Below are 284,471 nucleotides of genomic sequence, written 5' to 3'. Positions count from 1 at the left end.
GCAGTACAGAACTATTTGTTGCATTTCCTCTAGCCAAACATGTCCATATCCCACTGCTGGTGAAGAAACAATAAATATTTCATGTCTACTCATAGCTACAAAACAACAGCAAAAGGTGCTGGGTTCAAATCCCTGCCAGGCAAAAATCATTTGTATTGTCATTTCAGGTTCCAATATCACACTACTGGTGAACATATTTTATATCTGATTGTGCTTAGTTAACAATTTTGAAATGTACTGGGTTCTACTCCCCATCCACCACAACTACTTTACTTCATGGCATTTCACACTTGTGCTTTGCACTTTATTACATATCTTTTATGGTTACTTCTCAGAGGCAATATAAGCTTCGTGGGGTTTCTGGTGCAGTGCTAAATGTATCATCATTTATTTCCAGGTTCGGACATTTGGTCTTGTAAACTGATACTTGTGAAAAGTTCAATATTTTTCATCTCTTTATGCCTAGTTGAGTCTCCATCATACATGCAAGCTTTGTTTGGTTAATAGTGGATTCAAATTTGGATCACAAACAACAACTCGTCATGTAATTTAATGAGTGTGATAAGACTTCTGCATGTCATGTTTTGTAATGAAGTTTAATTTACAAGTGTTAGGGACTGCCTCATCTCTAGTAATGTTTTCTGATATTTGTTGTATAATGGTATAGGTTTATATCTGGACTGTCTGCCATAATGAGCAGTGTTCTCTAATAGTCTCTTGTGGTACCCACTGTGTATAGTCAACCGACTGTACTGCAGAGTGTTTAGAGGACCTGCATATGTTGGTTGCATTCAATCAGGTGCGGCCTACACATGGAATTCAGGGGTGGCCCACTTATTGTGCCATTGAGTGTACATGTATTTGGAAACAAACCTTGTAATATTAAAACATACCAGTATCAAAGTGAAGTTTCCGCCCCATAAAATATATTGTCATAATACTCATACCGTCCTATGGACCAAGAGAGTGGCAGTCACTAATGACTTGAAGCAAATGCTTGAATGGAAATGTGCCACTACATTTCCAAGCTGCAGGCCTATACTAGCTGTGGCAAAGTCCAGTGGAAACATTTTCTTAGTTATAGGTGTGAGAGCCATCAACAAAATCATTATTCTAATAAGTACTTGACCTGAGAATTTAGGCGAAAAATTGCAGAAGTTCCATGAGTTAAATTTCTTATCAGTTTAAATGTGAGAAGTTCATACTGGCAGTAAGCCTCACCAACACATTCAGGAATTATAGTGATTTCCAATTTGTATACTGCCATTCATTTTAAAAGTAAGTTCAGGTGCATTTATTACTGCCTTGTGTTCATTCTTAGGTCCTGAATAACTAAACACAGTCAAATTATACATTCATGATTTATTAGTAGCCACACATACATGGGAAGAGAGTGTAGATTTGTTGGGAAGGTCATTTCACAAATTTTCAGAAGCAAGGGTTACAGTAAATCTACAGATGACAAGATTTGTAAGCTTCTAGGCCACATAATTTCTTTTGCAGGAGCAACACCAGACCTAGACAAAATTAGTGCTCTAAGAGATTTTCCTTACCCCAGCACTGAAAACAGCTTAAGGCATTCTTTGGTTTGTGTTCATTTCTTTGGCAGTTTGTGCTAAATCAGTTTTCAAATAGTACACCTTCGATATTTCTACTGAAAAAAACAAAGTGCACCATGGGTGTCGACAAGTGGCTACAAAAGAGATTTTGGTGTGGTAAAAGATGCTTTAGTTAACTCTGATATTTTACATAATCCACATATGACTGAAGCCTTACTTAAAGGCTTAGGAGTTTGTCTATTTCAAATCAATGAAGAAAATGGCAAGCTAGATATTCATGTTATTTGCTTTGCTAGCCACACATTGTCAGAATGTGAGCATGCTACCAAGTTGATAACTCTAGCAGTAGTTTGGGCCTTTTAAAAGTTCAATTATTTTATTTATGGAAAACATCAAGGTCTTCTGTGATCATCAGGCATTAAGCTTTGTCATGTCATGCAAACTACTCCATCCATGCTTAGTGCATTGGTCACTGCTTTTAAGGGGGTACAGTTTTGAGGTCATACACCTCTCAGGAAAAGATAACATAGTGGCAGATGCTCAGGTTTACCAGGGTACACAGAAATTTTAGGTCAGACCACTGACGACCATGCATTACTAATGACAGACAGTAACTAATAACAGTTTTATTTGGATATGTGCAGGAACACTGCTGATTTGCAGAATGGTGACCAGCATTGAAGTAAAGTGAAAACACTGCTTACACAAAATCCTACAGACAAATGGAACAGCATTACAAAATACATAATGATTATTTATTCTACAGATGTGATACTCAATCTGACACATGGCGCATTTGTATTCCTGTCACATATGAAGAGGCTTTAATTTGGTACACTCATCAGGTGCGGGAACATCATGGTGCATATAAATGTTTAAGAAAGATCTGTTTGTACCGCTATTTTTCTGACTTGAGAAGAGGAATATGACAGCTACTTAAAACATGTCTCATATGACAAAAAGTAAAACCCACAAACAAATGCTGTCATAAAGCATTACATCCAGATGTAACAGCAAAACCCCTACGAACTGTTTCAGTTTATATTTCAGGACCTTTACTATCAGCTAGTGGTGGAGTTAAGAACAGTAACACTATATGATATTTTCACAAAGTACATTACACTATATGCTACTAAGTCTATTGCAGCAGGCCTGTCATTAAAAGAATAGTTAACAAGTATATCCTGACGGCTGGCAATTCTGCTATCTTGGTGTCAGACAATGCATCTAATTTCATTTGTAGAGTCAGGAAAACATTTCTACATGAAAATTAAATTAAAGAGATACTAATACTCCAATTTTATCCTGAATGTAATCCCACAGAACACATTTTGCTTGAATTTAATAGGTTCATACAAACATATGTGCACAGTCATCAGACTAAATGGGTAAAATATTTAGGACTTCTTGAAAAGATTGTAAACAGTTTGCCACTATACAACACACACAATTTCCTCGAGCTCAACTCGTAAGCAAGATGAAAGAGTGGAATGAATGGATATATCCACTTCCACATCTTCACAGAGAAGAGTAGTCCTGGGATGCAAAGGTATAACAAGTCTTGGTCGCAATCATTGAGCAGGTACACTGGAGAAATATCTACTGTGACAGAAGATTTCAGCGAATGCAGAGATATCATGTAGGCAAATGTATTCTTTTAAAAACTCATCCAAAATCTTTACTTCTTTGGAAAAGAAATAGTAAATGGCAATTTTTGTACACGAGACCTTATAAAGTAGTAAGGATTCTGTATGAAGGAAGTTACCTCCTGGCCTATACAAAACCCATTAAAATTAAAGGATTATATGCCCACCAGGACCTTAAAAATTCCTTGCATAAATGACTAGTCTTATTGATATTATGTGTGATGTTTGTACTAAAAATGGTTGATAATTGTATTATAAGGACTGGTTTAACCAATGATATAGAAACTTTAGTGCCAATTGCAAGCAATGGATCTATATGGACTGAACATATGCTGTGACATTAATACTCACAGTATTTGGACAGTCCTGAGAAGGAGAAAGATAATAGCATCTACATGAAATTGATCCTCAATTACCAATCATATATGTGGAATGAATTAATTGCTAGACTGCACTGCTGAGGCATACTGAATACTGTGTCACAAACTGTAAATTTCTTAATCTATGTATTCCAATAGCAAATTGGTTTTATGTGTAGTCCATATACAGGGTGTTACAGAAAGGTACGGGCAAACTTTCAGGAAACATTCCTCACACACAAAGAAAGAAAATATGTTATGTGGACATGTGTCCAGAAATGCTTACTTTCCATGTTAGAGCTCATTTTATTATGTCTCTTCAAATCACATTAATCATGGAATGGAAACACACAGCAACAGAACGCACCAGCGTGACTTCAAACACTTTGTTACAGGAAATGTTCAAAATGTCCTCTGTTAGCAAGGATACATGTATCCACCCTCCGTCGCATGGAATCCCTAATGTGCTGATGCAGCCCTGGAGAATGGCATATTGTACCACAGCTGTCCACAATACGAGCACAAAGAGTCTCTACATTTGGTACCAGGGTTGCGTAGACAATAGCTTTCAAATGCCCCCATAAATGAAAGTCAAGAGGGTTGAGGTCAGGAGAGCGTGGAGGCCATGGAATTGGTCCGCCTCTACCAATCCATCGGTCACCGAATCTGTTGTTGAGAAGCGTACGAACACTTCGACTGAAATGTGCAGAAGCTCCATTGTGTTGTACTTGTAAAGGCACATGTTCTAGCAGCACAGGTAGAGTATCCCATATGAAATCATGATAATGTGCTCCATTGAGCGTAGGTGGAAGAACATGGGCCCCAATCAAGACATCACCAACAATGCCTACCCAAATGTTCACAGAAAATCTGTGTTGATGACGTGATTGCACAATTGCATGCGGATTCTCGTCAGCCCACACATGTCGATTGTGAAAATTTACAATTTGATCACGTTGGCATGAAGCCCCATCCGTAAAGAGAACATTTGCACTGAAATGAGGATTGACACATTGTTGGATGAACCATTCGCAGAAGTGTACCCGTGGAGGCCAATCAGCTGCTGATAGTGCCTGCACACGCTGTACATGGTACGGAAACAACTGGTTCTCCCATAGCAATCTCCATACAGTGACGTGGTCAACGCTACCTTGTACAGCAGCAACTTCTCTGACGCTGACATTAGGGTTATTGTCAACTGCACGAAGAATTGCCTCATCCATTGCAGGTGTCCTCTTCGTTCTAGGTCTTCCCCAGTCGCGAGTTATAGGCTGGAATGTTTCGTGCTCCCTAAGACGCTGATCAATTGCTTCGAACGTCTTCCTGTCGGAACACCTTCATTCTGGAAATCTGTCTCGATACAAACATACCGCGCCACGGCTATTGCCCTGTGCTAATCCATACAACAAATGGGCATCTGCCAACTCCGCATTTGTAAACATTGCACTGACTGCAAAACAACGTTCGTGATGAACACTAACCTGCTGATGCTACGTACTGATGTGCTTGATGCTAGTACTGTAGAGCAATGAGTCACATGTCAACACAAGCACTGAAGTCAACATTACCTTCCTTCAATTGGGCCAACTGGCGGTGAATCGAGGAAGTACAGTACATACTGACGAAACTAAAATGAGCTCTAACATGGAAATTAAGTGTTTCCGGACACATGTCCACATAAGATCTTTTATTTATTTGTGTGTGAGGAATGTTTCCTGAAAATTTGGCCGTACCTTTTTGCAACACCCTGTATGTAACATTGTTCTCTCAACCAAATTTAGAAAAAGTTGTGTAGATAATAATACCAGGCAATAATATGTAACTTTAGTAAGTAAGACTGGAACAAAGGAAAGTCTGCAAAACCTGCCCCATGCACCCCCCCCCCCCACCTACTCCAGCCCTGCTACTGATAAAACATAGACAATTCAGGGCAGGGCCACATGTGAAACAACATATGTCATTTACCAGCTGACATTCCTGCACTGCACAGGCTTTTACATTGATATGATGACAACTAAACTGGCTGAGCGCATGAATGGGCACAGACAAACTGTCTGCCTAGGAGATGACTGATACTCAGTAGCAGAGCATGTCATCCAGCATAATTCTAGGGACCTAGGAACCCGCTACACCATACATGCCATTTGGCTTCTCCCACCAAACACCACTCCCTCGGGAACTGCGGAGATGGGAACTTGCACTCCAACAAATCCTTTCATCCCATCATCCCCCTGGACTGAACCTACGTTAACCAACCTCACTCCCATTTACTCTTCAGTCTTCTCCTCTTTCCCTTTCCTCTTTAGCCATGCACACACCTTTTCATCCTACATAGTTGTGTTTATCTTTATACTATATATATCTTTACTTCTGTATGCATCCTCTTTGGTTTGAAGCTGGCACAGTACTTACAGTAGAATATCTTTGGTTTCCCTGTGACACCCATGCCTCCATCTTTGCTACCCTCCCTGTTTACCTTTCCCCTGTTGCTTCATAACCTGGGTTGTGAGTAACTGAATCCACTTTCCCTTATTCGCCTTTTTTCCCCTCTCCCCTCCCTGATGAAGGAACAAAGTTCCGAAAACTAGGATATGTAAATTTTCTGTTCTGTTTTGTGTATCTATCAGCTGTACTGAGCTGAGGTAAGTACTGGCCAGCCCCTCTATCTCTTTGTTAGTATTTGTTACAAAACTTTTTTTGTAATCAGTTGATGTTGGATAGAAATTAATAAATAAATTTAAATATTTATTGATGTATGTATGGACGTAAACAGTAGTTATAAGCAGAATGAGGCAAAAGACACTGTAGCATTGGTATCAGTATAGCATGGGCATCTCATTATAAGAAACAGAACATACATTTTATGGTGATAAATGAGGTAGATATGTTGACCTAGCTGAAGTTTCACTACTTCTGATTCCAAAAACATAAAAAGATTAAAAATAACTTTTAAACTTACTTACCTTAGATGAACTCAGCAAGATGCTGTCTGCTGCAGGTGTAGTGCAAGGTGATGAAATTTTCCTCATGTGAGATGCGACACCTTATCACACACACCACAACCACTCACACTAAGAATTTCGATCTTTGACATGCTTGAGGCACACAATGACACTGTGGTGTAGCCAACAGTTCTGGGGAGTGGGCATCAAACCTGATAGTTGCTGCAACTAATGAGAATGCCATCATTACTGATTTGAACTGTATATTTGAAACAATATAAATCTGCTCAGCAGAAACACTCCCCTCACGCATGTTGTTGACATTAATTTAAAAAGTGATTTCTAATTCATGAACCTGTTCCTCACAAACTCTAGTAGTTCAAATCACCATGTCTTTGTCAATGAGAGATGTTTTGATGGTAAGAGATGCAAAAGTGCCCCCAGCTAAACACAGTTCCATCTCACATAACAGATTTGTACTTTATTACGAAAAGAACAGTTGCTACACACCATATCACAGAGATACTGAGTCACAGATAGGCACAACAAAAATGCTGTCAGAAAATTAACTTTCGGCCAACAAGGCCTTTGTCAGAGAGAGAACATACGCACACACATTCATGCAAACACAACTTGCACACACATGACTGCAATCTCTGGCTGCTGAGGCCACACTATAAGCAGCAGCACATGATGGGAGATGCAACCGGACAGTGGGGGGTAAGGAGGAGGGTGGGGCAGGGAGAGGGATGGATAGCAGGGTAGGGGTGGGGGATGGTAAAGTGGTGCTTGTGGGAGCATAGGGACAAGGAGGAGAGAGGGGTAGAGCAGCTAGATGCAGTCAGGAGGTTAGACAGATGGCGGGGGAGGGTTAATGGAACAGGAGAGAGGTAAAAAGACTGTGGGTGCATTGGTGGAATAGTGGACTGTGTTGTGCTGGAATAGGAACAGGGAAAGGGCTAGAGTGTAATGACAAAGACTAACGAAGGTTGAGGCCAGGAGGGCTATGGGAATGTAGGATCTATTGTAGGGAGAGATCCCACCAGTGAAATTTAGAAAAGCTGGTGTTGGTGGAACAATTTAGGTGTCACGGGCTGTGAAGCTGTCAGTGAAATTAAGAACATTGTGTTTGATCGTGTGCTCAGCAAAGTGGTGGTCCAGCTGTTTTTCGGTCACAGTTTCTAAGTGGGCATTCATGTGGACAGACAACTTGTTGGTTATCATGCGCATGTAGAATGCTTCACAGTGGTTGCAGTCACGAGGGGACTCAGTACCACCCAGGACTGGAGCAACTGAATCACATTCTCTGCCAGGGTTTCAACTACCTCTCGTCATGCCTTGAAATGAGGAATGTCCTACTCACTATCCTTCCCATCCCTCCCACAGTGGTATTCCTCCACCCACCAAACCTACACAATATTCTCATCCATCTGTACACAACTCCTGCTCCTAACCGCTTGCCTCATGGCTCATATCTCTGTAACAGACATAGATAAAAGACCTGTCCCACACATCCTCCCACCACCACCTACTCCAGTCTGGTCACAAGCATCACCTATCCCATCAAAGGCAGGGCTACCTGTGAAAACAGTCATGTGATCTACAAGCTAAGCTGTAACTGCTGTGCTGCATTCTACATGGGCATGACAACCGACAAGCGGTCTGCCCTCATGAATGGCAACTTACAAACTGTCACCAAAAAACAGCTGCACCACACCATTGCTGAGCATACTGCCCAACACATTGTTCTTCATTTCAGTGACTGCTTCACAGCCTGTGTCACCTGGATCCTTCCCACGAACACCAGCTTTTTTGAATTTTACAAGTGGAAACTCTCTCTACAATATATTCTATGTTCCCATAACCCTCCTGGCCTCAACTTTTGTTAGTCTTTGTCCTTACACTCTAGCCCCTTCCCTATTCCCATTCCAGCACTACACAGTCCTCTATTCCACCAGTGCACCCAAAGTTTTTTTACCTCTCTCCTTTTCTGCTAACCTTCCCTCACCATCCGGCTAATCTCCTGACTGCACCTAGCTGCCCTACCCTCTCTCCACATCGTCCCTAAGCTTCCAAAAGCAGCACTTTACCATCCCCCGCACCTACCCTACTATCCCTCCCCCTTCCCACCCCACCCCAGCCCAGCCTCTTCCTTACCCCCCACCTGGTTGCGTCTCCCATAATGTGCTACTACCCGCAGTGTGGCCATAGCAGCCAGAGACTGCAGGCATGTGCGTGAATGTGTTTCTGTAGGTTCTGTCTCTAAAAAGGCCTTGTTGGCTGAAAGCTCATTTTCTGACAACCTTTGTGTTGTGCCTAACTGCAACTCAGCATCTCTGCTAGACGGTGAATAGCAACTATCCTTTTCATAATATTGTGACATTCAGTTCTGAATTTTCCATTGTTAAATTTGTATTTTGGTACTTCTACTTATATAAGAATTCTGTTTGTGTCCTAACAAATAATTTCTTTCAGTTTAACCTATATGGATCCTACAATATATAGTACATGCTGGCCACTCTAGTCAAGCGATGTCATTATCCTCAAGGGAGTCATTAGCAACATGTGTATGATGGGCATGTGAATTGTCGTCCATGAAGATGAATTCCTCGCCAATATGCTGCTGATATGGTTGCACTATTGGTCAGAGAATGGCATTCATGTATCGTACAGCTGTTACAGTGCCTTCCAAGACCACCAGCTGTGTACATTGGCCCCACATAATGCCACCCCAAAACAGAAGGGAACCTCCACCTTGCTGCACTTTCTGGACAGTGTGTCTGAAGCCTGACTGGGTTGCCTCCAAACACGTCTGGTTGAAGGCATATGCGAAACTCATAAATGAAGAGAAAGTGATGCCAATCCTTAGCAGTCCATTCGGCCCATCTGTACTGCACTGCATGGTGTCATGGTTGCAAAGATGGACCTCACCGTGAATGTTGGGAGTGAAATTGCTCATCATGCAGCCTATTGCGCACAGTTTGAGTTGTAACACGATGTCCTGTGGCTGCACAAAAAGCATTATTTAACATGGTGGCGTTGCTGTCAAGGTCCCTCTGAGCCATAATCCATAGGTAGTAGTCATCCACTGCAGTAGTAGCCCTTTGGCAGCCTGAGCGAGGCATGTCATCGACAATTCCTGTCTCTCTTCTTCATGTCCGAACAACATTGCTTTGTTTCGCTCAGAGACGCCTGGACACTTCCCTTGTTGAGAGCCCTTCATGGCACAAAGTAATGATGTCAACACCATTGAACCATGGCATTGACTGCCCAGGCATGGTTGAACTACAGATAACACGAGCTGTGTACCTCCTCCTGGTGGAATGACTGGAACTGATCGGTCGTCGGACTCCCTCCATCTTGTAGGTGCCCCTCGTGCATGGTTGTTTACATCTCTGGACAATCAAAGGGACTGTGTCTGTGATACAACATCCACAGTCAACATCTATCTTCAGGAGTTCTGGGAACTGGGGTGATACAAAACTTTTTTTTATGTGTATATATGTAGCTGATTCAATCAATGAACACAAATGGTGAAACTCTAGGGGAATTATAAGTAGTTCACTGAGTGATCTGTGATGGACATGTGAACTGGCTTCAGTCTTTAGTAGAACAACAAGTGCCTTTTCTCAGTGCACATGCTCTAATAGGGCGTGAGCTCTCTCATCTTAAAGGAATGCTTAATTAGGCTGAACTTTAATCTGAGAAAATAAACTTTTGCTGACACACAGATAATCCCATTTGCCACCTAAATCATTTTTTGAACTGGTCCACTTCTATTAAAACTTCAGAGATTTTCAACAAGATGCTGCAGACCTACACACCTACATTTAAAACTTAAATGCAACAGTTAATTACAATGGTGTGCAAATACCACAAAGAGCAGTTGTATTCAGTTCATTTAACTGTTCCAATGGAAGTAGTAAGTATTGTAATGCTGCTACTCAGTCAAGTGCGTCAAATTGTATACTAATATAACTCTCCCCCTCAGTAATGAGGTAACAGCATTCAAGGGGACTGCAAGGGGCAGAATATTACTTTCTTTTTTTGCCATGTCGTTTTGTCAATTTTCCAGTACTCTCACAGGCCCGGTACCCAGTAAGAGTGAGATTTCCTTCCATTGATGTTGCAGTATGTAAAATGTGTCCTGTATATTTTGTTTGCTGGATGGTCCATAGAGCACTTAGGAAATCCAGGCAGATGAGAAAGTTGTTCTGACTATTGTGTATTATCTGCTTCAGTGCCTTTAGCATTCTAGAGATATCTGCAGCAAAGACTGCGAATTCATCTGGAAGGCTAAACCTAAAGACAGTGTCAAGGGAAACTACTGAGCAGCCAACAGTATGGCCCTGCTTAGACACAGCAGTGTATGCAAGTTAAATTTTTGAGCTCTATAAAAACTTGTTTAAAATTAAATCTAGTGTACAAAATTTCTTGCACTTGGTTGAATTTAAAAATAGCTTTAATATCATTGCTAACCAGAGAGGATACTTTGTTTGATCCCATGTTAAAATATTCAGGTGTGCCATACCAAACTCTGCAAGCTTCTCCTTTGCTCTACTAACGAATGGTCATGTTGCTCCTGTGCAATTCACATACTTGCACATTCATTCTGCTGATGGTCAGACAAGAATTTAATGTTGGCTGCAGTTGTTGAGCAGTGTTATCATCACTAGAAGATTAACAACCAGTTGGAAAATTGTCCACAAAAAGAGGGCATCAGGCAGTCTCCTGACTGTGGCCCTATACTGTTGATGGACTCCTATGAGGGACATCATTCACCTGAGTCTGAGAGTACACTACCAGTTCTGAACCTAATATACCACCCTGAAAGGAAGAAAAACACTATAACGGGGAAAAAATGAAACAGCTGTCAGACAATGTTGTATGTAGTGTGATATGCCTTTTCATATTAAAAAAATTATTCCGTCAGGTGCTGTCCATGTACTTACATTAAGAAGAACACTTTGATACCAATAGAGTTTGCAGGAATCAGCATTCTGAACATTAACCTGCCTTCTGTGCACTGAATTTTTGTTTTGCTCGTACATGCACCATGTTCTGGAGTGAATGCAGCATATCTGCAAAACAAAGCAGCAATATTGTGGTGTATTGCGACACTTGCTGCAGTGAGCGATTATTCCCTGGCACTTATGCACTGCCTAAGATATATGCTTTGGTCCACAGGACCCCCAGGGAATTGGAGGCTTGGCTGTCGACACCCCTAGGAAAAGTGTTGGTTATTGGTTGATAGCCAAGATATACAAGAGATGTTGTATAAGGCTAATGCTGTATAACTAGAAGAGTAGCCAACTGGAAAAATTCACCATACTCATAATGTAAAGTGAATACGCACATTGCAAAGAAGAATCATTCAGCAATAGTGGTCTCTTACATAATTCTCCAAGCTGGCAAAAGTATCAAAACCGAGGAAAGGGGTCTGATGCCAAGATATCTTCGCCCTTGTACTTCTGCAGACACTTCCAAGTGCATGAAGTTTGTAATCCATGGTGACTAAAATATACACACAAATGGATCATTACAGATGCATAATACACTGCAATGAAACTGAGCATAATGTGCTCAGCTGCATACTGCACCACTGGGTGGTAAACTTTGTTCTTGGTCACAGTTTCAGGGTGGCCATTCATTCTAATGGACTCTGGTTGGTAGTCATAAAGTCATAAAAGCTGTGCAGTGATTACAGCAGAGTTGCTTATGACACAGCGGCATTCACAGGTGGCTCTGCTTCTGATGGGGTAGTATAAGTGGATTGGACAGGTCTTTCACCTGACTCATCCACAGGGATATGATTTTTGTGGCAAGGGGGTTGGGAGTTGGAGTGGTCTAAGCACGGACTAGAATGTCGTGTAGCTTGGGTGGGCAATGGAACACCACTTTATGAGGGGTGGGAAGGGCCTTGGGTAGGATGTCCCTCATTTCAGAGCATGGAGATAGATGATCAAAGCCTTGTCAGAGGATATGTTTCAGTTACCTTAGTCCTTGGTTCGTACAACGTGTTTTCCGAACTTCTCCCGGAATAGAACTTTAGCGACTGCTAGCCGGGGACTGTATAACTGGCCCTTAGTAGTGTAGCAGTCTGGCCAAAAATGTTCTGTCAAAATTTCATTTTCTTGGATACATGGAGAAGACAAAATCTTCTTTGCCTGTTATTCCTGTTAGTCATTTATTTACACTCTGGTAGTCTGAATCTATGGAATTCGATAGTAATTATAACAATTCTGATCATTTGCAAACCCAATCAACCACATAAACCCTTTCGGCTTTATTCGCTCAGCTCGTATAGACCCGTCCCCTTGTGTCTGCAGGAAAGTTTATTTCTAGATCCGACGGCGATTCTCCTGGCAGACACATCATGTACACTATGCATGCATTCAAAAATCAACTTACGATTCATTCAGAAATCAACTTAGAATTTGATCAAAAATGTTCAAAAACCAACGGGGATGCATTCAAAATCATACGAGTAATCGATGCTAGGCGCTTTGTGAAACGAGGTCTTTTTCCTCAATAATATGAATTTGCCTTCAGGTATATATCTGGATGGGCAAAAGAGATTAGGCGCCATTTACTGGTGGGGTGTACTTGTTTTAGTGTTCTGGTGGTGTATCATGTTGTAGTGACGGGACAGACTTACCTGTAATTATTTTTTTCTTGTCGGCTGTGGCCGAGGTTCAAAGCCTGGTTCTCTTGTGTCATGTGCTATCTCCTAATACCTGCAAAGCTATCGGGAGTATAAAGAGTACATTTCGATAGTCGATTTTCATAAGTCTTATGTTCGAGGTGTGGGGCATATTGAATAGGTACATAATATTTAATTCACAGTATTAATTCTTAAATTTGTCTGTTTGGGGGTTCTCTTATTGGTGGAGATGTGTGTGTGGTGAGAATTTTTAGGGTGCTGCCAAAACTGAGTGGTAAAACAATTGATCGAACTCTGTACATGGTGAAGCAGGTAACATTATAAAACTGGCAAGAGGCACAAGCAGACGTGGTGCTACGGAGTCAGGTTTCAGGTTAACGCTGAGATAGCGGAGCGGCTGCACGGCGCATGTAGCACACTACAGCAACAGCTCCGGCGTGTTCTAAGTGAAAAATTTTCACGTCTCCTTGGGACATTTGAACTAACCATTTATAAAATGCAGTTCACGTAAATTAATAATATTAGAGTGGGATTAGTGACTGTTGAGAATAGTACTCTAACTCCTTTCTCGAACGAATCAGTTTATGTGGGTTTATTGGGTAAAATTACTATAGCTCATTTATAAAGACTTTTTTTACTTTCATGGTGGCAAAAGTGCATGAGCTGTGGTGGGCACGTATTGGTGAAACCATTTAAGGATTTGGAAAGGGAGCAGGTAGTCGGTTCTCAAGATGCATCAGATTAGATGGAAGGTGTTATGGTGGTACTATACTTTGGAGAAGGCTCGGAAATGCAGAACGTCACCAAGCTAAATGGCGGTGCACAGGAAGACACCCCATAACGGCATGCTTTGTTATTGCGATGCTTTTCCACTTCGCGTACCATCAGCTGGAGGTCGCTTGCTTCCAAACTCTCCTCGGAGTTATAGTCTGGACAGTGGGCATGTTAAGGGTTTAGGTGTGCATGTAAATTTACGGGTGGGTTTTCAAGTAGTTGAAGTTACCCGGGTATGAGACGGAAGCATGGATGAAATCACATTTGAAATAGGTATTAAATAAGAAGATGGTACCTTTCTCTATTAAATTGCTGTACATTGGTTGATAGCGAAGATAGTATGTTCTAATATGTGTAAGGTCTCTTTAACAGCGGCAGTCAGGCACACAGACGGCGCGCGGAGAGAGGGGAAGGAGGGGGGGGGGGGGATCAGGCGGTGACAGCCAGTGTGGGCTAGTGGGATGGTGTGGGTTGAGGAGGGGTGGGGAGGTAACAGCAGTGCCACATGTTTGATGTGACTCCTTGTTGACGGGTTCACCTGAATCTGACAGGCGGATCACACGTGTTTACAACTTTGCAGTACCACTGAGTGGCTGTACTTACCTTCTGAGTTAACCTGAAAAAGAATGGATGTCCGTGAGGGACGGTAAGGGGAATTTAGAGTGTCACTATTGTATGTAGGCCACGCGGCTGAGGTACAAGAATAATCATTGAGTTATCTAACATTTCTTTTGGTGTCAAAGCGACAAGTTATGTATCTTTGTTAGGAGCAAATTTCTCAGTACTGTGTGTTAATAATTATCACTCTGGGTGCTCAAACGGGAAAATTACTTATCGAAACATGGTGCCATTTCAGGGAGAAAGTCTTTGGAATGAAAAGGTAGAGACTTAATACATTCATTACTTCATACAATATCCTGATACTGATCCATAACTTCTCCATATGATACTTTTATTTACAATTAAATGTATTGGTATTGAAAATAGAGCTGTTGTCCAACCATTAGGCATATCATGTGAACATAATGAAAATACTGGTTAAAACTAGGGATTAACTAGCCTAGGCCAGCACTACAGAACAGGCTGGGCAGGTAAAGCTCTGATAACCTCTTTCAGAGAGGGAGGCTAGGGTTTACAATAGCACCATAGCATGGGGGCATAAAATACATAGAATGTTCATCTGCAAAGGAAAGTAACAGGGTGGTTGCTTAAGCCTTGTTCCCTTTTTTTTTTTTTATATATAAGTGGGAATCTCCTAAATAAGAAGCAGTACGTTGGTGTTTAGTCCCTGGATCTGACTTTAGGTGTTTAGATCTCATGGCGTATCTAGGGTGTGAAAGTCTTGTCTCAGTAGGCAGTGGGAGAGGCATTGTTCCCGAATAGGGTTTTAGTCTATCGAAATGGATGACCACCTTGTCGTCAGGCAGTTGCAATTCTGCATTGACAGGGGAAGAGAGCTGAATGATTGAATATGGTCTGTCATACAGACGGGTAAGTTTCTTCGCTCTTCCTTTCTTTATACTAGGGTTTTTTAGCAAAACCAAATCACCAGGTTTATAGGGGGGAGGATGGAATTTTTTACTTCTTCCACCTGTTTCCTGGTTGCTTTGTGGTTGTTCCCTCGCACCTTCTTCCAAATGGCCTTAAGGCAGCAGGCTAGCCCCTTAACAGCTGTGTGATTGATTCCCGGAGGTAATTTATCGATCTCAAAGGGAGATTCCTTAGGGCGGCCAAATACTATCTCATATGGGGTATGTGCAGTGGCTTCATGGAAACGGTTATTGTACGCACTTGGCACGTATGGAATGTATCTTTGCCAGTCACTGTGGGCTGAGTTGAGGTAATAGGAAAGCATTCGTTTTACAGTGTGATGGACACAATGGGGCCATTTGCCCGGGGGTGAAAAGGGGTGGTTCTCCATTTTCTAATTCTCAGCAATTTGCAAACTTGGACAAATAAGACAGACATAAAGTTGATTCCTTCATCTGTTATAATGGCTTCAGGGCTTCTGAAAGGAAGGACAAGATGATCCACAATAGCTCTGACATGTCAGTGATGGGTACCAAAATAAGGTATCGAGAAAAGTGATCAGTAATGGATAGAATATATTTACTTACTTGTGTACTTATGGGAAGTGGCCCGACTATATCCAAAGCCACAAGCTGAAAGGTTTTTGATGCCTCAGGAAGAGATTGTAAGGGAATTTTGATTCATGGGGATGGTGCTCTTTGGGCACATGGTAGGCAGTTTTTTTATGTAGTTAGCAACATCTCGCCATCTTTTGTCCCACCAATACTTCACGGCAATGCTGGCGTTTGTGGCTCTTTGTCCACTATGGCAAGCTTGAATGCTGTCATGGCACTGGGCAATAATGCTGGATTGCAGGACTCTAGGTATTACTATATGTTTACCAAGGGGGGGGGGGGGGGGGTTGTCCTTGTGGTATAGAATTCCATCTTCTGTAACAAAATCCAGATGGGAGCAATACTGGCAACATTTTGCACCATTCTCCTGTGAGTTTTTTAATTCGTCAATTAACACATCATCTGTTTGAGCTACTTTCACTTTTCTACTAAGGGTGTCAGCATTTTGGTGCAACTTTCCAGTTTTGTGTTGCACTTTGTAATCATACTCACTCAACTTCAGGGCCCAGCGGGTGAGATGGCTGCTAGGGTCTTTTAAACTTAATAGCCACTGAAGTGCTGCACAATCTGTTACTATTGTAAACTTTCTCCCATAAAGATAGAAGTTAAAATAGTTGACTCCAAACTTTCTCCATAGTACTGTAATTAATTTCCACCTGATTCAGCTGACGGGATGTGTAACCAACTGGTCTCTCCTCACCATCAATAATTTTACTCAGAATAGCCCGCACTGTAAAATCGGATGTGTCACAGGAGAGAATGGATGGTTTTTTTAAATTGGGATAGATCAACAAGGGGGAGCTAGTCAGAACATCTGTGATATGCTGCACAGCAGCTTCACACTCGGGGGTCCATTGATAGGGTAGATCTTTTTTCAACAGGTGGGTAAGGGGTTTGGCTACTGTGGCACAGTCCTTTACAAAATGCCTATAATAATTGCTGAGTCCCATAAAGCTTTGCAATTCTTTTACATTTTTAGGGGAAGGGAATGTTCTAACTGCTTCAATTAGGAGGGGATCTGGCTTTACTCCATTAGCACTAATAATATGCCCTAGATACTGTACTTGACTCTCAGCAAAGGAACATTTTTCTATTTTCAAGCTTAAATTGGCACTTCTTAGTCTAGACAAAACATTTCTTAGCCAGGTAACATGTTCATCTACGGTTCTGGAAAAGACAATGATATCATCTAGATAAACTAGGCACATTGTAGGTTTCAGTCCTCTTAAAAGTAAGTCAGCAAAGCGTTGGATGGTGGCTGGTATGTTGCACAGCCCGAATGGCACTCTCAAAAATTCATATACACCGGAGGGAACTACAAATGCTGTTTTTGGCCTGCCCTGTTGTGCAATCAGTATTTGATGACACCAAATCTTCATATCAAGAGTAGTGAAGTATTTGCAATTTCCTAGCCTGTCCAGTGTTTCGTCTATACGTGGGAGATGGTAAGTATCAGGAGTGGGTACCTTATTTACTGCTCTCATATTGACACAAAGACGGTAGGTCCTCTCTCCATTGATTGATTCCTTTGGGACGACTCCGATTGGGGACGACCAGGGGCTGGTGGAGGGTTGTATTATCCCTGCCTCTAGCTGCTGTTGGATAGTTTCCTCCACAACAGGCTGGACTTGATACGATAGTCTACATGGTTTCTGCACAATAGGCCTTGCATCTCTGGGGGGAATTTCATGGTAAACAAGGTCAGCAGCCAGCAAATAATGCCTTTCTTTGAATAAGCAGGAGTGTTCTTCAAAGATGGAGTACAATTTATTTTGGCCAGCCGCAGACAGATGAACTAACTTACCTTTAAATTTGTCTCTGAGCACGAGAGCAATATGACATATGCTGCGTCCCGGAAGCCATTGTTTTCGGTTAGGTTTTAACTTCTCTTGTACAGGGTGGTTTTCTTCAATCTCGAGGCTGCTAGCTATAATGGTGCCACTACAAATTTCTACCTCTTTCATTCCGAAATTGTCCAAACTGACAGGAACACAAAATTTCTTTCCCTGCACTTCCACTGTCGTTAAGCCATGTTTAACATGCACCTGTAATCTGTCGAGGACATCATTTTGACAGAGAGGGTCCACCAATACGGTTGTTCTTGGCAGTTCGTGAGATTTGACCCCAAGCCAGAGAATGCGTCCCATGCCACTGTTGATTCTAACAGAGGTAGTTGTATGTAATGCCCATGACCGCACGGAAGGAACTTGTGGAAGCGGCTGCATTTTACAAACACCTTGCGGCGGAATGGTGTGGAGGCCACCAAGACGGTGGGTTTCCTCAATGACATGGACAGTTTGTGTCCTGTAGTCTACTACACTCTGATAGTGGTGGAGGAAATCATTCCCCAGGATGAAATCAAAATCTCGCCTTCGTTTTCGGATTACATCCATGTCAAAAGGGTAGTGGCTGGCTCCGATTTTCAATTTAACTAGGCAATACCCAGCGGGTATGATTATTTCTACGCTCAGACCACTAATGTGGTAACGGAGTGGTTTTAACACTTGTCTATCCCCATGTCCTATGAACAGCACGCTGGTTTGGGCTCCAGTGTTGATAAGCACTCTTACATTTTTCCTTGAACTATGCCATTGAGTAGCACATTCGTCGCCACATTTACAACAGCGTGGCAGAATGGGCATAGTCCCAGGCAGCATGACTTGCCCCCCAACCATTTCTCAGCTGATTTTGAGGTCGTGGTGAATTGTTTGTGACTTGTTCCTTCTGCTGATTGTGCGAGGGACCTCGTTTCCCTCCCGGGTTCTGAGGGCAGTTTCTACTCATATGCCCTATGGTTCCACACCGAGAACAATAAGGAGCATGGCACTGAGTGGCAGCACAGCCTGTCTTTTGGTAGCATTGGTATGCCTGCTTGTATTTAAAAATTGGACGTGTTCATTTGTTTGGAAGCATTGAACTGGCAATAAAATGCCCTACCTCCTATCGCATCATTGTGAGTCATGTGGCATCATGCAGTGAGGTGGGTGATGCTATTTTTACCTCTTCTCCAACATACGGGTCGATTCCATGTATAAATACGTCAATTGAGCGGGCATCCGCCTGCTCAATTAACACCTCATTACATGCAGAATCTGAACCCAGCGTGGAAATGCAGCAAGCTACAGCGCGGATTCGGTCAGCAAATGTCTCTGCATCCTCCCCTTGCTTCTGGTGGAGGGTGGACAACTTGTCCCTGTAATAGCTGGTGTCACGCCTGTCCAGATACCTCTCTTTCAACCCAGCCTCTAACGTTGCAAAAGAGGTGGTGTCCGTAAGGGTGTGAACTGATTCGATTTATGTATGGGTGTCACCTGACAATTTAAGGTGGAGTACATTTAATAGGAAATCGTTTGGCCAAGTGGAAGTGTGGAGTACATTTAATAGGAAATCATTTGGGCATGCGCAAGTGTGGCCTACATCTCAGACAGTTAGTAGAAAGGAATTTATTTGTTCATTAGGCTTCCCGGAAAATGTCAGAATGAAATTCACTGCAGGAAAACTGTTAGCCGAAGTTACAATGGATGGCTGGGGTACTGTGCCACTTAAGGTGCTTGCAGCCGTCATTTGCGACACAGCAGGGTGTGTTTCTGATGCACTTAGATCAGTAGACTTGATTTGAGCCAATTTTTGGCATTCTTCCGTCAATTCTATCTTTCTCAATATTAACTTATCGACTTCTACTTGAAGGGCAGCTACTAGATCCGGTTTTTCCATAGGTGGGGAGTTCCCTTCACCAGTGGCGGTACTACGGGTTTGAGGCATGGTTACAATATTAAGACACCTAGTGCTCGGCAAAAACTTTACAATTAGAGCACAAAAAAAAGGGTCTACACTCGACGCGATGACAGCATAGCTGGCAGCAAGGAGGCAGAGGTGACGAAAAATTGATCGATGAAGCTGTAGTTGCGGCAGTAGCGGGTCGTCAACAGCTGCATCCCAGTGGACGATGGCAGCAGGAAACAGCACTGAAATGATGTTGGCAGTGTACACAGTTGTGTGACGTGCCTCAGCTAGTCGGCTAGAACGTGTGTTTCGTGCGTGTCTGGAACATGCCACCAGGCTGCATCAGAGTGGCGTGGAAGATGACTACCCGCGGCATGGTGTACCACCAGACTGCCTGGGAATGGCAGTGGCGGCAGCTGGCTGTGTGGTGTGGCGAGGCGTCTGGTCACGCAAGTGGCCTGATGTTCGCTGCAGCAGCTGTTAGGAGAGACTGCTAAAATGGTGGAAGGCTGTGTGGTGAACCATGAATGAGTGCTGTTGTTATTGTGCATTGCATCTGGTGCGTCAAGTGCGAAGTACTACCGGCAGCTTCATTGGGTATGGCATGATGAACTACAGTTATGTCGATAAGACGGGCCTAATGTTACCAGATGTTAATGTCTCAGGATTGGCGAAAAGAGGAAGCAGTAGGCACCTGTTGAGGTGATTAAGTTAAACATTTTATGATACACATGATGTTTTATTTCAGTAAAAAGTGGTTGAAGGCAGGCCTAGAGAAGCTGCCGAAACTGAATGGGCTGCTGCCCCAGAGAGCAGGAGAGGAGAGCATCTAATCAGGTCAGAAGCTGCCAGCAGAAGAGAACGGATGGTGTGTCCGCTCCTGGCGGCTGGCCGCAGCTCCACCCCCATGTGAGCACCTCCAAACCGCCCTATTGGACAGCCAGATTGTTGACGCATGGTTCGGTAGTGTTACCTCGTCAGCAACACATGAGTTTAGCTGCTGATGGTTCAACATGTGAGTTTCGATGTGGTTCTGTCTCGTATAATGCATCGTGACTTACGAGCTGAAACTAGCTGCCAGGCAGAAGGCACTGGCGAACATCAATTGAAATATAAAAAATGAAATTTTTATAATATTACATCCATTCAGTAAGGGCCCCCACTGTACAGGTTCTTGTCATGGAGTCACATCATTTCTCTCATTTAGTCCGTTTTCCTCACTCATCTGTTTTCAAGAGGGCTTACACCTCATGCAGGAGGAGGCCAGTCACATGGAGAACTCTCATTCTGTTCTGCAAACCACTCCTCCACCAAGTCTAACACGTGTAAATTGCTAGGAGTATCCTGGTTAACGGTATAAAGTACACAATGCAATCTCATACATCCAGTGTCTGAGGCAACTCACTCATCTCTCTAATTTTGTAAGATGCCAGAAACTGGCAGAGAACTTCAAGGACCTCTTTTCCAGGTATTGAGCTGCAATTCCAACCCAAGAGTTTTTGCACTGCAGAGTCTACCTTTGGTTTACAATGTCTGCTACTGCTTACTGCTTTCGACAAGTATGTTTTTCTTTTCATAGATAATGTCTATGGATACTGTTCAGTGCACTTTTGTGATCCGTGAATGGATGTGTGGTGCAGTTAAATACATTGGGAGTTGTACAATATGAATTTAACAATGGTTTACCCAGAGTAGCAAATTTTTTTAAATTGTCTAGTACAAAAGGATACTAGAACTTGGTGGCTAATAACACCTAATTTTAACATAGATATAGCACAGTTAACAATATGTGTAAGATATGGAGTGACGAACATTAAAGTATAAAATCAGTCATCATGATTAAAATTTAATTGAAAAATCAAATTAACTGCATACTTATAATTATTAGCTTCTGACAAAAACTTCCAATTTATAGTGAAAGTAACTGCTGAATTAGCTTGCCCAAAGTATTACAGAACAGTAATGTGTCTGTCATATATGACTTTGAAAGACATCAAATGTGCAATCTTACAGGAGTCACATTTGAACATTATCATGAAAATGTGGGAATTGGTGGCGACAGTAAAAAGAAATTAAAAGCTGTGTAGATAAGAGCAGATACGTAATTCAGCACTTTCTACATTTTTTTACTTAAAAATCTACCACTCACCATGTCCACAACCTGGTAGTTTCTGAGAAATTGAAGAATTTGTGATTTTGTTGCAGGGCAGATAAAGCCAATATGGGAAACTGTTTCATCAACACTGTGGCCAATACTCTCTTACTCAGTACTCAACCGCGTCTGTCTCAAATGGCCCTCCTGCATAGCCTGTGCTGAGGGGCACACCACAGATGCACTCAGATCAACTGAGGCTACTGCTGCAAAAATATTTTCTTACCTCCGATATAGATCTCACTTGGCAACACTGTATGAAATGTTTGACAACTTAGACCATTCACTTATTTCTGGGTGTGTCACTATACTATGCTGCTAAATTCACGTGGTAATCCATTATTATCTCAAGGAAACACTAAATTATTCTCGGCTGATACTGAAGTGGTAAATTCAGTTTTTCATTTCCAGAGTGTCAGTCTACACAAAGTTACAAAATTTAACTCTAACTTATGAAATGTTACCACTACAGCAAGGAGAGTGTTTTATAGGTTCCAGTGCCTCATTGGTTTAGTGGTACTGCTCCCTCACAACATGCCAAAATTGGGCCATCTCTCAGTCCAAAACTCTCGGACCCAAATTCAGTAACATGATAAGAAAACTCGATGACTATGAAGTTTTCATGGCGGGGTCCTTGCATAAGAATTTCTCAGTTCATTTGTCACATAAAATTCAGACAGAAGTCCAAGCTTTTGATGATATCCACCATCATATTTGTCAGGGACTAAAACTGACTATTGTGAACTGGCAAGGTTCCCTTTTTTATACCGGTAGTATGGCATCCAATTGGCTGGATTACGTCATGATGGCACGGACAGAGATGACGCACTCTACATCCATAGATTTTGCTTGCGCGATCTATCTAGTGTTGCCAGCAGTGAACTGTTAGAAGTATTCCTGTTTGTTTTTTCCTTGCCTAGTGCACACTTCCATGCATTGCTAGGTACATAGCCAGTGTGTTCTGTTGTTGTTTCCATCAGCTTCTCTGATCACTGAGTCCCAATAGTTCAAAGCCTGGGCAATTATTCTCATTTGTTCAAACAAAATCTTGTGCTTATTTAACAACTGATTTATCCAAATGTCTGTATTTAAGGTGACACCAATGCTCAATGCAACGATTGGCAACTGTCCCCGTAGACTAGCCCACATGACTCTTGTCACACTCGTGACGAATGTTATAAATTGCCAGCACTCCACTCTCGAACTACTCGGACTCTGTGATCAGCGAAGCTGTTGAAATCAGATTTTTTGAAAACTACAGCAGACACACTGGCTATGCACTAGACAAGGAAAAAACGGAGAGGAATACTTCTCACAGTTCATCACCTGATGCAACGGATGGCACTTGAAGCAATGCTAGATAGAGAGTGCAGGCAAAATCTATGGATGTAGTGTGCACCACCTCTGTCGGCACTATCATGATGTATCCAGCCAATCAGATGCCATTCTGGGGGTATAAAAGAGGGAACCTTGCCAGTTCATTACAGTCAGTTTTAGTTACTGATGAAGATGATGATGGATATCATCAAAAGCTTGAAATTTTATCTGAATTTGACATGGCAAGTGAACCAACGAATTTTTTATATAAGAAAGCTCAATGTTCATGCTGCTGTTGGTGTATAGACTGGATATCTCGGTTCTGATAATCTTAAACTTTCTACTAGACTGTGATTAACATAATTTATTAGTCATATAGGTAATTTATTACTGTCATCTAGGTAGGCAAATGGTGAAAGTTTCCACTAGTTTTACCATGTGTGTTATCACAAGTGGCCCTCTTGCTAAATCATTGTTGCATATCCTGTGGGAAATTGACTACAAATCATCGTTAAGGAGGGAGGTGTTTAATAAAATGCGGAGAAGGGTACTTGTCATTCTAGCATGGCTTTTTTGCATGTGTGCATGTAAAACAGGGGCAGGGGGATCAGCTACACAGAGCACTGAGAAACATTTTCATTTAGGTACTATGTACTGTAAAAATACACATGGCCTGACAAAAAAGTGATGCACACAGAAGTGGAGGAGGAAATGGAATTAAACTTCATGTTGGGATGATATGTGATGTCATTTCAGTGATTACAAAATCGAGTAAAAAAAAAAAAAAGAAACTTGACAGTATGAGTTGCACCTCGCCCTGGCCTGGTCATATTGAGTGAATTGGTCAGGAAGGGGGTCATAGAGCTGTCGTCTCCTCTCCTGTGGCAATCTGGCTCACAACTGTTTTAACTGATCCTCGATATCCTGCAGACTGGTACAGGGGCAGAGTTGACGTCCAAGCTGATCTCACATGTGTGCTATTGGGGCAGATCTGGGGATTTTGCTGGCCACAGAGGTACCTCAACATCATGCAGACAGTTCACAGACACACATGCTATGCATGGACCAGCATTGACCTGTTTCAAAATGGCCCCATGATAATGTTGCATAAGAGGTAACACAGGAGGACGCAGGTGGTCTGTGACATACTGCTGTGCCATCACAGTTTCCTCAATCACTATGACCTAAAGTCATACCCGATGGCCCCTCTCTCACCGTGACACCAGGAGTAACACAACTGCCTTTCCAAACCATTGGAAGAACGGGACTTCTACTGAGGTCAGCACCATACTCACCACAAATGGTCATTGTCAGTAGTGTAAACAGGCAAGGGCCTCCACTACTCATCACCAAATTTGAACATGAATTCTCTGCTGGACGTGAGGAAGAGGATGGTGGAGATGTGTTCATGGATAGTCCAGGTGATAAGAATAACAACATTTATTGATCAACTGCAGTACATTGGTTGTAGGCCCTTTGTGCAAGGTTTGCTTCTGCTCATAATATTCTCGGCGCTGACAAAGGTGGCTGGCTGAGGCTCAAATGTGCACCCACTGTGGTAACTGTAGCTGTGCTTGTGTAACTGGAATCTGCTGCCTCGACAGAGGTACTATAGTCTCACTGGGTCATACTATGGCCACTGGAACCACATGCAGCAGGCCTCTTATGTGATTGCAGCTGGGGGACATGGCAGTAGGACACATTAGTGCCCTGTCTCGGTGACCATCCCCGGCTGCGGCTGTCTTGCGGGCCACGCTCCCTGGCTCTGGCCCTGGTTACAGCATTTATGGAGGCAACATCCAGGACAATGGTGACAATACGTCACCACAACATACCACAGATGATGACTCGCATGACAGGCAGCTGCCTCCTGATGATGTCTTTTGATCATTACAATGGTGGTATCACTTTGGCACCTCCTAGGCGATGACCTACATTACGACAGGGACTGATATGATGACTGCGATGACAGTGAAGACTCTGAACTGGTGGAGGTGGTGAGTGACACAGGCCCCGCTTCACTTCAACATCTCACGACGGTCAATGACGACGAGCTGGCTGCCTGTCTTTAGCCCTTTGACTGCTGTGGACGTGTTAACTCATCATGTGTCGCCATTCCCCTGGCGAGCAGGATATGTTTAAGCACGGCCCTTAGGCTTTCCCTACAGTGCTAAGGATGTGTTGACACGAACCGTGCCACTGGCTTTTCCACCACTAGGGACAAGCTTAGGCATGCTGAGTCACAGCTAAATGAGCACGAAATATGTGTTAACACACAGGGCTGTTTTTCCGTCCTGCTCTTCCAGTAGCTGTTTGGTGGTCTGATTGTATAGTTCGAGATTGCGTATATGTTTGTTGCTGTGTTCCCCCTTTGTAGAATTCGACTTCACTTCCCGTGTTTTTGTCAGTTTTCTTTTATCTATGTCATGTCGCTGTGGATGCACAGATAAAGAGATCCTGGATATGCTCACCTAGGAGCGACAGCGAGTTGAATTATCTGAAGTTGCTAGCAATGATGAGTCTTCATCAGAATCTCAAAGCTGCAGTCCTTAGACCTTTACATCAGAGGGGAGAACAAGAATTACAGTCAGCAGTTTCTCTGAATCCGAGGAGTGAAAAAGTGATAGTGAATCGGTTCAGAACAGAGCATGCTTAAGTGACACATTTGACTAGAAAGAAAGCAATTTCCAGTCATTAAACCATTACTCTGATGACTCGAGTTAAGGACACAAATGTCAACTAGATACTGACCCAAGCATTCTTTCATTTTTTGTGATATTTATGTCTGAAGAACTGTTGCAATTTATTGCAGACGAAACAAATCGTTTTTACTTTTACACCAGAGAAAATACTACAGAATCTGTGAATTCTTGACTGTCAGAGTGGAAAGACACTGGATTTGAGGAAATGTATTTTTTGTTGCTATTTGCCTTGTAAATGGTGCAAATTATGTGCCGAGACCATTTTTGTCCACTTCTGAGAAGGGTACACTTCAGTGGTAACTCTACGAGTACTGGAGGCGACAGTCTATTTAAAATTAGGACGAGCGTTCACAAAGTTTGTAAGACGTTTCATAATTCATTTCGTCCACATCGCAGCTTTGTATAGATGAAAGTCTCTTGCTGCTCAAAGGATGATTATCTTTTAAGCAATTTATTACAACCAAGTGAAGTAGATTCGGAATAAAGACATTTCTACTGTGTGACTGTCACAGTGGGTATATTTTGGATTTGATTGTATGGACAGGCACAACAACAGAAATTGGGTCCCACAATTTAAGGAAAAGTGGGGACGTAGTGGCAACTTTTATTGGACTGTATTTAGGACATGGTTATATTCTATATGTTGATAACTGGTACTCAAGTCTGGACCTGTTCCTCTGGCTTCACAACCATGGAACAGCCGCAAGAGGCACTAATCGTAAGAATAGGTGCAACATGCCAAAACTGTAGAAGAAATTAAAATGAGAGGAAACTGAGTTTAAGTACACTGACAAGATCCTTGCTATCAAGTGGTGGGAGAAGAGAGAGGTGTGCATGTTGACCACAAGTCCCGTATCACAAATGGTTGAAACAAAGAAGACTGACAGAAATACTGGCGAAACAATAAAGAAACTGCAATGTATTGTAGATTACAATTCGAGTATGGGTGCAGCTGGCCGTTGTGCACGTTACTGAGCTTAGTGGGATCAGTGTGTAAGACTGTAAAATGGTACAAGAAATGCACTATGTGATCAAAAGTATCCGGACACCTGGCTGAAAATGACTCAGAAGTTCGTGGCACCCTCCATCGGTAATGCTGGAATTCAATATGGTCTTGGCCCAACCTTAGCCTTGATGACAGCTTTCACTCTCGCAGACATATGTTCAGTCAGGTGCTAGAAGGTTTCTTGGGGAATGGCAGCCCATTCTTCATGGAGTGCTGCAATGAGGAGAGGTACTGATGTCAGTCGGTGAGGCCTAGTACAAAGTCAGCGTTCCAAAACACCCCAGAGTTGTTCTATAGGCGTCAGGTCAGGACACTGTGCAGGCCAGTCCATTACAGGGATTTTATTGTCGTGTAACCACTCCGCCACAGGCTGTGCATTATGAACAGGTGCTTGATCATGTTCAAAGATGCAGTTGCCATCCCCGAATTGCCCTTCAACAGTGGGAAGCAAGAAGGTGCTTAAAACATCAATGTAGGCCTGTGCTGTGATAATACCATGCAAAACAACAAGGTGTGCAAGTGCCCTCCATGAAAAACATGACCACACCATAACACCACCACCTCCGAATTTTACTGTTGGCACTACACACGCTGGCAGATGATGTTCATTGGGCAATCGCCATACCCACACCCTGCCATCGGATCGCCACTTTGTGTACCGTGATTCATCACTCCACACAACGTTTTTCTACTGTTCAACTGTACAATGTTTTCACTCCTTACACCTAGCGAGGTGTCGTTTGGCATTTACCGGAGTGATGTGTGGCTTATGAGCAGTCGCCCGACCATGAACTCCAAATTTTCTCACCTCCCACCTAACTGTCATAGTACTTGCAGTGGAGCCCGATTCAGTTTGGAATTCCTGTGTGATGGTCTGGATAGTGCCTGCCTATCATACAATTGTGACCTCTACAACTGTCGGCGGTCTCTGTCAGTCAACAGACAAGGTCGGCCTGTACGCTTTTGTGCTGTACGTGACCCTTCACATTTCCACTTCACTATCACATCGGAAACAGAGGACCTAGGGATGTTTAGGTGTGTGGAAATCTTGCATACAGACATATGACACAAGTGACACCCTATCACCTGACCACGTTAGAAGACTGAGTTCCATGGAGTGCCCCATTCTGCTCTCTCACGATGTCTAATGACTACTGAGGTCACTGATATGGAGTACCTGGCAGTAGGTGGTAGCACAATGCACCTAATATGAAAAACGTATGTTTCTGGGGGTGTCTGGATACTTTTGATCACATAGTGTATTTTTTTACATTCTGGTTTTGTGCATTCTAAATGCTCATGCTCTCCACCAGTCGGTAACATGGCGAAAAATGGCACTCGCAGAGTTTCACCTTTCTCTCATAAAGAAATTTGTAGGAAAATATGCTACAGGGCAGAAAAGAGCTGGGAGGGGAAGGTGCTACTATCATGAGAATCTTTTTTGCATTTCACAAGGAGACATTATCTGCCTGTTATTGTGAGTGAACATTTGCAGAAAATTACGCTAATGTGAAGATGTGTGGTTTACACTAGATGAGAAGTGTGCTGGGAAACTAGATACCAATGCAAAACTTGCAACATTCTATTATATGTTGTACACTGCTTTGAGACTTATCATAAAAAGCAAAACCCACATATTAATCTACGTACGACACATTTAAATTATTAACACGTAATATAGACAGTTATATTCTTTTATCCTTAGTAGTATAAATATAGATCACATTCAGACTACTTACACAAAAACTGCTTTCCATAACTGATTTCAAACGCCTTTGATCAATGAGAAATAACATGCCAAAGTTAAAACTATGTTCTCAGTGAGATTTTTTTTTGCTACTTTGCCCCTGTTGTTAGCCAATATTGGAAATTAAACTCGCTGTTATGGGGAGGGTGGGGGGCTTAAAATTGGCTGTTCAAATCAAATTGGCTTTGAAGCATTAATAGAAAATGGTATTTGTAAACGAAGTCCCGAATATACTCTGCTCTCATCTTTTCATAAAAATCAACATCTTTTTAACTAATTTTTAGATTATTAGAAAATAGGAGGAGGATAATTTTTTTCCATATCTTTGTGCCATCAATTTACTGCACTCTGAATTTTATTTTCATCATGTGTTCACTCTACTAGATATGCGAATCCGAAGTTTACATTGTATCCTGGCCTGATTTTCATGTTCAACTTTTATTACAATTATATAGCTTGGAATGTTTTATAGAACATAGTTCTTTAGCAAAATCAGAATGAAAATACCACATTTTTGACATTTTTACAAAATCTTCAATTTTGCACTTAATTCATTATACTGGAAAGTGCTACACAAATGCAACTTTATATTTGAGAACCTTGTGTTGTTAGGTTCCTACATGCCAAGTTTCACGTTCATCATAGCATTAGTCCAGGAGATGCGAGAAGCCAAACTTCGAAAACTTTTCGGGCACTTATATTTTTGGCCGATGTTTACCTGCAATTTTCTGGCACAATATGGCTCATAAAATTCTTTTCGATTTTATTCTTAAGAGAATGCATAAAGTAGTACAAGATGGCCAAATTTGATTTCTTTACAAAAACTATTGCCCGAGATATTACAGCTCAAAGTCGCCAAAAATTCACGCTGGCTCTGCGTGAGTCGTAATCAGTCCAGAAGTATTCAGCATAGGGCGGGTTGGGAAGCATGGGCTGCTCCAGTCTCGGCGGTGGCTCCGATGGACAGGTACTTAGCACAGGTAGATGGATTACAACACCGCAGGCCTCAGCGTGCCAAGCAGTTAGTGCGCCTCCAGCAGTCAAAGGGTTAAATATGGCTTTCTGCTGCAAGTGCCTGCAGTTTTTCTTCCCTGGTAGGTCGGTGGAATATTCTGGTATTGCTCGGCTGGCGTAGCTGACACTATTACCACCCTAAAAGTTGATACCCTCTTGTGTGCCGAGCTGCTTCTTGTCATGCGTTCCACTGGCCAGTGACAAAGCGTTCTTCTTTGTGTTGCCCTGCCCTTGCCTTGTCAGTGCAGAGAGAGCGAGAGTGAGAGAGAGAGAGAGAGAGAGAGAGAGAGAGAGAGAGAGAGAGAGAGAGAGAGAGGTGGGGGGGGGGGGGGTACCTTCTGATTGGTTTGAATCCATAGACTCAAGGTTGGGAGGGGTGGAATGTGGGAGACTCTTCTCTTGAACAATACATATAACTCTGATCACCACAAGAGATACACAAACGGCTCATGTTGATGAACTAACGACTACAAATTGCTGTTGCTGCTAACTTCTGTAGTTTTTCACGTGTGCTAAGACATGTTCCATGGTAACATGAGCATGTTGACTGGCAATAACCTGATCCAGAGGGCGAGCAGGTCCTTGCCAGTGGTATTGTTAAGAAACGAAGGGTGTTCAGGGGGCAAAACCGAGGAAGGTAGGTCAGATACATAAATTAACGAGTCTACCATACTGACGGCAATGGTTCCCATTATTGTAGCTGGTAAGTGAAAAGTGGGTCCAGGTATCTCAAAAGTTTTATTGAGTATTAATTCTTAACCCTGTAGATCTAACCTTTGTGTGTCATCTAATTTGTCCTGCTTGTAGCGTGTACAAATAACGACTGTCGGCATCAGCACTGAATATAAACAGTGTTGTTTACCCACTGGAAGTATTACCCCACCTTCCGACAGTACTTCCTTAGGGCATTCCGTGACCTCCTTGGAACAAAACAATGCGAACTTGCAAGACTTCAGCACTGTATGCACTAGCATCGAAGGGCAGATGGTAACTGGCCTGGTGCGACAGCACAACATCTCTTGTGTAGATATTAATGCATGACTATGTCTGTCTGGTGCCACTAGTCAGATCTCTTAAACCTTTAGTTGGATGTACTTCCGCAAAGACTTGGTATGCGTATACTGCATAGCACTCTTATAATAACCTCCAGGTGACACCCTCTCAGCTGGCTTGTAACAATAGCCAAGCAGTCTCCATTTCTCTCAAACATGTCAACAATTGTTCCATTGCTAGTGGAACTGATGTAAGGTGTCCGTGCATGGCGTGCAACAGTGCTTCCTGCAACTCTGCAGTTGACCATCTGTCAAGCCATCAGCAAGACTGCGTAACAATGCTGCAGTCATCAACTGTGCACCAATATTGTCCAAGCGATCACCAATAACACGCAAGTTGTGTTTGGTGGTTCAGCAGATGACCTTACGAAGCTGCCACGCGTTGTTCAGCACATTGCTTTCCGAACTGGTAAGCTGGGTTGTGTCTAAATTCACTGCCTTCTGTGCTTTGCACCTCCTTCCGAATTTCCCATAATGCTTAAATGATGTTAGCCAAATGATCCGCATTGGCTGTGCCGAACATTATCTTTAGGATCCTACCACCAGCTTCCAACCATCCTCTTTTCCGTCTAAGCCGTGGGGGTCAACTTCGCAGTCTGTCATAGTTGCACCTGCAGCTTTGCAAACTCCGATTCTTAAAGACGATACTCCTCTTGTGTACCATTATACACTGACTGATTACTCATCATGCAATGCAATTTCACAAACATTTATACCAGTATCCGAATCTCATTTCCGAGTGCCCAAATATTGCAACTGACCCTTAATGTTCACTGGTTATCCAACAATCATGTCCATCTGCTGGGAGAATGACGACACCTCCTGACACAGAATATACTGCTTCGGCCACAAACTTTTAGTACCATAGGCCTAGCACGATAAGACTGCGTGCTTCAATCTTCCTATGTGAACCGTATGTGCTCCTGCATGATGCTTCCATTTTCTCCTTGTCCTTGGAAAGGAACATGCGTCCTGCGGGTAAAGAAAATCCTAATATCAGTCCCACATCCCTTCTCTAGGACTTAGCGGATGCTAATGATTTGCCATATTAGCCTGCTTCCTACGCTTTTCTTTTTCCTCCTCTCTGCCTGTTGTTTCTCCCACCCATTCTATGGGAGCTGGGGCCATACGCGCCAAGTTGTCCACATTCTGCTTAAATGGGCGAATTCGGCTTACACGGACTATAGAAGAACAGATGGGGAGCTGCAATTTAAAGTTAATGACATCTCTATTACTTGGAAAGGGCCATTATACCATGACACAAACTTCTTTGTTTTCCCTTCAGTACATAAGAATTCACTAACATAACCCAACCCACTGACCCACAGGGTACTTAGGTAACACTGTGCTCTTTTCTGTTTCTCTAAAGCCTTCGCATTCATTTTTTGCACTTGCCTCCAGATAAGTTTCACTCTCCTAGCGGTATCCTTCACTTATGAGATATCTCCTTGTGGCTGGGTTTTGCAACACTCAAAGAGCAACGGCATCTTGCACCCAGAAATTACTTCATTTGGGAATAAACCTGTATTCTGATGAAGTTTCGAGTTGTATGCAAGGACAACATAGGTTAATAGGATGTCCCAGTTGTTATGCTCAGAATTTATGTAAAAACTCAACATTTTCACAATTATGCTATGGACTCATTCTTTGTGACCATTAGCTTGAAGATGCAAAGCACTCGTCTGTAATTTTTTAATGTGCAACAGCCTGCATAGCTGTTGCATTAATTCTGACATAAAATTTGCGCCCTGATCCATGAGTATGGTTTCAGGTGTCCCAAACCAAAGTATCACTGGCTGACTAATACCTGAGCCACCATCGTGCCTTGCTGGTCTAGTAAAGTTATCATGGAAACATAATGAGAAAAATGGTCAATAATGGTTAATACATAATGATTCCCTGCTAGTGTTTGTGCTAGGGATCCTAGGATGTCCAATTCTACCACCTGTAAGGACTTATCAGCTTCCGGTAATGTCTGTAGCTTAATTTTCTTCTGGTTACATGGGACACAAATTTTCATAAACATTTCTGGAAGGTTACTGTCAACAGCCAGTAAGTGATGTATAAAATGGATATTTGAACCAACTGTTTTTATTTCACACCCAAACATCTACCAGTTTTGGTCTTGGACCATCTTCACAGATGAAGGGTTAAAATGGTTTAAGCCACCATACTACATCAGTCATTACTTAAAACATTTAGTGCATACCATGAATTTAAATATATGACATAGGACTTTAAAAGCAAATATATGAATACTAAATTTGTACAGCTCAGTACTCAGTACTGCTCTGTATACATTTAGTATTTGTATGTTTGCTTTTAAAGTTCTATGTCATGTATTTACATTCATGACATGCACTACACATTTTAAGCAATGACTAATGCAATATAATGGCTTACAACATTTTAACACTTACAGCACGGTGCCCGTATGCCACACGAGCGTGGCCGCCCTGCCCGTATACCGTACGGGCGAGCCATTATTTGGCTCCGTAAGAGTGTTTAGCGGGCCTCCGAATCAATTTCATCAGCTAATGTGGACGTATATCATTCTTATTCCTCAAGAGGCAAGCACTTATCGGCTATCTCATCCTGGGAGCGGCTGTGAGCACTGCAAAGACGAAGTTACCTGCAATTCATTTACAGGTGTTGATGATCGTGAAAATATTGCGAGTTGACGGGGGCAGAGATCTTAGATATTCTTTATGGAGATGCATGATCTGAAATTGACTATTCTGACAAAGAGGATTCGTACTCTCCAGACAAAAGTACAAGTGATGATTCAGGTATGTATATGCCTCAAATGTTTATAAAGTGAAGAGTTCATTGACGCATTTTGTATTGTGAGTAGTGTTTATTACTTCACTTGAATTTAGTACCCCTTAGTACCAATCCCAGCATTATTTTTTTTTTTCTATGCAGACAGTGGTACAGACCATCAGTCACCACCTGTGGTACCTGGTCGTGTGTGGCTCACTGAGCACAAAGAGCAAGATTGGTCGGAACTAGACAATTAGCCAGCACTGCCGTATTTCCAGGAAGTAGTCGGCGTAGCATCGCATTTTTCCGATGCCGCTGAAGTTTTCAATATTTTAGTTATTTCTTTGATGACGACATTATTCGGCTCATCAAAAGTGAAACGAATTGGTACACTGGTAACTTTATTATGGCAATGAAACGCAAAGGTAGCCTGAAAATAAACTCTATTTGGCATAAGTGGTCTGCAGTAAAATTGCAAGAGATTTACTGGTTTTTCAGTATTATTTTGCATATGTGCGTCGTCAAACTGCCGAAAATCAGTGATTATTGGTCAACAGACCCATTTCCGCAGACAGGATTTGCGAGTAAATTGTTGAGTCGCAATCGATTTTGCGTTACATTGTCGATGACACACTTGAATGACAATGCTACGTTCATTAGCAGAGGCGAAGAAAAGCACGACCCACTTCTCAAAGTGAGGCCTTTGTTTGATTTCTTTGTGAATAAAAGCAAAATTAGTTTTCGTCCAGGCGTGAATCTGACAATAGATGAGGCAATGTGTCCCTTTCGTGGTAAAACAAGCTTCACAGTATACATGAAAAACAAACGCAATAAATACGGAGTAAAATTGTATGCTCTCTGAGACTCATCAACTGGTTATATGCTAAACTGTGATGTATATACAGGTTCTGCAGGCAGTGTTGACAATAGTATCCAGGGCCTTGTAAAAAGGTAGTGTTCACAGTAATTTGGCAAAGGACATTGAATTTATATGGATAGGTACTACACCAGTCCATCTCTTTTGGACATGTTGCGGGAAAATAAAGCTCTTGGAGTGGGAACTGTAATGAGAAACAGGAAAGGTTTGCAACGAATATTCAAAAACACTAAACTAAAAAAAAAAAGGTTAGTTTTTCAAAGGAAACACCATCTCTTGGCAGTGAAGTGAAAGTCAAAACAAGATGTTTTTTGTCTTTCCACAAAGCATAAGTCTACCAGCACTAGTATTCAAGTGAGGGCCAAAGATGGAATAGCAGGAATTGTAAAGGCAGATGTTGTTATTGATTACAATTACAATAAAGCTGTGATTGACAGAGCAGATCAGTTCGCTAGCTATTATCCGTTTGCCCAAAAAACTTTGAAGTGGTGGAAAAAGCTGTTTTTGCACTTGTTTATCGTGTCAACTGTCAACAGTTTTATTTTATTTAAAGAGAAGACTAGAAAGAATGTATCCCTAGTAGACTTTATTCACACAGTGGGGAAGAAATTGGCTGAGAAGTGCGGAAATATTTTTCAGCAACAAGCCGCTTCATCCTCACAAATTGAGAGGACATTTTACAAGGCACTTTCCAGAGAAAGTCTCACCCACTGCAAACAAGGTGAATACTGCTAGGTATTGCAAAGTATGTTCAGACAGGGGGAAGAAAGAGACACGTAAGTGCACCAGGAAAGAAAGTAGATGGTGGTGCAAGGACTGTGGCATTGGCCTTTTCGTTCCACAGTGTTACCAGGATTTTCACACAAAGGCTAACTACATCTGAACTATTAAAATACTCTAGTTTACAGGTGCCTGCAGTTAGACAGTCCAGTGATATTTTGTTTTAAATTTAGATACAGTAATAATGGCATTACTCAAGAGAGAGATCATGTGAAACTTCTTTATCGACGACATGTTTGAGTTTTCTTTTTTTAATTATAACGCCCAGTTGCATTTTATACTGTAAAATAAACTCACATTCATGTAAAGCTCTTAAGTTTTCCTTTTAAATGATGCAAGAACCATATTCCTATCATTTTTCTGTTCTTTGCAATCTAATTTCAAACATCCATTAAATATGCCAGTTCACAGCCAAGTGCCGGGTGTAAAGAGGGCAGTGTTGAAAGTGTTAACCCTTCATCTGTGAAGATGGCCCAAGACTGAAACCAGCAGATGTTTGGGTGTAAAATATATACAGTTGATGATTCAAATATGCATTATATACAAAATTTTTCATGTAACAGTCCATGTCCTGCCTATGCACTATCCAACAATAATTCTGCACTACCCTTTTCTCCATTGCTCTTCAACCTGAATGTCCCACTAAAATCAAATCATGCGCTTGCTTCAACACTTCGTCACGCAAGGTCTGCGGTACCACTAACTGGGCCCCATTTTGCGCCGTTCGATACAATACTCTGTTGTTCTTATGGAACTGCTGCTGTTTACCAAACCATTGACAGTTTGTGTCAGCACTTTGTGCTGCCCTCCATTCACTTACATCAGTGCCTGTGCGTTCCATACTCGTTGGATCTTTACATCCTGAAAGCCACTTAAGCACTGCGTGATCAGTTACCACTTTAAATCGTCTACCCCACAGGTAACAACGAAAGTGCCCAATTCCAAAAATCACTGCAAGCATCTTCTTCTCCACAGCGGAATAATTTTCTTCAGCATTATTGAACTACTGTGAAGTGTACAATAGAATCCTCCTGTCCATCTACTTCCTGGCTCAAAATAACTCTTAGCAAAGAATCACTCAAATCACAAGAAAGAATAAATGGTTTTTCAAAATTTGGATAGACCAGAAAGGGACTAGATGTCAACAGATCTTTTATCTTCTGGAACGCTGCCTCACACACAGCTGTCCAGTGAAGCTTCACTCCTTTGTGTAGCAGTTGCGTGAGAGGTCTTTCAAATTTTGTAACATACCTATGGTAAAAATTCATGAGCCCAAAATAAGATTGCAAGTCCTTTGCCTTGATGGGAGTTGGAAAATTTTGAATGGCCTCAACTAGCTTTGGATTGATACAAATTCCATCCTGCTCTGTAATGTGACCCAAATACCGAACTTCTTGCAATACAAAATGACATTTCTCTAACTCAATGTTAACCATGCTGCGCACAGATGACACTTTGCGCAACCACTCCAAATTTGCTGGAATATTCTTTGAATACGTGATTATGTCATTCAGGTACACCATACAGTGATCTCGTTTTAATTCATGCAACACACTATCCAATAAACGGTGACAGGTTACCGGCATGTTTATAAGTCCAAAAGGCATACAACAAAATTGAAAATGCTTAGTTGGTATTGAGGATGCAGTTTTTGGTTGGTCCTCCACCATTACTTCCAACTGGTGGTAACAACTACGTAAATCAAGTGTTGTGAAGTGCTGACATTGACCCCAAGTTGTCCAATGTGTCTGTTATATTAGGAAGGGGATACACATCTGACACCATTTTCTGGTTGAGGAACCAGTAGTCAAAACAGAAATGATATGCTTTGCCATCATCTGGTGATGTTTTGCTTACAATTACAATGGGAGCAGACAAAAGGCCTAAAACTAAGTTATACAATGCCATCTCTTACTGATCTACAAATTCTTCCATAACTGGCTGTTAATACCTTGGAACTCAATATGGTCATTTGTAAATGGTTGCTTTACTTCCACTAGAAATTTGATGTTAAATAAGCCATGTCGCGGGTAATGGCTCAGACGGATTAAATGATTCCATGTACTCACTGAACAGTTTTTCCGCTAATGCTCTATCCTGTGCTTCAAAATGTGCTACCTTACTCTTTAGTGCCTACCGATTGAGACTCTCCCAGCATTGTGTAATTTTCTGTAAAATCATGGTCTAGTTCATCCTCATCTAACAGTTCTAAGTTCGCAACCAGGATACCCTGGAACAATGTTACTTCCTCGGGGCTAAAATTATCGATACTGACATGCACTATCCTCGTGTTGTCTATCTCCCAAACACAGGACATGCTACTTCGTATAAAACAACTAACTCCAACTAGTTCTCCTTTATTTGCCAAAGGTTCATCAATGTACAACGAGTTCACTGGCAGGTCAGTACCAACATCAATTCAGACTAGCTTTCCAGTACCTTTCGGTATAGGATCCCGTAAATTGACCTTAATGGATCTTGTATGCAGTTTAATTGTTTTCCCCTGCCCATGCGTTGGACTTTGCAACAATGAAGGTATTCTAGCTGCAGAGCCTAGCTGAAACAGTTTTCCATCCAGTTCTGCCGTTCGAGGTTGCAACCAGTAGATTGAGTCTGAGAATAATGTTGTACCTATTGCTAGCCAAAGGAAGAACTTCTGCATCCAGTGCCTTTCTGGATCATACAATGGCTGCTGGTTACCACGTTCTGTGGATCTCTGATACGATCGCAGTGGGGGAGGAGGGACTTTGCAGCAGCGGCCGTGGGACAGGTTACTGCCCTGTCTCAGCATCTCAGCAACTGTTCCTAGCTGAGGCTGTCTGGCATCAGTGAGCCATGGTCTCCGGCTCTGGCCCATCACAGCTTTTGTGGAGGCAACGTCCCAGGATGAAAGAGACAGCATGTTACCACAATGCACTTCAGATGATGGTTCCCACGACATGCAGCTGCCTGCTGATGGCATACAATGATCATTACAGCACCGACGTCACTCTGGCACCTCCTTGGTCATGACCTGCATTACGATGGTGACTTATGCTGGACAGTGATGGCAGTGGTGACTCCAAACTTGTGGCGGCACTGAGTGGCACAGGCTCGACGTCACTCCAATGCCTCATGACAGTTGATGATGAGCCGGCGGCCACACCTTAAATACGGATTTCTGCTGCTGTTGTCTGCAGCTTTTCTTCCCCAGGTTGGTGGAATATTCTGGTGTTGCTTGGCTGGTGTAACTGACCCGATTACTGCCCATACTGTCGTACGGTGAGCTGCTTCTTGTCACATCCATCACTGGCCATTGAGACAGCATTCTCCTTCATGTTGCTTAACTAGGCGCTCTGCCGACCCACTTGTGTCACTGTACGATACCTTTAATCTGCGCAACACAATGTAACACACATATAACTTCTGATTCTCAATATTCCTTCACATTTTAACCACCAGCTTTACTGTAGAACTCCTACCTTTAACTAACTTACTCACTCTAATTATTTGACCCTCTACAGCATAGCAGAATCACTCTTCTTCAACGAACACAATGTGCCACCATTCATCAGCAGTCCATTCTTTCTGTTCATAGCACCACTCCAAATGCAGATGCTTGTGTTGTGTTAATGACAAGCTACACACGGAATGGTAATTCCCTAGTCTGGCCACAGATAGTCTCTGACCAATGGGGCGGGATGACACAGAATGTTGCAGGGAGTCCATTACTTTTTCTCGGAGAGCAAGCACACATGCGAAGGGATTACAATGTGCTCGGTGCACAATGTGGTGATCCTCTCTTGGGATGGTCAGATGTGATCAACTTGAAGCTTGATGACAAGTATGCTTGTCTCACATTCAACACAGTCCAACATTGGGCCATGGCACATCCAAAGGCCCCACTGATCTGTATACTGCACAATTCAACCAGACAGTAAAATGGAGACCCAAAATGAGCTCTCTTCCAAACTGATAATGCTGACTCACACGAGTCTGCAGCATTTCCATGCACTTCACACTGATCACTCAATATCTGATGCAAGTCACCCCCCATTATACCCTACCAGATATGGTACCACCATCAAAGCACTCTGGTGGTCATTCCACCTGTGATTCTAATTATTTACATATCTGCTGTGTAGTTGTATGAAGTTCCATTGACAGTGTTCTCAATCTAAAGGGAAAAACTGTCATGTTGCATTTAATATATATCAGTGCTGTAAAAGATTTGGTTGAAACTGTAGATGGGCAGACCATTTTGCACTGTTAACTGCATACACATACCAACACCCTCTCCTCCAAACACCCAACATGTGTGTGCCCACACACAGCCAGACAGACAGACACAGAGAGAGAGAGAGAGAGAGAGAGAGAGAGAGAGAGAGAGAGAGAGAGAGAGAGATCATAAAAGCTGAGTTGGCAGCATAAATAAGCAACTAATAAGAAATGAGTAGAGCATAAAGAACCGAGAAGTCATCATTTTTACATTCAAATTCATCTCAATGATCCACTCAAACCCACTTTCCAAAAGCTGTAATAGAAACATCACCATCGAAGGTTAGTTAAAAGGGAGTGAAATAATGTATAGTGCACTCAACAGTTAAAGAAAATTAACATTTATTAATTGCAGACAGCACGTATTTCTCACTGGTAGAAAGAGCAATACAAAAATATTACCACAGTCTACCTCACATGACTTATTCTTTAGTTCCATTAATAACACTGTTACTATATATATCACTTTTTTTACAACTTTTCAACTTTTATCCAATCAGCTGCATTCCATTTGATTTTAAACTGGCAGACGTATGTCATAAAATAATGACTAATAATCAGCAATTCATAAACTAAAAGTAATACAAGAAGTCATGCCCATTTTGTGAATTTCTATAAGAAATATTGAAGATTAGATATAAACAATGGGTAGGAGAGATTAAAATTCCTCCGCCTCAATAACAGTGAAGAGTACTCTGGTCACGATGAAAGGTGTTTCACAAATGGTGACTGAATATGCAACAAAAATACAATAGTCAAATAAAATGATGAACAAAATTTGTGGCCTAACAAGGAGCAAGGACAAACATTTGCACATGCATTGTGTACCTTGCTCTCCCACTGCCCCCCCCCCCCCCTCCCTCCTGGTCCCTACAAACTGCAGGACAGTAGTAGCTGAAAAGCTGAGCTATAGTGTTAAATATCTTTTTTTATGCGCATACCCACTGTTTCACACCTCAGGGTAAGCAGCTGTCTTTACTCACTGCATTGCAAGACATGGAACTGAATTGAATGATAAAATATGTGTAAGTATAGGTAGGAACGTACAACAGTTCACAGCAGTCAGTGGTGAAACGTGAGAGGTGAATAGTTGGACTGGATGGAGGTGGTGGTGGTGGTGGTGGTGGCTGTGCCAGCAAATGGCTATTGGATAGAATTTGTGGGTTAGGAAGCTTTGAAACTAACATATTATCTTTTGTCTACAATTCACAACAGACTAGGAAATAATGTTGCCAATGTCCTTGCCGTATTCTCATTCTCACAAAAAACTCGACAGTAAATCATTAGTGAGAGTACTTACAATGGCACTGGAAACAACTGATGGTCTCACAACCTGATCCTTAGTCAGCTCTGCAGACAGATGGTGTCTATTGACCTGGATGTGAGACTATTGGCATACAAAAAGTTGGACAGCATATAAGACTGATAGCAGCCACTATCATCATCACACAATTGCCACCTGCCATTTAAGATATTTTGTCATTTATGTCTTATTGTGCCGTTCATTATCTTGCAATGAATATTCTGGCCTCTCTAGGTTTCTATCTCTCAAGAACATCTTACCTTACAAATACACACACACACACACACACACACACACACACACACACACACACACACACACACACACGTGCATATTACTCATATTACTGTTCACTGTAGTGTGAAGGAACTCTGTGATATAGACTTTTGCTCTCCACCTCATTACACTACTAAGCTGAGGGAAGAACACTTTCCTAAATTTTTATGCACGTACTCTGGTAAGCACTCCATTGCCCCCCCCCCCTCCCCTTAATTCATTTCTTCACATTTATCCATTCACTAGGACTTCAGAACCTGCACAATTTACAAATATTATGTAAAACTGTTTCTGTAATCTTGCAATTCTTCTTTCTGTCATTTTTAGTGAAACTACTTCACAGCAAGTACAGTTTCACACTCAATTAATTTGAAATTATTTACCTTCAATTTCAGTCACCATGAGCATCCAGCATTTTCATGAACATTTGTGACATTACAATGTGGTAACACATAGGCACTATGTTAAAATATTGAGTGTTGAGTGTGTTAATAAAATGAGCCGAGATGAAATTTGAAGAGAATGGCAGAATAAAAATAATTAACAGAATTAATTGTATTGCTGCAGCGTAAATGTTCAGATCAAATGCTTTAGTTTCACTCACTAATAGGAAGGAGGATATCCATAATGGAGAGACTAGTCTTTAAATATATCCTGGCCTAATAATAATAATAATAACAATAATAGTAACTGTGCCTGTATAGATAACTTCAAGGATTCAAATTTTTTAAATGTAATAGGCGCTACTAGGATACACAACTATGGATAATAGGTCACCCAAAGGTAATTCCCAGAGTTCAAAGACACAAGAGGATAAGAGAGAGGTGTCGCCTATACATGAAACGAGGTCCCAACAGCATTCCACAAATAAAGCGACTACAAACTTTACTGAGGATTAGGCAAAATTAAGCATCCAGTCTCTCAGACACTGCTCTGCATGTTCAAACATATTCACTCCGTAATAAGTTTTTATCTCCAGACCAGTGTTCATATTAATCTAAATTAGCCAACGACATGTCACAACCAGTCCTCCTCCTCCTGCTCTCACCTTCTTTTTTACTCAGTTTCCTTCCTTCCTTTCTATGTATGTGGCCAACATAAACTCAGAGCCCGGGAATTTCTCAACCTAAGTACTTATCACAGATTACATTAAATTATATTTTCCAAATTATCCATGCTATAATAATTTTAGTCTTTTCCCATCTGAAGACATTAACACACTTCTGTGAGTTTGACACCGACATGTGCCTTATTGTCCAGAATGTGTTTCTTTACCAGCTGGTTCTTGTCAACTGCAGTACAGGTGATACATCAGTTTCCCAGAAATGGGCAACTGTGAAAATTTAGCAACTTGTATGTGAACCTGTAATATAGATAATACTAGAGTTAATACATTGCCAACAATTATAATTGTGAACATCCAATAACAGAACAATATGCATCAAGCTAAATACCAGTAAAAAATTAAACATCATCCATTCTTACAGATATAATATTAAGAGCTCTAAAGTGACATTTAAATTAAATAGAATGTAACTGGACAATTACATAAAAGTACAGCAGAGAGCCCACTATGAGTGTTTTCGTATTATCTATGACGACTCTCAACCTGCAATGCATGCAAATCGGACTTTCAAAACACGCATTCTTGCTCAGTTACAAAACTGTTCATTTGTGAAATACTTACAGCAACTCTTAAAAAATATCACACAGGGTTATCATGAACTAACAGTAGCAATATTAAAGGCAGTGCAAGTATTAGCGAATGTAGCAGGAACATCTCCCGCACCACCTGTGCCTGTAGCCTTTCAACAGTTTCTGATACAGAAAAACAAAAGGTCACATCCTTGTCAGGAAATCCCACACTGTATCAACTAATACAAAAAGTAGAACCATTAATAAATAGAGCAGAACTCGAGTTACCTCGAATGTTTTCTTTATTGTGAGAACATTTGTCAATGAAGAAACATATTATTGCAGACAGGTTAGAATTCTCACAGCAAAGGAGAGGCCCCAATCAACTGTCTGAACTGGGCTGCTGACCAACTGCAGTTAAGAAGGAACTGCAATTTGAAATATTAACATGGGTACGACTTTGGGGAGATTGTACTGAGAAAATGAGATCCATCTCTAATGCAAGTTATGCAAATTGCTGAAGCCCACAAGACTGCCCATGAAGCACAGATTTGTTTCTGGGAGAAGAAGACACCATGACAGTTTACACTCTTGACACCACTTACGCAGGATGCCATGCCGCCTGGCAGGTCCCACGCTTACTCTGCAGCCCAGCTGTCCTCGTAAAGGACCACATTGGTGGTCACAGGCCATTTCACCAGCAATGCCACTGCTCAGCTGTAAATGTCATTTCATTCACCACACACACACACACACACACACACACACAACTGCCCCCATTGGTATGCGATATGTCACAGGTGTGGCAGAAAAGAACACCCGCAAGAGACGCATTGCAGCAATTCTGATGCAGATATGTAGCATACCAAGTGAGTGAGAAATCTATTGTGTCGACTTCTCAAAATGTGGCCCAGATAATTTACTCAGCTGCATTCATTGACAAGCATCCTTTCAGATTCCTTCTGGAAATCTGTGCTTCTGTGTCACTGCTAAACCAATCTAATTATGTTTAGGTTCACCAGCATTGCAGACAGTTGAGGCAAATATTTAGGCCTATGGATGTCATTGTGTGCCTTTTTCAGGTAAGTTTCTAGTTTTACTTACTTCTAACTGAGTCACTCATCCAGTAAATTTTCGTTAGTAGCTGACTTGATAGTGGACAGTGTCTCTGGGACAGCTTCAAATTTTTGGATTTACAGTTCATGAAACAGTGCACACCATGCCATCTGAAGGGCCCATATCACCTTTATGTTTCCCAGTGAATGCATGGGATAAATAATTCCCTGAGAATTCCAGGTGTGAGGATGACAATGGTGTCGACAAGCTACTGATAAATAAATGGTGACTGGGCAGCAGCATATCACAGTAATGACTTTTCTTTCCTTTCAGCTGAGCTATATACCAGCTATAATCTGCAGTTTAATCACAGTTTTTAAACACTGATAATCTATATGCAACAATATTTATGTAATTAACACACTTTGAAATATTAAGTATTTTAAAATTTGTAATTTATAAAACCCAATGAAATTTAATGCTAGGTTAAAAATGCAGGATTCCCTGAGACTTTATCAAATTTCGGAAATTCCCTGAGATTTCCCATATTTTTCAGGGTAAAATGTTAATTCCCTGAGAATTCCAGGTTTTCCAAAAGAATCGCCACCCAAATGATATTTATGCCCAAATTACTGATTTCTAAGCTTATATCCTTAAAGTGGCAGCAGTTCTGCACTTCTTCAAAGCCCTGCCAGTGTCTTCGGTTCTTAAAGACGACCTCAAATTAGAGCCAGATAGGTTCATTCATGGAGACATTGTAACCCCTAGTCTTTGTAGTCAATGGGCCACTCCCATGGTAACTGTACATAAACCCAACATCACCTAAAGACATCGTGACAATTTCAAAGTATCAGCAGATGCAAAAGCTGAAGTGGAAACTTATCCTCTACTGACCACAGATGAACACACTGTAAAATTTGGCCACTGCACTGTATTTAGTTGAATTGACCTCACTGAGATAGATGCAACATCACAAACTTACTTTGTACTAAACAAACCACATGGACTTAACCATTTATAATGGGGATCTTATGGAATATCTCAGCTCTTACTATATTTTACTATTTTATGGATCAACTACTATAGGACATTATCAATAGTGCTGCATAACTTGATGATATTTTGGTCATGGGTACAACTTCACAGGACCATCTTCACAACCTTGAGCTTTTGTTCTAGAGACAGATAAGAAGAGGACTTGAATACAACATATTTAGTGTTAATGGACTAAAACTAACAAAGAATCACGATGTGGCAAGATGCAGGCCCGCATAAATGTCGAAGACTTACAAGTGGTTCTCAGAAAGATAAACTCTTATGATCGATTGACTGAAAACCTATCAGAACTCTCTTACACACTGAACCAGCTACAGTGTCAAGGCATGCATCTGGACTGGTCATCTAGTTGTTGACATGCTTTCTAGACTTTAAAATACTACCTTAAGACAGCACTATGTTTAGAGATGTACACCCCTAGTTTGCTTCTGGTGGTAGCAACAGACACATCTCCCCGTGGTATCAGCAGAGTCCTATACTGTAAATACCCTGATGGAACTGTGTGCCCTAGCGCATATGCTTCTAAGATCTTACCCGCTCCTCAGCAACACTATTCTCAGAGAGTGGGAGCCCCCTTCCCATTATTTACGCAGTTTGGAATTTCAGCTATTCCTTTACAGACAGAGATTTCATCTCATTACATATCATCGTCCTTTGCTCACTACATTTGACCCCAAGCATTCCATACCAGACTGGACTGCCCACCATCTCCAGCACTGGACACTGTACCTGTCTAACTTTCATTATTCTACCCACTACTCAGAAGTGACGTTACATGCAAATGAGGACGCGCAGTCGCAGTTCCCAATGAGACCTCACTTTCAGTTGACATGAATTTGTGGTTTCCATCTAAATTCAGACTGGATTTCCACCTTTCCCACTTTGGCTTTGCAGCAACTGGCAGGGCCACTGATCAATGTCAGCAGGCTGACTTCACGGTTGCCTTCACCGTACCCTTTCGGATATGCTGTGTCCACTGCCGCAAGTTGCAGCTGACACTTCTTTCTTCCAGGCTGGCATATTGGTTTGGGCTTGTCATTTTGGGCACCACCTAATCTGGATGCGTAAGGCACACTCTGCCTGCCACAGATCAATTCAGTATATCTCAGCGTGCCACCACTGATTTCTGCGGCATCATTGAAACCGATTTTGCCTTCACCATCCCACGCAGCAGCCATTTGCTCCTCCACCCCAGCAGACTGTCTGGTCTCCTGGCAACTCTTTTATCCCTCATCAAGCATTGTCCTGCCTCAGCCTTCTGCAGCAATGTATGTGGACACCTACTTGTTGCCTTCCCTAGTAGTGGCCTCTCCAGATCACACACCACCTTCCTCTTCTCCCCTGCTGGTCGCTGCTTTGGGGGGAGGGGGGGGGGCACGGGGGGGGGGGGGGGAGAGATATGTAGTGGTACCAGCCAACATTACCATGGAAACTGAGTAGCTGGAGTAGCATTACCACTAATCAGAAGACACCAATCCTCAGGCATGTGCCCTGGCAGAAACATGGCAGACTCTGACATACAAGCTGGCCTAAGCTCAAATGGCTTTAAGCACTATGGGACTTAACATCTGAGGTCATCAGTCCCCTACACTTAGAACTACTTAAACCTAACTAACCTAAGGACATCACACACATCCACGCCCAAGGCAGGATTCGAACCTGCGACCGTAGCAGCAGTGCAGTTCTGGACTGAAGTGCCTAGAACCACTCGGCCACAGCAGCTGGCCGGCCTAAGCTGATGTCAAAGCAAATAATGGAGTACACTACACAACTATTATTATACTGCCTAGGGTGTTATTCTGATGGACTTTAATTGTAACAGACAGAATTTGATATGGCTTGGACTGAACTTTGCTTGGAAATGCAGACTTAAGATAGCATGCAGTGTCCTTAGTAGAATGTTGTATATGCATGGTGTCCTAGGAGGAATGGTAAATATTCAGGGATCTGACAGGAATGGTCATGTGAAGCAAGAATGTCTAATAAAAATGAGTTCTAGAATGCATACTATAAGAGCTATGAGCACTACTACATGCTGTGAAACAGTTCTCTTTTACTGCAAGTACATTGCTTCATATTTTGGGAGGTTGTAGTACAGACCAAAACAAGAAAAAATTGTGCAGTAAATATGGGCTCTAAAATGCATACCTTAAGAGCTAATTAGACCATGTTCAGTAGAAGAGATGAGTTTCAAGAAACAAAGATGACCAAGTGCTCATATCTCTTGAGGTATGGATTTTGGAGCCTATGTTTATTCAACTTTTTTGCTTCAGATGATCACTCCTATCAGATCCCCAAATACTGATCATTCTTCCAGGGACACCCTGTATATCTCTCTTACTGGTAATGAACTCCGTTGTTTGTACTGTAGATCACCTTTTACAAAAAAAAGCAGAAGGCAATACAGTGGGGTGTAAATACATGTATTCTGAATATTCAATGTATTGTATACAGAACAATATATAGTGTACTGGAGAAAACAATTAGCTCTGCTTGTGAGTTTAGTTCATACATCATAATTTATACTCACTACTCTTCAGCTGACTCCAGTCAACTGTCATACGGTCACAGAAATTTTACATTCGTATTTGGAAACGTCCAGCTTTAGTAATATATTTTACACCTTTAAAAGGCTTGTACTTTTCACCATACATATCCAATCGATTAACTTTGAGACCAGAAACAGCTAGCTGATTAATGGTGAACTGAACCTAGAAAAATAATAAAACACACAATTATGTTTTTACCAAACATGTTAATTTCGACACACACACACACACACACACACACACACACACATATATATATATATATATATATATATATATATATATATATATATATATATATATATATATATATATATATATATATATATATATATTCAGAAGTTATGAGTGATTTACACTGACAGCTTAAAATGTTTTTTTCATGCTCATGCAATCCAGTTTGTACTTCTGTATGTCAATGGGCAGTGCAATTAGCAAGGTCATATTTGTGAGTGTTAGAAACGTTAGTGCAGCTGCCTGCCTATAGTGTCAAGAAGGGAACTAATACAGGAATGACACATGCAACGTCACTCCATGCAGAGGCAAGATTGTGAAAATGGAGAGAAGAGAAATAATTAATAGCTGTAACATACTACAGAGGCCCGGGATGGATGAACTCCACAGCAGCTGGGCTGAACTGAGGTGGAGGTGGTTTTAAGATGACGACCAATGGTTGCTCAAAGAAAAATAATCATTAGTCACACATTTTGTTGAACAACGAACTACAACATTTGTAGCGCACTGCATGGTGGGAATGTTCCCTGTGCATGTGCTGTAGGCAGCGACTGAGAAGGCGCCGATATGACAGATGGCCCATGACCTGCTGTGACGCCAGTGGCTTGACAGCAACACTGGTGTGTTGGGTATTTGTTGGGCCATGTGCCATCTGGGCACAGCTCTGCAGTTCAGGGCAGGGCAACTGGATGGTGCGGGAACCCGCTGTTGTTCTTGTATAGGAAGTCAGCCCTCAGCAGTGGTGTCCAATCTTGCAAGCAGAGACATACACATCAGTATGCCCACCAAGGTGTAGGTGGTTGGGTGGCTGCACTACCCTGGCCTTGAGTGGCTGCCCCAGGGCAGAAGGCTGGCTGCAGCTGAAGTGAGCCTGGAGGTGACCTACCAGCAGCAAGGCACTAAGGCCACAACAGTGGACTTACCAGCCAGCAGTAAGCTCACCATTGGCAGACGTCAAGTTTCATGACGGCTGTTTGCAGAACCATGTTGCCCCGACAACCGGCGTATACCCTCCCTTGTAGGTGGTTGCCACCAGACTGAGATCCCTTTGACTAAAATTGAAAAGTATTTGTAACAGCTCCATGTGTAAATGTTTTTCTGAAGAAGCATTTTCAACCACATAAGTCATGACAAGCCTGTGGCTTGGATGTGTAGCAAGTGGCCTGCCAATGCTGCAGTCACCCTTACTTTGTACACCCCCTCGGAGGTGTAGCCAGGATTGGGAAGTGATATGAGCTTTTAATTAATACACAGTGCTCAGGTTCAAAAAACTAAACCATATCAGTTTATACATGATATGATGCTTTCCCGGCATATATGATGCTTCCAAGATTCTCGGGTGTACTGCCGGAGGCAATCATTGGAGTTCCACGACATTGCAGTGAACAACCATTCTGCCATCATGTGGTACTGATGGAATGAGGGGGTCTGCAGTGCACTACCAGTATATATACCTGTAGGTCCAGAATTCTGGCCTCACAAGTTTCACGTTGTGCTCAGTGGCAGGGGGAAGTGCGGCTGTGGCTGTGTGGTGGAGAGCCTTAGTCATCTGCTGGTCACTGTATGGATCGCATCTCATGTACGGATGTTATGATTTTCTTTGATTGAGCTAAGTACTGGTTTCCATGCCTTACTTAGTCAGAAACCCGTGTCCCATAACTATTTTATGGAAACTCTCTTAAATGAAAAATTATGTCAATTTATGTTTCTAATTGTATTTTCCTCGTGAATTTCAATATTCTTTTATAAAAACAGAAATGAAATTCATATAATTTGATAGCCCATAAAAACGCTCCATTTGAGTCACGACGCCTGCAACGCCAATGGCTAGCTCACTGCTCCTACTGCTGTAATGTTAATTCAAAGTGCCATCTTGTTTTGGAATTTACTTTTCAGGAAATGGGTTATGATTGGTGTTTAGTACCGTACTGTACAAATACATCTATAAAAATTCCTAAAAATTTGTTTTTGAGTGTTCCAAAGAACGAGAAGATGCGTAAAATGTGGTCGCAATGTACCAGCAAATTGCCACCATGTCGACGTATGAGTTCCTAGCTTCATTAAATAAAGTTTTGCACTGTGAAGTTAACATTAATTTACCTCCAAGATATGCTTTCCCACTGTTACAGGGAAGGATAGCATCATTCAATGGAATTAAGTTCTTAGAGAAAATTGTCATTTTACCCGTCTTTACCTAAATTATTTGGTAGCTCAATTGTTAGAGTGGTGGACCATCAAATTATAAAAGAGGATGTCCATAGATTGCTGGTTCAAATCTAACTTGAAAGAATATATTAACTTTTTTTCAAACCAACTGACAGTCCTCTCATATGAAAACAAAACCACAATTACAAAATTTCACCACACTGACCAGAAAAAGAATATTATTGTATTTTTCTCCTGGGTCCAAGGGGTGCTGAGTGAGATGCTAACTCAAACCCGAAAGAGCCAGTGGGATAAAAACTCACAGACAAAAATGGGAATGGGGCTGCAAAAGCCCAAGTCATGGACAGTAACTAAAATGTGACAGCGCCAAGCCATGTCGTATGCCTTATGTAGGTCAAAGAAGACCACGACAAGGTGTCAGCGGTTAGTAAAAGCTCATCTGATTGCTGTTTTCAATCTGAGTAAATAGTCAGTTGCAGACCATTCTTCCTGGAAACCACACTGATACGGGGACAAAAGGCCCTGAGATTTGAGTATCCAACAAAACTGGAAGCTAATCAGCCTCTAGAGCAGTTTACGAAGTATGTTGGTCAGGCTAATCGGTCAGTAGCTGTCAAGAGACATTAGATTCTCCCCAGGCTTAATGACAGGGACAACTATGCTGTCTCGCCCTTGCAAGGGGAAGGCACCTGTGAGCCAAATGTGGTTGAAGACCCTGAGCAGATGTTGCCTCTGTCTAACTTCCAAGTGCTGGATCATCTGGTTGTGGGTGGAATTCGGCCCAGCGGCCTGCAAGTATTCCATTCAATGAAGGGTTCATTATAGGTTTCAGCTTGTTGGGGGTTGAAATGGAGGGGGATTTCTTTAGCACATCATTTTTGCTGGGAAAAGGTAGCAGGATAGCAAGAAGACTCTGACGGTGTCGCAAAATGTGTTGCAAGGTGTTCTGCAAGGACTTACCACAGATCAGTACACAGAACACACTGTAGGATAAGGCCATGGACAGCTGATTTTCACTAAAGGCCCAAAAGGCTATGGAGCGTGGAGGTAGGAAACACAATGCTCCCTACATTCGTTTTTACTCTGGTTAGTAAGGTCGTTGGTCTCAGCATAGACAGACTTCAAAGTGGTAAGGTTGATCAGTGAAGGGTGTCGTTTATATCATTACAGCACCTGTCAGTGTTCTTCGACAGCACTACGACGTCCTTGGTCCATCACAGTACTGGTCGACAATGAGAGGGACCTGTGGACATGGGGGATAGCAGTGGGAGTGACATTGGCATGAAGGATAGTGTCACAGAAATCCTGCACGACCACATCAATGCAATCCAAGACAGAGGTGTTGAAGTGCACAGCCAATGTATATGAAAGCCAATTGGCTCTGTAGAATGCGCAACATGGGGACTGTCTGCCTGGTGGCAGCAGGGGAATGACAGGACCACCGGAAAGTGGTCACTATCACAAAGACCATCAAAGGATGACCAATGTAGGAAAGTCATGAGAGCAGGCAAAGAAATTGCCAGATCAACAGCAGAAAGGCTGCTGTGAGCGGCACTGAAGTGGGTAAGGGAACCATTATAGAAGAGACACAAATCAAAGTCTGTAATAAATTGACCAATTAGAAGACTCCTACCCATCAAAGTGGCACTCCCCCGCAGGGGGTGATGTGCACTGGAGTCCCCAAGAAGGGGATACAGGGGCGGGAACTTGAGTGTTAAAACTGGGAGTCAACCATAAGAAAATGTCCTACCTAGAGGGAGGTAGACACTGCAAATGGTGATTGTTAGGGTCGTTTGCATGCATACCGCTATTGCTTCCAGGGGTTCCAACAGAATGCTTGATAACAACAAAATGTTGGAGAGTGGACATCATGGAAGTGCATTTCTTGAAGAGCAAGACAGATTAAGAAGAAACACAGTGTTGTATTTCCAGTACGTGACAATAATATCCATTGTAATTCCACTGGATGAGCATGTGGTGGAGTCCAGGTTAGACATAAAGAAGCTGAGGGGAGGTCTGTTACTCAGTTACTGGTCGTCACCGACGAGGATGGCGTGACATCCATAAATAAATGTCAGATGGGTGGAGATGTCACCTACGAGGACACTGGGGGAGCCTCGTCCTGGCACTTATGTTTCTTCTTCTTCTTCTTCTTCTTCTTCTTCTTCTTCTTCTTCTTCTTTCGGAGGATGAGGGGGGCAGGGAACGGAAGGGGAGCAGGCTTCTGCAAGATCCTAGACTGAAAGAGAAGGAGTAACCTTGGGACACACAGACTGTGTGTCTTGTGGCCGAGTTGTGGTAGCAGGCTTCTGGCCTGAGAGACGCCAAGGGCGGAGCCCCATCACTGGTGGTTGCCACGGGGGAGGGGGAGGGGGAGGGGGAGGGTGTGGAAACTGTGGGGGAGGTGGAGGGCATAGTAACTGTAGTAGAGAGAGGAGGATGGGGAGGGGTGAGGTGGAGGCAGAAAAGGGAGGTAGGAGGTGGAAGGGGAAGGTGGAGGGGGGAAAGGAAGGTAGGAGGGGGAGAAGGGAGGTGGAAAGAAGACAGGCTGCAATAGCTCAGAGCCCTGTGCGCGCCAAGCACAAACTCAAGAAAGAACCGTGAGGCCTATGGGGGGGATATGCACATAGACAGTGGAGGAGGCGACGGGCAGAGGGGGACGAGGCGACGGGCAGAGGGGGAGGAGGAGGGAAAAGGCAACAGATAATAGAAGATTAGAATAAATAAATATCCTGGCAACACCAAGTTTCTCAGCTAGCTTTGTAGTAAAGTGTGGAAATTTTTACCTGGTTTGCCCATGAAGGTGGCAACCAGAGACAACATCAATTACACGCACATGGTGCTCAAGTTCAGAAACAGAAACTGTATTGCTTGGGAAGGGGGGAGGACATTGCCACTGCAAAGTGTGCTACAGTTGTGGTAGTTTGTTCTTCAATAAAATTTATGATGAATAATGATATTTCTTTGAGCAACCACAGCCTGACAATAGACCCCTCCCCACTTCAACTCAACGCTGTTACTGAAGAGAGACTGGGCCTCTAGGGGGCATGTAGCATCAACCCTCTCTGAAGCGGAAATCCGCAGCTGGATCCAGCATCTGTCACAGCTGCAGCTGTTGGCATTGAAAATTACAGTGGAGCAAATGGGTGGACTCTTTTGCACACCATGTCCTACTTTAGTGTACAGGGGACATGGGTCAAAGATAGGACTGTCATAAAAAAAGAGGCTATAATGCTAATACACATGACTTTCATTTATATTTAGCATTTTAGTTTAAAACAATGGATACATCTGTATAAAATCTATGTGGTCATCTTAAACAAGTTTCTTAGTCAGCAAAGTTAATTAAAATTTGAGGAACTGAATTTAAATGATTATTTATTGTCCTTGCAGCTGCATCATCCATTTCAATAGCCACTTCATTTATGAACACAGATAATTAATTTATTAATTTACAACTGTCAGTCAAGACTGATTGATCACTAAGGAATATTAGCAGCAGCAGTCGAAGTGAACAGCAAAAGCTTTATAATGGAGGGAAAAAAAATGCTTAAATGGGAATAAATGAGAAAGGCAGTATCTAAGAACTAAACAAACAAAATATATTCAAATCGTAAGAAAGGCCTAATACACACATGCATATCATTACTTTACACAAGCAGAAAGATTATATGAGATTCGAATCTGCTCATTATCTTTTACACACTCACAACATAAAACAAAGCAGCTGATGATGAACTGCATTCACAATAAGCTACATGAAAACTGGAACTACAGTTATGGGAAAACTACTGATTACTTACATTTATTGAGGGATTTGATTCTACGGCAGGAGCACCTGACTGCAAATTGATCTGAAATTTGAAAAGGTCATAGGCTTGTTATTTATGGCAATGTTAACAAAAAGGATTGCAGATAAATCAGGAATTTAACTATAAATATTCTGACAGTATATTACACACACTTCTGCTTCATCATCAAGTGGCTTCAAAGCATCTTCCAAATATTGTGCACATAAATATGTAACGATGACATGTCGGTATAACAAAACTGAATTATAAAGAAAGGTAATGCTGAACTTAAAAGCAAAGGTCAGTTTCACTAGCAAAGCACTTTAACGGAAAGCAGCACACTCTTGCATTCCTCATGACTATGAACTGAGTTATACAGAAAGTTGTAAGAGGGTCCTCCACCAATATAATATGGAATCCCAAGCACAGTGTAACCTGGCATTTTTCACTTGCATGGAATATATACAAAGCTGAAAGAAATGATTAGTGACAAAAAGAAATAAAAATTAGAGATTACCAGGTCTCAGACCCTGAACTGTTGGCTTGCTAATCTCACACTTACAATAACGTGACAAAAGTCATGTCAAACCTCCTTTTGCCTGGCAGAGTGCAAAAACTTGATATGGCAAGGATTCAACAAGTCATTTAAAGTCACCTACAAAAATAGTGAGCCGTGCTGCCTCTATAGCTGTCCATAATTGCAAAAGTGTTGCCAGTGCAGGATTTTGTGCATAAACTAACCCCTCCATTATGTCCCTTAAATGGGATTCACGTTGAGCACTTAAATTGTCCATAACGTTCTTCAAATCAATCGTGAATGATTGTGACCCAGTGACATGGTGCACCATCATCCACAAAAATCCATAGTTGTTTGGGAACATGAAGTCCATGAATGGCTGCAAATGGTCTCCAAGTAGCCAAACATAATCATTTCGAGCCAATGATTGGTTCGGTTAGACCAGATGACCCACTCCATTCCATGTGAACACAGCCTACACCATTTTGGAGCCACCATCAGTGCACGCACAGTGCCTCGTTGACAACTTGGATCCATGGTTTCATGGTGTCTGTGACACATTCGAACCCTGCTATCAGGTCTTACCAACTAAAATCGGGATGCATCTGACAAAGCCAACATTTTCCAGTCATCTAGGGGCCAACCGATATGGTCATGACCCCAGGAGAGGTGCTGCAGGGAATGTTGTGCTGTTACCAAAAGCACTTGCGTTAGTCGTCTGCTGCCATAGCCCACTAATGCCAAATTTCGTCATACTGTCCTCATGGGTATGTTTGTCGTGTGTTCCACATTCACTTCACGAAGTGTTGCCTGTTTGTTAGTACCGATAACTTTATGCAAATGCTGCTGTTCTCAGTCATTAACTGAAGGCTATCGGCCACTGTGTCGTACGTGGTGAGAGGAGATGCCTGAAGTTTGGTATTCTCGGCATACTCTTGACACTGTGGATCTTCGAATGTTGATTTCCCTAATGATTTATAAAATGAAATGTCACATGCCTCTAATTCAAACTGCCATTCTGTGTTCGAGGATGTTCATTCCCTTCGTGCAGCTACAATCACATCGGAAATCTTTTCACATGAAACTTGAGTAAAAATGATATCTCCACCAATGCACTGCCCTTTTATACCTTGTGTAGGTGATACCACTATCTGTAGATGCGCATATCACTATCCCATAAATTTTGTCACCTCAATGTATGCACAAGGCCACTCAGTGATGGCATGCCTGCTATTAATGCAAAGCTGTCACAGTACTATTTACTATTTACTTGTGAAAGATTAAAAGGTAGCACTATGCTCCACAGTTACTGATTATCACCATCTACATATTATTCTTAGTTATGTTTGCCTTTTGTATGGCATCAGTCTGATGTGAGAATATTATAATGAAACACTGATAGTAGTAGAATTATGTGGTGCGGCCCACAATGCTACACACAATGCAGCAATGTTGATTTGGAAGCATGATGTTCAAGCGATTGAGGACCTGTTCTACAAAATCTCACAAATTCCATACAGCATTCTGTCTGGGTAGGATGGAGTGTCGTGCACATCATTTAACATGAGTACTGAGTTTCTCAAAGAACTACTGCACTATTTTTGTCATGAGTACATGCACTGTCATCTCAGCAGATGGTACTGCAATTGGGGAAAAAACCAGTCTTACTCAACCGATCCACAAGACCTCAACTCTGGATACCAGCTGTGTACTGGTTACATACACAGTGAAGCCTCACTTTTACATTTTTCAAATAACTTTACAAAAATGGTGCGGGAAAATGTAAAATATGGGAAATCACATCTTAAGTGGCGGAAGTTACATATAGGATTATTATGTATAATTATGTACATAATAGGCATCAAAAATACTCACCTGGGACATTTTTTTATTATTGAAAAAAGATTGAGAGTTTTTTAATATGTTTAGCTGCTAATGTAACCAGAACTGGTAACTGTCTGGGAAATACAGTCATGTGACTTAATTTCCTACATATTATCTTTTTTGGAAAACATGTAACTGTCATCCATTATTTAAATAATAAAACACTGCACCAGTTACATATTTTTTTAACCTTAGCATAATGTGTTTTGAGAATTAATTCTCATTCTCAAGCATAAATACTTACGTAAGAATTTTTGTGGTGTTTCCGTATGTGGTGTATTGCATTTATTGCACTGTAGTTGTCTTTTTGAGGTTAAAAATTACTGTGTGTCCTCCATTAGCCAGAAAACCACATACACAATCTGTCACCCACATTGTTTGAAGGTAAAACATCACAAAAACTACTTACGTAAACATTTGCACTGGATGGTGAGATTAAATTCTTGATACGTGTCTTGCCAAACATTAAAAATACAAAATTTTGCTGTTTAAACCAAACACAATCGGGCAACGCAAAGAGAGCAAAGGTGTCACCTAGTACTACAAGTGACCAAATAACAAAACACGCGAAGTATGCACACATTTGCATTCAAGTTAATGTAAAGGTTTCACAAAGATCACAGCAATCGTGAAGCTGCGAGTGCGCAGTAGGGACAGTTTGGAAACGGTTGTGACAAGTCATGATACCTTTATCCGAAGGCACTAAGTTAGCCCCATCAGCCACCATCCCGAGTAGAGCTGGGCAGCAGCAGAAGATAAAACAGTAACTGTTAAGACTTTTACCAATTCAGATCTGCTGAACAGAGTGTGCTACTGTCAAGAAACTTAACCACATAACATCTGTAAACATTACTTGAAGGCCAGCATCATTTTACCTCACTTATGTCATATTCATTCTCCACAAACATTTTTTCATAAAGTGTAAATCAGGAACATTATAAATAGGTTAATGCAAAATTGGGTGTGAATTGCCATTTTGAACAAAGGAAGTTGAATGGGAGTGGTAAAGTCATAAATGGTGTGAAAATGTTAATTCTGGGTATGTAGAAGCAGGGTATACTGTACCACAGATAGACATACTTGGAAAATGTACATTCACTCACTGTCAACAGCCAGGGCAATATTCACGAGAAGTCACTACTGTTAAATTTACTCCAAACTTTTACACATCCATTTGCACGATGAAGTAGAAATCTTGACACCACAATTTTTAACTGTCCTACTCACACAGTTTTTTGAATTGGACAGTTGTTTTCACTACTGAGCTTATTTGAGGAGTGGGTGACACAGTGGGTGCCTTTCGTAATAAGTCACATACACAAGTGTCCAATGTAAGGTACCACATGTATGTTTCTTGGTTAACTGTGGCTGATCAGCTGTCCCAGCGCGTCTGTCAACTATCAACTTTTTCACATCATCTACTGTTTGACAGCAATCTCTCTTTCACTTAAGTTTAGCCATCTCTGAAAATGAGGCACCATCTTCTGCCCCCCCCCCCCCCCAACTGATTCGTTCTTTACATAAAATCAAGGAACACTTTTGTCCTCACATTATATTCAAATATACAACTCGTGTCAATACGTACACTGGGATTTCAGTACAATTTGACATGAATGTCACACAGTCAGATCGAAAATTTGACGAGTGTCTCAAAGTTATATTTTCTTGTAATATAGGAAACTGCAGGAAGACTTTTTCCTTCATAAGATTGAGTGTTCCTGTAATAGTAGTAATTCAAAGTACTGGCTAGATAGGCAAGGTGACCTCATGGACTGCACTGCCCTTTCCCATTTTCTTCACACTTACATGATTTCAAGTCGTACCCTTATATCAATACCCCACAGAAGTGCAAAGCACTTTTTTGTAAAATCATGAAAAAATCTACTTTGAAGATCTCCCATGTGCTGTTCAGTATAAAAACTCTCTCCTTGGACTTTAATACCTACTACAAATTTTTCTTTTGTTTCCTTTACTGTTTGCTCAATACACAGACTGAATAACATCGAATCTTCGTTGATTCATTATAGATCGTGGGATGACAGCTGGCATGAACTTCTTGATGCAATAATTTACCAACAGCCTTATGATTTGTAGAAGTTTATTTTATTTTATGAACTTCTATGTGCTGCTACCAGTTTCGGCATTACATTGATGCCATCTTCAGGCCCCACTCGTCACAGTCACGGATCCAGTTACATCGCTCCTTCCGTGTATAGCGATTTTACGACTATGACGAGTGGGGCCTGAAGATGGCATCAATGTAATGCAGAAACTGGTAGCAGCACACAGAAGTTCATAAAATAAAATAAACTTCTACAAATTATACGGCTGTTGGTAAATTATTGCATCAAGAAGAATAACATCGAGGATGTTTCCATTCGTATATCACCAAAATTAATTATCCAGTTACTTTTCCTTAAGACTCACTTCTAAACCTATTACAATTCTTATGCTTGAAAAGATGTGTCATACTGTAAAATGAAAGGAAGGTCGCTGAGTTTGCTGACAGATCACATCTATTCCATTTTATTTTATAACACGACACAGCATTTCACCCAGTCAGAATTTTGCTACACATTATTACCCTGATACCATTGCGTCAGAAACACTTTCCTTGTCTGGACAAACACGTTTTACCCTTCATTCATAGCTTTTAAACACCAAGTATCTGGATTTTATACATTATATACGAAAAGTTGTAGTACAAGTAAAACTAAAACCCAAGAAAATTTGGGTAACACCTACGATTCGAAAACATTGCTGTACAGCTAACATCTGCAACAAAGATAGACAGATTTTTCAACACCTTTCCTAGTTGCTAAGAAGAAAACGTGAAAATGAGAAAGTGCAAAACCTTATAAATCGATAAAAAAGAAGGAATTATATGATCATCATATAGTTTGAAGGCATGAGATGTTGACTAAATGGGAGTTTGGAACAATGGAGAGCAACAGAAGTGGATTCTTGGTAAGCTAATAAACTGCTGAATGAGAAGGGCAAAGAGAGAAGGCTAAAGATTGCACATATGTTCTGGGGCAGTTGGGCACTTGCAGTTTTATTACGTCAGAGAGATTGGAAGTGTATCCAAATGTACAAAACAGAAATCCAGCACAGCAAGAATGAAAACTGTCATGTGCTCTAGTTAACAATCTTACCTGGACAATGCCAATGGACGTGTTAAAAGGCCTCTGAGTAATTGGCCCATTCTCTTTCAGTAATCAACTAAACACACAAATTGTGTGCAAATTAGCTACTTTATGTCTTACACTTGTGTGTGTGTGTGTGTGTGTGTGTGTGTGTGTGTGTGTGTGTGTGTGTGTGTGTGTTTAAATACAACTAACAAATTATAATGTGTAAGTGAACTCACAGTGCCTCGGAGATTTGGCAGTCTCGATGTATCTATACGTCCAATATCCCACATCAGTACTTTACTGACAGGATCAAAGGAATATTTCCCTTGATTAGGAACAAGACTACAGTTTAGCACAGATTTTGGCATTGGAATTTCAATAACAACATTCTCGACCTGTAAAACAGAAGAACAGCTATGTACATTAAATTTTCCTCTAAATTTCTGTTTAGAAAACTAGGTTCTCTCTTTCTTATAGTAACAGTTCCCCCCGTCCCTCAGGCAATGTAAGGATGTGAGGATGATAAATAAAAGGTTTTGCCGAAAGAAATATCATTTGTTAAAGCAGTTATTAATGATTCTGTCACAGTTACAGTATTATATTAGGCAACCAGTTTCAAATCTTAAAAGTTAATTTTTAAGCGTGGCCTACTGAGGCTGCACTAACAGTGCCTGATCTTAATAATAAACATCAAAGTGGCAACACATGCTTTATAAATGTTTGCAGAATGAATGCCACAACCCATACGTGCCTCTTACCAATTCAGAATTTTGATTTGGTAAGAGAATTTTTAATAAAAACTTTAAGAAATTTAACAAAGTTGCTGGTTCCTTGTCAACAAAATGTTGAAAAAATAAAATTAAAATAAAATAAACAAATAAAATATTTGGATACATGTCTAGTCTCTTCTCTCAGTTATACAATGTTAAGCAGCATAGATTTACACAACATGACCTGCTACTTACACATCTCTAAATGCTAACTTCACACACAGTGTTTGGCCACTAATAATAAAAAAATTAATTACTTATAAACAAAACCTTACTCACAGTTCTACCAATTGTCTGTTTTGGTCCCACAGTGAGATCCAGTCTTCCTCCTCCAACATCTTTAAAGGAAATACTATGCCTTACATATATAGGGATCGCTACTATATTTTGAGATCCAATGTGGTAAGACATAAGACGGAAGTTCCCATCAGGAGGGATAAAAGACAACAGTCTTTCAGCCTGCAATAAAATAAAAAATATGGACTCAATTCATACACTGTAATCAGGATCACTATGTCGATTAGTCAATAGCTATTTGTGCAAATCAAGAAATGTGCTCCACATACCCCATTACAACACGCTCTTTCCTCCAAGAAAGATGTAACATTTCTAACCTTCTGCAAATGTCACTACAGTGAAAGTCTCCATAGCTCTCCCACATAAAATATCTCTCTCTTTATAAGACATGTTTGTCACACACATCTGGATGTTTTCGTAGAGCAATAAATAATACGTCTGTTAAATTTTGGGAGTGCTGCCACAAAAACTTTATTTTTCTAATATTTAAGCCGCGTATCTTCTGGCCATTGAGTTAAAATAAAGGTTCTGACTGATGTAAAACACCATATATATAATATCTGTAATATTTGTATTCTTTGTCTGGAGCAGAATAATGGCTACAGAGCAATTAAATATCAAAAAATGGCTACACACAGATACTAAATATGAACATTTTGAAAGATCAATATTTTCTTTCAATCTTTGTGCATTTTATTTCACTTTTTTGTGCAAGAATTCCCTAGTAACACCCAGAACAATATTTTCATACAATACATATAGCTCTTCATAACAAAACTACTGCAGAATTTTAGCATATCAACGTTATAAAGTACAACATTTTAAATAACTTCAAAAACATATTTCTTTTATATTTTTCACAAAAGATCATAAGCTAGAGGTATGCAAGAGATAATACTGAAATTTATGATAAGATGGACAAGTTGAAAACCATTTGAGTACATTATTTGACAAGGAGAAAATGATATGCAGTTATATATCCATCCCCATATCTGTGAACTGATTTTGAAGAAATGTCTTTCTTTGGGGAAAGAAAGAAAGAAAGAAAGAAAGAAAGAAAGAAAGCACACCCATGAACAAAGCTGCAGGAAGGACACTACCTAACAAGATTAACACACTAAGAAACACCAGCCAAAACAGAACCAAAACACAGTACTATCTTATACGACATACTAGGTCAAAATTTTTAAAAACAGAATCTCACAGTACACAAATAGAAAGAAGAAATATAATGCAAAATAGAATAAATTGAAGACATCAAACACAGAATTCTGTTTTGTGACCACCTAGGATGAACAAATGCTTCCAAATGGACAAAACACTGACTAATTTCTCATAATCTCTCCTCAGTAGCACCACTTTTAATCACCTAAAAGCTGAAACTGTAATTGAGTGTGGGATGGTGTTTCAGCAAAGATGTATATGGCACCTCAGTTTAGTTTGCACTCATGCACACATTTATCCTTCACTAGGATTATTAATAACGGTGACCAGCTTGTCCAGTACAAACGTTTATTAGCATGCTGGACTAGATCATCCCTACGATTACAGTGGCAAAGGTAATGATTATGCTGTGGCACAACAACACAGTTCACATTTACTCTAAAATGTCACAGTTCATACTTAGCACTACCCAGTAGCAGTTTATTACAGAAAATACTAAACTTTGTTAGTTCAATTGACCCAGTTCATAATGAGCTTCAGTGTGTCTAACCATCACTTGTATCAATAACAAAGACATTCCACACTCTTACTCATCACAACACAGTTCAATTAAAATGTTCCTTAATTTAGGTTACAGAAATCACTCTTAAGTCTTTAAACATTAAAGTTCTCAAGTTTTGTGGTTTTCAGTGTGCATATTTGCATATCCTAAATGTGCGCCGTACTGGCATGAGTTAACATTGTGAGTGTGCCCAACACAAGTCTTACTTGTGAACTTACAAATTGTGAACTGCCAATTTCTGGTGATGTCTGATTACTTATAGATGGACACTAGAATGAGAAGTTATTTTGTGTGTTACATTATGCTTTGAAAATAGGCTAGATTTTATTGTTTTGGAAGAACTAGCAAAACTAATGTGATTTTGGCTTACAGAAAATGATGGTGGTCAGAAATTTATAAAAATACACGCAAAGAATTCTCCTCATGTAATGTGTGTCCCCTTATTTACACACGATTGCCATATGGTAAAATACATGAAATAACTGATTCGCAAGTAAATTAATCAATGCTGTACAACATTTTTACAGAAAAATTAAGGCAACAAATGTATGCAGTCAAAATTCAGAATCTAACATTATTTATGACAAAATGTGTAATGGAAATTAGCATGGGTTATGAACTTTGAGTTTAATGATTTTAGAAGATAATTAGTTTTGGATAATTTAAAGTACTTTATAGAAAGTCGGACTGCTTAGCTCTGTGTTTATGTGGGACATTATATGTAACTAAGCTGATTAGCTCACAAAGTTTTTCATGTATCAAACTATAGTGCTAACTGTAACCTTTAATTAACATGCTATATAGCTAAACCAACATTACTTCTTGAATCATTGTAGTGGAAAGAATAAACAGAACTATAAATTTTAGTGGTATTAGTCTAAATAAGAACTTGAGATTTTTTAGAAAGTACACATGCCACTAGGTAAATGTATGGAAAAATATGACAAAAATTAACCAAAGAGTTTGGTTAATTATGAGAGTCATAACAGATGGGAGGAATCCAACAGCTATGTCACATCATCTTCAACATCTCTGACTTGAAGCCAGGGAGGGAGAGGGTGGGGACGGGGTTTAGCGGGAAAAGAAAGAAAGGGAATATTTAAGTTTTTTCATGAGGTCCTTAGTAGGACAAACAAATCAATTTAAAAACACATTAAAAACAAATTAAAGTAAATTAAAAGAATAATAATATCATCATCATTTTTATGGAAAGGTGGCAGCACAAATTATTATTGATTTCAGGGCCGTGAGTGCCAAAGGACAGATTAAGAACAATTTATGTGGGGGAAAGGGGGGGGGGGGTTAGAAACAATACAAATTTTAAAATATGTACTATAATGTGTAATTTGAGCTTCTCTCACACATCGAACATTTTGTTAACGCATCATTTTCATGGAGAGCATATTTATCATTACTTCCAAAAGTTAAATAAACTTTGTTTTTGTCTTTCCTCACATGAGTGCTGTTGACAAGGGATTTCAAACTGATTCAGAAGGCTTTTGACACTGTACCACACAAACGGCTTGTAGTAATATTGCGTGCTTATGGAATATCATCTCAGTTATGTGATTGGATTCATGATTTTCTGTCAGAGAGGTCACAGTTCGTAGTAACTGACGGAGAGTCATCAAGTAAAACAGAAGTGATTTCTGGTGTTCTCCAAGTTACTGTTATAGGCGCTTTGCTGTTCCTCATCTATATAAACTATTTAGGAGACAATCCGAGCAGCCATCTTTGGTTGTTTGCAGATGACGCTGTCATTTATCGACTAGGAAAGTCAGCAAAAGATCAAAACAAATTGCAAAACGATTTAGAAAAAATATCTGTATGGTGCAAAAATTGGCAATTGACCCTAAATAATTAAAAGTGTGAGGTCATTCACACTAGTGTGAAGAGGAATCCATTAAACTTCAGTTACATGAGAAATCAGTCAAATTTAAGACTGCACATTCAACTAAATACCTAGGAATTACAATTACAAACAACTTAAACTGGAAGGAACACACAGAAAATGTTGTGGGGAAGGCTAACCAAAGACTGTTTTATTGGCAAGACACTTAGAAAATGTAGCAGATCTACTTAAGAGACTGCCTACACTACGCCTATCCGTCCTCTTTTAGAATACTGCTTACCAGATAGGATTGACAGAGTACATAGAGAAATTTCACAGAAGGGCAGCACATTTTGTATTATCGCAAAATAGGGGAGCGAGTGTCACTGAAATGATACAGGATTTGGGATGGACATCATTAAAACAAAGGGGCTTTTTAATTGTGGCAGAACCTTCTCACGAAATTTGAATCACTAACTTTATCTTCCGAATGTGAAAATATTTTGTTGATGCTGACCTACATAGGAAGAAATGATCTTCATAATAAAATAAGGGAAATCAGAGCTAGCACGTAAACATATAGGTGTTAGTTTTTTCCGTGCACTGTACAAGATTGGAATAATAGAGAATTACTGTCAAGGTGGTTCGATTAACCCTCTACCAGGCACTTAGATGTGATTTGCAGAGTATCCATGTAGATGTATGTGTTTTGATGTTTGCCATGGTAGTTCATCACATTAATTCCCCTGCTGTTAATCACATGAAACCAATGACTCGGTTTAGCTCAAAAAATTTGTACTTTGCTATGATGCCCAAATGTTTGGTGGACCACCAAAACAATAATGTTGGACAATGCTGGACATACCCTCATATGGCAAGAGGTGGGAACAAGTAACACACCCGGTATGGTGGTATGGGGAGGCATAATTTGGCATGGGTGAACTGATCTCCGTATCTTTCAAATGCACACTCAAACCAAACACTGTTGGTGGAGCAGCTCTTGGAATGAGAGGACATTTGGTGAATGGACTAACCTGCATGTTCACCCAACTTAAATCCTATCAAGCATGTGTGGGATGGTTTGGGGAGATGTACTGCAGCACGGCCACAAGCATCGATGACCATCCAAGTAGTTGTCAACTGCACTGGCAGAGAATGGAATGCCCTCCTCCAAGAACCCCTTACAACCTTTTGGCCAGCATGGAAGCACATTGCAGAGTACGCATCACTGTTCATTGTGATCACACACCATATTAAGAACCGTGCCTCACCTTTTGTAATGTCCAGGGGACCATCACCAATTACGGTAACTTCAGTGTAATGGTTGTCATTGAATAAAAATGTCATACCTATTTGTCTCACAGAATATTTCTTTCAGTTACCTTCAATACTATACCGTAGCAGTTCTTTCGATGTGCAGTACAAATTTCATCGAGCTATGTTACTTGGCTGTGACTTGTCATTGAGCAATGCCACTTGGGAGTAACGTCAAATGAAAGTTACTTCCATGCTTAAGTTCTGCACATCAGTATATTTTAAGAGCTAATAACATTAACTTAGGTAAAAATGGTACAACAAAGGAATCATCTGTAGTATTAATATTATGCAATAAGTTAAGCTCATGTGCCCAGAAAAGGCATAAAAATCCTAAAACAGGATTAAATACCAACAACACAATGGTTACAGATGGTAGAGAAACAGCTAACATATTCAATAACAACAACATAAATGTGGTAGAGAACTTAAAACTGGAAAGTCACAGTCCACAAAGGAAGGTTACTAAGTTATCACAAAAATCGAGCAGAACCATGTTCTTGAAACCAGTCACAGAAGATGAACTCAGGGAAACTATAAAGAAACTGCAGTCCAGTAAATCAGCTGGTGATGGTGAAATATCCAATCATGTAATAAAGCAAGTAAGTGAGCAAATAATCTCACCATTGTTGGACATAGCAAACAGCTCTCTCAGAGATGGAATTTTTTCCAGAAAAACTGCAGATAAGCAGAGGGGTATCAGCGTAAAAGAAGGCGATAAGGACAACCCCAACAACTACAGGCCAATTTCACTGATATCAGGTTTCTCAGAAATCCTGGAAATGCTTATGTATAATTGATTAGTTGACTATCTGGACAAATACAACATTCTCATACCATCACAACACGGTTTCAGAAAGAGTAGATCTATGGAATGAGCAATTGTCAATCTGACAGAATACATTATACAGTCCTTAGATGAAAAACAAGTTGTATCTGCAATGTTTCTGGGTCCCTCCAAAGCATTCAACACTGTTGACTGTGAAATACTGATAAGAAAATTGGAAAACTATGGTATTCAAGGGCAAGCAGGGAAGTGGATAGAATAATACATATGCAACAAGAAGTAATATGTATCAATAGTGGATGCATATCAGTCAGAAACCAAAACCATCAAATATGGAGTGCCGCAGGGATCAGTAATGGGGCCATTGCTGTTTAATCTGTTTGTTAATCACATAGGTGTTGACGGGAAAGAGAAGAAAATATTGTACACAGGTGACATGACAATACTGAACAATGACCAAACTGTGACACAGCTTGAGAGAAGAGCATACATGTCTGCGAACACCACAGCTCAATGGATCCTGGAAAATGGGAATTGTTATAAACCTAAAAAAGACTATGTATGCAGTGTTCAGAATTAAAGAGAAGGCTGTGCACATGGGTTTAGAGGTGGATGAAACGAGACTAGGAGTAGTGGAACCCACTAGATTTTTAGGTATTACGGTGGATAACAAGCTGAAATGGAAACAACATATTAATTATGTCTGTAAGAAACTCAGCTCCATCATATTTATAAAAATGCAGCTAGCACAGCATGAAGACAAACAGCTTCTGAGCACAGTATGCCATGGACTTGTGCACAGTATACCATGGACTCTTCGAACCATACCTACAGTGTATGAGGTAGTGTGGGGAAACTCAAATATTCAAGAGATAAAAAGGGTGTTCACATTAAAAAAAGTCAGAATCATATTAAGAAGAAAAGCCTCTGAAACATGCAGAACTGCTTCAAAAGACTACACATCTTAACTTTTTCCTCCTTGTACATATATAAAAATATACTACATGTTACAAAAGATACTGCAGAGAGGACTACAAATGCAAGTGTACACAGCCACAGCACACACAGGAAGAATGACATATGAAGCATACACCTCTGACTGCCAATGCTTGAAAAAGGACCCCAGTACTGAGGTATCAAATTACTAAGAAGTGTGACAACATACATGACACTAAGTTTTCAAATAACCTAAAAGACTATCTGGTGGAAAATGAATTTTGGTGTTGATGAGTACTGCTCACATTAAATTTGTAAATATTGTTAATTATAATCAACGATGATAGAATAGTTAGAAAGTATTTGATAATGAAGGTTTTTGTATTTTTGACATGTCCTATTTTACATGCACATTCACTGCATACCATATAATCCTACAGGATCAAATAAAATTCAGTTCACTTTTATGATCACTGACTGACTCACACCCATCAACTAGACAGGTACAGAAGACATTCTATTTCACACAATAATATAACGTTCTTTGTTACATATTGTATGACATAGCTTTCCTATTTACCTATTACTACCAACATGGAAGATATGCAGCACATAGTGTATTTCAACAATAATGTGTGTTACATAATTCTTTGTTGAGATTGAAATTTTTGGCAGGCAGTCAGACACACACAATGAGAATTTGCACAAAATTAATGAACCAGTTCTTCTCAATCTTAACAGTACACAGCTAAAAATGTTAATGGTAGCTAGTCTTCCAATTCATACACAGTTCAGCTACAAGAAAGTTGGGGTCATAGAGATGTATTTCAGTACATAAAACAGCTAACCTGCCAATGACCCATGCCTGCAACTAAATTATGCATTAAAATTAATTCACTCTGATAATGTGGAAAATAGTGTACCAGCATTTATTAAGACTACAGACAGACTGTGTACACACAGGCCCTAAAGCGACCTCTAATTTCCTGGCCACCCAGGTGTACTAGCCCCATTCGCTTTAATGGTCGGCTCAGACTGTTTTAAGCTGCAGGGTGAAGGGTGATTTCCCTAATCCTAAAGGGTTGGTGGTCAAAACTGACTAGGCAGGCTTTAAGAGTGAATACGAGGTGGAATCCAAAATGTTTGGGACTGGTGCTGCCCTCTGGAAAGTAGGAGTATTAGATCTTTGCACCACTAGGTGGCGAGAGCTGCATATCTGATGAGCCAGAGTGTGGAGTGGCATTCAGTTTGGAGGATGTGTTGTGTGTCCACAGTGATTTCCGTAATACTCTGTGTTTTGTGTGTGCCGATTTTACGATGGATCTATGAACAGGACAGCGCGTGTGTATCAAATTCTGTACAAATCTCAGGAAAAGTGCGACGGAGACCCTAGAAATGATTCAACAAGTGTTTGGGGGACAGAACATGAGCTGTACATGTGTGTTTGAGGGGCATGCTCGGTTCAGGGCTGGCCGTACAGACATTGAAGATGATGCTCACACTGGAAGGCCTGTAAGCTGCACAATGCCAGACATTGCTGCCAAACTTCAACAATTGGGTTGAAGTGTGCACGGACCTTTGTCAGACCGCATCTGATGATCCAACCTTCTTGCCACGGGTTATCACCAGCAACGAGAGGTGGATTTATGGTTATGACCCAGAGACAAAGCAACAATCGTCCCAGTGGAAGAGATAGGGCTCTCCAAGACCCAAAAAAGCGAGACAGGGGAAGAGCAATGTGAAGAGCGTGACATCATACCAAGAGAACAGTGCAAAAAGAATTTGTCCCACCCAACCAAACAGTGAATTCCGCGTACCTACTGTGAAGTTCGCGACGGTTCCGTGAAAACATGCGGCAACGATGGCCTGAACTTTGGCGTCAAGGGAACCGGCTGCTGCATCACAACACGTCCTGTCACATGTCCTTGCTCACCAGGACATGGCAGTTGTACCCCACCCACCGTACTCACTAGATGTGGTACCTTGCGACTTCGTGCAGTTCCCAAAACTGAAACTCAAGTTGAAAGGCCATCAGTTCGACACTCTAGAGATGATTCAAGAAGCATCGCTGGCGGTGATAAATACCCTCAAAGAACAGGACTTCCAGAAAACATTTGACCAGTGGCAGAAGTGCTGGGACCAGTGTGTACTTGCAAATGGGAACTACTTCGAGTGTGATGGTGACCATTAGTCCTAAGGTAAGCAGAGTGTATGCGTGGACAAGGAAAAAAAATCCCAGATTTTTCCCGGATTTCCTGGTAAAAACTAAACTTTCTCCCAGGTGAAAATACACTTTTTCCGTGCTACATGACAGTATGCTATTCCTCGAAACTGTAAAACTTATCAATCCTTTGAATGATTATGGTTTTATACACCAGTGTAGAATTTCCTGCCACCTTAGGAAACGAAATTCAGGGGGAAAAAAAGTTTTGGAAAGATGTCTGACGTGCAGCAACATCTGCACTGTATATTTTCATGTTAGAAAGTATAAATTCGAATTCCAACAAACACCGCATGTTACTTTCCGAAGCATTGAAATTGAGATAGCGATGCACTTTTGTAAGCCAGTCATAGCTCATGTTACGTGATCTCGTCAGCCAATGACAGAGGATATTCAGGGCACAGGACATGTGATGTAGTCAGCCAGTAGGAATATCACCGTTAAGTAGTGCGAACACACAAATAGGAAATGTTAATGGTTTAAATTAATATACACAGTGTTGCTACAAGGGAAAAAAAGCTTTCACATATTAGTCTCGAAGATTAATAAGCTGCAAGAGAAGCTAAGCTTTCACATATAATGTTGATCTTTTTTGCACGTGTTACACTTTAAGATACAAATGTGCCAGTAAAATTTTTAACGACATAAATGTGTGATCTTCTGGGCTCCAAATTTTATTGCTCATCCTCAAAGAGTTTATTTTTAGATGAGAGTCAAATGCTCAGTGATTTAAGAAATTCATCGTACGTCCTTGTACGTAGATCATCTTGCGTAAAAGGAAATTTACTTTGAAAGTAATGCTTTTCAATCAATCATTCGCAATATTTTCCCGTGACCTGTTGGAAATAGGTTTTGTTTAAGCAGTTTCCAGAGAGCGACAGATAACAGGCGTCACTCGTGCAGCTACGATGACACAGGAAGCTTGAATGATCGTATGTGTAAGACATTAAAAGATCTTACATTATGTCTTTTACAAGACATTAGCGGATACTGTAAGAGCATCGGAATTTCGTGGACCAAACTAAAATGCATAATTCGGCTTAAAGAGCATTTTCGCATGTCCAGACTCAGATGTAAATTTTCTTGGAGTACCAGCACTGTATTATCTCATGTTTGGTTCTTTACTATGGTATAATTCCAAACGTGCTAGAAGATGAAAACGTGCACTTGAAATTCAGCGAACAGTTAGAACTAGCCAATAATGTGGAATTACACATTTCGTTTCAAATAAATTGAATGCCTCAGTGGAAAAGATTAATGAAAGTAAATTTCTTTAGTAAAACCGACAAAAATAACTTCATTGTTCTGCAAGGCAATTGATGCTTGACTGTCAGAAAGGCGGAAATAAAATAGTCTGAAACTAACAAAAAATTTTAGCCTTCCGTAATTATGTGAATGTATTTTAATTCACTTGATAGCTCCTGGTCACAGAAAAAATCCTTTTTGTTTTCATTTGACGTGAGAGCAATAGACAAAGAGGAAACAGCAAAATCACTAAAATGTAAACAAGGGTCACTTGGGGACTATCCACCTCTCCACTACAACTCAGACTGCTCTGTGCATCACCCCCGGATCTATGATATTTCCGAACCGGGGCAATACAAGATAGTGTCCCCCTCTCGAGTGTTTGAGGCAGGACGCCAAAAATTTAAAAAATCCACTTTTCAAGAAATGTTTCAAATGGCTCTGAGCACTACGGGACTTAACATCTGAGGTCATCAGTCCTCTAGAAATTAGAACTACTTAAACCTAACTAACCTAAGGACATCACACACATCCATGCCCGAGGCAGGATTTGAACCTCCGACCGTAGCAGTCACGCGGTTCCAGACTGTAGCGCCTAGAACTGCTCAGCCACAGCCACACTTTTCAAAAAAATATGTTCATTTTGTAGCGCACATCTTTCCGAAGAGTCTGATACATAAAACATACGTTTTTGAGGAAATGTGAGACATTTTAAATGGTCGTAAGTGTGTCAAAGTGCAGTGTCACACCTCTTCACACAGCATTTTTCTATTGATCGTCACTGTATTTCGCTCTGTGAAATTCAAACGTGTAATATTTTGTAATGGATGCCATCAAACTATATTCAAGACAGTGGAAATTAAAATGTCCTGCGGTGCCTCTCCTTCTCCCAGTCAGCCAGTTTGACATCCTGCCCCTCTTAAAAAAAAAACTCTGAATTAATATTGGATGGGATTACTTGCAACCGGAAGAAAAAGAACTCTTCAGAAAATTTGCACTCTTTATTGCTTATTAGCTAGTAACTTGCTGTTCTATGACATAAAATTAAATATAGGATACATAAAACCAGTAAAGACAAGAGACAAGCAAGACAGTACACATTTCTTCAATCCTTAAGTTCCAGCATTTCTTTCTCTCTACTCCTGCTAAAGCTTTACATGGCATTCTTTCCTTTCTGGGAAACAATCTATTACCTTATCAAAGTTTGTCAAACGTTTTGCTACATGAAGAAACAAAATGTCGTTGTCGAATACTGAAAAAACTGTTAATACAAATAGTAACCAAGATTGGTGTGGTTTTTTTATCTGATTACGTATATTTTGTCACTGTCTGCTAGATAAAATGAAATAGGCCTGCCTAATGTTGCAGCAATTGTTATACACTCCAAATAAACGACACAGTTTTGGAATTTTTAATTACACCACAGAATATAATTCAGGAAGTACCAATATCAAATGCCTATTAGGCCACCTACAAGCAAAAAGTTTTATGTTAGGAAATAGTTTCACATTTCATTTCTACGCTCCAGCTTCTCAAGCATGAGATCAAAAAGTAGTAGTACGAAATTTTTATACAAATGATGTCACCGTTTCTTCTCCTTTCTCTTCCTAACAAACAACCTTGTCATAACTAATTCTGTAACTATCTCTGCCAGTGTTAAAACTTATTCTCCGGTTAACTTCACTAACCCCACCACAATCAGCGGTTTAGTTATTCCACATTTATTCTCCAGTTAGTCGTTATTAAGTGTTCGTACAACGCGTCTTCCGCACTACTCCCAGAGTACAACTTTAGCGGCTGCTACCCGGGCACTGTACAACTGGCCCTTACTAGTGTAAAGGTCTGGCCAAAACTTTTGTGTCAAAATTTCATTTTCTTGGATACACCGAGAAGATAATACGTAATCTTTTTTACCTCTTATTCCTGTTACTCACTTATTTCCACTCAAATGGTTCAAATGGCTCTGAGCACTATGGGACTTAACTTCTGTGGTCATCAGTTCCCTAGAACTTAGAACTACTTAAACCTAACTAACCTAAGGACATCACACACATCCATGCCCGAAGCAGGATTCGAACCTGCGACCGTAGCAGTCCCGCAGTTCCGGACTGCGCGCCTAGAACCACTAGACCACCGCGGCCGGCCTGGTAGTCTCAACCTATGGATTTCGCTAGTAGTTGTAACAACGCAGATCATTCGCAATCCCAGGCAACCACATAAACAGCGACTGGCTTTCACCTGTTTGGCTTATTCCGCTCAGCTCGTGTAGCCCCTTTTGTCTGCAGGAAAGTTTATTTCTGGATGCAATGGGGATTCCCCTGGCAGAGACATCACATACACTATGCACGCATTCAAAAATCAACTTACGATTCATTCAGAAATCAACTTAGAATTTGTTCAAAATTCTACAGGGATGCATTTCAAAACCAATCAATAGATCAACGTGCGCAGGATGCTAGGCGCTTTGTGAAACAAGGTCTGTTTCGTCAAGAATATGAATTTGGTGCTGCTGCCCCCTGAAATTGCCACCCGGGGAAGATACCCCGGTTTGCCGGGCCTGTTACGCATGCGTGAATCTGCCAGCTTAGGGCGCATCAGTAAAATTTTTCCGGGTAGCATCTGGCTGCTATTACTTATACAGCTAACTGCCCCACTTCTGTAGCCAGAAGTGGGAGAAGGTACTACTCGTACGCGACTCAACTGCGCATGAGCTCACTCGCAACTGCTCAAACAAATTTAATGTAAGCAGTTTTGACGTCACGCTCATCGGACGCAATTTGTCGTCATGAGGCACTGCACAGTCTTCCTAAAGCCTTTGACACATTTTGCTGTTGGCAGACGCTTGTATGAGCACTGTATTTTGGGGTTCTATATGGCACATTTCCTTTGGAACATAAGTCTTATTTTAGTTTTCTTTCTCTTGTTCATGTTTTACTGCTGCAATATTATTTGGGCAGTAGTGAGATACAGTAATATCCTTTGTTAGAGTATAGGTTCTTACCAATCAAATTTACAAAAATTTAATTGAAAACTAAAACAATCAAAACTTCCTGGAATTCTAAAATATTCCCGGGTTTTTCCCAGTTTTCTCCTGGATGAAAAAATTCCTGGGTTTTTCCTGGATCTCCTGGTTGTCCCAAGTCATATACACCCTGGTAAGGTTTTTACCAGATGGCAGCAACAGTCCCAAAAATTTTGGATGGCACCTCGTACTTACACAGCTCGGTTGCTGTCACCAACATCCATTACAAAAAAAGGTTCTTGAAGTCCTGTCTAGAGGCAGCACCTTACAGAGGCACTGTTTCTGATTCCAATTGGCTGAAAGGCCTATATCATGCCTGCCAAAGTATGGCCTGTGAGTCATTCCCCTTCGATGAGTGCTCCCCCTTCAACACAACACGCACGGTGTTATCACGGCCTGTCCACAGCCTTTGGTTCATCTGTTTATCAGCTGTCGAGTGGGGCAGCATCTCTCTCACTGTTTACTCAAATTGTACACTGTCATACCTCCACTCGCCGTCCAACTTCAAAAAAGCATCGCTGTTTTGTTAGTCAGCTTCCTCTTAGAGGTTTTTTTTTCAGCTTTATTCCTCTTAATACTCCACTACTTTTCAGGTCATCATTTTGGTTATTCTGTAGCTATTATCCTGGTCATTACTGTGACTGTATTTCTACTATGGTTCTTATGAATGTCGAAAACAAAGAACATGGAAAACACATTTACAATGATGAGTGGGAGATTAAGTACTTTTTTGTAAATAATTACAACGAAAAACCCCAATGATTAATACGTAAAAAATGCTTTAGTCAAAACAAAGGTAACATAATCTTTCTCGGCATTTCTCTTTGCTCCACAAAGCCGACACATAGGTGTTACTCTTGTGACAAACAATGTGCTTCAGTTGACAAGTTAAAAAAAAAAAAAAAAAAAAGGAGTTGTCCGAACCATAAAGTCTTAGAGAAAAGATTTTAACTGCATTGTGTACAGTATGCTTCAAATTATCCAAAGCTCAGAAATGCTTCAGTAATGGCTTACTTGTGAAAGAATGTGCAACAGAAATGGCAAAAGCATTTCCTTTTATTGTGCCACATATTCATTGGCAAGTATTAGTTCCTTTCTGGCTGTCCATATTTTGACTACATGATATGTCACATCCTAAAGCCTCGAAATGGGCTACCTGTTCATTCAGTTTACTACTGAGGACTATCTTTGTTGTACAATGTAAAAATTACAAATGAAGTTTCTGCATATGGACTCAATCCCATAACCCTGGGATTACCATTCTGTACTCTTTTATGCTGCATCAACTGCTGTCTGGAAACTACACTAACATTAATGGGACACGTCTGGCCCACCTCACACAGAAAGTTTTAGTTTTTCTAAATGCTTGGCCATTGGCAGCTACTACTCCTGTCACTTTCATTTCTAGCCGAGCACTGCACATACCAGAATAAATTTGGATGAGATCTGTGACGACAAGTAAGTGCAGCTGCCTCCTTAGTGCAGTATGGAAGACAGAGAGAATATGAAGAGTGTTCACAGATGCATGCATGGAGTTCTACTTACAAGGAGAGGCATCCAGGGTGGGATCGACTTTATGGAACTAAATGTAGGGTGATATAGGTTAAGATCCCAGGTATCATACCCTGCAATCATTCACCCTGGTGAGTTCTTGTTTGCAAGTAATTGACGAAGAAAGTACCAGAATTTTGTGTGATGCTCAAAAATGTTAAGAAGTTCTGATAACACAGTTTGGTTGCTGGTTGTGTGGTGTAATGGACAGTATAGTAGCCTCACAGGCAGGAGGTTGTGGGTTTGAATCTTGCCAGGTGTAGTAAATCTTTTTTATTTTCAAATCTTTACTGAAATGACTTTGATCATAATTTTTATTCAGTTAATTGATGTAAATGTATTTTTTTTAATTTCCATTCCTTTATCACATTATTTTAATCACCATAAGAACTTTTCATTTATTTCATTTTTTTCTTTATACTATTTTTTTTCCAATTGGAAATTTGTGTGAATATGAATTCAATTATGCTTATCTATTATGATATTAAATTATCTGACAATTCTAACCTATCAGTTAAAAAATGAAAGACCAAATAATCTATTTATACTGACTGTGCAGTGGTGTGAAAAATGTAGTTTTCGTTAACAGCTGGGCAATTTTTTTTGCATGGTAATCATCACACAAACATTTAAAACATAACCTAAATACCTACTGCACTATAGACAAAATACAGCAGACGAAGATTTAAAAGAAAGATGGATTTATAATTACAATGAAATTCAAACAAAATGCAAAAAAAGATCTAACGAACGCATTAATGTGGAGGACAAAACAGTGTGGTAAAACAAAAGAAATTAAATTTAAACAAACACACAAAATTAATGAAAACCTCACAAACAAAGGTTTCAAGTGGAAAAAGATTGACAGGAAAAAAATTAGAGCAAATGAAGAAGTTGATATTATGATTAAAATGATGAGACAAAGGAATGAAATGAAAAAATGACATTTAAATCAGTTGATTAAATAAAATCATGATCAAAGTCATTTTGATAAAAATTTAAAAATAAAAAAGATTTACTGCCCCAGGCGAGATTCAAACACATAACCTCCTGCCTGTGAGGCTACTACCCTGTCCATTACACCTCACAACCATGGGTGGTCAGGCAGTGTGAGAGTGATTTTTTGGTGTGGAAGTGTTGACAGCTGCCAAAATGCAGATACTGTACGCAGTTAGTGGATTTAATATAGACAGAGGTGTGGATGGAACCGCGAGGTGGACGTCAATGTCCAGAAAGTTGGCACTTCTGGTTGAGGAAGACCAGAGGAAGCAGATAGAAGAGAAGTTGTTGAAGTTGGAAGGGAATGAGAATAGGGTGTCTTGGTCCTCAAGCTAGATCTTGAAGATATCGTCAATGAGCCCTCACCAGACAAGGGGTTTGGGGTTTCGGGAAGCTAGGAAAATTTCCTTTAGATAGCCCACAACAAGGTTAACTTGTAGTTTGCCAGGCAAGTGCCCATCGTTGTGCCATGGATTTGTTAATATATCTTCCCCTCAAAGTAGTTGTGTGTCATGAAGTAGTTGGTATATTCTCAATGGCATCCCGCACACCTAACTTCTACATGCCCCCCAAAATCCATAAATCCAACAATCCTTGATGCCCCATTGTGGCTGGTTATTGTGCTTCTAGCAACAGATTTCCCCTCTTGTTGGCCAACACCTCCAATTAATTGTGTGAAACCTAGTCTCTCACAAAAGATAATAACCACTTCCTTCACTGACTGTTCATCACCCCTACCTCTTTATCTCCTGGAACCCTACCCATCACAGTTAATGCCACCTCCCAATTCACCAACATTCCTCATGCCCATGCCTCGCTGTAATCAAACACTACCTCTCTTAACATCTTTCAGACTCAAAACCCATACTCCTTACCAATACTACTACTTCTCCTTTGAGAGGAAGATGTATGAACAAATCCACATAATGGCTATGAGTACACACACTGTGGGCTATCTAGAGGAAACCTTCCTACCCACCCAAAATCCCAAACCCCTTACCTGGTGAGTGTTCACAGTTGAAATCTTCATGATCTGAACTCAGAGCAAAGATGCCCTATCCTCAATCCTCCTCAGCCTCAATAATTTCTCACTTATCTGCTTCACCCAGTCCTCCTCAACCCAATGTGCAACCTTCATGAGCGTTGACCACCTCCTCTCTGATGGCTTCATCTACACTTATGTCTGTTATTAAACCCATTATCCACAAACAGCACCTGATTTTGACAGTTGTCTTGCCTTTCACACTAAAAGATCCCTCCCATACAGTCTGACCACATGTAGACCTGTAGTGACAAGCACTCCATTGCCAGTATGCTGGCATTCTTATAAAGGCCTTCACAAACAGGTGCCATCCCCCAAACTTTGTATGTAAACAGATTTTCCATGCCCTATCGTCACATACCCCTAACCCCTCCCCCACCATCCACAAGAATCAGTTACAAGGGAGCTGCCCCCTCTTCACCCAGTGTCACCCTGGACAGGAACAAATGAACTATATCCTTCACCAGGGCTTTGATTGTCTATCATCATTCCCTGAAATGAGGGACATCTTCCTCTAGAGCCTTCACACCCTCACTCAAGTGGTGTTCCATCGCCCACCCAACCTACACAGCATCCTAGTCCACCTCTATGCCATGCCAACTTCCAACCCCTTGCCACGGGAATTGTATCACTGTGGAAGACACAGTGCAAGGCCTTCTCAATCCATCCACCCCGCACTTCCTATCCCAGTCCAGCCCAGCCACAGGCTTATCTCCCATAACTTTCCTAGCATCAAGTTCTGTTAACACACTGTCCACATACTCTCCACCCAAAAGTTTCTTCTTCCCATGTCCTGTCACTATCTCTCAATTCATGTCTCTTCACTTTCATCGGGCGTTGTTCCCCAACAGCTCTGAGACCTATGCATCACGTACCTAGTCTGTGCACTTGCCACTCCTCCCTCTCGCATTCCTAGCCAGAAAACTGGCTGCCTTCCTCTGGGCCACTAGCTACCCACCTCAAGTCCCCCTTCCTGTGTCCCGGTTAATGCCAGATATTCACTGTATTTCAAACATTTCATAATTGTGCAATGAATATATGTAAAGATATACTATTAAATGGGGTGAAGTTGACCCCTGGGGTAAAGTTGACTGCAAAGTAAAAAAAAAAGTATGATGTTTAAAAACTGCACATTGGTGATGAAAATTCTTTTATTTTAGTTATTACATTCACTGTCAAAAGTTCTTAATTTGTGGTAATGGCTAACATGTACAGTATTCTGAACCTGTATCAGAATGCTAATCTTTTCAGGAGGACTGTTTTTTTTTTCTCTAATTTTTTTAATGAGTTTTTATCTGTGTGACTGGCATAAAACAACCCAAGCAACTAAGTCATGTGTCATGCACTGATCCTTCATGATGGTAACTAGAGCAATAGTAAATTTTATTATATTTACTTATTTATGGACACACAAATAAAACTTTATAAATTCTTGGTGGAACTGGGGTGAAGCTGAACGTATTCTCTCCAGCAGTTACTTTATGACAAACATCTGTCAATGTGGCAACACTGTGACCTAATGAACACAGCAACAAAGTGACAGTGGACGCAGCAACAATTGTCTATTAACAGTATAGTGGTGGAATGAGGAAGTCACAGTTGCAAGTGTGTATCTGTTAAGTTAGGAATTTTGTCACGTAGAGCGGTTTGTTATAATGTATAGTTGAGATTGTTAAGGGTAGTCAGTGTGAAAATGCAACGTAAGTACACTCGTGGGTGAATTTAAGAAATATAGCCTGGGTGTTTTAGAACTGTCTCATATAAATTTTAAATGGAAAAATAAGCATTAACAAGGCTACCTGAGTATCTAAAATTCCCAAAGGAACACTGACAAAAAGTATTCATGGCTGTTATGGTAAAACACTAGGTGATCAGCCAGTTTTTAGGGCTAAAGAAGAAGAATGTGTGTTTCTCTGGAATTTCACAAATCAAAATTGTGATCACATTTTTTAGTCCTTAAATTTTCTTGACATGTTCCACTGGAATTAGTATTAAAATTTAAATATTATACCAGAATCATTTTCTGTCATTCATAAAGCTCCAGAATAAATAAAGTTACCCCAGAGTCAGGAATAACTGACAATTACCACATAACAGATAATCAGTAACTTCACCCGCAAGGTGGAGTGAAATTGGCTGGCCTTTTTTCCATCTGTTACAGCAAAAGATAATAAACACCAAACATTTTATCAATACAGCTCAATACCCATGCTCTGAAAGAAAAACCAGTACATTAATTTTACTTGTTTCAGAAATATTTGAAGTCCAAAATTGGTCAACTTCACTCCATGTGACAGTAACGAAATTCTTTCATGCTAAACTTGTAGTAGATGAAAAGTTCTCTCCCATTCATGGAATGGCCCCATTGTGGTAGGTGTCAGTGTTTACTTTTGACTGTCCCTCATGCCTTGTTTTTAACATCACAGTGGCATCCAAAAATTTCACTGCTTTAATAAAGTTTATAACAAGTTTCCCAAGCCTAAAAAGAAGGTGTTCTCCATGTTTAGAAGATTGTACCTCCATTTATTGCTTAAGAACACAAAAATAATATTGCCTACCCACTTTCCAACCTCACAATCAACAACAGTAAAGCAAAGGTCTTTATTTGATCCCTAATAGCAATACTGAAGGGCTTACCTTTCTATCTATGACGACATGATGATATAATTCACAGCAGTGTTTGTATAAATATCCACACCACACACAGTCACCTTAATAATTGAAAATTCAGTACATAATGCTTTAAATTTCAGATTTAGTTTTTCTCAGTCACTGTATTTTCACCCTGTAACATATACACCATCTGATCAAAAGTATCTGGACACCTCTTTCTGATGTAGAATTCACCAATAAATATCAGGAAAGTCAGACCAACCAGTAAAAGAGGAGGTGGAAGTATTGTGTTGTCAGTAGAGAAGCAGCAACACCAGAATGAGTCAGTCATGAGAGCTCAGTGACTTCAAATGTGGACTATTCACTGGCTGTCACCTGAGTAACAAATCCATTTGGTACATTTCAACCCTTATAAAGCTGCCCAAGTTGACTTTTGGATCCCTGGGAGAAGTTAGATCACTAATTTCCCTTCAGACCCCAGTGATCAACATTGCTACCTATCTTTGGTTTCACCTCTTGAGGAAGAATGGGCCGCCATAACTTCACAGACACCCAGGCAACTTCTATCAAAGGTCAAGCTGTCATCAACAGGAAGGGTGGACAAACCTCATATTGATGTCCTCTAATAGATGTTCTGAAACTTTTGATCAGATAGTGTACAGTAGAGAAACTACTGATTTGTAACATTCAATACCTTCAGTCAATCTGCTCTAAAAGATTTTTTAACATCCTACTGGTGCAATGACAGGTATTTTAGCTATGCATGCTCACTTTGCTTGCACAACAGTCCTAATTCATTCGCATCTCAGTATTTTGCACACCTAATTTCTTCTAGCTGTCTCTCAGTTTCAATTCAGAATAGAAATAATCTCAACTTATCAACATACAATCATCCAGCTGTTACAAGGGTGGTTATAATTAAACTTTTGCTACCTGAGCCAGTGTATGTGGAAAAATATTTACTTTACGTGAACCCAACTTTATAGGAATGACGTTCAGACTGTGCGCTGCAGTATTTGTGTTGTTAGTAGTGTTAATGTCATGACTTGCCATTAGGCGTCAGTACTGGTACAGTGACACAGGGTTGACACACAAGCATCAGTGTGCATTACAGCTGCAGTCAGTCAACACGTGGGTCTGGACAAGGGGAGCAGGGCTTTACTCATAAAGCTGTTTCATCAAAGCAATAGCAATAGTGCTGCTGCTCTTCACAATCATTGATACAGTAAGGGAATAATGAGCAGTCTTCTCACTGCACCAGAGTTGAAAGAATATGATTCCAAAGTTTGAATTAACTGGCAATTTGGGAATTACTACTGGGAGAGTCCAATGGCCAACTGTGCCACAAATTGTTGAAGAAGTTACTGTTGAAATGGCTGAGGATGCTGGATGAAATGTGCAATCTTCAAGCAGTGTCACGACAGCTGAACATTCCATCGTCCACCCACCTGTACAAACGCCCAGGCTGTCGTGGATGTAGATGACCAACATCTATGTAGCTGGAATGCAAACTTGGCATGTAATTAACAAATGTTACCATCTCACATGGAAAATAAAATGTATTTCTTTCTACGATTCATTCATTATTTCTCTTCCTTATGTCCTTACAAGTGCTTCCACTGTTTCATTATTCTACAATCACTCATTTTTCATGGGGCCCTCTCAAGTAGTGAAAGTTAATTATAACTTCCCTGTATATTTACTGAGATGCTGTTAATATTCTGCTCTGGGAGCCTCTAGCCTGTGCTGAACTCTAAGTGGCTGTTTTACAATTCTGAATTGTTTGAGCATAATTTATTCTCAGCAATTTTAAGTAACCCGTTTAGACTTGTACCTTTACTGATATTGTAGTAGCTTCATAGTACAGTATTTCTTTTTGGTCCTTGGTCCACAACTTTACCAGTAATAATTCAAAACAGCACTGCCAACTTCTTCAAATTTAGTGCAATGTACATTACCTTTCATTTTACTTTATGCATACTATTTCACAAATGTGAGCCTGCACCTAATTTTCAGCTGTCATCCTAATGGCTTGGAAGCATTCATTCAAGTAAGTTACAAATACAAATAATGGTAGTTTTTCCCACAGATTTTGGATTGTCCTTTGGCAACCTACACAGACTCAGTACTGTTTATTATTATGCACCTAATGATAGTGTCCTTTTCTATCCATCATGACAGTTCATAGTTTTTATCAGTTCTCTTTCTTCCCATATAAATTTATTCAAACTTTAAATCTTACTTTCAATCTGTGTAAAAAAATCTGTCAAACTGAAGATTATACAAAATTTGTTATTCGTTTTACACTTTTAATGAAATCAGATTGTTCTAACAGCATTTATACAATCTGTTTTGACTGTAAGGTTATGTGGTTTCAGCATACTGACCTCAGCTAATTTATGTCTCTTGAGGGCAGAGTGCTCTGCTTCTAAATGCCACCGTCTGCTCTGACCAGTAGTTCATGTGATGATTTTATCAAAGCATCATGCGGCACTGATAACATGATAAATTAACTCTCTCAATATTTCAGATATCCTTATACATTTTACTCATAATTCTTTAATTTTTAATGTTTACTGAAGAGTCAAACTACCTTCTCTTCTGTTTCTGTACACAATTTACCTTATTTGATTACTAACGTCTTCATAGAGCTCTATTTTCTATTCTACCTTCCCATACAATGTGTGTGTGTGTGTGTGTGTGTGTGTGTGTGTGTGTGTGTGTAAAAGAAGGGGTAGGAAGAAGGAATGTTATATGATACAGGGAGGTGTGATGTGGAGGGAAAGGGGGTGAAAGTCTGATATGAGAATGAAGAAGAAGAGATTGGATTGATGAGGTTAAAGGGACCAAACTACAAGGTTATTGATCCCTTCATTGTAAGTGCCTAAAGATGGGAACAGTCTTCAGAGAGGAAGAACACAGAAGACAAATTCTGATAAACCTGAATGCAAGTAACAATCAATAAAATCAAGAGAGAGAAACAAGTAGAAAGTGAGAGCGGGGTGAGAAGGAGTAAGGTGGTGGGCAAGCTGTTCCGCCCAGAAAGCAGCTGGTGGCCCCTGGTACATGTTATGTGGTGGGAGATCCATCCTCTGTATGTGACCACTGTTTCCTCACCCTCTGTTACGACCAGAAAACAACCAATGTGGGTAAGTTGATAAAATCTCAGGAAAGAGAACAACCACAATGAGACATTAAAACACCAAATATAGAAGACTAAGAAGAATACAAGAGGTGGGAATGGCAGGAGCTAAGATGGACCACTGAGCAAGGGTGACCATGAGCCCCTTGGGTCAGAACAGGCAATGAGTCCAAAGTGGCCTACCTCACAGAAAGGAGAGGAAACTGTATTCGTGAGTAAAATATAAAAGCAGACCAGATGCTTTGGCATCATCTGGCAACAAGTTAGCATTATAAAAAGCCAACAGAATGGTGGGTTCCCTGTGAGAAGCATGAAGGTAAGATTCTCACATGGCTGTGGTACCATTTATTGCTCACAGTTAGTTTGGAGAAACAAGAGCATACCATTCTGTGTTCCAAGTCTCCAACAACTGACAGCATAGAGTCAACCAAAGATCCGGTTCCAGTACCAAATCTCCAAAGTTGGCATCTGGGTAGCCAATGGGACAGCACATTTGTTCCCTGGGATCCCAATGTGACTAGAGGTCCAGATGAAGATGGCTGACTATCCAGCTTTGTCCAGATCACAATGGAGATTCTGGACAGTCACAACCATTGGATGTCGAGGGTAGCGCTGGTTGATAGCCTGAAGACTACTCGGAGAGTCACTGCTGATTAAGAACATCTTGCTGGTTAAGAACATCTTGCTGGTGCCAGATGAACATGACTAAGGGCTTGACTGATAGCCACCAATTCAGCAGTCAGCACACAACACACTACATCTGTTTCGCAGGGAGTGTAGTTCACTGCCCATGCATATGTGTAGGCAAAACCAGTTCATCCGTTTACCATTGAGCCATCAGTGTATAGCACTTCCGAACTCGGAAAAGCACAAAGGATGGCCAGGAACAGGCAGCAAAAAACCATGATATTAACAGTCTTTCAGTCCAAGGACTAGGTTGACACAGATCTGAGGATGGGGTACACACCATTCAGAGATACTGTATGCGAACTAGTATTGTGACTCCAGCCCTGGGCCTATGCTGTGTGAGGTGGAAACTGCGACCAGGAAAAAGAATATGGCAGTTCAGATGCCTAGGGGGGCAGCAAATGTGTAACACATTTTTGGGCAGCAGTTGTTGGTAGTGCCTGATCTGTAGCGGACGAACACCAACCTCTGCAGGCTGTTCACAGGGCTAGTCCAAACGGCACCTGTCATACATCAGACCCCACAATGGTGTATCGGGTCCAGCATCCGCAACACCGAAGGCGATTGTGAGCCATATCCCACATTCCCATAATCAAGGCAGGACAGGATCAGAGCTTTGTAAAGCTGCAGATCTCGCACCCCAGCTCGTGTTACTGAGGCAGTGAAGAAGTATTAAGGTTTGGCCAGCACTTTTGCTTATGTTGGCAAAGATGTGGAGGCCACGTCAAACAGGCATCGAAGACCAGCCACAAAGAGTGATTGAACTCCACCATACTGAGTTATTAATTGTCGTGGTGAAGGTTTGGTTGTGGATCAACAGTGCAATGGCGACAGAAATGCATCACACGTGTCTTGGCGACTGAAAACCAAAAGCGATGGATGAGAGCCCAATGGGCACACTCAATGCAGGACCCTGTGGCACACCATCCCCTCGTACATTGGGGCTGGGGGAAGGGGTGGGGGGTTGGAGAGAGGACTGTGGGAAACGTCAACTTGAACCCAGGAAGTAAAGTGTGATAACAAGTTTCAGATAAAAACCAGGAGTGGGCCCCGGCGACCCTACTCGTGTACGGTTTGCTGATGCCATGTAGTGTCGTAAACCTTTTGTAAGTCAAAGGAGACATCAAGAAGGTGTTGTAAGCAGGCAAAAACAATCCAAATTGTCAGCTGTAAAACAGCCTTTGTGAAAAATGCCCTGGGATGGAGTCAAAAGGACCTGTGAGTCAAGGTACCAACACAGCTGTGGGCTCACCTTAAGTTCGAAGCAACTTGCACAGAACATTAGTGAGACTTGGGTGATTTCGAAGCCCACACAGGCTTGTCTGCCCTAGTTTCAGGTACAGAGGAAGAACAGAAAACTCTAGCACCACCAACCTGTGGCACCTTCAGCCACTGGCTGGTATCTGGTAGTAGATTAGCAGAATCCTGAGTGTGGAGTACCCTGAGGGACCTCTTCCGAGGACTGACATCCTCAGTGGGTGAGGAGTCGACGCTTCTAAAGTGCGTGAAGGAGTAGGAAGTAGAACAAGAGTCCCCAACCACCACGGGAGCAGATGTAGTCAAGAGGTCCCAAGGACCCAATGTAGGATGTACAAAGAGTGAGGGTATTGCTGCCAGAGAGGATGACGTCATAGGTGTAGCAGAGGTCATTGTCATGCATGCAGAATGCAAACTATCACGTTTCTTCTTAGCCTCTTGAACTTGTCATTGGTCTGTAAAACAAGATCGTGGTGGAAGATAATACCATGTATCATACTGAGAATGTTATTGGGGTGCGGGGGTGGGAGAGGGATGGATGATAATAACAGGAATGTCATCCAGCTTCTCACAGGTCAGCAGCACTTGTGACTAGGCTATGGAGGTCATTTTAATCAGAACTGAAAGATTGCTGGAGCCATGTGGCCACTAGTGGAAGAAACCTTAATTCGTTTCATATGCATGTCATCTGCCATGGTCACCAACTTTGAGTGCCACCCATTCTCATGAATGGCCTCCAATGATCTCATCATCAATGGAATGTTGAACTTAAATCTTCATCTTCTTAATGACCACAAAGATGTTGGAAACCAGAGAGAGACGGAGGGGGGGGGGGGGGGGGGGGAACGATACAAGATTAGCATATTCCCAATACCATCCCTCCAGGTCATTGGTGAATACAGACATGAAACAAACAATCACAAATAGTTGCATTCCTCTTTATACAATAAGCACTTATTTTTTATCTCCACTCTTCTCACAGTCCTGTAACGCCCCCCCCCCCCCCCCCCCGCCCCCTCCAGCCCCCAACCAACAACATAACTTGCCTGTATTATATTGCACCTACTGTTGCCATCTCCACACTTGTGCAAATGATCTGCTGCCTCCCTCCCTCCCACTTCCTTACTTCTCTTCCTTTCTCTGACAGCCCAACAACCTCTTATTAAGTTGATATTTGAAACATCACATAACGAAAGGAAGAAAACACAAACATCAGCAAAATAAATACAGCAATGTAAGTGCAATACGATATTTAAATGAATGCAATGTATGGGAGATATGTACCTCTTAAAATAAGAAACAGGCAGGAAAAGCAGTTCAAATAGTGGTAATTCATGCGGAAATTCATGCAAATGTAAGCTAGAAACAAATGAGGGTATGTAATTAGTAAATTAATTCCATTTCAGTACGTCATTAAAAATATTCTTTATAAGTTTTTGAAACGCTCATGTTAGAAAACATGCATTTTCCAAATTGCTGATGATGTTTTAACTAAATAAAATTGATGATACAGTGACAAAAAAGTTTGGGCGAGGCTGTATAAATGAACAATATTATAAATATATTACTGAAAGAACTTCAACACTCTAGTATGTATTTAAAAAAATGCTTAATGAAATCATGCAAATGTTATCAATGCCTAAGAAAAGGCATTTTCACAAATTCTATAGGGACTACAAGTAAGCAAGCAATAATTAGTTAATCATGGTGTTCATCAAACTGTATCATCTTACATGACAATATATCAATTTTAAAATATTAACACCTAGTTACCAACAAATTAAACAGATATATCCACATTTGCTTACAGAAAGTGAACTTTACCTCCCAGCGCTTGAAGCGAACACAAGGATGGAAGCTGACATCGTCAAACAGGCGAGGGTTCATAAATGACAGAGTCAGATCGGGCATCCCACTCAATTTTATGCAGCAGTCAATCTGGAACAAACAATAGGAGGGAAACAGCAAATTAGTTTACATAATTAACAACACAAAATGTTAATACTGAAAGAAAGAATTATAAAATGATCACAATGTGAATAACTGAATAATATTAGGACAAACACTATCTTTTATATTTGAGCCCTTACACATATTATTAGAACAGATGTGTTGCAATGCAATTGAACTTAAAAACTCACACGGATTTTGGATAAAATTTTGCACAAATTATGTTTACTTGAAAGAAAGATATCAGCATTTATTCCTGGGAATACATACAGATCAGAATTTTGCATCAATGGAGCATTTCATTAAATATGTCTCTCCCCCTCCCTTTAGGTGAACAACTGTTCATTCTGCAGTTACAGTGCTGCTATGTATGGTGCAGGTGGAGGGTGTTGTGAATATGTTTGGTATAGGGTTCTATGTTATCAAACTAATAACTAGGCAGAGAATTAGTAGGCAGTATGCTGCTTGGTATATTATTTTTGTATATAAGCTTATTTAAGCTTTATTGCCTTCATCAGTACATCTGCAAACAATCACATTTATTTATATTTTGCATACTATATAATTTATAAAGGTTTTTGACATTGGATGTTTTACTTGAAGGAGACGGACATATGTCAACTTCGAGTAAATTGTTACTGCTCTGAAGGAGAATCAGTAGTACCATCAGACAGAATGACACAGACATGACCTGACAGTTTACTATCTGTTTTTGCCTGTGGCTGAAACTTCCCATTTGCTTTTTTTTGGATAGAAAGGCTTTGTAGGAACTACCACAACAGTGGTAATGGTGGTGATGGACAGTTTACCAGAACCTGCTTTTGAAGGTATTGTGAGATCCGCAATGTTAGCAATCATGGATTTTCCTGATTTTGTCATGAGAGGGGTGGGGGGCCATGGGTTCTGAAATAACTGCAGCTTCACAAGTTCACTGAAAAATGAGTTAGTAGTACTGACACTAGCAAACTCCATTTGTGTACAGATATGCTGTCAGAATAGGCCTTTTAACAGCTGAAGCAGAATACTGGTGTATGTGGGAGGCTGCATAGCCTTGTAGATCTATCTTGCCTCACCATATGGGATGTGCTTTGTTGGTTTACGCTCCTGTGTCTTACTTTCTTCAAGGTAGACGCTGCAGTCTCTGTTACAGAGAGAGAGGTCGCCAGAGCAATTTACACACTCTGAAGACGATGGACAAATGACACACCTTCGTGGGCAGTCTTACCACATTTGCTGTAAATGGTTTCTTCTTTACACCTTAGAGTGGTGTGCCCAAAGCACTACCACTTAACTGTTTGGACACCAGTGGTTTCTGCCTCATACCCCCATATTATTCATTTTGTTTTTAAGTATCAGTGCCTTTAGCATGAAATCACTGATGCTACTAATGGCCTGAATCAGGACTTAAGTGCTGAAGGCACTGGTACTTCAAAACCAACGTGTGTGTGTGTGTATGTATATGTATATATATATATATATATATATATATATATATATATATATATATATATATATATAGTGGTTTGTGGCAGAAAACCACAGGGGCTCAAAGGGTTAAAACAGAGCACTGGCTTGGGAACAGAGGGACAGAGTTTGAAGTGAAGGAATCCTACCTTGATATGCTTTGGGGTGGTACTGAAGGCAAGGATAAGTGAGTCGGATTTCATGAGCTCCCCATCCACCCATTCCATTACATGTCACATCTCAAAGATACCTTCTTGAGCCCACTTATCTTTCAGTTCTCTTTTGGGAATATCTAAGAGCTCTCTACAGGACAACATCTTTGCTGTAGTTCAAGGTGCTGTGGAGCTCTGTTTCATTGGTTTTATTACCCAGGGCATTTAGCTTTCCACAATTTCATTGCTTGCAATGTCCTCCAAATCTTTTTGAATGCAAAAAGGTTAAACTTTCTCAAAGCTGCCCCCTTTTCTTTTACATATTATAAACACATTCTGAGTATCAGCCTACATTTTCTTACTATAAACACAAGAACTCTTAGAATTTACTGAGTACGGAGGACTGGATAAACAAGACCTCTTGTGAGATTGGGTATTGAGACCCACCAGCAGTACACCCATTCCACTGGGGGGTTGATAACTTACAGTTTGAGAGTTTCACCTCAGTTTCATGAGCAGCTATGGAAATAAAGGTCCATCCAGATAGAGTCCCACTTCCCTAGGTAAGCCTCAGGTGCAACAGATTCCCCAGGTTTTGACCATCCACACAACCTGATTGTTTAAATCAACATCTGCACCACTGTGCCATATGGTGGGTGGTCACTGTAGCATGCCCAGAGATTATAGTTGCAGCGGACTAGCGGTGCTTGCCAGTTCCCAGCTCAGGACACCCAGGCTCTTCAAGCCAGTATCCAACAAACGAATGTGAAGTTCCTTTAGGGGCTTGCCATTTAGCAGCACAACCTGGGAGGCACCTGTGGATTACTGAATACCACGGAGAATGCAGTGAGCAGTACCTGCTCAGCTGGAGTGGGATCGACTGTCATTATTACTCTTTTGATGGAGTACGTCTTCAATTAGTGTCCATGAGCTGGAAAGACTGCCATGGTCTGTGCTATGACTTTGTACAGGTGGAAACTGGCAATGGTGTGCTCACAGCAAGTCCGACAACTTTGTCACCAGAAACCTGGATGTAACCAGCAGAGGCTCCTTGTTTAAGGTGGCTGCTGCCATTGGCAGTGGAAGTCAGATGGCTGGATTGTGCAGTTCCAGCAGTGCAAAAGTACCCTGAGAGACCAGCAGTGGCACTGGCTTTCCACAAGGCACACAAGAATACCTCCAACACTATCCCAAAAAGTGCCCTGTCACCAACAGGATGCATACGCATATCAGTGAGTGGAGGCACATGTGTGTGGCAGACCCTTACAAACCTTACAGCGTGAAGATAGCTCTGCACAGTATGGCTACTCCCCAGTTGTCATCTGGCACCAAACTCACCACACTGTAGGTAATCTATCCATTGCTACAATCTGCTGCAGCCAACAATAACCTCAATCACTGACACCAACTGCAACTGACTCTGGAGGTAGTGATTTTTCTCAAATTTAGGTATTTAGTGTACACACACAACATGGTGGCACACAAAAACCCCAGTCAGAATTGTACAGGTCACCCTTCTGAAGCTCAACTGTCACACTAATGGCTAGCACAAGGTGTGGCAAAACCCTAGTTGTGTGATATCGCTAACTATTTCATTCTGTCTAGCAATGGGAGTGTTCTCTCTACATCAGAGCAGCTATCTATAATTCAATTTCTCAAAAGTGTACGTAACAATGAAACTCGTGGAATGCACCTGGAACTGATGAAAAAAAATTGAAAAAAATTTTTTGTTGAAAGATTTCTTTGTCTCAGTCACTCTTAAACTCTTCTGAGTGTTTGAAATCAGCAGAGTCACACTTTTCTAACCCTGGTTCATTATTTTGAAGTCTGGTGCACCCCAGTATGGATTCTGAATAGCTTGGTCGCACATGACAATTCCCGATTCTCTACTCCAAGTTTGGATGATCAACCACACAGTGTGAGACTGACTGTGACAATGCTTTTGCTTTGTGGATTTGTCTCACCATGAGAAAGTGTCACTATGTTCAGAGCAGTGGTTCATCAGCCACTCAGAACTAGACTGATGTGACAGGTGCCTGTTGGCAACTTAATATTCTTATGACAAATACCATTTAGCATCTTGAGATAGGATGCCCATGCTCATCTGGCCGAGTACTGTTTCATGCAACTCTCCATGCTAGCCTATCCTGAGGAAGTCACTTCATCTCTGCATGAATATTGCAACTTACATACATCTGAATTTGTTTTCTGCAGTCACTTTATTTCCCTCTGCAATTTTTACCTCCTGCACTTCCTTCATTGCCAAACTGATGATTACTTGATACTCGGGATATTGTATCAACCATTCCTCCTCCTAGTTATGCCATGCCATTTTTCTCTCTCCAATGCAATTCAGTACATTCTCATTAGTTATTTGATCTACCAATGTAATCTTCAAAATTCTTCTGTAGCACTACATTGTGGCAGTTTCCACTGTCCACATTTCACTCCCATACAAGTCTACACTTCAAAAAAACTCAGAAAAGACTTCCTATAAATTTATATTCACTGTTAACAAATTTCTAAATAAATTGGAGGGTTCAGAATGGAAAAACAACAATATGGAAAGGATAGATTGCTACTCCCCCCCATGAACCATGGACCTTGCCGTTGGTGGGGAGGCTTGCGTGCTTCAGCGATACAGATGGCCGTACCGTAGGTACAACCACAACGGAGGGGTATCTGTTGAGAGGCCAGACAAATGTGTGGTTCCTGAAGAGGGGCAGCAGCCTTTTCAGTAGTTGCAAGGGCAACAGTCTGGATGTCACAATAACCAATACGGCATTGCTGTGCTGGTACTGCGAACGGCTGAAAGCAAGGGGAAACTACGGCCGTAATTTTTCCCGAGGGCATGCAGCTTTACTGTATGATTAAATGATGATGGCGTCCTCTTGGGTAAAATATTCCGGAGGTAAAATAGTCCCCCATTCCGATCTCCGGGCGGGGACTACTCAAGAGGATGTCGTTATCAGGAGAAAGAAAACTGGCATCCTACGGATCGGAGCGTGGAATGTCAGATCCCTTAATCGGCCAGGTAGGTTAGAAAATTTAAAAAGGGAAATGGATAGGTTAAAGTTAGATATAGTGGGAATTAGTTAAGTTCGGTGGCAGGAGGAACAAGACTTCTGGTCAGGTGACTACAGGGTTATAAACACAAGTCAAATAGGGGTAATGCAGGAGTAGGTTTAATAATGAATAGGAAAATAGGAATGCGGGTAAGCTACTACAAACAGCATAGTGAACGCATTATTGTGGCCAAGATAGACACGAAGCCCACGCCTACTACAGTAGTACAAGTTTATATGCCAACTAGCTCTGCAGATGACGAAGAAATTGAAGAAATGTATGATGATATAAAAGAAATTATTCAGATAGTGAAGGGAGACGAAAATTTAATAGTCATGGGTGACTGGAATTCAAGTGTAGGAAAAGGGAGAGAAGGAGACATAGTAGGTGAATATGGATTGGGGCTAAGAAATGAAAGAGGAAGCCACCTGGTAGAATTTTGCACAGAGCACAACTTAATTATAGCTAACACTTGGTTTAAGAATCATGATAGAAGGTTGTATACATGGAAGAACCCTGGAGATACTAAAAGGTATCAGATAGATTATATAATGGTAAGACAGAGATTTAGGAACCAGGTTTTAAATTGTAAGACATTTCCAGGGGCAGATGTGGACTCTGACCACAATCTATTGGTAATGACCTGTAGATTAAAACTGAAGAAACTGCAAAAAGGTGGGAATTTAAGGAGATGGGACCTGGATAAACTGAAAGAACCAGAGGTTGTACAGAGTTTTAGGGAGAGCATAAGGGAACAATTGACAGGAATGGGGGAAAGAAGTACAGTAGAAGAAGAATGGGTAGCTTCGAGGGATGAAGTAGTGAAGGCAGCAGAGGATCAAGTAGGTAAAAAGACCAGGGCTCTTAGAAATCCTTGGGTAACAGAAGAAATATTGAATTTAATTGATGAAAGGAGAAAATATAAAAATGCAGTTAATGAAGCAGGCAAAAAGGAATACAAACGTCTCAAAAATGAGATCGACAGGATGTGCAAAATGGCTAAGCAGGGATGGTTAGAGGACAAATGTAAGGATGTAGAGGCTTGTCTCACTAGGGTTAAGATAGATACTGCCTACAGGAAAATTAAAGAGACCTTTGGAGATAAGAGAACCACTTGTATGAACATCAAGAGCTCAGATGGAAACCCAGTTCTAAGCAAGGAAGGGAAAGCAGAAAGGTGGAAGGAGTATATAGAGGGTCTATACAAGGGCGGTGTACTTGAGGAAAATATTATGGAAATGGAAGAGGATGTAGATGTAGATGAAATGGGAGATACGATACTGCATGAAGAGTTTGACAGAGCACTGAAAGACCTGAGTCGAAACAAAGCCCCCGGAGTAGACAACATTCCATTGGAACTACTGACGGCCTTGGGAGAGCCAGTCCTGACAAAACTCTACCATCTGGTGAGCAAGATGTATGAAACAGGCGAAATACCCTCAGACTTCAAGAAGAATATAATAATTCCAATCCCAAAGAAAGCAGGTGTTGACAGATGTGAAAATTACCGAACAATCAGTTTAATAAGCCACAGCTGCAAAATACTAACACGAATTCTTTACAGACGAATGGAAAAACTAGTAGAAGCCGACCTCGGGGAAGATCAGTTTGGATTCCGTAGAAATACTGGAACACGTGAGGCAATACTGACCTTACGACTTATCTTAGAAGAAAGATTAAGGAAAGGCAAACCTACGTTTCTAGCATTTGTAGACTTAGAGAAAGCTTTTGAAAATGTTGACTGGAATACTCTCTTTCAAATTCTAAAGGTGGCAGGGGTAAAATACAGGGAGCGAAAGGCTATTTACAATTTGTACAGAAACCAGATGGCAGTTATAAGAGTCGAGGGACATGAAAGGGAAGCAGTGTTTGGGAAGGGAGTAAGACAGGGTTGTAGCTTCTCCCCGATGTTATTCAATCTGTATATTGAGCAAGCAGTAAAGGAAACAAAAGAAAAATTCGGAGTAGGTATTAAAATCCATGGAGAAGAAATAAAAACCTTGAGGTTTGCTGATGACATTGTAATTCTGTCAGAGACAGCAAAGGACCTGGAAGAGCAGTTGAACGGAATGGACAGTGTCTTGAAAGGAGGATATAAGATGAACATCAACAAAAGCAAAACGAGGATAATGGAATGTAGTTGAAATCGTTATAGGTATAGAAAGCTGGCTTTCGGGTGATGCTGAGGAATTAGATTAGGAAATGAGACACTTAAAGTAGTAAAGGAGTTTTGCTATTTGGGGAGCAAAATAACTGATGATGGTCGAAGTAGAGAGGATATAAAATGCAGACTGGCAATGGCAAGGAAAGCGTTTCTGAAGAAGAGAAATTCGTTAAAATCGATTATAGATTTAAGCGTCAGGAAGTCATTTCTGAAAGTATTTGTATGGAGTGTAGCCATGTATGGAAGTGAAACATGGACGATAAATAGTTTGGACAAGAAGAGAATAGAAGCTTTTGAAATGTGGTGCTACAGAAGAATGCTGAAGATTAGATGGGTAGATCACATAACTAATGAGGAAGTATTGAATAGGATTGGGGAGAAGAGAAGTTTGTGGCACAACTTGACCAGAAGAAGGGATCGGTTGGTACGACATTTGTTGAGGCATCAAGGGATCACCAATTTAGTATTGGAGGGCAGCGTGGAGGGTAAAAATCGTAGGGGGAGACCAAGAGATGAATACACTAAGCAGATTCAGAAGGATGTAGGTTGCAGTAGGTACTGGGAGATGATGAAGCTTGCACAGGATAGAGTAGCATGAAGAGCTGCATCAAACCAGTCTCAGGACTGAAGACCACAACAACAACAACAACAACAACAACTGACATGTGGGAAGTAAGAAACCAGTCCAAGGACTGCAATAAGCATTTGTAGGGCTGTATAAGGTAGTGAAGGATAACAAAGTCCTCACTGAGGTACAGGGTAAATACAAGGAATTGAGCACGTCATAGGGCAAACTGAGAGCTCAACTGACACAAATCACTGACACTGTACCATAAATATTAATTTGTAGGAAATGAAGGTGGCTCAATGCAGGAGGGAAAATATTAAAAACAGTATTTGGGACAGCAGATAACAAAGGTATTTGGGAGCTGAATAACACAGTTAGGCAAGTGCAAACACTGGCATACACCACCAAAGCTATAGAAGATTGGCATACAGCACAATTGCCGAACTTTGAGCAAGATGTTCTGACCAGATCCAAGACGGTATGTGAGTTAAGCATGGGTTTACCCCAATACTCCCAGGATATGAAGGGAACAGGAATTTATGAGAAATACAAAAGCAACTGAGCTTACTATACAGTAAATGAGCAATAGCCAGTTTTTTATGAGCAATGGCACATAGACTCAATGATGCACGAATTGAAGATGGGTCACTGCAGAAGATAGTTTACCATAAGGCAAACAAACCATTAAGTTCAGTGTTACTGCCACCACAATTCTTAAAAGTGTTGCAACTAGTGGAGGAAGAATTTCCTGTAGAGCTACGGCATAAAGCAAAAGTGTCGGAGAAACACTTTGCAATGTTTTACCACATAGTAAATGTGAACAGAGCAAATGGACAGAGCACAGTTATATGTGTTAGTTCGACTACCAGTTGTAGGGATGACCACGCCGTATAGATATTACACAGTTCACCCTTATTCAGTAAGACGGACAGTTATGGGAAGAATGGTTCAAGTAAAGATGCGAGATATTTTAATTATGTTTGATCATGGATGAGCTCACTCTCTTATGTCTCTGTGTGACCTCAAGGAGCATTCGAGGAGAATATCATCATTTGTTAAGCCACAAAAACGCAGACTGATGCACTGACAGGCAACATGCAACTGTTTCAGGGGAAACAAAGACAATGGAATGATGGACAGAAATATTTGCATCACAGCCTCATTTTCAAAAGATAGGGACACATTGGATATACTTAGTCTTTGCACCAGGGTCATAATTATGAAATGCTATAGGGAGGGAAAACTTCAGGACACAGTATAGTTTGAGTTATGTGATAGTGGCATTTTGGTGAATGGCTCAACGTGTGAGATAGCTATGACAAACTTCTGCCTCTCAGCTAAACTCAAGGGTATGACTGTACTCCAATTTACTCTCTCTACTTTATATTGGCCAGAGAAAAGGCCTGCGGTACTGCCAACACAAAATCTAACTTATCTTACCAATACCCTGAATGCTGATCTCATACACTCCTTACACACACTGATAGTATCTCAGCAGGGCAAAATTTCCATGGAGCAAATGTTCCAACATATTCAACAATACTACAGGAGAACCAATGCTGAAATGTGGCAACTATAAACATTATGACCACTAGTTTTGCCTCATTACTGATAGTAATTTGCTTATTTTACTTTTTTATCAGATGTAGGAGTATTCATTATCCAGAATTAGCCACATATCAGAAACCTATCAAGTGGTTAACTAGCATAAACCAAGACATGAAATAATGGAATTGTAAATTAGTATAACTTTTGAGAGAAGGAAATAAGTATAATGGAACATAATCATGAAAGAGAGTTCAGCAAGCCAAAACTCTAGAATGATAATATAGAATTAGGAAACAATCCATGTAAGCCAGTTCCCAAGAACAACAAAGTTTTGCACCATGTACATTTACATAAGTAGATCTAAAAAATGTCATAGAGGGTAAGCAAAAGCAAAATTTGAGATGATTTTCTTTGAAACAGGGGAGGAATGTTACACTGCAGAATAATTTTACTGGGCAGGCTTAAAATTTTGTTAAGGTTCTGACAGGCGAGCTCGTAACAGATTAAGTTAGTGCGGGGCTGGTGTATCAATCACTATGTCAACATGGTGTACCACCAGTGCAACATACCACAGAATAGGGCAGACAGATATGCAAGCACCACTGTGCTACTCAACAGGGCACAGTGAGATAACACTATGTAACTTCACTGACCAAGTACGACTAAAAAAGTCAAACGTAGACAGAAAGAACCAAACTCAGCAATCCACAATCATCGTTGAAATTACCACAGCAAGGCAAGGAGCAATGACATGTCTCATGAACGGGGACAAATGTACTCCTACAACCAGAGCCACTATGTCATAGATGCAGGCTCAACCTGTGAAACAGAGATGCTTTTGGAGTTCAAGAACACATTTTGCTGTGTTGGCAGAACCAGAGAGAATGACAGTCTGATCAGTGAAACATGCTGATTGATATTCACCAGCCTGTTACTTGCTTGCTGACTTCAACACCAAGAAGCAGCCAACCTGATGCAAACCACAGGTGTGGTCTGCCCCTGCTGCCTAATGGCATATCATGGATGAATTAGAGGACTAATGAGCAGCCAACCCTGCCCACTGCTCAGTCATCACAGATTATCTGCAAGCTGCCATCTTCACATTGATCAGGTGACGTATATCCATGCTGCCCCTTCGTTGACTCTTGAGTATCTGCTGCAGTATTGGTCAATCCCTGGTGGATGACTTGGGGCCTAGTTTTGACGACAACTGGTGCCCTGGACCAAAGTAAGCAGTCTTAAACTGAATGCACAACAGGCTGTCTTTGAGACTGTTGAAGTGGTAGCTGCACTGGGTCACTGCAGTACATCTGGGTGGTCTGCACCTTCCTCATCCCACTACCATAACCAGTACAGCATGCTGCCATGGCACTGACCTGTGGAGGTGACATCATATCTCATTGATGAAGTATCAGCATTCCTTTGTAGTACATGCACCTGCAACCACCAGCCAAATACAGCACTGAAGACCACTATACCTTTGTAAACTGTGCTTGATCAACAGAAGCTATTACAGATAATGCTGAATCACTGACGTCTCTGGGCATACACAGGACCACTCACTCTCACTCTTTGCTCAACCTCTTGATAATGTGTACCCATCTCTGGGTCACTACAGTAGGAAAAAACTGTGTATTAATCATGGCTTTAGCTTCTGAAGTTGTTTAATCAATCCCCAAACAAATGGCATCTTATTGGCAATTTAAATTCTTAAATGGTGGTAACATACTTTGCTGAAGAGCAATCCTCACTTCCCCATTTCATCCACATAAAATTTATAGAAAATTATATTGCTGTAAGTTAATAATAGTATCAATATTGTAGTAATAAATTTAATATACATAAATGCACTATATCAGCATCTGGTGCAAAATCACTCAGAGATCCAACTGAAAATAGAAATTTGGTCTTTATATCATGCACAAGCAAGTAAAATAAATGATTTCATCTTTTCTTAAAGCAGATGAATGGCATACTTAGCTGCTTTATTGTTCCAATAGAGGATAAATATTTCAACAGGTGGAATTTCAAGTGAGAGAAAGCTGACTATGCGAGATCAGGTGAGTCAAAATTTACAATGAACATTTGATTAAATAATAAAAATTTTGTGACTTACATCAATACATTACTTATGGAATGAAAGAGACATTTTATTGTAAATCAGACTGTGATCACGAGACAGAGTTGTGTGGTTTACAATTATTCAAAATTAATAAAAAAATTACTTACATATCCCTGTATTTCTGCAAACACTGTAGAGCCAGCCTTGTCAATTATTGCATCCACTTCCTCCACCACATCAAAGTACGCTTCATTATTTGTGTACTTCACACCTGTTCTTCGCCATGGGATATTTGATAACTGACCGCTAGGCAACGTTGCACTCACACTGAAATTGAAGAAATGGATTATTAAGGTCTTTTCAACACAATCTAGCAGCAATAACTTAGAAATAGTAACAAACACTGCAGTGAATGAATGATGGGTCATGACAAAACCTATAAGGTAGAAGAATGACAGGCACAGACTAAAACGAGGAATGGAAATTAATTGCCTCCGAGTTTAAATATTGGTGTTCATTACTGACACTTTCAGTGTTCTGTCGTTCAGCTGTCAGAGTAAGGTTGCTCAGAATACAGCATCGATGTGTGAAGTCTCTATTTACTGAAACTTTTTAGTGCACTATATGGTGAGTGAATCAATTGCTTAATGAGATATCAAGAACATTTGTTACGAGTTAAAACTGGGGCAGTTAGCAGACTGCCAATAATCTGCCTATCAGAGTTTTGGAATTAACGTGCCAGTGGTGATAGCACAAATGGATTATCAGGAAAAGTCTGTTTCCATAAAACAGGCAAGAAGTATAGCTCACAAGGAAGAAGTGAGGCACTGAAAGAAAACAAGCAGGAAGGGAGAGCAAGATTGGCTGTATGGTCACAAAACAAGATACATTAATTTTTACAGGTGTAATCGAGTGAAGTATCGGTTCACTTGGCAGATGATTAAAGCTAGCAAATTCAACAACTCTTCCGATAAAATGATTTTAACAAATCTGGATTTACTTCATGGCACTGTTACATTCCAAAGTTTGGAATTCAGTAGGAGTACCAATATGCCTACTTCATTATTTACACAAGCTCAACCTCAATTTCTTCTGTACTCATACCATCACCACCAAGTTATTACAGTTAAATATTAACTGAAAGATGAGGAACAACAAGTGGTCACAGGGACAAACACAGCTTAAACAAACACAAACAAGTCAGATAGTATAGTAAATTAATGGAAATTCCATGATGAAAATTACAAATAAAAATTGAGGGTTAACAACAACTCAACTGCTTGTGATGAATGAGTGGTCCATAGGCCCTCCTAAAGCACAGAAAAATTGTATCAGTTTTTGGTTCTCTTTCAGCAACACCACAACATGAGTTGCTGAAGTCACAGAAGACTTACACAGTGAGACTGTGTGTGTGTGTGTGTGTGTGTGTGTGTGTGTGTGTGTGTGTGTGTCATAGCTAATATACACACAACACCATGGCTCACAACGGTAATTTTACACACACACACACACACACACACACACACACACACACACACACACACAGTTCAAGAGGTGAAGAGGTTGAAACAATGTAAGATGAAATAAGAGGAATTATGCAAAGAGGAGACAAAAATTTAACAGTGATGAGGAGGCTGGAATTTAATAATATGAAAAGGAAGAGGCATGGTAGGAGAAGATGGATTGAGAGATGGGAATGAAAGAGGGAGCAACCTGTTAAAATTTTTCACGAAACAAAATTTAATCATTGTAAAAATCTGGTTGACGAATCACGAAAGAAGGTTTAATATGTGGAAAAAACACTGGAAGGTTTCGTATGTATCATATAATGGTAACGCAGAGATTTTGAAATCAGTGTGTAAATTGCAAAACATTTCAAGGAGCAAATGTGAAATCAGAACATAATATATAGTTATGCACTGTGGATTAAAACCAAAGAAATTGCAGAAAAAAGAAAAAAAAATAAGTAGATGGGGCCTAGATGAGTTGAAATCACCAAACGTTGTTGATAGTTTCAAAAGTAGCATTAGGCAAAATTTCCTCAGATTTCACGAAAATCTAATAACACCAGTATCTAAACAGTCAGATACTGAAAGGTGTGAGTATTATGGACTCATAAGTTCTGGATGTAAAGTAACACCTGCTGTCTACAGAAGGATGAAATGACTGACTGTAGCTGAGCTACTGGTAAAATAACAGTATGCTCTGGGGAAATGCAAGAAGATAGTTTGAAGAAAAGCAAATCCATATTTATAGAATTTGTAGATTTAGAGGTTTTGAAAATATTAGATGGAACACACTATTCAGTATTCTGAAGTTGTTATGGATAAAAATACAGGGAGCAAAAATTTATTTAAAACTTGTACAGAAAACAAATTGCATTTGTAAGGATCAGTGGATGTGAAAGGGAAGGAGCAGTTGAGAAGGGGGCTATATAGGTTTGTAGCCTACTCCCAGTGTTATGGTGCTGAGCAAGAAGTAAAGAAACTAAACAGAAAATGGAAAAGGAATTAAAGTTCAGGGAAAAGACGTAAAAACTTCAAGGCTCAGTAATAACAGCATAATTCTGTAAGATGACAAAGTACTCTGAGTATCAGCTGAAGAGTGGATAGTGTCTCCAAAAGAGATTATAAAATGAACATTGACAAAAGTAAAATGAGGGTACTGAAGTGTAGTCAAATTAAACTGTGTGATGGGGAGGGAATTAGATTAGGAAATGTGAAAAAAAGAAAAAAAAAACCAGATAAGTACTCTATTTGGGCAGCAAAATAAATGACAGTGGAAGAAGTAAAGTGGGTATAAAATGCAGACTGGCAATAGCAAGGAAAGCGTTTCTGAACATGAGAAATGTGTTTAAATCGAATTTAAATTGAAGTGTCAAGATGTCTTTTCTGAAAGTATTTGTCTGGAATGCAGGCTTGTACTACAGTGAAATACGAACAGTGTACAGTAGTGACAGAAAGGAGAATAAAAGCTACTGAAGCATGGCACTGTATAAGAAATGTTGAGGATTAGATGGGCAATCGGTGAACTAATGAGGAGACAGACTGTTGTTTGTGCTGGCAGATACAGTACACAGCCATACATACAGAGGGTGCCCCAAGGCATGACCAGTCTTTTGTGTGGCACCAAGCAGTTACAATCAGGTACCACAGAGAGGCACTTCATTAATGGCAACTACATTCTGTGGTAGGGGGAATCTCTTCCTGTCACCTTTATGTTGGACACCAGGTTAATTGGTGAAAGCAACGTGACTGGCAATGATGAGAAACATAAATGGCAATGTTTAATCAGCGACAAGTGCCCAATGTTTAATCAGCGACAAGTGCAAACGCCAAAACTGGTGATGAGTAGAAAAGCCACACCTGATTATTGATAGAAAAAGTGATAAAATAACTAGTGATGGGAAATAAAATACAACAGAACTGGCAACAAGGAAAACAAGGTTGCTAGCACAACATAACTGGCAAGTGCTTGTCAAACCTATGGCAATTGTAAGGATCAGTGGATGTGAAAGGGAAGGAGCAGTTGAGAAGGGGGCTATATGGGTTTGTAGCCTACTCCCTACATACTTTTGTATGGAACTATGAAACACATTCTGGTTGCTAACCCTTTTTTTTTCAGGGTGATAACAGAGAATTTCAAATAATGTTAAGAATTCCATTTTTACAGAAATGGTTCAATCTGATGTTCTAAAGTCCATGATGCTGCTGCTGAACAGCTATCCACCACCCAGGAATTTATTGTGGCCCATCTGCCCAAACTAGCAGGAGAGAAGGAACATGACCATGAAAAATTTATGATGTCATTGCCACCATTTCCAGCTTTTGACTAGAAGATACAATTCTGACCCAAGTATGTCTCCAGGAAGGAGTACATTTCATTATGCATCAATTATCAGGTGATGTTGAGCACAAAGTTTTTCTTCTTGCAAATGCTGGCACAGAAATTTTCATATTAAACCAAAAGCGATGCCCTGAAGTAGATCTGATGATGCTCCCCACTCCCATATACACTCAAATGCTAGCGTGTTACTTTGAGGCTCAAGTGCAAATGGCAGCAGCTAGGCATAAAATTTTTCAGTGCTTTGAGAAAGCCAATCAAGGATACAGGGACTAAACCTAAACAGAGATCGCAAATTTCTGCGTGAGAATGAAACGTGCAAAAAGTCATATGTTGTTTCTCTCATTTGTGACATGCCCATCATGTGCTCAGCTTACAATAAGTTTTAATCTGGCCACATAAACCGACATTAGTATCAGCTGACTCACTTCAGTATGGAGACACTAATGTGCTTGCAACCCACATGGACAGGCTGTGAGTGCGACTATGTGCATAAGTCACTGGGCAAAAAAAGACACAAGCAGAGAAGATTGTAAATAGCTTCAATAGACGAAAATTACATTTCTGTGCATGCTGTTTCTTAATCACAAGTGAGAAGGTTGTTTCTTCCGAAACGCACACTGCCCTTAATGGAAAAAAGAAAGAAAGAAAGAAAAAGGTCATAAATTTGAAGTGTGCAACACGAAGATAATCAGGCAACACAATAAAACGCAAAAGTACACAAAAGTGACTCATAACAAAAATAAAATTGATGTTCAAGATGAACATGAGCAAATCGATAAAATTTCACAGGCAAAAAGTAAAGTGAATGTTATTTTTCCAGTAAATGATACAGTTCTATTTGTGATGCTCAAAGTTACTCAGTGTCATTGAAGTTTCAAATAGACACGGGCTCTTCCATTTCTTTAATCAGTTCACAGGCATACAAAAAATTGGGAGCATCAGAACTATTTGAATTTCAGAGTTTGCTACTTGAAGTCAAGTCAGGATAAGATTATCCGTCAGCTGGCAGCACTGTAGTCAGCTTTAACTGCGAAGTGCAAATGGCTGCAGGAGAAACAAGACTCTTCTGTAGAGCTGCGACACTGATACATTGTCACAGAGATGTTTATGAAATTGCATTACATGACTGGTTGATGTGCGCGAGTGAAGTGACCATGCCCAACTGACAGCAACTGGCAGGGATCTAACAACGCCTCAACTATAGCAGCAGCTACCAACAACTTCCAGTAAAAGGTGAATTCTTAATAGATTTTGCATACAATTTACAAAAGAGACCAAATTTATAGTACTAAGCCCAAACAAATCACAAAAATTACTAGAAACAATTTATTCAATAAATTAAACTTAACCATCCATGGAGGACTGAATCAGATTCACACTGAATAGTTGCAGAAACTATTGAAACAACGTCATTTTTTATTAATCAACCGTACCATTAAAACTACGAAGTGCACATCATGAAGTGGAATGCTGTGCCAAAATTCTGTAAAGCACACAATATTGCATTTGTAGTAAAGGAAAAAGTGAAACAGGAACTTTGTCGCATAGAGCAGAATGACATTACAAAATCAATTACTAGCAGCTAATAGGTGACACCAATTATTGTTTTACAAAAACCGAATGCCATGTTGAGGATTTGTTCTGATTTCAAGGCAATAATGTGCAAGCCATAATACATGCATCTCAAATTCCAAAATCGAAAGGACCGATGTATACATTAGCTGGCAGTGTATATTTGGAACAAAGATCTCAAGCAAATTATGTGCTGTTCTTGGCCAAATTAAAGGAGCCACTTCACAAACTGTTATGGAATGGAACAACCTGTACTTGGAACAATGAACGCCAATGTGCATTTGACAAACTAAGAAAAGTTTACTAGGTACCAGATTTCTTGCCACATTTGATCCCAATAAAATCTTAATTATTGCAACAGATTATTCCAAATATGAGATCATCACAGACTTGTCATATAAACAATATTATTTCGGGAGGGTGATCATATTCACATCCAAAACACTGACAGCTGCACACAGGAATTATAATCAAACTGAAAAGAAAGCTCTTGCTGTTATCTTAGCTGCAAAAAAGTTTCATGAGAACATTTACTGCCAAAGATTCATTCTGCATATGGACCACAAGCTAGTGATAGCTACATTTGGACCAAATAATACTGTCCCTTCCAGAACAGCTCAATGCCTGCAGCACTGGGCAATGCTTTTGTCAAACTATAATTATGAAATTGTTTTCTGGTCCACACGTCAATATTCAAACCAGACTTGCTATAACGACTGTCAATAGGGCAAGATAAAATAAAACTGATTGTTCTGCTGATATATGACTGCTTCAGATGTCAGAAGTAAGGACACAGCTGAAAATTTTCCACTGAATTCCAACTTGATTGCAAAACTTGTGCCAAAGACCTTCAGATAAAAAGTTAACCTATCAATCAGAAATTAAATCATTTTGGAACACGAGACATGTTCTCACTATCTATAAATGTGTCATTCTGGTACATTCAGAATAAGAAAAGACACAAATGATTCATGAAATGCTGAAACTGAACGTGCTTAAAATGATACATTAATGTCATTGAGACATTGTACATGTCAAATGCATTGCTCCTGAAAGCACTGATGGAGATGTAAATAACACTTATGCAAGAAATACTGATCACTCCCCCACGACAATATTTTCTGTGGCCACAGGCATAAGGACACTCGTCATGTTTACATATTGACTATGCTGGACCATTTTTAGGAAGCTATCTGCCGACTGTCATCAATGCATTTCTGAAATTTCTGTATGTGATAAAAACTTCTATGAACACTGTCAAGAGCTGTCAAAATCAAAATGTTGGTACAATGGCATTAAATTTTCGTAACGGAAGTTCAAATTTTTTGGTTCAGAAATGTCATGTCAGATTTCCAAAACCATACTAGTTCACACTGAAGCAAATGGAGTTGCTGAAAGATTTGTGAGGATATTCACATTTCATATGATAAAATTTACCTAGCAGTACAATGATAATGCACTCCACATGATACAGAATCTACAGCAGAAAAATTGCATGTGAGATCCCATCATACTATAACATCAATACTAAAGTTACTTGTGCATCCACAAATCAAGCACTGACAACAGTCGAGACAAAAATTTTTTGAAGTCAAGGATCAGGTAATTATTACCATCTACATAAATGGAGAGCAGTAATGGGTACCAGCGAAAGCAATGCAACAGCTTGAGAACTTATTGTACAGTGTCCAAACTAATAATGTTATAACACTGAAACCCAGTAACCAAATGAAGCCATGCTACATGAATGCACATATAGGCAAAACTCTTGGTCCCCCCCCCCCCCCCCCCCCATACTCACATGACTCAACTGACTCTTGGGACCTGCAGTTGCAGCCAGCAGCCACCTCTGTCTTTGTCACTAGTAGCAGAGCTCAGTTGTAGCACAATGACAGTGTCCTAGACCTAGCTGGATATAGTATCCCACCACACAGATGAGAGGATGGATGACAACTGATTAGCTTGATCGACTGCCCCCTCACCGAGATTTTGGGTACAGTTTTCCATAGGTACCAAAGGTAAAAGACAGAGGGAGCACCATACTCTTATGTCGACAAGCACTGAGTTATGCGAAGCTAATGAAGTAGACAGATGCTGTGTCCGCCAGTACATATGGTACACAAAAAATGCAGAGGGCACTGCAACGCAAGGCTGTGTCCAGTATGGCACCATGTAGTTACGTTTGAACACTATAAAGGGTGCAAATGACAGACTATATTATGTATCTGCCTGTTATTCAAATAGTCCTATTCATTTGCCTCAATTATGATCCGCCACCATAGACAGCAGTCAAAACACAGACTACATCTTACTTCCACATGCCATAAGACAAATAGTTCACAAATTAACATTCACCCACCAAAATTACAGATTTAAGCAGATGCACAGTTCCACTCAGTCAGTTTCTCCATTGTCTCTTGGTGGCACAGTTCCTGTGTGTGTTTATTGACAGCCTGGACTTATCTCCTGTCACTGTCAGCACAGAGTGTATACACGGACAAGGAAAAAAAATTCCTGGATTTCTCCCGGATTTCCTGGTTAAAAATACACTTTCTCCCGAGTGAAAACATACTTTTTCCCTGTTAACTGACAGTATTTGTTCTCTGGGAACCGTATAACTTATCAGTCCTTTGAATGGTTATGGTTTTATACATGGGCATAGAATTTCCTGGTGCTTTAGAAAATGAATCACAGGGAAAAAAACACTTTTGAAAAGATCTTTAAAGTGCAGCAACATGTGCGCTGCATATTTTCGTATTACGAAAGTATAAATTGGAATTCCACCAAACACCGCATGTTACTTTCTGAGGCATTGAAATCGAGATTGCGATGCACTTTTGTAAGACAGTCATAGCTTACATCACGTGATCTCGCCAGCCGGTGACAGTGGGTATTCAGAGCTTAGGACATGTGACGTAGTCAGCTAATAGCAACATCACTGTTAAGTAGCGCGAACACACAAACAGAAAAAGTTAATGGTTTAAATTAATATACATAGTGTTGCTACACGAAAAGCAAAGCTTTCACATATAATATTGGTCTATAAGATTAATATACTACAAGAGAAGCTAAGCTTTCACATATAATTTTTGTCTTCTATGCGCGTATTACAATTTAAGATATATCACACAAATGTGCGAGTAAAATTTTTAATACCGACATAAATGTCTGATCTTCTGGGCTCGAAATTCATGTAAATGGCTTGTCATCAAAGAGTTGATTTTTAAATGAGAATCAAACGGTCTGTGCTTTAAGAAAGTCGTCGTACATTCTCGTGCATAGTTCAACTTGTGTAAAAGGAAATTTACTTTGATAGTAACGCTTTTCACACCGCCATTAGCAATAAATATTTTTCCCGCGACATGTTAGAAACAGGTTCATTTCTGCATCTGCCAGAGAGCGCCAGATGACAGGCGTCACCGAGCTTGCGCAGCTACGATGCCGTAGGGAGCCCATATGTTCGTACATGTAAAACATTAAAAGATCTTACATTATGTCATAAAAGAAACAAGTCATCAGAGGACACTCCAAGAGCATCGGAATTACGTGACTCATACTAAAATGTGCACATTTAAAATGTACATTTGTACGTCCAGATTACCAGTGAAGTAGGCTACGACCTGATATTAAGCTTTTCAATGTGGTTTATGGTATGTACAGTTTCTTGGAGTACCAATACTGTGTTATCTCATGTTTGGTTGTTTATTATGGCATAATGCCATACGGGCTAGAAGTTGAAAACGTGCACTTGAAATGCAGCGAACAGTGTGTGTGGAATTAAAAACTTCGTTTCAAATATATTGTGTGCCTCAGCGGAAAAGATTAATAAAAGAAAATTTATTTTGCAAACCGACAAAAATAACTTCATTGTTCCGCAAGGCAATTAATGCTTGACTGTCAGAAAGGTGAAAATAAAATAAAATCTGAAAGTAATAACACATTTTAGCCTTCCGTAATTATGTGAATGTATTTTAATTCACTTGATAGCTCCCAGCCACAGAAATCTGTTTTGTTTTCATATGATGTGAGAGCTGTAAACGAACAGGAAACAGCAAAATCACTAAATGTTAAATACAGTTCAGGTTGAGATTACCCACTTCTCCACTGTAAGTCAAAAGTCAAGACCGCCTCCGCCCCCCCCCCCCCCCCCCCCCCCCACCATCAAGCGTTTGAAATAGGACGTCAAAAATTAAAAAAAATCAAATTTTCAAAAATGTGTTCATTTTGTAGCACACATCTTTCTGAAGAGTCTGATGCATAAAACATGTGTTTGAGGAAATGTAGGACATGTTATTTGGTCTTAAGTGTGCCAAAGTGCAGTGCCCCACCTCTTAACACAGCATTCTCCTATCGCACGTCACTGATTTCGCTCTGTGGAATTGAAACATGTATATTTTGTAATGGATGCCATCAAACTATATTCAGGACAGTGGAAATTAAGATGTCCTGTGGTGCCTCTCCTGCTTACAGTCCGCCGGTTTGACATCCTGTCCCTCTTTTTTTAAAAAAAACTCCTCAGAAAATTTGCACTCTTTATTCCCTATCAGCTAACAACTTGCTGCTTTGTGTGACATAAAACTAAATATAGGATACATAAAACCAGTAAAGACATGAGACAAGCAAGACAATACACATTTCTTCAATCCTTAGCTCCTAGAATTTTTTTTCCTCTATAGTCTTGCTACAGCTTTACATAGCCTTCTTTCCTTTCTGCGAAAGAATCTATTACCTCATCAAAGTTCGTCAAATGTTTTGCTACATGAAAAATCGAAATGTCATTGTCTAATACGGAAAAAGCTGTTAATACAAATTAGACCCAAGACTGGTGTGGTTTCTCTATCTGATTACGTCTATTTTGTCACTGTCTGCTAGATAAAACAAGACAGGAGTTTCTAATACTGCAACAATTGTAACACACATCAAATAAACGAGACTGTTTTGACACAAATGGTCATTTTTATAACGGCAGAATATAATTCACAAAGTACCAATATCAAATGACTATTAAGCCTGCTACAAGTAAAAAAGCTTTATGTTAGGAAATAGTTTCACACTTCATTCATACGTTCCAGTTTCTCAAGCACGAGATCGAATAGCAGTAGTACAAAATTTTTAAATAAACTTGAAAACATCATATTGTTCCATAATTTGTGTGATGTCCCCATTTCTTCCCCTTCCTCATTCTAACAAAAGTCTTGTTATCACTAATTCTGTAACTATTCCTGCCAGCGAAAAAGTTTATTCGCCAGTTAACTTCACTAACTCTGACAGAATCATCGGTTTAGTTATCCCGCGATTATTCTCCGGTTAGGCATTGTGACATGTTCGGTACAACGTGTTTTCTGCGCTACTTCCAGAATAGAACTTAAAGTAGCTGCTAGACAGGGACTGTACAACTGGCCCTTACTAGTATAGCGATCTGGCCAAAAATTTTCTGTCAAACTTTTCATTTTCTTGGATACACCGAGACGGTAATACGTAATCTTTCTTGCCTGTTATTTCTTTATTTCCACTCTGGTAGTCTGAATCTATGGATTTCACTAGTAATTATAACAAAGCTCATCATTCGCAAATCCAAGCAACCACACAATCAGACAGCGGTTGGCATTCATCCGTTCAGCCATACTCCGCTCAGCTCGTATAGCCCCTTTTACCTGTAGGAAAGTTTGTTTATACATGCGACGAGGATTCTCCTGACAGAGACATCATATACACTATGCGCGCATTCACAAATCAACTTCATTCAGAAATAAACTTAGAATGTGTTCAAAAACGTTCAAAAACCAACAGGGATGCGTTTCAAAGTCATATGAATAATCGACAGACTAATGTGCGTTCGATGCTAGGCGCTTTGTGAAAAGCGCCTAGTGACCCACACAGTCACTCTACCTCAAACGCCATGAAACAAAGGAGGAATAGTGAAAGTTCTATAACTGGGATTAAAAAACAAGTAAAATGACATACAAGCTAAACCAATGCCACAGGGAAATGTGACTGGCTGACGACTTAAAACATGGGTGACTCAGTCAGCCTGTCCCCATATTAAGAATATCTCCTTGAATTTTTTGGAAACGAGTTGGACACATTATAAAACCTTAAAACTCTTAACCATATTCATCTAAATGTCACTTAGTACTGAATGAAAATCTGCTGCTGCTGCTGCTGCTCTCTGGTCTGACAATAAAACACAGTCTAGTAAAATGTGGAGCACAGTGATCTGTACACCATAAGTGCCACACACTGGAGTGTCCCCTCATCAGAGCAAGAAGCCATGCATCAGAGGGCTGCAGCCAATGCGAAGACAAGTAAAGAGGATCTTATCCCATCTTCGTGGCCAAAAGGAGGTACATCACGGCTGCACCAAAGACTTTAATAAAAGCAACTTATCATCTCTCACTTCTAAACACTCATATTCTCAACAACAAATGACTGTACCTCAACAGTGAGATGAGTGCACATACTGAACTGAGTGCGGATTGCGATGCCTCCTTACATGCTACATCTGTCCTTTTGTTGCCCTCAACACCCATGTGCCCTGGTACCCAGAAGAGAGAGACCACCTTCCCTACCCATTGTAGTTCGAGGACGGTGTCCTGAATATTCTAGACTACTTAATCTGCTGTGTACAAGTGTTGTAGAGACTGAAGGGCACTCACGAGTGCTAAATTCATTGCGTGTTCAGATTATCTAAGCACATCTCATCTGTTTCAGCGCCTACTTCTTAAGTAATAGAACCCAGTACATTGTCCTCAATGGTGAGTGTTCATCGGAGGTAAGGGTATCATCTGGGGTGCCCCAGGGAACTGTGGTAGGTCCGCTGTTGTTTTCTATCTACATAAATGATCTTTTGGATAGGGTGGATAGCAATGTGCGGCTGTTTGCTGATGATGCTGTGGTGTATGGGAAGGTGTCGTCGTCGAGTGACTGTAGGAGGATACAAGATGACTTGGACAGGATTTGTGATTTGTGTAAAGAATGGCAGCTAACTCTAAATATAGATAAATATAAATTAATGCATATGAATAGGAAAAAGAATCCTGTAATGTTTGAATACTCCATTAGTAGTGTAGCGCTTGACACAGTCACGTCGATTAAATATTTGGGCGTAACATTGCAGAGCAATATGAAGTGGGACAAGCATGTAATGGCAGTTGTTGGGAAGGCGGATAGTCGTCTTCGGTTCATTGATAGAATTTTGGGAAGATGTGGTTCATCTGTAAAGGAGACTGCTTATAAAACACTAATACGACCTATTCTTGAGTACTGCTCGAGCGTTTGGGATCCCTATCAGGTCGGATTGAGGGAGGACATAGAAGCAATTCAGAGGCGGACTGCTAGATTTGTTACTGGTAGGTTTGATCATCACGCGAGTGTTACGGAAATGCTTCAGGAACTCGGATGGGAGTCTCTAGAGGAAAGGAGGCATTCTTTTCGTGAATCGCTACTGAGGAAATTTAGAGAACCAGCATTTGAGGCTGACTGCAATACAATTTTACTGCTGCCAACTTACATTTCGCGGAAAGACCACAAAGATAAGAGAGATTAGGGCTCGTACAGAGGCATATAGGCAGTCATTTTTCCCTCGTTCTGTTTGGGAGTGGAACAGGGAGAGAAGATGCTAGTTGTGGTACGAGGTACCCTCCGCCACGCACTGTATGGTGGATTGCGGAGTATATATGCAGATGTAGACGTACAAGATTGCATATAATTCTGCGGCAAAGACAGTAAATTCTCAAAGCAGTCAGATATTGAGGACATGGACAGGGAAAACAACAGAGCGATCAAGGGAATCTCCCGTTTTGATCCACCTGTAAAGATAGCTTAGAATTGTGGTGCTGAGATAAAATGTCATAAAATAATGTATTAAAAATATATGCAGGAGTGAAACCCCTTCTTTATTTCACTAAATCTAAAATTACTCTGGGCCTCTGCAGTAACCAGGGCGGCAAGCAGCTAAAACCCAGGATCTGGGGGTGTACTTGCTCCATACCAAGTGACTCCAGCACACACTGCACGCAGAGCCCAAATGGCCTTGTTGCTCATGGACTATTGGAGAAAAGGTATTCCAGATGCAGATGAGCTACAGTATGGTACGCAGGCAAAATCTGTGCTTTGAGGAACTCACGTGCCTAACATACCATGGGGAGATGCCGCCGGATGGAGATTGGCAGTTCGCCTGCCTCAGAAAGGACTGCAATAGCTTGGAGTCCTTTGTGCACCACGCATGAACTCACTAAAGAGCTGTGAGCCCCCTTGGGGGCAGTGGGGGGGAGGAGGGGTTATGTGGCTGGTCCTATAAGCACCCGTGGCCAGCCTAATCCTCTCATGGTAGATAGCACCAATGATCTTCACATAAAAAGGCCTTGCTGATCCATACACTGTGACCTACACTCTAGCTGTGAACACATGAAATCCCTATAAAACTGGAGGAGACGTGCCTTGTCTGCTCCCTAAGACCTGTGGTTAAGCACCTTATGGTATCCAGTGCCATCTGGGTTCTGGATTTCAGGTCTCTCAGGTGTGGTAATCACGACAATTTGGAGGTGAAAATGAGGCCCAGAAACCTCACTGAGTCTTTATAACGTAGACAGGTGTCCATCAGCTAATTAAAAAATATGGCAAGAATGGTTAAAATGACACACACACACACACACACACACACACACACACACTTATCTGCATAAAACTGCAAACCCCTCTTTGCAGTCCACTCCTCTAGTCTCTGGACTTGGAAACAGACAAGTCGCTGTTGCAACACTGGAGGAGGAATAGAAAACTGCAAGAAAGCCTTTTACAAGGCTCCTTACAAAAAATGTTATACTATTTATGGATATGGCAAAGAAGGTAACACTTAAAACACTGAGGAACATTATTCTCCTGCTCAAAACGATCCAACAGTGACTAACTTGGAACCTAAAAAAACTACTTAAGACAGCAAAGACTCTATGAAGATGGGGAGGTGGTCACGAAAGCCCCATTGGTGCAGTTCCTCTAGAACACTGTCTTCAAGTAATGTCATACTCCTTATTAATGACAAAAACTATATCAAGACAGTGATGTTTACATAGGAAAGGCTACTGAACAGCCATCTCTAGCAGAGTCAGGTTGTCGACAGTGGACTGAAATCTCTGGAAGCCACAATGAGAGTGGCTAAGGATTTCTATGGTCTCCAACAACCAGACCTGAGAATTGCTAACCATTCACTCCAGGATCTTTTTGATACAGCTCCATAAGCCAACACTCTGGTAACTACTGGGACATGTGCGGGCCTTTCCCAGTTTTAGGAGAGGTATCAAAACTGCCTTTCTCCATGAGTTGGAGATGTGGCCTGTGCCACTTCAAATTAAAACATTCTAAGAGGATTTCTTTTGACACTGTGAGCAAATGTCAGAGCATGCTGTCCTGGATTTGTGACTGGGTGCAGTATCAAGAGTCTCAGCCAGTGCTGATTCCAGCTCTCACATGGAGAAAGAGCAGTTATAAGATTCAGAATTGTTGAATCTGAAGTCCAACTTGCCCCTATCTACAGTTGCATGGTAGTAGCAAAAAGTCCGACCTCGGCTTGCAGTGACATTCGTCATTGCAAAATTTGCAAAATGTTCTACCCTCGTCTACGCGATGTCTCCAGGTGTTTGGAGACACCCTCTTTCAGTACTGCTGCTGCTGGTAAACAACTGTGTTTACCAAAGTCTTTCTGATTGCTTACATTACTTTTTTAACACAAATGGAATTGTGAACAGTGTCTAGGAACACTTGCCATGACCTTTTCTTGCTCTTCTTAATTACATGTTGAGCCTTGACTCTCGGGACTCGAAAGGCTGTGAGGTTGTCCACTGTTGGGCATTATTTAAACTATTGATGAGCCACATACTTGTCCCAGGTTGCTGAGCAGCACTCATTGGTCCACCAAAGTACAGGTTGCCTCCTAAGATGCACTGAGGACTTTGGGATGGATAAGTCAGCAGCATGATGCATCACTCATGTGCTGTGGTCCACCCAATCCTGGAAGCTGTCAAGTGTTCAAACACAGCCAGCTGGCTGAGCAATTAGTGATAGGAACAACGAAAAGGAAACAATAGATTCATTCAGCTGTTGGAAAACATTTGGCTGTAGTTTTACATATCAGTTGAATTATTCATTCATTCTTTTGACTGAAACCACTCTGTGGGAACAGACAGAGACATATGTCAGTCTGTTGTCTTATTCAAACCTGGTGAGTGAAAGCATTCATATAACGGCCGCAACCAATGGAGACATCTTTCAATCCAGTGTCTCACACTGAGTGAAACCACTTAAACCCAGTGAAAACCACTTAAAACCCAGTGAAAACCACTTAAACCCTACCAGTGACTGAGTGGGTGGGTGAAAACATTCATATAACAGACATGGCCATGGAGATTAGTTTCATTCACCTGTTTTTGATTTAATGTGCACCAATGAAGCTCAAAATCAGTTTACCTATAACTGTAGAGAAATGTGATAAAACAAAGAAAAAATGACTGCTTACATGAAATCCTCTAAGTAGAAGAAGTACGTTTGGGACTAAAATTGGCAGAACGTGGAGGAAAAGGAGGTAACTCAATTATTTTCTTCAAAGAAAGAAACTATGTGAAACAATACAATGTCATGACGTCTGTACAATGTGGTTACAAAATGTAGCATACTGCAGACTTGCAAGGCTAAATTATAGCCTTTGATTTTTATTAAGGGGCAAGTGAAGCTTTGGAGAAGGAAACAAAATTGTGAGTTTGGGTAGTTTTAGGTTTTTAAAAGAAGTTTTGTGGTGAAAACAGGTGGCTGGTATTTGATAACTTTTTTATTTACATTTCACACATGGAGGGTAAAAGAAAAAATTTTGGTTTATGGTGTAATGATGATAAACAGGAAAACTTTCTGAACGGGTCTCTCACGCTCCTAAGGAAATGAAAAGAGATGACTTTCACCATAGGATACCATCATCCAGAATTGGGGTATTTTTTTGAAAGATGATAAAACTGTGTGTCTGGCTTCCAATTACCATAGAGCAGAAGTAATATTTGTCTCCAGACAGCAGGACAATGGTATTAAAATAAACATTCAATATTCTTCTGTACTAGAGGACTACAGTTGTAATACACAATTTGTGAACCATGCTGACAGACTTAAGACCTGCTTACGGGCTGGGAAGAAGATCCAAAAAGTATTTTTAACTGCTTATGAACTACACTGTGAGTTGCATAGGAAGATTCCGCTTCTGGAGTTTAGAAGAAATGTTGCTCATGGACTAGTGGGACACATGAATGCAACGTGTATAGGTTCCAGAGCTGCAAGCCAACATTTGACAGAAAGCAATGTGTGCAACAAAGGGCAGAAATTAGTCCCAAATGATGTAAAAGCAGGAAAGAAAGGCGTTAATTTTGTCACTTTTGCAGTGAACTGGGGAGGATCTGATGTGTGTAGTGAAAGACTAGTTCAATCTGGACCAAACTCAAAATATCTATTTTGAAGAGTCTCTCTCTGCTGCAACGAAAATGAAAATTTTTTTCTGAACTCCATTTAGTAATTGTGTAATAATGTTGTCATAATGTGTCATAATGTTGACTGATTTGTAGCCCCACCCCATCTGAATGGCTGGAAGGATGTACACCACTGCTGCATTCTGACTCTACGAGACGGAGCTTATCATCTGCCACTTCCAGTTAGACATCTTCCCATCATAGCATGATGCTGTACCTCAACGGTGAGACTATACGATGCAGGGGATGGCGCACTGAACTACCTGAAGATCAAGGCATGCCTCCTTGGTTGCTATAACTGCCCTTTTGTTCCTAGCAATACCAATTGTGCCCTGGCAGCCAGCAGAATGATACTTCCTTTCCTAGCCATTGTAGCCAGAGGAGGGCATCCTGGATATCTTGAAGTACTTTATCAGCTGGATACAAGCATTGCAGAGACTGAAGGGCACACAGGGAGTCTGAACAGAGAACTAATCTGTATGGCACATCTCATCTACTCCTGCACCCTCAAGATTGCTGGTAGTGAATTCAGGAGGCAACCGAATCTTAAGGACACGATCTAGGGAAACAACAGAGCAACCAACAGGGTGCCCCTATTTATACACGTCTGTCAAGATAGCTACATACTTGTGGTGCTCATTTAAAATGTTGGAAAATACTGCATTAAAAACAGAAACAGGAATGCAGTCTCTCCTGTATTGCACTAAATCTAAAATCACCAACTCCACAGCAACCAGGATGGCAGTCAGTTACAACACTGGATTTGAGCCTATGCATGCCCCACACCAAGGGGCTCCAGCACACACTTTGCACGGATCCCAAATGGTCTCATTCCCTACGGGCGTATCATAAAGAGGTGTTCCACAGCTGGACAAGCAATGGCATGATATGCTGGGGAAGTGGGAATTGCGAGGAGCTGACATGCCTGACACACCATTACAAGCTGCCACCAGATGGTATGTGGTGGTTCACCAGCCTCATCACAAACAATGTGTATAGTGCTGGTCCTTTAAATGCTCATGGACAGCCTGATCCCCTCATGGTGTAGAGCATCAATGATTTTCATGTATGAAGGCCTCGCCGATTTGTACACTGTGCACCCATAGTCCAGCTGCGATTGAAAGAAATACCTATACAACTGAAGCAGACATGCCCTGTCCGCTCCCGAAGACCTGTGGCTAAGACACTTCAAAATGTTCAATGCTTTCTGAGCCTTGCCTTCAGATCCTTCAGGTGTGGTAACCAAGACAGCTTGGAGTAAAAAAATGAGGCCCAAAAACAGAAAAAAGGGAGAACAGTGTTCCACATTCGCAATTCAGCTAAATTAAAAATATGAGAATGATTAAAATTTACACACAAACACTTCTCTGCAGAAAACATAAAACCAGTATTTGCAGCCCACTCCTCCAGTCTCTTCAATGTAAGCTGCAACTGACGAGTGCTGTTGCAATACTGGAGGAAGAGCAGAAAACTGAAAATCATCCACAAATAAGGAGCGTTGAACAGGATTCCTTATTGCAATGACAAAGAGGAACACCGTTCTCCCACTCTAAACTATTTGACAGAGCATCACCAACTCAGTACCGAAAAAAAAAAAAATGCTTTGATTAAAAAGGACCACATAAAGATGGGGAGATGGCCACAGAAGTCCCACAGGTGGAGCTGCCCTAGAGCAAGGTGTCTCGAAGTAGTATCATACACCTTACTGATATAAAAAAAATATACCTACGCAATGCTGTTTACATAGGAAGGCTGCCTCTGGCACGGTAAAATTGTCAACAGTGGATCAAAATCTCCTGAATACACAGTGAGAGCGACATAGGAGACACCTTGTCTCAAACATCCAGACGAGACGATAGTTAACCATTCACTCCATGGTTTTTTCCAATACACCTTGTTAAAACTTCACTCTGGCAACTACTGGGACATGTTCGGTCCTTTCTCATTTTCAGAAGAGGGATCAAAATTGCATCCCTCTATGAACTGGGAAAGCTGCCTGTCTGCCATATTGGATTAAAACTTCATAAGAGGATTTTGTTGGACACTGGCGTCAAGTTAAGCAGCATGCTGTATTGTATTTGGTCAAGACCGGGCGCAGTATCATGAGACACAGACAGTGCCGAATCCTGATCCCACATGGAGACAGGGCAGTTATAGGACTCAGAATTGTTAGACCTCAAGTCTAACTCTCTCCTTTCCATGGTGGCACAGTAATGACAAAACGCTGGATCCTGGATAGCAGTGGCAGCAGTCAGTGCAAAATGCTCTGCTTTTGTCTGTGCAATGTCTCCAGGTGGTGTTTGGAGACACCCCTGACCCAAAAATGCTGCTACACATAACCAACTGCCTTTACCAAAAATCCTCCTGATGGCTTCCCATACTGTAGTAAAAACAAGTTTTTTTTTTTTGTTGCTCTCCTTGATGATGCATCAAGCCTTCAGCCTCGCTAATCAAAAGACTGAGGTTTTCTGCCATCGCGGGGCTCTTGAACTGATAGAGCTCCATGCCTGACCTGAATGACTGAAAGGCACTGTTAAGCCCACAAGGGCACAGGTGGCCTCCTAGGATGAGAGGACTTTGGGATGGACAGGTCATTGGCATGGTGGATTCTGGTGTGATGTGGTTCACCCACTCCTGGAACGGCAAACACAGCCCACTTACCAAACATTGCCCAGTTGGCTCTGCTGATCATCCATCATGGCTGGGTCCTTCCAGAGAGAGCTCTAGCCACTAGATGAATATGCAGTGGGAAGTGGTCACTGGAATGAAAGTCGTCACTGATTTCCCACTGAACAGAGTCTGCAAACCCCCCCCCCCAATATGTGATCGGCACTGAAGTCTCCTAGTTGGGGAAATGGTCGGGGGAGTTGTTCTGTTAATACGTGGCAGAGTCAATCGCACTCTGTGGAGGTAAATAGAGTGAGCAAACAGTAATCCCCTGACACACATGAACATACTGCAACCGCTTGCAGGTCAGTAGCTAGGGGAAGCAGAGGACTGGTGCGCGTTATTAACAAAACGACCCCTCCTTTTGCCCTTTCTCCAGTCAGGCCATCCCTGAGATACGGTGTATAGCCTCTCAGGAAGGGGGCATCAGACGCTTTAAAATGCATTTCCTGTAAACACAAGCACAAGCACATGCACATTCCTGTGATAGCAGTTTCAGTTTCTTTGCGTGTGACCTGAACCCAGTAACGTTTCATTGCAGTATGGAAGCCATTTTAACAGTGAGGTTTTAGTCTGTCTTTACCTTCTTGTTCTGCCGTGGTGGTGAGACGGCAACAACAGAGGGGTGGTGGTGGTGGTGGTGGTGGTGGTGGTGGTGGTGGTGGTGGTGAGTGCCACTTGAGGGACTCACTTGTTCCCTCAGGCAAAATCGACGTCCGTACTGGCGATGGTATCGACCTCGTCAGATCCATCTGATGGCTAAGAGGCCGCACAGTACGACAACTTTTGAGTGGAACCTTATGGTCATTTGACCTTTGTCCCCAACTTGGATTTTGGGATAGTGGCAAGGCTGATTTAACAGTCTTCTAATGTCTGCCATGACGGTTTGCTATCTACACTGAATATTATGTTTGGCAACTTTCAATGCTTCAGTGATATAAGGACTGCGCTGTGGGACCTGCAATGTATGGTGGCGGCTGCATTTACAGGTGCAGGTAGATGTGCCCTCCTCAACTGTCAGTCTGAGTGCTAACACTAACCTTTTATACAGGCTGCTTCAATGCTGAGGCAAAAGACGTGACAAAACTTTGCGGCTGAATGGCTTTAAATTCCTTCTTCGCATCAGAGTATGAGAGACATTGGGTGACTAATTCCCTGAATCTTCTTTTCTTCAGTGAAGACAGGACGGTCCCTACTCTAAACTGGATGGGCCTGGGAGCAATTAGCACACCTTGGTGGGCCGGTGCATTGAAAACCTTGTTCGTGTGCCGTGCTGCCAAATCTTCCATATGTAACCTGACCACCACAAACAACAGTGGCGTGACTGAAGCGTTGGCACTCCTCCTACAATATACTATAGCAACTTCAGCATACTGAATCTCAGAATAAATGAAGCTGATTTTTGGAGTTCACCATCAACGCTCTCCATAACATTTGGGACTTCAGTCACCCTTTTACTTCCCAACAGTTCTTTTGTATCCATATCAATACTGTCCCAGCATGTGACAATGCCTTTAACAGTACTTAACACAGTGTGCAGTTTGCTGTTGATGGGATATTCTCCAAGTAGCTTGGCATTCAACAGCTTCTGTACTTGTGAAGCCTTCATAGCCTCAGGCAGGAGAGCAGCATTCTGCAGCCTCTTGATAGACTTGAGCTGCCCTGCAAGTCCCTTGAGAGCTTTATGGATACGGAATGGTAACAATTTTCTAAAAGAACTGCCCACATGTTTCATCACAACAAAAACATTATCTACCACAGGATGTGGTGTGTTACTTTGAGTAGCGCCACTGATAGAGATGACCCAGGTGGACTAGATGTATGAGGCCTCTTAGGATTGTGGGTATTAATTCTGCCCAACAGCGACCCAAACCATTGGGAGTAAAAACATGCAGCTACGGAAGAAAGTCCACCCAGAGCTTGCCTGGGTAATCCTTATACAACTGATGTACAGCAAATTCCCCAAAGGTTGCCTCATCATGGCTGTTCTATAATCCTTGCGATCCGAGAGTCAAGCCAAGATCCACATTCCCTTTGACACTCAATGTTCCACTGCTGCACTGCATGGTGGTTGCTGAAGCAAGCCCAGAGCTCACGATGCTTACCAGTCCCCAACTCAGGAACCCTGGGTCGCCAAGCCCTTACCCAGCAAAAGAATGCTGAGCCCCTGAAGGCAACATAGAGGTAGGAAGCAGCTGTCACTTTAAGTATAATGATAAATCTATAGACTCTGTAGTAAACATCAAGTTTTTAGGGATTAACATTGTTTGTCTGCTAACATGAAGTGAACATACAAAGATACTGGCAAAAAGAATGTCATCAGTATATTATGCTCTTAGGGTGTTAGCATTAGTTTGTTACAGCCAATGTCTTGTGGTGACGTACTATGCCTACATACACTCTTTGCTAAGGGATTTTTTTCTGAAGATCATGGGCACACAACATGGACACAGTTACTAAACTGCAGAAAAACCATAACAATAATAAATGGAAATAATAGTCAGGCTCATTGTTAAGAGCTATTTATAAAAGTGGGCATCCTTACTGCACCAATAGAGTACATATACCAATTTGTGGTGCATCACACAGCTATCAGGAAAAATATTGATAAATACTGCACTAATAGCTCTATGCATAATCATGGAACAACAGCCAGTTTGGAGTTATGTTTACCCAGGCAAAGCAAACAAAAAACTCAAAACAGCGTTTTATACCAGGGAATAAACCTGTATAACAAATTGCAAAAGGAAGTGAAAAGATTACTAAAAAATATTTGTTTAGAAACACAGTGCCTCACACCTATCGAAGTCAGCAACTGGGCCACATGACAAGCATGAAAGTGCATCAATGTTGGAGTGCTGTGCGGTGTGCTGATAATGGATCTCATGCACTGAGGTGACAAAAGTCATGAGATACTTTCTAACATCATGTCGGACCTCCTTTGCCCAGTGTAGCGCAGCAATTTGATAAGGTATGGACTCAAGTTGTTGGAAGGCTCCTGCAAAAATACTGAGCCCTGCTGCCTCTATAGCCGTCCACAATTGTGAAACTGTTTCAGGTGCAGGATTTTGTGCACAAACTGACCTCTTGATTACGTCCCATAAATGTTCAATGGGATTCATATCAGGACATTTGGGTGGCCAAATCATTGGACTGAACTGTTTAGAATGTTCTTCAAACCAATCACGAACAATTGTGGGCCAGTGACATGATGCACTGTCATCCATAAAAATTTCATCATTGTTTGGGAACATGGAGTCCATGAATGGCTGTAAATTTTCTCCAAGCAGCTAAGTCTAAACATTTCCAGTCTATGATCAGTTCAGTTGGACCACTGGACCCAGTACATACCACATATACAGCCCACAACATTATGGAGCCACCACCAGCTTACACAGTGCCTTGGTGACCTCTTGCATCCATCGCTTCATGGGGTCTGGGCCACACTTGAACCCTACCGTCAGCTCTTACCATCTGAAATTGGGACTTATCTGACCAGGCCATGGATTTCCAGGTGTCCAGGGTCCAACCGATATGGTCGCGAGCCCAGGACAGATGCTGCAGGCAATGTCGTGCTGTTAGCAAAGGCACTCGCGTTAGTTGTCTGATGCAAAATTACACTGCCCTAAAGGACGCATTTAGTGCACATCCCACATTGGTTTCTGCAGTTACTTCACAGTATTACTTGTCTGTTAGCACTTAGAACTCAACACAAATGCTGCTTCTCTCGGTCATTAATTGAAGGGTGTGAGCCATTGCATTGTCCATAGTGAGAGGTAATGCCTGAAATTTGGTATTCTGGTACACTCTTGGCACTGTGGATCTCGGAATACTAAATTCCCTAATGATTTTCGAAATGGAATGTTCCGTGTGTGTAGCTCCAACTACTATTCCACGTTCGAAGTCTGTTAACTCACACTTACGTCGGAAACCTTTTCACTTGAACCACTTGAGTTGAAATGACAGCTCTGCCACTGCAGTGCTCTTTTATGCCTTGTGTATGCAATACTATCATCATCTGTATATGTGCATTATTGCTATACCATGACTTTTGTCACCTCAGTGAAGGTACAATTACTTAAGCTGTGTACACATTTCTTGTAGTGTATCTGTACTGTCTGTAACATAGTCATATTCTTTTCATATAGTTTGCTACATTATGTCTAGAGACAAGGAAACTGTAATTGATATGTGGTGCTGCATTATTAATACTCTAAGGTTCATGCAAACAAAATGAAAGACATCAATGTTGTTGGTGGGCAAAAGTATACTACAGAACAATTAGCAGGAATAACTTGCTACAGGAGTTGAATATAGAAGATGGGTCTGGCTTCCCTAACTTCCCTCCAATGCCATCTACTGATTAATTTCTGGCATATAGTTTGTGGAGAACTGGTAGCTCTCCTAAAGGATCCGAGAATAAATAAGTAAATGAAAATGATCATTAAATTTGAATATTATCAAATTTTTGTTAATTTGGTATGATTTCACACAAATCATCAAAAATTACTTCCTGAACAATGTAGTCTGTCTTGGGGTTGCTTACAAATGTGTCAATATCAAATGGAGCAGTAGTTCCACAAGCTGCAACATTGTCACGAATAAAACAGTGACCCATATATACAATAAGTTTCCTTTAATTTACATCTATGGTCACAAATTTTTTTTTGTTAACAGAAGAACTTGTGACCATAGATGTAAATTAAAGGAAACTTATTGCAGCAGTAGTTCTCTGCAGAGCCCATTGTTTTTTATTACTCTTCTTCAACTGCTTACTTCGTATATTCCACAAGCCTCATCCTTTCTTTGAAAAAACTTAATACAGCATGTGGAAACACAACACATAACAAGTCTATAAAACAGACAATGAACATGACATAATAGGTATACTAGCACCGTGCAGCAGTGACATGGTAGCTGGCCTCAAACATAGTTTCCTTTGATCTGTAACAACACTGCTACAGATAGCTGTTTCCACACTTTGAAACATATTTCCGAACAGTGTACAGATGCAGTATCCAGAAACATGTTTTGACATGTTTCAAGTGCAGTGTGTACACAGCTTTAGGAACAATGCCAACTGTTGCAGCTGCTGCATTTTTTTATCGGGAAGCTTCAAGTGGAGGCCAAACAGCAAAATAAGGGGGCTTGTGATCGGTGATCAAGTGAAACTTAGTACCTCAGAGATGTATGACAGAGGTTTGATAAGTTTGGTAAGAAAGCAAGGAAAAAATGTTTGTTTCATAAGCAACTCACCCCACTCCTCAACAGTCTCCTTTGAAGGACACACATTTGATCTAGTGATTCACCAGCTTTTTCATCCCACCAGAAGAATAGGTTCTATCAGACTCTGCAAAATACTTACTGCCTACAACTACAAAATTTCGAGTTGGGGAACAGGAAGGAGTCACTTGGGGTTACGTCTGGTGAACTGGGTGGGTGAGGAACCAATTCGAAGCCCAATGCATGCACACTTTTCACTGTTATCACTGATGTGTGTGCATTATCATAGTGAAAAAATACTGTTTTGCATGGTTTGTCTTCGGTGCCTGCCCACCCACGTTTATGTTCATTAATCCAAAAGTAAATGGTTTTCAAGGGTGGTGCAGATCCCATATGAACTTCATCCAATTCTGTTTCGATTTGTGAAGCAGTCCAACCCTTCAAATGAAAATATTTAGCAACAGTAAGAAACTCTGTTTTCTACATTTTCAATCGCAATTGACACACTGACCAACTCAGATGGCTGCGAACAGTTAATTGTATGTTGTACACTGTTGAAATGTTTTTATATGACCCTTGGAATAGAGCTTACCAACCATAAAGGTGCAAAAAAAATGTTCCATTCTTTAACCAAAATTTATCAGACTTACCAAACTACCCTTGCATAGGCAAACCCAATGGGCTGTTCTGTGCTGTCGGCATATTTTTGGGATGGAATGGGACCAATGCCACAATCTGGGGCATCAATAGCAAGCGTAAAACATTTGCCAAGCTGCCGCTGAACAAGGAGCTGACCTAAAGCATATTCATGTTGCATGAAAGCCTTCTGGAACACCTATGACCACACAAAATTTAACACCTTTTTTACTTAACTGATTGAGTGGATGAGTAATGTAAGCTATATTTGGAATAAACTTGGCATAATAATTTACTTTGAGGTTCTTACGACCTGGTAAGTTTGTGATCGTGAACCCACTTTTACTTAATATATAGGGTAACCACAATTAAAGCTCCAGTTTCAAAATGCTGCAGAAGGCAAACCACTGCTCAAAATGGCGTCAAATTTGAAGAGAATAATACTGACATGGGGGAAACGTCGTGGAAAAAAAAATTACCAATAGATGGTGCTGTAAACATCTTACTGTAAATAGGATCAGCTACAAATGACAGATGAATCACAACATGACGGCTATAATTTGAGTAACACATTACACCATCCATACTCTTCAATGTACGACTGCACAAGTTCGGCAGTCAACAATTGTGGCACTGTTAGTCAGATAAGCCCACACACCACAGCATGTCATACCAATTCAGGTTGGAAAAATAAGTTTCCAATTGCCCTGAGACAAAAAAACCACATGTAAAGCAAAATTACATCAGTTTCTAATCGACCTGGAGCCAAAACTGTATAAAAAGCAAAATCATGTATTTTTTAACCATCCTTGCACCAAAAACTGCATAAAAAGCAAAATGACGTAAGTTTCTAACTGCTGTGAGACTGGCGCAAGATATATTTAATATGCAATCCCCATCCTCTTCTGCCACAAGTTGAAATCGAGAAAGAACAGATCAGAGTGTCTCGTGGGTCACATTCAGAATGTTTTGCAGAATGCATGCCTTCAATTCAGCTACGTTCGTATCATCTTTCAGATAACCCCACAGCCAAAAGTCACACTGATTAAGACCAAGCGATCTGGACAGCCAGCCTGTAGGGAAATGACAGCTGATAATTTTAGTATTTCTGAAATGCCTCTGCAGCAGCTGCTTCACTGGCTGTGCAATGTGTGGAAGAGCACTATCATGCATAAAAAATTATTCTACCCACACAACCACACTGTTGGATGGTTGGAATGACATGGGTGTATGAAAGACTAATAATGTTTACCAGTTTTGGTACAGATAACAGAATCAATATGGCCATACGACAAATGATGCTGTCAACGTGCACCACAGTCACCTTTTGCAAAACGAAGTGGTACTGGTTGATGTGCGTGCAGATTTTCCGATGCCCATATTCTGCAATTCTGCATATTGACATGTCCTTGGAGATGGAAATGGGCTTTGTCTGTCCACAGAATGTTCCATGGCCATTCAGTGTCCACTTCTATGCAAGCAAGAAACTCCAGAGGTCAGCAGGAAGCAACTCCTGAACATGGGTGATTTTGTATGGATAGCAATGCAGGATATTTGGTGGAATTTTATGCACTGTGCTCACAGGAATGTCTGATGTTTGGACAATTCCCTGCATGCACAACATCTTTGCACACCACCACCTGACTCCTCTTGCAATGCCTCAGTTACATCTGCGACAGAAGTCATATCAACTGCTTTCCTCCCTCTGCCACACTGCACTTCAAAAGAACTGGTCTTTTTTAATTTTGTAATCATTTTCTCCAGATCCTTAGAGGACACTGGTCCAACGCCCTTTATCATAACTTCTACAGGGCTACTGGCACACAATCACACTTGTCGTAAAAGAGGTTTACCATCAGTGCTTGATCCTTCATGGAGACGGTAATGTTGGGTGTCTGACACAAACTGAGGACCAACCATGAGCTGCTCATCTGGTGGCTGCCCATCTTCGGAAAGGCACCATTCATTTGTCAAATTTTCATTAATTTCTTTTTTCCATGACATTTCCCCCTGCATCAGTAATATGCTGTTCTAATTTGATGTCATTCTGAGCAGTGGTTCATTTTCTACATCACTTTGAAACTGGAACTTATAATTATGGATGCCCTCTATGTCTCAACAGGACTGCATTTGTCAGGGTGAAAATGGAGACCATGGGCTTGGAGCTACTCAAACAACATCTGTAGGTTGTGCAGATGCTCCTACAGCGTGAAACCAGAACCTAAAAAGTCATCTAAATAACAACACAGATGGGAATACATTGGATGAGTTGCACAAGGTATCTCTAAAATATCGGAGGAGCACTTGCAACCCCAAATGGCAATCTCTTGTAACAGTATGTGCCAAATAGCATATTTATCACCAAAAATTCTGTCAATCTGATCACCTACAGGCAACTGACAGTAGACTCATCAAGATCTATATTTGAAACATAATTAACTACAGCCAATTTAGCCAACAAACCTCCAGCCTAGAAATGGGATACAAACTAACATTTGCTTCAGCATTAAATCTAGACTTCAAATCGCCACAAGTTTGAACTGAACCATTAGGTTTATTAACTACAGCCATGGGTGTAGCCCACTGGCTACATGATACTGGGGATATAATACCCACACTTTGCAACCTATCTCATTGTGCTTTAACTTGCTCACACATGGGGAAAGGCACTGGATGAGCTCTACAAAACTTAGGTACTGCTGCCAACTGTTCTAACGATATGTGGGCCTGGAACCCCATTGCACAAGCCAGCATAGGTTCAAACAGCTGCTTAAATTGTGCACATGGCAGTCCCGTGAATGTAATCACAGTCGAAACTAGATTTACCCGGTCCTGAATTTGAAAATCAAAACGTTCAAAAGTGTGTAAACCAAAAATGTTAGTTGTCATCCAAGAGATGACTACTAGCAAGGTTAGTTGCCAAACTATATATTTATACACTTATCTTTGATGACTATCTTATCGCACAACAGGATCGACTGCTGTCCATTGTACCTCATCACTTTGCATTGAGGAGACTGCAGCTGTGGGGGCCCAATGCCCTAGTTTGTGGCCTCATTAATAAGACACATGGCCATGCCTGTGTCCCACTGAAAATCCACCATCAGCCATCAACAGTCAGTTGCAACATGAGATGCTGCATCTTGCCTGCTACTGACAAGGGCACTGGTGTAATAGTTTTTAGCATGCTAACGGGCAATAATTTGATCCATGCCAGTCAAGAAAGATACTTGCGAGATGCCCAGTTCATGACAGATGACATCACAGAAAGGCAGTTACGCCGTTGATGCTATGGGCAGCAATCTGGACATGATTTGACAGCATAAACTCTTTGGGGGTCCTCTGACAATGACTGGGAGGAAAACATTGCATGAGCCTCTGCTCACTTTGAGACACACGGACAGGGAACAAAGTGCTTCAATTTGTGCATGTCTAGTGATGGTGGGGGTTAGATATGACTGACTACTGAATCTTGTGTCGCTGGAGTATTTGCCGATTGGATGCTTGGTAATTCAGATTACAATGTTGACTGGAAGGCATCAGTTGATCATTGACACCAGAGGAGTTGTGAAACATAGCTTGCACTGACGCAGTTACTTCATCAGCTTTGGCTATTTTAACGCATCACTCAGGGTGGTATCAGATGCCTGTAAAGACTTCGCACTAATTTCTTGATCAGAAGTGAGACATAACAACATCACAGATGCAGGCAGGAGTCCACATATGATACACTACAATGGTGACAGGAAAAAATCACACTTCTGTGCCAAACCTTATTAGTCAACAGCCTATGCTACATACAGGGTGTTTCCGTTAAGAGCATGCAAAAATTTAACAGGACATAAAGGATGCTCCATTGAACAATTTGAGGTGGGGAATCTGGGGTCAGAGAAGCCAGCTTAAAGAGATAATAGGAGCAAAATCACATTACTGTGTACTTTCTTAGTTACATTGGTTACAGTTAACAGCAAATACTATCACTGATACAATGAATGTACCATTTGTACTGTATCTTAAAAAATGTGCTGAAAGTGACTGCTATAAATTGCAATGCAAGCATGACATCTGTGAACAAGATGCTGACGAACCCTTACAAATATCCCTGACGTGTTTCAAATCACATCAAAGGGCAGCTACAATTCTGGCAATTAATTCCATCCCCATATACACTGGGATCTTATATGCAAGTGACTTTTGATGGCCTCATAGGAAATAATCAAGGGGATTCAGGTCACATGACCTCGCAGGCTATGAAATAGGACCTATCCTTCAAATCCAGTGACCCGGAAATACAGCACTGAGATGGTTGCGGACATCCACACAGAAGGGAGGCAGTGCACTGTCATGTTGTACTCACATCCTCTCACGAACAGCCAAGGGTACATTCTCCAACAACTCAAGTAGAACTCTTTCTGCACGAACCTCAAGTATAAGTGGCCATTCAGATGGCCAGGTAGGAGATGTGGCCCAATGAGATTGTTTCCTACAATGCTGGCCCAGATATCCACCGCAAAATGTACTTGATGCTTTGACTCTACTACAGTGTGAGGTTTTCCTGATTCCACACATGGCCATTCCTGCTCTTTGAAATACCATCACTGTCAAATGAGGCCTCGTCAATAAATAGCATGACTTGGAGGAAATATGTTTGATCAATCGGTTGTTGGAGCAACCAATGACACAATGCGACCCTTGGTGCAAAGCCAGGCACAAGTATTGCAGGGACTAGTTGTGGGTGATATGGGTGCAATTGTTATGTGGAGTACTTGCCACATGCTAGTATGCGGAGCACCCATTTCATGTGCAAGACGAGTACTTGTAGTGGGGCCCACTACAATTAATTCCAGCACCTCCTCTTCAAAATCAGGTGTCTGAGAGTCCTCATGTTGCCAGGTACCTAGTTTCTCCTTTCCAATGAACCAGACTCCCACATTCATCGATCGAGAGAAATAAACACTTGTCATGACGGATGATGCCCATCAGGAATTTGTTCTCTGTACAGCCTTTCAGCAGCGAGAGCATTGCAACGTACTTCCCCATACAAAAAGTGCACGTCTGTGAGTGCTGTAAAACTGTATCGGTACTGCTCCATTGTGTTGTACTGTATGTCTCTGAATAGCACTGAATAATGAATGGTTCAGTCATCGATTCATAGCATGTTCTGTCATGGGACAACATAAATATGACACAACAGAGCCACCTTATGGACAAGTAAAGTAAACAAAACCTGCATCATGACTTGCTAGTAATCAGGCTCGTCGTCCTTGTTTCCTTGCAGAAAATAAAGAATGTGCATGTCAATAAACAGCACAGTGTGTGTAAACTTGTACACATGTTAGTTGTAAATAAGATGGAAAACAGTAATGCTAAACAAAGCAGTAGATAAGTTTACTTGCATATCTCCTTCAGCTGGCTTCTCCGACCCCAGGTTCCCTACCTCCAATTGTTCAGAGGAGCATGCTCTACATCCTGCTACAATTCTGCATTCTCTTATGGAAGCACCCCGTAGATTTGCATTCTCTTATGGAAGTACCCTGATTTGCTTATGCTGCCTAACACAGTGATTAAACTTGAGCATAGCTCCAATGATTTATCACTTGCACTGGTGGTAACACAGAGACTGGTGGGACAAACAGGTGAGTCCTGATGTCAATGATGGTGGAGTATAGTAAGTGAATGGATAGTGAAAACAAGTATGTAATGTAGCAAAGTTGTCTAAAGCATACACAACAGTTCAGGGAGGAAACCAAATCACAAACATGAATCAGGCAAGGTAAACAGTCAACTATTCAATAATGCACAACTAAAGGCTTCAGAGACTAGCAAGAGACTAATTGGTGTGAGCCAAGCCGTGGTATCTAGGAGCACATTCACATCACGCGATGGTGCACCTGACATGCTTGCCAAGGCTACAGCAGCTCAGGCGTGTGCACTACGGGATAGACTATGTACAGCACACAGAGTCTCTAAAGGGCACTGAGAGAATCGGAACAGATGACACATCGAAAAACCTGTGTTACTGGTGGTACTGTGTGGCCTAATACAGGTCGAAGAGCTCTACTGTAACTACTGAGCAGTGTTCTGGAGGCCAATACTGAAAAACGTCGGTGCCAATGACAAAGGCACACCCGACACCACGGTCCATTCAAGAGCCATCAGTGTACACAAAGGTATTATTGCTAAGTTCCATGCAAAGGTCGAGAAACTTACAGTGATGGATTGAATCTGGAGTTGTTTCCTTAGGAAGCAAATGAAGTCCAATGTGAACACGTGCCACCACATGAAGCCAAGGCAGTGAACGGTTCACACCCATCACGAAAGAAATAGGTAGTGTGATGTTAAGACGCCAGAGCAATAGCCAAAAGTGAACTCCAGGAGGTAAATGAGAAGAGGGATGCGCCCCATACAGGCAGTCAAAAAATTCATCAAAGAAATAGGCATGCGATGGGTGGCCAGGCATGGCAGACAAATGGCATGCTTATCCACTGAGGTGAACATCACGTTGGTATGATGGCGGTAGCTTGGCAGCTTCTGCATGGACACACTCAACCGGGCTAGTGTAAAAGGCACTAGTGGCCAAACAGATTTTGCAATTGTGGATTGTATTTAGACAACGTAAGATGGACGGACATGCAGATGCATATACGAAACAATCATAGTCTAGTTTTGAACAGACAAGGGATCGGTACGAATGGACAAAGTTGGCCTGAACCCCTCCCCAGGAAATACCCATTAGGACATGTAGGATATTGAGGGACCAGGTACAGCAGGCAGCCAGGTAAGAAATGTGGAAGGACCAAGAAAGTTATCTATCAAGCATGAGTCCCAGGAATTTCAAAGTTACAGCAAATGGAACAGCAACAAGCCTAAGATGTAAAGAAGGCAGAGAAAACCCATTGTGCCCCAACAAAGTCATACTAATCTTTTTTTCTGTGGAAAAGTCAAAGCCATTGTCAATACCCCATGAGTAAAGACTATCAAGACACTGCTGAAGATGCTGCTCAAGGAGACAAGTCCATGGTGAACTGCAAAAGATCGCAAAATCGTCAACGAAAAGGGAGCCGAACTGCAACAGATTGCAGAACTGTCAACGAAAAGGGAGCTGGAGATGCCCAGTGAGAGACAGGCCATAATAGGGTTAATGGCTATAGCAAATAGGACAATGCTCAGGATGGAGCCCTGAGGCACCCCATTTTCCTGATTAAATGAGCCCAACAAGGCTGAACCCACAAATACCTTGAAAACTCTGCCTTTTAAAAATTCCTGAAGGGAACGGTGCAGACGGTCTCAGAAGACCCGCATGTAAAGAGTAGAGATGATACCAGTCTTCCATCAGGTTGTCGTATGCTTTCTCCAAATTAAAAAAAAACATGACCATAGTCTGGTATTTCCCCAGAAAACCATTCATGACATGGGTCGACAAAGTGACGAGATGCTCAACTGCAGAACAGTGTGCTCGAAATCCACATTGTGCAGTGGTTAGTATATTGTAAGACTTGAGCCACCATACGAGACAGGCATGACTCATATGTTCCATCACCTTGGAAACACAGCTGGTGAGAGAAATGGGGTGGTAGCTAGGAGGCTTAGCTATGGGTATGAAAGTAGCTATAGCCATCTGCCTTGATGTGATTATATGTATGAAGGAGAAAGGGCTTACCCGCAAGAGAAAGGCTGTGCAACATCAGAATGTGAACACCGTCTGGTTCTAGGGTCGAAGATGGGAATGAAGTGAGAGCATGATCTAGCTCACTTATAGTAAAATCACATTCACGATTCTGACAGAAGAAGGGTATCATCCAAGTCTCCTCCATTCGTTTCCAATGGAGGAAGGCAGGGTGATAGTGGGTGGAGCTCAAAATCTCTGCAAAAATAGAGACCTAAGATTTTAGAGATAGCAATGGGGTCCACAATGGCATCATACGTTACAGTCAGGCCGGAAACTGGACATTGGCCCAGAGGATCGTCAGAGGTTGATCCACACGATGGAAGAGGGAGTGGAACTGGTAAAAGAACTGGTAAATGAAATCCAGCAAGCTGTTTTTTCTATCACAAAGAATGTGACGACACTGCGCACACAACTGTTCATAATGGATGCAACTGTAGGATTACAGTTAAAATCGTGGAGAGTAAAACTCTGCATGCGAACTGTGTCAAGGCACACCTCAGTCCACTAAGGGACTGGGACATGGCACAGTAAAGGTGGAGGTGAAGTGCAAGGAGCGGAATGTTCTGCAGCAGTAAGAATAATGTTTGTAAGATATTCAACCTGGTCATCACAACGGGGAACAGTTGTTTGTTGAAGGTCACCAGGGAGTAGTAAAGCCTCCAGTTGACCTTAGAAAGCTGCCAATTAGTTTTACATGTAAGGAGGGGGGGGGGGGGGAGGAGGTAGGAGTCAGCAAACAGATAGCACATGAGATATGGTCACTCAAGTACGTGTCAAGAGAGAATGAATGGACCACTCGAGATGATGCAGCTGGGCAGTGCAAAATGAGAGGTCCTAATGGGAACAGGTGTTTGTGGAGTCTGAAAGGAACATTGATGCCCCAGTGTTACGGCAGATGATGATGAGTTGGTTGAGAAGGCCAGCCAAGAGGGCACCTCTCGGACATGTTCTGGAAGAGCCACAAAGGAGCATTAAAGTCACCGAGCAGCAAAAAGGGGTGAGGGAGTTGCCCAGTAAGTGGGAGGAAGTCTAACCTGGTGTCACCGAATGATGGAGGGATGTAGACAGTACAAAGAGAAAGATGAAGACAAGAAGGAAAATGCAGACTGCAACAGCTTGTTCAGTGAGATGGATCGACTATGATCATCATACTGGATGTGCAGCATGACTCCCCCACGAGATGGCATGCCATCCTAGGGGAGAGGGCAAAGCGGACTGGAAAGAAATGAGATAGGTCAAAGCAGTCGCAAGGGTGCAATTTTGTTTTCTGGAGGCAGGAAACAAATGGACACTGAAATTCCAAGAGCAGCTGTAATTCCTCCTTGTTGGATCTAACACTGCGAACGTTCTGTTGGAGGAGAGTCATCACGGGGAAAAGGGGAAAAAATGAAGGGTTGTCACCTTGACAGCTACCAAGACTCACTGCTACAGGACACAGAGGCTGCAGGATCCTGTTCCATCTACACAGGTGACAGCCTTCTCACTGGGTCGTCCTGAGGATTCCGGTGGATAAACAGTTGCCAGTGCGCACCAGCAAAACTGAGGTCGGCTGGGTGAGGATGCCATGCACCACCACCGTCAAAGAGTATTTCGAGTCAGTGAAGGACAATTTGCCTTTGATTTCTTGGAGCCTTTGTCGTTGACAGATGAAGACTCATGTTTGCCGGCTGGAGGGAAGTAAAAAGTCTTCGAGAGTATTCCTTCTGTCCTTCCCAGCCTGCCGGTTGTGTAGACGGTGATTTCACTGCCAGAGGCAAAGATTTGGTGGCTTGTTGCACAGTTGGAGGAGGAGACAGGAATGCGACCATGACACTGGGTGATTTTGCAACTGCAGTGTTGAATTTCAGGTTGCAGGTGTACATGGCCTTGTCCTTCATGGAGCGAGATGGAGTAAAAACGATACTGTAAGTGGCAGATGGTAAAACGCAGGGCTTCCGACTAGCCAACAACCTGTGAGTGACAGGGTAAGGTACTTTCCCTTCACCCGGATCTCCTGGATGGCCCACTCAGTGAGATACATGGGACATTGTCAGGATAAGGCTGCATGGTCATCATTGTGATTGATACAGTGGGGAGAAGGAGGTGGGCAATTGCCCTCCTGAGCCTCTCTACCACAAGTAACATATCTAGCCGTGTCTCGACAGGACATTCGAGTGTGGTTGTATTGTTGACACTGGTAGCAGTGTATCAGGTTTGGAATGTATTGTCGGACCATGACGACTTCATAGCCTGCTTTAATCTCTGATGGAAGCACTACTGTTACATCAACCTTTTTCATTATCTGATGGACTGCAGTGATACCCTGATCAGAGAGGTAAGTTTGGAGTTCTCCCTCGGTCAGACCACCGAGCAGTCTAGTGTAAATAACACCCCAAGATACAATTCAACATTTAGGCCTCGACACAAACAGAATAGCTGTGGAATCTTCACCCTCATTCCGTTTACATTTAGTAGATGTAGACTGACATGGTGATTGACTATATATATATATATATATATATATATATATATATATATAATGAGACTTACCAAACAAAAGTGCTGGCAGGTCGATAGACACACAAACAAACACACAAAATTCAAGCTTTCGCAACAAACAGTTGTTTCATCAGGAAAGAGGGAAGGAGAGGGAAAGACGAAAGGATGTAGGTTTTAAGGGAGAGGGTAAGGAGTCATTCCAATCCCGGGAGCGGAAAGACTTACCTTAGGGGGAAAAAAGGACAGGTATACACTCTCGCGCACACACACACACACACACACACACACACACACACACACATATCCATCCGCATATACACAGACACAAGCAGACATTTACAAATGTCTGCTTGTGTCTGTGTATATGCGGATGGATATGTGTGTGTGTGCGAGTGTCTGCTTGTGTCTGTGTATATGCGGATGGATATGTGTGTGTGTGTGTGCGCGCGAGTGTCTGCTTGTGTCTGTGTATATGCGGATGGATATGTGTGTGTGTGTGTGTGTGTGTGTGTGTGTGTGTGCGCGCGAGTGTATACCTGTCCTTTTTTCCCCCTAAGGTAAGTCTTTCCGCTCCCGGGATTGGAACGACTCCTTACCCTCTCCCTTAAAACCTACATCCTTTCGTCTTTCCCTCTCCTTCCCTCTTTCCTGACGAAGCAACCATTTGTTGCGAAAGCTTGAATTTTGTGTGTTTGTTTGTGTGTCATGTGGAATGAATGTGTGTTATATATATAAATTTCCCCATGATTGCCAGCGTCTGCGATTGCACGCTCCTTCCAACTGGCCCCTCTCTTATTGCCAGCGTCTCCGATTGCACACTCCTTCCAACTGGCCCCCCTCTTTGGTGATTATTCACATCTCAGGTTACACCTCCTAAAGTTCTCACGCAGGGACCAACTGGCAATTTGGGAAGGTAAAAGCTAAGGCCATCACACCTCCCTGGACCTGGCCTGTACAAGGGAGTTTGTGTGAATCCTACCGGTGCTGGGAATTACGTGTTACGCAGTCGCCTTTTACATGTCAGACCCATGGTCCAACCTTCAGGAGCACACAGGGAGGAAGAAGAAACAAACCTGCCATGCCAACCTGGATTTTAACCCATTCCAAGCTTAACAGCTGGCTATTTCCTCATTCTACATGAGGAGCACTGATAGGCTGGTAAAACTGTGGTGGACCTAGCTGCCATAAATGATCATTATTTCAGCCATGCAGAATCTTTCATTGCCTGCCACCAGCTACAAGAGGGGCATTCCACACCCCATTGACGATCCAAAATGAGTCGCCTAGTTGCTATTACTAGATGCTGCCTTCATTAACTGCACAACTACTGGATGCACCAAGGCCCGATGCCACCGTAAGTCAAACTGGTGGCCTTTCAGTAAGGGAAAGAGGTGCATGGTTCAGCAAAGCTGCAAAGATGCAACCTCCTTGCAGGCACACACTATCATTGCAAGCTTTCCCCTGCAGACTGCTGCCTCTGCCACCAATGCTGAGGCCCTCAGTTCCACTTTACATGCTCAAATGTTTCGCACAGTGAGTCACGCAGTTACACTACATGGCCAATTTCTGTTGATCCCGTCATTGCAGATTGCTGCCTGCCTGTCCAGGGAGCAGATACAGCATTACATTGCCAGAATGCTGACCACATAACCTCACCTCAGCTGTTGCCCACTCAACAGGATGAGACCATGCGGTTGCCATTACATGAAGCCACTTGCTGAGCTGAGAATCTTTCCACAACCAAGATCAGCTGGCACCTGGGGAGCGCTGACAGTCACCTGGCAACGCTACAACTGATGTATTTATCACTCAGAATAAATGTACTAATGTAACTGCTGTGTTATGAATTGCCATAGACAAACACCTGGCTCCATGAATGCGCTGCTCAGTGAAGCGACATTCAATGCCATCTCCATCAGTGACACTCGATGCCATCTCTGTCAGTAATGTGGTACCCGATTACACTAGCCATTCCGATAACCTGCTACAACTGTCATCAGTAATGCTACCCAGCTACAACTGCTGACAGAAGTGGCTTCTGACAATAACAGTCTGAAAGAGTAGACTGGATTTGAGACACCAACAGATGCAACGTGCAGCAGCACAACAGTGGGGCGAGCAGAAAAACTGCTTCCTGGTTATTTTCTGCAATGGCAAGTCAGTCTCCTAACAGATTTCCAATTCTGGTTTGCATGTGCAGGTCATGAGAGACCCATATAATGATTTGAGGGTGTGTAAAGTGAATTTTGAAAGGATCGTATGTTATTTTGTGCTTAGTATGGGCAATGTAACATTCTGAACAAGGAGTCTGGCCCAATTGTCATTTGGAAGTTTGTTTTGTATAAAGTATTAAAGACGAGCGGCCAAACTGGAGAAGAAATTGAATGTAACGAGAAGTATTAATATAGAATTAGATTTATGTGCCCCTCTCATCATCATATTTTACTCAGCTGTTGTGTTTTTGTATATTAGATAAAGGTTACATAATGACACGGTTAAAGACACAATGGGGCAATAGACAAACCAGTTAAACTGTGTGCAGTATCAATGAGGCTCAATTTGCATGACTAAGTACTGCAAGGTACAGGGAAACATAACACTGCAGAAAGGATTCCACCTGTAATTAACACTGAAGTGAGGGAATTATGTGCATTGTGTCAGCATAGTTTTAGGGATGGATATCCTGGAAAACATATGACAAACCTCTTTTGCAAAGATAAAGTATAGGGGATGTAAAAAAAAACCAGTGAGTGAAGAAACCACCGTATGAACGAGAACGAAGTGTTTTGCCGTATTATTTTATTAGTTTGGTCTCCGTATTTGTTACAGTCTGTCTGAGTGAAAAACTAGGAAAGTTCAGTGAGCTAATAGCAACTTGCAAAGGCTGCATTACTTCAGAGCACATGCTCCAGCACATGCAGGGATATCACAGTAAACTATACCACCAAGTAACTTGACCTTGTCTATGCAGCCTACATCTATTTAAGGTACAGAACCAAAAACCCACCTGAACTCCCAGTACACCAAATTCTGATGGAATGGGTCATCATTAAGACATATTAGAAATAGTAAACAACACAGACAGATTAGAACTTCGGCCTGTTCCGACTGGAGAACTGCTGCCTACAGGACAGTGCGAGGGGGGCAAACTACGATCATGGAAGTTTGTCGCCAATCCCTCAATCCCTCCAACTCTTATCCTAATGATGCTGCAGCCTTCCCGACACCTTGCTACAACTGGTGTCTGAAGTGCTGTGCCACTATATATTCCTTATGTATCTAATCACGTTACATCCTCACACAACTACTTCTCCATCCGCAGCACACCTTACTATGCCAATCTGTTTATGAGCCATCCAGAGGAAAACTTTCTAACATCCCAGAACCCCAAGCCCCTTGTGCAGGTTCACTGATTGCATCTTCATGATCTGCACCCAGGGCCAAGACACCTGGTACGCATTTCCAGACAGCCTAAACACATCTCTCATTCACTTCACCTGGTCCTCCTCCTCAGTCTAACATGCCACCTTTCTGGACCTCAACCTCCACCTCTCTGATGGCTCTGTCCACACTTCTGTCTGCACCGAACCCACTAACCATCAAAAGCACCTGCTTTTTGACAGCTGTCATCCCTTCCACAGCAAAAAATCACCTTCATATTGTGGATCATGTAAATCTGTGGGTGCATTGGTGGAGTAGAGGGCTGTGTAGTGCTGGAGTGGGAACAGGGAAGGGGATGGGTTGGTGAAGGTCAATGACTGACTAAGGTTAAGGCCAGGAGGGTTACTGGAATCTAGGGTACATTGTACAGAGTGTTCCCACCTGCACAATTCAGTGATCAGGAATGGAGAGAGTACAAGTCTAATGTCGAGGGTCACATAAGTTAGAAATTGAGGTGCCATTTTTCCGTCAGTGCTATACTGGCTTGCTTCCTTCCTTACCTCTACAGTTCTGCGACTATGACGAGTTCAAGAACAGCAGGACTGCAGTCACTTCCCACTCGTTGATTTGTTCCCTCTCACTGAAGCATGCAATACTGTGAGGCTAGTTGTGACTCAGTACAGAAGTTGAGTGTGTGATTTTGCTGTTGTCAGGTAGCATGGGTAAGACGTAAATCACTGACGACTCTCAGGATCAGACTGCCTATAACGAATCTGCATTTTGAGAGACTGTGGAAGGCGTAAGACGAAAATTATGTGATGCATTATATATAACTGCAAATGTGCTCCATAAGAGGAAGAGTGATAGTTGGAAAAAGTTTGATTTTTGCAGTCCATGCTTACAATGAAAAATGTGCAATGATCATCTAACGCAAACAAAAGATTTGTATTCTAGTTTATTCATCCTCCACCTTGAGAAAATGTGTGCTCCAACACACAAAAACAGGTCACAGAGAAATGTCAACATTATGGCCCTACAACTGAAAAATGCACTATTTGTGTATTTTTTTTTGTCACAGCAACTTGCATTTTAGGATTACTAGAGCATTGTGAAGCTTATGATTCATTTCTGTAACTACTGAGAAGACCGGTGTAAATTTATGTCAATAATTAACCAACACTTAACAAATATCCTTCATCCTTGTAACCTGTTTTCTTGTACTGTCTTTCATAGACTTGGTAACTCGTCAAAAGGATTTATAAACAGAATAATTTTCACTGATAACCCATCAATCACTACTGCTAACTCATCAATCACTGTATCAGTATATAGTAATCATCATAGTCAACAATTGTTCAAGCATCAATGGCACAAGTCCTCTTTCATACTTGTGAACTCGTGTATTTGCTCTTCTTTCTACCCCAGTAAAGTCCACTTGCACCTGACAACAGGCTCCAGTGAGGAGTTTTCACTTAAATGGGCAGCAGCAGAAACTGATGAGTTTAGGCTCTGAGCATACAGAGACTGCAAGCTGAAATAGTGCACTTTAATTGTGAACAATGAAAATACTAATGCCATGGACAACTGTTCTGCATAATACAAGTAGTCCACAGTCAGGATTAACCATACACATGTCATGCTTACCAGTCTGGTAGTTCACTCAAACATTAATAATGAACACACAACTATTCTTAATGGAAGTAAATACAATTAGAGGTCTGTTTCCCATTTTTTGAAGCACCTCAAGACAAGAACAGTGAAGAGATGGTGTGTACACCATATCGTGGGGCAAAAATAATGACGTGTGGCAATTGGACAAAGCAAAGAACAGAACCAGATGGTGTCCAGAAGATGTACAAATGTATAATCAACAATCCGTAATAACCAATGCCTATCCTCAAAACAACAATACAATTAAAGCAAGCCAACAAAATTGTGTTGTTAATTATTGTGAAGGTGCTTTCATTACTAATGTCATGAGCTCTCTCATAACATTAACTGATCACAGAAGTTGCTCCAAGAGTGATAATTTCATCCAACATCCAAGTAAATGAAGAATAAATAATGCTATATATAAAAAATGCATGTATCTTACTTTGACTTTCCTGTTACAGTGTTGGCTATTGTTCTCAAAATGTTTGGTGGTTTTATCAGCTCTTTCAAAATATTAGATTCAGTAGCTAATGGAAACCCATTATCCAACATTTCATCAAGCAACTGAAAAACAGAATAAATATGTTATTAAAAGCATAGAGAAAATCTATGACCAACCCAGTTTTTTCCTTCTCACTCACCTCATATACCACTACATAATGTTCCTTTATAATTGATTCTGTGCATTCACCGAAATAATCTTCAAAGGTGTCCACAACACGATGAAGGAACTCAATAACAAATAAAGGCGGCACTGGAAAGCAAGAAAGTAAAGTATTATGTACTTGATTTATGCCAGAATGCAAATCACTATCTGCTACGAAAGTCAAGATGTGTCTATGAAAACAAGACAAAAGCTGAAACGTGTATAACGTAAAAGAACCTAGGCTTTCATTATTCTGCGTTAAGTGGAGCATACACGGGGCCAAACACAAGACCTGTCCCTGTTATGAAAATTCATGCAACACACATGAATGAATAAATGTTTTAAAGTAAGTCATAGCTACAGTGTTTTGCTCAGGAAATAGGTTTGAAACTGACAAATACCATCAAATATGAAGTGTGCTCCATCACATGAGTTCTTGGTCCCAAAATAAGCAGCAAGAGAAAGGTTCATTGCCAAACTGTGTGTGTTTAAGGCAACATTAGGAATTATTGAAAAGAATAAAAAGATGTCAATTGTTCTATTGAAAACACAAATGTTCATAACAAAGAAACAGCAGTGATATGTGGATACACACACGAATGAAACATGCTATCTGTGATATGATAAGGGTTTATGGATGACTGAGTATCCAGACTAGAGTTGCACAGATCACAGGTAATTGTGTAACTTTGACACTTATTAACAGTGCTCTTGTTGAAATAATCTGTGATTAATATGGTTGAAATGTAATGAATGAATCAACAACAAAAAATCAACAACAATGCTTTCTGCATATTACAATGGTTATCTTACAGTCTTTCTCACTTTGAACCAGACAAAATGAAACATGGTAACAGTGGGTATTATTCTAAAATGTACTCCTAAAACCTACATTAAGGAAGGAAGGAATATTAAAGTTTAATGTCCCATTGACAATGGGGTCATCAGACATGGAGTACAAGCTTATGTTGTTCAAGAAAAAGGATGGATATTGGTTGTGCCCTTTTGCTGGAAATACCTCAACATTTACCTGGAGTGATTTAGGGAAATTATGGAAAACCTCAATCAGGATGATCAGACACGTGTTCGAACTGTTGCCCTCCTGAATGGGTGTCCAATGTGCTACCCGCTGCACCACCTCACTCAGGAAAACCTAGATTAATTAATAGACTAAAGGATAATATAAGAAAAATGTGCTTGGCTGATCACTTACATAAGCTGTGATCAATCATAAGGTTGGTTTGAACACAGTAGTGCTTTACTAGGCAGGTGCTTTTGGATGTGGTTTGCCTTTGCCTGTCTCTGTCCCCTGAACTGACATACCCAGCCAGTTATAGATGAACCTACACTCCTATGTGGACTCCGAACCACAGTCCAACTTAGCATTTCTCATTTCAACAAACATTTCAGAGGTGAAAGAAGTGATAAGTGACACACGAAAACCCTTTGACTGACTGGGGATTGAACCCAAGACCTTTGGTACGTAGTCTGACACATTACCAAAAAGCAACACTGGTAAGTCACAGCAAACTCCTCCCTTATAATGTTGCAAGCAGACTGAACATTGAACAAAATCCGTTCATTCACAGCAAATTAATCTCTGCATCTCTTAAAATAACAGAGAGGGGTGATTATAAACTAACCTCTGGGCTCTTATCTGAATATAAATAATCAGGTAAAATGTGTCACTTTGAGTAATATACAACAGTTCCTCTTGCTAGATGCAGTATCTAAATGTCAAAGGACAGTGCCCAATTTGTAAATGAATTAGAACCATTTCATATTGCTGGAGTGGCTGGATGAAGAGGAGGACCATCTCAGTCAAGCTATCAGCTTAGTCACCCCCTATGCAACGCCCACCACTTGTGGCACTTTACCTCAACAGTGAGATAGCAGCAACTAAATAGGATGTGATGCAGTGCAGGTCCCACTGGCTGTGAACAATTGAATTGATTTTCCTAAATTCTTATGCACTGTAGTACCTGTATTGAACATCAAGATGGTCTGAAGGGAGCTGGGGTTTCTTTTAAGTTGTGTTCCATTTCACAGTCTTTTACATTGACTTTGATGATCATATGACACCATACTATACTTTTATGTGTAGAAGAGTGGGAGTTTTCTTCCGTTTTCAAAAATCAACACACACAGACTATATGGTATTTCATTATACTGCTGTTCGCCATTTCACACACTTTATCAACAGATGCTCATTTCTCAAGTTGAACAAAACTAATACTTAATGGTGCACCCTGACTGATAAGAGTAATTTTAGATGAGTAAGAAGCATTCATAGAAATCCCAGCTGGATCTACATATGTTCTCAGCAAACCACTGTAAAGTGCCACAATGTGTGTGTGTGTGTGTGTGTGTGTGTGTGTGTGTGTGTGTTCAGATTTGAAACTGAATACTGCTGTGCCTGAAATTAAATATTCTTCTTGGACCACATCGAATTATAACATTTTAACTGTCACTGGTTCAATTGTGTCTGTGCTCGCAGCTGAGAATGTTTCAAGCAATTTCAACTTTCTACAAAGTAAGACACCACACTTCTTTTCTCAAATGCTTAAATTGTATCCCAAATGTACAATACTTCACCAGTTAGTAATAGGAAACATTGCTTGTCTCTTCAGTTTGATATCAGACATCCGACTACAAACAGTTTTGGCAGATAGCTATAAGTTTTGCGTTCTGCTGCAATGTCATTTAGCATTGTATGGCACATGCATTTTCTTGGTGGTGCAATGTGCTAAGGATGTTACACATATTGTTCGCAGGTATTGCAACTCGTGGTAATACTCCAATTGAAGTCCCACCTTGAACACGTGTAGTGTCCATCTATGTAAGTGTTACATATGTTTTATGTAACACTTACACACACACACACACACACACACACACACAGTTTTCTTTTCTTAATTAAAAAACTATTATTTTTTAACTATCGAGATCATCATTCATTGGCCACATAGACGTAGAGTTACACATTAGTCTGCTGAAGTGATATGTTACACCACATATTCCCCAGCTTTGGCTAAAAATGTCACAATGAATATATAACGTAAGTAAATAAATATGTGGTAGTACCTAGGTTTAAACTCTCAGCCATTTTAATTACCATGCAGTCTTTACACCTTTCATATTTTGTGTAGCACTGCATTAATTATCTTTCAACACAGAATTCAGAAAATTATTTGTTTCTTTTTTGAAGTTGACATTGGATTACTTGAGCATTGCTACATCTCAAGCAATCCTATGAAAGCAGGTTTAAGTATACTAACACAAGAAGGGTTTACGTGAGGGAACTATTGAATGTGGATTGAGAGAGGATAGAACTGTGCCCCTGGTGGGGCAGTAAGAAAGGAAAGGTGAGACTAGGAATTCCAGAGCCTGAGAAAGAAAGAAGACAGACCCCAAAGGCTAACCCCAAAGACAGACACCCTCCCCAACCTCGTTCAGCATCCTTCCCTGGCAGGCAGACCTATGCGCTGCAGACTGCTAACCCACCACAACCCACCATGTGTTGCTCACTACTCCGCCTAAGTCTTAGTCAGTCCATCATGCGCCTGGGCTGGCCTGGCAATCCCATCCAGCCCAGCCCATAGCTCCTGAGATGCAGTGTGGCCAATGCCACAAAAGTCACTCCGTGAGCTACGTCAGTAGCGCTCATCTCATCCAATTCTTGCAGGCTCATAAAATTTAATGTAATCTACCCAGTGTATATGATACACTAAAGCTGTAAGAGCTAGTTTGCTACAGCATAAGCAGTGACGTGTACTTTTATATTTCCCTACAAAAGATTTCATAATATATAATAAAAAAACTACATCCATTATGAACATAACTACCACGAAATATCTTATTTGGGTAACAGGATCAAGAAGCATGAAGCAGGAAGGTTTTGTTTCTTGTAAGCTTTCTGAGAGAATTGTTCATCCTGTACTTACATTAAATAAAAATATGCAATTTTATAATAAACAATTTTGGTGAGAAACGTACCAAATAATTGTATATAAGTAGACTGTCCTTCAAGTTTTGAGCATTTATTGTACTCTCTGAAATGGCAAGTACCGCATGACTCAAATCATTTTCTGCCAAGGCACTAAATTTACATTTATATCTATGTGGCTATTCTTCAATACACACTTAAGTGTTTGGTAGAGGGTTCACAGAACCAGTTTCACACTAAAAGGAGTGTTAAATAAGAAACACAACACTTATATCTGAAAGCAGGTTGGTTTTATTTAGGGGCCGGCACAGAACCACTCTACTGGTCGACACCATAGTCAACGTCTTGCTGCATCAGTAACAGCCCAATCATTAATGTACTGCTCCCTGTGGATTGCATCCTTCATTAGGCCACAGGTGGAAGTCGGAAAGTGCGAGATCCAAGTTGCTGCGTGGATGACAAGGAACAGTCCAATGGAAGTTCAGTGAGCTCCTCTCAGGTGCACAAACTTGTAAAGCCCTGCGTTCTCATGGAGAAGGGGAAGTTCGTTTGCACTTTAGTCGTGATGAACACACTCTTCAATTTCCTGAGTTTAGCACCTTGTTCATTGCAGCACCATGAGGGAGGACAGAAAACAGAACGGTCCCTTCAGAGTGCCAGAAGACTGTCACCATGACTTTAGCAGTTGAGGTTGTGGTTTTGAACTTCTTCTTCAGAGGAGAGTTGGTGTGGTGCCACTCCACGGACTGCCATTTTGTTTTCAGTTCAAAGAGAAAGATGAACCCATGTTTGATTCCCTGTGATGATGTCCTACAAAAACAAATTGACACAATCAGCCTCTTAAAGTGCAAGCAATTCTGCACAGATGGTCATTCATTGCTCTTTACGGCCTTCTGTCATGCGGTGAGGAACCCAGGAGGCACACACCTTTGAGTACCACAACTAGCGAATAAGTGTGTCAGCACTACCAACAGAGGCGTCTAGTTGTGCAGCGAGGTGTTTTATTGTGATCCACTTATCACCTGGAATGAGTGTGTCCACACATTCCAACACTGCAGGAGTCACAGCTGGGTGCAGTTGCCTGGGATGTGGGAGATCAGACAAATTTGCGCAACCTTTTTACGATGACGACAGACGCCTCGCCCAATGACTCACGGTGCCTTTGTTCATTGCTAGGTCTCCGTACACATTCTGCAAGTGCCTAAGAATCTCAGCAATGCTTAGGTTCTCTGCCACAAGAAACTCAGTGACAGTTCTCTGCTTGGACTGCACCTCTGTTTCAGACATCATTCTGAAGGCTATGTATTGTGGCACCACCTATTTGAACTTCATGAAACTTTAGGTACTGAAGTGGGAATATTCCATGATGTCCCACCACAAAGTCCACAGCTTTTCACCTGAAACTGGCTGAGGAAAAATGGTGTAGCATTACTTATTGAATGCTTCTCATATTTCTTGATAGGTCCATTCTTGAATATCACGTGTTAAAAATCAATACCTTAATAATTCTGTGCAACCCCTAACAAGTTACCCCTTCCTTTAACTTTCTCAATGTCTTCCATATATACAATTAGATAAGTATCCCCCACCACGCAGCAATACTCCAGGACATGATGAGGAAGTACAGTAGATTCATTAAATCATGTAAGCATTCTACCAATAAAATAGTCATCAGTTTGCCTTCCCCATCAGTTTCATTTTTTATGTTACTTCCAATCTGAAGTGTTTGTAATTGTGAAGCTTTCTGCAAATCTATAATTAAGGAATCAGCTTTACATCCCCTGTCAATAGCATAATTATTTTGTGTGAATGAAGAGCCAGTCGTGTTTCACATTTGCTGACTTCGTGTTGGTTGTGTGTCAACAGATCATTTTCTATGAGATATCTCGTAATGTTGGTACACAGCATACATTCCAAATACCTGATACAAATCTATGTCAATAATATGGGTTTATAATTCAGCAGATTACTTCTATTTCCTTTCTTAGTTATTGGTACAAACTGTGCAATTTTCCAGTCTTCAGATATGCATTATTTGTCAAGCAAGCAGTTGTATATGACTGCTAAAAATTGAGTTATTTCATCAGGATACTCTGACAAGAACCTAACTGGTATAAAGTCTGGACCAGAAGATTTGCTTTTCTTAAGTGACCCAAGTTGCTTCACTACACCAAAGTATCTACTTCCAAATTACTCGTGGTGACAGCTGGCCGCAATTCAAATTCCATAGTACTTGCAACAACATCTATTGCGAAGAAATTTTGGAAAACTGTGTTTAGTAACCCACTTTAGTTAAATTGTTGTTGGTAACAGTATCACTGACATCAAACAATGACGGTACTGAGTATGACTCACTTCTGGTATACTTTACATATGAACAGAACCTCTTTGGATTTTCAGCCAGATTTAGTTTTGTTGTGGAAACTACTGAAAGTATTTCACATTGAAGCCTGCACTAAGTTTTGAGCAGCTCAAAAATGTTGCCATTTTGGAGATTTTATGTCCTTTTTAAATCAGGCATGCTTTTCTCACTGTCTGCAACAGTGTCCTAATCCGTTTTATGTACCATTTGGGACTTCTTCAGTCCCTTATTAATTTGCTTGGTATTCAAAGTTTCATTGCTGTCGACACTACTTCTTTGAATGGCACGGTATTCAGTCTCGCTATAACCACCTTTTGGCCACTAATTTCTGCATTCTTCAAGACACTGTTTGCTAAGGATTGTTTGTAGCTAGAAGTGTTATTGCAACTGTTTACACTTCATGTGGACTCCTGTGCTAATTTCTCAAAGTAGACTAACAGCAGTAATGAATAAAATCTTATATGCCAGTCTATAAAGGTTGGGATATTTATACACAATAATTTCCAGCAGTAAAGCAACATATTTGGATCTTCACTGTCCTGTTTGTTTGCTGTTAGGTACTGTTTCTTTTTGTCTTCAAATACATACTGACATTCCTCAGTGTGTCACACTCAGAAGCCCTTCTTCAAACTTGATCTTCTTGGATGACAGTCTTATTCTCTTATGTAGTTTCATTTCATGTATCTGAAAAAAGAACCAGTAACTTCAACTACAATAAATCACTTTCAAATGACTCTTAGAATGAGTACAATACCACAAAGAGGGAGGATTAGCTATTCCCATCTCTTTACCTTAAAGCATTTAGCTAAATCAGGATAAGAGCTAGTTTGACTAACCAGCAATGCAGATGAATTAACCAGTTATGCCTTGAGCTTGATCTTCAATTGAGTTAATGGGAGATGGAAGGCAAACGGGCTGAAAGAATCAAATTTTAGATTTTTGCATACTTGAGGTGCCCACTATTTCCTGTGTAAAACAGTTTTTGTTTCATATAACTATGACAATTTTTTCGTGAGATATGATGGTTTTCCCGACACAATGTGCAATCTGGCATTTAAATGCCATCATCTTTTTTTGCACTGTGCAGAGATAATGCACAGGTTTCCTTTATTCCTTGTAAGTTATTTCATGCTTCTCCTGTTTACCCTGAATCTACTGTCGATACTCATCATTACGATCATGTTTGTTATTGTTTCTGAGTGCTATTTGTTGTACTTTGTGAAGTTGGTTGTGAGTGAAATGTCACAGTATGCCATTCCATATTCCGAATCCTTCGAACTGACAGTGCAATACCGATCAAAGGTCTGATTCCAGAATACTGATCTCAATTTGGCAAGCCTGGTAGGGAGTTCATTCACTGGGATCCCAACACAGCCCGGGATCCAGACAAACACTGATTAGCATCCACATTGTCCTAGGGAAAAAAAGGGAATCCTGGATAGTCAGGACCAATGGATGACAAGGGTAACTCTGGTCAAAAGCTTGTAAAGTATTCAAAGAATTGCTACAGATCAGGAAAGGCTCACCAGTGCAGGAATGCATATGTTAAAGAGCAGCAGAGATGGCTACCAACTCCACAGTGAAAGCACTGCAGTCGTCTGGTACGGAGTGGAGTTCATTAAATCTCATTAGAATGTAAGCAAAGCCAGCGTGACTGGCTGCCATTAGTATAGACTACTTCTGAACTCCGAAACACACTGAAAATTGAGCAGAACTGCACCATGGAGTTGTACAAGATTGGGCCTGGAGAAGAGGGGGATAGATGGGGAAGCTGGAGATCAGAAAAACAGGGAACAGATGCAGATGGCAAATGTAACCCCAGATCTGGGCCACCACTGCAGGAGGTGGATCTTCATATCTGGAAAGAGGAGACAGTAGTTCGGGGGATCGGATGATAGCTGTACATCTGAAGAGGCAGTTTACCTGATTTCAAAACTGGAAAGAAGGCACTTTCTCGACACTGGGAAAGAAATTCTCCTTCATTCCACAGACGTTTAAAAATGACAAGATATGACACTGGCTGGCCACCAATAAGTGTTGAAGCATTTCATTGTGCACCTGGTCCGGTCCAGGAGCTGTGTCAAGGCAGAGTGCAAGGCCGATGGCGAATTCCCACTCACTAAAAAGGGTATTAAATGGCTCCACGCAGTGGAGAACGGAGGATAAAGGGAGTCATTCCAGACTCTGTTTGAGAAGATGGAACAGGTTGGGTAGTGGACTGACGCTGAGGCCAAAAATACACCTGAGCTTTGCCCATACCTGCAAAGATGGAGTATGTCACCATAAGGCAGCGACATATCACTTCCAACAAATCTGCTTCTGTCATTTAAGAAGATAATGGGCCTGGGCATGAAGTCACTTCAAGGCCAAGAGGTGGTCGAGAGATGGATGCCATTTGTAGTGCTGAAAGACATGATGACAGGCTTTAATGGCTCTGAGCACTATGGGACTTAACCAGGCTTTAATAACCATAGCAATTTCTGAGGTCCACTAAGGGGCAGTCTTCTGTTGGGGAGAAGCCAAGAAAGAAGGAATTGCTGAAACAGCTGCTGAAAGGATGGTGTCAGTCAAAACTCATATGCACTCGTCAATGCCATTGTGTGGTGAAAAAGTTAGGATGACAGCTGAGGAAACAGCATCTCAATTGACATTCGAAAAGGCCCACCTGGGAGGGCATACAGGCAAGTGATGCTGGAGAAAAGACGAGAAGTTTTGAAAATGATTGCTATCATACAAATTGTTATGAGCCTCCCACTGCATGTACGGAAGGAATCCAGGGTGACTGACTGGCTGGCTGGCTGGCTGGCTGACTGACTGAGGGGTGTTATGGCACCAAACGGAGAGGTCCTAATCTAAATCTACATCAATACTCTGCAAATCACATTTAAGTGCCTGGCAGAGGGTTCATCAAACCACCTTCACAATCCTCTATTATTCCAACTTCGTATAGCGCGAGGAAAGAACGAACACTTATATCTTTCTGTACAAGCTCTGATTTCTCTTATTTTATCATGGTGATCATTTTTCCCTATCTAGGTCGACATCAACAAAATATTTTTGCATTTGGAGGAGAAAGTTGGTGATTGGAATTTTGAGAGAAGATTCCTCTGCAATGAAAAATGCCTTTGTTTTAGTGAAGTCCATCCCAAATCCTGTATCATTTTGGTGACACTCTCTCCCCTATTTTGAGATAATACAAAATGTACTGCCCTTCTTTGAACTTTTACGATGGACTCCATCAATCCTATCTGGTAAGGATCCCACACCGTACAGCAGTATTCTAAAAGTAGACGGACAAGTGTAGTGTAGACAGTCTCCTTAGTGATCTGTTACATTTTCTAAGTGTTCTGCCAATAAAACGTAGTATTTGTTTAGCCTTTCCCACAACATTTTCTATGTGTTCCTTCCAATTTAAGTTGTTTGTAATTGTAATACCTACGTATTTAGTTGAATTTACAGCCTTCAGATTTGACTGATTTATCATGTAACCAAAGTTTAATGGATTCCTTTTAGCACTTATGTGGATGATCTCACACTTTTCATTATTTAGGGTCAACTGCCAATTTTCACACCATACATATATCTTTTCTAAATTGTTTTGTGCTTTGTTTTGATCTTCTGATGACTTTACTAGTTGACAAATGACAGTGTCACCTACAAACAACCTAACATGGCTGCTCAGATTGTCTTGCAAATCGTTGATATAGGTAAGGAACAGCAAAGGGCCTATAACACTACCTTGGGGAATGCCTGATATAACTTCTGTTTTGCTCAATGACTTTCCGTCAGTTACTATGAACTGTGACCCCTCTGACAGGAGATCACAAGTCCAGTCACATAACTGAGACAATATTCCATAGGCATGCAATTTCACTACAAGCCACTTGTGTGGTACAGTGTCAAAAGTCTTCTGAAAATCCAGAAATACGGAATCAATTTGAAATACCTTGTCGGTAGCACTTAACACTTTGTGCGCGTAAAGAGCTAGCTGTGTTTCACCAGAACAATGTTTTTTAAATACATGTTGACTATGTGTCAATAGACCATTTTCTTCGAGGTAATTCACAATGTTCGAATGCAATATATGTTCCAAAATCCTGCTGCATATTGACATTAATGATATGAGCCAGTAATTTAGTGGATTACTCCTACTACCTTTCTTGAATATTGGTGTGACCTTTGCAAACTTCCAGTCTTCGGGTAAAGATCTTTTGTCGAGCGAAGAGTTGTATATGATTGTTAAGTATGGAGCTATTGCATCAGCATACTCTGAAAAGAACCCAAGTGTTACGCAGTCTGGACCAAAAGATGCTTTTATTAAGTGATTTAAGTTGTTTCACTACTCTGAGGATATCTACTTCTATGTTACTCATGTTGGCGGCTGTTCTTGATTCGACTTCTGGAATATTTACTTCATCTTCTTTTGTGAAAGGTTTTCTGAAGGCTGTGTTTAGTAACCCTGCTTTGGCAGCACTATCTTCGGTAGTATCTCTATTACTATCACACAAAGAAGGCACTGATTGTGTTGCCACTAGCATACTTCACATACAATCAGAATCTCTTTGGATTTTCTGCCAGTTTTGATACAAAATTTCGCTGTGGAAAATATTTTAAGCATCTCGCATTGAAGTGCGTGGGAGCTGAACCAGATTAAAAAATCATCAACATACAATGCCAGCCTAACCAGAGGCCCAAAGAGGTTATAAGCCCATTGATGGTGATGAAGAGTGTGACCCTGAACACAGAACCCCGTGGGATACCATCCTCCTGGATCCGAGGGGTGTTGACTGAAGTGCCAACTCTAAGCTGGAAGAGCCGGTGGGATAAAAATTCGCAGATAAAAATCAGAAGAGGGCCACAAAATCCCCAGTTATGGAGGATAACTAACATATGATGGCACAAAGCTGTGTCATATGCCTTATGTAGGTCAAAGAAGACCGCGATACGGTTTCGGCATTTAGAAAAACCCTGTCTGACTGTTGTTTCCAATTTGAGTACATGATCAGTTGTAGACTGCTCTTCCCAGAAGCCACACTGATACGGAGACAAAAGGTCCCAAGATTCGAGTACCCAACATAACTGAAAGCTAACAATCCTCTCTAGCAGTTTAAAAAGTAAGTTGGTCCAGCTAATCGGTCAGTAACTGTTGAGAGACATTGGGTTCTTCCCAGGCTTAAGTACAGGGATAACTATGCTGTCTCGCCATTGCAAGACGAAGACATCCAAGAGACAAATGCAGTTGAATGTCCTGAGTAGATGATGTCTCTAGGTAATGTCCAAGCAGTGATCATCTGGTTTTGGATGGAATCCAGGCCTTGGGGTGGGTCATATGAAGAGGTCAGAGCCTGCAAGAATTCCCCTTCAATGAAACGTTCATTATAGGCTTCAGCTTGGCGGGGGTTGAAACAGAAGGGGCTCCTTCACCTCATCGTTTCTGCTGGAGAAGAGCAGCAGAATAGGAAGAGGATGCTGATGCTGTCGCAAAGTGTTTCACATGGTGTCCTGCAAGGACTGAGGGATCAGTCCACAGAGCACCCTTTAGGATAAGACCCTGAACACTTGAGTGTTGCTGGCAGCCTAGAAGCCTACGGAGCTTAGAACAAATCTGGGATGAAGAGGCATACACCCCAGGGAGGAAACATAGCACTCCCAGCATTCATTTTTACTCTGCTTACTAAGGTAGTGTGCCTTAGCACAGAGATGCTTAAAAGTGATAAGATTAGTCTGTGAAGAGTGTCATTTAAATCATTGCAGCCCGTCGTCGGCCCTGGATAACGATTGCTATGTCATTGATCCAGCACAGTACCCATCGACAATGCTCTCTTACAAAAGCAAGCACACATCGACATACGTCGTCAGCTTCGTGGTTGCACCGCAATTTTCCCATGATCCATTTTCATAAGTTTCTACATAAAGTAGTATTATGTTTTTACACATGTCCCACAGACACTCACTCATTCAGTCCCGTGTATACACACAACAAAAATAATTAGCAGATAAAGTGATTTTATATACTGAGAATTCTGGCAAGACTTTAGATGATAGTAAAAGACAAACTGCTATTGTTCCTAACTGAGTTTTGAAACATAAGTGTCGGGTTTTTTTTACTTTTAAGTAATTTTCTCAATCTCTGGAACTATATGAGATAAAATTCTGAAATTTTGATAGGATTCTTTTATTAATGACAAAGGATGGTATACCAAGTTTGAACAAAATCGGTTGGTAATTTCTTTGGTTTATTTAGATTCGTAGGGGGTAAGAGTTTACATTCCTACTAGATGTTACTGGAGACCTTTCTCATGGCTAGAGGCATCAGCTGCACTGTGACTCATAGCAATGACCGAATTCTACAGCCACCGTGATACACAGCTGCATGCTATATTGCAATAAATATTATTCAGTAATAACTTGCTATGTTACAATATGTCAAATAATTCTTATTAAACTTTTTTAGACTTCGAAAACTTTAGCTTGGCTTGATGAGCTACTCCAAAAAATAATCGTGTATGACATCATGGAATGAAGGTAGTCATAGCATTCTAGTTTTTATTTATTTATTTTTATTTTTATGTCATCTGTGTCTGACAAGATTCGCATTGCAAATAAAGATTTGTTGAGGCACATCAGCAGTTCTGAGCTATGCACCTTCCTGTTGAATTTATTATCGAGTTGTAATACCAAGAATTTAACACTGTCTTCCATCTGCTCCTCCTCATCTTTTGGGCATATGCAGGTATGAAACCTCTTTAAAAGTTGCTAAGTGCGTATAGTGTGTTCTTTCAAAGTACAGTGCCAAACAATTGGCTAGGAACCATTTATTAATGTCCATGATAATTTCATTAACTGATCTTTCTGAGATTATACTTGATTTGCTATTTATTGCAGTGTTTGCATAATCTGCAAACAAAATGAACTTGGCACCTGCTAATGTCACTGATGAAAGGTCATTGAAGAAGAAATGTTAGGACCCAAAATTGGAACCTTTTGGGACACCACACATAATTAGTTACCAGTTTGATAATGTCTGATAGCTTAATACATCTATCTTTGCCATGGACACCACCTGTTTCATGTCAGAGATAAAGCATTTGAACAGTTTTGCAGCATTTTCTTTTATAATTCTAATTTACTTATAAAGATATTGTGATTTACACAGTCAAATTCCTATTCGTGATCACAATATAAACCACTAGCCAGTAATATATTGTCGAAGGAATGAACTAAATTTTTGCTGTGTGTGTAGGTAGCCTTCTCAATATCAAAATACTTTAGATAGCTGAACTATGGCTTTGAAAATGTTTTATTTGTTGGAAGATGGTTATGAAGCTGGTTGTACACCACATTTTCTAGAATTTTTGAGAATGCTGTCAAAAGTGAAATTGGATGAAAGTTTGATATTTCTTTATCTCCTTTCTTAAACAAAAGCTTAACTTAAACATATTTCAATCGGTCAGGTCCCCCTCTTGTTAGCTGTCATTTAGTACACTTTTTATAGCTATCCCAGCTACTACTGAAATACCTAATTTCTAGTAACTCAAGAGTCAACTTTTCCTGAGTACTTAACTACCAATATTTCTTTTTAAATTTATCTTGAAAGTCACTCCAAAAAGACAATTCTTTTGAATGGACTGCTACCCAATTGGTATCATCCCCTTCTAAATAATTGAGGACAAAGTCAATTTTCTTTGTGCCATCCAAACATCTAGGCAGTCATCTGGAAAACAACCCCAGGAAATAAGTAGGATAAACATTTGAAACAGTATCCCATTGCAGACTTAAGGAAAGTACGAGCATAGGGAATAGGTTCCCAGATATGTGAGTGGCTCGAAGACTTTTTCAGTGATAGAACCCAGTATGTCGCCCTTAATTGGCAAGTGTTCATCAGAGACAAGGGTACTGTCCAGAGTGCCACAGGGAAGTGTGATAGGACCACTAATATTTTCTATATACATAAATGATCTGGCCGACAGGGTGGGCAGCAGTCTGTGGTAGTTTGCTGATGATGCTGTGGTGTATGGGAAGGTGACCAAGTAGAGTGACTGTAGAAAGATACAAGATGACTTACATAAAATTTCTAGATCATATGATAAATGACAGCTGGTCCTAAATGTAGGAAAATGTAAGTTAATGCACATGAGTTGGAAAAACAAACCTGTAATGTTCAGATACAGCATTAGTACTGTCCTACTTGACACAGTCACATTGCTTAAATATCTGGGCATAATGTTGCACAGCAAAATGAAATTTAACGGACATGTGAGGATTGTAGTAGGGAAGGAGAATAGTCAACTTTAGTTCACTAGAAGAATTTTAGGGATGTGTGGTTCATCTGTAAAGGAGACCACAGAACACACACTAGTGTGACCCATTTTTGAGTTCTGCTCGAGTGTTTGGGACCCACACTAGGTCAGATAAAAGGAAGATATCGAAGCAATTCAGAGACAGGCTGCTAGATTTGTTACAGGTGGGTTTGGATAACACACAAGTATTAGAGAGATGCTTCAGGAACTGAATTAAAGGCGACTCTTTTTTTTCCTCGATGAATGATACTGAGAAAATTTATAGATCCTGCACTTGAAGCTGACTGCAGAACAATCCTACTGCCACCAACACACATTTTGCATAAGGATCACGATGATAACATATGAGAAATTAGGGCTCATACAGAGACACAAAGGCAGTCATTTTTCCATCACTTTATCTGCGTGTGGAATAGAAAAAGAAACAACTAATATTGGTCCACGTTACCTCCACCACACACCATACGATGTCTTGCGGAGTATGTACGTACATGTAGATGTACACATAGAACATCATCTTTATGTTTAAATTTTGGTAACTGCTTAGAAAACTTTGGTCCATTCTCATCCTTTATTTTAGTTAATTCCTTCAAGTCCCCACCATGCCTACCCATACAGCTACCAGACATGCACCCTTGCCCAGAGGGTTGCAATACTTCATTCAAATTTGATGTCATTCTGAGCAGTGAGTCTTTTTTTTTTTTACATCATTTTGAAAGTCAAACTTTAATTATAATCAGCCTGTATACAGCATACAACCTAGACTAGAAAGAGCAGTTTCTCTTCGGAAGCTGGCGCCATTATTCCAGAGAGAAATATCTGCTATCAGAGTGGGCATGGAGGAGAATTTACACAGGCACCACAAGAATCGTAGCATCTACATTTAATCTGATAGCCAAAAAACTCTGAAATCTCTATCAGCGCCTGCAACAGGATCAAAAGTCACTGTGGAATGCCATGAAGCCCTTGTGAGACTAGGGAAAAGCAACATGGTCAACCTACTGAGGGTCACGGACGAATTAGTGGCAATGGACAAGCTGAAAAACTGATCAGGATAGGCTTGATGACTCCATTTACTGGACCACAAACTGTCCACACAATCACCAAGGTAATGTAAAATCAAAAGCGCATAGCTGGATCACAAGATTCAGTACACACAATATTGGCCTATGCCACAAAACAGAAACATGGCAAGCTAATGATGCTGAAGCCATGTTTCAAGAGAAAGTATGTAATCCTAGACTTTAAGAGGAGACAGACATGCCCAGACACATGAGTATCCATGTGCATGCTCATGCGTGTTTTGAAATTAAATATTCGTGGAACGCTTTGGCACACCACATTTTGACTTCATCACCACTGTGGTTGTCTCAGTGCTGGAATAAGATTCTTTCAAATGATTTCAACTTTCTACAAAGTATGATGACATACTTAATATTTTAACAATAGAAGTACCAGATTTTGATGTACACATGGTAGTACATCATGGATCTTTTTAACCCTCAGTAGGAAACCATCATTGTATTAGTATTTGGGTGGTGTTTTGAGTGTCGCCATGTTGATGATACATTTAGCAAGACTCTAATGTGTAACCAATGGATAATCTGGTTTCTAAAATGAATAGTACACTCTCAAACTTAAATTTTCAGAAAAAAAACTTTTTTTATTTTAAATTTTACAGAAGAATTTCCACAGTCTTTCATCAATCATTGTTAAAACAAGTAAGTAAAACAATGTTACAATGGTTTTCTTTATAAAAAGATTGAAACAGTCAAAACATACTGTTTATGTGAATACTAATGCTATTTTTACTCTTACAGATAAATAAGGTAAGTACTGAGTGTTTGTGAAAGATTCTAAAATGCAGCAGGTGACTAAAATGCTCTGTATGTTTTCTTGACTATTGCAATCAAGGAACTAAGACATAAGAAGAAACAACTTCAGTCTATAATTATAAATATTTGGAAATATTTAGGAACAAAGAGTTGACAGAATTGTCTAAGTTGGGATGGGCTCACATTTCAGATGTTCAACAAGAGTTTTCGCTTGGCGCCTTTTACACACATACTAGTTGCACTTTAAGCATATGTTTCATGTTTTATTTCCCTTTTTGTTGTTTGCAGGAAACCTATGTTTGACAATGCCTTCTGTTTCCGTATTGGCCAGTGCCAGTAGTGAGTGCATGCGAGGGGAGATTGGCTCCTCTCTGCAGTTCGTAGGGATCAACAAGTTCATCTGCTACTCTGAGGATAAAGTCTCAGCATGAAATCTTTTTAAAGGTAAAAAACTTAAAAACTGTGTGGGCATTGATCATGGCAAGGTCAAGAATATTGTAAAAGACATGCACATGCCATAGGTGGGTGCCAGCTCTGACACTGTAGCATCTATCCATTTGGTCAATTATATCGATTCCGCCCTTAGTTTCATTATAAAACTTCTCAGTTTCTGGTAGTTTCTTCTCAGAATTCTAATTCACCTGACATACAGCTCGCATGTTACTCAGAGTAAGTACTTTCTTCTCTGTTTCTCTTGGTATACTGTGAGAAGTCTGTCACCTGACTTTTACAAGTGTGTTTCTTACAATATGTTGTCTCCACTTCGTGCCGCGTGATCTCCAAAGTGTGCCAACTAAACTTGTTCCTTTTTGTTTCAGCACATCTGCCAGTTTCACAGAGGTGAAGAAGTTGTCAATGGGATGTTACGACCACAGTTGAGCAATGGCTGTTCCGGCTTCATAATAGCATGCTGACCAAAACTCTTGCTTGGATTAAGAGTTTCACGTCTGCCACATTTAGGGAATCCATTCAGGACGTAGCACTTGACAGCATCACACAAAAGCCAGTATTTTATCCCATACTTGTCAGGTTTACTCAATTGTACTGTAGAAATGGACATCTGTAACTGCAAGAATACAGTTGCTCGTCAACAGTCATGTTCTCACCTGGCTTGTAGCACACAATGCAATTGTCAGTAAATGTATTCCATATTTCTCAAGAAAGGCAACATATATCAGTTTCCCTACACTGTCTTCCTGACATAGAATCAAACCTAAGATCACTGTACATTTCTGCAAATCTGTTCCTTGAGATGGTGCTTTGAAAGAAAGGAGGTCCCCACTTATTACTCTATAAGTCTTTGTATGAAATACCCTGAGCGCCATATTCTCCACGGTCGTAGAGTAATCCAATGGAAGCATCCAGTTCTTGCAGGCTTAGGGACCACTCACTATTACCATCTCTGCTGTGAGCCTTTTCTTCGGTGTAATTTATCATCAGTTTCAAGATCAGGTCACTGACACACAGCCATGCTGAAGAGGTTGGCGACTCATTTACAACATGTCGTTTGGTGTGTCCCATTGGCCCAGGTATCTCCCGCGACACATTCTGGGCACTGCGCTTACCTGCTGTGTGTCCACTTGGTGCCACTGGAACTCTCCACATCCTTGCCAGGGAGTGAATGTTGCACTGCACTTCCTCTTCCTCATCCATGATGAGCTGTTGCACCACATCTGACACCCAATGTAATGTGACCATGTCCACCACTCCGTCAACTGTCTGACTACCATGCCATTGACGTCTTGCAAGTTGTCCACAACACCTGGATCTACACCACCTTGACGATCATCACTGTCAGCTGCAAATTAAATTGTATGTCAAAATTCTTTCTAACTGGTGAGAGAGAGTGCGTTTGAGTTTTGAACAAAGTGACTTACCGACTCCATCAGGTAGCTGACTGAAAACTCCTCTGCCCTGTCATCCTTGTCCTTTTCGAAGGCCCCATCTTGTATTGCACACACACATTAGGCTCGTGGTCAGGAGGAACGTCCAAGCCCTATTGTAGGATCCGTAAATCCAACATCCAAAGAGTAGAAGAGAGACAGCTATACAGTGGACTGGATGCTCACTGACTTAAAACTTGTGTCACTAAGTTTCATCAGTACCTCTCTGGCAGAAAATTTTATTTCGTGATTGAACATAAACCTCTACAATCTTTGTTTATCACTTCTCAGTCAGTCCAGACTTGCACAGTCATGCGACAGACCTTCACTGGCAGAGTTGTTGCATGGTTGGTGGCACTGCACCTTGCTTCAGTTGCTGCACCCACCATGACAGGCAGTGCCCACACCGTCCCGACAGGCAAGGTATCAAACTAACAGTTCAGTCTTTTCCAGGTTGTATCGCAGGCAGAGGTGTCGAGAGCAAGGCACCATTGTACAACATACTGGAAGCTCTATGTTTCTCCTTCAGGGACTGCTGAGACACCACCAGAATCATATGTGTACATATGAAGTGCTGTCAGATTCTGTGCCTGCCTCGATGCACCCGGCTCCCGGGGATCCCACGCCATCGGCGCTGGTCATGGAGCCAATGGAAGCTGACACCCTCTCATGGTCATTGCCATCTTGACATGCACCATCGTCTGGCAATGAGCCCCTCTTCCTGCCAAGTGTCCCACGTGCTGTCTCCAGTCAATCAGCAGTCAAGATGCCTCTGTCTTCGTTTGCTGCTGCGTCTCTGGAAGTGGCTGCACGCCATCTGCCCTGTTCTTCAGATGATGTTCCCAGACAGGCTCTGAGTGTATGACGGGGCACGGGCAGGAGCTTGGCATCAGCCTCAGTTTTGGCTCCCGTCTCCTCATTGCCATCAGCATAAAGCATCATCGTTCACTTGTCTAACTGCATGACGACAGTGAGGAGATTGGTGTGTGTGTGTGTGTGGGGGGGGGGGGGGGAGGTGGGAAGGGGGGATGTCATATCAGATAGTGATACCATGTGCATCTAGGTTGGTAATGGAATGTAAAGTTTCCGTTTGAAGCCGACAGCTGTTGGGTGTAAACAATTGCATACACCTGCTAAGCCACACCTCCAGCAGCTCTGTACCATGAGCACCTTCTGCCACCGCGATATACGACAGCCAGGGGCAGCTGCTTGCCCCACTTGCACTTGGAGCCTCATTAAAGCAACACCATAGTTTGTACTTACAGCAAGTCTTCTGCTAGTTACTATTGTATGAGCTGGACTCTACTTCTTGCAGTTTATTTGTAATGAGTCTTCGTTTGCTTGGAGAAATATTAGTTAAGTTAATCTTCTGTTTGTTGTGTTAACTTGTTTGCTAATCATTTCTGCTTCCATCCAGCTTTCCTACAATAAAAGTTGCTGCACCAGTCTATAGCCCGCCACTCCTTACTATTGTGTATAAAATCGTACACAACATACTGGGCACGGTTTTTTGTTCAAGGAATATTCAGTATATTATGGTTGAAAGTGAGGCTAACTCTGCCGCAAATTTAGAATAGAATCTGATAGGGATTCCATTAGGTCCTAGAGCTATGTTAAGTTTCAGCTGTTTCTCAATGGCACTGACACTAATATCTTTCACTCATTTTTGTAGCAGTATGGGAATTAAATTGGGGAGTTATGCCAGAGTTTCCCTTTGTAAAGAAATATTTGAAAACAAGGTGAAGCATTTTCAATTTTGCTTTGCTACCTCAATTTCAGTTCCAGTCTTGTCCACGAGTGTACACTAACTTCGATGCCAGTATTAGCTATTACACATGACTAGAATTTCTTCTGGGTTTGCGAAAGGTATTTCAATAGTATTCTGTTATGGTAATCACTTAAGGCTTAATGCAATTTCCTGTTGACAGTCGAACACATTTCATTTAGGAACTCACTATCTATAACCCTACATTTTCTTTTACATATATTATGTAGTACTCTGTTTCTCTGCAAGTTTCTTCACAGTGACTGTATGCTATGAAGGATCCTTCTGTCAAACTTTTCTACAGCTTTGATATCTATGCAGTGTATGGTCAACTATTCTTTTAAATTTAGGCCATAGTTCCTCTCAATGCTCCTGTCCTCAACGACAATCCTTATTGAGATATGACACTGGTTTCTTCATGTAGTTTACTGAACATATAAATCTATTTGTTGTAGTTATCCTTTGTAGTTATTGTCGCTACAACTGTCTTATGGTCACTGATACTAGTTTCAATGCAGACATCCTCAGGTATATTTCTTGTCACTGCACCTAGTATTTTCAGCACGACTTGGATTCCAAACTCTCTCTTCTAGGTAGTTTATGGAGAAGGAATTTAGTAATGTTTTGCAGGCTGCCTTCTCACACTAACCGTGCACAAAACTGTAATCATCCCAACAGATTATTGGATGACTGAAGCCTCCTCCAATGACAACAGTACAATAGGGTACTTCAGTAGTAGTGAACGAAGATTTTCTTTGAAGTTTTGTGTTACATCAGGAGTGGGTCTGGTGATTGATAGAAGGATCCCGTTATAATTTTATGCTCACCTCTGATACCTAGTGTCTCCCAAAAAATCTTGGTGGAATAAAGTTTCTTGTCTACTGTGAAAAATACACCACCTTCATTTTCCATTAGCCTATTCCTTCAATAGATGACCAAATTTTCCCCACAAATTTCACTACTGTCAACTTTGGATTATAACCACCTTTCTGTATCTAATACTACGAGTTTCTCCGCTTTTTAGGAGCACTTCAAACTCTGGTACTTTGCTGCAAATGATTCAGCAGTTAACAACAAGGATTTTGATAAACATCTGTGATGTGGGAGGAGTTCTTTGTATCTTGCACCGATACCTCCAGGTCCCCTGCAGCTATCGTTATTTCGACTGAATGGAGAGTCGTCTAATCTATAAAAATCTTTGTGTTCGCCCCACATCAGCTACTTGGGTAGAAGCTTCTGATGCATAAGGACTATGAGACCCATTAACAGCAACCCTACCGTTCTCAGCCTTATGGTGCAAGTCTCAGAAGTTGCAGTTTAGCTTGTCACAGAACCTTCCTAGTCTCTTGTTCAAGCTTTCCATTACAATCAGAACAAGGAGAGCCATTATCTGTTTGGAGAGAATTCTGCAGATTGTGAGCTTTGTTGAAACACTTTAAGTGAGGCTGGTATATTCTACCTTCTCTGCCAGCCACTAGAATAACTCAAGCATGACCTCCGAGCCATGACAAAAGGCACAGTTTGGCCCAACATGCACCACCATCTGCAGTCATTCGCATGCAGTTTCCACACCAGTTCCTAGAATAGTATCTATAACATGTCAAATGACGCCGCCAGGCACACACGTTGAGTGTACGAGGTGTTCCTTCCTCAACCCCTGTTACTGTTTCCCAAAGGGGTACCATCATTATTTGTCACAGGTATGAACTGTTGATGATTAATTGACCCCAGCCCATTTGCGTTTGCCTTTCCTTAACAGAGAACGGAGCATGTTCCCCAACAGGTGAAATGAGTCTCACTGGCTCAGTTCCAGTGGATGGTGCTGTTTTTTGTTGGCGGTGGGGGCAGGGTGGGTGGCAAAGAATTCTCACTAGCCCCAGTTCCCACTGTATAGCACACCTAGACCTACTATTGACATGCCACCAGAGCCGAGTGGACTTCCAATAGAAGATACAAACTACCATACCTGGTAAAGTCGATTGACTTTACTATATATGACACCTTAATAGTGTAAGAACTGTTAGCATTGTACTCGATAGTGGCATAAAATCCCAAATTGGGTAGCACAGAAGAAAAATAAAGTACTATACAGTCAAATGGACGTTTATTCTAAAAAAAGTAATTCTACATGACCAAATTAAAGGTCAAATCTCTGCGGTCATGGGACAAGGCAGTACATGAAATTAACGTCAGAAATCCAGAATGAGATTTTCACTCTGCAGCAGAGTGTGTGCTGATATGAAACTTCCTGGCAGATTAAAACTGTGTGCCGGACCGAGACTCGAACTCGGGACCTTTGCCTTTCGTGGGCAAGTGCTCTACCAACTGAGCTACCCAAGCATGACTCATGACCCGTCCTCACAACTTTAATTCCGCCAGTACCTCGTCTCCTACCTTCCAAACTTCACAGAAGCTCTTCTGCGAACCTTGCAGAACTAGCACTCCTTGAAGAAAGGATATTGCGGAGACATGGAAATTTTAATAGATAAAATCAAATAAACATGGATTTATGCAGACCACAAACTACCAAGTAGATGTTAGAAAGATCAACAAAATAACACATGATTTAGCTAAAAAAAATTCCAGGAGCTCCCCAACAGAACTAAAGTAGTGCGCCGCAAGAAAATTCATCAGTTTGGACTTGAAAGAGTGAGGAAAACTCCTAAGATTCTTTAATTATTGTGGTAGCTTACAGAAAACGTGTGCAGGCAGAATAATGCAACAACTCCCTGCACAAGAGCCAAGGAGTTATGTTCCAAATGCCAACTGGATTTCTGCCTAATATTATCCGAGTGAAAGCTGCTATATCTTGGGAACAAGCTCATATTGTAAACAACAAAAGACCTAAATGACAACATATATTGACAGGCCACTGCCAGACTTCCCACACTCCTGAACAGGGATCAATAAGAGGTTCACAAACTTACACCACATACTGCTCAAACTCCCCTTTTTCAGAGCCAAGTGTATCCTTTGTGAATGGAAAGAGTTATCCCAGTAGATAATGCTGTGTGTCATAAGCAATAGAAAAATAAACAAAGTAGACTAATTTTCGACTTGGACCCTCACGTACTGCAGATACTGTTCCAATGTATACTAATAATAAAACTGTAAAACTGTCATTTCTGCCAGTTTGGAATCGCTAATATTCAAAGCTAATAGATGAACTTTCATGAGGTTTTCACAGGTCACTTGAGAATAGCTTAGGCCAACACATAGCTTTTATTTCATCAACATTTTATAACAGATAAAAAGATATAACTTAAACTCAGCTTAGCAGTTCAGATATATACCTCTGTGATGGTGCAAACACACCAAAGAACCAATATCAATTAAGTGTGCTTCTTTTTACCTCAGTGACAGAAGTATTTTAATAAGTTACATCAGTCACAAAAATAAGTGCCACAATCTTATCTTTACAAATGCAAACTAACTTCAATTTACATGGCTAAGACATGTGATTTCACTTTGTGTATAAAAAAAACTTAGTAAATCTTTCTCTTATTTCAATATGTTTCATTTATATTTGACTTTTCTGATATGAAAAACGAATCTGACAATGTGATCCTATATGGATTCCATTTTTATCGGCTGAGGTACAGAACCCAAGAAAGCAACAACATACAAAGGCCATTCTTTAACTTTTCTTGTGAAGCACAGGCATATAGGTAGTGGTAAATACAGCAGCATTCAGTTTTTAAGCAAGATCCTGAACATGGGCTTTCCATGACAGATTACAATCTATCTGAACACCCATGAGTTTTGAATTCTTCAAACTCAGTAATTATATGTTCATTCTGTGTAATCAAAATACCGGTTTTAGTTGATTTGTGTGGTACAAACTGTAAAAACTGAGTCTTACTGTGATTTAGCATCAATTTATTTTCTACATCCGAAGAATTTATGTCTAGAACTGCACTATTTGATACACCCTCTATGTTGTGCTTCACACACTAGGAAGTATTTTTATTTAAATCACCTGCTGTAGTCAGAAAATATTTTTTAAATACTGTACACATATCTGAGCTATCAGTAACAAAAACATTTTTACTGTGTCAATTTTATATCATCAACTTTGTGCTGTTGGCCAGACTCTTCCTTCATGACTGACCATACAATTTTAATTTTATCCTGAGAATTAGCAATTCCATATGCTTTTAGCCCTCCCAATGACATTTTTAAGAAGCATACATTACTGCTTGTAACAGGATACTGCAGCTTGTTTGTGCCAAGACTGCCAGTCTTGTTTGCGAGATGAAAGAAGAGGTCACCGTTTGCAGCGTAGTTGACTGAGGACCTCTGGTACAGAGCCGAGTAGAGGGTCTGATTCAGAAGCTCAGACAGTTCTGCGACTGTGCAGCCTGCAGATTCCTTGACTTGCGCCATAGGGTGGTCTGGTTTCGGGTTCCACTTAACAGGTCAGGAGTCCACCACGTGCAGGAGGCAGCTTCACAGGTAGCAGGGGTCATATGTCATGGACTGGGCAGTTTTTTAGGTTAGAGGGTGTCAGGGGAACACAAAAAGGGCTCCTGTCTCAAAGTTGCGGGTCAAACACAAAAAGAATGTATATCCAGGAACCATCACTATCACAGTTGTAAACTGTCGTAGCTGTTTTGGGAAAGTACCAGAGCTCCAAGCGTTAATAGAAAGCACTGATGATGAAATTGTTTTAGGTACTGAAAGCTGGCTGTCTCTTCTTGTACCAGGAATTTGCGATCGTCAGCCCATTCCTCTTGCAGAATTCCAGCAACAATTTTCCTTCTCTATTTCGGTTCCCCCAGCCCTCTGGTCCCATTATCTCCTCGAATCCTTTCCTGTCTGTGCCAACATGTGCATTGAGGTCCCCTATTATAATCTGATTACCTCCATTTAGACAAGACGAGACAGATTGCGAAATGTGTATGTGAGGGAAAGACTAAAGGAGGAACCAGTACAGGACAGGATAGAAAAATCAAGACTGCAGTGGTATGGACACATGAAGAGAATGGATAAGGGAAGAATTCCAAAGAGGATGTTTGATCTGCAACTGGAGGGGAAGAGGCCCAGAGGAAGACCAAGAGATAGATGGGTGAAGGGAGTGAAGGAATGTGTGACGAGAAGAGGAGAGAACTGGACGAAGGTGGAAGAGGGGGAATGGTGGAAAGACAGAACACGATGGAGAGGCTTGTGTTCCCGACAGACCCAGCCAGTGGCTGGAAACTGCCCAAGATGATGATGATGATGATGATGATGATGATGATGATGACTGAAAGCTGGCTAAAGCCAGAGATAAGTTCACCTGAAATTTTTGTGATGAACCTAACCGTGTTCAGAAAGAATAGGCTAAACACAGTTGGTAGTGGTGTGTTTCTTGCTGTCAGAAGTAGTTTATCTTGAACTGAAGTTAAAGTAGATAGCTCCTGCGAGTCAATATGGGCAGAGGTCATTCTTGTTAACCGGAATAAAATAATAATTGGATTTTTTTACCGACCTCCCAACTCCAATGGTACTATGACGGTACTATTGCTGAAAGATTCAAAGAAAACTTGAGTCTAATTTCAATCACGTATTCATACAATTATAGTTGGTGGTGACCTTAATTTATCCTCAATATGTTGGCAAAAATACACATTTAAATCTGGAGGTATGCATAAAACATCATCTGAATTTGTGCTAAACACAATCTCTGAAAATTATTTCAAGCAGTTAGTTCATGAGCCCACACGAATAGAAAACGGCTGCAAAAACACACTTGAACTCTTAGCAAAAAATAATGCTGAGCTAATAACGAGCATCGAAACAGATACAGGGATTAGTGAACACTAGGTTGTCGCAGTGAGATTGAATATTGTAACCCTCAAATTCTCCAAAACGAAAAATATACCTATTCAAAAAAGCAGATAAAAATTCACTTGATGTCTTCCTGACAGACAATCTCCACTCCTTTCAAATTAACAATCTAAGTGTAGACCAGATGTGGCTTGAATTCAAAGAAATAGTATCAACAGCAACTGAGAGAGTTATATCAAATAAATTAACAAACAGCAGAGTTGACTCTCCTTGGTACACAAAACAGGTCAGAACACTGTTGCAGAAACAACGAAAAAAGCATGCCAAATTCAAATGAACACAAAATCTCCAAGATTGGCGATCTTTTACAGAAGGTCAAAATTTAGCCAGACTTCAGTGCAAAATGCTTACAATAGTTTCCACAGTGAGACTTTGTCTTGAAAACCGGCAGAAAATCCAAAAAGATTCTGGTTGTATGTAAAGTATGCTAGCAGCAAGACACAATCAATGCCTTCTCTGCACAACAGCAGTGGAAATACTATTGATGACAGTGGTGCTAAAGCAGAGATACTAAAGTGCTACTAAAGCAGAGGTAATAAAGTGCTACTAAGGCAGAGGTAATAAAGTGCTACTAAAGCACAGTTACTAAACGTAGCCTTCCAAAGTTCCTTTACCAAAGAAAACAAAGTAAATATTCCAGATTTTGAATGACAAACAGCTGCCAACATGAGTAACTTAGAAGCAGATATCCTCGGAATACTGTAGCAACTCAAATCACTTAATAAAAGCAAGTCTTTCAGTCCACACTGTATACCAATTAGGTTCCTTTCAGAGCACGCTGATGCAATAGCTCCATACTTAACAATCATACATAACTGCTTTCTTGACGAAAGATCCGCACCCAAAGACTGGAAAGTTGAACAGCTCACACCAATATTCAAGAAAGGCAATACGAGTAATCCACTGAATTACAGGCCCATATTATTTATGTTGATATGCAGCAGGATTTTGGAACATATATTGTGTTCTAACACTATGAATTACTTCGAACAGAACGGTCTATTGATGCAGAGTCAATACAGATTCAGAACACACCGTTATTGTGAAACACAACTAGCTCTTTGCTCACACAAAGTAAGAATGGTACAGACAAGGGATTTCAAATTGATTCCATATTTACAGATTTCGAGAGGGCTTTTGACAGCGTACCACAAAAGTGGGTTGTAGTCAAATTACATGCTTATGGAACATCATCTCAGTTATGTGACTGGAGTTGTGATTTCCTGTCAGAGAGGTTGCAGTTTGTAGCAACTGACAGAAAGTCATTGAGTAAAACACAAGTGATTTCTGGCATTCCCCAAGGTAGTGTTATAGGCCCTTTTACTGTTTTGCATCTATATAAACAATTTAGGAGACAATTTGAGCAGTCATCTTACATTGTTTACAGATGATGCTGTCTTTTGTCATCCAGTAAAATCATAAGAAGATCAAAACAAATTGCTAAATGATTTAGAAAATGGGAAAATTGACAATTAACCCTAAATAATGAGAAGTGTGAGGTCATCCACCTGAGTGCTAAAAGGACTTCATTGAAGTTTAATTACACGATAAATCAATCAAATCTAACAGCTATAAATTCAACGAAATACCTAGGAATTACAGTTATGAACCACTTGAATTGGAAGGAACACACAAAAAATGTTGTTGGGAAGGCAAACCAAAGACTGCATTTTCTTGGCAGAACACTTACAAAATGCAACAGATCTACTAAAGAGATTGCCTACATGATGCTTTTCCGTCCTCTTTTGGAGTACTGCTGTGTGGAATGGGATCCTTATCAGATATGATTAAGAGAGTACATTGAGAAAGTTCAAAGAAGAGAAGCATAATTTTTACTATCGCAAAATAGGGGAGAGAGTGTCACTGACATGACAGAGGATTTGGGGTGGACATAATTGAAACAAAGGCATTTTTCATTCACTATGAAATTCAGTCACCAACTTTCTCCTCCGAACACGAAAATATTTTGTTGACGCCAACCTACACAGAGAGAAATGATCAGCATAATAAAATAAGGGAAATCAGAGCTTGCAGGGAAAGATATAGGTGTTCATTTTTTCTGCGCGCTGTTTGGGACTGGAATAGAGAATTATTGTGAAGGTGGTTCAATGCACCCACTGCCAGGTGGTTGGTTGGTTTAAAAGAGGGGGGAGGGGGGGAGGGACCAAACTGCTAGGTCATCGTCCCTCATTCTGATTAAAATAACTCCACAAAGGTGGGAGTAAAATAATCGAGACCTACAAAACACAACTGGAAGAAAGGAGAAAACCACAAGGATGACGGAAGGGCAACAAACACTAAAATGGACAAAATCGGACAAGAAACCCACAGAGAGACACAATAAACATGTAGAAGAGATCAAAACAACAGAGCAGATTACCATGGCTGGCTGACCATGAGAATAAAAAGGACAAGCCAGCCACTGTGTAACACATTACAACCTCCACCCTAAAAGCACTAGGGTGGAGGATACAGAGGGACAAAGGCCATGTGTTAAAAGTTAGATCAAATGACGAAACCCTTCCTCACAAAGAAAACGTAAAACTAAAGCTGCTGCTGAGACATTGTCACCCAACACCAAAGGTAGGATGCTGGGAGAGAGAAAAGTCTGCCGCACAGCGGCTAAAAGTGGACAGTCCAGCAAGAGGTGGACGACTGTCATTTGTGACCAACAGCGACACCTAGGTGGGTCCTCGCGACAAAGGAGGTAACTATGCGTTAGCCACGTATGGCCAATGTGGAGCTGGCAGAGGACAACTGATTCCCTACGAGAGGATCACATGGACGACTTCCACACATTCATAGTCTCCTTAATGACACAGTTTGTTGAGCATACTGTTATGCCATTCCATCTCCTAAAGTTGAAAAACCCTGCAACCTAAGAAAGCAGGTGAGTTTTGGAGATGCCCATCTCCAGAAGCGGTTTCCGCAGAGCCTATTTGGCCAGTCTGTTGGCAAGTGGGATTCCGACGTGTCCTGGGGTCCACACAAACACCACTGAATGACAGGATCGTTCCAGGGCATAGATGGACTCCTGAATGAATGCTACCAATGGGTGGCGAGAATAGCACTGGTCGATAGTTTGTAGGCTGCTTAAGGAGTCAGTACACAGGAGAAATGACTTGCCAGGGCATGAGTGGATGTGCTCAAGAGCACGAGATATGGCCACCAGCTCTGCAGTGAAAACACTGCAGCTGCCTGGCAAGGAGTCTGTTCAATATGTCCTCCATGAACATACGCAAAGGCTATGTGACCATCAGCCATTGAGCCATCAATGTAAACCACTTCATGGCCCCTGTACATGTCAAGAATCGAGAGGAAGTGATAGCGGAGAGCAGCAGGGTTAACAGAGTCCGTAGGGCCATACGACAGGTAAAGTAGAATCTGCTGCATAGGTGTACACCATGGAGGTGTACGTGAATGGCCCTTGAGGAGAGGTGGTAATGGGGGAAGAACTCCACTGCAGACAGAAGGGACCGGAAGCGAACCGCAATCGTAAGCCCCGACCTGGGCTGCCAATGCTAGGATGGCCAGGAGAACTACGAACGTGTGCAACATAAATGGCGAGCAATTGTACATGCTAACCTTCAATGTAGGGACTCTGGATTCCACCAGGACACTGGTCAACGGACTCGTTCTAAAAGCTCCTGTGGCTAGGCGAACGCCACTGTGGTGCACTGGGTCACGTAAATGCAATGCTGAGGGTGCCGCCGAACTGTAAACCACACTCCTATAGTCAAGGCAGGATTGAACAAGGGCTCTGAGGTGCTGCCAGCACTTCTGCTTAATTTGACGAAGGTGAGGTAGCCAAGCCAAACCGGTGTCGAAAACCAGTCTTAAGAATCGATATGTCTCCACTACAGTGAATGGATCGTCATTACAGTAAAGTTCTGGTTCTGGATGAATGGTGCAATGGCAACAGAAATGCATGATACACGACTTCACGAAAACTGGAAGCTGTAGGCTAGAGCTCATGACTGCACCTTGTGAATGGCTTCCTGTAGGCAACGCTCAGCAACACCAGTACTGGAGCAGCAGTACGAAACGCAGAAGTCATCCACATACAGAGAAGGTGAGACCGACGGCACTACAGCTGCTGCCAGACCATTAACAGCCACTAAAAATCGAGACCCTCAATACGGAGACCTGTGGAACGCCATTCTCCTGAATACGGAGAGGGGGGAAGGGGTGGGGGTGGGGGTGGTGGTGGTGGTGGTGGTGGTGGTGCACCGAGTTGCACACAGAAAGTACAAAGCGTCAGGAAGTTTTGGATAAAAATCAAGTTTGGGCCCCAGAGACCCCACTCATACAATGCGCAAGGGTATGATGTCGCCAGGTCACGTCATATGCTTTACATAAGTCAAAAAAGATGGCAACCAGATGTTGGCGTCTGGAAAAGGCTGTTCAGATGGCAGACTCGAGGGACACAAGATTATCAGTGGTAGCGCGACCCTGGCGGAAGCCACCCTGACATGGAGCCTGTAGGCCATGTGACTCCAGGACCCAACCCAACCGCCGACACACCATACGTTCCAGCAGCTTGCAAAGAAAGTTGGTGAGGCTGATGGGACCGTAGCTATCCACATCAAATGGGTTTTGAGCAGGATCGAGCACCGGAATGATGATGCTCTCCTGCCACTGCGATGGCCCAGGAGCTGTGTCGGGGCAATGTGCAAGGATGCTGAGCAGTTCCCACTCTGTAAATGGGGCATTATAGGGTTCACTGTGGCGTGTAGTGAACAAGAGGACTTCCCTTTCTATCCACCCTTTGAGGGTACGAAATGCTGGGGGGTAGTTTTCCAATGCAGAGGCTCAAGCCTAGAGCTCAGCAAAGTGCTCGGCAATTGAGTTTGCGTCGTTAGATAACACTACATTGATGTTAATTTCAGAGACATCTGTTGGGGTCTGGTATCCAAAAAGGCATCTGATCTTCATCCAGACTTGGGAAGATAACGTATGGCACCCAATGGTCGACACGTACCTCTCCCAACACTCCTGTTTCCATCATCATTTTATAAGCTGGCGCACGCGGGGACGGAGCCGCTTAAAGGCTATTAGGTGCTCTAGGGAAGGGTGCCACTTATGTAGCTGTAGAGCTCGCTGGCGCTCTGTAATCGTTCTCGCTCTCAACGACTTCCAGCAACCACCAACGGACTGTCTTCTGTCAGGGACACCTTAAAGAGAGGGGGATCCGTTTTCCGCCGAAGACACGATTGTTGTATTGACCTGTTCAATGACATCATTGATGGCACCATTTGGGGAGATTCAGCAGTGACAGCAGAGGTGAAGTCTTCCCAGTCTGCCTTTTTTAAAGCCCATCTGGGTAGGCATCTGTGGGCACGACGCGGGAGAGTGACAGGAAGATGGGGAAGTGGTCACTACCACACAGGTTGTAATGTGCTCTCCAGTAAATAGATGGGAGATGGCCAGGGCTGCAAACCGAGCCGAGAGATCAATGGGCGAATATGTGCCATGTGCCACACTAAAATGTGTGGAGGCACCTGTATTTATGAGACACAGGAAAAGTTGTGACAGTAAGTTTTCAACCTCCGTACCTCAGACAGTATGAATGTCGCCACCCCACAAGGGGTTATACACATTACAATCTCTAAAAAGTAGGAAAGGTTTAGGGAGTTGATCAATGAGTGCAGCCAATACGTTCAGGGGTACTGCACCATCTAGAGGAAGATATACATTGCAGACTGTTATTTCCTGCATTGTCCTTATCCTGACAGCTACAGCTTCAAGAGGGATTCAAAGGGCCACAGGTTCACTACATACGGAGTTCAGGACATAGATGCAAACTCTACCTGACACACTATTATAGTCGCTACAGTTCCTGTAATATCCCTTACAGCCACGGAGGGCAGGGGTCTGCATTGCCGGGAACCAGGTTTCCTGGAAGGCAATGCAGAAAGCAGGTGTAAAGCTTAACAGTTGCCGTAGCTCAGCCAGGTGGTGGAAAAAACCGCCGCCATTCCACTGGAGGATTACGTGATCGTGAGACTGTGAAGGCATGAAACACTCAATGACGCAGTCTATGACTCAGGGTCACCTGCTGCCACCAGATGAGTACCTTGCCACCAGATGAGTACCTGTGCGAACGACATCCATTGTGTCTGAGGGCCCAGTGATATCTAGGTCCTCAGCAGACGCCAGACTCTCCACCTCACCCTCAGACACGGAGCTTGTAGGTAGTGGTGGTGTCTGTGCCACCGCAGTGCCTCGATTCTTGGGGGTCTTTTTCTTTTTAGGTTTCTGTCGTTGCTCCTTTGGTTTGTCCAGTTGGGATGGCTTCACTGATTCAGTCTCAGGGGCTAAGGAGGACTGTGAAGCTCTATGACCAGCTACCTGTGGTTGCTTCAGCCACTGTCGAGTTTCAGCTTTGCTACTGGTAGGGACCTGGGAAGGAAGTGACCCAAGGGATCCCTTCCTGGGGAGAGAAGACAAAGAATACTTACGCTTCTCCGGCTTAGAAGTGGGGACTGAAGTCCCTGGTGGTGGTGGTGGTGGTGGTGGTGGTGGTGGTGGTGGGGGCAGATGTTGCTCCTGAAGTAGTTTGTGCAGGAGCGACAGGAAGGGAAGTGCCAAACAGAAGATGGTAAAACTACTGTCATATCAGATGCATAGGTTGACATCATATGCACGGGATGTAGCCTCTCATATTTTCCCTAAGCCACAGTGTAGGTCAGTAGGTACAGGGTCTTGTATTCCATAATTTTTCTTTCTTTCTGGAGAATCCCACAGTCTGCCGAGTAATGCGAATGGTGCTCTCCGCAGTTAACACAGATGGGAGGCGGGGCACAGAGAGCATTGGGATGTGAAGGACGTCGACAATCCTGACAAGTGACGCTGCAAGTCCAGCGGGAAGACATGGCTGAACTTCCAGCATATAAGCACTGCATTGGGGAGGGATATATGGCTTTACGTCACAACAGTAGACAGTCACCTTGACCTTCTCGAGTTATGTGTCACCCTCGAAGGCCAAGATGAAGGCACCGGTGGCAACCTGATTATCACTCGGACCCTGGCGGACGACAAAATGGACACCTCGCCGCTCTAAACTGGCGTGCAGGTCATCGTCAGACTGCAAAAGAAGGTCCCTGTGAAATATGATACCTAGGACCATATTTAAATTCTTATGGGGTGTGACAAACAGAAATCTCCCCCAGCTTGTCACAGGCGAGCAGTGCCCGTGACTGGGCAGAGGATGCTGTTTTGATAAAAGACCAACCCTGACCGCATTTTGGACAAGCCCTTCACTTCCCCAAATTTTTCCTCTAAAAGCTCCACAAAGAACTGAGGTTTCATTGACAAGAAAGATTCCCCACCAACTCTCATACATACGAGGGTACCGGGGTGAATAAGCTTCACTGCCATCCTTAGCCTGGCATTCCGCCCATGGTGTGGCCAGGGGAGTAACTATTTGGGGTCGTATTTCTTAGCACTGAAGATAGACCTTGACCGCTTAGAGACTGCTGGTGTTTGACCACCAGCAAGGGATGACGTACTACGCTTCATGGCTTGTCATCCGACCTGATGCCACCCACTCCGACCAGGGGCCCTACCCACGGGCGCCACCCAGCCGCAGCAAAGACCACCTGGTAGGATGGCCACTGCCAGGAGTCCAGATGCCCCAGGGTGACGGGCATCTACTTCTTGGCATACGTGGGGAGTTAACGCCACAGGCATCAGCAGAGCGATCCCTGTGTGGTTAGGGGGCTACAAACAGCAGGGTACATGGCAGCCCCACCATAACGGACTGGCTACTGTGCTGGATATCAGGCGCAAATGAGCTAAGAAGTCCACTATCATCGACAGTGCAGAAAGCAATACCACACAGAGGATAGAGGAAAGTGCACCCAGGAGGGGAAGGGCACATCCACTCGACGAAGGATGTAAGAGGTCTCAGCGCATGATAGACACTATGCACCATGTAAGGCGCCCTTCCCCAACTGGCTCGCTCTTTGGAAAATTTTGAAAAATGGAGGTCACACTCTACACGGGACAAACACATAAAGGCCAAAACATGAGACTCCTTTTAGTTGCCTCTTACGACAGGCAGAAATACCTCGGGCCTGTTCTAAACCCCAGACCTGCAGGGGGGACTTCTAGACTGTTAAGTGTGATTGCAGAGTACCGTATTTACTCGAATCTAAGCCGCACCTGAAAAATGAGACTCGAAATCAAGAAAAAAAATTTCCCGAATCTAAGCCGCACCTGAAATTTGAGACTCGAAATTCAAGGGGAGAGAAAAGTTTTAGGCTGCACCTCCAAATCAAAACAAAGTTGGTCCATTGTAATATGAGACACAATTTAGGTCAAATGAATGACGATACAGCTACAGTTGGTTCGAGTCGTAAGCTTAGCAGTTAAGTTTACTAGGTAGCCATTGCTATGCGTCAAATGCTCCGTCCGTATTTATACGGGTACCTTCCCTTTTTCACGTGCTTTGTCTGGTTTGAATTGATTCCTTATTTTGCTTTGATCTGGTAAGTGCCGTTCTCTGTGTTATAGGTGTTTACGTCACTCTAAGCTGAAAATGCATTACTGTACTGTGTCATGAATTGTTTGTCGCATTCTGATAATGAGTGTTTACGGCCTGTCCCCGCTCGCAGCATGGCTTGCTTTCGTGCGCGCTACCGCCGCTTACAATAAAAAGAAAAAGAGAGGAATTGTCTCATTAGCAAAACAATGGCAAGAGACTGCTATTTATTGGTACTTACACTGCTGCTTTCTTTGATAATGATCAACAAGAACCAAATAATAGACTGCTTTTGATAGAAGATGTTCTGAATGAGAGTTTAGCGAAAAATTTTCTCCGTTTGAAAATCTTTGAAGACGCCTCTTTAGTACATTACATTCTGCACAGAAATTAGAGTCATCTTAGATTTAAATATCTAGTCAATTGCCGTGCTTCATTTCTGACAGTATCACTATTCGGCATAAGAATAATATGAATATAAACATGACATGATATGTATATTCTTCCGCGTTTGCTGTTGTCTCACCCTAGTTTCGTAGTTTATTAGGCAGACAAAATTTAAATGAGATAGCAGCAAATGCGAAAGAATACATGGCAATATGTTTATATTCGTATTATTCATATGACGAAGAGAATACTGCATGTGATTCGCAATTTATAAAAGTTCCTATTAGCAACCATCTCTTCTCACAGGTAGTAAAAAATTCAGAACGGAGAGTTGGCCATATTGACAAACATCCCAAACAGTCTTGCCAGTCGGATTTTCGTAGTACATTGAAATGCTGCTACATTCGAAGATGAACAATACGGAATTTGTATTTACTTTGTTGGATAATGTATAAAATGCAGTGGTTGAAACTCGGGGCAGAGAAGAAAGCTCGTCTTCCACCCTTTTTTTTTTTTTTTTTTTTGACGCGGAGGTTTTGGCATCAGTATTTATCTTTGTGCCTGCAAAGCATGCCTGTGCAGCGCTACATATATTCAACGGCAGAAGTTAGTTGTGACGGCACCTAACAACATTTTTCAGAACTTCCGCTTACTTTGCACTCGATTCTAAGCCGCAGGCGGTTTTTTGGATTACAAAAACCGGAAAAAAAGTGCGGTTTAGATTCGAGTAAATACGGTATCCATGTGGATGTCATTTTGATATAATACCTAACTGGTTCTGCTTGATACCCTTATTCATTTAGTCAGCCACCCACAGGTTGCCTGTTAGCGCTAGTACCCCGTTTTAAATATTCTAACGGTACCTTTCAAAGAACACGACAAATGTTTTGAGTAAATCATATTTATTGTGTACATTATTGGCACTATAAACATCCTGCCACACTCTTTCTTTAATGAGTTTTAAAACAGGTCCATGTTGCCACTGGATTAAGATCTGGGGCTATTTTAAAGTTTACTGTGATAGAAGCTCACAGGTCATCATGAACCTGATACAATTGGGCCCAGCAGGTACCCCAGAATCACCATCCACTGTTTAGCCTTAACATTTTGCCACTAGCAAACAGCTAATCCTGAGGTTGAGGTTCTTTTTGATAGAGGTTGGTACCATTCTTGCAATCTAGGCTGTCAGGTCTAGATATTTATTCTCTTGTATAAACAACATTCCATTGTAATGTGCAACATTGCTTGGAAGAAAATTGCTATTATCTTCTTCAGAGTGACCATCCCAACATTTGCCTTGAGCAGTTAAGGAAAATAACACAAAACAGTTGTGGTGCGAGTGAGGCCTAAATTTATGCCCTACTCACTTTCACAACAGTAGTAGCAGCAGTAGCAAATGCAGCAACAATACACATGTTGATAGTGGTGATTATGACAACAGTACTACTACTACTACTACTACTACTACTAATAAAAATAATAATAATAAAATAAATTAACAACTTTCAATTAAGACAAGCTGAAACAAGTCTACTATGGAAGAAATTTTTATGTGATAAAGCTATAGAATTCTTTAAATGAAAGGTAGTTGCATTTTACCTTCAGTCATACAAACGGCTACAAAAAACATAGAACAACGATTGATGCTGATGAGGTAATGATGTGGTGTTGCTATTACGGGTGGCATATCTTCTGGAGAGCTGATTTTACGTTGCTGATCAAAAAAATAATCACACACAGAGCGAAGGATCACACTCTTCCAATGTTTCTCCATAAAGACATCCCTGTAGAAATAAAATGAATTCTGATCCTCCAAGTAACAATGCACAAAATTACTATTTTAATTTAGATAAGTTAACAAACATTAAATGTTATATTTTTATTACTGCATTTTTTATGTGGAGACTGCACTATACAGAAACACTTAATGGTCGAAAAACAAAACTGTATTTAATAACATGAAAGAACAATAAAAATTACAAAAATATTGCTATACACAAATACAGGAATACTGCATTACAATTAAAGTTGCTCGAAATGTTTCTTCCAGTAACAGATTACAAAAAGACATGCATTGATTGTATTCATAGCACTTAAATGATTACAAAAGCTGGCAAACATACATGAAAACAAAATATCAATTTAATTTCAAAAGAAACTCTTAAAAAGAAAAATCATCAGAAGAGAGATGTAGCACCTTTTTTATTTGCTTTCTCAGTTACTGCTCCACGTTTATCTGACAAATTTCCTGCCAATATACGTATACAGTACCTCAATATATCATATTTATTATTTCACATTTGGCACCTAGTTGATGCTGAAGTAAGAACTAATATCCAACCAACTTCAGAATACCTGGAATCCCAATATTCTGCTTAAAATTTACAATAAAAGGTAGTTATCTTAGACTATTGACGTACTTTCACCTACTGTCTTTAATCTTCTCATAAAAACATATACGACACAATCAGTCCAACACAAGAGAATTCTTTTTTTTTCATAATGTGGGGCCACAGTCATAATATATTTCTTTAAAGTCAGTATCACCATTAGACTTTTTTTTTTATTTGTAGCGTTACATTTACATGATCATGATTTCGGCTTTAAGTTGCCATTAAAACACTTGATAATGGCAACTTAAAGCCAAAATCACAATTATGTAATTGCAAAAAAAAAGTCTAATGGCGGTTTGTTCGAAATTCATTTCTTAACATGTTTGCATAGGTAAGCAGTGAATTAAAAACAGAGATTATCCAATAATGAAAATAATGGCTTGCCGTAAGTAAGGGCAGCTGAGCTGAAGAAAGCCATTCAGAGGGGTATCTTAATCCACCAGATATCAGTTTTGATTTGCGATGCTATACATGCAGAAACAGTCATAGAACACTGACAGCATCTACTTTGTTACCATATCAGTTTTTGGAATGTACACCACCTGACAAAAGACATGGTTGGATGTCAACGTAACACACACACACACACACACACACACACACACACACACACACACACACACACACACACACACAGAGAGAGAGAGAGAGAGAGAGAGAGAGAGAGAGAGAGAGAGAGAGAGAGAGAGAAGGTATGTAAGTAATGGAGAGTTATTATTCTCTCTCACAGGTAGAATAGCCATCAGGGTGCATTAATGTTGTCCATGTTTAGTATTTTTATCAGGCCCACTGGGGTACATAATGGGTTTGAACAATGTCACATGCTGAGCAATCACTGAAGAAAAAGGAGATCCCACATACTCATGTGAGATGACGTTATTAGCATCTGACAGTTTGAAAGGGGCCTCACTGTGGGTCTACATTTGGTTTGCTGATCAAATCTAGCAATATCCAGATTTGTGGGGCATTCAGATGTGACAGTGGTCTGATGGTAGAGCACATGGGAACATGAGGCCACACATACTCGTCCTCCACATTCCGATCAACCACATCTAACCACCACAAGGGTAGATCACCATATTGTGCACCAAGCACCTTATAATCCCTTCACATCTGCATCTGCCATCGAAGAACAAGTAACGGACTCACTGTAACATTATATGTCGTCCCGCACCATTGGCTGGAGACTAGCAGCAGCCGTTAACATCATAACACATACGGCTGTGTTTCGAGTGGTGGGAAATATTAAATGATTGAGTGAACTCTTGACAATACATCAAATACATCCTTCTAAGCTAGTTTTCATGAGACAGTATCATAGCATCATTGTTCAATAGGATAGTACTCGTTCAAACATGGTACATGTTTCTGTGAACTGTCTCCATGATGTTGAGGTACTCGTGTGGCCAGCAACATTCCCAGTTCTGTCACCAATGGATAATGTGTGGGACCTGCTCTGGCATCAGCTCCATGCTAGTGGCAGTATTCAGGATATCAGGGACCAGTGACAACAGTTGTGAGTCCGCTTGCCTCACGAGAGAATACAACAGCTTTATGACACCCTACTAAAACCAAGTACATGCATGCATCCACTCAACAGAGGAGGCAATGTCATACTGATAGATGGGCTCATACTGCCATGTTCTGTGTAAATTTGACTATTTTGGAATAGCTGAACATTGTATACCCTCTAAACCCACTAAGTTTCATTTTGTATCCTCCTCCCCTTCTGGGGTTAACATTTTTTGTCAGCCACTGTAGATTAAACGTGATGTTATTACAATAACTACAATTCTTTTTTTCTGCATATTATAGACATATTGGATTCAAATGAGTCATTTATGTCCACCACTTTGATAATATGGGTCGAATCAGATGAGTCATGTTGGTGGGTTCAATAATTCCATTTGAGATGCAAAGAAAGAATGGGCAGCTAGAGAAATGTTGTTTTAATAGGAACAGTTATGCTAGAGAAAAAATAATATGAAATGAACTTGCAAGAAGTTTGTAGAGTAAGATATTTCTTCAAAACTGGAACAGTGTTGCAAATACATCCTTGGCGATTCTGGCTTTGTGGGCATTACGCTACTGTCAAATGCATGTTGCTATGCCTAATATTTCATCACCTCCTGGGTAAAAGTTACATATCGCAACCCCACCCCACATTTTTCAGTATGGCACAGGTGTAAACATTAGGTTTCATAAGTTTGTTACCACAAGCTGATTTTCTATTCTCACATTCGTCAGCTTCGCCAACTCTCAACCAAATTGTCACTTCCCAACCTAACCTAAACACCAGGCTGTGCTACAGACCAGTCTGTCACCACAACTACAATTTGGCACTTTAACCTCCTCCTCTGGAAGCCACCTACTGAGGCTATAAAGAAGAATCACTAAAGCTGTACACATTAGCTGTGAATGCCTGCACTGTATGAACAAACAGTAAGGAGACAGCCAAGACTCAAGAAATAGTAAAGAGTTACATACCACACATGCTTGCAATTTTTATAGGTGATGTAAGCACACCAGACAAAAACAACTAGGCCTAGTTATATCACCTTAATACCAGATAACACCACCCCCACCCTTGGTAATGGCCTCAACTCAGTGACGGGGAGAGGCCACAACTTTCTTCAGGTAAGCAATATCCAGCTGAAGTCACAAATTGACAATTAAATCCCAAAAAGTTATTGAACTGCAGGTACGTTGACTGCTAAAGTTCGCCTACTGCTACAAATAGTCACAGACATTTTCCACGAGGTTTAGACTGTGTTATTTGGCCATTTGAGGTGCAATAAGGTGTGCGACTGGTCTGTAAAACCAGGAACATATGCTTGCAGCAGAATGAATGGGGCAGCTGTTATTTGGGAAGACAGGAGCAAGACATCATACCAGTATTCACTATAAGATGTAGAAGAAAGGGCAACACTTGGCCACTAGGATTGTTCAAATAAATATCATGGTGGCTATAGTGCTGCATGCTGATTCTGGTGATTTGTTGATGTCAGTTGCGGCCAATCTGGTGGTAGTATATGGTAGCCAATGACAATTGCTGAATCTAGCGTCTTACTTCGACAGTAGATATGAATTGATTACATCTGTTTTCAATGTGGAGAACACCAGAATAACTTTTAGTGATCTGATTATTATAAATTTTAAGGTTGCTTACTGATTTCTGTATTTCTTTGGAGACTGGGAGGGGTTGGGGGGGGGGGGGGGGGCGAGAAATCTTCTGACAGGCTGACCTGTACTCAAGTCTGAGTCCTAAGTTAGGTTGTAATGTGACAATCTAGTTATGAGCTGACAAAGCCAATGAATGTGAAGAAAGCTACCCATGCCAGCAGACTTACCTGTAGCATAGCTTGAGGCCTATGTTGGCAAAGTTAACTAATCTCAACATGATTGCCACAATCAATTCATGTGACATACATTCTTCCTTGAAAATACCTATTTGTATCATATTTCCCATTGTGCCAAAAATTCCGGAGACTTGGTTAAATTATAACTAGCCTACCTAGAAAAAATAACAGCTAACTTTATTTATGAATCCAACATTACGAATGAGGACCTCATTGGCTACCTATATCTAATTCACAATTCATCATGTTGACTTCCCATGATTCATTGCGTGAATTGTTACAAACGGCAACAGACAATGGGAAAATTACCGACACTATACATGAACTTTTAGTCACCGCAGTTCATGTTCACAGTAACCTGTATCTGTAGACCCAAGTTATGGTACAAAGACACCCCCAAAGCTTACTCCAGCCTGAACTACATCTTCCACACACTGAGTTACAGGCCTCAATAGGCCATCACTACACTCAAAGCAATGAATCATTTGGAAAGTGGCAAAGTTACAACTTGAAGGACTATGAATTTACTTGCAGTGTTAGCCAATAAAATGAAATGTCTGTTAAACACACGAGACTGACCTAAGGCTAGGTTACACATAGATTTGTTACTACAATCTTCATTTGGTATCCACATCAATTGGCTTTGCTATCTCACACACTGATATCACTGAACGTAACCTAGTTTTTGGGCTACAGTACAAATCAACCCGTCACCATATGCAAGATACTGATAGGAGTGGGACGCTATCACCACACACCAACCTAAGAAACTATACACCGTAGAGATGTCTCTGTTATGTACAAGATATTCACTGAAACCATACCGAAATACATGAAAAAACACATCAAATTTTAATCGCGTAAAGGAATGACATGGCTTTAGAGGCTACAGACCACTTACAAGTGAACAAAAGTATAAAACAAAGCAACACGTATGAATTAGGGCACCACTTTTTCTGGTATTCTTATTCCAAACAAACTTTTCACCCAGTTTCAACAAATCTTCACAAATTTTCCTTGTGAAACAAGTTATTAAATCAACTTACACGCCTCATCAGAATAGTGGGAAATTTAGAATCACAAGAGTTAGTAACAAGCTGCCATTTCACCAAAACTATTTTCTTGTACACTAGAGAAAGTTTCCAGATCCTTATATTGGTTAAATGAAGATGGATTACAGTTAATGAAACATATCTGAATCACCTTTATTTTGATGATATTTTAGTGTCTCCTTCTGATGCAGATAGTAAACAGTAAATGGAAGAACTTAACAGAGCAAGTGTGAAAGTAAGCCTGAAAACCAACAACAATAAGATTGAAATAATGTACAGGGAACACAATGAGAGGTACAGCAAAAGAAAGAAATAAACACAAGAGTAAAAATACCCTGGAATGTCTGGTACACTAAACAGAGTTTTCAAATTAAGCTTTTCAAACAGAAAGTTCAATCAGTGTGTATTATCAATTTTAACGTAGCTATATGACAGTGAGAGATGTCAAAATCATCCACAAACAGAAAGGCCTCTAGTGATGTGGATATTTGGAACTACTAGGAGACACATGCAAACCAAGTTCAGAGTGAGTGAAATGGAGCAGGGTAAATTGACAGTAAGTGGAATACTGGGATTCGCTGGAATGTTCAATACCACTTGGATACCAAACTATCACCATAAAACCTAACCTAGGTAGCAGGCTGCAAAAATCAGTCAAAAAAATAGTATCTGTTCTGGTCTCTTTCTGTTTGCACATATGTGACATCGCATGTCACATCACTGTATCATGTGATGAAGCAGACACCTAATATCATTAGATTCAGCTGACAATGAAGTTCTTTGCTGGATGCCAACATATAAGTACAAGTTGGCAAAACAACGGAGGAGCAAAATAGCTGTGTACAGAATGCATGGTACGTCAAACTCGGCATTAGATGACTAATGGCCAACGCTTTATAAAGCAACAAGAACACACAGTGCTACATACATCTGATAAACATAACTTACACTATAAATTCATTTAAAAAACAATGCAAATTTGTTTAATTTAAATTTTTGCTATGGTACACACATGACTACATCCTCAACTCCCTCCCCCCCCCCCCCCAAAAAAAACAAAACAATGTGAATTTGTGTAAGTTATTACAGTGCACAAATGACGAAACTTGTTGGGTCCTCAAAGCTGTTCACCTACAGTCCTAAAATTTCACTGTTCTCCTTACGAACGCGAAGATGATGAAAAATAACTTTCAGACCAGGATAAGTGATTGTTTATATGGATGTATAAATGAATGGTCCTCCAAGTAACAATATGAATGCTGATGTAAGTCCACTGAACAACATCTGGCACGTCATCACATCATACCTTAAGGTCAACACCCACCGCGTTGCTTGCTTCTACTACACCCATTCGGAGGAGATTTGCACCTCTATATTATTAAACACATGCATACACGCATTGCGTTAAATATTTTTCTCACGCCATCACGCATTTACAAACGCCATTCAATATTTTTCGATAAACGTAGGTCTCTGTCAATGAAGTACGAAGGCATATCGGTATTTTGTGTCGCGTCAGTTCCACATAACTCTATACTGTGTCAGCATTTTGCACACAAAATGACAGATCTATGTCTCAGCGGTATAACTGACACCTCTTTATGCACCATCTCTCGATCAGTGTTTGATAGCCACTAATGATCGCTTGAGTCTCTTGGTCTCACACAGTTTTAGTAATTTTTGACACAAATTCTCAGTTATCAAGTTCAGCGTAACTCATCCAGCAAGTAATAATACTGTGGCACTACTTCAATAGCCGTGCACCACACCAGCATTTTAAAACACTGTGAAATATCGGAAACACGTTTTTATCTCTAAATAAACATGTATAGTGACATATTAATAGGAAACAACTACTTCACCCAAGCTGCTTCGTATTCTGATAACTTACCCGGAAGAATTTATTATAAACAAACTGTGAATCATAATGTTGATTTTTTATAGAAATATGAACGTTCAACAATAAATAAAAGGTTTCTCCGTTCAATCACAACTTTCACACTCACACACATCTGACAAAACAAGCGCCTCTTTCGGAACTTCATACACGCACGTGTAAAGATATTCCTCATCATTAATCAACAAATGGTCGGCGATAGTGCAAAGATCTCGTAAAAATAAGTGCCAGAGCTATGATATGACATGACAGCGTGACGGATAAATCTTTTCCGGCCATTTACCCAAGCTGCACCTCATCGGGGACAGGCTGTGACCTGGACTGTCTAAATGACCCTTTACACGTTCAGGTTTGCCTGAGCGGGCCACGTTCGCAATGACCGTCTGCACAACCGATTTGTAGCATTCAATTTGCACTGATCATAAAACGTAAAAAAATATGTTACGTTAATTTCAAGCAGATATAATTACTTCATACGTTTCCAAACAATTTTACTGATTTTGTTTGCTAATATTACAGAACATAACTTCAAGCATTCAGTGACCTATCTGACGCCTCTCGAAGTTACTCCTACTCTCTCCTCGACAAAGAATGATCCCTCGTTAACGTACTTTCTTCTATATTTTGTTATGCATCTACACTAATAATTTATCGTACGATGCAGGACTGATCATAACACATTCTATGAACTCTTTCTGAAACGTGGTTTTGATTTTAGTTATAGGAAAGTGATTCTGATTTCAGTCAGTAAATGCGAGAAGTCACTTCCCTTTTTGAACAATTTTCTGACTAATTACCTCTTTTTCGTTCTTCCCTGTTGTTACACATAATACAATTGCGGCACACGATTTCTTTTGAGTGTCCGACATCTTAACATGGTAAAATCGCATTGCTAACTGACAACATTGATAAGAATGTTGATGGCGCGCGTTTGCTTCAACATATTGAAGGTTTAACAAATTGGTATTGTCAATAAATATTGAATGTGTGCAGGCCTCTTGGCGTACCTGGCAACTGACAAAAGCGATGTCGACCTGAAATTTTCTAGTATGATATCACCTTCATCTTTGAGCCACATAATTCTGGAAACATGTTCAAATGTGTGTGAAGTCTTATGGGACTTAACTGCTAAGGTCATCAGTCCCTAAGCTTACACACTACTTAATCTAAATTATCCTATGGACAAACACACACCCATGCCCGAGGGAGGACTCGAACCTCCACTGGGACCAGCCGCACAGTCCACCTGAAACATGTCGGGATAAGTTTCACTGGTGACGTCTGTGAGATGCTTTAAGGCATCTGCATTCCTACTCTTGCCATTTGTCGTAGTTCAAGTTCAGCCGATAGATGTCATGTTAAATCCCTGTAGTTCAAAGCTAGGAGTATATGATTCTTGTGTATATTGCGAACCTTATGAGTGATATTCTTTTGGTGGGTGTTTAATTTTCCTCTTGAACAGATGTGATAAATTTGTTGGTAAGCAAATTCTTATGTAACAATTGATTTAAAATTTCCCAATAGATTTTTAATATAAATTACTATTACTGTTATCACAAAATGCACATAGGACCTAACACACGTATTTCTGACAAAAAATCCAACATTAAATATTTTAAGCATACATTAAATGCATTAATTGTAAAATTCAAGTTAGAGGTTAGGTACTCAATGACAAAAAGCGTTCTAGTTGCAATTTGCCACCCGCTAGGTGAATAAAATAGTGTCTGTCAAGAATCATGGTATTTATTCCCTATTTGAGTCACACAAATGAAAATGTATTCTTACAATATAACGCTCTACATGTTTCTAGTTATTTAATAGAGTTTGAATTATGTACTATATATAGAACCACATGACAATACTAACAAATACAGTCATTAAACGACTGATCAGAAAAGAAGCAACACTGGTGTATTGCCACATTCAATTATGTAAAAATGAAGACCCAAAAGTGACCGATTCTTCAGTCCAAAAATTTCCAGTAAATGACGACTTGCATGAAAAGTCGGTACGGCTCTACTACGACAGGGAAGAGAGGAAAACAGTATTAAGTAGCCTAGCAGAACATCTGTAGTACATAGTCAGCATTTTCATGATAGTTGCTTTAGTATTTATACCATAACTGGGAGACATCTTCCCAGTTATATCCCAACAATGCTCCCTGGATACCCATCATATAAGCAGGCAGAAACTGAAAACCTCCATAGAAAAAGAAATTACTTTAACGCTGTCTTTGATGCACAAGAAAGTGGTCTCAGGCATTTCTCCCACACTGCATGTTACAATAGAAACTGCAGCTGACATTGCAGTCATATTTCAAATGAAGCAGAGGCAGGAATTCAAGTGCACATGTCTTGTAAGGGTTTCTGCTCTTCTAATAGGAACGCAGGGAAGTGTTATTCAGGAGTCATTGCAAGGAAAAACAAAATCATAGGAAGGCTGTGTACAGAAAATAGAACACTAACAGAAAAACTCGAAGTTAAAAATGAAAAATTAGAAGCTGACGAAATGTGTATTGCTCTACTAAATTCCACTGAAGCAGCTAAAAGCATTAAAAAAGGAAGTCAAGTACAGTAAAGAAGTTGTAACGATTTCTGTTCTCTGGCAGAAAAAGTATCCAACAGGTGATACATTTGCCAGAGGAATGGAATTCTTGGACCTACCACTTTTAAAAAGTATGTTTGTGTGTCTTGTGGTCAGACAGGAATTACCAAGTATATATGAAAGAGAGTGAAAACTGAAATTGAGTTAGTCTCCTTTGACAAAGATAAAGTGGGTTCATTAATTATTTATCAAATGTCTATTCAACCAATATTAATGTATGATAGACAACCTGACCAATACCACAGTAAAGATGAACTTAATGACAAACCCTCACAGGATGGTGAATAGTTGACAAATAGCCTGTTATGTTTTGTTTTCAGAGGGCTCTCAACTAAATACCAATTACTCATGGCATTCTTCTTCTGCTGTTACTTAAATGGGCTTCATATACATCCAAAAACGCTACACGTAATTGTTGCAGTAGAAGAGGCATCCCTCAGATTAAAATCGTTATTTGTTTCTAAGTTATGACCAAAGCAACAAAATCAAATATGTTTGCTCTCAATTTCTAGACAGTACACTCATAATAGATGGGAGAGATGTAAGTGGCAAACATTTTAGAACTCTCTACAAACTACAAAGTAACCTGGTGTTCAAGCTGGAATGTAATCATGAAGATGGTGTATCAGACTAATTTGGTGATAGTGAATATCAAACGAGCGAAGCTGTTGTTTTCAGACTCCATTGTAGTTGCTCTTAAAATTTGCACTTTTGGTGCAAGTGAATATTATCCCAATCAGGGAAATCTTCAAGCTACCATGGAGTTCATGCAGATAATACAAAGATGATATGACATTCTCGATATATGCAGCATCACATATGTACTTTGCACAACAACGACAAACTACCCTTCTTTGCAATAAGTGATGACCAACTCATATGGCTCACCAAAACATTTCTTCCTTACATGAAGAAAATACGGAAATCTGGACAACGTAGACAAGAGGCTTTTACTCTGTAGACGTTTGATACCGTTGCCATCACAGCAGGATCGAAAGTAGCATGCATATGATATCGATTGAAAATTGGATTCCATTATGTGTTGATGAGGAATTGTTCGAGTGCTGACACTGAATTGTTTTTTAGACACCTCAGGTAGCTTGGAGACTTCAATGATATGATGGATGCACATTTCTGTATGCACGCAATAGACATCAGTTAAAACTGGTCTCTTAACAGTTGTAACGGCGCTATGTGAGCTGATACATGACTTGATACAACAGTCATATACTCAAAACATAGGTGGATGCTATTCTGACACTCAGGGAAGATCACTATAAGATTTATTGTGTTATGTTATATTATCACTCTTAGAATAGTCTGAAAATGTGAATGCAGATCGTCTGCAGACATATGCGTGGGCTGTGTGTTGTGGGTTCTGTGAATGTGGAGATGCAGTTTGGCCAACCACTGTATAAAGGATAGTGCGACTGCACTGGACCAGAGAGATATAAGTTCCCCACACGTTAGCAGGTCCCATTAGGTTGGCAGATAGCTGCTGTGCAGACTCTTTGAGCCCTTCTGGCCACCATGTGTGGACCCCAGACGAGGGGAGACGGTTAGGCATTTCCTGCTGAGACCCTGGTGAGTATAGACGCTCTGTGTGATGACTCCTATAGTCATCTTAGTTAGGAGAGATGGTCAGGTTGGATAAAATTGCTATTTTTATGTTGTATTACTGAAGACGGGCCAGCATTCCATATAATTGTACTATTAAGTAAAGTGAGTGATCAACGAGTATTCTCATGATTTTTATTAAATAAATGTTGTTATATAAAATTCTTAAATTGGTCTCACAGCAACGCCTTATTTCTGTTACCATTCCAATTAAGTTATTTAAACTTTAAACTTAAAGTTAACCAATATGCAGCAATTTTGTGTAGTGATATTTGCTCATGCAAATGGTTGTAGGCGTTTTTCACAAAAGATACAGTTGCCATTTTCAAGTTGATGATGCCTGCCAAAGGCTTTGTTAAAAGAAAGTATCATGCATAATGGTGACCCTTTAGGCTAGGATATCGTTCAAATTAGGAGCACTTTTGTGATGATGTGAGATTGCTAAGATGTACTAATAAATGATTAAATTTCCACAGGTGTCAAATTCTAATTTGTCAATAATCAATGTTGCAAATTCTGTGTTGCATTGCTTTGTGATTTTATTTGTGTGATTCTGGGGTCAATTTTTTGTGTGTGTTATATTCATATATTTTGGGGAACTTTAAATTACATTGCGTGTGACAATAAATGTGTTAGGTTGTGTGTGATGACTATGCTAGGTTGCATGTAATTATAGCTTGCTCTAGGCTACAAAAAATAATAGGTCGTGATTCATGTAGTCAAGGTAGGGAATCTGTTTTTCCATCAGCACAGCTCTGTTAATTGGGTACTTTGTGCAAAAGTGTGGTCCCACTATCCAAAATGGAGACACGTGCTCGCTCAAGGAGTGGTGCAAGGATAAATAGGTCAGGTGCAGAGGGAGTTACCATTAATCAGGTAGCCGTGGAGAGAGACAACTAAAAGGAATGTCCCCAATTTCAGTTGTGCTGTGGCAGTCCTGATCTTAGAAAATGTGCAAGCTATCTCCCTGACCAGTAGCAGGACTTTGGACCCACGCACAAGTGTAGACGAAACCGAGAAAATAACGAGCAGACAAAGTACGTCGGCTAACACAGACCCGACTAACGTGGGTGGCCTCATTGGTCAGGGTGATGAAAGAAAGTATGACGAAACAGGAAGAAAGTAATATGAAATTTAACCCAAAACTCGAGGGCATCATGACTGGAGTAAATGCGAAATTTGAAGACAGTAAGGCGCTACTCGAACAGCTTCGAAAGGACGTTGTAAACGAGGTCAGCGAAAAATTTAAAGTGGTAGGTATTAGATTAAGCGCTGTCGAGAAAGAGCAGAAAGGAGTTCAGGTCGAAATGAGAACACATGGATAAAAATTAGAAAAGGGACTCCAAACATTAACAGAAAGATGTAATAACGAAAAAAAGATGATCAAATTTATAAAAGCCGTCGAAGCAACTCAAGGAAAGGTAGATGCGAACACTAGGGCAATTGTGGATCTTGAGGGAAAAGTAGAAGTGGTATAAGTGCAGAATAGGGAGGAAATAAAGAAGGTGAAAGAAGAGTTAGAAAAACTCGCAGGTAAGGTTTCAGATATTACAATATTGGGGAAAAGTGAGAAGTCACTACAGTGGGCTTGTATGGGCCAATAACTCGGATGAAGTGTGGCTACATGTAAGTTGTTGTAGCCATGGAGCTAACATCAAAATTTGTCTGCTTTACTTCGCTGAGGAAAGCAATGGGGGAAACGGTGGCGGTGGCATTTGTAAACGATTTCGTGCGAGAGATTGGGCTGGTCAGATGGGTAATTTTGGACATTAGGCAGCAACTCCAGTTGCAATATGGGCTGCAGATATTAAAGTGGAGAAAATGAAGGCGAACTTTATCTCGTTCCACCCACCATGTAACCTGGCAGCACGCTTCATGAGAGAGTTAGGGCGGGTGTGTAGGATGTACTGTTACCACAAGCACAATACGTGGGACATGCATATAAAGGCATTCCAAGAAATTCTGAATGAGTTGCTGAATGAGTCAATGATGTTGTCACCGGTATTAGTATTGGAAAATAAGGAGCCTCTGAACCGAATCAAATAAGTGGTACCATGGCCAAAGGAAAGACAACTCCAACACAAGGGGATCATAGACATAGCTTTGAAAAACACCAAGCGTGCTGCTGAAATAAACCAGAAGATGTGCCAAAAGACAATACGAAAAATCGACTTCTATATTGGACAAAAGGGTTTGGGTTTTGTCACACAAGCTAACAGACAAGAGGAAAAGGATCTGCAAAAAATTCCTTAGCCATTATAGTGGACCCTACCGAGTGTGCCGCATCCCTCACTGCAATGCTATCAAAGTCCAGACCCTATGGACAAAGAAATCGAGCGGCTGCATCACATGCCCAATGTGAAGCCCCTTATAGACTAGCAAACAGTGTAGCAATGTACAATTTATGTAATGTAGGTAAATAGCGTTACCTTGTATATTAAATATCACTCATAGACTTTGTTCCCCAAGTATTATGTTGTATAATGTGAACAAGGCAATGTAAGTCGTCTACGATAGAGTTAAAAGGGTAAAAACAAGATTTACCAGGAAGATTTAAAAGTAAAAAAGATAATACATTTTCTGCAGATAACTTATGTTGTAGCAATAAGTCTTCAACAGCTTGAAGAGGAATGAAGCAAGACGCCACATGAAGCGTGCCAGGAGCACGGAAAGGGAAAACAAAAATAAGGAAGCCAGAGGAGTAAATTACCATATAAATTAAGGTTGTAGACTGCATGGTAGATATTGAAGAGTGTACTTTAGGTTAATGGTGGTTCTGTGTTTGTATTTGTTAATGTAGCATTGACATATTCTGTAATCATTGAATATGCATGGTAAAAAATATTGTACATGTTCTACGTATTGAGTGTGAAAGTAGCTTGAAATGAGTAGTCATGCATGCGGAAAATTTGACATCACCAGGGATGCTTCCTGTGTAGTTAGTCAAGATTGACTGTGTGTGTTACGTATATGTATAAAAGAATGTGAAATTTGAGGTGTGAATGACATGAGAGTGTAAAGAAATGATTTGGGTTCTTTTCATACTTGATATTCTAGCTTCCTAAGTAGTGTTGATACGATACACAAAGCATCGATAAACTATTCATGGAATTAAAGTTCAATTTATTTCTTATTTCTCATTAGTAAAAATACTTTAAGTTTTGCAAAGAAAAAGTTTTTTTCCCTGTTGTAAAGCTACTGAGGGAATGGTTAAGAAAGGAGACTATTGTAAATTAGTGATAGAGAATTTGTTTACGTAATAGTCAGCTGAATCACAAACCATGGTAAATATAATTTGAAAGTTGATGCCCACAAGGCACAATATGAAGAATCACTGAGAAGAGGTAAATGTTAGAAAATTATTATGAGAGTGTATTGAGAACAGTGTTCTCCTGACCACCAATTCCTGTCAAGAAGCAGCTGGCAGCTGGAGAAAGTGGAAGCCACTGGTGAAGGCAGTTAGCGGTGTCTGGAATTCCCTGATTGACGAATGTTGCCCCCAACCACCAGAGGCGATAATGTGGGCTCCTCCCACCACCCGGCGGAAGCGGTGGCCACTCCAGGTGGACGAGAGCAGCACGAGCAGCACGAGCAGCAGAGGGGTGTGGCGAGAGGTACTGACCCACACCTGTCGAGCACCCACACTGAAAGGCGATGCCCTTCCCCTCCCCCCCCCCCCCCCAAACTGAGGGAGTCGTGCAGAAACTTCAAATGGTCACGGGTGGTCCATACAGATGAGCCATAAAGCGATGTGCTGACAGCCTGGCAGCCATTGCCAAATACAAAACTGAAGACTGCAGCACCCACAAGAGGCGAGCTTGGCTTACCCTAAGTCAGGTGTTGTGATGCAGCAGGATGAACGAGAGAAGAAGGGCAGGTGCACGCAAGGGGCATGGCACCAGTTGTGACTTGTCAGCAACACCACCACACCCACACGCACAGTGTCTGCAGTACCAAATCAAAAGACATGTCACACTCACCACCAGAGTCGGGCATAGTGGGACTGCGGTAAGAAGAAAAGGGAATGACACTACCGAGGGGCTGATGTCATGAGTAGTGGCTGTCAGCACAACACTTTTTGATAAGGCCACACTACTATGAGATGTCAGCCAGGTGGGTCCAGGCACTCGTGACACAACAAGAGGCGATGACAGCTGGGGTGAGATCATCCTGCCCCAGAGGTCGACACTCACCTGACGCGGAAATGCGTGCCGCCATGTCATGATGCGGTTGTTAACATGAGGCACCACAGGTCCTGTTGAGCTGCTGCCAAATCATGAGGGAGAGGACAGAGGTAAGGAGTTGATCTGCGTGACAGAGGGACAGGCTACAGTCCCTAACACCTGTGCAACAAGTTTCCCTCCCCCGCACCCCCCAATAACCACCCAGTTGCCCAAGACGGATGTCCTCTGAATACCCCAAGCCCAATAGTGAAGTGTATAAAAGTGCTCGAAAGTGCCATGTATTTAACAAATGTAGAGTGTGAGTTTCTTTTACAGCAGATCTGATTTTATACACATATTACCTTTAAGTAATTTTTCAGAAATGTACATATGTTAATGCCACAGACTGATTTCTTAAAATCTGTGATTGTTGTAGTGAAAAGGAAATACTACTTTCAAACTGATCTTTTGATTTCTTAGTAAAGAAATGTGGACCAATGTTAAAGAAATGACTTTACCACATTAATCCGAAGTTCAATAATGAAACTTAAAAGAATTTCAATGACTTTATGTGACTATCTCAGAAATTTCCATCATATTTGTTTGTCAATTAAAAAAAAGGGAAATATTTATGAAGTGCCAAAATAAGCTTGTGAATGTTGCATTAACTGTACTTGGCTGAGTTTCTCATGTAATGTGTTTCGATTTTTCAGGTTTAAAGATTTTATACGTTTTCCTCTGTCTTGCAGATTATTTCAAAGGAGGACACACTTACGAATACATATTTATAATTTGAGTGCCTAAAAGTCGATTCTCGATTTGTATACATGTTTTATGAGAATTATGTATTTGTACACGAGTATTGAAAGATTCTTGAAATTTCGAATGTTTAATATGCAGAAAATGATCATGTCTTTGTTAACAATTTCAGAATTGCACTCAATTATGTAACATTTAAAACAGAATGCTTGGTCGAGGTAATAGATGAAATGACTTGTGTTCAGCTTAAATGCTGTATGTTTCCATAATGATGTTTCAGAAGGGCATGGACCAATATGTTACTGCATTAGGATTGTGTTGATATTCACTGACAGAGAATAATTTGTTAATAGTTAATAATTTCCATATATTATGTTCTATATATTAGATGATTAGGATTTTGTGTACTTAAAATTAGTGTTCAGTCATTATATTTATATGAGTCAAGTCTTGACACTATGATTAAAAAAATGTTTGAATGTGCCCTTCCAAAGCAAGGATACTTACTGCTCATTTTTTTCTCAGAAGGGGAAGGTTATGTAACAGCACCATGTGAGCCACTACATGGCTTGATACAACATTCATATACTCAAAACACACCTGGGTACCCTTGCAACACTCAGGGAAGATCACTATAAGATTTATTATTCGGAATTATGTTGTATTATCACACTTAGTATAGTCTGCAAATGTGAATGCAGATCGTCTGCTGACTTATGCTTGGTCTGTCTGCTGTGGGTTCTGTGAATGTACTGACGCAGTTTAGCCAACCAAGTAGAGTGCGACTGCACTGGACCAGAGAGACATAAGTTCCCCGCGTGTTAGCAGGTCCTGTTAGGTTGGCAAATAGCCACTGTTCAGACTCTTTGAGCCCTTCTGGCCACTGTTTGTGGGCCCTGGACGAGGGGAGACGGTTAGGCATTCCCTGCTGAGACCCCGGAGAGTATAGACGCTCTGTGTGATGACTTCTATAGTCATCTTAGTTAGGAGAAATAGTCAGGTTGGATAAAATTGCTATTTTTATTTTATATCACTGATGACGATTCAGCATTCCATATAAATGTACTGTTAAGTAAAGTGAGTGATCAATGAGGATTCTCATGATTTTTATTATATAAATGTTGTTGTTATATAAAATTCTTAACTTAGTCTCACAGCAATGCCTTATCCCATTTCCATTCCAATTAAGTTACTCAAACTTTCAACTTAAAGTTAACCAATAAGCAGAAATTTTGTGTAGTGATATTTGCTCATGCATCTTTAACAAAAGATACAGGTGCTATTTTCAAGTTGAAGATGCCTGTCAAGGCTTTGCAGAAAGCAGGTATCGTGCAAAGTATCTACGTATGCAAATGTGGAAACCACTATCTGAAAAAATTCTTCATACAGAATCATCTTCAACACAGATGTTGATGGTGCAATTGCCCAATTCTGTGCTGTAAATACTTCACTGAACATTGAGCAGTAAGTAAGGACTATGTATTTTAATTGTTTTTAAATATTGTTTGTAATATTTTAGAATTGTGAAGAGAAAAAACATTATCTAATCCTGCTACCAGAGGAAATTATTTTCAGAATAATATAACAGTGATACTTAATTTTAATACTTAATATGTCATCAGCATTTCGTTAATTACTTCTTCCACTTTGTCATATAATTTATTTAATCATTTCTTTATTTAAGCTTGTCATATGACAACGAAAACAGCCATTGTCACTTTTGTATGTAGTGTCTCGTAAGAGCTGCAGAATAAAAAAACGACATGTGATAACTGCTTAGACATGTTAACTATTGGTAGTAATTGTTTGCCACAGAATATGTTCATAAAAATTAAGATCATTGTGGGCTTACGTATCCGAATCCTTCATTTGTCACACTGTTCTATCTGTAGTGGGTTTCTGCAGAAGCACCACACTGTTGTTGCCTAACAAAAAATGTAAGAGCATTGCTCCAGCAACCCTTTAAGGTGAGGTTCACAAATGAGCTGAAGCGTTATACAAGTGACAATGAGAAACTCAATGTTGTTTTATTAAATAAACTGCTCAACCCACTTTTGGGCAATGTTGGAAGAAAACTAACAGAGAAATATCTTGATCAAAAGCAGCTTAATTATAAGCTGTTAAGAAGGAACTTCTTGAAGATCTAAATGCACAGGCATATACTCCAGTTTTTTTCAGTCGCCATAGGGTTCTTAAAATCTGCACTATATTAATGTGATATATTAGCTCCTCAATTTAAAAAAGGGTGAACTCATATGGAGCAATGAAAATAGGGTTCCAAATGAGTGTAATATTATCCTGCAGTTTAAATGTCTATGTTTATATTTCACATTAAACTAATATGAGTGAGACAGTAATGACCTTTACTATGCATACTTAACTTTTACACCCTTTTTTTGAAATAATATAAAGATTACTAGTATTATGCCATTTAAATGGGTAATAAAGTACATGGAAATAAGATGATATCTAGCCTTCGTGTCAGAGCTTCAGAAACAATGTCAATTACATCTCCAAAAAGCAGCCCAATACAGAGTTCTTATGTATCACAAAGGCAATGTCAGTGCAATAAGAAACATGTGAACAACACTGTAAGCAACATGCTGACTATAATGTAATATTAGTGCTATTTTTTCAAATTGTCTAAGCTACAGATCGTTCTGTCACCACACCAGATTTTTCTCTTTCAAGTTATTGCCTTGGCCAACTAACAACAATACTGTGACATCAGAGCAGATATTAATATTAAATCGGTGGTCAAAGCCGATGAATCATACTGAATATTCCTCTTGACTCACATCTCGTGCTATATGAAGCAATGAACCACGAATACGTAAAGGTAACAATTGAAGTTCAGTGTTTTGTTGTATTAGCCTACACATTATACACTCTTAGTTTAATTATACATCTTCATTTTTGTGTATTACTACTAATAACAATTGAAAGCAGAATTGACATTTTGCCTAACTAGTTAATAAATGCTTTTATAATTTGGTCTGAATCTTTGCAAAAACTGAGTAACTGAGTTGTTTTGAGATTCCACAGGTGCTAATTCTTCTTAATCTATTTGACCACCTCGAAAATGAGTAGTCCTACGATATGGCTGCATGTGGACCTTAGACTGTTGAGAATTAACCAGGTTTTCCAAGGCTGTTAGTCTTGTGTAATTAGTGAGATTCTTAAGCTGAGCCTCGAACAAATCGTCGGCTGTAAGCCTCTCTGAACAGATTCTTTGCTTCTCAGCATACTGTACTCCTTATCAGCGGCATCAGTAGCATCTTCTTTTCCCATTTCGTGTAGTTTAGTGATGACTGCTGACAGAGGATAGAAACCACTTTTGACACCCATATAGTGCTAATGAAGAAGGAAGCTGATGCTGATGAAGGAACTTCTTCAAATGTCTTGCAGTCTCCCAGGTTTAATTCCATCTTATCCATTTCATCCTGACTTGTGTTTGCGTTCTGTGGAGGTAGAGAATATGGTACATCCTGTGACCCAGTATCAGACTATTGCAGCCTAGGCCCACTCTTAAATAAACTAATACAATGTAAAATTAAGTAACAATAAAACGAAATAACGTGAAATAAAATAAAAAAGTAACGAGATTTATGCCTGTATGTAGAATAAGATGTATTTCCCAACAGTACTGTATATAGGTAAACATATAAAACTAGCTTCTATATTATCCCTCTTTGAATTTCGGGTTTATTTTGATTGAAGAACTTTATGTTTACTGTTAGTTTCCAAATTCTGAAGATGACTGAAGGTAAATTGTAATGGAGGCTGAAAAAGTGAAAATTTTCAAATGCATTTTGGGCCTTGAATGGAAAGCATGTATACATCACTCTTCCATTAGATAGTGTATCATTCTATTTTAACTATAACAGTTACCACAGTTTATTGTTATTGAATATAGTTAACACTAACTTTAAATTTAGTTTGCTTGATTTTGGAGCCCATGGCCACGTATCTGACGATGATGTTCTTGAGTATATGGAGTTTTACAGAACGCTGAAGAATAACATGCTTGACTTACGAAATCTAAAACTATAGCATGATTAAAATTACTTGATAACTGACACCTCATGTGTAGGAACTATCTTCCTCCAATCAGAGTGCTTAATGTCACACCCAAATTGTGTACTGTTGCCAAACTGCCAGAAGAAATGGTCACTTAACTTTCATTGTTGGGCTAGTGCTGTGTATGAAATGTGTGTATCTTCTTACCGCCACCGGCCTTGCCACAGTGGTAACTCTGGTTCCCACCAGATCACCAAAGTTAGGCGCTGTCGGGCTGGGCTAGCACTTTGATGGGTGTCCATCCGGTCTGCCGAGCGCTGTTGGCAAGCAGGGTGCACTCAGCACTTTTGAGACAAACTGAGGAGCTACTTGATTGAGAAGTAGCTGCTCCAGTCTCGGAAACTGACATACAGCTGGGAAAGTTGCGTGCTGACCACATACCCCTCCATATCCGCATCCAGTGACGCCTGTGGGCTGAGGATGACACGGCGGCAGGTCGGTACCTTTGGAGCTTCATGGCCTGCGTGTGTGTTGTTTCTGGAATGGTTGTCATGTCTGATGAAATGCGAAAGAAATGGGCCAGACACCAGATTTGGGATATAATGCCATGGAAGAAAGCTGGGCAAGCAACTGCATTTAAAGGGCAATTGTGACAACTCATCTGTAATGTGCACGGATATTCTGAGAGAGAGGCAGAAAATGGGGGACTCCTCTTACTGGTTTCTAAGGTAGTTGTGAAAACTGCAGCTGCAGTTAAGGTTAGTGAATCGACCATACTTCATGTTGGTCAAGAAAAATACGAGAAGCAAAGAGCTGAAGCAGGACGCTCTTGTCTTCATGGATCATGCAAGAAGAGAAGTATTCAGAAACGCATACTAAGTCTGGATCATTTCACACAAGAAGCGATTGGGCATCACATATACAAATATTATATTAACAGAGATTGGCCTATATTATATAAGCTTAGTTTCAGATTTTGCGAGGTCAAACTTTTTGAAAGCAACAAACTGTTGCAAGCTAACCTATGGTGGCGGGAGTTCTCCGTCTGCGAAACAACTAAAAAGTCGTAACCACCATACCCAAGGGGTGCCACATTTATCAATAGCGCAAGGAAATCTAATATTAAACAGTGGCCCTTGCATGGATCACTCCTGAGCTGGCTAACTAGACATAAAATTAATTTAATTACTTCAAACCCACAACAAAATAAATGACATCCTATGGAATGAGAATGGGTGTCGTTGAAAAATTAGTATCAAGGACCTACGGCATCACAAAGGGATTTATTAACTAATATCAAGGTCAAGAGAGAACAAACATATGAACAGAAACTTCAACTGTATAACATTTCATTAACACGATCTCAGGTTGGTTAGCAATAGACCTGCGGAGCCTAATTGGAGTTTACGTGTAAATGAGACTGGCTACTGTGCGTGGAAGGATGCCAATCTAGGCAAGCACACTCTGCTGTATCATTCCACTGATTGGCATCTCGCGTCAAGACACTATTAAGCATGCAATGGACACTGGGAGTGACTACTGTGAGTACAAGGCTATTATGAAAAAAGACGACCGTGAAAACAACTGATAGGCTTCTGAATTTGCCGAAGCTGCGCAACGTTACCGATATAGCCGGTAAAGGGCGAGACGCTGTCGAGGTGCTGGTGCTGCTGAAGCGTCGTACTGCAGGAGATGACCCCACGTCCGCCGGTAATTGTCTCACGTCCGCGAAAACATAAAGTTTTGCCCCGGTGTCCGGACGTCTTTACAACTAACTGCTCTCTCCGTAGGAACGGAAGAGCTCTCGCGACTGTCCTCCACGACGGTCGAGAACCAAGACCCGTCTCTCCCTTTCGCTCAAAACCTCCCGAAAAACGGCCGTTCCCCCCCGATGTTATCAAATAAACCTATCATGGCCCAGCAGTGGTTACCGTTTTCTAGCAAGGAGACCTGATCTTCCTCAACCAATCAATCCAGTGCAGTACACATTCTGTTCTCTGAAAAAACTGCATACAATGCCTGGAGGTCCTGCAGCCTACATGAGGGAAGCTTCCTAGGGAAAACAAGCTCCGTCCCGTCCAGGATGCCCGGCGCCGCCAGTTTCTAAAGAAGTGTCGTTTCGCATTCAGCCACAGCGTTCTTACCCTCTTGCTTGGCCGATAGCGGAACAAGGCCGGCTGCCAGAACGGCGGCCCATAAACCACTGCCGTGCCAGACCCACGGCCCGTTTCAGTGACTTCAAAGGAATCCGTGAACTGGCTTGCTGCTCGGGGAAAGGTCTAACGCTGCCCCTAGTGCAACGGTCTCCTCCAGCGTCCAAAAATCTGTCACTATTGCCGAGTTTAATTCTGCTACTGCTACTCAAGTATGCAAGTACTGTGACACCAATCAGTGGTTTACGCTAACCCTAATATTTCACCAGATTAATATAAATCAGGGAAAATGTAGATACACTAATGGCGAATGAATTTGTGTGATAATCATTAAAAAATGAAAGGGGAGGTGCCTGATGGGTATTACCACTGCAATGGTCTACCCGAAAGGCACCGCCATCTTTTACTGTCATGGGGACGAATTCTGCAGAGTCTCAGTTTTAAATACAACAATATTTCATGCTGTAAAATTAGGTTGTAATGAGGAGACATAGCTGGAAGGTGATGCAGATTTTTGTGTGAAATAAAAGACATTATTTTGAGGACATCGTTTGGATCCATGAAATGCAGGTTACGAAAGGTTGGAGTGATGACAAAAGAGGAGGTATGGCACTCCCCACTGGCGAAGGTGGTAGACTTTGTGGTGTCACCGCCAGACACCACACTTGCTGGGTGGTAGCCTTTAAATCGGCCGCGGTCTGTTAGTATACGTCGGACCCGCGTGTCGCCATCAGTGATTGCAGACCGAGCGCCGTCACACGGCAAGTCTGGTCTAGAGAGACTCCCTAGTACTCGCCCCAGTTGTACAGCCGACTTTGCTAGCAATGGTTCACTGTCTACATACGCTCTCATTTGCAGAGACGACAGTTTAGCATAGCCTTCAGCTACGTCATTTGCTACGACCTAGCAAGGCGCCATATTCAGTTACTATAAGAACTATCTTCAGGAATGTATTCTGAACAGATATTGTGAATCATGTACCGTCAAGAGCGACGTTCATCATTAATGGTTTAAAGTTAAGTATCAAACTAATTACGTCCGCTTTCTGAATTCTCATTCCTTGTCATGTTCCAGACCTCACGTCAGTATAGTTCTTCCCTCCTCACGCTAGCCTGCTTGAGCTAAAACGCGTGCATTTCGGCCTCCACTCGCAACACGGTGTTGGCTCTTCTGCTAACACAAAAGACTTATTCTTTTGCATGCTGATACCTGTTAATCTTCTTTTAACAGCAGCAGGGAACATGTGCAATTGCACAGCACATCACAGTTGAAAGAACGTATTTTATTCCGATATGACACACATTCAGGGGTAGAGTCCTTCCATTTCAACACATCATAACACAAGCGACAACGTATCAAAGCTCACACAAGAGAAATAGTCCATATTACTGACACCATCCCTGGGCCCTGACCCCCATTAACTTCTGATGGGTTTCCAATTTCAAGTTGTTGACTGTCTTTGTCAGACAGACAGCGGCGTTCGTCTTCTCACTTGCAATGTATTCCAAACTTATGTTGTTGGCCTTCATTTCCTCTTATACGAAGACAATCTTGTTTACTTCTTTTTGAAGCCTCATAGGATGGCACTGAATACAATCTTGGGCAATCTCACTGAGAAAACTGTTCATCCACTTTGATCTCTTACTGTTTCACTCAGTGCAACAAAGTCTGCTTCAGTAGTGCTTAGTGCCACAGTTCGTTGTTCCGTGCTGCTCCAACTTACAGTTGCACCCCCAAAACTAGCAAATATCCACTAAACGATTTACAGTGATTTGGATCAGCTGCACAGATAGCATCAGCATACATTTCAGTTTTCTTACCAGTCTTCCAGTAAGCAAATGCATCATTCGTTGTACCTTGCGAGTAATATAGTGTGTGTTTGACAGCATGCCAGTGCCCCTTACCCTGATTGTTGCAGAACTGGCTTATATACGATGCTGGGTATGCTAAATCTGGCTTTTGCCCATTTTCAAGTAAAGAAGACTTTCGATTGCGGTTCTGTACCTTGACGCACCATGTTTGCTGAGCTTGTCTTCATCTGTTACATTTTGTAACTTTACATTCATGATGAGTGGATTTTGTACAGGTTTACAGTTTTTCATATAGAATTCCTTTAATATTTCTTCTGCATTGCTGTCTGGTCTAAAATCAGTGCTCCATCTTTGTTCGTAACTCGCATTGACTGTACATGACATTTTATTCCAAGGATCTCACTTCAAATTCAGTGCTCAAAATATATTTCATTTTTCTTTCTTCAGTTTTGTCTCTATACAACATTATATCATCTACATATGTAGTTATCATCAGTTCATGCTCTCAAACATAGTAAACACACTAGTCAGCTACTAATCGTAGCATCCCTTGCTTGCGCAGGAACTCATCAAGTTTTTCATTCTATCTCCTGCCAGACTGATGCACCTTTTGGGTGCACTTTTCAAGTTTGCAGATGCACTCACCATTACACAGTTCTTCCTGATCCGTTATACCATTGAATTTTCTTCTTATTTTTTCAGTTGCGTCTGTGAAACCCATAGGTAATTCCACATAGGCTTTATCTCTTATATCAGCCATCACTTAGAGAAACAATTTGAACTGAGAGACAACTTTAATACATTAGACAAAATACAACATAGTACAAAAAATTTAAAAAATTCACTGTCACAGGAAAAAAAAGTCACGTGTCACTGGCATTTTTCTTCTTCCAGTAATTCAGTTTTTCTTTCAGGGCCAGAATCTTTAAATATTTTATCCTCAGCTACTTTTGGTGCTCTGCCTTCATCATGAGTAATTGGGCCTCCAGTAGTTCCACTCTCTTCTTGCACACATTGTCAATCACTGTTCCCGAACCTGATGGCCTTGGTTTTGCAGGCATCCTGCGACGATTCCATGTATTTTTTGGCGTGCAAATGTTTTTATTCGGTTGATCAGGAGACTGTGAAACAGATTGCAACTGGGTGACATCCGCCAGAACATTATTTGGTGTCTCTTTACTTAATAATACGACAGGTGTGTGGGAAGTGCTAGCTTTTGTGCACTCTGCTAACTCGACAACTGAAGCAGGTGGCGTATTCTCACTGCACTGCACTTCACTGCTCTCCATGTTGACAACATCCACAATCATGCTGAACTGTGCATCGGAATCATATGAATTTGTTAACGGTTTCATTGAGGAACCAACAATTTCTAATAGTTTAACCCGATCATGGATCGTGGTTTTTTGGGTAGGCTTCCCCCCACCTGTTTTATACACTTCCACCTTTTCTTCTGCAAGGTCTTTTCGAAGTCTTCTTTTCATATTTTCATAACAGGTTTTCAGCCTGTCACAGGATCTTTTTGTCACACCTGAAATTAAATAAATGTAGTTTGTAGTACCATAAATTAATTCTTATATTATTTGCATTCATAAGTCCATTTTGCATTCTGAGGCTCTTAACTTATAACTGCAATAAACATCTAAGATCTGGTGGTGGTGGTTAGTGTTTAACGTCCCGTCGACAACGAGGTCATTAGAGACGGAGCGCAAGCTCGGGTGAGGGAAGGATTGGGAAGGAAATCGGCCGTGCCCTTTCAAAGGAACCATCCCGGCATTTGCCTGAAACGATTTAGGGAAATCACGGAAAACCTAAATCAGGATGGCCGGAGACGGGATTGAACCGTCGTCCTCCCGAATGCGAGTCCAGTGTGCTAACCACTGCGCCACCTCGCTCGGTCTAAGATCTGTATATGGCTTTTGTTTACATATCAGTTCATTAAAAAGAAAGTGGTATAGGCATATATGAAGAATACGGCACAGGGCTAAGTGAGAAACGTATGTTCACAATTTTCAACATAAAAGCTTCCGTTAGTCACATAATATTTATGAAATGATAATTAAATTGACACCCTAGCTGCAAGCAGGCGTTGATACACTTCATTGGGGACATGTTGAAAATGTGTGCCCCGACCGGGACTCGAACCCGGGATCTCCTGCTTACATGGCAGACGCTCTATCCATCTGAGCCACCGCGGGCACAGAGGATAGTGCGTCTGCAGGGACTTATCCCTTGCATGCCCCCCGTGAGATCCACATTCCAAACATGTCCACAACACTACATTCGTAGTGCGCCTAATAGATGTTTGCCCATCATACTCATTACTTGTGGCAGATTAATCTACCAAGTGCCGTACGAGTTCGGGCATAGCGTGTGCGTTCGCACAAGAAGGTCAAAGGCCGGGAACCCATATTTTTAACTATATATGACGGTAGTATCTGTTCCCGAAAGAACAGTTACCGTCGATGACCATGCAGCTTTGCTAGAAATGAAACATAATATTTAGTTAACAGTAGCACGGCATTGGATTTTAAATTTAAAACTAACAAAACAATTCCAACCATAAATGTGCATAGTCCTATCACGTATTTCAGTGGTACGCCAATAACAGTTTTAAATTTCAAACTAAAAGCCAGTGTGTCCCATATCCTACACTTACGATGAACCTAGAAAAGTTATTTATTTATGAGTAAACTTACCAGGAGTAGAATTAAATTGCGCCTCCACATGGGACCACATTGCCTGTTTTTCTTTTAAGCTGCAGCCGTCGGTTTTCTTATTTTCAAGAACGGATGCATTTGCACCCACCAGTTCAAGAAGTACATCTATCTCGTACTTCGAGAAATTCGGTGTTCTTCTTTTATTCTCCATTATTCTCCAAAAAAGAAACCAACAGATCAGAAATAGGTACCGAGGTACGTAAACACACTTCTGCTTGTCGACGGAAAAAAACAGCAAAGATAGAACGTGGCACCACCGATTATCTGTGCAATTTCTTGTTTACTAACATCTTTGCATTGCCAGGGCACGTTCCATTGCAATGTAGAGAGTTAACCGCGGTCAAATGCACAGTTGGCTGACGACGGTTTGCTGACCAGCGATTAACGTTGGTGCACTGCAGAAACATTTTAAACGCGATTTACTTTTAACCATGATCGCGGGACCTTGGTTATCATGCTTTTTGACCGGGGTTGGTGCACTCGGCCATTACACCGCAATGACATCTAAATGATGAAGTTCCCTATCTCGTTCAAGTGCTATTCCCATAAGTAGTTACATACTTTTCATTTTACAACTGGACTGTAATGTTTGTCAAAATTTATGCCTGGTCTTTGGTCATTTCCTGAAGTCACCACTCATGCTCGTCCAGGTTCGGTTTCAAATTAGGTTTTCAATTTCTTCTGACATTGCTGCTTGCTATTTGTTTTTATCTTCAGCTGACATGGCTTCCTGTACACTTTTTGGGTCCCTTTCTCTTGGTATACTCTCATTTTCAACTGCATACGCCTTCTTCCTTTAGTCTGCCAGCCATTTTGGTGGATTGACTTGCCACCCGTAACTTGTTCTGTAGTTTTCATTTATTTTAAGTTCTTGTAGCTGATGGTCATTATCCTCTGTTGTGAAGCAATCATTGCCAGCTCTTTTGGTCTCCTTTTCTACATCAATATTTTTGGAAGCCATGCATGTTTCCATAGATTCACTTCATTCAATGTCAGGTGCGTCTCCAGTTTTCACAATAACTACATTCTGCAATGTTTCTTCATTATCTGTGATGATTGTGAGCTTTAGGTCAATCACTTTTGCAACACCTTTGTTCAATACTGCAGGAAAGATTCTTTCATTAAATACGACATCTCAGGTAATAGTTATATTTTCTGTTGTTGGATGCCACAGTTGGTAGGCATTCATGGTTTCTGAATATCTGACCACTACATCAGGTTGTCCTTTTGGCTCAAATTTGCCATGTCGGTTTACATTTTTGCTCATACATGACGTCTGAATAATTGCAGATGGTCAGTATTTGGTTCTCCTCCATGCCATCGTTTTTAGGGCGTTTCGTCATCATCTATTGTTGTGGGACATCATAAATCTAATAAAATCGGCTGTATTTATTCTTGTGGATTCATGACTGTTTTTATTATTATCGTGACGATTGCTTGTTTAAAAATAGTTGTTACTGCAAGTCCTGTGTTATTTCATACTTCATAGCCTCTAATTATAAAGTAGACATCACTTGAATTATGGCTCTTTGTGGGATCTAGAAATGATAGTCTTTTTCCCGACATGTGAGTAATGCGTGAAACAGACTGTAGTGATCAAATTTCTAACAAAACTATAACACAAGAACCTGCTGCTATTGAAACTGATTGTCTGCTGTATGACAGAAATTTTACACAGGTCGGTAGAGGAGAGCTATGAAACAAAAATGTCAAATGTAATCACTCAGACGGTATTTGTCTTTGATGTATTGGAAGGCAGATATGTGATAAAGTCTTACAGCGGGTTCTACTCATATTACAAGACGGGCTCTCGCGATTTGTTTCGTAATCGCCAGTGTGATATTGCATCGCCCTGGTAAAACGGGACCTGCCATAGTATATAAAACAGCAACGTCCTCTTGAACTATAGCTTCTTGTTGTCGAACGTAAAATGATCGTGTTTCTTTCAGACATGTGACCAAATAGCGTGAAAGGCTGTATTCTCTAATGTCATTTCACGTGTCTGGGATGTTTGTAATGCACAAGAGCATGACTGTTTATTTGCAGACACGGACTTGAATATGACGGACGTTCTCAGGTGGTATAATTTGTCCATCAAGCTGAAAGAAATTGCTTATAACATAGATTTTTTTCTGTGGGGTTTAAATTCTCCCTTTATCCTTACTCTGTTGATGGTTTCGAAATAATGAGGACATTCTGCAGTGATCGGTAGTTTTCACAGTAAAATAGTGGTAGTGTTTTATTTTGTTTTACGCAGGGTGGACATGTATAGGGCTTTGTAACCCAACCCCGCAGTTTGGTCGCCTGTAATCGGCGGCAGTGCTGTAGTTTTGTTTTCACTTCGTTGGATGTCGCAAAATAGCGGGACATGAGGGGGGGGGGGGGGGGGAGACGTGAATTGTATCCTGCAGTCGAACGTAAAAACTATACTGATTTTGCTCATAAAACTAAAAGAAATGAACTGCGTCTTGCAAAGAGGGCGTTTATTATCGTCACGATTGTGTTTTCTTTCTTAATAGATACTTATAAGAGACGCGCTGATTTTAAATAAAAGTGTTCTCCATTGCAAAACAGCTGGCTGCTGGAGCCCTCGCGGGTATGTCTACTATGTGTGGTGGCCAACACAGCTGCACTCCGACTAGGGGTCAGCGTGTGGTTGGTGTGGGGGGGGGGGGGGGGGGAGGTGGTGCGGCTCAGCTACATTTTAGAGAAACAAAGAAGTTGCACTAGGGGTGGCCATCGTTTATCTCACATTTTTTAATTGTGATACATCTTCTTGTGGTGGCAAAGGGCCGATGCCTGGACCATTGCCCCAAGGCAGACTGGGTGCTACGCATGGCACGCCCACTCGTCCGTCTGTGGGAGGGCGATAGGCTGCAGTTGACCAAAGACTCTGCTTCCAGATATGGCGGGGGAGCTGTGGTCGGCAGAGAGTGTGGCAGCTGCCTATTCTCCAAGCAGCGGACATCCGAAAATGCGATCTGGAAAGTTTTGCAGAGTTTCATTATTGTTCCAGGGGCATCCAGTCTTTCCGAGAAACACGTTTAACAGATTGCATGAAGTCTTCTGTTGTTGTCTATCTGTGACTGATTTCCGCAGACTGGAGATGCTATATCAGTGCCACCAGAAGGATCTCTTTGTGGACCAACACCAATGAGATAGAACAGGCCTCCACCCCTACCTACAGTGAGGAGAGGTAGGGATGAAGGGTGGTTCGTGGAGGGCAAGACTACCTCTAAGATGGTTATTTCGTGAGTGCCCATTGAGGAGGACGCAGCTTTAACTGCCGTCCCTCTCTCCTGTTGTAATCTTCAGGGGTCGGTTTTTGTGGTAGCTGTGTTATTACGATGATTTTCCCAATCCACAGTACATGTGTTGTATTATGACTCGTTGTTTATGGGTGCTGGTTGTTTTTCCCGACAATTGCGATTCCTAATTAGAACAGAGAAGCATTTTCCGTCAGTTATGGTGATTTGTATTGGTTACGATGACCTGGGTTGCAGGGTGATTGTCGAGTAATGCAGCAGGAGGCGTCTGTAGAGAACGCTGATGTCAAACAGCGATAGATACAGTCCTCAGCTATATGCTTACATGTAATATACTTATTAAGCTCCTCTATGCCCAGCACCATCATCTTATCAGTTGAACACAATTCCCACAAAAAAAGGTAGTACTTCCACTCCATCCTTCTTGCAGCCAGCTTGTAGGTGAAGTATAGAGTTTGAGTACGTCTGTCCCTAGTTTCCAGTGGCACTGTGAAATTTTTTCCAGCAGTATACCGTCTGTTGTATGGTATCGTTAATTTTTGAGCTGTATTGCAATTTTAGGCACTCCATGTGTAGCGCCATGCATATAGTTGTGTAATTAGGACTTACCTTTGTGATTAATTACTTCATTAGGACAAACATATATTACAGTCTCCCAACCAAAATAAACAAAGTACACTAACCTAACCTTCCTCGCCTGCATCTGGACAATTTCCTTTAGTTGAGAGATGCAATTGTACTTGTCTTCCAGGAGGATCAGGGTTCGAGTCCCAGAAAGGTCGCTGCCATTTTTAATTCCCCGTCAGTTCTCGGGTGGGGGGGGGGACGTCAGCACAGCCCTAGGACAAAGAAATTCTCACCAAAATTCGAAATTCCCGCCAAAATTCCAAATTCCAGCCAAAATTCGGAATTGCCGTCAATAGGGTAGCTAGGGGAGAGGGAGGAAGTGTGAGGAGGCAGAGGAAACAGCCCCCCCCCCCCCAATACCGGCTGAGGAAAATATATGACGTTATAGCAGGATGGGGGTGGGGTTGGGTGGGGGTAACTAATGAACCATTTTAATTTATTTGCATGTGAGTTTGATAAGTGTCCTCGTGCCGCCATCTCTTTACTACTCACATACCTCCAGTTACTGTCAATGAATGTGATAAAAATTTCGCTCCACCAAGTGACTGTGAGCCAAAGACACACATTGCATCACTGTGTATCAAACGTAGCGATTCATTTCTTTTGTTTTCAGTAAGTTTGTGGAACGGTTTAGCTTTCGTCTGCCTTCAGTGCACACACTGCACATTTGATACATCTTGTCATCAGATGATTTGAGAGTTTATACATTGCATTTGACTTATTTCTTTATTTTATCGATGTGAATATGGCCTAGCCTTGGGTGCCACAAATCCAGCTTCTGGCTAGTGTTATGATTTGTGACATGGTCATGACCACTCATTGAAGTATTGGAATTGTCTTTACTAAAGTAATAGAGATTCCCTTTACTTGAATGTTTCACAATTATTTCCCCACATTGTTTCCCTATCCTAGCTTCAGTTTTTGTTAGTGACGCCAACATTCCTTTATCGGTCACCTGAGGGACTGATATCAAATTACACATGATGTCTGGGATGTACAGAGCTTTATGCAAGTCGCCTGTTCGACCTCCACATTCTTCTGACAAGCATATGCATACAATGCTGAAATCAGACTCAACAAATATCTACAAGCAGCTATCTTCACTGATTCTTCATGTTTGTTGACTTTATCACACTGGCAAATCATGTGGTCTGTTACTCCTCTGTTCAGAATACACACGTCGTTTCTTTCGTTTTTATGGAAAGTGTTGTATGACGTACGTGAATCAGTGTCCAACATCATCACACGCACTTCATTTGTAGAATGACACTGCGTGTCAGTGTGTTTTACTGTGAGTAACGAACTTTTGCTATTAGTTAACATAATATAATCTGAAGGTGATTTATGTGCTTCCCTCCTATGGTTCTCTTGCTCACTGTTTAAACTGTTATCACCGACTTGTGGGCAGTATTTTTCAATATGTCCATACTCCTGTCAACGAAAACATCGTTGACCATGGCCATGTGTTTTCTTGTAATTTCCGTGACTGTTATCACGCTGGCTGTTTCCATGGCCTCGTCCCCTTTGAATACTTCCGCCACGCTTTGTTTGTTGTGGTAGGCATCTCCTGTAAGTCGAAACGTTTAATGCTCTCTTTTCACTTCTGCATTCCATGTTTGTAAGTCGTCTTTCTTCTTCTAAAGGACGGCTTTTGAATTTATTAAGTGAGAAATCTGTCTCATCACACCACATACTTCTTGCAAGATTCTCGTATTCAGAAGATATACCCATCGAAGTATGGACAACTGCTTGCTTGTCTGATAATTCAACGCTGGAACCGCAATCTTTGAACACCTGCACTGCGCCTCGCCAGGTAATCTAACATTGGAGAATGAGATTTTCACTCTGCAGCGGAGTGTGCGCTGATGTGAAACTTCCTGGCAAATTAAAACTGTGTGCCGGACCGAGACTCGAATTCGGACTCGAACTGCCGAGTTCGTGTCTGGGTCCGGCACACAGTTTTAATTTGCCAGGAAGTTTCAATCTAACATTGAGTCGTTCGCTTTCTTTTCTATGTTCGTGTAATCCTTTAGCACAAGCATTCGGCCCCAGAAATGTAAATGTGTATGGGAATCTTTCAGCATGTCTCATATCTCTATCGCTAGTTTCTAGTCTTGTACATCATCAACTGAATTATTATCTACCGTTGTTAGTAGACTTCTCGTCTCCCCTTTATCTGCTTTTCGTTCTTTCGCCGTAGGCGTGTTTCCCATTCCAGCATCGAAAGCATGTTAATATTGTTTACTTATGAGGATTCAGTTAATTTTTTGTGCCTAGTGATGGTAATTACCTTCATTTAACAGTTCGATTATTAGCTAGTCCGCCGTGTTTTTAATGTAAATATATTGTACAGTAAGAGAAAAATACTTTTTGTTCATACATAGTGAGCTTATTTTCGAGGAATTAGTAGCGTCTACCATTTTCACACTGATTTCGTAATATCGTTTACGAATCCACTTTGCAATCAACAAAATGGAAAATTTTCAATACTCGCAGTTTCTCAGCATTTCGAATGATTTTCGAACTTGTCTTCCTTTAGATGTTACCTTGACTCCCTGTCGCTGTGGACCTGCGATCCTGTGACCGTAAAATGTTAATCTTCTTTTGAGAGCAACAGGGAATACACACAAATGCATAGCATATCACTGTTGAAAGAATGTATAGTGTTTCGAAATGACACACACACACACACACACACACGCACACACACATACAGGGGTAGAGTCCTGCCATTTCAACACATCATAAGAAAAGCAACAATATATCGAAGGTCACTGAAGAAAGATAGTCCAGATCACTGACAGTACCTACCACGGCCTTATTCCCAGATGTTGGCTGCTTTTCAGACAAAGAAAACATCAGAGTAGCATCAGCAAATGAGTCATGAAATATTTTTCAGTTGGTTCGAAAATTCTTTATTAGCGAGTTTAGAGATTCCATCAGCAAGTATTCTTGAAAATGCTCCACTCCATTCAGTTTTAAACCATGAGACTCCAACCTTGTCCTCTTGAAAGGAAGACATTATTCAGTGATGATGACAATACAAAGATATTGTGGATAATATAATGAAAAAAGTAGAATTATTAGAACTCCTGTCAGTTCATAAGTCACAATTCCCAGTATACATTATCGACAAGGCAACGTATAAATGTGAACATATGATCACAAGAATACGACCTTATCACTGCCACTTCAAACCAAATCATCTTATTTGGACGCAAATGGAAGTATATACTGCCCGTGAAAATAAAAAGTTTGCTGTGAGTGACTTTAAGAAACTGTCAATTCAGGATCTGGAAAATGTCACCGAAATCGACTGGAGGGCTGTTGTGATGCATAAAAAGCCAGTAATTGATGAAGTGTGGAATAATTAAATTATTCTCAAAGACAATGTTAGGGAACTTATTATAGTGAGTAATTGATGAAGCATGGAATAATTAAGATCTTCTCAAGGATAGTATTATGAATCATTACAGCTTCCAGCTGTTCATCCACTTTGGAAAGTTCCAGTGACTCTGAAATGAGTGTTATCTCCCCTCTTTCGGACAATGAATCTTTCTGCTGCTATCAATCGGTGCTAGTATGTACTCAAGAGTGTTGCCTTACTTTTAAATGGATAACCTACAGTACAGAAGACTTTGTGCAAATATATCGTCATTTTGACGTCACACACACTTACCGAAGTTCGCAGGAACTGTTAACGGCTTTCGTTAACAATCGATGCTGGGTAATTGGGAAACACCATATTGGATTCAGTAGTTGTTACAGTACAAAAGGCAAGCTGTTGTTAGTTCATTGTGGTGTGGTGGATATAAGTGTTGAGTTATGACGTGCAGTGTAGCTGTATAGTAGGTTTGTGTTCAACCGTATCCGAAATAATTTTTTCCACCTTCACATTTATACAAGGTACGATGTTATGTAAATATAACACTGCTCTCTCTCTCTCTCTCTCTCTCTCTCTCTCTCTCTCTCTCACACACACACACACACACACACACACACACACTGTCATTGGCATTGTTAATAATTTACAGTCAGTATGAAACACGTAAATGCGAATAAATGTTAAATCATATCAATCAGCTCGTAAAAACAAACTACCAATCAGAATAAAAAGCGTAGAAAAGACTGACATATTTGTAAAAGAATTAAAAGGCGATTTATTCTCAGTTACCTGAAAAGTATAAAATGAAATTTGTGAGCTAGTTCTTTAAGGACACTTCTTTGCCAATCAAAAATGTCCTCAATGGAAGTAGATCTTTAACAACCGTTTTTTGTAATTTTGTTACAACAAATTATATCAGTACCAAAGCGTTTTCGAGAGATACTTAATGTTTTAAAATAGTATTTAGTTATTGGACGTACGATAAATGAGCTGCTGCTTTAGTTCCACTAATTACAGACCAACTCCTGAAAGTAGTTTCCAGAGTTTCTAAAAATAACCTTATTTTGTTGAGACATCTTCATGAAACCTGTAGAATATATACGGTACTGGATTCAATGTTAGCCTTCATCAGATTTTTTTTTAATCAGGAAGTCATTTCATTTTCAGAGTTATTGACGGTGTATTAAGAAAAACACTACAACATCTTCAGTAAGTTTCAGAGTTAATTCTTGCTAACACTTTAACTTCTCCCTTATCCACAGCCCAGTCTACATGAAGGCAGCACTTTACACACACTGATCAGCCAGAACATGATGACCACCTAATAGCTGGTATATCCACATTTTGGCGTGGATAACAGTGGAGGAGCGTCATGGCATAGAAGAAATGAGGGCTTGCCAGATCTGGAGGGAATTGGCAATACATCTGCACACACAAGTCTCCTAATCCCCTTAAATTCCAGGGAGGGGGAGATGAGCTCTGACATCACATTCAGCTACATCCTAGGTATGTTTGATTGGGTTCAGATCTGGTGATTTGGGGGGCCAGCACTTCAATTGGAACTCACCACTGTGTTTCTCAAACCACCCCATCACGCTTCTGGCCTTGTGACATGGTGCATTATCTTCTTGAAAAATGGCACTGCTGCCAGAAAACATGATCTTCATGAAGGACGTATGTGGTCTGCAACAAGTGTAAAATACTCCTTGGCCATCACAGTGCCTGCCATTAGCTCCACAAGACCCATGAATGCCGGCATGGATGTCCACACGAGCATAATGGAGCTACCGCCAGATTACCTTCATCCCTCAGTATAGGTGTCAAGGAGTTGTTCCCTTGGAACACGATAGATTCGCGCCCTCCTATCGGCACGATGAAGCAGGCGTTGGGATCCATCAGATCATGCAACGTTATCCCAGTATGTCAATGTACAGTGCCAATGATCGTGCCCATTTTAGTCGCAGTTGCCGATGTGATGGTGTTAACATTGGCACATGCATGGGTCGTAGGCTGTGGAGGCCCATCGTTAGGAGTGTTCGGTGCACTGTGTTTTCAGACAGACTTGTACTCTGCCCAGCATTCAAGCCTGATGTTAGTAGCACCACAGTTCACCGCCTCCCCAGCCTACGACGTCCGATATCTGTAATGAGTGGTGGCCACGCAACTCTATGTCTGCAAGAGGTTTCACCTTGGTTTATGTCATGTGTTGAAGACACTCACCACAGCACTCCTAGAACATCCGACAAGTCGTGCAGTTTCTGAAATGCTCATGCTGAGCCCCCCGTCCATCACAATCTGTCATCAGTCAAACTCAGATAGATCTTGTGCCTTCCCCATTCTACACACGGACAGCATGCCCACTGATAACTACTTGCACTGTGTGTGCGTCTCACTAGCAGTCATTCCTTGCCAGGTGATGATGATTTCGCCTGGAAGGGTTTATATCGATATTAGGTCTGTGGTAATAACGTTCTGGCTGATCATTGTATCTATGAATGATACAACTTCGAGTTTAATTTAGCCTGCAGTAAAGATAAAGTGTAACCCCCAGTTCTTTTTACTTGAAGTTAATGTTATTGTTTTGAATGTCATGTTCGCTTCACATGTTATGTTGTGAACCAGTCAGAAGGACAGAAGTCAGCCAGGTGGAAAGGTGGGAACATAAAATAGTAAGAAACATGGAACTGAACAGAAGAAACTGTACTGAAACATATGAAGACAGTCGATAACACATAAATATTTTGAAAGCCTACACGAAAATCATTTTTATGCTTAAGAAATTTTTATTCATAAGGAAACAAATTTAGAAACAAGCTTCAGTCTGCAAGTATCTGTTATATCAAGAGATATACATATAACATTACTTACATTTACAATATTTATTTGCATTTACAATATAACATTATTTACAGGGAAGTTTACATAGATTACATTTCATATTGGATTTTCTTTAAGAACAAATTTATTATATAAAATTATATTAGAACCCGGCTTTGGTGCACAAAAAGCGAAAGGAGCGAAGGAAAATCAGGTTTAACGTACCATCGATGTAGATGTCATTAATGATGGAACATAAGCTTGGATTGTGTCAAGGATAGGGAAGGCAATCGTCTGCATCCTTTCAAAGGAAACAGTCCAGCTTTTACCTGGAGAAGTTTAGGGAAATCATGGAAAACCAAAAGCTGGATGCTAGACGTGGGTTTAAACTGCCATCCCCCAATGTGAGTATTGTGTGATAACCACTGCATCACCTTGCTCTGAGGTGCACAAAAACTAAATTACAGTCTCACCAAGGGAATCCATAGTATAACCTATATTGTAGTGTGATGTCGTTGGATGGGCACGGGGGGGGGGGGGGGAGGTTGTATGACACTAAAGAGGGAAGTTATTGGTATGTAGTAGAAGAATAATGAAAGTGAGGGAATGAAAATGTAACAAAAGAAAAATTGGACACTACATAGCTTACATGAAAATTTACACAATACACCTAAGAATATTTATGGCTTAAGGAACCTAATGTATACAAAGAACCTATTGAAAACTAATTTTTGTTAAAGAATGGGCTCTTTAATACAGTGAAATGGTACAGTACTACCTGGCATAGAAAACATTTGCCTAATTGGATACAGTAATACCAGTCGTATAACAACATACTTCATTGTTCTTGTCAGAAGAGTGGTTTTATGGTAAAAATTTTATTCAATACACTGAAACCAGATACTGATGCAGAAAAGAAGGATAATTTGTATATTTAATTATCGATAAATGCACTTATTTCACAAATAGATCTCTATATCCAGTTGCGTGATGTATGAGAAATGAGTGAATGGTTTGTTGCCTGCTGACCACAGATAGTGAATGTAGAATCTGTAATTATCTTTGAGACAGTCCTCTGGTCACCTTTGGCAGAACCAAAGAAAGGGAGTATTACAGAGCACTAGAGGACCTGGAGTGTGGCTGACCAATACAGTAACAGGATCCTCCACCACTTGTGAGGAAGGGTGGGATGACCTGCTGAACGGAAATGTTCTGACATTCTGTCGCTGGTTCCTGGAGTTGAAACACCTATTTTCATTATGCTCCACAAAACTAAAGGATATGGGAATGGTATGCATGTGGAATATTTAAGAGTAGCTAGAAATAATGTTTTCCCTTTTCAGAATATCGACGAGAACAAAACTTTTTGTTGGGAGAGTCATGTAAAGGTAGGCAGGTAAAACTCATAAGGAACTTAGGATTCCTTGACAGTGACCAGTGGTTACACTGAAACCATGTGTGGTAATTTTAAGCTGAGATACTTGTGGGTGTAAATTTAAGCTGAGAATATTTAAGAACACCATGCGCAGAATTCGAATTAGGGACAAGCACTTCCACATAATGAGTATTGACTTTGTCTCAATCTGACCAAGAGACAATGGCAGAAGTGCTTGTGCAAACTTTCAGTTGAGGATCCGTGTGTGAGATAATTAAGCAATCATGATACTAAAATTACCATTATTAATTACATTCGTGTGAAGCAAGTTAGAAATTTTGATACTCTGAGAGAGAAAAAGGTGAGTTAGCCATCTGCCCATAAACACAATGAGGGTTACATTGCAGTAGGAGATGAGTGTAAATCCTCCAGAATATGTAGTAGGTTTGTAAGAAAGGTTATGTGTGGAATTAAATCTGGAGGTCTGTGACTTGTTAATCTGGGTTGAAAATTTTGTTGTGGGAAAGATTTGATATGTCGGTTACTGTGATTTATTTTACATGTTTGATCTCTGTTATTTGAATATGGCGACTTAGTTACAAGTGCTGTATCAAAAAGCAAGAATTTTCTTTGAACAGTCTGACCGCTAGTAAATTCTCTAGGTTATTAATGAATGAGCTTATGCGAGTGTGTGTGTGAGAGAAGTAGTGGACATCCATACCAATCCAGAAAGTACACTATAGAAATAAGGTAACCATTAAGAGACCATTAGATATTGAAATGAGTATGTAATACCATGCCAACTGGGCAGAGAGTTCCTTGTTTTCTTTTATGTTTAAATGTATTGGAGGAAATTTTGTATCATTACGGTGGTAGAATCTCAGAAAATGAGAGAGGAGATATGAAACGAAATGGTGATCATGATCATTTAGTAGAGGATAGCCATATTGTTCAGATATTTTTGGCCATAAGTTCTCTTTTACTAGAATAGCCAAGCTCTGATTAAAATGAATCCAACAGAATGGGAATGTGGTCTTGCCAAGGTGGAGTAAGTCCATGGAAATGTTTACAGACAGCGCCAAATTTAAAATTTATTAGTCAGATGGAGTTAACTCCGTTGCATTGAGATATTTACAAGGAAACAAATTATAGCAAAACAGTTGGGTGATAGGGCTTTGCTGTCAATGTACAGAAGCAGTGGCTATGATAAGTAATATCAACATTTCCGACGCACAAATGTTAAAAACACTCGCTTGGCAGGCCGCACATCTAGTAGGCCTGACTGCTAGATGCAACAGGTGGGAGTGTTGCGACCAGAAAAGATAATGGTAGTAAACTCTCGATAGGGGTATATAATATAGCATAATATCTACAGTGAATAATACATTACACCAAACAGGCCCCTAAGAACATACTGAAAAAAACTTAATTTCAGAAATATCACCTTCTGGATAAAAGATATGGGAGATAGGCATATAGGCAAGATAAATGTTTTACTATATATTCTGTTGGTGAGATTGGATTTTGGTTTTTTTGTATGCCAAGGCCTACTCCTAATAAAATTTTTGATTAACAGTTAATTATTATAAAGGGATAAATTTTGTAAAATTTTCTTTTCAGTATGAAACAGAATCAAGGTAAATTCCCTGTAAATAATATTTTATTATATACTCTCCTTAAATGAGGAGATACTTACAGACTGAAGCTTTAAACCTAAATTCGTTTCCTTATGAATAAGATTTTCATACCTTACAAATTATTCTGATATAAACTTTTAAAATATTTTCGTAAGCTATGGACTGCCTCATGTGTTTTGTTAGCACAGTTTCTTCTTTTCATGTCCATGTTTCTTTGTACTTTATATTCCCACCTTCTCCCCTGGCTGGCTTTAATCTTTCCTTCAACACCCCTCCCCCCCTGTCCCCACCCTACCACTACCTATCCCTTTAGCTTTCAACCTTTTTACATTTATTCATTCTCTGCCATCTATATCTATAGGTATAGTGAGTTGTTTAATATTTTTTATCAGTTCCCTTATCCTTATTTCCCCCTCCATGCCCTTTGCTGATTGTGTGGGTAATATAAGTATATTTATCTACTTAATTAATGTATAAACCAACACTTGAACGTTAATTTCTTTTGACTCTCTTTGGTTGTGTCCGTTTCTTCCTTCTCCCGTCCCCCTCCTCCATTCTTCTACCCTCTTTCTCTATTGCTTTTCTATTAACTTGCATTATCCTGTGCTTATAGCGGAGCACTAAAATGTAACTTTGAAAAAATGGTTCTACTCCACCCATCATCTTTGGTGATGGAGGTTAGAATTGGAATATTTTTCTAAGCACTCAATTCACCTGAATGCACTTCAGAATCAATATGAATTTGTTACCAAACATTTTGGTCAGTTTTATTTCCTTTGTTTCTATTTCTACATCTGCATCTACGTCTACATCTACACGGATATTCAGCAAATCACACGTAAGTGCCTGGCAGATGGCTCATCGAACCACCTTTATAGTAATTCTTTATTATTCCAATCTTGAACTGTGTGCAGTAGAAACGAACATCTATATCTTTCTGTGCGAGCTCTGAATGCCCACCTTTTGTTATGGTGATCGTTTCTCCCTGTGTAGGTCGTCGTCAGCAAAATATTTTCATATTTGGAGCAGAAAGTTGTCGATTGAAAGATTCTGCCATAAGTAAAAAAGGGCTTTGTTTTAATGAGGTCCACCCCATCCTGTATAATGTCAGTGAGACTCACTCCCCTATTTCTCGACAAAACAAAACGTGCTGCTCTTCTTTGAACTTTCTCGATGTACACTGTTAATCTTATCTGATAATGATCACATTCCATGCAGCAGTACCCCAAAAAAGGATGGACAAGTGTAATGTAGGCAGTCTCTTTAGTAGATCTGTTGCATTTTCTAAGTGTTCTGCCAAGATAATTCAGTGTTTGGTTTGCCTTCCCCCACAAAATTTTTTGTGTGTTCCTTCCAATTTAAGTTGTTCATAATTTTAATTCCTAGGTATTTACCTGATTTGTAATGTAATCGAAGCTCAACAGATTCCTTTTAGCACTCATGTGAATGACCTCACACTTTTCATTATTTAGGATCAATTACCAGTTTTAGCAACATACAGATACCTTTTCTAAAACATTTTGCAATTTGTTTTGATTTTCTGATGACTTTAATAGATGATAAACAACAGCATCATCTGCAAACAACCTAAGATGGCTGCTCAAAGTGTCTGCTAAATCGTTTATACAAATGAGGAACAGCAAAGGGCCTATAACACTACCACCGAGCGATGTGGCGCAGTGGTTAGACACTGGACTCGCATTCGGGAGGACGACGGTTCAATCCCGCGTCCGGCCATCCTGATTTAGGTTTTCCGTGATTTCCCTAAATCATTCCAGGCAAATGCCAGGATGGTTCCTCCGAAAGGGCACGGCCGACTTCCTTCCCCATCCTTCCCTAATCCGATGAGACCGATGACCACGCTGTCTGGTCTCCTTCCCCAACCAACCAAATAACACTACCTTGGGGAATGCCTGAAATCACTTCTGTTTTACTCGATGACTTTCCAATAAATACTATGAACTGTGACCTCTGACAGGAAATCACAACTCCAGTCACTTAACTAAGACAATATTCCATAAGCAGGGAATTTCACTACAAGTCGCTTGTGAGGTACAGTGTCAAAAGCCTTCTGGAAGTTTGAAATACGAAGCCAATTTGAAATCCCTTGTCAATAGCATTCAAAACTTCGTGTGAGTAAAGAAGTAGTTACGTCTAACAACAACGATGTTTTCTAAATGCGTGTCGGCTGTGTGTCAATAAACCATTCTTTTCGAGATAATTCATAATGTTCGAACAGAATATATGTTCCAAAATCCTGCAGCAGATCGACGTTAATGATATGGGCCTGTAATTTGGTGGATTACTCCTACTGCCTTTCTTGAATATTGGTGTGACCTGTGCAGCTTTACAGTCTTTCGCTACAGATCTGTTCGTGTTTCGAAATCTGGAATATTTATTTCGTCTTCTTTGGTGAAGGAATTTTAGAAGGCTGTGTTTAGTAACTCTACTTTAGCAGCACTGTCCTCAATAGTATTTTAATTGCTATCGCACAGAGAAGGCATTGATTGTATCTTGTTGCTAGCTATGGTGTACATTTAATACTACGATTCATTTGACAGATGTAAGTTTTTACTTTCAACCAAGGACTACTTTGTACCACTTTGTTTATTTGGTTAAGGTTTCATTTGTTAGTATATGCTGTACTGTTTTTACCTTCAACATGGCAATAGCTTCGCTTGTTTTACATGTACTGCTTGATCTATATCTGGCTGTTACCGTATTGTTGAGTTTCGATGCGAATAAGTCTTCTGGTAGCAACTGCTCTGCACAATTATTATATTGCTGAGAACTTTGTTGCCTACCGTTGGCCTGCAACAGTATCTTGTCATAGTTCACAGCATGGTATAACATTCGTGCCTTTTATGTCTGTATGTACACTAACATGTCAAACAGTACAGTCTCTAACGTTTAGTACATCTACATCTACATACGAGGTCTGTTCAAAAATTTCTTCAACATTCGTAATTTCTAGCCAATGGCGTCTTCGAGCGAAATGCGATTGCCATCTCTGCAGACATCTAACATCTATGTTTAATGTGTAACTCCCGGAAGTTTCATTATTGTATGTCTGTTAGTTATTATCCAGCGCTGTATTGAGTATAGAGTTGTGTTGCACAGTTTGCGAATTTCAAGATGGCAGAGATGGAGGAACAACGCTATGCATTAAATTTTGAGTGAAACTCAAAATAACATTTACAGAGGCACACCAAATGATGCAGGAACCCTACGGTGATTAGTACTTAAGCCGTGCTCTATGTTACGAATGGTTCACACTGTTTAGAAATGGCTGGACGGAAGTTGAAGTGACCCTCCTTCAGGAGGCCCTTCGACGTCAACCGACGACACTCATGTCAAAAACGCAAACGAAATTTTGCCACTCGAAGTCTGACTGTCCGACAGATTGCAGAAGAATGTAACATTTTAGTCGGATCATGTCATGAAATCTTGACACAGTATCATGGAATGTATCGTGTTGCCGCCAAGCTCATCCCACTGCCCATGTGTCAAGACCATAAAGACCTCCGCCTCGCAATCTTTGACGAGTTTTTGGATCGCACAAATGAGAACGAGATGTTCCTTAAGAGAACCATACCTGTTGGTGAGACTTGGGTCTACAGATATGTTGTTGAGACTAAGGTTCAGTCTTCACAATGGGTCACGGCAAAGTTCTCCATGAACAAAAAAAGACAGTCAGATCAGGTCAAATGTCAAAGCCATGCTGATAGTTTTCTTTGACTTGGAAGGTTTAGTTCATCATGAATTCGTGCCACAGGGACAAAGTGTTAATTGATGGTAGTATCGGGGCATGTTGTGATTCCTGCTAGAAAATGTGAGAAGGAAACTACCTGAAATGTGGCGAGATAATTCATCGCTCTTGCATCACGATAATCCACCCACACATTCATACCTGTTGATGCGTGACTACTGCACAAAAAACGAATTCACTGTGCTGGCTCATCCTCCATATTCTCCAGACCTGGCTCCTGCTGGCGTTTTTCTTACTTTCAAAGTTGAAAACCACTTTGAAAGGACGAAGCTTTGCAACGATAGACGACACAAAAGAAAATTCGTAGACGGCATATGTAGTAAGAGACATATCAAGTATGCTTCCAGTGGAAACGGTGTTGGGATCAGTGTATCAGTTGTGGAGGAGAATATTCCGAAGGAGACCATGCACAATAAATAAAACGAAAGTGTGGAAAAATTTTGTGAACAAAGTTCTGCAATTTTTTGAACAGACCTCGTAGATAGTCTGCAAGCCACCACACGGGGCATGGCGGAGGGCACCTTGTACCACTACTAGTCATTTCCTTTCCTGTCCCAGCAGCAAATAGACTGAGGAAAAAACGACGTCTGTATGCCTCCGTATGAGACCTAATTTCTTGTATCTCATCTCCGTGGTCCTTACGTGCAAAGTATATTGGTGGCAGTAGAAGTGTTTGGTACTCAGCTTCAAATGCTGGTTCTCCATATTGTCTCAATAGTGTTTCTTGAAAAGAACGTCGCCTTCCATCCAGGGATTACCATTTGAGTTCCCAAAGCATCTACATAACACTTAAGTGTTGTTCGAACCTACCAGTAACAAATGTAGCAGCCTGTTTCTGAATCGCCTCAGTGCCTTCCCTCAATCCGATCTAGTACAGGTCCCAAACACTCCAACAGTACCCAAGAATCGGTCGCACTAGCATCCTATATGTGGTCTCCTTTCCAGGTAAACCACCCTTCCTTAAAATTCTCCCAATAAACTGAAGCCGACCATTCCCCTTCTCTACCACAGTTCTCACATGGTATCTTCATTTCCTATTGCTTTGCAACGTTACGCCCATATATTTAAACGACTCGATTGCGTCAAGCATGACACTGGTAATACAGTAACTGAACATAGTGTTTTGTTCTTCTTACTCATTTGGATTTGCTTACATTTTTCCACATGTAGAGCCAGCTGCCATTCATCACACCAACTAGGAATTTTGTCCAAGTTGTCTTGCATCTTCCTATGGTCACACAATTTCGACACAATACCGTACACTACAGCATCATCAGCAAGCAACCACAGATTGTTGCCTACCCTGTCCACTAACTGAGTTTAGTGTATAGAGAACAACAACGGTCCTATCCTACTACCCTTGGACACTCCTGACGAAAACCATTGTCTCTGATGAATATGCGCAGTCGAGGACAACATACTGGATTTTATTACTTAAGAAGTCTTCGAGCCACTCACGTATCTGTGAAATTATTCCTTATGATTGTACCTTCCTTAAAAGCCTGTTGCAATTGGGCACCATGTCAAGTGCCTTCTGGAAATCTACAAATATGGGATCTGTCTGTTGCCCTTATTTCATTGTGTAGGTGAAGTTTGAAAGTGATCTACAATATACATCAGTAGCACTGTGCAATATAAAAGGCAGCTGAAGGTATTCACCATGAAATTCAACGAATACACTGGTGTCCAAAAATAATCAACAAATGGAAATTTTGCAAGGTTCCGTTTATTTTGCCACAGAACAGTTTAAACAGGTAATAGTGAAGTAGAAACAATGTAAGGACACAGAACATAAACAGCTGCAAAATGCATACCAGTAGACAAAAATAATCTTCCTTTTTTTCCAACTTAATAGATTTGCACACATATTCAGACAACTGGATATTGTACTCAGTACTGGATGTGACTAGTATATATATAACGATTCTGGCTCAAGAGTATAGTTTTTAATAAATCTCTAATATAAAACAATATTTCAGTTTTGTCATTTCCCCCATTTTCAAATTTATCTATATCCATAAATGAAATTATCATTTATTTAAAAAATAAAAATTTAATAAATTTTTCTCTTTGCTAATAAGTTCTCCAAGATTGTGTTTATCTACATTCATGAACCAAATTTTCATTTATTTAAAAAATAAAGATGTAATACATTTTTTCTTTATAAGTAGCTTCCCCAAGATTGTGTTTATCTAAAACAACAAATGATATATCCATTTCATTGAAAAAATAAAAACCTAATTAATTTTTTTCCTTTATAAATATGCTCTCCAAGATCTTGTTTATCTATATCCATGAACCAAATTTCCTTTATTTAAGAAATAAATTTCTAATTAATTTTTCTCTTTATAAACAAGCTCTATCAACCCTCATCTATCTATATCACTGATTGAAATTTTAATAAAAAATCTAAGTAAATTACAGTTGCAAACGTTGTAATATTTTAAAAAGCTAAATTATTTATGTGTAGATAAAAGCAAAGAAAATGTACTCCAAACCTCAATTATTTCAAAATTTAGAAAATTATTGTAAACAAATATGTGATTTAAGCTATGCGGATTTAGAAAATTATTGTAAAGAAAAGGTGATACAAATATAAATAAACAAGATCTAGAGGTATATATTGATTATTTTAATATCAAATACATGAAGAAGGGAGAACTAAGATATAAAAATATAAAAGGACTTTAAACAATTTGTGAAACAAAAAAATTAAAGAATTATTCTAAATTTAATAATGAAAATATAATCACTCTTATTCTAAATCCTGTTGACAATATTAATATAAAATATAGCAAATTGAATAAAAAAATCCTTAAAAGAATTTCATCAAGCTGTAAAACATAAAAATTGGAAAAGTATCCCAAAATTAATAAACAACATTTAATCTGTCTGATAAAAAATCTGAATACAATATTAATAATAATGACAACAGATTGAATAAAAAGTCTTTAAAAGAACTTCATCAAACCTGTAAAACGAAATATTAAAAAATTATTCTTAACTTAATAAACAACGAATACTCACTCTTATGAGTAGATCCGAGGGTAATATTAATAATACCAGATATATTCAGAACTACAAGGTTTATCACCACAAGGGCAACAAATATTCCAAAATCTGCCTCGCTCACCCAACAGAAAATGTCTGACATGAGGCTGAAATAATAGGTCTTCTCTGGTTTGAATTATCACAGTTGAATACTAACGAGTGTTTGTGATGGATAGTGTAACAGTAATGACTGGCCTAATACTCATCCCACACATCCCTTAAGAAACTTCGGTAGTTTCTGTCATATCTGCTAAGCATGTAGATGGAGAGTAAAGTGGTTCTGTGTCAGTGTATTATTGAGAAATACGGTTCAAAACCTAGCAACTGACCACGTGAAATCAAAGAAGCGTTCAACGTATGCACCTTTGTGTGTAAATTTTCTCTGTGTGAAGATATTCAACAATAAAATTACCCAAAAGAACAACTGACTGCAGTATGTCATTGGCAGCGAACGTGAGAAGGAAACAGCAAAGAAGATTTGCGTTTCTGTGGTTAGCCCTGGTGCCATCGCAGTACATAAATTTGCTTCGCTAGCTGCGCGGTCAACGCTGCAGATTGCTGAGCGAAGGTGCTTGGGTTCGATTCCCTACTGGTCGGAGATTTTCCCTCCGTTCGGCGACTGTGTATTGTGTTGCCCTTACGTTCGCATTGTCGTAATTAACATTACTATTGAGATGGCTAAATGGCCCCCGAAAGCCAATGAATTGGGGAAAAAATGTATAGTGGGGTATAAATAGTAAGACAATACTGGTTCTGGAACATTTTTATCTAATTTGCGATCTTCATCCTGACCCCTGATAACATAACTCAATTAATTGGTCTTATGTAATTGTGCTCTCTCTTGTCCATCTCTGTTGTTTCTTTTCTCTCTGCCCTGGTCCGATGAGCAGGGGCTGCAATAGCGTTTGAGTATCGACGCCTATCAGCCAATGGGCTCCTGGACTCAGGGACTCCACGTGGAGCAGGATTTCATACTATCAAATGACTGAGCAGCACTAGCATCAGTCATCCTCCAGCAGCATCAGAACAGCAATAACCACATAACTTCGCAATACTGCAAAAAAGATGTTCTCAGCAGCACCAGTCAGCAGCAAGAAGCCAGTAACTATTTGTCAAATATATTAGTGGTATGGTTGCTATTATAATGGCTTTCATTGATACTGGTACTATTTCAATTGTTTATTTCAGCACAGCCACTACCAGCAACAACAGAAACCACATAAATTCGCAATATTGCAAAAAAGTTATCTTGAGCAGCAGCAATACTTTACAGCATCGACAATATAGCTGAGTCAGTAACGAGTTGCAGTGCCCCCAGTTTATTTTCGCACCAGCACTCAGTGGCATTGAAAGAAAAATAAAGTAATTTTTTTCCTACCTGTCGTAATTTGACAGTGGTGTGGACTGGTAGTTGAAAAAGTTAATATGAAATCTACCTGCCTAAGCAATAGTGCCAATACACTGGTGTAGATCGAAAAAATAAAAAATATGTCTGTGTTAACGCAATGCAAGTGCGGCATTATTACTGTTATCAGGAGTTCTCCACTAAAATTGTGTGTGTGTGTGTGTGTGTGTGCGTGTGTGTGTTCGACAATACTATGACAGCAGCAACCTCGCAGTACTAGAAGCAAGAAGTGGATGTCATAGGGAGATATTCAGACTGTGCCTATTACAAATAACGCCACTTGAGACCTATGACACCATTCGAGGCACCGAGCGGTTATATAAGTACTCTCAATCAGCCACAATTGTACGTTATCCATAGTAAAATTTTATAATATTCGTTTTTCTGAATTCAATGGCAATGTTGCTTCCAGCAGCGGCCGTATAGTTGAGCCATTAACGATCTGCTCATCAACAGATGGGGGTAGAGGGATGCAGAGATGGAAGAGAAGTGTGGGAGGGGGACAGAAGTGGGGGGAGGAGAGGTGGGGTGGAGATTGTGGGGTGGGTAGGTGCATCTGAATCCAGATTGTGCTTTACACATCCTACATTAAGTCTCCTCAGATGCTGACACGTAGGCGATTTGTAGTACACCCAAATAGTTCGTATGATCGCTATGCCAGGTATACGATAATGGCGACATAATGGAATCACAGTCCACGCTGAAAGTATCTGCTACCAATACGGTTATATGAGAAATAAATCGTCTTTTTCCCGTCATATCAGAGTATGACCATTGTTATTTCGAATGATCCATAGAATTCCAAAGACACACGCTGGCCACTACTGAATTTCAAATGAAGACTTACCTGTGCATCAATAATAAGTAACACTGCATGTAGAGGGTGTGGCTGTTAAAACTATTTTGGGAAATATATGGGAAATTACACATCGGATTAAAGAAAGGGTTGTAATATAAGTTGTGCATCTCTAAAAGGGGACGTGCACTGACACTTCACTCAATCCTCCTGCCCCATCTCCAGGTTGTGGAAGGGGGTCAACTTTAAAATATTCAATAGGAGCCCCCAATTTCTATTGTGGATTATATAGGGAACAAATACATAGCTTTTGTATGGAACAGTTTTACTGTTGGGTAATAGATGGCGCTGTAATCTACGCAAATAAAAACGAGTTATAATACGTTGAGACATGATAGTATCTGAGGAAGCAACCCAATAGATTAGGATCATAGAAGGGTAGCTGGTCGGTATTCTGACATTATGCATTGCAACTCCAGTGTTTTAAAGCAAAGTAACCTGATTATTCAGACTGTAACTCATTACAGTGTGCACATTATTGGTGTAATTACCTCTGCAGATCGCACTAAAGTGGATGGTGCTTGTTTTCGTTGATTCCTCTTGCCTCTCCCCATTGGGGTCCTTATTTTAGGTGATTCACCTGGTCTCTCACCACCCAGGTGCTTGTGCTAGTTGAGTGCCCTTACCGCTCACCACTGGTGTGCTTGTATTGTGTGCATGCCCTAGTTTCTCACAAATCTTCGTTTTACTAAAGCATATGTTTGAAATGGGTTTGCCGCAATACACATTGCAACACTTTTTCTGACAGAGAATCTTACCTCTCTAAATGTTTGCACATTCAGTGATAAATTCGCTGTTGCACATTTTCAGGGGTTGTTGGTTCATGTTCATGTTCATTTTTTAACATTCCCTATAGAAAAAATTGAGAGGCGCCAAATCAGGTGCATGTGCAGGCCACTGATTCATGAATAATGCGCTGGACAACCATCGTGTTAAAGATACATATCCATTCTTGTTTGAGGTGAGACATTTTGCAGTAGTACTTGCAAAATATTATCTAAAAAGCCGCCATACATTCGACCATTCTCATTACTGTCTATGAAGTATGGGTCAATTATCTGGGTACCTATGACACCACATCAAATTTTGACAATCCAGGGGCATTACAGCTCGACTTGCCTTAAGCCGTTAATACTCTCCACTGCCAATAAAGCATATTATGCCAATTCATATGACCACGATTTGTAAACATTGCTTCATCCGAGAAAAGTACCTCTGAATATCAGCATTGGCTGGTATTTATTGTTGTATCCAATTGCAAAAGTTCAAGCAGCTTTAAAAGTTGCTCCTATGTGGGGCTTGCTGCAACAACAGATATGAACAGAAAAGATCTACTGGTTCTGCCCCAAGCTGGCATAGATATGGGACTATGGGCAATAAATTTCTTAAATGGCTCTGAGCACTATGGGACTTAACTTCTGAAGTCATTCGTTTCCTAGAACTTAGAACTACTTAAACGTAACTAACCTAAGGACATCACACACATCCATGCCCGAAGCAGGATTCAAACCTGAGACTGTAGGGGTTGCGCGGTTCCAGACTGTACCGCCTAGAACTGCTCAGCCACTCTGGCCAGCTAAATTTCTTATACCTACTACTACTGATCCTTGATGACACCAAGCAATCCCTTTCAGAATCAAATTATTTCTTTAAATTCAACCAATTGAAAAAAAATTGGAAGGAATTATCAACTTTGACTGATTATCAAAAAATGTTGTGGATGAAAAAATTTAAGATTAAAGGGAAAATTTAAAAAAAATCTGTAAAACTCATATATTCCATAAAAAAATACGTTCTACCAAATTTCGTCTTTCCATTCCAAGAAATATCTTTTTTATAAAAGTATTTTCTTATAAATTAGCTTTTCTGAATCTCGTCTTTGCACTCCCAAAAAATTTTATTTTTCCTTAAACATCGAGTAAAAATTTTATAGAAGTCGTAAATAAATTTGTCTTGATATATAAGACAATGTAAGTATTAAAATGAAAAAAAAATCAAATGAGCTAGAATTACACTTTTATACAGTATCACTGACTGTGACTATTAAATACTAGATATGGAGAAACAATTTCTTTTCAGCTTAATAATGAATTTAAAATTACTTTACCAGACACAATTAATTAATTAATGGATATAATTTAAAAATTTTTAAGGAAGACAATATTAGGACCTAAAAGATTGAAAAAAATATAAAAATAAATTTTACAATATGAAATTCTTAAATTAAAAATCTAATAAGTTTTTTCCCTATAAATTAGTTCTCCCAAATTTCGTTTCTTCTTTTTTTTAATTAAAAAATTTAATGTGCTATTTCCTTATAAGTGGAGGAACTTTGTAACCAGGTTAAAAGGAACTTCACTGATGTTTAACCTGATGAAGTTTAAAAAGAGGAAATTAAAGGGATATTATAAATTAGAAAAACATAACTTAATTAAGTCTGTAGATAATCGCCAGTTGGAGAAGAATCAAAATAAAAAATAATAGAAACATTACCGTATTCCAAAACTGAAAATTGTGACGTATTTAAGTGTTATGAAGATAAACTATTAAAAGAAAGATTTCCATGTTCTACTTATATATTTGGGAAACAAGAGGATAAACTATTAAAATAACCACTTGGTCGTATTTTATAACATGGAATAGAATTAGGAAGGAGCTTACTATATTTATTTTTCTTTTTGCCTTCTGCACTTCTTACCATTAATTCCCAATCTATTTTATTATTAATTTATTTTAGTAATGATTTATAGATATTTTATTAATAAAAAATGAGTTGCCATCAGTTATTTCAATTATGTGGTAATTCTGTTCTCATAAGAGATTCTCATAAAAATGTTGGTATAGTCTGTTTTACACAATATTATTTAATCCAAATATTACTTCAAAAAATAATAAATTGTATGTTGAGCAAAAATATAAGTTTCTGTTCTTCAATAGTTAATAGATTTAGAAAACTGGATAATTTTAAAAGCCTATATGTACATTAAAGAAGATAAAATTGTAAATCAACTTTTTATTGAGTGGTGTTACATTATTTATGAATGAAATAGGTAGTATTGGAAAAGTTTTAGGCTTTAATTTTTAAATTGTTGAAGCTAATAAAAAATTTTCTAATAATTTAGTAAAAATTATATCTCCTGATTTAAGAAATATAAATTTAAATGTAGCTGCGGTTTTAGAAATGGAATATTTCTCGTAAAAGATAAATATTTATATCAAACTAATACTGTTACTTCTTTTAAACCTAACTTAAAATTTGGTAAACCAATTTATGAACCAAAATACCGTATATCTGTTCCAATTTATTGAATAAAGATTCAAAATACAGAAATAACTATTACTTTAAAAATTATTTTATAGATTTCTTAATGCTGCGAATGTAAGAGTTAATTTAGAAAACAAATGATTTGATATATTATGTTATTGAAAACTGTTCTGGTGTAGCTAATATATTAAAAAGATTCTGATGATATAAAATTCCTGAATTTCGTTAATTCTTTGATATAAATTTATTGAGCTAGAGTAATAACCAAGTCTTCAAATTTGTTTGCAATTAAGGTGTCTATTTCTAATTGTGTTTAACTATTTTTCTAGTCCAATTTCCTTTGTTGTCTAATAACATAAGAGTTATACCTACAGGTATTGTTATATAGAACAAAAATAACAAAATTTGCTCTCAAATTAGGGATATCAGTTCGTTGTACAACATGTGGTACTATTATATTTAGATCACCAGTCCTTTCATTTAAAATTTCTGTAGCTCTATCACATTTTTTATCTGAGTTTTATACCTATTTATTTTTAACTGTGTTTAGATTTTTAAATGCGTTATTAGACCTTTGTATAGTTGTTTTTCATAATTCTTCATGTTATAGCTACCCTTTTTCTAACTCCATTAGCAACCCACTTTTTAATTAATTTGGCTTCTTTCGTTTGCGTTTTTATAGCTGAACAATATAATCCAGATTCACTGATATAGTTGTTGTTCATTACCCATTAAACCTTCCAATTTGGAATTACACATTCTAAAATAACTTTACCTTCTTTGTAATCTGTTTAAAGGCTTTGAGAGGATCCTTGTATTCTAAAATTATGGTTACATCTTCTGCCTTAAACCAAGGATTTTCATCAATATTCATAAAAATGAGTTTCTCTATATATTTATATTTCTTATTTTTAAGAAATGATCTCATTTATCAGAATTTTTTTAATTACATATTATTATTATTATTTACATATTATTATTATTATTTGCATATTATTATTTTTTAGTTTTTACTTTCATTTTTTCTAATATTTCGAAATAAATGAAACCTAAACTTTTGCAAATTATTCGGTTGAGAATTGAGAAGATTATTTTACTTCACAGAAATTTACAAGAGATAGTTATAGAACAATGTGTAGACCTTGTTTAAATCAATGTAGGACTATATAATAAACATAAAATTCTTTATGTGAGTGTGTGTTTGTAAATATAATTATAATGAACATTTAAAATAAATTGTGAGTGAAGAACACGCCAAAATATTATCTATTTAAATTGACGAAAATATAAAAGAATGATAAATATATAAGCAAATGATGAAAACTCAAATTGAGATCAATGTTCACATTTTCAAGAAATTAAAATTTAAATGGTTTTAATACAAATCCAACGTCTAATGACAGCTTTTCAAATAAAATTAAAAATGTATTCTAGAACATATAAAAATAGCTAAATTCTTAATAATTATTAATTCTAATAAATTTTTCTATTTCAATTTTTGTAAAAATTTGAGAATTATAATATAAAACATATTTTAAAAGAATCATCAGAGTGATATTTAATAAATCTTTGGAAATGTTACTTATTGTATGCACTTTCTATGTTGCAAATTATGATGAAAAAACTTTTTGTACTGGTGCTACAAATTTAAAAGATTATGATGTTTGGGAATACAGCTTAGAAATTAATGAACATATAACTGATCTATTTTCTAATAGAGAGTAAAAATATATTAAATGTGAACTTTATAAAAATTTAAGAATTAAAACTGATTAAATACTTAATGTAATAATATCCATACAGTAAATTTCTATTTTATTTTCTAAAATGTATCTTTCATTTCTGTGACTAGTTAGTTTTTTATTAATCTCAAAAGAAGCAATTTAAAGTTCCTCATTTCCTACTAAATTCATAGTTCTGTATCGTCCTTTATTGTCAAATACTCTTTATAATGTTGAAAATATATTTTACTTTGATAAGAATTTTTTTAATGCTTTTGACTGTTCTCTTCCTTTTCATTAATTTTCTAAGCTCATATATTTGCTCTTAAACCACAAAATTCTTCCATTATTTTTCCTAATACTTTCCTATTAACTTGAGGAATATTATAAATATTATTTTCTGGGTGATCACTAGCATCAAAATAATCTATCTTTTAAATCGCTATAAAAATCTTTTGTTCTTATATCATACGTTATTTTGTTGACATAGTTCCATGTTCTCTCCCTATTATGATTTCATGATATTATATTTGAAATTATACATTAATTCTTTTGATAATACCAGTGTATCCATTCTGATAAAAATTACTTCAGAAAACCATTATTTTATTCATTTGGTTATCAACAAAATTTACAGCAAATAATTGGCTATTCTTAGAATTTTTGTTTTGCTATTAATTTATCACATGTATCTGGATTTGATAGTAATTTTATATCTATTCTTTCTTATATTTTCCATTTGTTTCCCAAATTTTGAATTATTCGTTAATTTGTAAAAATCTATATATTATTTTAATCATTTGTATTGTTCAAATTTTAAAACTTTGTGGATTTTTGTTATTTTTATTCCCATAGATTAATATAGTGAACAATAAATTTCAATTTATTATCTATAATAGTTAATAATTTTATTTTCGGGGTAATGGTAAATCTTTATGCTAATTATGTAATTTGTTTGAGTATTCTAACTCTATTTCAAAAACTAGAAATATCTGATATTTCTCATATTTCTTTTAGAACCAAAATTGTTTGGTTCATTCCATTCAAAACCTACAGAAGCGAAATATTAGTCTTGAGCACAACTATATAAATTATTAGTGTCTAAATATATCCCAAAATTCGAAAAAATGTTTGTATTATAATTTTTCATATATTTATTATTATCTTTAAGATATTTTTACAACAGAGGGCAACTCCACTTGTTATTCCTTTTTCAACCAATAAAATCAAATCATTATCATCTAATAATTCTAGTGTTTGTCTTGTTATTTTTGACACAGAATCAGAAACTAATCCTGGTGCTGTAAAATCCCAAGGAGAGCTGATAAACTTTTAAACTCGTTATTCTGAAATTTTCAAAACCATCATCTAGTCATAAAACACTAATTTTTAAATATAAATCATGGTAGTCTCCTAATTTTATATTTAAAGTTTTTCCCAAACTATTAAATTCGTTTAATTTATTATAAAATTCTTCTTTTGGCAGGAATTCTTTTTTTCACATTTTTCCCAACTATCTACATAATCATAAAGATAAACTTAGTTTTCATTTACTAAATTTATCATATCCTCTAGGAAAAATTTCTTAATATTTTTCATCTGATTATTTCATAAATTAGAAGAAAGTTTATAAAGTCTGGAAGCCATAAATTTAAATGAATCAATAAATCTCTTTAGCAGTGCTAATATATCTATTTCCATTATTTTGCGTAAAACTCATATTCCTGATTGTAAGCAAGTTCTTTTACAAATGAATGACAATCCTAGCCAGATAAATTATTTAAATATACTGGGACAAAAGTAGGATGTTGTCAATTACAGTTATTACATAATGCATTTATATATGTTCCTGTTTAATGGTAATGATGACAAATTTTCTAATATTTGTTGTACAACATTTTTTACATAAGGGACCACATTCATATTTATTATGTCTTGCTAGTTCTTTGGGTGTTGATGCTGTCATTTCTTGATTCTCCCATTTTGTTTGAATACTTTTACGAATAAATTCTATAAATTCTGTGTGGCGGTTTGGTCCTCCATGAACATCTATATTTTTGTAATGCCCATCTACATCTTTTAATCACAAAAAAACTCTGGATTCATGTTTTTGATATTTTAGAGTAAAAGAATTTTCCAAGCTTTGTTGACAGTATCCATTTTTAATAATGAACATTCAAAATCTGTGTAAATAATGAAAGGCACTTTTGGTTAAATTAATAATTTTTAAATTTTATGTATTGATCTTTTTGTTGTAGTTCTACTGTTGCTGACTTATTAATTAAAATGCAAAAAACAAAAACGACAGATTTTTGATGGGCATTTTTATCTATCTCCTTTGAAACGAGTAGAAATAAACCATTTATCCAACAGTAGTGTGAATTTTCTAAAGTATAACAAATAATTTTTTCTTTGAGTTTACTTTTTCTATCTTTGAATTAGTTTCTTCTTTCATTGTATTTGTTGGTTCTAATGGCTATACTTGACATGTTACATCGAATGAAAAAACATTAATAGATACACTAATGTTAGTCTTAGTTGTTAGAATGCCATTAATTTTAGAATTTCATTAGAATATCGCTAACTTTATTATCATTTTTCGAATATAATCCATTTTTGTCTCGATTTTTAGAGTACTTTTAATTGCATTGTAATATCTCTTTACATTCGATGAATTATTCTGATACAATTCTACCCTTGAATGACGTTTACTAATTTTCTATCTTCATACTCACAGAATCCATGCGAAAAGTAGTTCATACAATAGCTATGCCATGAGTGCATAAGTATCCTTTGTAGTACTCTCTCTGGTTGTTGTTAAAAAAAAAAGAAAGGGGGCTTCCGAGATTGTCTTCATGCCGATTAGCCTGAGCTTGGTTTGGAAGAACTGTAATCTGATTATTGAGATTTATCACAGAAGATAATTGATACGAACTGTATGATTAAAAGGAAATATATATAGATGGCTCCCTAAAATAAAGGTGTGTACTTCAAATTTGAGAATTAATGATATTTATCGATATATTGCGTAGTTGTTAATCAGAAGGGACTTCCGAAAGACTGGATACGAACCTGCATTTAATAATCCAAGAGCTCCATTACTTCTTTGGAAGGTTAAACTTCATCAAAGCAAAATATCCGCTTGTTCTGAGGTTTCCTGACTGATTATACAACGCTCCCAAAATTACGAGGCATTTTATTTGTACAGATTAGCAGACTGCCGCAAAGCACGAGCCTGCAGAGAAAAAGAATCATCGCCTGATTTCATTCTAACAAGTAAAATTTCAGAATCATTTTGAGTGACTGAGCTATGACTGTGTTTCCTATCATGAATGATTGATTGCTCGAACGAATTGAGAGCTACAGAATTACGTAGATAGGAGGAAAAATTACAGCATAAATAAATGAAAAATCAGGTATTTTTTCTTCAATCTCTTTAAATAATTCATTATAATTACTTGTACTAATTAGCCTATCTACTGGATTTAACACAGAAGCTATAGACTACAGAAAACTGTTTTCATTGTTTTTTACATTAAAACAATTTTTGTACTATTTTCTGTGGCAATTCCTATAACATGCACCTCTAAATGTAACAATTATATTGATTCCTAATTGTATTTCAATAATTGTATTTAATGTCCATCCCAATCCTCTAAATGTAATACTTCTACTGATTCCTAATTTTATTCCAATAATTCTATTTAATGTCCATTCAATCACCATATTTCAAAATTAGAGTTTTGTCAAAATATTTTTTCTCCCTTTCCTACATTTTTGTATTATATCTTCTCTATGATTTTGAGGTTGATGTCCATATTATATATTTTCAGTTTTTGCCTGCGTCTGTACTCACGAAATATATGAAAAAAATATTTTCAAGCCAGTAAATATTTTGGTTTTGCCACATTTCAAAAATGATTAGGGTCACTTGAGTTTAGAATAATTTCGTTATTCACAGTTTGTAATTTTTTTCTTTACTACTGTATTAACTAAAAATTGATTAACTGTTTTTTTCCTTTTCCCCAAATAATTTGGCAGAAAATGAAATTTTTTAAAATGTATTATCTCCGTTATTTTTTGTTTCCCAAACGTACTGATAGAATTCTGCAGGTAGTAACATTGCATAATTTATTAAACAATTTAGAACATTGTTGAGCTTCTTAAGAAATGAAGTCTATTTATATACAGAAAAATTTATTTAGAAAATTATAAATATCTATTAAATTTTTAACAAAAATTAAAATTTTTTGGTAATGAAAAGATGAGATTTGGAAGAATTAATTTCTGAGGAATGATTTTTATTAGATATTTGAAATAGATTGATGAGATTTGGGAAGATTTATTTACGATAATTTTTTTGTTGTTAAAATCTTAAATTTTTGTGTAAAATTTTTTGTTTTTATAATAATTATTTAAAATACATAATTCTTTCCGATTTCTGTTAAATCATTTGATTTGGTTAAACTTTATGGAATTACTAGCTATTGGAGTTGGTCATTGGGAGTGGTCAGATATTGGCAGTAGTAGTCCCAGATTTGGGGCGACCTGAGGCAGAAGTGGCAAAACTTTTCTATTGATACAGATGGTATTTCTGTTCACACAATATGTGCAGAACATTTTGTCGAGAAATTCCAGCACCTCATGTGAATTTCCATGAATAATGTGAGGATATGCAGCAGTTAGAGCTAAAACATCCACTGCGACCTTTTCATTCGTTACATGTCGTGGTCGGAATCTTCGTGTAGGTTGAGCGTTTATAGTTGCAGTGAACAGTTGGATAATACTGCGAAATTTTGCGGAAGGAACTTTCCCTTCAGGAAACAGATTCACATACCATTGACAAACTTCTCTTACATGCCTATTGACGCAAAGCACGAAGCAGTATCTATCCTGCCTGCAATAGTCAAAATTGTTGCACACGTAGGAATAGATGTTTGCAATTCGAATGTCTGCAGTAATGTGAAGCGTGACCGCTTTGCGTCGCTGCTTCCTTGTCCATCGATCGCGGTATGGGCACAGTCGTGCTCGACACAATGGGACAATATCCTCGCACCAAGAGGTGTTGCATCTACAGCGAGAATATGACTATTGACTGCGACTGACGTTCACTGCCTGGATCACACAGTTATTTGAATACAAAATGCATCGAACGCAATGGTTAACATATTGAACATTCCTCTATCACTTTTCAACGGTTTGTAACTCATTTTGACTTGTGTCGATTACAGTTGCATCCATCATGCAACGATACAATTGTCCCATACAAAAGTTACATTTTTTCTGAGAATCCGAATCCGCAACAAAAATTTATGGTTGCTACTGAAGATTTCTAAGTCAGCACTCACTCTCCACCCCAGGGGGTGGGGCAGAGAAGTCGAGTTCATTTCGAATCGAAAAACCTTTATTTTAATCTTTTTTTCATGTGGCTCAGACATTTCCGCAAACAGTTCTAACCGGCCCACCCTTTATATATATATATGTAAGGTTAGTATAGTGGAAATCCAAGACAACACTGTTAACCTACTACAGCACGACATTTACACATATAAATCCGGTAATGTTATTAGTTTGTGGCGATGCTGTAAGATTCGTAAATGCAACCCTGCAAGAATACCGATTATGGACGAGGTCTATCAGGGCTCCCAGGTAGAACAGATTGACATGTAACTCACACATTATCAAGCAAGTGGTTGTCTTCCAGCTTAGAACCCAACAGAACTTTATACCAAGGAACAGAATGTGCTATGTATATGTACTAAACACAGACAAGCAGTATTTACAATGTACAGAACAGACGCTGTGCATTTGTAACTCGTCGAGAGTCGTCATATTAATTCTTTAGAGCAGGACTGTTCACCGATCTGCTAGTCTGAGCTGGGTCCCGCTCACGCCTCGGCATTGAGCAACCCTCTGGCTCATGGCGAGTAACAGAGAGGGGGAGGGAGGGAAGTAGAGTGGAGGGATGGAGAGGATGGATCGGAACAAGGCATCTCGATGCGAGAAACTATTGTCAACGAGTCTATTCTACAGTCGTCAATGTTAGATCTATGAAGATGTATCACTTCACGTTGATTAATTAATTTCTTACGTGACAAACTGTTGAACTGAAATGACAATATAATGAAACTTGCATATATTTTAATTGATGAGGCGAAGAACAAAATCAGGTAATTCTTAAGGACAGTGTAGCCTTATGACGAAAGACGTTTTTGGATGAAGCTTAAATAGACATCAAGTTGTATTTCGTGACTGTTATTCACACATTAAACATAAAACCACTACATGTCAATGAAATCCAGTAACTTGACTTTACCCTAAAGCACCGTCTGCTACCACTTTCTGAGTACTGCTAATTCAAGGTAAGCTTCAAAAGTGTAGTTGATGAGAGATCTCCTATACTTATTTTGTTATGAAGCAACTAGCAGTGACACTTTAGATTTGCGAGTTGTAACCGTAGCTAGGCATGCTGCACTGACGTTTTTAAATTGATGTGGGTTGTCTGGTCTTATCTTTGAAGTTAATAACTCGGACATAATTCTGTTCATCGGTTTAAAAATGAGTGTTCTCCACTTTAAGCACTACGCCAATAATTATACACGCTTACTTCTAAGGGTACGACGAACTTAACACAGTCACTCTTCTGAAGATAGCGCACAGTTTGCGCGTCCTCTACGCTATGTAATATCTGACCATCACATTTTACCGCGAGCGCTCACTATGCAAGGGGAGTGCGAGTATCCCTATTATGACTACCATTCAGCAAGGTAAAGGTCAGACACCTAACGTGAGAATTTGTGGAGATTTTAAAGTAACTGTTAACCCTAACCCAGTCATCCTCAGTATCCCTTACGAAACAGAGATGATACTTTTGCTATGCTAGGAGGAGGAGAGAAATTCACCAAACCTGACTTAAATGAAGCTTATTTACAATTTGATCTCAAGATGTGCAAACCACTTTTGCCGCTCGAGGCTTGTATAAGTCTACTAGACTGGCTTTTGGAATTATCTCTACCCCATCTATATGGCAAGCAACATTGGATAATACTCATTTTGAAACTTCCTGGCAGATTAAAACTGTGTGCTGGACCAAGACTCTAACTTGGGTTCTCTCAAATGATTGCTAGTTCCATCAGGAGAAAAGAACAAAATTATTCTACCTTGGATAAGGAGGCTAGAGCCATTTTATGGAGTGTGAAGAAGTACGATCTGTACCTAAGAGGGCTTCGTTTCATTGTAACAGATCATAAACCACTCATCTGCATATTTAAATCCCATAGCTTCACTGTCTTCGATTTGTGATAGATGGTAAAAATGGGCTAAATTTTTATCTCAGTAGATCATTGTGCGGTAAGCCTTATCTATATGAAGTTGGTGTCTGTTCTCTCGACATGTCTGAAAGAACAGTCGCACTACCCTCTGTGTCCTCGATGGCTCAGTCAGATAGAGCGTCTGCCATGTAACTAGATTACAGGTTCGAGTCCCGGTCGGGGCACACATTTTCAACTGTCCCTGTTGAGATTTATCAACGCCTGTAAGCAGCTAATGGTCTGGATTTCGTTGTAATTTCATTTTTCGAGAGCTGCAGGATCACCAATGATATCTGTTCTTTCGGACAGATACCATCTTCATATGTTACTATATTTATTACGAGGGTTGAACAGAAAGTAATGCACCACAATTTTATTCTTATCTGGAAACATCGCCACGAATGCCAAACGTCACGTATGTAGTATGTGGTCTCCTCGGTGAGCGCGCCAAGTTTCCCAAGTAGCTGCAAGACAGTTTCAAAATGTCGTCTATAGGTGATGTGTGTTACAAGGAACACGCCGACATTCGGTTTCCCACTGCTGAGAAAGAAACTGTAAGGAATAGTCACAAATGCTTGTGCAAAGTCTATGGAGAATCTGCTGTCGACAGAAGTACAGTTAGTCACTAGGTATGGAGGCTGAGGTCATCAGAAGGCGGTTCGAGGAGCTCCACGATTTACAACGGTCGGGGAGAGCATCCACGGCTGTCACACGTGACACACTTTGACCTAGCCGCCTTGGACTTCCACTTGTTTGGGCCAGTAAAGGATGAAATTCGTGGAAGACATTTTAAGGACGCTGCGAAGGTGATTCATAAAGTGAAGAACTGGCTCTGCCACCATAAAAAGGTTTGGTATCGATTAATAACTGCCATCTGGTTTCTGTACAAGTTGTACCCCTGCCACCTCCAGAATTTGAAAGAGAGAATTCCAGTCAACATTATCAAAAGCTTTCTCTAAGTCTACAAATGCTATAAATGTAGGTTTACCTTCCCTTAACCTATCTTCTATGAGAAGTCGTAGAGTCAATATTGCCTCGTGTGTTTCTACATTTCTATAGAATCCAAACTCATCTTCCCTGAGGTCGGCTTCTACGAGTTTTTCAATTTTTCTGTAAAGAATTCGTGGTAGTATTTTGCAACCATGATTTCTTAAACTGATAGTCCAGTAATTTTCGACACGTGTCAGCACCCGCTTTCTTTGGAATTGGAATTATTATATTGCTCTTGAAGTCTGAGAGCATTTCGCCTGTTTCATACATCTTGCTCAGCAGGTGGAAGAGTTTTGTCATGGATGACGCTCCCAAGGCTCTCAGTGGTTGTAAGGGACTGTTGTTTGTTCCTGGGGCCTTATTTCGACTTAGATCATTCAGCACTCTGTTAAATTCTTCTCACAGTATCTTATCACCGATCCCATCTTCATTTACGTCCTCTTCCATTTCTATAATATTACTCTCAAATATATCTCCCAGGTACAGACCCTTTATGTACTCTTTACACCTTCCAGCTTTCTCTTCTTTGGTTAGGACTAGTTTTCCATCTGAGCTCTTGATGTTCGTGTAGGTAGTTTTCGTTTCTCCAAAGATCTCTTCAATTTTCCTGTAGGCAGTATCTTCCTGTCCCCTAGTGGTGTATGCTTCTGAACCCTTACATTTGTCCTTCAGCCATTCCTGCTTAGCCATTTTGTACTCTCTGTTAGCCTCATTTTTAGATGTTTGTATTCCCTATCGCTTCATTTACTGCATTTTTATAATTACTCCTTTCATCAATTTAATTCAATATACCTTGCGTTACCCACGGATTTCTACTAGTCCTTGTCTTTTTACCTACTTGATTCACTGCTACCATCAATATTTCCTTTCTCAAAACTACCCATTTTCATCTACTGTATTACTTTCTTCTGTTCTTGCCATTAATTCTGTAATGCTCCCTATGAAACTCCTAAAAACATCTGATTTTTTCAATTTATCCAGACCCCTTCTCCTTAATTTCCTACATTTTTTAAATTTCGCCAGTTGTAATCTACCGTTCATAATCAATAAATTGTCAGATGCACATCTGCCCCTGGAAATGTCTTAGAATTTAAAATGTTTCTGAAATATATGTCTTACCATTATATAATCAGTCTTAAACCTTTCAGTGTCTCCAGGTCTCTTCGACGTATATAGTCTTCTTTCGTGATTCTTAAACCAGGTGTTAGCGATGATTGAAGTATGCTCTGTGCAAAATTTGACCTGGCAGCTTCCTCTTTCATTCCTTTCCCCCCAGTCCATATTCACCTACTATATTTCTTTCTCTTCTTTTTCCTGCTATCGAATTCCAGTCCCCCATGACTATTAAATTTGTATCTCCCTTAATTATGTGAATAATTTATTTTACCTAATAATAAATTTCTTCTATCTCTTCATCTGCGGTGCTAGATGACATACAAACTTGTATTAGTGTAGTGAGTGTGGGCTTTGCATCTGTCTTAGCTACAATAACACGTTCACTATGCTGTACATAGTAGCTTACCCTGTTTTTTTATTCATTATTAAACATTCTCCTGCATAACCCCTATTTGACTTTGTATTTATAACCCTGTATTCACCTGACCAGAACTCCTGTTCCTCCTGCCACTGAGCTTCACTAACTCTCAGTATATCTAGCTTTAAACTATCCATTTCCTCATCCATTTGCAGTATCAGCCCAGCAAGGCCGTTTTGGTTTATGTTACAAGGCCAAATAAGTCAATTGTCCAGACTCTTGCCTCCGCAACTACTGAAATTGCTGCTGCCTCTCTTCAGGAACCACATGTTGTAAGTAGGCTTTTTAGGTTTTATGTTGGTAACGTCACGTAGCGCTCTGTATGAAAATCACTGGCTGTGCTGTGTGCAGTCTGTGACTGGTTGGCATTGTTGGAATATTCGCTATTGTAGTGTTGGGCAGCTGGATGTAGCGTTGCACAGTTGGAAGTGAGCTTGTAAGGTAACAGGGGATAATATGGAACTCTTTCAAGTAGTTTAAAATTTAAAGCACGGCAGCAGAGATAATATGCTGGGCAAAAATAGACCGGAAAATATTTGTTTGTGTTTTGATGGACGTTGTAGTTCCGTTGGATAGTGTTTTGGTTTTCTTTTAATTGCAACGAATTATATAAGTGTGGTGATAATTTGTAAAATTATATAATGTATTTAGATTTAAGTATTTAAATATTATAAAATACTGTAAACGAATTGTGGCCATGTTTAGCAATTATTTTGACTACTGTGGTGTCATGTGACCCGACTCAGGACTGTGGATGTGAGCGGGAAAATCGAGGTTTTTTTTTTTTGGTCGTTGGCCGTTGTGGTGGCGGGTTGGGAGCGGAAAAGTGCCGCGAGTGCAAGCATGGACGCCAGGGTATGCGAAGGAACAAAGTGAAAGTGTGTGGGTGTGAGACAAACAGTGTACGAATTGCACAGATTATTATTTGTGAACTTAAAAATGCATGGCCACAACGTTAAAGTGTTTCTTTTGAATAAATAAGTTTCAATCTGAACGTGTATAGTTCAATTCACTGCTCTTCAAAAGCCAGCCAATATCAGACTCAATAATAGGGGCGATAATGCAACCGTTTACTACGAACCCCCTTTACAGATGAGCCACGTGAAAATTAGGTAGTAAACGAGCCCGAGTTCTGTTGCAAGCTGCCAGCAGTGGTGGATGTGTGGAGAGAGATGGTGGAGTTTTGAGAGCGTGTCCATGTGTCCATCAGAAAGAGTAAATTTGTAAGACTGGATATCATGAACTGATATTTATATACACTCCTGGAAATGGAAAAAAGAACACATTGACACCGGTGTGTCAGACCCACCATACTTGCTCCGGACACTGCGAGAGGGCTGTACAAGCAATGATCACACGCACGGCACAGCGGACACACCAGGAACCGCGGTGTTGGCCGTCGAATGGCGCTAGCTCCGCAGCATTTGTGCACCGCCGCCGTCAGTGTCAGCCAGTTTGCCGTGGCATACGGAGCTCCATCGCAGTCTTTAACACTGGTAGCATGCCGCGACAGCGTGGACGTGAACCGTATGTGCAGTTGACGGACTTTGAGCGAGGGCGTATAGTGGGCATGCGGGAGGCCGGGTGGACGTACCGCCGAATTGCTCAACACGTGGGGCGTGAGGTCTCCACAGTACATCGATGTTGTCGCCAGTGGTCGGCGGAAGGTGCACGTGCCCGTCGACCTGGGACCGGACCGCAGCGACGCACGGATGCACGCCAAGACCGTAGGATCCTACGCAGTGCCGTAGGGGACCGCACCGCCACTTCCCAGCAAATTAGGGACACTGTTGCTCCTGGGGTATCGGCGAGGACCATTCGCAACCGTCTTCATGAAGCTGGGCTACGGTCCCGCACACCGTTAGGCCGTCTTCCGCTCACGCGCCAACATCGTGCAGCCCGCCTCCAGTGGTGTCGCGACAGGCGTGAATGGAGGGACGAATGGAGACGTGTCGTCTTCAGCGATGAGAGTCGCTACTGCCTTGGTGCCAATGATGGTCGTATGCGTGTTTGGCGCCGTGCAGGTGAGCGCCACAATCAGGACTGCATACGACCGAGGCACACAGGGCATCATGGTATGGGGAGCGATCTCCTACACTGGCCGTACACCACTGGTGATCGTCGAGGGGACACTGAATAGTGCACGGTACATCCAAACCGTCATCGAACCCATCGTTCTACCATTCCTAGACCGGCAAGGGAACTTGCTGTTCCAACAGGACAATGCACGTCCGCATGTATCCCGTGCCACCCAACGTGCTCTAGAAGGTGTAAGTCAACTACCCTGGCCAGCAAGATCTCCGGATCTGTCCCCCATTGAGCATGTTTGGGACTGGATGAAGCGTCGTCTCACGCGGTCTGCACGTCCAGCACGAACGCTGGTCCAACTGAGGCGCCAGGTGGAAATGGCATGGCAAGCCGTTCCACAGGACTACATCCAGAATCTCTACGATCGTCTCCATGGGAGAATAGCAGCGTGCATTGCTGCGAAAGGTTGATATACACTGTACTAGTGCCGACATTGTGCATGCTCTGTTGCCTGTGTCTATGTGCCTGTGGTTCTGTCAGTGTGATCATGTGATGTATCTGACCCCAGGAATGTGTCAATAAAGTTTCCCCTTCCTGGGACAATGAATTCACGGTGTTCTTATTTCAATTTCCAGCAGTGTATATATATATATATATATATATATATATATATATATATATATATATATATATATAATGACTTTTGAATATCATTAAGGTAAATACATTGTTTGTTCTCTATCCAAATCTTTCATTTGCTAACTATGCCTATCAGTAGTTAGTGCTTTCAGTAGTTAGAATCTTTTATTTAGCTGGCAGTATTGGCGCTAGGTGTATTGCAGTAGTTCGAGTAACGAAGATTTTTGTGAGGTAAGTGATTCATGAAAGGTATAGGTTATTGTTAGTCAGGGCCATTCTTTTGTAGGGATTATTGAAAGTCAGATTGCATTGCGCTAAAAATATTGCGTGTCAGTTTAGTGATGATTAGAATAAGTAAAGAGAGAAATGTCTGAATACGTTCAGTTTCAAAATCACATAACGTAAGGGGTTTATCAGCACAGTAATTCATTAATTTTTCTAAGGGGAGGTTTCAATGTTTGTTTTGCCTCTCAACAGATGCCCCTCCATAGTGGTTGCACCTACAGTATGGTTATCTATATTGCTGAGGAACACAAACTTCCCACCAACGGCAAGGTCCATTGTTAACGGGGAGGGACTCAATTAAGCCTAACCAAATCATTTGACAGCCAGCGAAATTTCAGGTCCTCATGAATACTTTGGAAGAGTCGAACATTCAATGTAGGACGTTTAGTGCACATGAAAAATGGCATTAACGCTGATGCATGGGAAAGAGCGTACAAGGATTGTCCAGCAAGTATGAACCATTTCGTTCTACCCCCACTGCAGCATTAGTGTCGCAGTTCCGTGCCTTTGCAGTTGTATCTCTGGTTCACTGTCTTTCCACTGACGCCATTAGAGTCGGACTGTGTTGTGTTTACGTTTGTTAGTGACCGTTCATTAAACAGTTCGATGACAGACGAACCAATGTTCATCATGAAGCATGGAGTGGGTGTTCTTCTGTTGTCGATGATTTGCCTCAGAAAGTGAATAAAGAAATTCACACTAAGAATTATTTTTGATGAGTTTCCATAAATTTTAAAAAAACTATTTTGCTGAGATTGTCACAAGTCGCTTAAGTTTTCAAAAATTGAGTTCCAGTTGGGTTCTGAAATTGGTTACAGATGTCCACAAAACGAAGCGACTTGGCAGTACATTGACATTTCTTACCAGATACAGCGATGAGGCGATGAATTCTTCAATGGAATTGTGACCAGTGATGAAACTTCGGTCTGTCATATCACTCCAGAATTCCCCAAAAAAAAAAAATTCGAGACAACATTGTCAGACAAAAAATCATGTGCATTGCTTTCTGGGATGGACAGAGCATTTGGCTTGTTGAGTTCCTACCAAGAGGTCCGATACTGTGAAACATTGAGGAAAATTCGGCACACATTTCAAAACAAAAAGCGTGAAAAGTTCAGTCAAGGCAGTGTCACTTTGTGACAATGCACGTTCCATTCTGCTAGTGTCATTCAAAACCTTATTCAACAATTCGGTTGGGAGCAGTCCTATCACCTGATGTGCAGCCCCGATCTTGCACCTTCTGACTACCCCTTGTACTTGAACTTGAAGGGTGAATTTGAAGGAAGGAGCTTTGTCCATACCTGTGCACGTCCATCTGCTCGATACAATTTGAAACAAGAGTCGTCCGACCAGGCAACATGTTTCCAGTCGTCAACAGTCCAGTGTCAGTGCTGATGGGCCAAGACGAGGTGTAGTGCTTTGTGTTGTGATGTCATCAAGGGTACACAAGTGGGTCTTCGGCTCCAAAACCCCATATTGATGATGTTTCGCTGAATGGTTCACACCCTGACACTTGCTGATGGCCCAGTATAGAAATGTGCAGCAATTTGTGGAGGGGCTGCACAGCTGTCACATTGAACGATTCTCTACAGTCATCAATGTTCCCATTCTTGTGGGATCTTTATCCGGCCGCAGCGATGTTTGAGATTTGATGTTTTACCGGATTCCTGATATTCAGGTGAAATGGTAGTATAGGAAAATCCCCACTTCATCACTACCTCGGAGATGCTGTGTCCCATTGCTTGTGCGCCGAGTATGACACCACATTCAAACTCACTTAAATGTTGATAACCTGCCATTGTAGTAGCAGTAACTGATCTAAAAACTGCGCCATTTTTCTTCTTTATTGTAATTTCATGCCCTTGCTCCATATGGGCAGGGGAGGACTGGAAGCTGCACAGTCCACCACTCTGCAGCTGAGTGGCTTTACAAAAAATATAAAAGGGGAACTCATACATAAAAAGAGGGAAAATTGAGGGACATAAAAACACAGTAAATGGAGATAATGGAAGATAAAATATACACTAATGTGGGGACATTCACTGGGTGACAAAAAGTCGACATAAAATTAAAAGAACACAGCTGGTAATTGGTGGGCATTTAAAATACACTGGAGTCGAACACAAGTTAAAAGTTGGCAACAGAGTGAGACTTAAAAAAAACATTGTAAAAAATGGAGCACACACAAAGAATAAAAACCACTGGTAGGGACCTGCCAAGGGATGGGAGGCCTGTGAGGAGGGAGAAAAGAGGGGAGGGAGGTGCGGTGGGGGGGTGAGGGGGTGGGAGGAAGAGGAGAAAGGGGGGCAGGGGGGCACCAAGAGGCAGAAGGCGGGTCAGGCAGGAGATGAAGGGGGAAGACAAGGCAGGAGGGAGTGCAGAGACACAGAAGGTGGACATGGGAAAGGGAGGTTGTAGGAGGGAGGAAAACCTCCCAGGGGAAGGGAAGGGAAGGAGAGAGGGAGGGAGCCCTGAGGAGTAGGGAGCAGAAAAGTGGGATTAGAGTTGGTCAGAGGGGTAGATGTCAGGGCGAAGCTCATCATTCAGGAGGGGTAGGTGCAGGCAGGTATGGTGGGAAAGGAGGTGGAGGATGTGGAGAGGGAGAGAGGATGGGACACAAAAATAAAGGTGCGGCAACAGGCTGGGGGTGGAGAGGAAGGGGGACAACAGGGGATGGGGGATTGAGTCAGCAGACAATGTACAGTGTGCGGATGTGTTCCAGAAAAAGAAGGTGGGAGAAGGGGATGAGGTCATAAAGGATGCGCATGGATGACTGAGGGCGGATATGGAAGGTGAGACAGAGTGCATGTCGTTCCAGGTTTTGGAGAGCTTTATAGAATCTGGGAGGGGCTGAAATCCAAGCGACACGGGCATAACAAAGGATTGGGTGGATCAAGGATTTGTAGGTGTGTAGGATGGTGGAAGGATGACAACTGTGCCAGACACTTACAGTTTTATATAGACGTTGCCAACCGCATCGCCGTATTCTTCCTGTTTACATACACTCCTGGAAATGGAAAAAAGAACACATTGACACCGGTTCACCATACTTGCTCCGGACACTGCGAGAGGGCTGTACAAGCAATGATCACACGCACGGCACAGCGGACACACCAGGAACCGCGGTGTTGATCGTCGAATGGCGCTAGCTGCGCAGCATTTGTGCACCGCCGCCGTCAGTGTCAGCCAGTTTGCCGTGGCATACGGAGCTCCATCGCAGTCTTTAACACTGGTAGCATGCCGCGACAGCGTGGACGTGAACCGTATGTGCAGTTGACGGACTTTGAGCGAGGGCGTATAGTGGGCATGCGGGAGGCCGGGTGGACGTACCGCCGAATTGCTCAACACGTGGGTCGTGAGGTCTCCACAGTACATCGATGTTGTCGCCAGTGGTCGGCGGAAGGTGCACGTGCCCGTCGACCTGGGACCGGACCGCAGCGACGCACGGATGCACGCCAAGACCGTAGGATCCTACGCAGTGCCGTAGGGGACCGCACCGCCACTTCCCAGCAAATTAGGGACACTGTTGCTCCTGGGGTATCGGCGAGGACCATTCGCAACCGTCTCCATGAAGCTGGGATACGGTCCCGTACACCGTTAGGCCGTCTTCCGCTCACGCCCCAACATCGTGCAGCCCGCCTCCAGTGGTGTCGCGACAGGCGTGAATGGAGGGACGAATGGAGACGTGTCGTCTTCAGCGATGAGAGTCGCTTCTGCCTTGGTGCCAATGATGGTCGTATGCGTGTTTGGCGCCGTGCAGGTGAGCGCCACAATCAGGACTGCATACGACCGAGGCACACAGGGCCAACACCCAGCATCATGGTGTGGGGAGCGATCTCCTACACTGGCCGTACACCACTGGTGATCGTCGAGGGGACACTGAATAGTGCACGGTACATCCAAACCGTCATCGAACCCATCGTTCTACCATTCCTAGACCGGCAAGGGAACTTGCTGTTCCAACAGGACAATGCACGTCCGCATGTATCCCGTGCCACCCAACGTGCTCTAGAAGGTGTAAGTCAACTACCCTGGCCAGCAAGATCTCCGGATCTGTCCCCCATTGAGCATGTTTGGGACTGGATGAAGCGTCGTCTCACGCGGTCTGCACGTCCAGCACGAACGCTGGTCCAACTGAGGCGCCAGGTGGAAATGGCATGGCAAGCCGTTCCACAGGACTACATCCAGAATCTCTACGATCGTCTCCATGGGAGAATAGCAGCCTGCATTGCTGCGAAAGGTGGATATACACTGTACTAGTGCCGACATTGTGCATGCTCTGTTGCCTGTGTCTATGTGCCTGTGGTTCTGTCAGTGTGATCATGTGATGTATCTGACCCCAGGAATGTGTCAATAAAGTTTCCCCTTCCTGGGACAATGAATTCACGGTGTTCTTATTTCAATTTCCAGGAATGTATATCTGTACTTGAATATGCCTACATATAGAGGTAGGGGTGTAAATGTGGAAGCGTGTGGGTAATGTGGAAACGTCTAGTATCTGGCCTGCAGAGTGCTGCACTGTAGTGGGGCAGCCAGAAATTATTGCAGTAGTTCCTCTTTGTCACGGTAGAGGGTTAGAAGTCAGTTGAGCAACAGACGCCGTGACAGTGATGCAATTTACGTTCGCGCATTTTCTGAACCTTTTTCGAGGTAAGTTGTGGTATTATATTTATCTACATACTTTGTAGTTATCTTTCTTTACGTCTGACAGCTTATAAAGGGAGGTGCATAGAAGGTTTTAGCAGTCCTTAGTCATCCATAAACGGATAGTTGCTTAATGTAATCTACCGAAATTTAAAATGGCCATTGTGTAGGTAATGTGGAAGCATACATACGATGGCATTGTGGAAACGTTTCCACAATACCAACATTAAATACATTACTTCTAATACGTTTTGCGTCTGTCTCTTCAGGCGAGTCACATTTGGATCTCGCAGTTGGGGAAGAAACACCTACTGAAGAAGATGCAATTTGAATTTTTTTTTTTTTTGGTTAGGCGCATTTTCCAAAGACATTCGGGGAGAATTGTGGATTAAGTGTGTAGTGTGTGAGGAGTGGAGTCACTCTTTGTGTGCCGGAAATGAAGGCGATATTTACATATGCGATTTTTGCAAGTGAACTTCGCTTATGAAGCATTTTTCTAATACAGTTGCGTTTAAAAATATTTTGTGTAATTTAAATTTAATATAAAATAACATAATTTCTAACATTTTCAATAGTTTTCGTTTAAAGTAGTCAGTTTCCCGCAATTTTAAGGCGTTTCCAGATTACCCGCACTTCTTGAAAAATTAATGAGTTGTTGTGCAAGCAGAAAATGTTTTTTAATTTTTAACATATTTAGTTTTTGTGTTTCATAATATTACATTCATTGCTACTACATTATGAATTAGCTTTGGCTAATTTTTGAAGCTGAAAGAGGAGGAAACATTTCTTTTATACAGCAAAAACAAACTGAGTTTCCACATTTACACCCCTACCTCTACCAGGTCCTTTGGCGGTTCAGTGCAATTGTGGAAAGAGACAGTAACGTTATGGACGCTGTAAAAGATCTTAATGGTAATATTCTTAGGAAACGTTTAGACGAACTTTTGCCATCCATTTATAGTGCTAAGAATACCATTTCTGCAACCAATGTATTTCAACTCTGATCCTGAAACCGACAACATTTCTGAGACTTTACCATTACCAACATACGTTGTAAAAGAACCACCTGTGACCATCAAGAATAATGAAGTTGCTGTGACACCAGCTACTCAGCAAGTAGTCCAGGACATTCCAATGTTGCGCCGTAACTCGTCGGTTATTAAAAAAAACCAGAGAGACTTAGTCTTAAGTTGTCTCTGTCTTAGATGGTCTGTGTCGTAGTCTTTAGTGTGTGTGCAAGATTGTAGATGACGAAATAAAATATTTGGTTTTCATGTCTGTGTATTACTAAGAAATCTAGTACAAAACCTAACAGTTCTTTTGCGAGTAATGGTAAAAAAATCACGTTGACATACGTGTATGAATCGATCTCTAGGACAATCCAACCTGTTCTCCTTGCGAAAGAAGCTTCTGCAGTATATTACGTTAGGCATTAATATTGCCTTCTCTAGTCATTGTATATGCACTGTGGCATGTCTATAATATATGTCTGAAATGGTTGAAATGGCTCTGAGCACTATGGGACTTAACATCTGAGGTCATCAGTCCCCCAGAACTTAGAATTACTTAAACCTAACTAACCCAAGGAGATCACACACATCTATGCCCGAGGCAGGATTCGAACCTACGACCGGAGCGGTCGCGCGGTTCCAGACTGTAGCGCCTAGAACCGCTCGGCCACCCCGGCCGGCAATATATGTCTGCTGTGTGTAATTTACAATAAGGGGAAGTTTGTGTGGTAAAATCGAGGATTGTATAGTAGTTACCTTTTATTCATTATGCACACATAGAACAAATTTCAAATTCCACTCCCAGAACACAATTTCTTGCAATAGATCGTCTCTGTCTCTATCTCTGCCTCTGCCTCTGTCTCTGTCTCTATCTCACCTCTGTTGGCAGTCTACTACGTCATAAACATTAGCTACCACAATATTGTCACACAAACAGTTGTATAATGCGTGTACCGGTATACATATTTAAATTCTTCTTGGTAAGGAGCATTTCATTTTCGATGTAATTACCAATATCAGTATCAAGACTGGCCACATTATCCAGTGACTATTCCCCATATTATTGTGGAATTTGTGTATAGATCTTCAAGTTTTTAAACAAAACAAATTGTTGTTAAAAGTAGTTATTGTGGTGTCACCGCCAGACACCACACTTGCTAGGTGGTAGCCATTAAATCGGCCGCGGTCCGTTAGTATACGTCGGACCCGCGTGTCGCCACTATCTGTGATTGCAGACCGAGCGCCGCCACACGGCAGGTCTAGAGAGACTTCCTAGCACTCGCACCTGTTGTACAGCAGACTTTGCTAGCGATGGTTCACTGACAAAATACGCTCTCATTTGGTTGGTTGGGGGAAGGAGACCAGACAGCGTGGTCATCGGCCTCATCGGATTAGGGAAGGATTGGGAAGGAAGTCGGCCGTGCCCTTTCAGAGGAACCATCCCGGCATTTGCCTGGAGTGATTTAGGGAAATCACGGAAAACCTAAATCAGGATGGCCGGACGCGGGATTGAACCGTCGTCCTCCCGAATGCGAGTCCAGTGTCTAACCACTGCGCCACCCCGCTCGGTCGCTCTCATTTGCCGAGACAATAGTTAGCATAGCCTTCAGCTACGTCATTTGCTACGACCTAGCAAGGCGCCATTACCAGTTACTATTGATGCTGTAAAACATGTACCGTCAAGAGCGACGTTCACCAATTATGGATTAAAGTTAAGTATTACAGCAGCTACGTACTTTTTTTGCTAAAGTCTAATTTCCTTGTCCTGTTCCAGACCTCACGCCAGCCTGCGTGAGCTAAAACGCGTGACTTTCGGCTTCCTCTCATACCGGTGTTGGCTCTCCTGCCGACCCACAACACTTATTCCATCAGTTTATTTAACCTCTGAAAATGGATTTTCGGTGTTAGATGTACAACGTCGAGACAATCACGTTTAGATACAATGTAACCATCATTTTTAAAGCAGATGCAAAAGGGAAGGGAGGGTTATTAACATATTTTTGATGAAGCAGTGAACGCTGTGGATCCATTGTTTTTCTGCAGTTATTCCAACGTACAACTACTTACCATTGGCGTATTAAAATAAATGTAGATATTTTGCATTCCCCAACCGTTTACATTTTTGTTTTAAAGTGAATGCCGATGTTTCGTATTCTCTACTCTTATCCAGACTTTTTCAAATATAATTCCCCAGCTTAACAATTACGTATAATCAGCCCTGTTTTTCTGGCGGTATGCAGTAACGGCACCCTTATCCTTACGTATAAAAAGTATTTGACTTTTTAGAGCAAAATATAGTATAAAAAGTCCAATAGCTGACACTGTCTTCGCCAATGAAATTTCCTGTTTTATTCCGTACTAGCTACACGCTCGTGTTTCACAACGGATGTTAAAGAAGGGCCTTTGCATATCGTCGTTTTCTACGGTTCCATTTCCCAGTCAGTAAAAATGGCATCCTTACATGGTCACTTTGTCAATAAATTCGTTTTTCCTAGTCAAGAAGTCAAATTTGAATGAAACCTATCGAAAGAAACAAAGTAGTATCGTTAATACAAAGAACGAAGTCAGTAAATCCTTATATACTGGCCAAGAAGTGAAATGGGAATGAAACCCATCGAAAGAGACAAAGTAGTTTCTTTAATGCAAAAAGCGAAGTCAGTAAATCCATATATCCTAGCTAAGTAAATTCAGAGTTGGTTTGTACTCGTAAAGATAAGACTGTGGTGCTTAAATCTATCACTGACGTAAACTTCTGATAATACTTCTGCCACTGAGGTAAAAAATTTAAAAGCGTCATCTGTTGGTGCTTTAGTGTACTACGAAACTGACAGCGCCTTCTATTCGTTCTTTGCTGTACTATGCCATCACTAAGGTAAACATCCAAACTACTAACAAGGGAACATCCCCATCGCACCCCCCTCAGATTTAGTTATAATTTGGCGCTATGGATAGGCCTTGAAAAACTGAACACAGATCGATCGAGAAAACAGGAAGAAGTTGTGTGGAACTATGAAAAAATAAGCAAAATATACAAACTGGGTCGTCCATGCGTACGATAGGCAATATTAAGGGCAATATGATGCGAGAAGCTCCGTGGTCACGTGGTTAGGGTGAACAGCTGCGGAACGAGAGGTCCTTGGTTCAAATCTGCCCTCCACTGAAAATTTTGCTTTCTTTATTTTCGCAAAGTTATGATCTGTCCGTTCGTTCATTGACGTCTCTGTTCACTGTAATAAGTTTAGTGTCTGTGTTTTGCGACCGCACCGCAAAACCGTGTGATTAGTTGACGAAAGGACGTGCCTCTCCAATGGGAACCGAAAACATTTGATCGCAAGGTCATAGGTCAACCGATTCCTCCACAGGAAAACACGTCTGATATTTTGTATACGACACTGGTGACAGCATGTGCGTCACATGACAGGAATATGTTGTCGACCCACCTAACTAGTACACCTGGCGAATGGGTGAAAAGTTTCTTCTATCTTGCCCGATTTAGGTTTTCTTGTGGATGTAATAATCACTCCAAAAAAAGTGATGAAAACATAAGAGTTTTTCACATAAACTGAAAATAAAAAGTTAAAATTTTCGGTCGGGGAAGATTTAAATCAAGGACCTCTCGTTCCGCAGCCGCTCTCGCTAACCACAGGACCACGGAGCTTCCCGCCTCACAGTGCCTTAATATGGCATATCTTACACATGGACGCCCCAGTTTGTATATTTTGCTTATTTTTTCATAGTTCCACACAACTTCTTCCTGTTTTCTCGATCGATCTGTGTTCAGTTTTTCAAGGCCTATCCACTGTGCCAACTTATAACTAAATCTGAGGGGGGTGCGATGGGGATGTTCCCTTGTAAGCTCAGCAACTAAGCAGACTCCTTAATCTCTAAATTACGATATCTCTTTTTCCGTGATCCGATTTTGATGAAAGACAGCCTATATGTTTCCCCAACCTACGCTCAAGTAAGGTGTGAAAACCTGACGAAAATTCGTTTTATAGTTTAGGAGATCAGCATGTTCAGACAGGCAGATAAGACTGATTTGTACTTTTATTGTTAGCGTTGGAAGTTAATTTAGCATGACACTTTTTTGTTTCATATATTGTTATTGAGAACAGGCAGCTGCGTTCAGTACACTTGCTATATAAGTGTCTCTTTTTTGTGGTATTTCCACTGTTACAAGCATATATTTGGGAGCTGCTCACGTCAGTCTTTTGTCAAATATCTTAAATAATTGAGTATGTATAAGAACTTAGGCTTCCGCGGCCGGTGTCGTAGTGATTAAAATTCTCCGGGGTATTATGCTACGTCATTGCTAAAAACTAACAACAATAATAAACTAAAACCGACGTTTCGGCCGAATTGCTACGGCCTTCCCCAGGGCACGAGTGGTTTTGCATGGGGATAAGTGCTTCTATTTATTACAGACTATCGATGTCTGACGTCACTGTTATAAAACTTTTAATTGGCCCTCTATTATGATTGGCCAGTAATGACGTAAGGGAAGATGGAAGGAAAGAGGCTATTCGTGGATGTCCGTGTCGTCAACGATTGGTAGCTGTCCGCCAATCAGCGTTCTGCTTTTGGTCGGCAAGTTTTCCTTCTGGTGTGCGCGGAAGTGGACTGACAGTTGCTCTACAGCTGTTTGTGCAGATACGTCCGTGTCCCGTGTAGCTTCTGACCCCCGGCCGCTCGCGGCCCATTGGACTGGGATGGCCGGCAGCCAGGAACAGATGTGCAGAACTATAGACCTATATCTCTAACGTCGATCAGTTGTAGAATTTTGGAACACGTTTTGTGTTCGAGTATAATGACTTTTCTGGAGACTAGAAATCTACTCTGTAGGAATCAGCATGGGTTTCGAAACAGACGGTCATGTGAAACCCAGCTCGCGCTATTCGTCCACGAGACTCAGAAGGCCATAGACACGGGTTCACAGGTAGATGCCGTGTTTCTTGACTTCCGCAAGGCGTTCGATACAGTTCCCCACAGTCGTTTAATGAACAAAGTAAGAGCATATGGACTATCAGACAAATTGTATGATTGGATTGAGGAGTTCCTATATAACAGGACGCAGCATGTCATTCTCAATGGAGAGAAGTCCTCCGAAGTAAGAGTGATTTCAGGTGTGCCGCAGGGGAGTGTCATAGGACCGTTGCTATTCACAATATACATAAATGACCTGGTGGATGACATCGGAAGTTCACTGAGGCTTTTTGCAGATGATGCTGTGGTGTATCGAGAGGTTGTAACAATGGAAAATTGTACTGAAATGCAGGAGGATCTGCAGCGAATTGACGCATGGTGCAGGGAATGGCAATTGAATCTCAATGTAGACAAGTGTAATGTCCTGCGAATACACAGAAAGATAGATCCTTTATCATTTAGCTACAAAATAGCAGGTCAGCAACTGGAAGCAGTTAATTCCATACATTATCTGGGAGTACGTATTAGGAGTGATTTAAAATGGAATGATCATATAATGTTGATCGTCGGTAAAGCAGATGCCAGACTGAGATTCATTGGAAGAATCCTAAGGAAAAGCAATCCGAAAACAAAGGAAGTAGGTTACAGTACGCTTGTTCGCCCATTGCTTGAATACTGCTCAGCAGTGTGGGATCCGTACCAGATAGGGTTGATAGAAGATATAGAGAAGATCCAACGGAGAGCAGCGCGCTTCGTTACAGGATCATTTAGTAATCGCGAAAGCGTTACGGAGATAATAGATAAACTCCAGTGGAAGACTCTGCAGGAGAGATGCTCAGTAGCTCGGTACGGGCTTTTGTCAAAGTTTCGAGATCATACCTTCACCGAAGAGTCAAGCAGTATATTGCTCCCTCCTACGTATATCTCGCGAAGAGACCATGAGGATAAAATCAGAGAGATTAGAGCCCACACAGAGGCATACCGACAATCCTTCTTTCCACGAACAATACGAGACTGGAATAGAAGGGAGAACTGATAGAGGTACTCAAGGTACCCTCCGCCACACACCGTCAGGTGGCTTGCGGAGTATGGATGTAGATGTAGATGTAGATGTAGTTTGTAGCCATCTTCTCTGTTGATGTTGTCAGGCTGCTTAACAATTTCGATCGCCCCCCGTATTTTTCGTTCTCGCATCCACGATTCTTTCGCCAGTACTCGGGCTTCCTGGAACCTAATAGGTTGTCCACAGTCACGGTGGTCTTCCGCTATCGCCGATTTATTATGCTGTTGTAATCGTACATAGCGTTCGTGTTCTGCTACTCGTAAGCTGACAGATCACCCTGTTTCTCCTATGTAGATAGCTCCGCACTCACACCGTAGTTCGTAAACACCTCCATCTTTGGTGGAACATATTATTTCTTGGATCTTGTGATTGCTTCGAAAAATCGGTTTGAAACCTCGTCGGTGGAGGACGTTGCCTAGCCATTCACTGATGCCTTGAGGATGTACGAGGTGCATTCAAGTTCTAAGGCCTCCGATTATTTTTCTCCGGACTGGAAAGAGATAGAAACTTGCGCATTGTTTTAAAATGAGGCCGCGTTCATTGTCAATACGTCCCAGAGATGGCAACACCGTACGGAAGATGGAATTTTACCGCCAGCGGCGGGAATGAGAACTGTTTGAAATACTTAAAATGGCGACGTTTTCCTTACTTGAACAGCGTGCAATCATTCGTTTTCTGAATTTGCGTGGTGTGAAACCAATTGAAATTCATCGACAGTTGAAGGAGACATGTGGTGATGGAGTTATAGATGTGTCGAAAGTGCGTTCGTGGGTGCGACAGTTTAATGAAGGCAGAACATCGTGTGACAACAAACCGAAACAACCTTTGGCTCGCACAAGCCGGTCTGACAACATGATCGAGAAAGTGGAAAGAATTGTTTTGGGCATCGCCGAATGACTGTTGAACAGATCGCCTCCAGAGTTGGCATTTCTGTGGGTTCTGTGCACACAATCCTGCATGACGACCTGAAAATGCGAAAAGTGTCATCCAGGTGGGTGCCACGAATGCTGACGGACGACCACGTGGCTGCCCGTGTGGCATGTTGCCAAGCAATGTTGACGCGCAACGACACCATGAATGGGATTTTCTTTTCGTCGGTTGTGACAATGGATGAGACGTGGATGCCATTTTTCAATCCAGAAACAAAGCGCCAGTCAGCTCAATGGAAGCACACAGATTCACCGCCACCAAAAAAATTTCGGGTAACCGCCAGTGCTGAAAAAATGATGGTGTCCATGTTCTGGGACAGCGAGGGCGTAATCCTTACCCATTGCGTTCCAAAGGGCACTACAGTAACAGGTGCATCCTACGAAAATGTTTTGAAGAACAAATTCCTTCCTGCACTGCAACAAAAACGTCCGGGAAGGGCTGCGCGTGTGCTGTTTCACCAAGACAACGCACCCGCACATCGAGCTAACGTTACGCAACAGTTTCTTCGTGATAACAACTTTGAAGTGATTCCTCATGCTCCCTACTCATCTGACCTGGCTCCTAGTGACTTTTGGCTTTTTCCAACAATGAAAGACACTCTCCGTGGCCGCACATTCACCAGCCGTGCTGCTATTGCCTCAGCGATTTTCCAGTGGTCAAAACAGACTCCTAAAGAAGCCTTCGCCGCTGCCATGGAATCATGGCGTCAGCGTTGTGAAAAATGTGTACGTCTGCAGGGCGATTACGTCGAGAAATAACGCCAGTTTCATCGATTTCGGGTGAGTAGTTAATTAGAAAAAAAATCGGAGGCCTTAGAGCTTGAATGCATCTCGTAGGTTGCAAGTGCTACTCTGAGACTAAGAGGTTGGCACAGGAGAGGAATTCGTGGCCGATCGCATCAAACCAGTCAGAAGACTAATGACTCAAAAAAGGAATCTTAAATCAGTCCAATCATTCTTGAAAATGAGTAAAATAAGTAGTTATTTGTGCCGATTAGTAAGAACAGGAAGGTCAAAGAAGCACAAATTGTCGAATCTACTTGGTCAAGACAAGTAAGATTCTGATTATGACTGGCCCGAAAGGTGGATGCTGTTGCACATAAATGACTTTTGGGGGACAAGCGAGTGACTCAAATTAGGCTGTAAACCTTGCCGTTGTGTCGGAAGTCCAGCCGTCGATAAAAGGACGGGAATAACAATTTCAGTGGAATGGACACATGATAAAATCAGCCATTGTTGAGAATCCCGGAAACAATAGCTAATGTCAGTGAGAAAATAGATACGCGGTCACATGGAGAATCCGGGACACAAAGCACGCCAAAAAATAACATCTGAAGGAAAAAATAAAACACTTGAAAGTTTTCTCATGGTAAAGAAGTAGTAGAAAATATTTTTCTAACCGCTTATAAACTTGTGAAGAAAAACCAATCATTTAACAACTTTCAAGACGAAATAAATTGGCACGGACGTAATGGTTTACACGTCGGGTTTATTCCTGAACCTACAATTACACATATAACATTGTGTGCAAATGAAATGAGAAGATCGGTACAGATAACACACAATATAGTGAAGTCCATGAACAAAGTATAATTAACAAAGTGTAATTATTTACTGATGAATCGGTAGCCGTGAGTAACATATCCACACTCATTGCTATTATTCGTGTAGTTCTTACTGAACTTTCAGCTCCACGAGTCTTTCCCTAGATTTACTAGAACTGTAAGATGTAACTGCAGCTGGAATTCTAAATGCTTTAATTAGTCGTATTGAGAATTCAGAACACTCTGAAGATAACTGAAACGAGTATTTATTGTCTTCAACTTGTGATGAAGCAGCTGTGCTTTTTGTTGTGTATAATAGTGTTAAGAGGCTAATGGAAGGGAAGCCTTCTGGCCTTGTGCTACCAATCGCTTTGAAATAGTTGCCTGTTAGTGACACGGTGAACAGTGTGGCAGGAGTGAACCGATTCAAGAGTTTCGTGGAGACACTTTACGTAACTTATTATGTTTCACCCAAGAGTGCTAGGGAACTACACGCTTGTGCAACGACTGCGAAGCTTCAACATCTTAAAATTAGCAGAACTGATCTCGGTCACCCACAGGAACCCTCCACCCCATATAGATAGTTGTGCCACATGGTATAAAAATAGCGGTAACCGCTCTCGGCCAATGGGATGATAATAAAATGGTAGGAATCCCAGTTGACCAATAGGAATCGAGCTCTCCCCTGCCCTCCCTTTATAATACATTCAGCAGTCCAAGCACCACCATCATAGTGAGAGGATGATGAAGTGCCAGCAACAGCAGCGGGGATAAGTCAGGACTGGAAGTAAGTAATATAATATTACTATTGTTATTAAATAATATACGTTCGAATATGTACTTATGGGTTGTTAATTTTAACAGCAACACAACGCGCCCCTGAACGTATGGATGGCAAATGGCTCTGAGCACTATGGGACTGAGGTCATCAGTCCCCTAGAACTTAGAACGACTTAAACCTAAATAACCTAAGGACATCACACACATCTATGCCCGAGGCAGGATTCGAACCTGCGACCGTAGCGGTCACACGGTTCCAGACTGTAGCGTCTAGAACCGCTCGGCCACACCGATCGGCTGAACCTGTGGAAGCGGGAATGTTTGATGAGGATACGCACATACTACTGGCCGCATTGCCGCAGCAGCAGTGGGCCTAAGATAGTCTTCCCGATTTATCGGACTCGGTGTCTTTCAATCATACTGTACCGCCGCCTTTGTTAATATATACCGTGCCGAAGCAGTAGCAGCAAGAATCACCGCTGCAACTTGCAGAACCGCAGGCAAGTCCCCCGTCAAGAGTGCTACTGTTCGGAAGCACATACAGTACAACGTTACTGCGTGTGGAGCTAAACGACTAAATATTGGTTTTGATCCGGATAATGACTTCGCTGTAATTACTGAAATTGAAAATGCGCAACGCGTTGATTCTAAAGTTCAGTATTCGTTGTCCGAGTGTAAATGTAAGACGTACGTATGATCCTTCCCATACTTTGATTGACATTCAAATGCTAGGCTGTAAAGTCACTACATGGTTCAAATGGCTCTTAGCACTATGGGACTTAACATCTGAGGTCATCAGTCCCCTAGAACTTAGAACTACTTAAACCTAACTAACCTAAGGACATCACACACATCCATGCCCGAGGCGGGATTCGAACCTGCGACCTAGCGGTCGCGCGGTTCCAGACTGTGGCGCCTAGAACCGCTCGGCCACACGGGTTGACAAAGTCACTATAGTTGATGTTTTCAGCGAGGCCATTGACACGGTCGTATAATTTTCAGTTCGTACTTCTGCGAGGCATACATGCGACTGTATCGGTTTCTGGCGTGAGTGGGTCTATACGCAAAGAAAAATTGTTCTGTGGTCAGAGATACCAGGACTGGATAGCAGTTTTAAGAGCGCGCCGGGCGATCCTGTTGTGACTAGGGTGACTAGGGTGACTAGGGTGACATAGGGCGGAGTAAGCCGTGTAGCGAGAGCCAGGAGCATGCTAGTTGTGCACGGCAAGCGCGGGAAATGCTACGGCGTCGTCCGAGTGATGGTTCGACGGATGGCGGGGAGCGCATTACACTGGAACTGATGCCTCCATTCAGTTTGGAATCTGAACTGGATCATTCGCCTTGGTTGGAACATTAATTCGTGTGTGTTCGGCTCCGCTCGCGTGCAGGTTCATCCTTTAAGGGGCTCCGGAACGCCCTATACTTGCAATGTTAAAATAACGCTTATAAATTACATCTTTCCTCACAAAGTATTTGAGGTAGGAAGTTGAACTTTTTACAGATTATTTATTGGAATATGGGCTACAACTTAACACAGGGGTTTTACAAAATTTTAGTTCAGTTATTAAAGATGATTTTTTTTCAATGGTAATGAAAATTCACATTTTTTTGCAATTTTTTATTTATATATTCAAAAATATACAGTTTTTTGGAAAAAGGCTGTGTTAAATTATGCAGAAGGTACTGTGTAACATTTACTGAAAGTTTGAAACAAATATGTTTGGAAGATCCTTAGAAAACATGTAATTAGTATGAGAAAATAAAAGTTTTGGGAATCGAGCGACAAAGATTGGATTAACCTTTTAGTGCATTCCAGGTCCATAGGATGGATTATCTTCATCCTCTGCAAACTCCTCCTCCAGCTTCCTCTTGTTCCTCCTCCTGTTTACTCTTGCTTGTATTTCTAGACTCTTTACAGCACTGTCTGCAGCCCGAAGGCGTTCCTTGTCTAAAGCAAGCATCGCTCGTGCCATGTTAGAACCTATCTTCATTCCCATATTTCTAAATACCTTGCACCTTACAATGTTGCCATCATTGAAAGTCGCAACAGCATCATACACACCAAAGTGAAGTGTTTCTATTCCAACAAATACAGACTTGGGGATTCTCGACCATATAACACTATTTGCACTTTCATTGGGGTTTTGAGTTTTTCCGTGAATACACTTTTTCAACAGTTCAGGTGCTTCTAAGTCTCTGAAAATAGGTTTTATCACCTCCATTATTGCATCTAACATCACTAAAATGTACCTGATGAACACGGACGTTAATAATAACACCATTTGACAGCAGTTTAACAGCGCCACAGTGGGTCACGCCCATGTAGAACACATTTTAAAAAAATTTAAAAATAGTTGTAGTCTTCAGAATTGAATAAATTATATATCTATTAAAAGGTAATAGTCTGCAGATTCAGAAAACGCAAAAAAGTAAAAATTGAACTTTTCATGATTTTGAGCCTTTCCGGAGCCCCTTAAATTAAACTGTTTCCGGTTAGCAAGTCAGTGGGGCATTTTCCCTAGTTCTTCCACATTAGATGTTGCGCCGAAGAGTGAGTTGGGCTTATTTTCTGTAGTGTCACGAAAGTGTATCCTGGCAGTGTTCTGCAAATTTCCATATATGTGTGGCTAATCGGATGCCTTCCTGTTGTAGACCTTCTGGGGTGTGTAAATCATGTTGAACAGTGCTCATGACATTCTAGAGAAAAGCTGTCAGCTTTAGAGCACTTCCTGATTATGGATACATGTTCTCAGGTTCCACTGGCCGAAATCTGCATGTAAGGGAGTTAATTTCTGTGATAACAAATTTGTCAATTAATCGCATAAAAGTTTAACTGTACTGTTTCAAATTGCCTCATGTTCAAGAGGCAGGGTGAACGTAAAGTTGATTACAACTAATAGTGATAATTTGTAGTGTACAGCGTTTGTTCAAAGCCTCGTTCTGTAGTAAAGTGAGCCATGTACTGATGCATTTGATACCGATGAAAGATTTATTTGTGTGCAGCTGCATTAGCGCATGTTATTCTTCAGTGAATTTTAATTAAATTTTGTTAATGGTTCTTCTGTAACTACTGTAACGTTGATTTTCTTTTCACGACCGGATTGGCTGAACTGGCGTTAAGTCATTCACATGTCAGCATCCCTATGGCCAGTTACGGTACACTAACGTGAAAGAGTTTCTGAACTTAAGCTTATTTGGTTTAAAAAGAATACTGTGGATGATTTTAAGGTTTTAAAGTTATTTGTTTTAATGTTTAAATAAAAAGCAAACTTAGGAAATCTGGAACTTCCTTCATTACTCTAAATGCCTTGGATCATTCTAATATTTTTAAAGGTTGTTGGTTCTCATGTAAAAGGGAAAGGAAATTTTGGGTGATTTAAGAATTTCAGTAATTATCGTTAAGTAATTTTAAAGATTTTATGTTGATAAATATTGCCTGATGTTAATGTTTCAATGATTATCGCTTTTAATGTTACAAGAAAAAGTATGAATTACCTATACACCTGTGTACGCCTGTGTAAACTACGTAAACGAGAAAATGTTTAGCTACTGCGCTCAGCCGCTTACCACATCATAACCGTTGTGTTCTAGCTTTACCAGCTTCAAAGGTAGCCTTTCCCTTTCGAATCCTTAAGAGAAGGTATAGCCATGTTAGAATAAACTTCAAAGGGTCCAAATACACTGACGAAAAAAATATCGCAACACCAAGAAGGAGATGTGCAACATAAAGGAAAGTTGGTAGGCACGTTTCTACATCTGAAAGATGATGTCTATTCAAATTTCGCGCCAGTCGAATAAGAGTTGTCTTAGTAGCGCCACTATGAGGATGCAAACCATGTTTGTCTTTAAATACGTGCTATAACTATCGTAAGCGTTAGTTACCTTTGAGACTGGACATGGTGAGTTCATGTTAGTCAAGAATGCCTTCAAGGCGACAAAGACGCCATTATCAACACCTCACTGAGTTTGAACGAGGTCGTATAATAGGCTACGAGAAGCTGGATATTCCTTCTGCGATGCTGCAGGAAGACTTATCAGAAATGTAACCAATGTACATGATTACTGGCAGCGGTGGTCACGCGAATGTACGTCGCAAGAAGATTGGGTTCTTGACGATCATGTGGCACTACCGATAGGGAAGACCATTATGTTCGAGATATGGCTCTGGAGCGTCGTACTGCATCTGCAACAGCAATCTGAGCAGCAGTTAGCTCCACTGTGGCACAACGAACAAATCGGTTACTTCAAGGACAGAGACTGGAATAGAAGATAGAAACGATAGAGGTACTCAAGGTACCCTCCGCCACACACCGTCAGGTGGCTTGCAGAGTATGGATATACACTCCTGGAAATTGAAATAAGAACACCGTGAATTCATTGTCCCAGGAAGGGGAAACTTTATTGATACATTCCTGGGGTCAGATACATCACATGATCACACTGACAGAACCACAGGCACATAGACACAGGCAACAGAGCATGCACAATGTCGGCACTAGTACAGTGTATATCCACCTTTCGCAGCAATGCAGGCTGCTATTCTCCCATGGAGACGATCGTAGAGATGCTGGATGTAGTCCTGTGGAACGGCTTGCCATGCCATTTCCACCTGGCGCCTAAGTTCGTGCTGGACGTGCAGACCGCGTGAGACGACGCTTCATCCAGACCCAAACATGCTCAATGGGGGACAGATCCGGAGGTCTTGCTGGCCAGGGTAGTTGACTTACACCTTCTAGAGCACGTTGGGTGGCACGGGATACATGCGGACGTGCATTGTCCTGTTGGAACAGCAAGTTCCCTTGCCGGTCTAGGAATGGTAGAACGATGGGTTCGATGACGGTTTGGATGTACCGTGCACTATTCAGTGTCCCCTCGACGATCACCAGTGGTGTACGGCCAGTGTAGGAGATCGCTCCCCACACCATGATGCCGGGTGTTGGCCCTGTGTGCCTCGGTCGTATGCAGTCCTGATTGTGGCGCTCACCTGCACGGCGCCAAACACGCATACGACCATCATTGGCACCAAGGCAGAAGCGACTCTCATCGCTGAAGACGACACGTCTCCATTCGTCTCTCCATTCACGCCTGTCGCGACACCACTGGAGGCGGGCTGCACGATGTTGGGGCGTGAGCGGAAGACGGCCTAACGGTGTGCGGGACCGTAGCCCAGCTTCATGGAGACGGTTGCGAATGGTCCTCGCCGATACCCCAGGAGCAACAGTGTCCCTAATTTGCTGGGAAGTGGCGGTGCGGTCCCCTACGGCACTGCGTAGGATCCTACGGTCTTGGCGTGCATCCGTGCGTCGCTGCGGTCCGGTCCCAGGTCGACGGGCACGTGCACCTTCCGCCGACCACTGGCGACAACATCGATGTACTGTGGAGACCTCACGCCCCACGTGTTGAGCAATTCGGCGGTACGTCCACCCGGCCTCCCGCATGCCCACTATACGCCCTCGCTCAAAGTCCGTCAACTGCACATACGGTTCACGTCCACGCTGTCGCGGCGTGCTACCAGTGTTAAAGACTGCGATGGAGCTCCGTATGCCACGGCAAACTGGCTGACACTGACGGCGGCGGTGCACAAATGCTGCGCAGCTAGCGCCATTCGACGGCCAACACCGCGGTTCCTGATGTGTCCGCTGTGCCGTGCGTGTGATCATTGCTTGTACAGCCCTCTCGCAGTGTCCGGAGCAAGTATGGTGGGTCTGACACACCGGTGTCAATGTGTTCTTTTTTCCATTTCCAGGAGTGTAGATGTAGGTGTAGACAGCTCCGATCCACGTGACCTGTATCGGGCATTCCACTGATCCCAGAAGCACCGCCATTTGCGACTTCAGTGGTGTCAAGCGAGAGTTCATTGGAGGACAGGGCGGAGGTCTGTTGTGTTTTCTGATGAAAGCTAGATCTTCCTCAGTGCCAGTGATAGCCGTATGTTTGTTAGGAGGAGGACAGTTGAAGGCCTTCAACCAATTGTCTGCGTGATAGAAACACAGGGCCTACACCTGGAGTTATAGCCTGGGGTTGATTCTGTACAGTTGCAGAAGCGATCTTGTGGTTATTCCACGCACACTGGCTGTAAATTTGAACGCAAATCTGGTAATCCGACCTGTTGTTTTGGATTGTTTTGTTTTGGGGAAGAGACCAAACAGCGAAGTCATCGGTCTCATCGGATTAGGGAAGGACGGGGAAGGAAGTTGGCCGTGCCCTTTCAAAGGAACCATCCCGGCATTGCCTGGAGCGATTTAGGGAAATCACGGAAAACCTAAATCAGGATGGCCGGACGCCGGATTGAACCGTCGTACTCCCGACCTGTTGTCCTGCCATTCATGAACAGCATTACAGGGGCTGTTTTCGAGTAGGACAATGCTAGCCCTACTCGCCGACGTATCGGTGTTGCAACCCATCATGTTCTACAGACTGTCGACATGTTGGCTTGGCCTGCTCGAGCACCAAATTGGTCTCCAATCGAGCACATACGGGACATTATCAGACCACAACTTCAGCGTCATACACAATCAGCATTAACTGTCCCTGTATTGACCGACTAGGTGCAACAGGCACGGAACTCCGTCTCACAAGCTGACATCCTGCACCTCTACAACAAAATGCTTGCAAGTTTCTATACCTGCAGTCAACATTCTGCCAGTTACATCGGTTATTAATGTACCAGCATTTCACATTTGCAATAACTTATCTTGCGCTTACGTTAATCTGTGGTCTTGCAATATTAGTCACTTAAATATGTTACCTAGACAAATATATTCCTAAAATTTCATTACTCTACGTTAATTAGTTTTGGAAGTTGCTATTTCTGTCTGTCAGTTTATATGCTTAAAATATTTGAGTGTTGTAAAATTACGTGATATTTACTGCAAGTTTGTAGACTATTCGAGTAAAAATAGTGTTTCATTGTGCGAAGTGGAGCAGTGTATAAATTCCTGTGTATGCCGTGTGCCATAGTGAGTATCTGTAGAGCCTATAAAGACTATTGGGCGAGAGTTCACAGATGGAAGGCCGCCTATTGGCCTGAATGCCATTCAGGCCAGACGGCAGTTATTTGTAAACTTTTGTGCATCCACTTGCAGTGCACATAAAAAGATGAATACAGAACGATGTATGTGTAAAGAGTTGTTTCAACCCACCCACCGATCCGCGTGCTCTCCGACAACCTGTTGTTGTTGTTGTTGTGGTCTTCAGTCCTGAGACTGGTTTGATGCAGCTCTCCATGCTACTCTGTCCTGTGTAAGCTTCTTCATCTCCCAGTACCTACTGCAGCCTACATCCTTCTGAACCTGCTTAGTGTATTCATCTCTTGGTCTCCCTCTACGACTTTTACCCTCCACGTTGCCCTCCACTACTAAACTGGTGATCGCTTGATGCCTCAGAACATGTCCTACCAACCGATCCCTTCTTCTAGTCAAGTTGTGCCACAAACACCTCTTCTCCCCAGTTCTGTTCAATACCTCCTCATTAGTTATATGATCTACCCATCTAATCTTCAGCATTCTTCTGTAGCACCACATTTCGAAAGCTTCTATTCTCTTCTTGTCTAAACTATTTATCGTCCATGTTTCACTTCCATACATGGCTACACTCCATACAAATACTTTCAGAAACGACTTCCTGACACTTTAATCAATACTTGATGTTAACAAATTTCTTTTCTTCAGAAACGCTTTCCTTGCCATTGCCAGTCTACATTTTATATCCTCTCTACTTCGACCATCATCAGTTATTTTGCTCCCCAAATAGCAAAACTCATTTACTACTTTAAGTGTCTCATTTTCTAATCTAATTCCCTCAGCAACACCCGACTTAATTCTACATCTACATCTACATTTATACTCCGCAAGCCACCCAACGATGTGTGGCGGAGGGCACTTTACGTGCCACTGTCATTACCTCCCTTTTCTGTTCCAGTCGCGTATGGTTCGCGGGAAGAACGACTGTCTGAAAGCCTCCGTGCGCGCTCGAATCTCTCTAATTTTACATTCATGATCTCCTCGGGAGGTATAAGTAGGGGGAAGCAATATATTCGATACCTCATCCAGAAACGCACCCTCTCGAAACCTGGCGAGCAAGCTACACCGCGATGCAGAGCGCCTCTCTTGCAGAGTCTGCCACTTGAGTTTGCTAAACATCTCCGTAACGCTATCACGGTTACCAAATAACCCTGTGACGAAACGCGCCGCTCTTCTTTGGATCTTCTCTATCTCCTCCGTCAACCCGATCTGGTACGGATCCCACACTGATGAGCAATACTCAAGTATAGGTCGAACGAGTGTTTTGTAAGCCACCTCCTTTGTTGATGGACTACATTTTCTAAGGACTCTCCCTATGAATCTCAACCTGGTACCCGCCTTACCAACAATTAATTTTATATGATCATTCCACTTCAAATCGTTCCGCACGCATACTCCCAGATATTTTACAGAAGTAACTGCTACCAGTGTTTGTTCCGCTACCATGTAATCATACAATAAAGGATCCTTCTTTCTATGTATTCGCAATATATTACATTTGTCTATGTTAAGGGTCAGTTGCCACTCCCTGGACCAAGTGCCTATCCGCTGCAGATCTTCCTGCATGTCGCTACAATTTTCTAATGCTGGTCTTCTCTATATACTACAGCATCATCCGCGAAATGCCGCATGGAACTTCCGACACTATCTACTAGGTCATTTATATATATTGTGAAAAGCAATGGTCCCATAACACTCCTCTGTGGTACGCCAGAGGTTACTTTAACGTCTGTAGACGTCTCTCCATTGATAACAACATGCTGTGTTCTGTTTGCTAAAAATTCTTCAATCCAGCCACACAGCTGGTCTGATATTCCGTAGGCTCTTACTTTGTTTATCAGGCGACAGTGCGGAACTGTATCGAACGCCTTCCGGAAGTCAAGGAAATTAGCATCTACCTGGGAGCCTGTATCTAATATTTTCTGGGTGTCATGAACAAATAAAGCGAGTTGGGTCTCACACGATCGCTGTTTCCGGAATCCATGTTGATTCCTACAGAGTATATTCTGGGTTTCCAAAAACGACATGATACTTGAGCAAAAAACATGTTCTAAAATTCTACAACAGATCGACGTCAGAGATATAGGTCTATAGTTTTGCGCATCTGCTCGACGACCCTTCATCAAGACTGGGACTATCTGTGCTCTTTTCCAATCATTTGGAACCTTCCGTTCCTCTAGAGACTTGCGGTACACGGCTGTTAGAAGGGGTGCAAGTTCTTTCGCGTACTCTGTGTAGAATCGAATTGGTATCCCGTCAGGTCCAGTGGACTTTCCTCTGTGGAGTGATTCCAGTTGCTTTTCTATTCCTTGGGCACTTATTTCGATGTCAGCCATTTTTTCGTTTGTGCGAGGATTTAGAGAAGGAACTGCATTGCGATCTGCCTCTGTGAAACAACTTTGGAAAAAAGGTGTTTAGTACTTCAGCTTTACGCGTGTCATCCTCTGTTTCAATGCCATCATCATCCCGGAGTGTCTGGATATGCTGTTTCGAGCCACTTACTGATTTAACGTAAGACCAGAACTTCCTAGGATTTTCTGTCAAGGCGATACATAGAATTTTACTTTCGAATTCACTGAACGCTCCACGCATAGCCCTCCTTACGCTAACTTTGACATCGTTTAGCTTCTGTTTGTCTCAGAGGTTTTGGCTGCGTTTAAACTTGGAGTAAAACTCTCTTTGCTTTCGCAGTAGTTTGCTAACTTTGTTGTTGAACCACGGTGGGTTTTTCCCGTCCCTCACAGTTTTACTCGGCACATACCTGTCTAAAACGCATTTTACGATTGCCTTGAACTTTTTCCATAAACTCTCAACATTATCAGTGTCGGAACAGAAACTTTCGTTTTGATCTGTTAGGTAGTCTGAAATATGCCTTCTATTACACTTGCTAAACAGATAAACCTTCCTCTCTTTTTTTATATTCCTATTAACTTCCATATTCAGGGATGCTGCAACGGCCTTATGATCACTGATTCCCTGTTCTGCACTTACAGAGTCGAAAAGTTCGGGTCTGTTTGTTATCAGTAGGTCCAAGATGTTATCTCCACGAGTCGGTTCTCTGTTTAATTGCTCGAGGTAATTTTCGGATAGTGCACTCAGTATAATGTCACTCGATGCTCTGTCCCTCCCACCCGTCCTAAACATCTGAGTGTCCCAGTCTATATCTGGTAAATTGAAATCTCCATCTAAGACTATAACATGCTGAGAAAATTTATGTGAAATGTATTCCAAATTTTCTCTCAGTTGTTCTGCCACTAATGCTGCTGAGTTGGGAGGTCGGTAAAAGGAGCCAATTATTAACCTAGCTCGGCTGTTGAGTGTAACCTCCACCCATAATACTTCACAGGAACTATCCACTTCTATTTCACTACAGGATAAACTACTACTAACAGCGACAAACACGCCACCACCGGTGGCATGCAATCTATCCTTTCTAAACACCGTCTGTGCCTTTGTAAAAATTTCGGCAGAATTTATCTCTGGCTTCAGCCAGCTTTCTGTACCTATAACGATTTCAACTACATTCCATTATCCTCGTTTTGCTTTTGTTGATCTTCATCTTATACCCTCCTTTCAAGACACTGTCCATTCCGTTCAACTGCTCTTCCAAGTCCTTTGCTGTCTCTGACAGAATTACAATGTCATCGGCGAACTTCAAAGTTTTTATTTCTTCTCCATGGATCTTAATACCTACTCCGAACTCTTCCTTTGTTTCCTTTACTGCTTGCTCAATATACAGATTGAATAGCATCGGGGAGAGGCTTCAACCCTGTCTCACTCCCTCCCCAACCACTGCCTCCCTTTCATGTCCCTCTACTCTTATAACTGCCATCTGATTTCTGTACAAATTGTAAATAACCTTTCGCTCCATGTATTTTACCCCTGCCACCTTCGGAATTTGAACGAGAATATTCCAGTCAACATTGTCAAAAGCTTTCTCTAAGTCTACAAATGCTAGAAACGTAGGTTTGCCTTTCCTTAATCTCTCTTCTAAGATGAGTCGTAGGGTCAGTACTGCCTCACGTGTTCCAACATTTCTACGGAATCCAAACTGATCTTCCCCGAGGTCGGCTTCTACCAGTTTTTCCATTCGTCTGTAAAGAATTCGCGTTAGTATTTTGCGGCTGTGACTTATTAAACTGATAGTTCGGTAATTTTCACGTCTTTCAACACCTGCTTTCTTTAAGATTGGAATTATTATCTTCTTCTTGAAGTCTGAGGGAATTTCGCCTGTCTCATACATCTTGCTCACCAGATGGTAGAGTTTTGTCAGGACTGACTCTCCCAAGTCTGTCAGTAGTTCTAATGGAATGTTGTCTACTCCCGGGGCCTTGTTTCGACTTAGGTCTTTCAGTGCTCTGTCAAACTCTTCATCTTGATCTACCACCTCTTCCATTTCTGTAATATTGTTGTGGTGTCACCGCCAGACACCACACTTGTTAGGTGGTAGTCTTTAAATCGGCCGCGGTCCGTTAGTATACGTCGGACCCGCGTGTGGCCACTATCAGTGATTGCAGACCGAGCGCCGCCACACGGCAGGTCTAGAGAGACTTCCTAGCATTCGCCCCAGTTGTACAACCGACTTTGCTAGCGATGGTTCACTGACAAAATACGTTCTCATTTGCCGAGACGATAGTTAGCATAGCCTTCAGCTACGTCATTTGCTACGACCTAGCAAGGTGCCATTACCAGTTACTATTGATACTGTAAAACATGTACCGTCAAGAGCGACGCTCATCATTAATGGATTAAAGTTAAGTATTCCACCAGCTACGTCCGTTTTTCTAAAGTCTAATTTCTTTGTCCTGTTCCAGACCTCACGCCAGCCTGCGTGAGCTAAAACTCGTGCCTTTCGGCTTCCTCTACTACCCCGGTGTTGGCTCTCCTGCCAACCCACAACAATTGTCCTCAAGAACATCGCCCCTGTATAGAACCTCTATATACTCCTTCCACCTTTCTGCTTTCCCTTCTTTGCTTAGAACTGGGTTTTCCATCTGAGCTCTTGATATTCATGTAAGTGGTTCTCTTTTCTCCAAAGGTCTCTTTAATTTTCCTGTAGGCAGTATCTATCTTACCCCTCATGAGATAAGCCTCTACATCCTTATATTTGTCCTCTAGCAATCGCTGCTTAGCCATTTTGCAGTTCCTGTCGATCTCATTTTTGAGACGTTTGTGTTCCTTTTTGCCTGCTTCATTTACTGCATTTTTATACTTTCTCCTTTCATCAATTAAATTCAGTATCTCTTCTGTTACCCAAGGATTTCTACTAGCCCTGGTCTTTTTACCTACTTGATCCTCTGCTGCCTTCACTATTTCATCCCTCAAAGCTACCCATTCTTCTTCTACTGTATTTCTTTCCCCCATTCCTGTCAATTGTTCCCTTATGCTCTCCCTGAAACTTTGTACAACCTCTGGTTCTTTAAGTTTATCCAGGTCCTATCTCCTTAAATTCCCACTTTTTTGCAGTTTCTTCAGTTTTAATCTATAGTTCATAACCAATAGATTGTGGTGAGAGTACACATCTGCCCCTGGAAATGTCTTACAATTTAAAATCTGGTTCCTAAATCTCTGTCTTAGCATTATATAATCTATCTGAAACCTTTTAGTATCTCCAGGGTTCTTCCATGTATACAACCTTCTTTCATGATTCTTGAACCAAATGTTAGCTATGATTAAATCATGCTCTGTGCAAAATTCTACCAGGCGACTTCTTCTTTCATTTCTTAGCCCCAATCCATATTCACCTACTACGTTTCCTTCTCTTCCTTTTCCTACTGTCGAATTCCAGTCACCCATGGCTATTAAATTTTCGTCTCCCTTCACTACCTGAATAATTTCTTTTATCTCATCGTACATTTCATCAATTTCTTCATCATCTGCAGAGCTAGTTGGCAAATAAACTTGTACTACTGTAGTAGGCGTGGTCTTCGTGTCTATCTTGGCCACAATAATTCGTTCACTATGCTGTTTGTAGTAGATTATCCGCACTCCTATTTTTTTATTCATTATTAAACCTACTCCTGCATTACCCTTATTTGATTTTGTATTTATAACCCTGTATTCACCTGACCAGAAGTCTTGTACCTCCTGCCACTGAACTAATTTCCACTATATCTAACTTTAATCTATCCATTTCCCTTTTTAAATTTTCTAACCTACCTGCACGATTAAGGGATCTGACATTCCACGCTCCGATCCGTAGAACGCCAGTTTTCTTTCTCCTGATAACGACGTCCTCTTGAGTAGTCCCCGCCCGGAGATCCGAATGGGGGACTATATTACCTCCGGAATATTTTACCCAAGAGGACGCCATCATCATTTAATCATACAGTAAAGCTGCATGCCCTCGGGAAAAATTACGGCCGCAGTTTCCCCTTGCTTTCAGCTGTTCGCAGTACGACAACAGCAAGGCCGTTTTGGTTAGTGTTACAGGGCCGGATCAGTCACTCATCCAGACTGTTGCCCTTGCAACTAGTGAAAAGGCTGCTGCCCCTCTTCAGGAACCACACGTTTGTCTGGCCTCTCAACAGATACCCCTCCGTTGTGGTTGCACCTACGGTACTGCTATCTGTATCGTTGAGGCACGCAAGCCTCCCCACCAACGGCAAGGTCCATGGTTCGTGGGGGGGTCCGACAACCTATTAAAAGAATATAGAGCAATCTGATCCCGGGAGCCAGAGTGTCACCTCCAGGCCGCTACCGCCCACGGACCTCGGCCCGGCCCACTGCCACTGCCGGCGCCACCTCTGCCACCCCCGGACCATGACCTCCACCCACCTCTACCACTGCCGCCACCGCCCACCGCCTCTGGAGGTGTCAGTACCGCCTCCTTGGAGCTGTAAATACAACCACCGAGGATGTTGTAAGCGAGTCGATGAGCGCTGAATGAGTGTTAATACGAAGTGATCAATGAGACAACTGCAGGCAGGCGGTTATCGGCTCTCTCCTAAATAGGTCACGTTGCGCGAGGTCCATATGATTGCCCTTAACGGCCGGAGCGAGCGAGCGAGGGACGACGAGTTGTGGCTTGGTAAACGTCAACAAAACAAATACACACACTAAGGGGGAAAGGAATCATTTATTGTTTTACATTTACAACCAACACAGTGCAGTTTCATGGGAGGAGGTCCACCTATCTGGCATCGAGCATTCACATCATAATGTTTATAGCAGGGCTCATACAGAAAAGAAGTTCGTCACTTTTTAAACACTTGAGGTAGTAACTTAAATCTGTGTGAAACGCCACATAGCCGGGGTATCAGCTGTGAAGGAAACAGGTAATAGTTCACTCTATTTAAACTGGTACGTCTTTCAGTAAGTTTCCTATAAACGTCCATAAGCACTTTACAAATATTTCGTGATTTCAGCCACTCAGACATATTTCCGTACTATTCAGTAGCAACGTTCATTCACTGCCGTTAATGCTGTGGGATCATACTATCACAGTAGCAGACTTCTCTGCAATAGCTAAAATATTTAACAGCAGAAAGTATATGCTTTTGCTGGAACAGACGTTTAAGAATCTAATGTACGCAAGTCACAGCATAAAGTATGTTGTAGACTGTCGACTAAGGTGGCTATCGTACATCCGCCGAGTTTACGAGACGTTGTGGGATATGCTTTTGGAGTCTGTCCGCTGAACTCTTCGTCCATCGAAAGAAAGTCAGTCAGTTGTATAATTCATGTTGCGGCAGAATGGAAGTGGAAGTGTATGAGGCAAATGTACCAGAAATAACCACATAACTGTTCTCGTATTTAAGGCTGATCATACACCTACAATTTGTAAGTGTTTATAAGTATGAGAATAGTCTCTATAAAATACATTGCACGCCAATGTGGATGTCGTGGTGAAGTGGACGTAACATCCCCTTCACAAGAGTCTTGTGGTAACCGACAGGTCCTGAAATGATGATGCTGGAAACTAGAGAGGGAAGAAGAAGAATAGCTCATTACTCCCCGATAACATTTGAACTTTAATTGTGGGTTCTTCAGGTTGTTGAAAAACTAATTTAGTTCTACGACAGTTAGCTCATCCTGAGGGGGTCCTCTTCGATCATGTATGTATTTAATTAAAAAAACCAGTTTATGCCAAAATATAAGCTTATTGCAGAAGATATTGCGCAACATTGAAGGAGGAACGTATTAGACGTTCAGTGAAACCGGCGGTATTCCATAATCTGAAAAAGTGAAGCGAAACAGCGTATTCGTACTCGATGACGTCGCAGTGTAAAACCATGATGAGATCCAGAAATATTTCTGCTTTGGCTGCCAGATGAAAGTCTACATGTTTTATTTGAGCCTGACATACTCAATGATCCCAAAGCAGCTGATCTGGGATAATGCAAACTTTATTACAGCTTTCAAGCAGGATAATCTGAATTTAAAACATATTTACCAAGCTCATGCAGGAACCAAATGTCATTCTACGAATTCGTCACCATGTGGAGGGATTGCTGGAATAACTCACAGTATGGTCTTCTGGTTACAGATAAAATGAAGAAACGGAATGAGGATCGGTACAGACGGACCTTCGATGAGATTCCTTATAAAAGGTATGATACCAAAATGTAACCCTTCCGGTGTATTGTAGGCTGTGGACAAATTCAAAAGGATAGAGTGTCCTCATGCCGATGGGATGAAGCATAAACCAAACATACGTTTATATATCGACAGAGAAATCGATATCGTCAACAGGACATTAACGGAATTGGATACCGGGGTCAAGGCGGCGGCTGCGAAAGGCACATCTCAGCTGAATGATAGAATCTAGCGATGTGAGCAAGCAATCAACACAAGGTTAACGGAACTGGAAAGCTACAAAATATGATTCTCAGCTGAATGATAAAGTCCAGCGGAGTGCGCAAGCAGTCAACACAATGTGCGACGTGACGCACACGTAGAGGGAAAATTGAAACAGCCAATGAAAGTGTCAACGTGCGATTGACAGAACTTGAAGGCTTTATCAAGGAAGTAGCTATGAAAATTGAGTTGCACGAATCCCTGATGGGGGATATGAATGAAAGAGTCCATAGGCATGAATCTGAGACAGAAGAGTTAAGAAGCCGAACAACTCATCACCCTCAGAGTATATACGATGTGTACTATCTCAAAGTGAGATCAGTAAGCAACAGAATGTCGACACGACGCAAGGTCATAGAGATTCAAAAAGCTGTTTGCCACAAACTGCGACTTTTAACACTGGGACAGCTGGACCATGAATAGTCTCACGCTGTAACTTTTATACCCATAACAGAAATTATTAACCAGCTCTCGTTCACGGGGTCGGATGGCGGTAGAAGAAGAAAAGATGATTACAAAGAAGGATGATCTATCTCCGATTTCACCAAACGTCACAGTGCTAGCGAATTGGATATGACATACAGGGTCAGTAGAGATCAGCCGTATATGTTGGGAAGGCTACCTATATGCATAACGAAAGACACAATCCACGTTGGGGACAGGGAGTGGTTTAGTGAAGCTAGTATTCCTAAAACATCGAACCTCCAAAGTATTTGCCGAGAAAGAAGAGACCATATGCTTAAATATTACATAAATATCACGTACGACAGACGTATGTAGACGAGACAACACTCGAAAAGGATGATTAAAAATCACAAACAGTATGAAAGCCATTAACGTTATTAGACTGGCGTTAAGTGGTGAACATAGCGAAGACCATGTCGTTGACATTCAACATAAGAAACTGAACACACTACCTCTGGTGTACATAATCGTATGTTACAATGATTGTAACGAAATCATAGTTCGATTATAGCTATTGACAGCATCAGCAGCACCTGGGAATACAATGTACACGAATGGAATAATATCAATAATCACAGAGCTTCGAGAAATACGAATTATTAAATAATGGAGACGGTGGTCTATGGTCTCCAGACGCCCACTCGCAGAATGTTCCACTACACAGGCGATTGCTGTCTATATTCGCCACTGTGAATACATTTCATGTATCTTTCAAGACTGGTATGTAGAAATGATTTCTGTTACTTTGTGTGTGTGTGTGTGTGTGTGTGTGTGTGTGTGTGTGTGTGTGTGTGTGTGTGCGCGCTTTTTTATTACTTGCCATCAGATGACTAATTTCTCCTTCGTGTGTTGCAGACATGAGCATCATGTCACCTCTATAGACCACCAGTGCACTTGACGATCTGGTGAGACAGGTAGGCGCGCCAGAGGATGACTTCCGCATAAATCTCGATTCTTGTGAAAGGAAGTACCAGTTTCTTTCCCTCTCCACCTGAGTATGCAAGCAGTTATCTAACGTTATGCTTTCTTGTTTGTGGAATTCTTCAATAAGCACGAGGGCCTGGGGTGGACCTGATACCTCAACTGAGCCCTATAACAATCGGCGTGACTCCGTCCACCATCGTCATTAGCGACCGTCCACCATCGTCATTAGCGATGATGGTAACATACAAGAGATCCTTGTCGAGCCGACCTCATTTTCTACAGCGAGCTCATGGGGAAAGGCACTTGTCATCGAGGAGCACATATGTGAGCAGTAGCAATTTTTTCCATTCTACTTATAACACCGAAAACACGCACACACAAAATTTCGTTACTAAAGTTATGTGTTTTTGCCTGCTTGTAGGTGCACTCCATGAGTCAGAGATAGATGTGTTGACTCCATCCTCCAGCCTTACTCATGGGGCATGATGCCATTCATCAAGAAGTGAATAAGTGAGTAATAGTTCTCTACCTTCTTGTTCTTGTTCTTCTTCTAAGACAATGCATGCATGGATTATTAATTTGACATTTTTTTGTATCTATATACACTTGATGCAAAAGCTTGACTGGTGTTTGCTGGAGATAGCGGCCAATAAGATCCCGTTGACTCATACAAAGGAAGCTAATTTTGAACGTTAGTAGAAACGCTAATGTTGCCTACATACATCTTTATTTCTTAAAAAAATTATGCGTTATAGTTAATGCCTTTCTTCTTCTGTCTGTGCAGGTGATTTGGAGATGTTGGGCCTTGAACTTGTACCTGTAACACGCCCCATCGACGATGGCGCAGTAATCGCCAGATGTGCAGTAGCCTTGCACACCATCTGTGTTCCAGCTGTCCGCTCAGCTGGCCTGGATGTACCAGCGGCTTTGCGCGTTATGAGTGTACCAGCAGCCCGCTCCACTGTCCATGCTGCAGCCCAACCCATTGCCTAATTTTGAAACTAGACAGAAACAATGTAGACCCCTACGTACATCTTCACTTCAAAAATTATACACGATAGTGTGAATTGTAGCTGGAGCTAGACGCATGGGGCATTCAATTTTGGAAATCGTCAGGGAAGTCAATATTCCGACATTCATAATGTCAAGAATGTGCCGAGAATACTAAATTTCAGGCGTTACCTCTCACCGCGGTCAACTTATTAGATGGTGGCATTCACTTAACAACCGAGAGCCAGAGCGTTTCCGTAGATTTGTCAGTGCTAAGAGACAAGCAACAATGCAAGTAATAACTGCAGAAATCAACGTGGGACATACGACGAAGATATTCTTTAGGACACTGAGGCGATATCTGGCATTAATGGGATATGGCAGCAGACGACAAACGCGGGTGCCTTTGCTGACAGCACATTACCTGCAGTGCCTCTGCTGACCTCATAACCTTATCGGTTGGGCCCTAGACGAATGATTAACCGTGGCCCGATTGCAGTTGGTAAGAGCTGTTGGTAGCATTTGAGTTTTGTGCAGACTCCTCGAAGCCATGGACCCAAGTCGTCAACTGGGTATTCTGCAAGTTGTTGGTGGCTCCATAATGGTGTGGACTGTGTTTACATGGAACTAACAGGAGCATTAACTAAAAATAGGTATCTTCGGCTGTTTGGAGACCATTTGCACCCATTCCACGATGGCATATTTATGGATGACTGTGTGCCATGTCACTCAGCCACAACTGTTTACGACTGGTTTGAAGAACATTGAAGACAATTCGAGAGAATGATTTGGCCATCCAGCTCGCCTGACATGAATCCCATCGAACAGTTACGGCACATAATCGAGAGGTCAGTTCGTGAACAAAACACTTTCACAATTGTAGACAGCTGTAGAGGCAGAATGGCTCAATATATATTTTTTTTTTTTTTGTCGCCTCAGTGTATCGCTCTGATTATACTGGATATGCTGCAAGCATCTGTCGACCACGTCGTGTTAGAAATACAGCATGCTGTTGGGTCGGGAGACCATATTGGATGCAAGTTGTAACTTGTGACCATATCTTAATAAATGTGCCAACGTTATGGCATGTTTGATCGTTCCTCTCCTTTTTCTGCACCCACACGACTTTGTAACTGTTGACAGCGCCATATTTTTACCTGATTGAAGAAACTGGAATTAATTTTTCCAGCATACTCCACCAACACACCGATTAATGAACATACTTATGATGTTCCAGCATACTGTGATGTATACAGTCTGCACTGCAACTCTCAGAACACCGTCAGTTCAATTATAACCACTTGGTTTGTAGATTCATGGCTGCTCCAAGGTCATTATTCTGTAGTTGATAGCAAAAGCAAAAAGCGACCTAGAAACGATGAGGGTACATTGTACGATATGTTAAAACTGTGGAAGCTGCTGGAATAACATCTACTTTGTGAGGATCGGCACCTTTCTTTCTAGGAAAAAAAAGCACTGGATATAATACTTGTTGGAATGCGAGTTAACTATTCCCACTCTGCGAGTTAACTATTCCCACTCTGCAGCGGAGCGTGCGCTGATATGAAACTTCGTGGCGTATTAAATCTGTTTGCCGGACTGAGACTTGAACCCTGGACCTACGTCTTTTGGAGGCAATTGCTCTACCGACTGGACTAACGCCTCCAGCTTTACTTCCACCAGTGTCTCGCCTCCTATCTTCCTAACTACACAGAAGATCTCCAGTAAAACTTGCAAGACCAGCACTCCTGTAAGAAAGGGTGTTGCGGACATATGGCTTAGCCACTGTCTGGGGAATGTTTCCAGAAAGAATTTTTCCCTCTGAAGCGGCATGTGCGCTGGTATGAAAGTTCCTGGCGGATTAAGACTGTGTGGGGAAGGTAGGAGACGAGGTACTAGTGGAAGTAAAATTGTCTGGAGGACATGTGGATCGTGGTTCGGAGGTCAGTCGGTAGGGCACGTGCCTGCGAAAGGTAAAGGTCATGAGTTTAAGTTTTGGTCCCGGACACAGTTTTAATCAGCTAGGAAGTTTAGAAGTAAATAATTGAAACTGTAGACAGACTGAACATAGTTAATAATCTTTTCTCGGTTACGGAGGTTTACTTATCTACTTCCGTGTATTCTTATTGCCCATACTGGCAAACTGTTAAAAAGAACTCTTTTAAACACAACATATTAGTTGTTTTGTAGTTTGCAATACACAAAAGTGATTGGTATATAGTAAATACCGCATGTTTATGCTTAATACATTTAGACGGCCTTCCATAGAGTCAAACAGATCGTTATTTCTATAGTTCTATACAGGATATACCAGAAATGTTGCGACAGACTTCAAGGGGGGGGGGGGGCACATAATAAGGATTGAGAATTGCATAGCAACCTATGGCCGCAAACGTCAGGGTTAAGTGGTAGCAGATGTCGAAGGAAGATGCGAAGGGTAACAAACATTTTTGAAACATTTATTGGACTTAATGAATACACATCGTGTACGACATGCATACAGCTCTAGTGTTATAACAGATGCTTGAAGTTTGTGCCATCAGACACCACACATGCCTGACGCTAACCTTCTATTGATTGCCAGAAACGCTAGAATACACTGGGACTTTCTTTAATTGTAGAAACCGTGCAGACGATTGGCTGCGACGAGATCCATTTCAGACTCCACTGGGTGACGATACACGAGAGATTTCATGACTCCCCACAAAGACAAACAAAGGTTCAATGAATCCGGTTAGTGTGGGGGTCCAGGGAACCCGTACACCACACCCAAACCATCGACGTGGGAATGACCAGTTCAAATGCCAATGAACAGCCATTCCTACCGGAGAACGACGATGTTTGCGGTAGTGGGTTTCTATGCAGTTCTCAATCCTTACGATATGCCCCACCTCCCTTAGAAGTTTTCTGCAACATTTATGGGAAATCTTGTATGTTTGCCTCCAGTCTGATGATCCCATGTTCCTTAATCAACAAAGACATAAAAAATTTTTTTCGAAGAGGCAATGATTTAGAGGATGTAAGAATTGTTGAAGCACCATAGTTTCACACAGCTACATAAATCTCATATCACCTTTGTGAGTACTGTGTCGTTGTACTCAGATGAGTGAAAACACACAACCACAATCAAGCATCACGTTAAAAACAAACATTTCCATTCAGCTATAAATGAAGATCATACACTCCTGGAAATTGAAATAAGAACACCGTGAATTCATTGTCCCAGGAAGGGGAAACTTTATTGACACATTCCTGGGGTCAGATACATCACATGATCACACTGACAGAACCACAGGCACATAGACACAGGCAACAGAGCATGCACAATGTCGGCACTAGTACAGTGTATATCCACCTTTCGCAGCAATGCAGGCTGCTATTCTCCCATGGAGACGATCGTAGAGATGCTGGATGTAGTCCTGTGGAACGGCTTGCCATGCCATTTCTACCTGGCGCCTCAGTTGGACCAGCGTTCGTGCTGGACGTGCAGACCGCGTAGACGACGCTTCATCCAGTCCCAAACATGCTCAATGGGGGACAGATCCGGAGATCTTGCTGGCCAGGGTAGTTGACTTACACCTTCTAGAGCACGTTGGGTGGCACGGGATACATGCGGACGTGCATTGTCCTGTTGGAACAGCAAGTTCCCTTGCCGGTCTAGGAATGGTAGAACGATGGGTTCGATGACGGTTTGGATGTACCGTGCACTATTCAGTGTCCCCTCGACGATCACCAGTGGTGTACGGCCAGTGTAGGAGATCGCTCCCCACACCATGATGCCGGGGGTTGGCCCTGTGTGCCTCGGTCGTATGCAGTCCTGATTGTGGCGCTCACCTGCACGGCGCCAAACACGCATACGACCATCATTGGCACCAAGGCAGAAGCGACTCTCATCGCTGAAGACGACACGTCTCCATTCGTCCCTCCATTCACGCCTGTCGCGACACCACTGGAGGCGGGCTGCACGATGTTGGGGCGTGAGCGGAAGACGGCCTAACGGTGTGCGGAACCGTATCCCAGCTTCATGGAGACGGTTGCGAATGGTCCTCGCCGATACCCCAGGAGCAACAGTGTCCCTAATTTGCTGGGAAGTGGCGGCACGGTGCGGCATGGTACCAGTGTTAAAGACTGCGATGGAGCTCCGTATGCCACGGCAAACTGGCTGACACTGACGGCGGCGGTGCACAAATGCTGCGCAGCTAGCGCCATTCGACGGCCAACACCGCGGTTCCTGGTGTGTCCGCTGTGCCGTGCGTGTGATCATTGCTTGGACAGCCCTCTCGCAGTGTCCGGAGCAAGTATGGTGGGTCTGACACACCGGTGTCAATGTGTTCTTTTTTCTATTTCCAGGAGTGTATATAGCATGCAGTAAGTCCGTGGTGAAGCGCATGTCAGTCCTTCACTGTGTGTGCAGAGTATATACATATATAGAATAACCTTGCGTTGCTTTCCAGAATACGCAATTCTAGGAAGAGCATAGCTTTATTGCTATCCCATGCATCGATAACAGTCAAATGTTGGTGTACTAGAAATAGCGTCGCTTTCGACAAGAATTTGTCAGAGGCATAGAAATAGAATAGTTTTAGGGCTTTCCCATGTTGTTACATTCTTGGCGAATGAAACTAGCTCCACATCCGTCCGATCGAGTGTTGCAGTGTCTAACTGGCTGTAGCGGGAATCATGTAATGTCAGGCACCCAACAGTGAACCCTCGCTTGGCAAGTCCTCTCTTATGAATCCGTTGCCGGAGATAAAGGACAAGCCCCAGCACTACGTGATGTCTGCCGGCAGAGATAGTGCTGCCCAGTGTCGATGTCTAGTAGTTGCTGCAGCGGTCTTGCAGCCCACTGTTGTTTAAATACGTACATAAAAGATCCTATACTTTCCTACAACACGCCCAGTAGACGAACCGTTGGAGGCAACTATTTAAAAATTAGTCATAGTAGGTCACATTTATCATGAACTTAGCACGAATGGGCATGGAGCAAGTAGATAAAGAGAAATCTGAAAACCATCTTCAGTACAAGCGAGCTGCGATGTCAGGTGCGTGAGGGAAAACCCAACACTTGAGAATTTCTTGCCATGTTAAATATAGGATAAGTAGCCTAGTTCCACCATCTTAGATTTCCTAAAATTACAAATTTGAGACAAATGGGATTTCTTATTCTACTGCCATTTTACACTTAAAAGGGACAACTTTGATTTCAAATGCTTGGAACCTTGGTTAGAATAACACTCGATCATAAAGAAAATAGTGGTCTGTGTCGATACCATGCAAATCGTTGCATTTTACTACAAGTGACATTTTAATAGACAGAAACAAAGTAACAAGATATCAGTACAATAGGAGGGAAATATTACATAATTCAATGACGTCAGTGTATCACTACATTTTCAGTCAACAGTGCCAAAAACTCTCTGCTTAAAGTTAATATAACAGCGCTCAACACACATATCCCACACACCTGATAGTGCTTATAGTGGTCCCCATAGTGCAGATGCAGGATGGCATGAAGTAGTTAAAACAAATTGGAAGAGAAAACTGTGAAACTGTGCACCCCTTGTTATGATGACGACGAACGAGTAGTCGCCAATGTTGACTGGTGGCCAGTGCAAAATGTTGTTGTTGTTGTGGTCTTCAGTCCTGAGACTGGTTTGATGCAGCTCTCCATGCTACTCTATCCTGTGCAAGCTTCTTCATCCCCCAGTACCTACTGCAGCCTACATCCTTCTGAATCTGCTTAGTGTATTCATCTCTTGGTCTCCCTCTACGATTTTTACCCTCCACGCTGCCCTCCAATACTAAATTGGTGATCCCTCGATGTCTCAGAATATGTCCTACCAACCGATCCCTTCTTCTAGTCAAGTTGTGCCACAAGCTCCTCTTCTCCCGAATTCTATTCAATACCTCCTCATTATTTATGTGATCTACCCATCTAGTCTTCAGCATTCTTCTGTAGCTTCTATTCTCTTCTTGTCTAAACTATTTATCGTCCACGTTTCACTTCCATACATGGCTACACTCCATACAAATACTTTCAGAAACGACTTCCTGACATTTAAATCTATACTCGATGTTAACAAATTTTTCATTTTCAGAAACGCTTTCCTTGCCATTACCATTCTACATTTTATATCCTCTCTATTTCGACCACTATCAGTTATTTTGCTCCCCAAATAGCAAAACTCCTTTACTACTTTAAGTGTCTGATTTCCTAATCTAATTCCCTCAGCATCACCCGACTTAATTGGACTACATTCCATTATCCTCGTTTTGCTTTTGTTGATGTTCATCTTATACCAGTGCAAAATAGCAACATATAAATCACAGCAGGTTTGTCAGTAACGTCGATAAGGTGCTGGCTGCATGGTCTGGATCTGCAACGACTAAAATAATTAAAAGTCGTTGGTAAAAAATAATATATATTGTACTTAACTGGTTGTACAGGATTCTTCTTGGCTGCATAAATATAATTATAAACAGATAGCTATTGAGACCTCACTTTACTAAGCGCCTTGTTAGAGGTTGCTTCCTATCAGCTGAAGGCTGAAGTAGTAGCTTTACTACTTGACGTCCCGAGCAAGAGTGGACGAGAGCTCGCTAGGAACTTGATACAAGCCGCGGAGCGGCGCTGGTCGCGACTCGCGGGTCTAACGATACTAATACGGACCGTGGTCGACAACTGCAACCTCTAACAAGTGTGGTATCGAACGTTGATACCACACCACTCACTAAAGCCACGTTTTTATATTCAAAATCATTTCCGCATTCAAGCAATCCAATATAAAAAGCCACACTGATTACATTTTCAGCTGATCATATGGAGGTCAAAGTCGTAACCTGTTTTTCGCCAAGCATACTGCAATGCAGGCATATACTTGGATGCAGAAACTTGATTGTAAATCACAGAGTGAAATTTTATGGTGAAATAACGATTACGTATCTCTTCAGTTGTGGTTTGGCACCCAGAATGAGCAATTCTTCTGATATAGAGCTTATATGCCGAAAGAAATAAACATCAAGGGGTTGACAATGTTTTGTTGTTTTCAGTGGCAATATCTTGAGCACAACATCTTTGGAAAACATGCTTCCAGAAGGGTTATGATTTGTATGACCCGATCAGGAATCACGCAGCAATAGGCTCTCTTCACCTTTTACATGTTCGCGAAGGACTAACGTCGGAAAACGTTTCATATGTTCTTTAGTCATTTTCCCACTTTTGCGTGGCTCCACAGCACTGTTTCGTGGGCAGGTTGTTTCAAGTGTCTTTGAAATATTTGCGTCGAAAGTGTCTTGTGCCCTTTGAAAACAGAGGTACAACTTGTATATAGCCTGCCTGTCACTAATAAAGCCACATCAATTGTGTAGCTGTGGATAGAGCTATGGACAGATTGCAACACACTAGCTGTAGTTTTCTCTCCCCTGTGGGACAGTGTTGATGACGAAGACATTTCGTACTGGAACTGACAAAGGTCACTGTTCCAATCATTTCCTTTCTCCATATCCTGCTCTGTCACAAACATCTTCACTTCTTATACAAACTGTTGTGCCTTCTGACGTATACTACGAGGGTTGTCCAGAAAGTAAGTTCCGATCAGTCGCGAAATTGAAACCACGGTGAAAACCAGAAACGTTTTATTTGCAACAGTGAGGTACACCTTCCACCTACTTCATGCAGTCGCCGCTCCAACTTCGAGTTTTGTCGTAGTGTTGTATCAACTTTCCAATATCCTCGTCTTAGAAAGCAACCGCCTGTGCTTTCGGCCAATTATCCGCACTGGTCTGCAGCTGTATGTTGTATGTGGGAAAATTTTGTCTTCATAGACAGCGGTTCTTGTGAGCAGAGATGAGACTCAGGGGGAGCGAATTACGGACTGTATTGTGGGTAATCAAACACTTCTTATTGGAAACTCTGCAGGAGCTTCTTCATTGCCCCTGCAGTGTGCGGTCGAAAATTGGCATGAAGAAGGAACTGCTCAGCATTTGTATTAAGTGGGCTACAAGACACAGGTGAAATCTCTAACCAGGCCCTCATACTTGGCGGAAGACGCCATTCCCTACCCATCTTTACGTGCTCACTGTTCACTCAAAACACGATCGACGGGCATACTAGTGACACTGCGCAACACATCAGTGCAAAGCTTTACCGGCGTTTCCCAGTGGTTTCCATTTCGCCACCGATCGGAACTTACACTACTGGCCATTAAAATTGCTACACCACGAAGATGACGTGCTACAGACGCAAAATTTAACCGACAGGAAGAAAATGCTGTGATATGCAAATGATTAAATTTTCAGAGCATTCACACAAGGTTGGCGCCGGTGGCGACACCTACAACGTGCTGACATGAGGAAAGTTTCCAACCTATTTCTCATACTCAAACAGCAGTTGACCGGCGTTGCCTGGTGAAAAGTTGTTGTGATGCCTCGTGTAAGGAGGAGAAATGCGTACCATCACGTTTCCGACTTTGATAAAGGTCGGATTGTAGCCTATCGCGATTGCGATTTATCGTATCGCGACATTGCTGCTCGCGTTGGTCGAGATCAAATGACTGTTAGCAGAATATGGAATCGGTAGGTTCAGGAGGGCAATACGGAACGCCGTGCTAGGATCTCAGCGGCCTCGTATTACTAGCAGTCGAGATGACAGGCATCTTATCCGTATGGCTGTAACGGATCGTGCAGCCACGTCTCGATCCCTGAGTCAACAGATAATGCACGCCCGCACGTTGCAGGTCCTATACGGGCCTTTCTGGATACAGGAAATGTTCGACTGCTGCCCTGGCAGCACATTCTCCAGATCTCTCACCAATTGAAAACGTCTGGTCAATGGTGGCCGAGGAACTGGCTCGTCAATACGCCAGTCACTACTCTTGATGAACAGTGGTATCGTGTTGAAGCTGCATGGGCAGCTGTACCTGTACACGTCATCCAAGCTCTGTTTGTCTCAATGCCCAGGCGTATCAAGGCCGTTATTACGGCTAGAGGTGGTTGTTCTGGGTACTGATTTCTCAGGATCTATGCAACCAAATTGCGTGAAAATGTAATCACATGTCAGTTCTAGTATATTTGTCCAATGAATACCAGTTTATCATCTGCAGTTCTTTTTGGTGTAGCAATTTTAATGGGCAGTAGTGTACTTTCTGGACAAACCTCGTATTATCGTCTTCTGTGTCCTTATGTGTGAGAAATGTAGTAATATGGCTGGATGAAATGCTGTATTCAAGTCTTTAAACAGTCGATAAACGAAATCCAAATTTTGAAATTGTCTAAGCCAATCATTTTAAAAGCTTCTAGTGCCCACATTTACAGATGCGAC

The 284,471-nt window shown here is 41.0% G+C and overlaps 1 protein-coding gene and 1 non-coding gene across 2 annotated transcripts; both read right to left on the bottom strand.

Annotated features, from left to right (window-relative positions):
• Positions 1 to 41,050: 41,050 nt before the first annotated feature.
• On the bottom strand, positions 41,051 to 182,415 carry LOC126183460 (AP-3 complex subunit mu-1). The gene is made up of 11 exons (XM_049925460.1): positions 182,244 to 182,415; positions 175,148 to 175,332; positions 138,752 to 138,864; positions 138,553 to 138,674; positions 97,658 to 97,817; positions 86,341 to 86,454; positions 60,126 to 60,305; positions 59,313 to 59,471; positions 53,557 to 53,607; positions 47,335 to 47,515; positions 41,051 to 42,420 (listed from the first exon to the last, which is right to left on the bottom strand). The coding sequence occupies exons 1-10, from the start codon at positions 182,276 to 182,278 to the stop codon at positions 47,381 to 47,383; spliced, it is 1,254 nt and encodes a 417-aa protein (XP_049781417.1). The 5' UTR covers positions 182,279 to 182,415; the 3' UTR covers positions 41,051 to 42,420; positions 47,335 to 47,380.
• A 19,088-nt stretch (positions 182,416 to 201,503) lies between these two features.
• On the bottom strand, positions 201,504 to 201,578 carry Trnat-ugu (transfer RNA threonine (anticodon UGU)). The gene has a single exon. It is a non-coding gene; the product is annotated as a tRNA-Thr (tRNA).
• Between the last annotated feature and the right edge of the window lie 82,893 nt (positions 201,579 to 284,471).

The sequence above is a fragment of the Schistocerca cancellata genome, chromosome 4, assembly GCF_023864275.1.
Source record: "Schistocerca cancellata isolate TAMUIC-IGC-003103 chromosome 4, iqSchCanc2.1, whole genome shotgun sequence".
NCBI lineage: Eukaryota > Metazoa > Arthropoda > Insecta > Orthoptera > Acrididae > Schistocerca > Schistocerca cancellata.
The sequence above is the reverse complement of the archived record's forward strand: the minus strand, read 5'-3'. Positions and strand labels throughout refer to the sequence as shown.

What these genes read in the sequence shown, in the direction of transcription:
- LOC126183460 (XM_049925460.1), bottom strand. Translation starts at nt 182,278, where the DNA reads ATGATTCACAGTTTGTTTATAATAAATTCTTCCGG. An exon ending in TTTATAATAAATTCTTCCGG is followed by an intron (nt 175,333 to 182,243) that starts GTAAGTTATCAG and finishes TTATTTCTACAG; the next exon opens with GGATGTCTTTATGGAGAAAC. An exon ending in TTGCAGAAATACAGGGATAT is followed by an intron (nt 86,455 to 97,657) that starts GTAAGTAATTTT and finishes TGTTTGTTCCAG; the next exon opens with ATTGACTGCTGCATAAAATT.